The 288,358-nt window shown below is 40.5% G+C and overlaps 4 protein-coding genes and 2 long non-coding RNA genes across 25 annotated transcripts; 3 read left to right on the forward strand and 3 right to left on the reverse strand.

Moving 5' to 3' along the window:
• The first annotated feature begins 1,238 nt into the window (after positions 1-1,238).
• On the forward strand, positions 1,239-3,777 carry INSM2 (INSM transcriptional repressor 2). The gene has a single exon (XM_072986370.2). It carries the CDS (start codon positions 1,532-1,534, stop codon positions 2,927-2,929), a length of 1,398 nt encoding a protein of 465 aa, XP_072842471.2. The 5' UTR covers positions 1,239-1,531; the 3' UTR covers positions 2,930-3,777.
• A 1,180-nt stretch (positions 3,778-4,957) lies between these two features.
• On the reverse strand, positions 4,958-213,072 carry RALGAPA1 (Ral GTPase activating protein catalytic subunit alpha 1). Of its 18 annotated transcripts, none has more exons than XR_013544636.1 (43): positions 212,744-212,967; positions 198,354-198,464; positions 196,863-196,912; positions 192,662-192,719; positions 191,113-191,156; positions 190,745-190,922; positions 189,895-190,010; positions 175,427-175,565; positions 171,507-171,715; positions 168,074-168,313; positions 163,801-163,992; positions 161,464-161,601; positions 159,769-159,917; positions 158,643-158,772; positions 156,964-157,201; positions 153,302-153,463; positions 145,218-145,358; positions 122,529-124,079; positions 120,658-120,782; positions 118,362-118,575; positions 115,820-115,996; positions 112,681-112,833; positions 108,269-108,462; positions 108,034-108,132; positions 107,761-107,916; positions 104,658-104,786; positions 103,838-103,963; positions 103,090-103,148; positions 102,210-102,318; positions 88,800-88,910; positions 76,931-76,999; positions 74,823-74,957; positions 72,595-72,778; positions 54,854-55,718; positions 52,156-52,227; positions 50,020-50,143; positions 49,001-49,156; positions 40,281-40,439; positions 31,521-31,648; positions 17,576-17,700; positions 16,967-16,997; positions 8,299-8,363; positions 4,958-6,141 (listed from the first exon to the last, which is right to left on the reverse strand). XR_013544636.1 is itself a non-coding variant. In XM_072986374.2 (42 exons), the coding sequence occupies exons 1-42, from the start codon at positions 212,847-212,849 to the stop codon at positions 6,076-6,078; spliced, it is 7,767 nt and encodes a 2,588-aa protein (XP_072842475.1). In that variant the 5' UTR covers positions 212,850-212,968; the 3' UTR covers positions 4,958-6,075. The 18 variants fall into 18 exon arrangements, 16 of the variants coding, with proteins under 16 accessions (XP_072842475.1, XP_078248516.1, XP_072842476.1 ...); XR_012082600.2 differs by having other exon boundaries at positions 50,020-50,158; XM_072986374.2 differs by lacking the exon at positions 16,967-16,997 and having other exon boundaries at positions 50,020-50,158; positions 212,744-212,968.
• LOC140703214 (uncharacterized) lies at positions 23,057-26,525 on the reverse strand. Its single transcript, XR_013544649.1, has 2 exons — positions 25,470-26,525; positions 23,057-23,716 (listed from the first exon to the last, which is right to left on the reverse strand). It is a non-coding gene; the product is annotated as an uncharacterized LOC140703214 (long non-coding RNA).
• LOC144588900 (uncharacterized) lies at positions 126,568-130,697 on the reverse strand. Its single transcript, XR_013544652.1, has 2 exons — positions 129,625-130,697; positions 126,568-129,474 (listed from the first exon to the last, which is right to left on the reverse strand). It is a non-coding gene; the product is annotated as an uncharacterized LOC144588900 (long non-coding RNA).
• On the forward strand, positions 181,278-186,631 carry LOC144588893 (uncharacterized). Its single transcript, XM_078392427.1, has 2 exons — positions 181,278-181,396; positions 181,601-186,631. Exon 2 carries the CDS (start codon positions 181,719-181,721, stop codon positions 185,913-185,915), a length of 4,197 nt encoding a protein of 1,398 aa, XP_078248553.1. The 5' UTR covers positions 181,278-181,396; positions 181,601-181,718; the 3' UTR covers positions 185,916-186,631.
• A 10,997-nt stretch (positions 213,073-224,069) lies between the features above and the next one.
• Positions 224,070-255,081, forward strand: BRMS1L (BRMS1 like transcriptional repressor). Of its 3 annotated transcripts, none has more exons than XM_020801980.3 (10): positions 224,070-224,341; positions 235,596-235,686; positions 237,077-237,204; positions 239,267-239,346; positions 245,767-245,863; positions 247,694-247,777; positions 249,360-249,424; positions 251,078-251,117; positions 251,640-251,766; positions 252,739-255,081. In XM_020801980.3, the coding sequence occupies exons 1-10, from the start codon at positions 224,206-224,208 to the stop codon at positions 252,860-252,862; spliced, it is 972 nt and encodes a 323-aa protein (XP_020657639.1). In that variant the 5' UTR covers positions 224,070-224,205; the 3' UTR covers positions 252,863-255,081. The 3 variants fall into 3 exon arrangements, with proteins under 3 accessions (XP_020657639.1, XP_020657640.1, XP_020657641.1); XM_020801981.3 differs by having other exon boundaries at positions 224,074-224,341; positions 251,640-251,712; XM_020801982.3 differs by having other exon boundaries at positions 224,075-224,341; positions 251,640-251,772; positions 252,739-253,641.
• The last annotated feature ends 33,277 nt before the right edge of the window (positions 255,082-288,358 follow it).

The raw sequence follows: 288,358 nt of genomic DNA on the forward strand, positions 1-288,358 counted from the left end.
CAGCCACACTAGATGCTGTTCCAAGTCCTCTATACAGAGCACGTTAGCACAGTCGAGACTGAAGGATGCGTACAGAGAGAAAGGGTAGAGAGGAGGTAAGTCATTGCAACTGCCTAGAGACCGTTTGTTTCTGTCCATGGAGTTTTCTTGGCAAGGATACTGGAGCGGATTGCCAGTTCCTGCTCCAGGTTTGCATTGGTCAGGGCCCACTCTTGGGCAGTGGAAACAGATTCGGAGGATAACCTCCACTGTGGTAACTTAAAAAGGCAACTCTAACCAGTGCTGGAAATACTGGCTTCCTCCCGAATTTGCCCGGGGAGCTAAATCCTCAGCGTTGCTAGAGCTCCGCTTGAGGAGAGAAACTGGGCTCATGAAAGCGAAGGGCCCAATAAACCTGTTCTTCTCTAAAGCACCACAAGACTCCCTCACGGGTTGCAGCTCTATGGAAATCTGCGCCGGAGCCTGGAGAGAAGATGCGGCTGAGGAGAAATGCCGTCCCTGTTGTTCTACGCGCAGCAGCCCGGCTCTCTTGCGCAGCCGGCATCCGTGTTCCAGGAGTCCAGCCGCGAAGCGGTGCTGGACAGCTCCTGGGCGGGCTGCGGCTCCAGTCAGGGCCGAGCCCCGCTCCCCTTAAGTCGGCTGCGGCAGACTCCCCCAGGTTTCCGCGATAAGGAGCACGAAAGCACAGGTCGAGAGAGAGAGAGAGAGAGAGGTGAGGAATGGCAAGACACTTTCACATATATCCCTCGCTTCAGAATAAGAGTACCGTATTCAGTTGGGGGCGGGCGGGATTGCTGGAGTCTTTCTGGCTTTCCTGTGGGGTAAGATCGCCCTGGCAGGAATTCACTTGTTAGATGGGACGAAGCTTTGCCTGAAGTGTCACCCACAGAAGCAGGGGGGAGACATACCCCAAACACACACCCCCTCACGCCTCGCCCAGTCCTTTCCCATTGAAGCATCTGAAGACATCCAAGGCCAGCTTTGCTGCCTAGGAGACACTTCGCGGCGGGAATGAACGCGGGACTTGGGCCAGCGGCTCCGGAGCAAGAAGCTGGCCACCAGATTGGGAAGGGAAGCTTGGTCGGGACGCGCCTGAAAAAGAAGCTGCAACAGGCAAAGGTCGCGGGTGGGCGGGCGTGTTGTGAGAGGCCAGGTTGTGGGATGGGGGTGGGGGGGCGCCTGAAATGTGCGCCAAGCGCCAACCAGGACCTATGAGTGGCGGCGACAGCGGGAGGGAAACGTAACCGAAGCTGAGGTAATCAGGTGTTTTTTGGACCCCCCACCCCCACCCCTTGGGGCGCCCCGCTGGCGAAAATGTCTGTCCGCCTCCCCCAACTCGGATTCTCCCGCCTTTTCCAGCCCGCTCTCCCCCCCGTCCCTTGACATTCGCTTCCGCAACTCCTCATTGGCAGCTCGGGGCCGAAGGCAGGATGACGCGCGGACTCTCCAGAGGTTTCGGAGGTATAAACGCCCGTCGGGCACGCGGAGCCGCCGGTGCCAGGGAAGCGCTGTAGCCTGGTGTCTCTGGAAGATGCCGCGGGGGTTCCTAGTGAAGCGGAGCAGGAGACCGGGGAGCTGCTACCGGGTGCGCCCCGCGGGCGGGCTCCCCGCACCCCGCCTCGAGGAGGCGCCTCACGCTCCAGCAGCGCCTTTGCCGGCGATGGCCGGGCCGCCGCCTCCGCAAGAGGAGGAGGAGGAACAGGAGCAGGAGCAGGAGCAGCAGCTGCCCCAGCCGGAGTCTCCGCTGGCCGCCGTCTGGAGCGCGGGAACCGCAGACGGCGCCGCCTCCGCGGAAAGAGAGTCCAAGCGCTGCATCCGCTCTCCCGCGTCGGCCGAGTCCTTCCCGCTGGGGCCTGCCTTGGCGGTGGCGGAAAACCTGCCCCTGCTCCCGCGCACGCCCCTGCCCTTGCCCGTGTCCGTGCCGCTCCCCCTGCCTGCGGCGCCGCTTTGCCCCGCCGCCGCGCTCAAGCGGCCACCCCGACCCAAAGCTCCGCCGGCGAAGAAACCCAAGGCCGTGCGCAAGCTGAGCTTCGCCGACGAGGTGACCACGTCGCCGGTGCTGGGCCTGCGGATCAAGGCGGCGGCCGAAGGGGGCTCCGAGGGGCCACGCGGCTCCCGCCCGACCTTGCTAGGCGAGTTCGTCTGCCAGCTGTGCAAGGAGCCCTACGCCGACCCGCTGGCTCTCGCCCAGCACCGTTGCTCCCGGATCGTGCGCGTCGAGTACCGCTGCCCGGAGTGCCACAAGATCTTCAGCTGCCCGGCCAACCTGGCCTCTCACCGCCGCTGGCACAAGCCGCGCCCGCCCGCCTCGGCCGGCCCCGCCCAGGACAAAGAGAACAGCCGCGGAGGAGAGGCCGGCCACGATCAGCACCACGGCGCGGCGGACAGCTCCTGCTGCCGGGACCCGCCGCCGGCCGCCCGCGCCTCCCAGCTCTGCGCCGCCAGCCTAGCCGGCAGCGTCGCCGACCGCCCCGGCCTGGGAGCCCCGCCCGGCGAGCTCTTCCTCTGCCCCTATTGCCACAAGACGTTCCGGCGCCAGGCGTACCTGCGCAAGCACCTGGGCACCCACCAGGGGCCGGGGGGCGGCCACACCAGCGCCGCTTACCGCGGCAGCCCCTCGCCACCGCCGCCGCCTCAGCCGCCTTCACAGCAGATCACTTTTCCCTGCCACTTGTGCGGGGCTCATTTTCCCTCGGCGGACATCAGGGACAAGCACCGGCTATGGCATGCCGTGCGGGAAGAGCTGCTCCTGCCCCTGGGGCCGCCCGAAGGCAGCGCCGCCCACGGGGAGCAGCAGATCTTTTCCTGCAAGCATTGCCCCTCGACCTTCTTCAGCTCGCCCGGCCTCACTCGGCACATCAACAAGTGTCACCCCTCGGATAACAGGCAGATCCTTCTGTTGCAGATGCCACTCAGGCCAGGCTGCTAAGCTCCCTGGGCGAATGGCTCTTTCCCCCGGCAGGACTGAACTATGAAAAGCGGGCTCCAAAGATTGCCTGGCCCATTCCTCACCGCTTGCTCGGGACTGCCCAAGGTCCTCCTACATCTGAGTTGCTTGTGCCGTTGCATTCCTCCGCCTCCTACTACTCCTGGCCCGTCAGTATCCAGTGACCTGTCCGAAATAGTACTTTTTAAGGGAAATCGCAGGGCTTAGCCAAAGGGAATCACATTCACCACTTTCGAAATGCATCGTGCCAAACGCTTTTTAACTTAAGAGCACGAATTATCCTCATTGCCTTACAAAGGGGTTAGAATGTATTGCATATTTCATGAAAGTTTTCACACGTACTGTAAATCTTGTAGTTTTAGAAAAGTAAAGGGAAATCAAGCTAACCTGTTGGGCAAAGAACACACTTACCACCTTAGATTGAAAAAAAAGCCCCTGCCTTGAGAAAGAAAAATACTCCGTGTGTGCTGTAATATTATAGCCTCTGCCTACTTGTGAGTAGGTTTTCTGGGGTGACTTGGGGCCCTGGATGACTTCTTTCATTCTAGTTATCCCTATCCCTACGATGAAAATACATTGAGGTTGCTTGACAACTGTATTAATTCTCCAGAAGGGGTGCTAGCCATGCTTTATATGTAAAATTAGCTGAATGTGGCTCCCCTGGTTCTGAGATTTCTAAAATATTTAATTTGCCATAAAGTGTTTTGTTCATTGTGCCTGTATTACAATAGTTGGATGTTAGCAGCAAGTCAGTGTCCTGTCCTACATGACCCTGTGCAAAATGCTCCTTGTTTGCTCTTGCTCATTACTATTAAAATCTGAATTGGTTATTTTTTTTCCCTGTAGTTATTGCAACTATTTGCCTGGTACTTCATGGAAAACTTGAGCTTACAAACTCACAAAGAGAGAAAGAAAGCAAAGACACAGAGCGGTAGGAAGGCTTTCAAATTCTGTATTCAGGCAAAAACAGCAAAAATAGATCAGCAAGCCCAAGAGAATTTCAGCCATGCCCTTGTCCAGCCATGCCACCCTCAGTAGCAAATTACTTTTGAAGCCAAAGATTGTTTTAGTAATAGTTTTCAATGAGCACAGAGAGCAGTTGTTCAAAGAACATCTGTATTTCTGTGTAATATCTCATTCATATCTTCACTTCAGGTTATCATTAAAATAGTTACTTTTAGAAAATCAGGGGCTATGACTACATTGTCTCTCCAATTTCTTTACTAATGCATTTTGTAGGAACCCTGGTTTGTGACCCTGCCTCTAGATTTTGGATGATTTTTTAAATAACCACTTTAGCATACACCTTTGTAAATTATTGTAGTTTTCCATTCGGCTAGTCAAGAACTGCCTGCAACTGCTGTTGAATGAAGTCAGGTGGACAACAGCTACTTCTTTTTCACTCCAAGCTATATTTATCTATCAAGGTGATTTTCTTTATATTTTCATCTTGTCACGGGTGGGGAGGCCAGCAGATCACCTCAGCAATGACTTCTACAAATAATTTGTACGAACAAAGATGGAAAATGGTTTTAGCTTAATTTAAGAATCAATATCAAAAACTCTTAAGTCACAATTTTACATTAAAGTAACTGTCAATTCCTTCCATAACAAATTGCTATTTTAAATATAGGTTGTTGTACTTCAGGCAAGACAGAGAGTTCCATCAAATGTCTTTTGAAGATGCTAAGAATGTGATCGTAAACCTATATCACGTTAAAAGCTTTACTTTGTGCAGTTTTACTAACCTGCTTAATCAAACTAATTAAAACCAGGTTTTTAAAAAAAGCCACATTTGGAACGACTAAGAGGAACTAAGGTAGTAAATCAACTACAACAAACTGTACAGACCACACTTGTGTACCTCTAGAAGGTGTAGGCTTAGCAATCTCACAATTAGAGTATGTTTATTCCATGGCTGTTTTCTACTCTCTTCCTCAAGCTAGCAACATTGAGCAGTTTTGCGTAAATCAATCACTCTTTGTAGTGGAACACAGAGCACACAGAAGGTGGTAAGAATAATTTTATTCTATTATTAAATAGCATGTATTTTTCTTTCAACCATTACAAATTTGTATATACTACACGGCGAACAAATACATCAATATATTTCTATAGTTGCCCGATGAGGGACAGATATTTACACATGCAGTTAGTACCGGTGCCATGCTACATTTTGTTAGAGCAGAATATGGCAAACAACAGTTGCATTTCTTCTTCGGTATGAAAATACCTCTGGGGACATAGCAGGAATCTGGAGTGGAATGTGTTTGTGTATACATTTGCCAGTACAGGAGCACAGTTCCTTCCCACCCAGTAACAGACATTGCTCGGAAAAAATGACTGACTTAACAAAGTGCTTGAAAATATGTATACATGTGCATATAAATATATACTGTATAATATATATATAGATAGATAGATAAGACATATCTATCTGTCTCTCTCTATATAGAGACAGATACTGTATATATATCTTATCTATCCATATGTATTATACAGTTAGATCAAGGGATAGTAAATTTTAGAAGAAGAAAGTCTACTTTGGCTACATGTTCCATATGGTCCCAAGTGGAAAGAAAATACTAGCAAGAAAGCAGAAAGCTGTCATGACTTCAACACTAGTATTTCAGTTGCATCTGGGTCCAGCAATGAATCCTGTATGTAAATCTGTGAATTCTAGTGCACTTTGCAGAGGACTTCAGAAATGCAAGTATTATATTCATTATCAAATCATACATTTTTATTACAGATAGGGCTGCACAATAAATAGAGTGGAACATGCCTGCAGTCTCCAGCTCCAGGGCTAGCAATCAACCCTAGAGATTAAAACAGAGTGGTTACTTTACTGCTGAACTTCTTACAAGATTAAAGGTAAAAAAAAGTGAACATGGGTAAAAATATTCTAACAAAATCTAAAATATTTTTTATTTGAAATAAAAGTCCAATATTGTTATCTAAAATTAACACAAGGGTGGAAGGATGTAGGCCCAATATGCAGCACAAAAAGGCTGAGATCTGGGTGGAAAGGGACTTTGCACCTTCTCAGGTCTTGTTAGCTGAGCCTGAGGACCGCCGCAATTTCACAGACATGCGGCTCTTGCTAGTCCGGGGAGAAATGGGGGAGGCTAGATCGGGCCCGTCCATCTGCGCTGTTGCTGGAACTTCGGACGCCTGAGTCTCTGGGTAGGAGCCTGTAGAAAAAAGAAGGATCAAACACTGGAATAATCAGCATCTTGTCTGGTGTAGTGGAAACAAAACTAGCTCAGCTGTCAGAATCATCAACAAAGCCCTTCCACCCTATGTGGGCAAACAGAAAGTATGTGTGTCTGATGGGCAGTCTAATTCTAATCTCCACAGGTACTACTTCATAACACCAAAGCAAGATGTGGGGAAATACTAAAAGGGATCCATGTGGGCATGATTTTTTGCTTTACATTCTCAATGCACAGATTTCTATAGGATTCAACAGGGCAGAAGCATGAACAGATTGTGCTAGTTGGATTCTTTATCTTTGTAAAAAGGAACAAGATGAATTTTTTAGGACTTCTGATTGTTTTCTAAAACAAAATCATTTTTCCATGTTCAGGGCAAAAAGGGGAGGAACAGCAACAGCACAGGAGTTAAGTTGCCAGAGCTGTTGCAGTGATTAAACTTAAATTAAAGACGCAAAACATATCAACTTTTATTCCAAAGCTTGATCAATCTTTTGAGTTAGATACTAGTGGCTAGCTGCCAGAAAGGAAAGGCAGTTCTTCCTTCATTCTGCTTGCTCAAACAGGCTGTAGGTTAGAACATAAATTTATAAAGGCACCACTCCCTTTGTTTTAATCTAGAATGAGATGGCGCTAACTGATTGTCATAGAGATTTATACCAGTTACTTTTCAAATGTACATGGCCAGTTCCACTCCTACATTCAGACTCATTGAGGCACATTTTTGGGAACCAGAGATATCCTTCCATTTCCCTACAGTAAATGCAAACATTGATGTTCCATGGAAGGACTAACTGAATCTTACTATAGGAAAAAATAGTTTCAGGAAAATATTTTCCTGATATTTGCATTTCAATAGTTTAAACTTGTGATACAGCTATCAGGTAAATTACTCAGTTCTAAGTGAGTAAAACTATATTAACAATTATACATGATGTAGCTTTTCATTTTTAGTTCAGTGATTTTTATTCTTTCTTTTCTCCCTCACTTTTATATTTGAAGCCAAGGCAGCAAAGAAATACTACTGAAATCAGTGGGCCAAATTTTTACAATATGGCGTGCTACTGGGGTTTATAGAATACTTAAACTATTTTTTCTAGAGACATAGCCATGATAAAACCATTCGGCATAATCTTTAAAATTTCACACAGGTCAAATTCAAATAACCACACATATAGCAGATTTTCGGGTGCTAGGAAAGAGGTAACGGTGTCAGACTTGACACTTCTATTTGCACAGAAGTTACTAATTTCCTTTCCCAGCTACTAGCCCAAGCACTACATCAACTCTAGCTTCAAATGGTCCCCCTAATTTTTAACATTATCAGTAGCATGAGGAGCTGAAGCAGCAAGGCTCCTTTCTGAAAAATTGCCAGTACTGTACATTTGAGGTTTTCCATTTATGATTTCTTTGGATCCCATATGATACACAAGCTTTCAAAATTCTTCTGGAACCAATTATTTTTATTTTTGGATACAAAATCCATTGTAAAATGATCTGCATATTTTGTATTACTTTAACTTTATAAAAAACCTGTACACACACTAATACAGAGAACCACACTAAGACAACATTTTTACTAATCTCATAGTTACTCTCTCGCCTGCTCTCTCATGTCTGGGTTCTTCCTGAAAGCAGATAAATCTCAGGACACATTTCTAGCTTTCCTTTTGCTAGATTTCCTAAACAGGTTAGTGCAAACTATGATGGCTGGGTCAGAAGTCTAACACTGCTTTAAACGCACATTGCCATAAGCCTGATCTAATAACTCAAATACTATTGTGTCTGCTTGGCCAAGCACTTGCAGAAACTGGCAAAAGCCTCACTTTGCTTTCCAAATGGGAATGTTTCTTTTTAAGATCCAGCCCCAGTATCTTCAAACAATATACAAAGGCATGATAGTGACAGCAGGAAATTGTGCCTTTTGAAGAAGGAAAAAAAGAGACAGAAACCAGAAATCTTACTTTTCCCCTGCATAAACCAATATCCAGAAATTCTATCTTGTTCTAGTTTTACAAGGACTCAAAGCATTCCAAATGGTGGGGTAGAGCATAAAAAGTCACCGTTGGTGCTCTGCACAGCATACCATTCACAGCTAGCGTGAAAGACCTTCCGTTTCAAGCTTTTGCCCTTTACCTTGAAGTGGCCAATGCTTTCTAGTGGTGGCTTGGGAAGGAGAAGAAATATCACACCATTTCTTTCTTTGTAGAGAATGAAGAAGTGATGAAGGAGAGGTGGACAGAAGTGAGGAAAAGGGAAGAAAGATAAAAAGATAACAGGTGTGAGACATGAGACACAAACAGCAGAGGTTGGTGGGCATTTACAGATGAGTTCAGAAAGGAGAAAGTTAGAATTTGTTATGTTGCTAAGGTGCATGCTAAAGGTTACAGAGGGATGCATCAGTATGCAAAAATGAACCAATAGTGCAACGATCCGGAAGAATACTCACCGACTACAGGTTACCCCAAAAACCAAAACCAAAAGAAACCAAAGAAGGGGAAAAAAGAAAGAAAAGAAGACTTCTATAAAAATAGTTTTGATCCAGCAAGCTCATTGCTAGAAATTTGATAAAACCATTATGATATCAACATGTCTGAATATTTCTGAAATAATTTACTCATTTCTACCAAAGGATAGCTAGGTTAAACATTCATATGACAATAGCTGGCTCTAGTAGACAGAGAGTCTTCCAAAGTCACATGAAAAAAAAAAGTTCCTTATAAGGTTCTGCTTAATTAATACAGATCTGAAGCATATTTCACTGAGAATATGAAACAGTGAAATTCACCAACTTGCAGGGGGAAAAAAGATAAAACCCAGCTATTTCATGTGTTTTCTATATACATAATTATTTTATATGGAATAAAAATTAAAGTAAGGGCAATATATTTAGTTCTAGTGAAGCCAGGAAATGTTAATTCAGAAAGAACTCAGATGGTGTTCAACAAAAATTATTCCAATCCTTTGTGTGTATAGCATTTCAGGCTAGTATAAAGATCTTTTCCTGATAACAATAGAGGAATTTATTGATTTTTTTTACAGCAATGAGTATGTTATTCCATAATTTCTTCTTCAACTTATAATGCATTTAAATTTATTGGGTATTTCCATGTATTTTCACTACAAACCCAAAACGTAACACAATTAAGTATAAGCAAAACCGTAATTATGCAGCAAAGTCTCTACTGATAAATACAGAGAACCAGACCCTAAAAACATGAGTGATATTACCTTGAAAGGCAATAAATGGTTTAGAGCACAATTAATCTAGATTTAGTTTGCTAAGACATATAGGCTACTGAAGTGTGTATAATAATGAAAATATCATGGAACTGGCCACTGCAAGTCACCTCCACACCCTGCAACACAGGTATCATCCAAAATGGTGCTGTTCCATGAATACAAGCAGTTCTTGCATTGATGTTTCCTTCTACTCCATCTGCTGAAGTGGGAGGAATTCAGTACTGCCTTCCATAAATGGAAGAGGGAGAGCTGGTTTTCACTTATTTCACTTGATACGCCCAAACTCTTTTTCACTATTCTCAGTGTCACCCAGCCCTGTGGATCAGATTTTTAGGGGCAAAGGAAGACCAGAGAGCATCTGTTCTTTGAGAAGAACTTTTAATTATACCAATCTTAAAAAAACATTGTTTTGAATCATATCTGAGTGATTTTTTTTTCAAAACCATCTGCTATTTGGATTACCTGCTTTAAATAAGTTTTTAAAAAACATGTAATCGAAATTTTCAGTTTAAAATATAGGTGGGAGAGATAAATTATTATGTTTATATTTGTCCCATCTTCTAAAGACTACAAAACATTTTTATGTTAACACTCTCCACTACTAAAGAAAAAACAGTAGAAGGTATGGGAAGCTACAGTATAACTATGTTTAGAAAATGTAGGCCATTCTCGTTGTCCCAGTGTAATAAAGACAGTGTAAACCTGCAAAAGTTGTCACTCAAACAACTCAAACAGTCTGATTGCTGCTAAACGATTAATATTCTAGCAACAAGTGAAAAAAGAAATCAGGAGTTAATTGTGCAGATTACAGGGGTGTTACCCAAACCTGAGTGTCATCACCATAATGTTAACTGTAATCTACACCCACATGATCATGATAGCAATCCATGATCTGTCATAATACTACAGTAGCAATGAATCCAGACAGAAGATTATGGTTTCCACTCTGCTCTGGTAATGTATTCATGTGGTCTTAAAATCAATTAGTGTTGTTTACAGAAAGAGAAACAAGATCTGGAAATAACAGGAAAAGACTTAAAACAAGTACACTGGAGAAAACGGCCAAAATCTTCAGTAAACACTACAAAAAATTAAGAATGACAATGAGAGCATCTTCACAAGTTACTTTTCACTATGTGGCAATTAACTACTGTCAGGAACACTTTAGAGGAGAAATGTACAGACTAAAACACTCCCTCCTCACACAAGCCTCCTTTCTTAACTACTGGACTCTCTTTCAGTCTCAGTGACGTCTTCTGCATCCTGGTTTCTTTCAAAGAAAGAGACCTTCCAGTTATAGGGGTGGTGGAGTAAAGACTCAATCCAATGCTGTAGAAGTGCATTTTTGTGTATCTGTTTAAATAGTACATCGCAGATGCCATAACAATTCTTTTTCAAGTCCCATTTTCCTTACTATTATTTGAAAATTCTTGGGACATCTAAGGACCCTAAAAACACAGGTGTCGAGCCTGGGGTTACTCCCGGATTTGTCTTGGAGTCTGGATGCCCAAGTTTCAGCTATGACCAGGAATGCATTGACACACTGGTAAAACAAGTGTGCCAGCTGTGCCTCTTCCTGGAGAGGTCTGATCTGGCCATAGTGACATACACCTTAATTATAGTGGTGCCTCGCAAGATGAGCACCCCGTTTAACGAAGAAATCGCATTACGACGAACTTTTTGCGATTGCAAAACAATGTTTCCTATGGGGAAATTTCGCTTTGCAATGATCGGTTCCCTGCTTCGGGAACTAATTTTCACAAAACGACGATTTTCGCCCAGCTGATTGGTGGTTTCAAAATGGCCACTGGGTTAAAAAAAATGGCTCCCCGCTCTTTTCTGGGACGGATTCCTCGCTGCACGGGTAGCGAAAATGGCCGCGCTATGGAGGATCTTCGCTGGACAGTGAGTTTCAAGCCCATAGGAATGCATTAATCAGGTTTTAATGCATTTCTATGGGCTTTTTAATTTCGCATTACGATGTTTTCGTTCTACAGCGATTTCGCTGGAACGAATTAACGCTGTAATGCGAGGCACCACTGTACATCCCAGCTGGATTACTGTAAAACACTCTATGCCTATGGAAAGCATCAGGAAACTTCAGTGGGTTCAAAACACAGCAGCCAGGTTGCTAACTGGGGATGGATGCAGGGTTACAGCAGCTCCACTGGCTGCCAATCTGTTCCAGTGAGAATTCAAAGTGATGGTTTTAACCTATAAAACCCTAAATAGCCTGGATCAAGTTGTCTCAAGGACTGCATTTTCCTTTATGCTTGAGTGTTGAGATCATGAGCCTTTGTCTTGGTCCCACCACCTTCACAAGTACGTTTGGTGGACACAGGAGAAGCCCTTCTCTGTTACTGCTCCCAGACTCTGGAGCACTCTCCCACAGGCGGCTAGACTGGTCCCATCTTTACTGTCCTTCCACAAGTAGATGAAGTCCTTTCTCTTCAGACAAGCTTTCCCTTAGTGAATGGCTATCTGAGTGGGGTTTTCATAACTGTGTAATTTAATAAAAATTACTTATTACACTACTTTGGTATTCTACAATTTATACCACAATTAGTTGTACCTAAATACAGCAGTTAGATCTACAAAAGCAGTAAACAAATGTCTATTAGGACCTACACTTTTGGACATATTTGCTAATAAAGAAAAACACATACTATACTTGATCATGTTATCCTTCCTCTGCTAAAACTAACCTTCCCTCTTGCTATAATCTCATTTGTTGCAGCCAATTTTCCAATTTGTTCAATAGCTATCTAGCATACAATTAGAAGAAGTATCTTGAAATATCATGGCACAGCAACTCCTCGGGTCATTTTGTTTCCCTTTTCTAAAGACAGTTTACAATTATATTCACTCATCATTCTCCTGAGAATATTACCAATATTATTTATGCATGTAAATTTTTTGCCAGAATGGGAATCCATCACTAAGCACAAACCAAATATAAATTAGGAGGCATCATGGGTTCTCTAACAGTATTATTAAAACAGATAGTTTTCAATTATGCTAGAATCCTATACACACTTTCTTTGGAATAAGCCTCACTGAACACATAATATTTACATCCGACTAAACATCCATGTGACTACATGGTTTGTGTTTCAGTTTCTGAGTAGTACAGTTCTAGCCATAAATCTGTTTCTGACAAATGTGGGAATTTATATCCTCAAATCTGTCCAAGTACCTTATTAAAAACCAGCTCAAAATATTTAATTAAGAATATCCTGTTAACCAAATGCTGGCTGGAAACTCAGTGATTTAAGTATCTGGCTGTGGAACCAGAGGTTGGGAGTTCAATTCCCTATTGTGTTTCCTGGGAGAAAAGGTACCATGAGTAGCCTTGGGCAAGTTGCACGGTCTTGGGGTGCCCTCAGAAGAAAGGACTGGTAAAGCACTTCTGTGTATTCTCTATTTAGAAAACCTTGGAAAGTGTCACCATAAGTCAGAATTGACTTAATGGTACACTATCCTCCTCCTCCTGTTATCTCAGCTTCTACACCGTTAAACCCCCTTGATTTTTGAATATAAAATTATAAAACTTTTAGTGTCTCTTCCTACTACTGCTAACTTAATATTCTACCAGCAATGTTCTTTAATATTTGTTCTCTTTTTGATTTAATGATTTCTTGTAATCCCACCCTCCATTTATGTAAAATGTGGCACTAGAGAAATGGTGCCCAAGTCTTCCTTTTATACACCTATCCCCTTGAATGCCTCTTCAGAGGGTCAGGGAGCCTAGAAAACACAGTGCTCTGCATTTTACGGGATTACATTGGGAGAGAGGGAATAAATTGAAAATTAACAACAACATTATACATTCATGCTAGGTTCCTGACTGTCCCTATCACACAGCAGGATCAGTAAGACACAGTCTGCAATATGTGGTAGGTTCCCTGATGCTCTGAAGAAGAAATGCAGGGGACTGCAAGGGGCAGAAGGAGAAGGGAAGGACTTCAGCATGTCCCTGCTTTCTGTTCATACAATGAGGGGAAATTATATATATCATTAAATTACTGTGAATATACATTTCTAACTGTATTTCTAAGGGTGTGGCTACGTTAGTGGCAAGGAACAAGCTCATGTGGACTGCTTCGGAACAGCTGGGCCTGACTAGATCAATCTCTCATTAATAGGGTTGGCATAAGTCAGAGGCAACTTGATGGCATGTAACAACAGTGAAGCCCAGTGGTTCACATGGAGATTGCTCTTGCCAGTATCTTGATGTGGCTTAATAAATTAGCCAGTTCAGGATATTGGGAAATTAATCACTTCCTTTGCTCCTTGGCAGAGGGGCAGGGGAAGTAATTTTTAAAAACTGTATATGCACTATCACCCTTAAAATGAGAGAAAATATTAAAAATGTTTATAGCTGATGCAGCACATCAGTGATAGTCTGTTATACAGTACAGTTAAAAAAAATCTCCTGCTGGGAAGCAAACAAAATCATTAATTTGCTGATATCCTGAAGTGGCTTGCTCATTAAGGGTAAACTGAGTACCTAGATTGTGTTGGGGGCAATGTATAGCCTGCATACTTCAGAACTGTAAACCACCCAGAGAGTGCTTTAAGTGCTATGAGGTGGTATATACACAGCACACTTTAGAAGCCTCATGGCGCAGGGGTTGAACTGCAGCACTGCAATCAACACTCTGGTCACAACCTGATTTTAATTCTGATGGGGTCAAGTAGCTGGTGCAAGGATGACTCAACCTCCCATCCTTTCATGGTTTGTAAATTAAGTTTGTAGCTTATTGGGGGGGGGGGAGGAGGCAATCTGTAGCCTGCATAATTAAATTGTAAACCACCCGGAGAGTGATTGAAGTGCTATAAGGTGATATATAAGCAGCACACTTTTTTGGAGTATACAGGATTGCGCTGTTAAAATGCATAAACAATGACCAGGAAGTAGAGGAGCCAACGTTTCTTTACCTAGGCCTTTTCCTCTTCAACTAAAATCTTATCCCACCTCTGGATTTATCAGTTCCATGGTGGGAATTATTCACTGTCTTGGAACCCCACCTTAGTGGTTTTGCTTCTACTTTCTTTATTAAGCCACTTCATGATATTAACAAATTCATACCAGAAGGCTTGCTTTGGTTTAGTTCCAGTGATGGCAATCACTGGAAAAGATTCAAAACAGTGTGATTCTACCTGCAGCAAAAAAGTGGAAGCCTCTGACAGGGACTCACTTTTTTTCTTCTCTTTTTCATTCCCATTTTGAAGGATTCCACACCACACCAGCACCCAGCCCAGGTCCCACCGATCCCTTTGCCTCAGTGCCTATGGGGTATCAAAGCAGACTGCTGGCTAAGCAGCTGTGGGGAGGCAGGGCCACCCTGGGAACAAGCACGGGGTGGGGGAGATCCTGTGCCTCCCAGCCAATGTGAAATTTTGCTGGTGGGGGAAAGGAGGATAGGGTACTTCCTTGGGCCCCCTTCCCCCAGCACAGCCCATATCACATACTCATCCTTCCATGTTCTCCCGTTGGCGGGTGCCCCAGCCAAAGCCGGTTGGAAGGTGCGAGCATGAGGGCTCCTACAGGCCCGGGGTGGCGGCGGCTTGAGGCCCTACAGGAAAGGGGCTTCCATCCTGCCACCAGCTGATGGGGGCATGCCAGGCCAGGAGAACTCACCGAGATCCTGCCTTCACCCTGGCCTTAAGTTTCTCTTGAAGCCTCCAAGGAGCATGATTATCCATTTCAGTACTACTCCGATACCATTTAATGCCACCTCCCTTCATACCATTAAAAAACCAAACACACAGGAGCATTTCTGGTTTGGAAAAAAGGAGTGTAAGCAGCCCATGGACCCTCTACAGTTGACTCCATTCTCTAGAGTCAGAGAGATGGGAAAATGCTGGGGAAAAAGTATTTATAAGATTAAAAGAGGATAAAATTAACAGTCTGGATCCAGATATGTTTAGAACAAACCTCTTAAAATAATGGGACTACTCTAAATACAACCAGGTCTTGATCCTTCCCAACAGAATAAATTAGTATTTAATATTTAGTAATGTAAGGTTCATTAGGATCATAGCCTTCATCACAGCCAATTCTCACAGACTACACAGTTCAGAAAGCTGTATTATCAAACTGGGGAAAAAATATTTCTAGAAAGATGGCTGTGTTAGTCTGTTGTGAAAAAAAAAAACACCAAAAAGTCTTGTAGTACCTTAAGATTAACAAGTTTTATTTGGTATAACTTTTTTTGGACTGTAGCCTATTTCTTCAGAGAAAAGAAATATTATCTGTTTTAATATACATAAAGATACTGGCTTTGGGAGAGTTTAAGTTGCCTCATCCTGACATGTCAGTACGAACAAATGTATCTGGATCTACAAATTATTTAGATACAAGAAGTCTCATATTCAGTTAATAACATCTATAGTTAATGGAAACTGGATAGCAAGGATGAGGTCTTGAACTGTTGTGACCAAGTAATTACCAGCATGGACGCAATATAAGGCAGCATTCACTGAATACCAGTATTCAGTTATTGTTTTCACCTATTTTTCTACATAAAATAAGTGACATCCCCCACAATATAAAATTAGGATTGTAAAAATCAGTTTTCTAGTTTTAAAATGCAAAAGCTTCGTGCAGTGTACATTGGTATCATGACTTATGATTATCCTGCTACTAAACAGGTTTTTTAAATTGACCTCCTTCAATGTTTTTTTTAAAGGATCCCTCAAACAGTGGGGCACAAGAGAACATGGGCTACACATCTGTACAGTAAGATCGAAAACAGGATCTTAAAATCCAACAGTGACAACCTGTTTATGCCATTTATATTTAGTAATTAAATGTTGTGTTAATTCAATGTTTACTTTTAAAATAAAATATTTTATTTACTATTTAATTTTCAAATACAAAATTATCAACATAGAAAAAGAGTAAAATGCCTGGCTTTTGCTAGTCACCTCCAGACTACACAGATATTCAAGTTAATTTCTTTAAATCCTAGGTGCAATTTGCAACAGTGTTTCACAATTTCTTTTCCTTTTGGTAACAATGAATGTCCATGTATGATATTCAGGAGTAAAAATCATCTGAGATTTTTCTCTATTGCAAGTAGGTGAGTAGCATTAATAGTAAATTTTAATTTCCTTTATGCCAAGAGAGTCTATAAGTTTATCAGCAATAAACAAATTATTTTTCGCTTCTAATTTTTGTTCTACTGAATTTATAAAGTTATCTGCTAACATCAAAGAAAGACAGTACAGAGCACACCACTGCCATCCAGTACTATTTGTTCATGCTGAGAAACAAAAGGTCAGTCACAATCAACTGCTACTAGCTCAACAGATGTCTTTCCCATTAGTTACCTTAATCCCAGAACCACAGTGTTAGTGTTTCATGCAGACCTGGGGTTAGTAAAGATTAAAGTTGAAGAAAACATTGTGGAAATTTCTCAATCAGTGTAAATGTCTCTCCCTTTTAATAGTAAAAAGGGCAATCAGAAAAGTTTGCATACAACATGGTTACAAACTTAGTGCTTTAGTAATATATTAATAAGAACAGAGGGTGTTTTTGGACTATTTGTCTTACCTTCTGATAAACAGAACTGATATTTAATGATCTAAAGAGGGGAAATAAATGAAATAATCATCAGGAGTTCAAGTAATTATTTGTACAGGTAGGCCTCGAGAGTTTTCATAATCTTAGTGATTGTTGTTTTATTAGTAACTGAAAATGCAGCATGTTATATAAAAGATTTCAGAAGTACAACCTTTCGGAAGAAATGTTCATGTACTGTAACATATTTTAAAACAATAAATTTGATAGCAGCAGCAGCAAAGCTTTTGTGGTTCTGAAACCAAGGCTTAAATGGTTCTTCCTGTAAGGTAAGAGGCACCAAGTAGGTTTTAAGTAGGTTTAAAGACTAGCCTTTAGTTTTGGCAATCTTGTGTTTTCAAGAATATTAATAGATAATATGAATAGAATATTTTATCATAAATCAATAATTGATCAACTGTATTTGATGGCTTTTATATAATAAACAAAGGATTGTAATGTATTGCCCCAAATACTTCCTTAATATGAAAATGTGGATAAAAATATTTTTAAAATATGTGGTTAGAATATTTCTGGCTATATTGAAATACTGCATTTTAAGTGTTCTTAAACAGAAATGTTACTATTTATTACTTTTCTTACCAGTTTCACAGGGCAAATGGTGGCAGGGTGCTGGACAGAAAACCTGAGCAGCATAATCCTCAAAAGTTGAAGGATCTAGGTGGTGCTGAACTATTGTTTGCAGATACCGAGCTCTTTCTTCGTAGCTAGTTTTACTCAAAAGTTAAGGATCAATATAAAGGTAAGAATAAAGTAAACAGAAAAAGTACTGATCAATCATATAACTCAGTTGCTTTTTTTGTCTGTTTATGTACAAATATGTATATTATGCATAAATATGTCTATTTATGTATAAAATATTTAAATTGCAATTTAGATGCTTATTGCTTTTTGCAAAAGGCAGGATAAAATATATCAGCAAATTATAATACACATTTAAATAACAGTTATATTTGAAAAGTCATATTTAAAGCACATTCCCAATATCCTACCTTAAAATTGCTTTTTTGCTCAACAAATCCTATAATAAAAACAAAACAAAACAAAAAGCCTAAGAAACTTAACATTTTCCAACATCTTTCAAAACCTTGTACGTCAAGTCACTCTTATGAAGCTATCCAGAAAGTAGGACATTCTTACATAGGTCCTGGAAGGATTAAACTATATACAGTATACCCACTTCCCAGTGGAAATGAGTGCCAAATCAGGGAATAAGAAGAACATCTTCAGGGTCTAGTAGCAGTGGCTGGTATTTTCCTGGTTATATTTATATCACACATTTTCTACACTGAACTCAAGGTAGTGTACTCAATGATCTCAAATTTTTGAGCATGACCTCTGGGAAAAGAAACTCTGACCAAAACAATGATAAGCTCTTTTACATATGCATTTTTGTATTACACAGCTATGTTGTGGTAAAGCAAGATACTTAAAAATACCAGTTCACACAGAACTTGCTTCTTTTATGCTACCATAAATGACTGCATGCTGTATTATTAGATAATTTTTATTTTTTATTTTAAAAGTCACAATCAGGTTTATTTAAGAGTGCAATCATATGTATGTGCATTTCAAAGTAAGCCCAACTGAATTTTATGACAGCTAATTTCAAAACAAGACAGCTTCTGTTTATAAAACAGAAATTAACTGATAATGAAAATTAGATTGACTTAGAAATGGCTGTTTACACATAAAAATTTAAAACATTTACTGTACAAATAAAAATGATTGATCAATTGTGTAATTGAAACAACAGATGTATTTAAAAAGTCAGAGCATGCCTGAGCACCACAGAAGAAAGCATCTAGAAGACATCAGCGGCAAAGCATTGTACTTCTGCCTAATCTCTACATCCTCTCCTCCTGATATTATTGACAAGAGACTGGTATCTTGAAGTGTTGTTGCTTTTGAAGAACCCTCTCCAGGCTTCTTGTTCCAGCAGGTTTGATTTTACCGGTAGCACAAAAGAGAGTGAGAAAGAGAGAGAATACTTCTGCTGTTCATGAAAGCAACTATGGAAATGGCTGTCAAAATGCAGAACAGCAGGCAGCAGCGTACAATTATCAAGAAAAAAAATCATGCTGATATAGTGTCATAGGCTGATTTGGAGGGCTCAGAAATCACCTTTCTCATACAACTTGTAAAAATTGTCTTCCTGCACTCACTAGACGGCAGAAAATATTTGCTTAACATTAATTTTATATACAATTTTTTTTGTCAGTGTCATTTAGATATAATCCATTTAGGGAGGCTTTTCAAAAATCTAAGAGTGGGAACTTGTGAATAGCCACAATACTCTTCTCACTGTATCTTCTTAGGAGGAGGGGTAAATGTTCCCTTCCTTTCTCATGGGTACATGTCCAAGAATCCTGGCATACCATTCCCTTCAACTTTACTTCTCCCTAAAAGAATGTTTGACATTGGTGGCAGAAAGGAGAATTAGGTTCTGAAGATACTCAGTTAAACTGAGGCAAAACAATACAGTACTATGATTTTGTTGGTGGACGGACAGTATTTTTCTGCTACTTCTCGCCGCCCTGCTGGAATGAGGGAGAGAAAACTGGACTTTAAGGGTCCATTGCTTGTTACTCTCAGGCACTATCCCCTCTCCCTAGCAAAACACCCCAGTGGAATAACATCTCCATTCCATTCTTGTTACAGATATTCCACTGTAATGTGAGGGAACTATGTAAGCACAATATTTCCCTACTTTGGTACAGGCACTGTTCTGATTAGATATTTTTAAGTCAACCTTTTTTACCTTACTCCTCCTTGCCATTTTCTACTTTCAGAGTTCAGAAGCAGTCTGGTATGATTCTTAAAATATGCAGATGCCATTCTTTCCTGTAGACACAGGGCTGCATTTCTATTACAACAAGGGGAGCAATCTCCAACGCTCCAGAAACCACATGTCCCTGGACCAAGGAGAGACAGAGCCACTACTGAAACTTCACCATTATTTTTAAAATATTTTTTCCCCTCTCAAAAGCCCTTGCATCCTCTACTATCCATATATAAAAAATGAATAAGGGAGGCAATTCAAAATACGGCAAAAATAGCCAATATGCCCCCTCAAAGGACCATAGAGCTTTCTGGGGCTCCAAAATGTTTTTGAACCAGGTTGTGAGGAGCCAAGACAACTGGGAGTCACATTTGAAGTTCAGGGGGCCACAAGTAGTCCAATTTTCTTTTACAATTTCAGCCCTGGCAGCTTATTTTTTTGATGCCTTCTTAATTCCATATTCTATATTTTACAGTTTAAAAATCTTGAACTGGTTTATAATTAGTTAGGGAAGTAATAACTCATTTGGCTTCAAATTTCTTTTGGAAACGTACAGGCCCGCTGATATCTAATACGTTGTAAAGAACATTATAAACACTTTCAGTGCTTCTAAAACTACGGATCATTAGGATCCCCCAAATTTTTGTTTTATGATAGGAGGAAAAATAGCACATATTAAGACTTCACCTTTCTTCAGTACAATTCGGTAATTAAATGAGTTATGCAGTGAAATTCATTTATCGCACAGGATAGCTGAATCAAGACTATGTGTACTATTTCATTTTCATTATATTCATTGGTTATGCTGAACTTTCCCCTTAAAACAGGGCTGCAGTCCAAAACCTGTTCCTGAAAACATCATAAATAGCAACATTAGGACAGGAAGGAATATAAAACCTCTTTGTTGTGGAGGTTCTTGGGTTGTGGGACATACACAAGATTGAGCCTTAACACAGGAGAGTAATATAGCAGAGATTTTAAGAAGCTGTATATAAGTGGTAGAGGATGAAACTGATGGTTGAAGTCTAAATAATACTACATATCTCACAACTTGTTGAAAAGCACTTTTTTCCATTGGGGGAGATTCACAGCTGCTGAATTTTCAGCAGTTAATAGAGTCCTTTGATTCACAGCAGTGCCCCTTGCACAAAAAATACTGGCCTTTGTGTATTACCAGAAACTAATTTTCTATTTGGCTGAAAAGGGAAAAATTGGGTTATTGCTTCTCCCTCCTACAGAGCTTTTCATTATGCCTGATGCACTCAACTTCTAAGCTCTTCTGAGAAAAAAAAATAACTGAAGAGGCAAGAGGTAGAAAAATGAGCTTGTTAGCACATTAGAAGTGAAGTATCTTGGTGGGCCCCAGAAATTCCCAGTGGTGTGTTAACTTATCACTCTATGCATGCTGGCACTGATAGTCTCCCAATTGAGCACTCTCTTTTCGCACCAAAGGTGCTGCCAGGAAGCAAAGGCTGAAGGCCCACTGGAGAACAGTCTGCTATCAAAACAAGCTGCTTTTAAAAGTGTGTTTGAATGGGTAAAATGCTTTATGAAAAGCAGGGTGGAGACACCTACCTGCTTTAAAACTGCTCCTGTTTCAGAGGTCTCTAAATGAAACCTTTTAGGTTTATTTTATTATATATCTTGCGTATACACAAATAGGAGAGAAGTGAAGCAAAGTTAATGATTTTCATGTTTGCAATATGAATGGGTAAGTTCCATAGAAAGGAAGTATACAACATCTTAACAGCTGTTAACTTTCCTTATAAAGGTAGAATGCTTAAGAATTGTCTAAAACAAGACAAAATACAGATCTTTATTCCATCCAACTACAATGGGTAAGAAATCTGAAAATTCTACATTTAGAGCATATAAGCAAGGGCATTTCATGCTGATCCAATGAAACCCTTGTTATGCTTTTTGAGAAAGCTCAATTTAAGCATCGTAAGAGCACTACATTTAAATACACATCAGCCAGGTTGATGTAATCTTTATTTGAGACTCATCTCAGAAGAAAACTGGAAGAATGAAGCTTACAGCAATGTTGATTATTAAAACGAACTCTCATGAGGCTTTACGTTCAATGCCTGACTACGGGCTTACATGCCCTTTGGGTCTGTTCTTATAGGATGTAACTGATAATAACAGGACCTGTTTATTTGCTGATGAGGTGAGCCAATTAGGAACATACAGCAGTACACCACTGCCTGCACTGACTTCCTCAGTTTTCCAGCTATAAACTGCAATATAATGTAGACTTTCCTACTTCTGTAGCCTGCATAATTAACTTGTAAACCACCCAGCGAGTGCTTTAAACACTATGGGGTGGTAGTATACAAGCAGCATGCTTTGCTTTGCATATAAGGATTCCCAGGAGAAAAGAACTGAGGAATTCAGTGAATTCTTCAAGAGAATTTTCTTCAGAAATATACCAGTTTCTTACCATATTCAAGAAGTGTCATAATGTTTTTTGGATGGACTGGAACTTAGTGAATAAAAATAACTTGTGATTTTTTTCTGAAACACCATTTTCATGAGTTTTTTGAGCATGCAACCCACTTCCCCAGATGCTAATTAAATTGTCTCTGTGTCTAACAAAAGCTCCCGCAGTAGTAATATATTAGTTTTTAAGAGGCCAGAGGACCCTTTGTTGTTTGCAGTAGTAGACTAACATGGATACTCTTGTCATTAACCCCTATTTCCACATGTTTCATGTAAGTGACTTCTCTCATATACAACAACGGTCACTTATTTACTTCGGGAATAAATGTATCACCCTTCATAGTGTTTAATCCAGAGTTAATTACAATGCAATCAAAAATAAAAATGAGTGACCGAAACCTACTGATACCATTAAACTAGAATAAAATTCAAGTAACCAACTAGTTCAGAAACCTAAAGCAGCAAACTGGAGATTATAAGTATATAGAATTTGATTACATCAAATTCAAGCAAACACCTTTTTGGTGGAGAACAAAAATCATTTGGATTCAAGTAATGGGTGTAATTTTTTTTTTTTAAAAAATAAAACTGTGACAATAGGTGCATCCATTATTTTCATTTTATGATAATGTTTAGATTTCCCTCCCAGCTTCAGAAACCTATTTATTTCTTATAAGGAGTAGAACATATGATTGTTTTAGCTAATTTAATAAGAATGTTCTACTAAACTTACTTACTTGGGAAAAGGTAGTTTTTTAAAAAAATTATTGGGAGGCTAATTAGCTAAATTCTTCAGTATAGTTTATTATTGTCCAAGAAGCAACAAGCACTTCAGTGACTCAGAAGAACATCCAATACTGGGCTTTAATCAGTTTCTACATCTATATTGTCAAGTTTATATTGTTTACATTGAGTATGAATTAAGAACCAGAGCTGACACCAGTACTTCGTGGTCTTACTCCCGTGGGATGCCAGGTGATTCAAAATCCACAGGTGCTACGGTAGGGCAAATAGACCTTGTTACTAAAAGCTGGAGACAGATAAAATATTGAGCATATTACAGATTTAACAACATTTCCAAATTGCTGGGTGGTGAAAAAAAGGCAGTGAAATACTTGTTTCTCTATCAGAGGCCATTATTTAAAACAAAAAATTACCATACTAGTTAGAATCAGAAAACATCACTCCACTGATGATGGGGGCATACTTGAAATTGACAAAAGACATGCATTTCTTGCTATCATTCTTTGCTGGAGGAGAGAGAGAGGGGATCACTTTCTTTCTTCCAGGTGAGCCTGACTGAGCCCAGAAAAGCCCACGAAGAGCTGAAGGTAGTTCTAAGCAGAAGATAACTGGGCATCCTCTCATTTTTGGCCCAAAGAAGACATAGTCAAACACTGCTATCCATTAGCCTTGAAAAGAGGCAGAAAAAGAGGTGAGGTTGAAGCAGAATATGACTTGATAAGCTGGAGTCTGAATTTTTGAGCTGAAACCTGAAACTTTAAAAAAGAAGAAGCAGAGTTTGTACCTCAACTAATCAAAGCCAAGGAAGTATCCTCTTTTCATTGAATATACATGCTAGCAGACCTCATGAGATGGGAAAAAAAATTAGTGGGCAATTACTTAGAAGCTATCTGTATCTAAATGTGCAATAACCTGATTACATTTCTATTTAATATTGTAATGATCAAGAATACATAATAGTGATTTTATTATCAGAGAAACCAGTAATAATGGATAGCAAACCATCATTTAAGACTGTGTCATAGTATCAATGATAAGCTGCATATTGGTTTAAACTAATGCACTAAATGCCTCTAGGGAATGGCAGGTTCAGAGACTGGATTTTAACATCTAAATCTATCCATTAATCTTGACTTAAATATAATCTGCCCTGCTGTAAGAGGAAGAATGGGCATTCAATGAATTACCATTATGAAATATAGCATTAATGTATTTTCTCAATAATTTAAGCAGAGACTACTTTGTACATTGCTCATTCTTTTTAATTCTCTAAACCAAACATCTAAGTAGTTTGTCAGCTCATGTCAGAACACTAAAAGTGCTAACTGCAGAGAATACAGTCTGCTTTAACAGGATCACAGTATTTTTCATGAAGAATGATATGTCTACTATACCAGCTTCAGTCCACCTCCATAAATTCTCATATGCTACCTTGGGCTCCAGTTGTTCAATTTAAAGGAAATGGGAAGAATCACATTTCAGAATTTCCTAATTACTTAACCATAGGCTCATGTGGATAAAAATAACATTTCAGTGAACATGCAGTCTTCATCAGATGATAATTTGCATATCAGTCTCCTCTACAAAGCTGTGTGCCGGACCTTATGTTGATCAATTACAGCAGACCATTTTAATATTAAATCAAGTACAGTGGTGCCTTGACTTACGAACTTAATCTGTCCCAGAAGATGTTCGTAAGTCAAAATGTTCGTTAAGTCAAATCAGCATTTCCCATAGGAATGCACTGAAACCCGATTAAACCGTTCCGGCTGGTTTTTGTTCGTATGTAGAGGCGCCGTTTGTAAGTCAAAGCATTAGTTCCCATAGGAACTAATGCAAAACTGGTTAATCTGTCCTTTACCACTAGGGGGTGAATTTTTCTTCTTTTAACCTAAGATGATTTAGGCTAAAAAAAAGGGCAGGAAAGGAGGGAGGGAGGGAGGGAATGAACACTTTTTTAAACAGAACACCTTTAAAACCAAGCTGCTTTAAACCAAACCAAGCAACTTTTCAACCAATTTTTACATTTTAAAATTACAGTACTAGGCAGTACCAGGAAGTCTAAAGTCCATTTCCCGCTTTCCCCGTGTTTTTTGTTCATAAGTCAAGCTCCGTTTGCAAGTCAAAGCAAAATTTTGCGAATGGAGCTGTTCGTAAGTTGAAATGTTCATACGTGGGAGCGTTCATAAGTCAGGGCACCACTGTACTCTCAAATTTGAGATAAGACATGCCCTTGCTAAAGAACAGCATGTTTATAACAAATATGGTAACTAATTCACTCAGATAATAAAACAGATCTTACGTTGTAGTGTAATATACAAATTCACTTCCACTAGGATTTAGAAACTGGTGTAGGTGTGTGCTGCTCCAAGATACCATATGCCGCAGCCAGATTGTTAACTGAGTCTGCTTACAACGAACATATAACTCCCCTGTTACAGCGACACAATTCCTAAATAGCTTAGGTCAAAGCTATCTAAAAGCCCCTATCTCCTTTTATGAACCTACCTGGGTAGCACAATAATCAGGAGAGGCCTTTCGTTGGTCCCAGCACCCTAACAGGCACTTTTGGAAAGGGCCTTCTCTGTTGTTGGTCCCAGACTCTGGAAATCCCTCCCACAGAGCCCAGGATGGCCCCATCTTTGCTGTCCTTCTGTAAGCAAATGGAGACCTTTTTCTTCTCTTCAGGCATGACTGGTTGACAAAGGGATATTTTAAAGAGACTATTTTATTCTGTGTTTACTTGAGCTTTTAATATTGCTCTTGTTTATTAGTTTTAATAATGATAATACTTTAAAAATATTATAATAATTCATCTTTTATGTTTTAATTTTGTATCTTTTAATATTGTAAGATGCCTTGGATCCTTTAGGAGAAAGGGGGTATATAAACAAACAAGTAATAGCTTCTCCCTCATAAAATTTTATCTGAACAAAAATATAATTTTATGTAACTTTCCAAGCAGCAACAAATTCAACAGTAAATGAGCATTTTCCCAGAAATACAATGGGCAAAATCTTATTAGTGTAACTTTGCACAACATAACCCAGATTATACAGCAACAATTGATTAGAAGTAATTAAAAGTTTCCTTTCTCAATCTTTTTTGATTCTGAGATTCTGAGGTTTCCCAGGGTTCCCTCTTACCTTGGAGAAGCCTTTGAGAGCCTCAGGATATAAGGGGCGGGCAGGCACTTTAATAATAAAACCGCTGAAGTCCTGATCCTAACAGTGACCCGGTAATAGTTTTGTGCTATCAAAGGTTCCCCCTGCCCCAACGTCCTGAAGCTCCCAAAGGCTTCCTCAAGGCAAAAGGAAGCCCTAGGGAGCCGCAGAAACTAAAATGAAAGGAATAGTAAAGCTTCAATTACTTTAAATTAAATACCTCCACACTCGATATGGGTTATGCTTGTGCAAAGTTATGAAAGAGGATTTTGCCCTACGATACCAATTTAAATTTTGTTGTTGAAGAACGCTTCAGGAAAGCAGGAAAGTATGTGTATATCTAGGGTTGCCAGATACATGGGTACCAAAAGGAGGACAGAGAAAGATAAAAAAAGAGGACAGAGGAGGACGTATTGAATGTTTCATTTGAATAGTTCTGGATTAAAACTGCAATCAATACAATTTTCTTACAACAGCTGCTAATAAATGTCTCTTAGTGAACCCACCAAGAAACAGTCATGTTAAAAAATAAAAATAAATTCAATGGAGGCTTTCCCCCCCAAATACAAAAAAAACACATTATTTAAACAGCCAATTGTACCTGAACCCACCCCGGCCTGGCTGTGGGATCCCCTGGCTGCTCGCAGTCTGCACAGAGGCAGCCTTGCTAATCTGGACATCCAAACAAGGCTCGGGAGCAGACGGGGAAAACGGCACCAGGCAAAACCGAATGAGGCAGCCTCCCCTCTCCTGAGGGTCATAGGTTCAAGGCTGGGGTGTGTGGGAGTTGGAGTCCCTGAAAGGGACTTTGAAAACACACAGTCTGGTCGCTCGCCTTCCCATTGATGCACTTGGGTGCTGCTTGCTCCTGTCTGGCTTGGCGGCCGGCGCTCCACTCGTGCTGCCTTTCTGGGCTCCATGTGGGCTGGGTGGGCATGGCAGATCGCTGAGCAGCTGCTGCCGCGGCAGAAGGGGGCGAGGGCTGTGATCCAGCACCGGCTGCAAGTAATGGGGGTGCGAGCAGGTTGGGGGTGGGGAAAGACGGGGGGGTGGTCCTTCCACCTCTCCCCCTCCCATCCAAAATTATAATATAAAATATACAAAAGCCTGACATTTTAAAGGTTTTTATCTTTGCCTGTCAGACGGAGGACATTAGGCTAAAAAAAAGGACATGTCCTCCTTTTGCCTGACGCCTGGAAATCCTATGTATATCAGACCCATGAGCTCTCTTCAATTGTGACAGCCAAAAATCTATTTCTTTTGTACTAAGCTGTGGTTGGTGAATCTTGGAGCTATAGTAAAAGATAAACTAGAACTTGTAAGCCTGAACTGTTCTTACCACTGTTTCAGACACAAATTCTGTTCTTCCTACTACTACTATAATGGATTATAATGTACAATAGTGCATCTCCTGTATTAAATAATGTCAAAGTGACATCCCAATATCGCAGAATGTTCCATTTTCCCAGGCATACACTTTTTCCCTTAACAACTATATACTTTCTTCCTACTCCTAAGAGGCCACTGCTTCACAAACACTGCTTTGGTAATGATTAACAACATGGAACCTAGCAAACTATTACTAAACACAAACACACAGATAATATTGCATGGGATTTGGAAAGGAAGCATTCCTTAGTGTTCCCCCCACCCTTCACCACATAGTATGAGGGCAATAACATTCTCATCTTCAGAAAGCATACAGTATTGTGTAAAAATATTTTTGTGGCCTACAAAAACTGACAATGGATTGTCCATAAAGAACTAGAGCAGGCAAAGCTCACTGAAGTCCAGCTCAGTAGCAGCAGCTGGAGAAAAAAAAAGGCTTCATGTTTCATTTTAAGTAAAACTTAATAGAGCCTTCCTTACCATGGCAGAAGTACAAAAGCAGATGAGAAATATTCACAGGTTAATCGAAATTTAATTCTCAGTTTGTAGGTAGATTTTTGTTCTACTCAATCATTTAATTTTTAGCTAATCAGATTTATATATTATGATTAGCATCATTTCAGAACAGCCTTAGCAAATAACTGCTCAAGGATTTCCTTACTGCTTATTGTTAAAAGTTGGTAGCTATTATGGGAAAAATATCGTAAAAACATCAACACTGAAGTATATCTCTCCAAATTTCTTTTCAACACCAATTAGCCAACAACCCCTTTCCTTCCCCCCTCTTCTTCCCAAAGCTGTCAAGCTGTTCAGAGTAGTTTGTAACATGACAATAGTGCTATTGTGAACAGTGTCTGGGCTTCCTTCCCACAGAGAGTTAAAATGGGCTGTTCCTCTTGTTCATGACTGGTGTCCAGTGAAACAATATGCAGGCAGGTTTTATCAGTTCCACGCCAAAAAAGTAAAGCCAAGGAACCCAAGCCTTCCTATCATGCTGAACCATATGCCAACCCTGCTGGCCCCCAAGGTTTATCACTGAGAATCAGGATCCATTATGTCCCCTGCGAAATTTCACCTCACATACCTTCTGTGAAATGCATGGCGTTGCTGAAAATTGAACCTTTTCACAACTGGCAAGAACAGATGGAGGGAAACTGTGGCTTGGAAATAGGAATTAAAAGATTTGAAAAGCCCATCCTGGTAGCAGGTTGAAGTGCTCTAAACAAAATGGATAAATGTATGGAACAACCCCCCCCCCAACGCATTGCTTAAACTAAATGAAATGCAGTATTAAGGAGAACCATAGTATTAGAATTTCTCTTACATTGCTGGAGTTTTTGTAGGAAAATTAATATTTGCCCTATACGTATTTTAGATTATTAGACAGTGAAATGTGTTAAAATTATGTACTAAAATATAAAATGCATAGGAGATATTCTTAATAAAATATTGTAGATTAATATTAGTTTTGCTTTGCTTTTCGGGTTGCTTTAATACTAGGGTAGAGCAGCTGACAATTCCTCAGGCAATCATTGTTTTGTAAATATTGCACACATCTCCTTAAAATAAAGTTCTAAATTAATCTCACCAAACCTTAAGCCTTGTAATTGCTGTTAGGAAAACTCTTGGTAATTGTAGTAATATTTGTATGAAGTGCTAAAAACATTACAAGCATATGCTTAATCATGTGTTATAAAAGAAAAGATAGCAATACAAGAAAGATTGTAGACCACCTAGAGCTTGTGAATAGCAAATCAGATTAGTAAAAAGAATCAATTTCACTTTATTTTCTTTTTACTCTTTCGTATCTCTCAAATGAGCCTGGCTTTTTCATACAGACCGCTCCTTCTAAATTTCTCCTTGTATAGTAGGAGCACTCTGTGATCACTTTGTTTATTTCTACAAACCTAAAATGTTTCATTCTGAGTATAAACCATGGGAAATTGGGTAGTAAGACACCTTTATGTAACCTTACTTAACTGTGCAGCAGGTAAATACACATGTAGATAATGCACAAATCACTTAATATCTGTAATAAGGAGTAGGTGAAATATCTGTTAAAAAAATATTAAGACAAGCATTTAAAACCAATCACAAATGTGTACTCAAACAGTGCTCTATAGTTCCTAAAATAAAAAGCATTTAAAATGATGCTTTGGAATTAGTCATTACTCCCATCCTATCCCAATCTTACCTTTTGATGGATAACTAATAAATGATTGAGAACAAGACTACACTACATCCAATGTTCAATTGTTAAGCAGAATACTGCCTACCCATGCTCCCCTGTGCTGTATTTTATCCCTAATTGCATGATCAAGCGAATAAATTGGTCTACATAGACCAAAAGAAAGAAAGAAAAAAAAGAACTATCAAGTACCTACCATCACAAAACTGGTGGTTGCAAGAAAATGCTCTTCAGAAACAAGTAAGGAAAGACAAGACAAATGAAGGAGAGATATGAAAGCCTGAAAGACAGTCATCAATACTGACAGATTACTGTAATTCTGGCTGTCAGGACAATCGATTTAGGCAGCATATGCCAATCAATATCCTCGTAATTTACTGAACAGCATTAGATACATAGTTAGCCAAGATGTGGCCAAGTCCCAGACTACTTTTAATGAACATAAATTACACAATTTATGCTTTGGAATTTCATGGCAGTTTAGTAAGCATTAAATAATTGCTCCAGCTATATAATTATTGGCATAACATGAATTTAAATCATTTCAGTATTTTCATTATTCTTAAGCTTATTTTATCATTTGTAATACATTTTAAAAATATTTCTATTTCTAGATACCTTCAAAAAGATAGATATTTGTTAAAAATATGTATTCACAAGTACTTTGCTTTCCTTAAGATTTCAAAACTGCACAATTTCAGCATTTATTTGTAATTAAAACCACATACAGGTATCTAAAGAAGAGAAAAAGAATAAGCTGTATCAGCAAAAGCTGTAAATATAGCCCTTTAGAAATCCATCAAGAATTGCATGCATGGATCTTCGCTCACACAGTAAGACTTTGGTTTCCTTTTGTCCTCTTTAACACCCCCTCAAATCTACTTCTGCCCAAGTTTTTTTTCTTGAGGGATAGGGAATGTGTTGCATAGGCAGGCAGACAACATTCTTTTCCCCCCCTTACATGTGAAATTTGTATACTTTTACATTATAAACAGAATGATCAAATCTATGCCAGGTGGAAGTGACATGAAGTTTAATAAAATCAAGTTACCCAGAAGTTTCTTGAGTAGTACTGCACAAGTGTCTTAATATCAATGGAAATACTGGACCCACATTTCTCATTACTTCTGTTCCAAGTTTCATGCACAGCTTCTGATGCCACTACTACAGAAATAGTTGCCATTTTAATATAATACCTATTTAATTCTTTTTAAACATTTGTATACCGATACTTACTGTTTTTAGCTTTTAAATACTGTTTGAATTATGTGCCCTGGGTCCTTTTGGGGAGAAAGGTGGGATAAAAATATTTTGAATAAATAAAATAATTAATAAATAATGGGCATCAAACAAGTAAGATTGGGGTAGGGATGGGAGTAATGACTAATTTAAAAACTATACATGCTTTTGATTTTAGAAGCTATAGCTCATTTCCTGATTCAGACTGAGAAACTAGTTCAAAAAATTTAAAATTTCAAAATTTATTACATGAATGCAGAACAGAATTAAATGACATTTAAACTATTCAAAAGCTATATTATATGGAACAAAAATAAGTTTTCATGATCTGCGTAAATTTGAACCAAGATGGAGAAAGTCTTTCTGTTACATTCTTTGGATTTTATATTGAATACTTCCTCATTTTAGGTTAAGGGTAATTTTGGGTTATGGTTTTTAACAACAGTACTCATAAAAACTGTCAGTATCATTGCAAAATCCAGTCAATTCTATACACATTCGTTTGAAAGTAAGTATTATATATTGTGTTTGGTTACACTTATGTCTGTAGAGGCATATATTTTTCAGTTTAAAGGATACAAGTTTTGATATAATGGAATGAGAGACTTCAGTGCTCTGCTTGCATTTATAGCTGTTGCACGGACCATAATAGGAAGAATTTTTCCATTCACAATAGCACCATCAAACAATGGACCAAAGAATGGGACCTGAATTCAGAAAATTGAGAAATTTAGCTGTTAAATTAATCTCTTAGGCAACAATAACTAGTGAACATTAACAATGGATTGCTCAGCCAAATTATTCTTCTCACCTCCACTTAATCATAGCAGCTATTCAAAACACTCTTAAGAGATGATGTACCTTCTGAAACAATGATTATATGATTACTTGGTATTTTTCATAAAATAATTGTGCCCGTTTTGCTTTAAGAATTGTTTGAACAATTACTCATCCTCTGCTCATTTTAAGGCTGAAACTTAATAATGATCATGAATGTCAAATTCCTGAAGGTAAAAGTCAGAGAGGGAGACTACAGAGGGACAGGTTGCTTACCTGTAATTGTAGTACCTCAAGTAGTCATCTGTGAATTCACACATGTGGGTTCTTTCTGAGACTGTGCAAAACTCCTTCCAAACATTCCAGAACCTCAAAGTCCATTATACTGACTCTTCATACTGCACATGCTTTTCTACCTTGTGGTGAATCCTCAGTTCCCACAGTCCACCACTGTCCAAAAAACACAAATTGGCATGACAGACTGAGGGGAGGATGGGTGGGTTGTGTGAATTCACAGATGACCACCTGAAGAACTACAGTTACAGATAAGCCACCTGTCCTTCTCCTTTGTGTTATCTGTGAATCACACATGTGGGTGACTGATAAGCTCACTTACTGGTTGGTGGGAGGACACGGCAACATAGAAGAGATTCTTGCTCTGTCAAAAGCTGCATCAAGTTTGGCTCTGATATCCAGCCTATAATGCCTGACAAAGGTCAAGGGCTGTGACCATGTTGTTGTTTTACAAATGTTGCTTAACTGAAAGCCTCATTTGAATGTGGCAACTGCCCTCACAGAATGTACTCTTAGATAATCTGGGGTTGGTGTTTTTGCCAAATGTTATGCAAAACAACAGTTTTGACTACTAGCCATTTTGATATACATTGGGACATGATTTACCCACCCTTTTTGGTCCTTGATAACTCACAAGCAGTTTATTTGGTTTTTTGGGAGGGTTTGGTTCTTGAAATGTGGAATGCAAGGGTTCTATGAACATCCAATACATGAAGGGATTTCTCCAACTCTGAGGTGGGGGAAGGAAAGAATATCAGGAGCACCAGGGGTTGGTTGATGTGGAAGTCCAACAACAACTTAGGGAGGAAGGACATATCCAGAAAGATAGTCACTTTATCCCTGCGGAATGGCAAAAATTGTGAGTTATGCCTGAAAGACACAATTTCACTTGCTTTCTATACTGGGGTTATAGCAATGAGACAAAATGTCTTGTATGAGAGAAGCCCGAGATCTGAAATTGCCAACTGCTCAAAGGACAGCTTTGTGAACTGGTTGAGCACTGGTAAGAGTAGCCACTGTGACAAGATGGCTCACAGAGCATAACTGTTATTTATGTATTTCAGAAATCTTTTAAGGGTTGTATGCCCCTAAAATTGATATGCAAGGGATCTTGGGGCTGACGTGCTACTGTTGCTGAGAGAGACACATTCAGTGACAAAACTTTGCTCTTCTGAATGCAAGAAAAGTAGCACAGAGTGTAATGTAGCTTGGAAGATGAGGCACCTCATGAGATTTGGCAAAACTTTTCCATCTATACGTAGTTCTATCTGGTCACTGTTGGAGATTTTCTATTTGGTCAGTTTCAATCTGGTCAGATCTGGGTGACAAACCCTCCCCTTGCTCTGAATGATCAACTCTGGAGTGATCAGTAAATGCATGTTGCCATAAATCTCATCATTACAAACCAGGACTGACGACACTACCAAGGGGCAATAAGTGTTGGATCTCTCTTGTTGGAGCTTTACTACCACTTTGTGAAGCAGGGGGACTGAAGAGAACAGAGAAGAGTCTGCAACTATGGGTGATGAACACATCTCCTAGACCGGTGGTCCCCAAGCTTTTCCCAACTGTGGACCAGTTGGGTGTGTGTGGCATGCTCACGTGGGGACGTGTCGCGCTCGTGCACGTGTGTGTGTGTGTGTGTGTGTGTGTGTGTAAGGCTTGCGGAGGGAGCGCTCGTGGGGGGTAGGAGATCTATGTCCATGGCCCGGTCCTGCCTAGGCTGGGACCGCTGCTGGGTCACGGACCGAGGGTTGGGGACCCCTGCCCTAGAGGATGCTTTCCTCAACCTGCCCACAAGCAGTATTTCTTGCACTTCCTGTTTTCTTTGGTTGCAAATACATCCACTTTTGGGCGACTCCAAAGACCACATCTTTGATGGTATTCTGGGCCAATTCCCACTCGTGTGTCTCAGTTTTTTTCTGCTTAGATTATCTTCCCCATTATGTGTACAGCCATTGGAAAGATGTGGCATTGAATGCAGCATTCCCATAATGAATAGCTAAGAACAGAAGAGTCATGGAATGTATTCTGCCCTGCTTGTTTACTTAGTACATCGGCATGTTAATTGTAGCCATTTGTACTACTTTGCTCCTTATCATGGTCTCAAATGCTCTGAAGGCCTTTATGACAGCCAACACTTCTAGTTTGTTAATATGAAGGTGCTTTTCATCATGGACCAAAGGGCATGAATTTTTTTTGCTTACAATTAGTTCGCTGCCCATTAAGCTGGTGTTGGTTGTAACTTGGATCTTGCAATGAGGATATTTGAAAGAATGGACCATGGTCAGATTTGAGACATTTATCCACCATGAAAGTTGGTCTGCTAATTCTTCAGTGACAGCTTCTTTGAGTTGCTCTCTCTCTGAATGTTGAAAGACGCCAGGTACCATACTTGGAGTGGCCTCATTCTTAACTGGGCATGTGAAATGACTGCTGCTTTTGATGCCATGAGGCCAAGCAACTCTTGGGCCATATGTGCCGTTACTGAAACATTGGTCTTAAACCACTCTGTCAGATGTAGACGTTTGGCGCAGGTAAGCCCTTGCAGTTATGAAGTTCAAAGCTACTCCAATATAATGTACAGTCCATTCCAATTGTACACGTGACTGCTCTAAATCTACTGAGATCTGCAAGCAGATGTAAGTTGAAGGCAATGTCCCTCTGTGCTTTGCTCTTTGAATCTGTCACAATCAGCCTGTCTATGTCTGGGAATGCAGTTATACCAAGGACCCTGAAAGGGAATGCTTTAAACTATTAGATCTTGTTGTCTAGAGAAAAATGGAAGAAACAGCAATGTTCTAACCAGATGGTGATGTGCAAATAAGCATCCTTGAGGTCTATCACAGCAAACCGCCTTCCTTTTTTGAGAAGTGGTAGAGTTAAGGAATTTATTTTAAATCATGCTTATGTTAAGCCATGCTTAGTATTTAAGTAGTACAATATTGTATTGGCTCACCATATTAGATGTTAAGAACCCCTGACTTTTAGTCACATAAGGAAACTACTGGTTGAATGTGTTGTTAAAATAATTAAGGAAAACAAGAAGGGGGTGACATGGGAAAGGTTACAGATAAGACAGCAAAGCTAGAGAAGCCTAAACATAAGAAAGAGGACAGAAGCCAGCTGTACCAACCAGATGTGGAATGCAGATACAGTCAGTGATATGTGACTAGTAGGGTATATAATTACTAGTGCACATTAGTAAACTCTGAGACACATTGTTTGGGTATTAACTCATTTGTACTCCTTTATTCTGCAGAATAAATAATTAAATAAGTCACACCTTGTAGGTAACTGTAATTGGCCTACTAAGGTGTTCAAACTGTACAGTGGTGTCTTGACTTATGAACGCCCTGACCTACAAACAATTTGACTTACGGACAGCTCCAGCCACAAAATTTTGCTTTGACTTACGGTCTGAGCTTTGACCTATGAACAAAAAAAAGGCAGGGGAAAGGGGCAGGAAATAAAAAAAAACACTAACCATTGGTAGCAAAGAGGCTGCTTCTTTGTAGCTCTTTCGCCCCAACAGTTCAGGAAAGGGATGTGGTGGTGGTGGTGGTGGTCCAGCTGGGAGGCGAGGACGCTTCCCAGCTGGTCTCTTATTCCGGGAATTGGGTCCGTCTGCACTGCTTGCTTCCCAGCAGGGTTCTACCTCCCGGAGTCTGGCCAGGAAGAGAGCAGCACTGCTGCCCGGGGGAAGGCTGGGGCTGCGGAGGAGCAGGTGGTGGCCGGCAGGAGGTGGCTGGTGGGCGAGCGCTTCCTGCTCCTTCGGAGCCCCAGCCTTCCCTCCGGGCAGCAGCGCTCGCCCGGCCAGGAAGCGCTCACCCGCCCGCTGGCCACCTCCTGCTCCTCCACAGCCCCAGCCTTCCCTCCGGGCAGCAGCGCTCGCCCAGTCAAGTGGAGCCCGGGTGGCTGAGCATGGCCAGGAGGCTTTAGAGGAGGCTTCGTGGTGATGTAAGGTGCTGCTTTTTTGCATTTTAAAACTGTTTTAGGTGACTTCTGCAGGGTGGGATTGGGCTGGTGGGATTATGCTTATGTTTAATTTGTTTTGTTTTCTGCAGCCCCAGGGGCTTGCAGTGTTTTATTTTTGGTATTTTTTTTAAAATGCTGGAATGGATTAATCCTGTTCCCATGCATTTCAATGGGAAATGGTGCTTTGATTTAGGAACATTTTGACTTATGAACGACATTACAATATGGATTAAGTTCGTAAGTCAAGGCACCACTGTAATTTTTTGCAACAGTAGTATTGTCTGTAATGTCACCATTCTGAATCTCTTTGTATAAGTTTACATCCTTTAGATCCAGGATAGGTCTCAAGCCACTGTACTTCTTGGGCACTGTGAAGCAGCAGGAATAGAATTCAGTGCAACTCTAAGAGGACCATTTGGATGGCATGTTTTTGGAGGGCTGTAGCTATTTTGTCCTCTGTAACTTGAGATGGTGCTTTGGGCCCAATGAGACCTATATGCAGGAGGGAAGTAAACGCTACTGCACAGCCACGCTCGACTATGGTCAGGAGTCAGTTGTCATTGGTAAAGGAGTGCCAGGTTGTCTAATGTAGCACTAAAGATGGAATGTTGCTGTGAGAAGAAAAGGTCAGAGGGATATGGATCATGGGAGGACAGAAACCAGAGGTTTTGCATATAGTAAGGCTAAATAGGTTGTTCAGTGGTGCCCCGCATGACGATGATAATCCGTTCCATAGAAATAGCTGTTTAGCGAAATCATCGTCATGTGAAAACCGTTTTCCCATTGGAATGCATTGAAACCCATTTAATGTGTTCCAATGGGGAAAATACATTGTCGTCCTGCGAAGATCGCCCATAGGGAAGCCATTTTGCGAGCGCCGATCAGCTGTTAAAATGGCTGTCCTGTGAAGCATGGGTCCTGAAAGCACAGGGAAGCCATTTTGCGAAGCCGCCGATCAGCTGTAAAAATCGTCGTCTTGCGAACAAACTGTCCACGAAGCACGGACCAAATCATCGTCCAACGAAAATCCCCCATTGGAATCACTATTTTGCGAATTGCTATAGCGATTGCAAAACCTCGTCGTCATGCGGATTCGTCGTTTTACGAGGTCATCGTCTAACGAGGTACCACTGTAGTTTCTTTGGAGGTGCTATCAATGGCTTGCAGTGATTTCTCCCACAAATAAAATTTAAATTAGGATTGGCTGTTTTTTATAGCCACTTTATTAAATTTGGCCAAAACTGTTTGATGCCCCTCACCTAAATAGTAAAAGCACTTTCAGTGTCTGTCTGTAAGGGGAATCTTGTTAACGCAAGTGACACACTTCTTAATAGGGCCATAACAGGCAGGAAGGCCACTGAACATTTAATAGTAATGTACTTTCATCTTTTTTCAAGGAAAAACTCGTGACAAAGGGCAGAAAGAAGACAGGTAGGAATATTATAATGTTTTTTTTAAAAAAGAATGGATACGAATGGTTCCTCAGCAATAGCTGAAAGGCAGCCGACAATTCACTGTGAGTATGTGCAGTGTAGGAAATCAATCTAATGGAATGTTCCAAGGGAGCTTCATGCATGCACAGAAAAGAAGCCATGTGTGTGATTCACAGAGACTATGAAGAAGAAGGGGGCAAATTGACTAAATGGATATGATTGGGACTGTTCACAGTTCACATTCATATAGTCATTATACCACTCTTACCATGTATTGGATGAACAAGTAATCAAAATCCTTGTTAGGACATGGTTCCATGATTAAAATATAGAAAAAATGTAACAAACATACACCAGTATTTGTTAACTATAAAGATTTTGATCCATATAGAGGCTTGGACGGTACCTATTTGGATGATTGTGCTATTATCCTCCAGCTTGAACTATCTACTGTGTACTGAATGCAAGGGTCTCAATCTCCAACAGGCACTGCACCCAAAATCTCAACAAACAGATATGATCTCCAGCCAGAGATCCTCTTAGCAGTGCATCTAATTATACATGAGAATCTTGATAACAGCAAGCAAATTGGTGTGGGAAGGTCTAGCCTACACTTAACAGAATTAGGGCTATAGCTGGTAAGAGGAATGCTGATAAAGCAAAGCAAAGTGTGCTGCTAATATACCACCCTACAGCGCTTTAAGCACTCTCTGGGCAGTTTACAAGTTAATTATGCAGGCTACACATTGCATCTCCAGCGAGCTGGGTACTCATTTTACCAACCTCAGAAGGATAGACAGCTGAGTCAACCTTGAGCTGGCTACCTGGGATTGAACCTCGGGTCGTGAGCACACTTTTGGCTGAAGTACAGCAGTTTAACCACTGCGCCACGAGGCTCTAAACTGGATGGATGGATGCAATTATTCTAGCATTTTATATTCCTTTACTTTTTCAGCACTTCCTCTCCACATCTTGATATACATACACATACCAGCCAACTTCAGACATACATTTCGTGTTTGCTAAACCATAGTTTATCAACTTGACATATAGTATAGTAGGCATCCTTCAGTCTCAAGAGACTATGGTAATGTGCTCTATATGGAGGACTTGGAACAGCGTCTAGTGTTGTTGAGAAGGCCAATTCGAGAGTGACAATCCCTTCCGCACTGAAGACAAATACAATCTGTCCCCTGTCCAGCTCCCTGATTTTGCTGGTTTCGGGACTGACTCTTTGCCTCTGCCTGCCGGACAAATGTCTCTTCAAATTGGGAGAGACCATGATGCACTGCCTGCCTCCAGGCTGAACACTCAGACGTCAAGGTTTCCCATCTGTTGAGGTTTGTTCCTAAGGCCTTCAGATCCCGCTTGCAGATATCCTTGTATCGCAGCTGTGGTATCACCCTCTGGGGCGATTTCCCTGTACTAATTCTCCATAGAGGAGATCTTTTTGGAATCCAACCATCAGCCATTCTCACTGGGAAACCTACACACTCTGCTGCCCATCTTCTCATTCCCTCCTTTTGTTGTCCCATCAGCCCTGATTAACTTAAATTACATATCACTGTTGCATCTGAATTAAGGAATTGGGTTAACCAGATTGCTGCATCAATAAAATGAGGAAGCGAGAGCAAAGTAAGGGGAGCTGTATAGTCCTGATCTTTATTCCTGGCTACTAAATTATTCATAAACCAAGAAATGTGGCCCAACTTGGCCACTGTATTTGAAGTATGAGCTAGATTAGTTTCAAATACTCTCTTCTTGGATCTACGAATGCTTATTTTAACCACCTGAAAATGCTCTCTGAATTCTTAATGATTTTGGTTTTCTGGACTTGTAAACACCTGATATACAAACAGCATATAAAAGAATAATTAATACTGAAGAAACATTAATTTGTAATAGCCATGCAAACTACTGTTTGATGCAGCAAACTTTAAATGAGGCTGTAGTCAGATGGGGAAATAGTTTACATTTTTGACTACTGGTGGCATAGTCCAGTGAGAGCTATTTCCCACTGACTACACTACATATGGGCACTAGCACTCCATACTGGACCTGATCTGTGCCATGCTGGATCTTTTTGGACTAACATCAGAACTACCTTTTTGGGGGGTGGGAGTGGGGGTGGGAGGGCTGAAGTGATTCTAGCCGAAAGGCAGCTTTAAGGAAGAGCACTCGCAGCAAAGTGACCCTTTCCAGTATAATCAGATACGACTGTTTCTTGATGTCTGATCACAACCTGAGCTTTGCTGTAATTATAAGAAATCCCTCTACTATTTGTATTTACCCTCCTCATTCGATATGTCTATCAGCCCTAGGGCAAGGTGCAGACCTGTCCTCTTTGGGACAGTAGTTTGTCTAAAACAAGACCCTGTTGAACATCTAGGAGGAAAAAAGTGAAGCAAATTTCACTTCTGTTGTCCATTTGATTTCCATTCAGATTTTACATGCTAAAATGTAATTCAGATGAAAAACAGAAAGCACAGAAGTGATGAGATGGCACATAGGCATAGTAGATGTGATATGGAGCTGAACATATATTATTTATGCACCCAATTCAAGAATAAACCAGAAAGTGTATTTTCCTCTATCAAAGCAAATAAATAAAAGGTGTGTGAGAGAAGCAATCTTTCCTTCCTATGTTTTACTGCATCAGTCAATTTTACCTCCCTCACCACCTGCCTAATTTATTCCCAAAAAAACGACATTAATGCCAATATCAAATTGCGCTACTAAAATAAACATGTTATTTGTAAAAATAAGAATTAGTTATGCCTTATTTAATTGATTTGCCTACTAAAGCAGTTCTTAAGACATCTCAGAACTTGACCATGAAGAGAAAATAAAAAATTACCTCAGGCTTTTTCATTATCTGGATACTGAACATGAAATTCTTCATTGGATATATAACAATGAGGACATCTCCAAATTCTGTAGGAATTATTCCTCTTCTGTAGTCTCGAGTATGCTCTGACCAGACAATGTGAACTTCATCATTTCCCAAGTGTCTTAGCTGAAACCAGAGAAGTAACATATTTATATGTAATGGAATATCCTGCAAAGAATTCCTGTGATGATGGTGCTAAGAGATTCCCCTCTACCAGCTTTGGAACACCACTGTTTGGACATTTACATATGGAGAGCTTTCTGTATGGGTAGTAGGGGCTTATATGCCATCTTGTTGAAAAGTCTCCCTTTCTGCTGATAGGTGACCAGTTGTGCAAAATCCAGTTCCTCACCCCATCCCAATTTTGGCTAGATTTAGGACCTAAGGTATTTATTGATATTCAAGAGCTTTACTATTCATGGTCTGTAGAAGAAACCTGCAAATAGCCAAATTAAAGTATCCAATAGCTCTTTTCTATACTAGAGTATTTAAAAACCAGCTGCTTCCACAAATAACATTTGTGTCACACTGAACAGAGTACTTTCAACCCCACAAATTTTCCTGCTAAAAGTACTATTGATTCAGTTTTGGCTGTTCTTGATGACTTGTCAGCTTTCAGTATTTACATAACATGGGCTAATAAAGAGCATGTTTCTGAAATACTAAGTCTCTTATATATGTTTGTATAGTGGAAACAAGTCTAGTATGTAAGGAAATATAATATGCATTTTGCATGGATTTTAAAAAATCTGTCAGTATATTTTATGAAATGTATTTGCATCTGATAAAACTAAAATGTCTTTCTGGAGGGATGTTTTTGCATTCTTTATTTAACAGTTACCGTACTTAAACACTTCTACCTATTAATTTGTATTCCACTTCCCACAAAATCTTTTTGAAACATTCAATGTTTTCTCTTTCTGCTCCCACTGGGTGTTAGACCTAGACCTCACATTACTTGCCCCTTCTTTCTGGTGATATTATTCTTCAAATAATCTCTGGAAACCTACAAGATTCCCAAAATTCTCTAGTCAGAGAGTATGTACAAGTGGTGGAAAGACACTGCTGAACAGAAATAAAATACTGTATTCAGAATTATTATCTATTTCAACCTTGGTGTTGTATTTACGCAACAACAAGACTAGGAACAAAAACAAAACACTAAAAACACACCATTTTTACAAGACGCTCAGATGCTGAAGTATTTCATGTGTAGGGAAGATGGTTACTAGGCTACTGGCCTAATAATAATAAACCAGCATCAAACATAAATTGTTAAAATTCAGCAGAATGCAAACAACATCCTTGACCAAGCAGACCTTGGAAACAAAACACCACAGAACAAAATAGGATTAATTCCAATTCCCCTTATTTCCCCCCCACAATCTATAATATCCCTTCAGGAAGAGTTGCTAATATTATAAAGGCCCGGCCTGTGGTTATTGACAAGTAGAATGGTCATATAAAAACACAAATATTATTTAAACCTTTTCTTCAGTTACAGAACTGGATTACAGTTTCTAGCTGAACACTGACCAAACCAGCAAACTGGAAAAGCAGAGATATCTGAAATTTCATTTTAAAAAATTGGAATACTTTGAAACATTCTTACTGTTATAGCCATCACCATGTGTCAGCTTTCCTAATAAGTTTATGTTAACTGAATACAAAAGAAATGTGAAGTAAATATAACCAGAAGGGACGATCAAATCTAATTTTTATACATTAATGTCATATGCTGTACATGTTACAATACCAGTCAGAGCTAATACTAAGCTGCAGGCTACACTGAGACTTCCAAATGGCCGATTGTTCTAAGTGATACCAAGTGTAATTGAAGTAATAAACGATAGTAAAAGCAAAGCATGCTGGCAGGAAGAATTCAAGTATTTACTTTTAAAAAATTAAATAAGTTAGTTTTAGAAAAAGAAGACAACTGAAATAATACAGGGCTCACTTTACAGAAAGTTCCTTTTATTTATCCATTACATTAACCCTTGAACTCTTGCCAGAAGTATCAGTAATGTGACTACTGATCTAAAGGATGAGAAAAGGCATTAAAACTCCCTGAAGGCCATGATCCAGCAATGTGCATATGATCTACAGCACTGGTTCTTAACCTTGGGTTACTCAGGAGTTTTGGACTACAACTCCCAGAAGCCTTCACCACCAACTGTGCTGGCTGAGGTTTCTGGGAGTTGCAGTTCAAAAACATCTGAGTAACAAAGGTTAAGAACCACTGATCAACAGTGTGCTGCTTTTGTCATTCAGTTCCCTTTAGCAACCCTATCCTCTACTAACATGCAAAATTGTTTTTTTAAACTGGGTAACTGACTAAAGAAAAGTGCTCTAGTGATTTCCTTGTGTTGTAACATGCTGTCAAGTCGGAACTGATTTATAGCAACCCTAATAGGGCTTTCAAGGTCAGTGAAATATTTGCAGAGTGGTTTTACCACTTCTACACCCCCAGTGAGTTTCCATGGCTGAGTGGGAATTCAAACTGAGGTCTCCTGGGTCCTAGTCTGTCACTCTATCAAGTACAACACATTTGGGATATGATTTGGCAGGGGGAGAAAAAGGACTCTGACAGTTGAAATGGTGATAAAGAAAATAAAGATCAAAAATCAAGGTTGGTTAAATAATGAAGGCTGCTGAGGACTGGAACTGCAAGCAAAACCAAGCTGTGCATGTTTGTGCTGCATAAAAAGCAACTGGCATGCCTCATTGCAAATTGCTTTTGATACTTAAGACAACTTCTCAGACCAGTTGTGATATAAAATAGGAGTCTTTTATTCAAAGGAAGCAGAGAAGGAATACTTTTTAACATACACAGAATTGTTTCTGAGGCCACAGCCCACACTTGCAACAAATTCATGGTTAATAATGAACTAATATATACACATGTGATAATGTCTGGTTTCTGTAGTTAAATTATAGGCTTATTGATGAATTATAGGACTTAAAATCAATTTTAAAGATTAATACCATTTTAATTTTATTTCTATAAAAATCAACATAGTCACAAACCTTTTAAAATAATTTCAATTCCTCATTTAGTGTTGTGTAACCAATACATTATGGTAGCTTGAAAAGACACATTTCTTTTGTGCTGTTTCAAGATTTAATAAAGAGGAGGGGAATGTAGCAAAAAACGTGACCCATGATCTTGAATAATAATTGTGACTTTTAAATTACTTGATATAATCATGCTGTTACAACACTGTTGGTTGTTGTTTTTACTATAGTATTAAAGACTAAAAATATAAGCAAACTTCTTTTAAATTGAGAAAACATAAGCAACAATTCTTTATTTCTCCACTTCATATAGAATAAGCGACATTCATTTGGTTATTAAAATATGTTTAAAAATATTTTTCCCATCCAGACTTTATTAAATTATTTGGCCTTTAACAGCTGTGTTAAAACTCTATTCTGTGCAGTGAACAGATCAACAGGAAGAAATTTTATTTAATTATACATCTAAGATATTATCATTTACCTTTGGGCATAACGACATTAAAAAAACTCATGATCAACATGTTCAGCTTTCCACCGCACACAAGCAACTCCTTATACTGAAAGTTTCAGACAGGTTGCCAATTAACTACAGAGCCAAATTCAGGGGGTTGATGATCTATAAGGCCTGATATACAGAGAACCACTGTAATGTAGTGGGCAGAGTGTTAGACTAGGATTCCAAAGATCTCGTTTCAAATTTTGACTCATCCATACAAACTCTATGGTGTTGCAATAGTACCGATAGTTTAGACATCTAACACATGTCAGGAACTCAACTATGGCTGCCATAATTTGGAAGTGATATGTTGGCTGAAAAACCCAATAGCACAGAACTCTCCCATATAGGCTGCCCTAGTCTTTGTGATCTGGAAGTCCCTGCTTCTTGAGTCATAGCCTGCTGATGAACAATTGATCACAGTGTGAAGGAAGGGCCTGCCTCACTGAAGCAGTCCCTCCACTAAGATTAAGGGCACCTATGTAGCATGAATATCTATGTAGCAAATGCAAATACTACACCTGAATTAGGAAAGAGTCACATACTGGTGTTAAACTGCAGCTGAATTTCTTGAGTATGTTAAGATGGGATGCGACTCAACAATCTTTAGATCTGTATTCAGCTGCTTTGGTGAAATACTGCATAGCACACTGTATTACTCATATGGAATATGAAATAACTTCAGATTCTGGATTGATTGCCCATCTAGCCTGGCAACTGGATACTTGATAGGAGAAAAGGCCCAAGGAGGATTCTTGTTCCAGTCATAATGTGCCTGACTGACATTATCTTGTTGCACTTTGATGTTATTTTCTGTATCCTTTGATTGCCATATAGCCTGCTTGACTTTTTTTTACTTTATGCAACTTCTGACTCAGTCTTTACAGCTAATCTCAAACCCCTGTCTACGTCCTGATCTTAAAAGAATCATTTTAATAGAATAGCATTACATCTGAGCTAATAAAAAAAATACATGGCTGTAATGTTAGGTCTGTGATATGTAATTTGTCACTTCTGATTAAGAATAAAATACTTTATTGCTTGATAGCAGTGAAGCTGAAATACTTTGGCTTCTCTTCATGTCATATAAATTTTTGGCCTTTTCAACAGGAATCTCATAGAGAAGATGTCAAGTTACAAGTATTTAGAGACAGTCTTTCATTCCTCTGGATCCTGGTTCTCCCACATAAAGCACACAGCAATGAATGCACAAAAATGCTACTGCATTAATTAGATTTTTTTAACAATAAAGGGGGGCAACATGTTCCATCGGTGGTCAAAGTATTTAAGGCTAAAGTAATCACACAAATGCTGTACGGTTCCCAATTATTTGCATATTCCAATCTGCACTCCTTTGAGTTTGTCTACTTCATATTTCTGAGAGCTATACTGGCAGTGCCTCCTTGTGTCCCAAATGTAGCTCTACGCCTAGAGGCAGGTTTACTCTCCATCAGAGTGCATTCCAAGGTCTATATGTTCAATCACCGGCTAAAGCTTATCTTCTTCCCACAAGGTTTGCCACCACTGACTCTTTCTGACACCTTCCAATCAGAATGGAAGTGTCACCTGACAAATGAAGCTCTGCTAATTGGTCTTTCCCCAAATACTTTTATAGTGATGGGTTATGCCAATGCTAAATCAGCTATCAAGCAAAGGATCTGGGACACAGAACTATTTATTTAATTTATTTATTTGATTTATATACCGCCCATCTGGCAGCCAAGGACACTCTTCAAGAACATTTAGGTTCAATGGACAAATCTAGTGTTGTAAAAACCAACGCCTTTATACTTCCCACATATATGACCAGTATAACACCACCTAAATCTACAAGAGCTTTTACCTCAGCCAGACTTAATGTGCTGCCTTCTAAGCTCCTGGAAGGGAGATTTCAAGGCATACTCTATTCTGATTGTTTATGTCCTTACAATGGTGGTGAAGGAGAAACAGTGGGGCATGTCCTCTTCTACTGTCATTTCTATTGCGATCTCTGCAAGGATCTTCTCTACCCTATTCTTCAAAAATTTCCAGGGAGAGCCAACAAAATGTATATTCTTTTGCTGCTCTCTGATAAGGTTTCTTACATTAGTAGTAAAGTGGCCAAATACCAAGCTGCCACAATAGCTTGCCACAGTCTTCTGATCACATAAGGTCTTTGAGTGCTCCCCCCGGTTAGAGATGATTTGTTTAACATATTTTTTAAGAGAGTTGGGGTGGCATACTGATGGTTATATGTTTCTTCTAATCTCATCCTATATCATGTGACTGATGTGATGTTCTAAACGCTTTTATATCTTTCAATAAATATATGTTCTGTTGGCTAACTCAGAACATCTTTTTAACTTTAATGTCGCAAAAGAGCCAGAGGGTTCATAGATGGTGTCATATTTTTATCTTCCTGGACATTGACTGTAATAAATTATTATATTATCTTTTGCTTTTTGCTTCCAATTAATGAAAAGGACAAGAAGAATGGAAAGGGTGAAAAAAATAAAGTTAAAATCCCTATTCGAAGACCAAAGTTTGCAAGGTCCTATTTTATTTGTATTCTACCTAATGGCATCTCAGAACTTTCAAAACCAAAGATGAATTTTCTCTTGTTTAAATGTGTTTGTCTGATTATGTTGGTAGTGCATCAAGGAGCATAATCAAGAGATCAGTAAGATCAATATTCCACTAAAATGAATGAAACCTAACTTCCCAAATGCCTGTACTGTACTTAAGTTTCCTTTATTTCAAAGAGGATTAAGCACACCAGACTCTTTAGTTGCACTTTAGTTGTTTGTGTTCCAGCTATAAATAGATGTCAAGTTTCACAAACAAACATATGGATGTGTTACTACTTATAGATTAGCTGAAAAATGTGTTAATTACCAGAGTTTGGAAGCAACCCTTGATAAGTAATAATGCTATTTATAGCATCTTACTTTTTGGGGTAATGAGGTGGCAGCAATGTATTTTGAAAAATAATGCAACAACTGATAATATCATCACTTTTCCTACTGTAATGGCTGTTTTCATATTTTTAAATGTATTTAAAATATAATTGAAAAGTAGCATATTGGTAACATAGCACTTTTAAAATAATGACTGGCAGTACCGAGTTACTTTTTTTCAAAAAAAGGAGGGAAAGCAGAAAGAAAAACTTATTTTGTAAAATAACATTGTTGTATGTTATGAAAATAATCAACACAAATTCTAGCAGACAGAGTAAAGGGCTGGTTAAATCAAGAAACATGATGCCCTTTACAATAGCCCGCTCACAAGGAATTAATGACTTATTTAGAAACACATACAGGGCTGCTTCAAACATAATGCTAAAATACAGTTCAGCATTATAAGAACAAGTTGCACAGAGGCTTACATGGCTGCAAAGACAATGATTTAAACTTCTCTTCGTTTTGGATTATATATTTATTTTATTTCTTTTACTTTAGGCACTACTCTGGGGGTCACAACAAATATAATACAAAACAAAAAATAAAGATTAAAGCATAAAAAGCAACCTATAAATTACCACTACAAACAGATGGCACAGATCAAGCATATAAAAATTAACAGCAGTTTGCTGTGTCATCTGAACCTGAACAAACTGTGGCTCATTTTAACTATGCTTTGCTGAAATAAGCCAACTTCAGCCTGTGCTGTAGAAGCAGTCTTCCAAACAATACCACTGAGACACCTGGATTGGAGAAAGCAATATTGAATAGCTAAAAATATTTAGCAGGCTGACAGAAATTTTCAAGATACTACTACATTTTTTTACAGCACTAAGTCTGTTGAACAGTAATACATAATCTGAACACAGAAAAAGAGTCATCAATAACTAAAGCTTGCCAGAGGCATAGCTATTTCTCTAAACTAACTGCTGGCAATATAATCCAATTACAAGTATTAAACGTCACACTGAGGTCAACTGGCCTCACTTTTTCTAATATTACACTTCAGCCAGTACTCATTAATGTGTCTGTTGAATGGATTAACACATCCAAAGATACGGAACAGAAGGGGCACACTCCAATGACAGCCAACTGTTCATTTGTTACAGGACAATGTTCCAGGTCTCAACTTATTATCAGTAATGTGGAATTTATTAAACTTTGAAAAAATACCAGTGGTGTGAAACATTGTTCAGTATTTTTAAGGAACTGTATCTGCTGATCTTACGTGCAAACAGCAAACAGGGTCATGTATTTTACATATGACTATTAAGCAAGAAGAATGTATATTTTGTTACCCTAAGAGAAAACTTCTCTAAAATTATGAATTTTCCAGGTTTAAGAAATCTTAGGAAATTGGGGGGGGGGGGAGAGAACAAGAGAATACAGTGGACCCTTGACTTACGGAATTAATCCGTATTGGAACAGTGGCTGCAGGTCAAAAAGTCTGTAGGTCAAGTCTCCATTGACCTACAGTGCATTGAAAACCGATTAATCCCGTAACAGGCCGTTTTTGTTCCATTTTGGTTTTTTTCTGGTCTGTAAGTCAATTCTCAGGCTGCAAGTCAAACCTAAATTTTGAGGCCAGAGAAGTCTGTAACTCAAAAAGTCTGTAAGTCAAGCCGTCTGTAAGTCAAGGGTCCACTGTAGTTTGGGAAAAGTTCTGTAATACTTTTAGAAGTCTAGAACATTACCAGTGGCTGGCCCTATGCTGGCAAGTGTTCTAAAATGTGGATTTTTATTTATATCTATTCTCTGTATATATTACTTGCCACTACAATAGACTGATTGGTTTAGTAACGGTTTAGTGCTCAGAACAGTGCAGAGATGGCGGCTAAATTTGGTTAAATGCAAGAGGCACCATGGTGGCAAAGAGGTGTCTTGGGAGACGGTACACTCTGGTGTATGACATTATATTTGCAGGAAGGATGAAAATATATTTACATTAAGAATTCTTGTGTAAAGGAAAGGATATACTTATGTATGTGTATGCAAGCATGAATGGAGAAAGCAAAGAGAAAACAGATTCTGCAACATACAACTGCAACATTTTAGGGGTTGACATTTAACCTCTGTAACAGGGCTGTTTTTTAATGAGTAACAAAAGAACCAAAACATGCACTGCAATATAAAGTACAAAGAGATCAAATCCTCAATAACCTTTGAAGAAATTATTTATCCTGCACTCCCTGGACTTACTGGCCCCTAGGGTTAAGTTATTTCCGAACACTTACCTTTTTCGTTAAGGAGTCATCAGATTCAGAAGGCATTCTGGTTGATACGTGAAACATTACTTCCACAGTAGAGGTAGCAAAATATGGAGTGGTTAATCCAGTGCTCTTGTTTTTTTGCAGCCCTCCCATAAAACCACAATGGTTTGTAAGATTCACCTAGTATTAGAAAAAGTGTAGTAGTTTTAACTAAGCATGGGTGTCTAAGAAAAGTACTTTATTGCAATAGCAAAACCATATGAAACACTCAGATCTGAATGGGTACTTTGTTACTACATGGTTAAGCTATAAAACCTAAGTATCCCAATTAAATGAAAAAGCCAGCCAAAACCATATAGCATAGGTGTATCCCAAAATCAGCACAACAGTATTTAATATGACAGTCATAAACGGGAAGAATGAGAGTTCCTGTGGGGGGACAAAATTAGGTATAGTGTAATGGTAGTTATTAGGCAGTAGTGGCTACAACAATCTCTTATGTTAAAGGTGTTAAATATATACGACTGTCTTGCTGCTAAATAAAAGTTCTTACACTGATATATCTATAGCAGCCACACATGTATGGCTCCAGGTTAGTATAGCTAATATACAGAGAAGAGAAAAAACTGGATGTTGAAAAAGCTGGTCCTTATTAACTCTGGCTTTGCATTAAGTGAAATAAACCAGAAATTATAAACAAAATCGGGATGTTTTAGAAAAAAGTGAATACTCATGTATTTTCCTTGTACATCAATTACTGAGCTGATATTGATAAGGAAGAACTCAAACTCAGGTGGGTGATGAGAATCTCAGTTCTCCGTTGTCCAACAAGTTCTACAGCCAAACCATGAAAAAGGCACAATGCAACTTCCAGACAAAGAGAAATCTCAAAAGGTTTGGCTTGAAAGATATAAGGTTCCTTTTCACCAGTTTCCAGTATGAATTCCTCAGGAATTGTTGTTATTATGGCAAAAGGTCATTATAAAAGTGTAATCCTAAAATCGGAAATTAATTAATAAAAAGTAATATTTCTAAAAAGATACCTCCCAACCAAGGCCTGCTACAAAATCCTCGTAGGCTTGGCTTCCTCCAGTATTAGTAAGAATGGAGTGTTTGTCCTCTTGCCCCTCAGCGACATAAAATACTGCAATTTTGTGCGTCTCTCGGCTGTAAGACACAGGACTGCAATTACATAATAATACTCTCTGAAATCACTGGTGAAGTGGCTGTCAAAATGACTTCCATAAATTTTTAGATATTTTTAAAAATATTAACGATTCTGAATAATAGTCTCTACTTGACCACATTATACGAAACAATGTGCTAATATTAAAGTAGATTTATTAACTTTTGAGGCTTTTTACAAGAGATGTTGTGTTCTTGATCGTTATTTATTTTTGATTTGCCACATTCAAATCTCTCTGACCTTGGCTTTAGAACCTTTAACTTTGGTTCTAAAGCCAAAATCAAAATCCAAGAAGTTGTTTCATCTGGATATGCTCTGGATCTCTTTTCATCTATGGATATGTGAGGGATCTGGGGAACTTGGAGTGGGGGAGGGTATGCCTAACTGCTGCAGTACACCATGTATATCCCCAAAACTTACTCTGGAGAAAATGGGAAAGCTGATAGAGCTAATTTTCAAATGGCACAGACAATTCTAGGAGGAAGGAATGCAATTTCCCTCATACTAACTGTTGTCCACTAGCATGACACTGCTTTTAATTGAAAGGCGGCAGCTAAAGTTATTTGAGCAGCCATTTTAGATTTTTAAAATCCTATTTTTTCAACAGCTGGTTCCACAGAAGGTTGATTTTTACACCAAGCCATCTGTCATTTAATACCTGACAACAGATTTCATTTCATAACATATTTGTACATATTTTGAATTGTTGCCCGTCATAAATTTCAATTTGATGCCATTTTGTAATTTTTCAATTTAGGTTTCTAAATCCTTTGGGATAAATCATACGTCTTATATTAGCTGACTCTCAAAACATCATTTTAACTGGTTAAACAGAATAATTGTGTGATACATGGATGCTGATAAAGAACTGGTGTCAAACATTCTGGCTGGCATAATCTATTTTAGAATCAAAATAGAAGTGCATCACTTGGGTGCAGACAGATTTGGTTCAGGAGGTCAAAAACACACACACAAAAAATCCTCAAATAAATTCCTCTCAGAGAGCCTCAAAACATTATTCTTTTGAAAGCACTATTGTCTTAAGCAATGACTGAACTAAGAAACCAACCACTGTTAACTCTTTTTAACATATGTATGTCTTAAGATGACCAATAAATTGAATTGAATTGAAAATAACTGTTGAGCTACACACATTAGCCTTTCGGTCATATGAGAGTGGCTGGATGTGGATACAATCATATCAAGATCAAGAAGGGACGTAGGGGCGCTGTGGGTTAAACCACAGAAGCCTCTGTGCTGCAAGGTCGGAAGACCAGCAGTCACAAGATTGAATCCGCGCAACAGAGAGAGCTCCCGTCATTTCTCCCAGCTCCTGTAAACCTAGCAGTTTGAAAGCATGTAAAAATGCAAGTAGATAAATAGGTACCACCACGGTGGGAAGGTAACAGCGTTCCGTGTCTAGTCGCGCTGGCCATTTGACCATGGAAACTGTCATCAGACAAATGCTGGCTCTACGGCTTTGAAACAGGGATGAGCACCGCGCCCTAGAGTTGGACATGACTGGACAAATTGTCAAGGGGAACCAAGATCAAGGGGAATGCTGGCTTAGCTCAACTGCCACTCTTCTAAGCAGGTAGTGATAAACACATTATCCACCTACTGTTTATTTTAATGCACAAACTGGGGATATTGACTGGTCTTTCCACTAAAGCCCAGTTGTCAATTCATATTTAAAGGTAAGTATATGGTAGGTCAGTGTTTGTTTAGCTGCTCCCACTTACAAGAGAGTTAAGTAGGAGCAGGTGATCAGCACTTACCAGCATACTGGCTCATTCACTATAAACCAGAATTTCTCAGAGTTCTGATTCATTGTGACGTCAATGTGGTCAATTACTTAGAGATAAATTTCAGTGAATTTAAAATAACTTGGCCAGATTGAAACACTTGATTGAAACCTCTTTGCTTTCAGTAAGGCATTACTTACAAAAGCATTTCCAAAATAAAATGATTAACTCATTATGAGAATACTTGCCATTGTCTTGAATCCAAATTTTTAAGTTCTCGAAGTAGCTTCTCATTTTTTTTCAGGAGATGAAAGCTTCTCCTAAATAAGGAAATTCAACAAATGTTTTCATTACTTTGCAATGACAGATGTAGGACAGCACAACACATTTTCAATTCCATTCATGCAATCTCCTACAGTTTTCTTGCCTTTTGTAAGACCTTTCTGTATCAAAGATGAATAGATCTTTTAAAAATAATATATACATATAGTTATTTTTTTATCCCAGGTGGTCTTCTGCATCCTTGTTAGTGCCTGGAACATAATCCCCACTTCATTCCACTTCTTCCTATTTAATCTAGTGGGCTGAACAGGACTCCCTTTGGAGCACATAAAACCTGCTCTTTAGTAGGCCAGGCGATAACTGCTTAGTGATAAAAAGGTACTTCCATGCTTGCCAAAGGAGCAATGTAAAAAAGAACAAAAAACCCCACACAAAACACCTTGAATTGTTGGTTTCAATATAACAGGGCAAAGGAAAAGGTAAAAGTTCCTTCAGATTACCTACAGAATTTTAAAAGCCTGATGATTTTACTATAAAATATTAAAGTAGATATTTTTACAATGTTGATGTAGAGAGGGAAAGAATGAATACGCTGCAACAAGTAACTCTTAAGCAATCATTAACATATTTGTGTATGAAGAATCTAGCCTTGGTTTTAGAAAAATTATTTGTGTGTAAACACACTCAACACACTCACTCACACAAACACAAACACACACACCTCTTACAGGGGACAGACTGATACCTTTAAGGGATAGACTGGTTCTATATCTAGCAAACAAATTTAGAAAAATAAACACAATTTTCATTCTGGAATCTATTACTAAATAACTCTAAATCAGAATTTCCCCTGAAAATCAGCTTTTTCCACTCTTGCTTCACAATTCATAGTACTAAAAATCCAACAAGTCTGGTTTTGGTTGTTTATTTTAAGATGTAGAATTAGTTAGAAAATCTACATAATTTTAATGTCTTATGACTGTGAACATTGTTCAAGAAGAGGCAAATACTGTATACAGCAAAATTCCCTGGCAATAGTGTTCACTGAAAGCAAAGTGTAACAAGCAATGGTATTTCGGAATTCAGCTCACTAAGGAAGGAACTCTTTACAAAGTTCAGGGCCATAAGAAAGGATTGGCAGACAAAAATCTTCTATTTAAATCCTAACTAATATTTGAGTTAGGACTAGAACCTCATGCAGTAATTACTGCCATCTCTGGATGTGAGAGGAGGATTAGTATAGTTACGTTAATGAAGTCATGTGACCTCTCTCTCTCTGCCATTTATACAGAGGGATGAAAATATGGTGGATATTTTATTTGGATGTTGCTTTTGTGTCAGAACTGGGAACCAAGGCAGCTTAAGAAGTAATTTATAATTAAAAACACTATGTTATAAATGTTACAAATAATTAAATCAGATAATAAAAACAAAATGAAATTGATTTTAAAAAAACCACAGTAATTACAATTAAAAATTAGAAACTTGCAGCACATCTTTTAAACTCCTATCCTAAGCAGTTAAGTCTCTATCCACTACCATAAGGATAGCAGAAGGAAGCCAACCTAGACTCTTCAGGAGCAGCCACTGAGAAGGCTTTTCTAACACTCCAGATTTTGTAGCATGCACAAAGCACTCCAAAGTTTCTGCTGCAAATTGATTGAAATACCTAATTAAACTTTCTGTTAAGTAGCAGCATTTCATAAAACTATCAACAGCTTCATTACAAAATGCCTTTAAACAAGTTATGGAAACAAGCTAATAGGTTTGTGACAGTCTCAATGTACAGTGGTGCCTCGCTTCGCGATCGCTCCGTTGAGCGATGAAATTGCTTTGCGATGGACTTTTGGCCATCACTGGAGCGATCGCTTAGCAATGGCCCCTATGGCTAAAATTCGCTTTGCAATGATTGCGGGGAAGCGATCATGGCAAAGCGAACTTTTTAAAACAGCTGATCGTCGGTTCCAAAATGGCCACTGCTGTTTTGCCTCTCTTTGAAGGCACCCAAAATGGCCACCGCTATGGAGGAATTTCGCTTTAAGGTAAGTTTTTAGCCCATAGGAACGTATTAAACACGTTTTAATACGTTCCTATGGGTTTTTTAATATTGCTTAGTGATTAAATCACTTAGCGATGTTTTTTCCGGAACGGATTAACATCGCTAAGTGAGGCACCACTGTACATAGCTTTCACAGAGGATAAAGCAGATTCATGGAGGATAAGGTTATCTCTGCTTAGTAGCTGCTGTCTATATGCTACTTCAAGGGTCGCAGGCCAAGAGCTGCTGTACAAGGACATCAGGAGAAGACTGTATAGCCCTTAGCGGTGCACAACACGACCAATAATTCTGTTTCACAGTACAGTTTTTAAAAAAGAGTAACAGACCCTGCATTTTTGGGGCAGAGGTATGGTTTGCAGCAGATCTTGTGGGGAGAGAAAAGGCACTGTGAACTTCATGGCTGGTCCTTAAAAACAGCACTGTGATTCACAGCACTTTGATTAAAGAGTGTGGGATAACGTAATATATATTTTAATTATCATTACAAGAATGGAAGAAGAGTAGATGTGCTGCGGTTGCTTTTTGCAGCAACTACTTTTCTCTTCTAATATTTAGTTCGTTTCTAAACAATAAAGACTAAATCACAAATAAAACAACCTTTTTACCTTTTATCCCAAGAATTCATTCCCAAAATACTGAGAAGCAATCTGCAATAATAAAATGCTGAATAGGGCTTTTGTGGGGTTGGCTCATCCTGCTCCATAGCCTTCATATTTAAGTCACTGAAGTGCTTCTCAACAAAGTCTCGTTCTTCTGTGTGTTGTTTAAGGATTGCATTGATGACATCATTCTCCTGCTTCTCTGAGACGCAAACAGGTTGTGGAGCAGGAATATTGAGAGACACACCTGTTCTCTGTAAGCACTCAGGACTAGTAATTCCTATATACTGCAACAGCTCATCAAGGGCATCTTCTTCATCCCTAATTGTGTCCCATGTTGGCACAGTCTCTCTAAATCGTCTTTTTACTGGAAGCGCAATTCCATCTTTTGTGCATACATCTTCTGTATAAGGAGTAGTTTCTGAGACATCTTCTGGCTTGTCTTGGTGTGGAAATGGCAGCACATGAGAAGTTGGTTCAGTTAACCCACAGAGAGGTGGAGGGCCATACAAAATTGCAGAGTCCCATGAATATTTACCAGATAGATCTCGCACTATAATCCTGACATTTGCATTAGCTGATGCAAGTCCAGCAGAGAGGCCTCCTCCTGGCATGTTTTCTTCAGCTCGAATTTGTATACATGAAACTAAAGTTGTATTGTTTAATACAAAGAACTGGAGGTTTGGATTCTCGAAAAGATCAGGAGAAAGTTCAGGGCTTTCACAGTAAGGATTGTCATTATTTTCACATACTTGACTTGTTAGCATAGCAGGTCCCCCACTCATTGGATAATGGCCTAAATGGTTTACCAGATGAGTTATAACGGTGCGAGCTGCCACAGAGATCAATCCTTGTTGCATATGAGATTTTACTGAAAAACAAACAACAGGCACTTAAGTTATACAGATAAACTATTAAAAACCGCAACAGGTACACAAAAAAGCAAACATTTAAATTTGAGTTGTGAAAAAATACAGTATGATTTAAATGAAATCAGGGTATATTTTAGAGCTACAATGCAAAAGCATTTTGAAACCTGAACAAGCCTGAAAATGAGGCTCTCATACTTTGGGCACAGAAGGAAAGATTCATCAGGAAAAAAAATAATGCTGGGAAAAGTTGAGGGCAGCAGGAAAACAGGAAAACCACATTAGATGAATTGACTCCATTAAAGGAGCCACAACCTTTTGTTTACAAAAGCTGAGCAGGACAGTTGAGGATAGGACATTTTTGGAGATCGCTAATTCAAAGAGTTGCCGTAAATCAGATGACTATAATAATGCAAGACACCACTTTCCTAGGCAGAACAAATATTCTCATAAGCAACAAGATTAAAAAAAACTAGTTTAAAAGAAGATAAAATAATGTTTTCCTTTAACTGTGTCAGGGGAAAAAAAGACAGGTTACTTACCTGTAACCATGGGTCTTCAAGTGGACCTCTGTGAATTCAAAAGGGTTAAGTCAGCGCCTGAGCTGGACCTCTTGGAATCTTCTAGAGCTTGAAAGAGAAAAGTAAAAAAGTTGAGGTTACCCCTAATGTGTATACTTCGCCCGCCTCAGCCTTCAGTTCCATTTATCTGCCACCAAATCCTGTGCTTATCTAGACTTAGTCAGTGACGGATAGTGGGGAGGCTGGGCGGGATGTGTGAATTCACAGAGGTCCACTTGAAGAACCATGGTTACAGATAAGTAACCTGTCTTTCTTCAGCGTGGCCTCTGTGAATGCACACAAAAGGGTGACTAGCACACTCACTTACCGGAAGGAGGGCCATCACTGAAGGACAGATGTCAGCACCACTCTCCCGAAGCCTGTCTCTCTTTTAGCCCTCAGGTCTAGTCTGTAATGAGTAATGAAAGTCGAGGCATTAGACCAAGTGGCTGTCCTGCAGATGTCAGGCACATCAATGCCATGTAGCAGGGCTGTGGATGTAGCCATGGCTCTGGATGGGTGAGCCCGAAGGCCTTCCGGTGGAGTTTTATGTTGGAGGTCATATGCTAAAGAAATAGTGGAGACAAGCCATCTGGAGAGGGTTGATGATGAAGCTGAAGAACCTTTTTTCTGTCCATAGAAGCACAGGAACAATCTATTAGAAGATTGGAATTCTTTAGTTCGGGACACATAAAATGCCAGTGCCCATCTCACATCAAGGGTATGGAGCATGCGCTCAGTGTCTGTCATTGGATCAGAAAAAAGAGTAGGTAGCATTAAGGGCTGGTTAAGATGAAAGTCTGTGACCACCTTAGGCAGAAATTAGATGTCTGGGTGAAGTACCACTTTGTCTTTAAAAAACTGCAAAAACGGTTGGTCAGATCTGAGTGCAGCTAGTTCACTCGCCCTTCGAGCCGATGTGATGACCACCAAAAATAGTGATTTAAAGGATAAGAGACACATGGCCATGGGTTCAAAGGGTGGGTGCAAAAGCACATGAAGAACCAGTTGAAGGGACCACTGAGGAGTTGGAGGTTTAATAGGTGGTCTGATATTAATAAGTCCTTTGAGGAAAGACTTAAGCGTAGGGTGAGAAAATAACCGCGACTCTCGAGGTTGAAACGAAACAATTGCCGCAATATAGATCTTCAGGGTGGAAATGGTCAAATTGTGATCAAAAAGATAAAGTAGATACTGTAGCAAAGTAAACAACAAGACGGGAGAGAGCACAAGGTGTCTAGCCTCTGCAAATTTTAAAAAGTTCTTCCATTTGTAACCATATAGAAGTGTTGTGGAGGGCTTCCGGGCATTATCTAGAACCTCGATCTCAGGGAGATTCTCCACGCTGTTAGATGTAGAGTTTCTGGGTCTGGATGAAGGACATTGCACGCATCCTGCATCAGGAGATGTGCAGGAGCGGTAACTTGATGAAGTCGTAGGCTATCATTTGAAGTATGGCAAACCAAGCTTGATGAGGCCAATAAGGTGCAATGAGTATTGCCTCCACTCTCATTTGACGGATCCTTATCACAGTGTTTTGTACAAGGGGGAATGGAGGGAACAGGTACAATAGGCTGGAAGTCCAAGGAATCATGAATACATCCCCAAGAGAGTCCTTGCCGTGTCCTGCTCTCGAGGCATACAGATTGCATTTCTTGTTGAGATGAATAGCAAACATGTCCACTGTGGGGGTTCCCCATTGGCGACACAGAGTGGTAAAAATCTCGTCGTTTAACTCCCACTCGTGGGTTTGGCCTGGCATTCAACTCAGTCTGTCCACTAGCTCGTTGTCTGTCGTGGAAACATATATTGCCACTGGGAAGATGTGGTGTTGATAGCACCATTCTCAAAGGTGCACAGTCAGGTACAGAAGAGATCCAGAGTGAGTTCCTCCCTGTTTGTTGATATAATACATGGTCATGGTGTTGTCTGTGATCACTTGTACACCACAACATTGTATCAGTGGAAGAAAGGCTTTGAACGCTTTCAGAACTGCCAGGATCTCCAGATGGTTGATGTGGAGGTTCTTATCTTGAGTGGACCATAGGGCGTGTACTCGGTGTTGCCCACAATGTGCCTCCATCCTGTCGGGCTTGCATCTGTTGTCACTTGTACTGTGAGTTGAAGAGGTTGGAAGGTACGTCCTATCAGCAAATGAGGAGGGAAACTCCACCACTGGAGTTGCTGAGCCAGTTTTGGTGACACATGAAGACGCTTCCCTTGTTGATCCTTCATAGGATCGAAAAGAGTCAAGAACCAGAATTGGAGGGATCTTATTTTCAAGCGGGCGTGTTCCAGAGCTGGAGTCGTGGATGCCATGAGACCTAGTAGGTGCTGTGCATGTCTCACAGAGACATGAGATCCTGGTCAAAATTTTTGAACAGCCTTTCGTGTCTTTAAGATGCGATCTGGAGGCAGGAATATCCTTCCCTTGGTGGCGTCTAACCTGGCTCCAATGTAGTCCACTATTTGTGATGGGATGAGATGTGACTTCTTGACACTGACCACCAGGCCGAGGTTTTGTAGAATGCGAAGTATGAACTTTGTGTCCCGTAGAGCCTGGTGTCTTGTTGGGGAGACCACCAGCCAATTGTCTATATAAGGATAGACCTGAATCTTGTGTAGACGTAGGTAAGCAGCCACTGGTGCCATGAATTTCGTAAACATCCTTGGAGCTGTTGAGAGCCTGAATGGGAGGGCTCGGTACTGGTAGATGGTGTTCTGAAATATGAACCGAAGGTATTTTCTGTGTTTGGGATGGATTGCTATATGAAAGTAGGCATCCTTGAGGTCTATTACCACAAAACAGTTCTTTTTCTTTAACAGGGGGATTATAGAGTCCAATGTCACCATTCGGAAGCGTCTTGGATGAAGGTAAGTGTTCAACACTCTCAAATCCAGAATAGGCCTGATTCTTCCATCCTTTTTTGGAACGGCAAAGTAGCGGGCGTAAAACCCGTTCCTCATGTGTTTGGGGTGAACTACTTGAATGGCTTGCTTTTGCAGGAGAGAGAGAACTTCTTCTAGAACAGGATCGAAGGATGTATGCTTGACCTGTCCTAGAGGAGGATATTCTGTAAATTCCAGCCAGTAGCCTAATTGAATAATATTTAAGACCCAAGAGTCTTTTGTGATGTTCATCCAGTTTTGTAGAAAGGGTTGAAGTCTGGTTGTCTGATCCTGTCCAAATGGTGTCATGGTGGAGTCAAAGGTACTGCTTAGACTTTTTAGCAGGTGGTTTGTGAGGCTTACGCTGAGATGGCTGGGGATGGTAGTTAGAAGTCAAAGACGAAGCCTGTGAAGACCTGTTCTGAGTTTGGTTCTTAAAAGACATGTAAGGATGAGCCACTGATATCTATTGTAAATACTGAGTATATGGTTTGCGCCACTGATATCTATTGTATTTAGGCTGTTGTTGTACAGAATAAGACTTAGCTGTTTTCTTCATCTTGTGCAGCACCTTGAGATTCCCATCGGTTTTTTCATTGAAGAGCCCCTTGGCATCGAAAGGTAAGTTCTCGACTCGTGTTTTCACATCTTCCATTATGTTAGCTGCTCTGAGCCAAGCGTGTCTTTGTAGAGTGACAGCTGACATGAGAACCCTGGACGCAGCATCAGCTGCATGCCTGGATGCTAACCTCTGGTGCTTAGAGACCGTCTGGGCTTCTTCATATGTATTAAAAAAACCTTGTCAAATATCATCAGGGGTCATTTTGAGTGCTGGTAGAATTCGAAACCATAGTTGTTTTTGGTAAGCCCCCAAGACTGTTTGGTAGTTTGTGACACGGAGGAGGAATGAAATGAGAGAGCAGATTTTCCTACCAAGCACCTCCAATTTTCTGCCTTCCCTGTTTATTGGCGTTATGTGGGATTTTCCAGTGGGCCGGGAGCAGCTAGTTTCAACTATTAAAGAGTTGGGGATAGGATGTTTTAGCAGAAAATTAGTGTCACCCCCATGCACATGATATAAGTTCTCTGTACGTTGTGAAATAGGGGTTGAAACAGATGGTTGGTTCCAAGTGTCTTTCATTATGTCCATTAAAGCTGGTATAAACGTTAGGCTGAGAGGCGGAGATCTCTCTTGATTTATGTCCCCCAAAATAAGATCTTCTGTAGGTGGAACATGTTGTTCAATGTCCATCTTGAGGGTTTTAACCAGCCTTGAAATAATCTGTACATACGACGAAAAATCCTCAGATGGGGAGGAGGCATGGTTGTCAGCTGTATCAGATTCAACTACTTCTCCTTCTGGTAATTCTTCTGCGGACACCTCCTGAGGGGCATCATTTTCAGGAGCAGAGCAGTCAGCTGAAAACACCTCATCTTGGTCTGAAGTTGAAGGTAGATGCCTCTTATGCGAATATCTGTCAATGTCGTGGGAAGAAGCGGTTTGCTGGGAAGATCTCACAACCGCAGATGTCGAAAATGGAGGAGCTAACTCCACAGGATGTTTCCTTGTATCTCTGGCAATGTCTTTTTTCTTATTGACGCCGAGATGCTTTTGACGTCGATGTCTGCGGGGAGACATCGAAGGAGAAGAGGGCGCATATAAGCATTTCGTCTTCTTTCTTCTGTGATGATCACTCGATGTCGAAGGTGTCAGAATAGGAGTAATCCCTTCGGCTTTGACACCGTTGTTTTGTACGCCTAGGCTCGTATTGGTTGGAGTCATTTGATCTATCTCTGTGTCGGTGTTGAGATGATCGAGGAAGCACTACAACATCGCGTCGAGGAGATCGACGTCGATCTGGAGAAGTATGTTTAGTCTTATCTGTGCGCTTTCGAGGCAGAGAGTTCGGTCTTGAAGCAGCAGATGACGAAGATGGAGCCAAAGATGCCTGCCCGGTTGAAAGAGGGCTATGAGGGGCAGAAGCCAAGCTTGCAGTAGCACGGGCAAGCTGGCTCGACATTGGAGAAGGGACGCCTTCAGGTGGTAAAGGCTCGGCTTGTCTCGGAGGGAGCGGAGTAGCTGCCTCAAAGACTCTCGGTCCCGAGAGGAGTCCTTGAGGATAGGTGAAGGTATCGATGCCGAGACCGGAGAGAGTTGCTTGTGGTGGTCTTTAGCTTTAACTGCAGCCTTTGTCTTGGTTTGTTTTATAGGCTTGGTGGATGAAGCCGAAGTTGTCTTTGACATCAAAGAGGAATATTTTTTCGCAGCAACGGTCTTTTTTATTGGTTTATCTGAAGCCTTGCTAACTGAGGACTGAGGTGAGACATTTCGAACCTCTGAAGGGGGAGGTGGGGTGGGTGAAGAAATCTCCAATTCTGATGGTTTTGAGGACAAGAGAGTTGTATCCCAAGGGGGTATTTAAGTCTTTGCTGTCTAGCTTTAAGAGCTACCCTTGTGTGTTTACAGGATTGAGTTTGGTGGGCTTCGCCTAAGCAAAAAAGACAGCGATCATGACCATCAGAAAAGGGAAGTTTTCTAGAACACACAATGCACCGACTGAACGGTCCGGAATGGGACATAAGCTGGCAAAAAAAAGAATAGTCGTACTTTGAATCGCCGCGCGGCGAAGCAAAAAGGCGGGAAAATCCAAAGGCGACCAAATTGGGTAGGAGAAAATGATTAGGGAAGTCCAAAAAACAGTCCAAGGTTGGGGCAACAAGTGAAAGAGTAGTCAGAGGAATTTCCAAGTCAAAATATCCAAGAATAATCAGTCCGAAAAAAGTAACAGATCAAGCTCACAGCGAGAGGTTCCAAATCGCTCGGCGGAAAAATGGAACTGAAGGCTGAGGCGGGCGGAACATGCACATTAGGGGCAACCTCAACTTTGTTACTTTACACTTTCAAGCTCTAGAAGATTCCGAGAGGTCCAGCGCAGGCACTGACTTAACCCTTTTGTGTGCATTCACAAAGGCCACGTTGAAGAACTATTGTTTCCTTTGAACCAAAGTGAACAAGGAGTGGATATGTTACAATAGAGCAGATTTCAGTTTTCCAGGTTTGCAGCTCTGCTCTATTAGAAGCAATCCAAAGGACCTTTTTAAACTGTTTGCTGAACCACCAAACCTTAGAAGCATAGCAACATCTCTTGGAGGCAGGGTGTGTGTGCAAAATGGGGTGGGGCAGGCACATGTGGCCTGTGTGTTGCTCCTCCCCCTCCTCATCTTAGAACTGCAGAGCTGGAGGGGACCCTATCGATCATTGAGCCCAGCCCCTGCCAAGGAGGCACAGTGGGGAACTGAACTGCCAAACTCAGGCTCTGCAGCCAGATACAGTGGACCCTCTACTTATGGAATTAATCCATATTGGAACGGTGGCTGCAAGTCGAAAAGTCTGTAGGTCGAGTCTCCATTGACCTACAATGCATTGAAAACCAATTAATCCCATAACCGGCCGTTTTTGTTCTATTTTTGTTCCATTTTGGTTTTTTTCTGGTCTGTAGGTTGATTCTCCGGCTGCAAGTCGAATCTAAATTTTGCAGCCAGAGAAGTCTGTAACTCGAAAAGTCTGTAAGTCGAGGGTCCACTGTACCTAAACCATTGAGCTATCAAGCAGTTCTTCTGTGTTTTAAACTAAATAATTTTAAGTTACTGATATAATAAAAGCAATATTAGAAGAACTGTAAATTTAAAATTATGAGCAACTAATATATATATATTCCACTAGATCACTAACATGTGAAGGGAGAAACAATAGTAAAGACATGTAGTAAGATTCAGTAATTGTGATTTTTTAAAATCAAAAGACTTGTAGTTTCAAGTTAACATGCTGTGATAATCACTACTTAAATTCACACTAGATACAGTGGTGCCTCGACTTATGAACACCCCTACTTACGACCATTTTGAGTTATGACCAGCTCTGGCTGCAACATTTTGCTTCTACTTGCGACTGGAGCTTCCACTTATGAACAGAAAAAGGCAGGGGGAAAAAGGCGGGAAATTCAAGTTTCTAACTGTAGGTGGTGATGAAGCTGCTTCTTTGTAGCTCTTCTGCCCCAGCAATTAGAGAATGTGCCTCAGAGGAGGCTTGGGACTGCCTCCTTCTGCTTCTGAGTGAGTGTGTATGTGTGTGTTTACAGGGAGGCTTCGGGCTGCCTGGTAAGGTGCTGTTTTCCGCTTTTTAAAAACGGTTCAGGGTGATTTTGCAGCATGGTTTTGAGCTGGGGGGGATTTTGTTTTTGTGCTGTGATAGGGGGTTTGTTTTTTGGTTCCTCCCATTTCCGATGGGTCTTGGGGATTTTTGTTGCTTTTTGGGGTTTTCCCCCATTTCTGATGGGTCTTGCATACTCCCCTTGCTTTTTCCTTTGTTTTCTTTGCATTTCCGACCTGGCCCCTTTGTTCTCTATGCATTTCTGATCTGCTCCGTTTGTTTTCTGTGCATTTCCAATGGGTCTTGATTTCTTTTCTTCCCACCCCTCCTTCAGCTGGAAGGAATTAATTGAGTTTCCAATGAGTCGTGCAGTGATTTTTTTGTGATTTTTTTCTTCGGCCAGAAGGGATTAATTGCATTTCAATGCATTCCTATGGGAAATGGTGCTTCGACTTACGACCATTCTGAGTTACGTCCATCTTCTGGAATGAATTATGGTTTTAAGTCGAGGCACCACTGTATAAAGAAGTAGATACTACAAAATAAAAACATGACACTGAAACAAAGAGAACTAAAAAAAACTCAACTATTCTCAAAACTAACAGGCAAGTCATTATGAACTTTGCCTACCGAACACTGTATTTTTACATCTGATTATAGTCAGTTAAATATATGATGACCAGAACTCTATTACTTAAATATGCTGGTAAATTTCATTATGAAACTGCCATTAGTTAAAGAATTGAAGAATTAAAATTTGCATTCCTTCTCACACACTGTCACATGACTGCTGTGTGAACACAAACGTTGATTCCTTAACAAACGGCAATTTGTCCAATATTTATGTTGTTTGTCTTATACCAACGTATATATTATTCTGGCTGCAAAATCTTTCATATTTTTAGTTACTGTTGTACTGAGTATCACTGAAGAAAAATTTATTAAAATATAAAATATATCAACAAAGGAAGGAGCACATAACAGCCTGTTAATCCAATTCAAAGATGGCTCCATGGAAGGGATGACCAAACTGTAGCCCTCAAAATACTGTCAGACTGCAACTCCCATCAGAGCCGTAGTCAGCATAGGCAATGGAGGGAAGTACTAGGAGTTGCAGTCTAACAACATCTCAAGAGCCACACTATGCCCATCTCTACAATAAGGTCTCTTACAACAGCCTCCATTCTAGAACACTTTCTTAATAGCAAAAGCTAGGAAAATGTGTCAGCATACAGAAGAATGCAGACCAAATACCCTTTAAAAAGATATTCAACCTATGTATCTACTCAGTTAAAGCTGCAGAGGGAATCATCATGCAAGGTTTGGAGTCAGAGGTTGGTAACAAAGCGACCATTTTATGACACTGCATTACTTAGTTACAAACAGAAATAGATCATGAAGAATTTTAAAACATTATCCAAAAACTGGGAGCATGGGCATCAAATGCCCCTCTCCCAACTTTGAATACAAACTGATGGGATTTGATTTTGCAGAAACTGAACAGGAAAGAGATCTTGGGATTATCATAGATATTTTGATGAACGTGTTGAACCAGTGGTGACTGCTATTAAAAAGTCAAATGTTATGCTCAGCCCAACTGAAAACGAAATAGAATGTAAAATACAATTCTCAATATCATACTGTCTTTGTACAAATCCATATTACAAATCCAGATCTGAACTTCTTGGTACCACACCAACAAACAGAGCCTCGTGGCGCAGTGGTTAAAACGCTGTACTGCAGCTAAAACTGTGCTCACGACCTGGGGTTCAAATCCCAGGTAGCCGGCTCAAGGTTGACTCAGCCTTCCATCCTTCCGAGGTCAGTAAAATGAGTACCCAGCTTGCTGGGGGGGCAATGTGTAGCATGTATAATTAAAAAATTGTAAACCGCCCGGAGAGTGCTTGTAGCGCTATTGGGCGGTATATAAGTCCAATAAATAAATAAACAAATAAACAAATAAACAAATAAATAAATATTGTAGAGGTTAAGAAGGTGCAAAAAAGAGCAATCAAAATGATGGAGCACAGAGGAGTAGTTCTGCTATGATGGAAGGTGGAGGTGGAAACACTGTAAGTATGAAATACTGCACAGAGAAAGAAGATAGAGAGAAACTTTCTCTTTTCTTTCCTACTAGAATCTGAGGCCACTCACTGCAACTAAGCAGTAAGGGATGCAGGACAGATAAAAGGAAGAAATTCTTCACTCAGTACATTGTCACTACAACGTAGTGACAGCTGCTAACTTGCATAGATATAGAAGAGGGACACATTCATGGTCAACAATGGCAACCAGTCAAGAGAGCTATGCATCGCCTCAAGTATCAGAGCAGAATCATGGAAGCATAGAATTGTTGTAGGGTTGGAAGGGACCTTGGAGACCTTCTAGCCCAACCCCCTGCCCAAGGCAGGAGACCTCATACCATCCTTGACCCCTTACCATCCTGGAAAGATGGCTGTCCAATCTTTTCTTGAAAACCTCCAGTGATGGAGCACCCACAACAATGGGAGGCAAGCTGTTCCTGCTGAACGGTTCTCACCGTAAGGAAATCCCTCCTTATTTCCAGGTTGGATCTCCCTCTGACGACTTTCCACCCATTGATTCTTGTCCTACCCTCAGGCGCAATGGAGAATAAATTGATGCCCCCTTCCCTGTGGCAACCCTTCAGATATTGGAAGACTGCCACCATGTCTCCCCTCAGTCTTTTCATTAAGCTAAACATACCGAGTTCTTTGAGTCATTCTTCAAGGATTTAGCCTCCACTCCCCTTATCATCTCCTTTTCTCAGTTGCTGGAAACACAAAGTACATGTGCAGTTGACTCATACCCTGCTCATGGCATTCCCATAGGCAACTGGCTGGCAGTAGCTTCAGTGGAGTATTAGGCTAGAATAGCCTTTGGCCTGATTCAGTATAGATGTCCAAGCCATTAATGCTGAAAAATCACTGGAATATTGAGAAAAACTAGCTTCAAAGGATATGCAAAGTACAAGCAAAATATACCAGGGGTAGTGGGGAAGAATATATTTTTGTGATGGTCAAGGATGACTCTAAGTCACAATGCTGTAGCAGGGCTTTCTTCTTCAGAGGACTAGAAAACACAGAGCAGAAATAGCTACTGGACATTCTGCTCCCATTCCCCACCTCCAGGAAATGAGCCCACCTGTGGCTCTGTGAAACTTCTCTTCGGCAAATATTTCAATCTTGGTTCTCCAGTTTCAGTAAGACCAACTTCCCCTGTCCCCGAGCTGGGAGTAGACAGGCCATCACAAAAGCTATGATTTTGCCTGAGGATAGTCAAGGAATTACAAATTGCCTGTCTTTTTATATCCATCCTTAATTATGAATACAGTACTTTACACTGTCTACCTGGATGTCCATTCCATATGTTCAAATTCAGTGTTACTTACTCCCAAGTAGGTGTGCACAAGATCAATGGCACAGTGCCTTAATAACTTCTTTGTTGTTTAGTCGTTAAATCATGTCCGACTCTTCGTGACCCCATGAACAGAGCACACCAGGCCCTCCTGTCTTCCACTGCCTCCCAGAATTTGGTCAGATTAATGTTGGTAGCTTCGATGACACTGTCCAACCATCTTGTCCTCTGTCGTCCCTTTCTCCTCTTGCCCTCACGCTTTCCCAGCATCAGGGGCTTTTCCAGGGAGTCTTCTCTTCTCATGAGATGGCCAAAATATAGGAGTCTCAGCTTCAGGATCTGTCCTTCCAGTGACAATAACTTCTAGGACAGCCTAACCGTTGCAACAGACTCTGTCTTTTTTGTGCTTAATCATTTTTACTTCTCATTGATAGTTCCTGAGGGGGCACAACTACCACAGGTATCTTGGTCGAATTTTGCCTTAATTGGTGCAGGACTGTGTGTGCTCACATCTGCAGCTAAGTCTTAGAGGAGCACTGAATTTCCTACCTATTCCAGGATCTCCTTCCCTTTTAACTATTCTCCAGAGATATTTACAGAAAGGGGATTCCAAGCAGGGAAGACTCATCCCTCTCCCATCAGATATTGCATTTTCAGATACATACTATCATAAGTATCAGATGTCCTGCGGCTTTTCTTGTCAGAATGGTTCTAGAGCAGCAATGGTGAACCTATGGCTCGCGTGCCACAGCTGGCACACGGAGCCCTTTCTGCCAGCACACAAACTACAAGTCACCGGATCGCTACGCCCCTCTCCGCAGCCAAACCTGAGCAGGCGGCTGCAACCACGGTGCTGGTGCCCAGACAGGTGGCGGGTCAGAATCCGGAGCAGCTGATCCTGGCGGTGGATCCGGAGTGGGGTCTGTCCGGGATTCCCCCTTCTGCTGCCATTTCTGGTTCTGCGGCGGCAGCACACTGCCCCCTGTTTTTTGGGTTTTTTTTTTTTCCAGTTTGGGCACGTGAGCCCAAAAAGTTTTGCCACCACTGTTCTAGAGGATAATTTATAAATTTCAATGGTAAGCTGTTTCTTATTTCATTTCTGGTTTGTATACATATGTATTTGTTCAACTTCGATTCTTATATTTTAATTCAGTGTAACACTCTATTGTGTCCTTTTAAAGGAGAAAAGCGGGATAAAAATATTTCAAATAAATAAATAATAAATATTAGAATTTAATACAAGTGTTCAGTTGCTGGAAAAAATAGGCAAGTACTATCTCATTTTAATCTGTCCCTCAGCAGACTCTTGTTTCCACAAAAGATTCCTAGAATAACTCTTGAAAGATGATAGACTAAAAGCTTCCTTGGATTATGATAGGGCCTAACATCAAGATTGTACCACTGATGTTTTCATTGTCAATACTGACTTCAATCAATGAAAATAATATACTCAGAGTACATTCTGAAAGATCTATGTTCTTCAGAGGCTAGTCACACATTTATTTTAAAAAATGAGGCAGCACTGAGAAATAAGCAGCAAGCAATGTTGGCAGCTAAACGCACCTACATTTACCATAATAATACTTCTAGAGGTAGAAATGCTAGAAAATAATTTGTTATTAAATTAAAAGCTAACAAATGAACAATGTTCTATGGCTCCCAAAGTGCTTCCTTAGCACTGACTGAAGTATACCTGCCTTTTAGAAAACTTCTAATTTTCTAAAACACTAAAACAACCAATCATGATGGAATTCATATAAATAATCACAACAAATATATTAAAAACAGGATAACAAATTCAGAAACAACAGTCATGGCTTTGGCTGTACCTGTTCCAATCCTGGCATGACTGTGCCTGACACCAAAGGTCCTCCTGGAAATAGGAAGAGTACAGGTGTCTGGTACTGTCAGGTAATCAACAGTCCCAGGCATACAATGGGGACTGACACTGGTTACTTTCCTACAGAGAACAATAGCAAAAATCATAACTGGGATAATGAGAGAAGAAGCAGTGCGAACAGTATGAAAAAGGTGAGTAATGGAATAGACATCTGGAACAATGCTGAGCCTATCTAGCAGGTGACCTATGGTGGGTCTTGAATGGTGCCTTAGTATAATTGGGGAGCAGAGGAGTAGGAAGACTGGCTACCAGTTAAGAATTTTCCAATAATTTTCTAATAATTTTCCAATAATTTTCGCCTTCTGATGTAGATGTTTTGTTATATCGCTCCACCCTGTCCCAGGAAGAGCTGCCCTCCATCCTAGGACAGGAAATTGAGGTTATGTACTCTGGAACCAACAAAGGGATGTTGTTTGTAGTGCACAGGGTTATGACAGAGGTGTTTAGCTTCTGTCAGAATACTGTGAAAGGGTTAGTCTTCACTTGGCTTCTTGCCCCCTTTCCTCTTCTCCTTTGGTTCCAAGGGTGAGCCATCACATGACCTCATTAGCTTGTGAATGTCTGAGGTGGCAATTACCAACTAGGAGCCCAATGCCACGGTGGCTAGAACCAATGAAATCTGCACTGAGGAAGATGGGACCACTGTCAGTCATGAAATCAAGTCTGTAGTAGTGGTAGTCATCACGGTTAAAGACTTGGGCACTGGAGGCAGTGCTTATAGTCACAGATTTAAAAGGGTGCTGTTCAGCAAAGGTTTCCAAGGAGAAAACTGTCAGCTCCCTCAAAAGTGCTCTGAGTCTAGCATTATGGTCTTCCTGTCTCTGTGGCAAGAAAATGCTTGCAGGCCTGAGTAGTGTGACTCTCACTGAGACAGAAAATACATTTTGAATGGTCAATTGTGAGCTACCTGAAGCTGGCTGGCAGAGTGGTCAGCCTCCTACAACAGGAGAAATGCTCTTCCCATTACAAACATCAGGGACCATGGAAGAGGGGCCAGACACACCCCTCAGAGGGGGAAGGTGCTCTGGCTGGGCTAGAAACAGGAGGGGAAGATGACTGCTTGGGAGAGGAAAAACTTGCTGATACTTGGCAGGATGCTGTGGAATTCCTCACTGATGAGAATGAAGCCTCCTTACCATGAGAAGAGCTGGGAGGGAGCTGGAGGTCCTTGCTAACCTGGGAAGGCTGATAATGTGGTGTCTGGACCCTGAGATGGTTAAGCAAAGGGGCTGGGAAGGAGAGAACGTGGCCTTGGCTCCCATCCTTTCCCAGCTGCAGAAGGAGCCTGGCCAACACTGAAACTGAGAGTTTGAAAGGGCCTGCAGAGACATTCATTTCTGTTTCTTCCCACTGCAAGCCAGAGGGGCATACCAACCAGAGGTGCCAACCTCCAGAGGGCGGCCCTGGACTAGATTCTGCTATTGCCCAAAAGGGCTTGGTGCTGCAAGGAACCCCAGCAACCCCACACCCTGCAGGGGCTGACTCTGCAAGAACTTGTGTTTATGCATCATCTTTCCACCTTTCTTTGTTCCCAATGAAGTTCTACTTCTACCAGAACTTACTGCCTCGTCATGGAGGGAGAGGAGTGGGCCGCTCACATCAATGAATACACAAGTGAGTATTTCATTAAAAATGAGGAAAGTGCAATGGGATGATGATGGGTGGGGATAGCCTGCCATTGAGATAGGAAGGCTGGAGGAAAGTACTGTACAGACTAACTCATTTTTTGGTGGGAAAGCACTCCCATCAAAACCAAATGACTCCTCTTTGCAAAGTTCTGGGACATGCTGCACAGGCACAGGAAAATCAACGTGTGAGTCCTCAGAGACCACAAAGAACTAGTATTTTTGTTTTCAAAACCTATGCATATGGCAAATCAAAATAAAGGGTAGAACAGAACCAGACAGACACAGAAAAATGACATGATGTGACCCTAGATAAGAAAAGGAAATTGAAATGGCCACTATCCTTACTTCTCAGGCTTAAGTGTTCTATAATGTAGTTCTGTTTCTTGAAAATGCACTGAACTATTTTCTCCTATTCCTGAAAATCTACTTGAAGCCAGCATCTTATAAACAAAGAAACACTTCCTTACACAAAGGACTGAGGCTGCACTACTTTAAGTCCTGGGAAATCTAGTGAATTTACGCCAACTTGGGAGTTTTGGGAGTGAGCCATCCATGCAATCAATGAAACATCTGCTATGGGAACCTAGGGTACTGAATCGTTGAGAGTTCCTGTGCCAAGCCACTATTGCACATACCCAGGACCACATATTTTCACCCTGCTTGACACAGACAAATGGTAAGACAGAGACATCAGATGGCTTAAACTAAGAGGGAAGAAAGGCAAAGAAAGAAATAGAAACCCACCCAGAGTCTCAAGATGCTAGGGGCTCTGTTATTTTCCAACAACTTGATCTGTACAATCCATCCACCAAATGATAGAAATTATAAGGTGCTATGTAACAATGGAATATGCCACAGCACACAACATTTAATACTGCTAACCCTATGCTATAATCCATGCAACAGTTGTTGGTGAAACTGTACCACATAACCTCAAAATTTACAGAAATCACTCATGGAAATTATTTTAAAGGGATAAAATAGATAATTAAATTAATCTAATACTACATAGAATGTATCTTTTAGGATTTTAAGAAGAAACTAAAAGAATCAGTCCTGTGCGGAAATGCACAAACGAAGGATAGGAACGATGGGGTTTTGTGAAACATTCATTTAATAGGGAAAAAGCTATTCTAGGTTGTCTTTTCAAATTGTCAGATTAAACAAATCACACAGCATTTGCTGCAACCCATAATTACACATTATTATAGCACACAAAAGCAGTATGACACAAAAAGCTGCTGCAATTCTGTACACTTCCAATAGAACATGTAGGGGAAGTTAATTTTGGCAAATACTTTAAATATTAGCTTTGCATAATATGTATAGGTGAAACTGTAATTAGGGCAGAATGAATCCTTCGATGCTTCTTTCATTTTGACCCTGTAGATGATTACTCTTTGCTAATAAGACCACAGCCATTTGACAAAAAGCCAACTACAGTACCTTGCTTCATTCTTCAGTAAATTTAATAATTACCACTCCTCTTGCCAATAGTTCTCAAATCAGATTTGTTCAATCCAATATTGAGCTTATTAGAGGACAGCTCTGTATTCAGAATTCTTTGGCCAAAAAAGTACTTGAAGATGATGAAGCATGCCTTAGAGAAGGGCACAATGATTAGCCATTTTCTCCACATAAAAAAAAACAGCACGGAGTCACTACAGACCACAAAATCACCTGCTGTTAGCACACAGCTGCTACAAAAAGGTTCTGCATTTATCTAGTCCTTAATACCTTTAAGGAAGCCTAAAGGGAACAGCTTAATATAGCAGGAGAATGACACTACACAGAATATTTCGTATTAGAATTAAAGTCCATCTTTTTCAAATTTCCTTCTACCAAAACCATTTGATATTTACTACAAGAGAAGTGCTATTTTAAATTTCTTCAAGCCTTTTCTCACAGCGTTTATTTTCTGAGGAAAAATACTGTCAATGTGAAGAAGTCTTCTGAAAACAACAAGGGTTTAGATAAACATTTCTGTACAATATAAGCCTTAAGAAAAAAATGAAATGATAAAAGTAAAAGAACCTTAAATCTATACAGTTTTTAAAAATTATAATCCAGCAACTTTGATATCTGGTTGACTGGACAAGTGAAATTAAAATAATTTACTAAAGAACATAAGATATGCATTATGTTACTTGAGTTCTGGTGCACAGAAGGTCGAAGATCCATATTAAATTGATTTTTTATGCTGAGAGAATACTTATTTAGTAAACACAGTTGTAATAGCTCAAAATTACACTGATTTAGTCTACCTTGATTATTACTTTCTATAATCTATAATGGCATTCATGCTTTAGACAAACACTTCAGTATTCAAATCCAGATGATTTGATCCCAAGAAGGAGTTAATTAGGGCAAACAAACCTTCTGTTACTGGCTGGAGTTTTGAAGACCGTTCTGAATCAGGTGAATGTAATGGTTCGGGTTCCTTCAAACTTTCCAAATGCATGAACGGGTCATAATCTGAAGTTGCCAAATCAGATAGGCTCAATGGAAAATATTTTGGGTTGCTAAAGCACTGAGATCCATAGACACATCCATGAAGAACCTGTAAAAATAAATGAACATGACTGAAACCTATACAAAAATTTGTTACAGGTGAGAAAGGTGCAAGGAAGTCAGAGTTTCTCATATGAATTTGTCATAAAATGGGTGAATGTAGATTTTTCTATCACCAGTGTAAACAGGAAGTTATACATTATCTTATTTTGGGAGAAAAGGTCAGAATAATTCAATAATTTCTGTTGGAAAAAGCCAAAGAAGTATACATTAAGTCTATTTATATATATATTTATAGAAACATGCTTAAAAGCCCTCCATCTCCTCTAGTCCAAATAATACAATGGCCAAAATCTTGTTCTATAAATTATGTCTCCATAAGAGTGATGACATCATGTGCAATGAGATTGATTACATGCTAGTTAGACAAGCTACAGGGCAGATGTTCTTAACCATCTCAGAGTGAAAGACACATAGTAACGGGCTCAAGTTATCGTAAGAAGTCAGCTTTTAGTTGACTGTCAGCAAAACTCCCTGTTAGAGCAGTACAACAACAGAACCAATTATCTCAGGAGGTTGCGAGTGCTCCAACACTGTTGGTATTTAATGGAAACACGACCTTCTGTCAGATATACTTTGATTTGGACTCATGCACTGAGCAGAGGGTTGGGCTCTCTGACTTTATAGTATATTCTAAATCCATTATTCCATGACTATCTGATTTTATCTCTTTCAAGTACCAAAAACCAACACATCATGATATAACCACCCTTATGCAGGGGTAATATTAATACTGTTTCCCCAAAAATAAGACCTAGTCTGAAAATAAGCCCTAGTATGATTTTTCAGGATGCTCATAATATAAGCCCTACCCCAAAAATAAGCCCCAGTTCAGTGAGACCCCGTCTTCCACCATTTGTGCAGCAACCAAAATAAGATGACATGACTGTATTTGAATAAATATATTATTGTACATGAAAAAAATAAAACATACCCTGAAAATAAGACCCTGTCTTATTTTTGGGGAAACACGATATACAGAACAGGATTTTGGCCATTGTTGGAGAAACTAGTAATTTCCAGTGTTACTTCTGACCTTTAAACGTTTCACAACTTGAATACTCTTGGGGATCCCTTCCTCCCATATGTACCTAACTGGAAATCATGTGGGGCCCATCAAGGAGATCCTGACAAAAAGTACCATATGAGTGAAGCAGCCTTTTCTGTCATAGCAGCTAGGCTGCACAATGTTTATTCCAGAGAGGCATCTACTTTGATGTCTTTTCAATGACAGAAAAAAAACCTTTTCACTTTCCAAGAATTTTAAATCATGTTGTAGCTTCTAACTGAATATTTGCTTGACTACTATTCTTTGTATTCTGTTGATCTTATCTGATATTTTCAAAGAAATGTTTTATCTTATCTGATATATTCAAATGTTTTACTTTATTATATTATTATATCTGAATCCATTATTTTTATTCTGTGAGGTACCCAAATAACATGTTATTACAGAGTATTCTAAAAATATAAAATAGAATACATAACCATTGATACTTCAGGAGAAACTAGAAAATTAAAAAGAGTCAATCTAGAATGTGATGTGGTAATTCTGATATTTGTACTTTTGGTATGTGGTGGGCATATAAATCACAACAGACTAGATTCAGTATCAGTTCCAACTACAGTAAATCAGTAAGACCTATGTCAGTATTGACTAACAAGTTCTGTTTATTTCAGTGAGTCAACTCTGGATGAGACCAAAACTTGAATTAATCTAGTATGTCAAATATGCTACCATCACACACCAAACCACCATGTTACGGCAGGTCTCCAGGTTTAAAGAGTATGTTGAGACATATTTCTATTTCTGCAGCTTTGATCCTGTTAGATTCTTCTGAACTTTTCAAATGCTGTTTTTACATGTGTTAACTTTACAAAGCTATTTATCTATTTTGTACAATTACAAAATAATGAGTAATAGAATTGTTTGGTTATTTCAATGTTTCTTTTTCTCTTCCTGTCTGTAACACTTAAAAGATTAAACAAAAAGTTCAAAAAATAACATCACTAAAACAAAAGGGGGAGAATACCTTATATATACAGCTGAGAACAGTTTTTTCAGTTTTATCATTTTCAGATCCTACAGTATGAACAGGCTGCAATAGTGTCTTTAATGGCAAAGCCATTATCCAGTCCAACAGACAGAGAAGAAGAGATACCACCAGCTGTAACAGAAAGATTTTTAAATTAGAGATAACCATAAGGAACAAAGTGATTTACTTCCTATTTTTCTTCTTCCTTTTTTAATTTAGCCTCTGCAGAAATCCATCTCAGGAGTCAATAGGAGCATATGTTTTCTATTATATACAACAGTTTTGGTAGAACAAGCATAGATACAAAATATACAGAGCATGACCGACCCCTAAGTAAGTCCATTTTATCTCTGTGGGAAATTTAAGAACAATGAGACTTAAATATATTTCGTCCTGGATAGATCTGATTCGTAACATAGAATTACAAAGGGTCTCTGCATACGTACCTACATGTACATGAATTGCAACAGAAATACATCCTCCTATGTAGCAGTTGTTATATGTTTGAGCAGTCACAGAGTCCTCTTATGTAAAGGGGCTTTAAATATTACCATGGTGAAACAGTGTACAGTAGATTAAAGGAATAAAGAATTTCAGTGTTCCCTTGAGGAACCTCAGAGTCAGTAATGCCCCCCCCATCCATAGACTATTTCCGACTCATAAAGTCCCTCCGCATGGCTTGACAACGCCCTGACCAGAATTGCTTCCTGAGGACCCCATTCATGGAAAAGACAAGACACTAGAAGCCACAACCTCAGAGCACTTGGAATACAGTTCTATAATATTTCTCTCATCCCATATATTTTCCTTATAAAATTCTGTTTTACTCTGACAGATAAACTCTCTGTCACTACTCAGATGTTTTTTTGAGCATAAGGGGGCAGAGACAGGCAGAAGCAAAACTGGATTTGTCAGAAACCTTCCTGCTACTTCCCTCCTATTTTCTGCCAGTGCGCAATTCTTAAATGCAGCCTCTGCCATAGGTGGCAGTATGTCGACAAACCAATCAATCACTACAGTGAATTGGTATACACAAACATCTTGGCCACACACAATACCGTATAAAGGGAATTTCAAAGGTTCTGCATATGACAGCCGTAGGATGAAAAACAGTTTTTGCTTTCACAAACAGGAAATTATGTAGCAGCTGTGTTGCACAGTTCACATTCTGACACATTTATCAATAAACAAGGCCAATGTATCATTTGCAATAAGCGAGGGTCCCCTGGTTCTTTCTGGAGTCTTGTTCATTTTAGTAACCAGGAAGTGGTGTAATAAGAGGTAATGTTATCAGCAGGCTGCATGACATCAGCAACCATTTCTAGAAGCATCTGTGGCTTCTTAGAAGACCTGGCAGTATCAGCACGCCCTGCATGCCAATTAGAGTTGGGAGGGCCAGCCAGAGGGAGGGCTTGCAGGAGTGAGTTGTCCCAGCAGCATAAAAGTGTTGCTCCTTGCAAGTTTACAGTCAGTTTGTGTTAGAGCTTTGGATCAAGTCAATGAAAAGGAAACTTGCATGCCTAAAGATCATGGAGTGAGAACAATAATGGGCCAGCCTGTTCCCATTCCAGCTTTCATCCCAAATGATAGGGTCTCCACCAAGTGGCTAACTGCCTGGGTGGTGACCCAGGTAATGTCAATCCAGAAGGCTTTCTAGTATCTGGGCTGGGCAGTGGCATCAGAAAAAAGTTGACCTGGTTAATGTAGGGATCTGGGCTCAATGCTGCACCATGTTGATACAGCTGTAACCAATGCAGTTGTGGACTCTTTTATTTCCAATGCAATTGTGTGGGACTATGAGTTTTCCTGAGGACCAGGTGACTGAACAAGTCTCTTAGGTATATATTGATAAATATTAATCAGAAATCTACCAAGTGTACCTCTTGTTTTGATAAACCATTAGTCTTAGTCAGAAAGCCACAAATGCTACAGGATGTTTGGGGTGGGTGGGATCTCTGCCTCAATACTAAACAAATGTCTAAACAGAAGTTCATTCTTATGCATAGGCAGCAGAAATGTAAAAATACAATGCTTTGCTCATCCGTAACATTGTACTAGAATCATAAAAACATATGGCAGCATAATATTAAAATAAGCTTGGTTACCCTCTTATCCTGCTCATACGAAGAAGCTTCTGTACTGGGTAAGAGATGAGTGATGGTAGCTATCAGGATCTGTGGACAATAAATACATTCTACAATTCATAAACTTAAAAAAAATCCAATTACTTGACCAATATACTCTAAAAGAAATTTTTAATGACTGCTTAGTAACTTGCCTTTTGAAGAATATACATGTCCAATAATTTAAATATATCTATGCATTGTCTATTAGGTATTATGTTGTCCACTCAGTCCTTAGACCAATCAGCTTCTGCACTAAGGGTGCAGATGAATTAAGCTGTGCACAGAATTTTAACTTGGGACATACTACTCCTATGGCCCCTGCTACTCCTTCCTAATAGAAGTTCCACATGAATTAGTACTCGAAGTAGGGGAGTAAATTGAATTTGGCAATAACTATACAAAAAATAACATTTAAAGAAAGCAAAGGTATTGTAAGAAAACTGCATAGCGAGAAGACGTGTGCAAGGAACATTGTCTTGGGAGATTGGCATAATCATAATTAGGACATTTAGGTTTATGAATTAAATATTCAGAGCAAACGCCATCCACGCCAGAGTTATACAAGGGATATTCAGACTTTCTGAGGAAACACTAGTCCATTGGCAGCCTGTCAAAAAGCAAGTGTGTAGGGACTTGCTGCTGGCCTGACTGGCGGCCTTGCAGAATGCCACGGGTGAGAGGCAGCAGTTGCTATCTCGAGATTTTACACAACAGGCAGGATTAATCGAGCTATGTACTCCCCCCTAGATGTGATATCCTTAAGGCAGTTGTTCCCAACCATGCATAACCTAGGTGTTTTTGGACTGAAATTCCCAGAATCCTTCACCACCTGCCTTAAAGGATCACATTGGTGAAAGATGCAGGTACACACACCTAACTGGGGAGCTGCTGTTAACATCCCTAGGACAAATCACACAGTGACTTGTGCCCACGTGTTTTTCTCATGACCCTGTCATCCCAGGTTTCCTATCAGTGGTTTTGGGACAAGGACTGAACCAGAAATTGGGTCGGCTGATGGTGGATTTGTGCCCACTGCACAGGCAAAGGCTGCTTGCGGCTGTTTCCAAAACATTGTGGCCATTATTTTTCCCAATGAAGTTGTTATTCCTCCTCAAACCTATGGTGTGGTATCCTTGTGGATCATCTCAACCTCTCGTGCTTTTGTCACTTCATCTGTGAACACAATTCTGGGCACCATGGACAATGAGCTCCTATACACCCCAATTCCTGGCAAAATGCAAGCCCTCAGGAATACCATCCCAAAACAAAACTTTGAAACTTTATTCTTATTCACAATCAGCCTTGGTAAGTTTATATCTTATCTCTGGACAAGATGGAGGTCCTGAGGGTGGGTGGCCCCGCCATCGGTGGTTGGGAAACTCCCTCTCTTTTGGGGAAGTGACTCTCACTGTGAAGAGTGAAGTTCGCAGCCTTACTCCATCTGGGTCCATCTGGATCCGGCACTTACCATGGAAACCCAGGTAGCGTCAGTGAGACCACCTATTTCCATCTCTGGCGTATTGCCCAGCTGTGTCCCTATCTTGATGTTGGGGCGCTAACCACTGTGGTCCATGTGCTTGTAATCTCGAGATTAGACTACTGTAATGTGCTCTATATGGGGCTACCTTTGAACTTGATGCAGAAGCTTCAAATGGTGCAGAATGCGGTGGCCAGACTCTTCACTGGGGTGAGAAAATATCAGCACTCTGGATTACTTACATTGGCAGTCCGTTTGTTTCTGCATTGATTTCAAAGTGTTAATGATGACATATAAAGCCCTAAACCATTTAGGACCTTGATATCTACTGGAACACCTCCTCCCACCTAAATCTACCCGGATCACCCGTTCTAGCCAAGATGGGTGGCTGAGGGGCCTAACGTCGAGGGAGGCCCGGAGAGACAGAACAATAAACCGGGCCTTCTCAGCAGTGGCCCCTCGCCTTTGAAACAGTCTGCCCCCAGAGATCTGTCTAGCTCCCTCGCTGGGTGTTTTTAAGAGCAATCTTAAAACCTGGATCTTTAGGCAGGCTTTCCCTTCTGTCACCACTTGATTATTTTTTTGCCATTGTGAACTACAATATTACTGTTGTTTTTATTTTATTATATTGTTTTTACTTTTATCTATTATTGTTAGCCACCCAGAGTAGACTTCGGTCTAGATGGTTGGGGTATAAATTTAATAAATCAAATTTATACATGATCAGAACAAAGGCACTGCCATGGACACATGCATCCCTTTACAATATACCAGTATCTTCATACTGGACATATATCAATGTTTTCTCAATGTTTCCTACCTCTAAAAGCCTCTCCTCTATCTGAGATGGATCAGTTATTTATTATTTATAACGGTAAAAATCATGAAATTCCACCAGGAATTAAGTAAATACATCCCATCATCAACTTCAGCCTGCAACGGTCCATGTTATATATCTACTTTCTTAATAATAATAATAATAATAATAATAATAATAATAATAATAATAATAATAATAATAATAATAATAATAATAATAATAATAATAATAATAATAATGGTGTGTCATTAAATCAATTCTGACTTAGGGTGATCCTTTTCAGAGTTTTCCAAGCAGAGAGTACTCAGAAGTGGTTACTATTTCCTACTTCTGGGGATATCCTTGAACTGTGCATCTTTTCCAAGGCCACACAGGCTGTCTCTTCTGGGATGCACAGTGGGCAATGGAAGTCCCAACCTCTGCCTCTGCACCAGATATCTAACTCACTGAGCTATCCAGTCATCTACTTTCTTGATACCACACTGCAAATAAATAATAAGACAGCATTGCTTCTTGGCCTTTTGACTAAGATCAAGGGTAGTAAAAGACTGCATAAGCACTATGTTATACTGAAAAACAAGACATACATACACATGCCTATAAGCCTCTGGCTCCATCCAAAACATAATACTAAGGCCATCATTTACAGCAAAACCCTACAATAAACCTTAATTTGCTTGACCCCATCTGACATCTGAGATTCTTAGCATGTGGATTGAAAGAAAGCATTTTTCAGAAGGCGGTAACCAATGAAATTTGGAGGGGAATACACCCAAATCAACAAGAACACACTAGCAGTCAGAAACAGTATTTTACCCAGGGCAGATAACAACAAAACCCACTTGTTGTCTTCTATAGTTCACAGCCAATAATAATTATGGGCTGTCAAGTCAATTCCAGTGTATGGTGACTCTTTTCAGTCCAGAGATTTCAGATTATTTCTGTTTCCAGATAATATTTGGAATACAATATCAGGGGTTTTAACATCAACTTATCTTCCAATGTGATATATGTCAGCAATACTCCATAATATTATACATAGGAGAAATGGCCAGTCTTGACACAAAACATAAAGGACACAAAGCCAAAATCGGAAACTGTAGCAATCAAACACCTGTGGGGGATGTCTTCAGTCTCTCAGCATTCTGAGCTCAAGGTTGCCCTCCTTGAACAAATGAATTTGAAAAGGCTGATTCCAAAGCAAAATGGATTGACAAGAATATATTCACAGATTCAATTCAACATCTCTAGATGAGAACAGGAATGAGTTTTTTTTTAAAAAAAATCTCATTACATGTATCTTGCAGCTCAGTTGTTCAGGTTTTTCTATGTTCATAGAATCATAAAATAATGCAGGCACATAAATCAAACATTGAATGCCTCAGGTGTTAGAGCATTCACCATATCCTGAGGTAATTGTTTCTACTGCTATACTGCTTTAACAGTTAGGAAGTTTTTCCTAATATTCAGCCAAAATCTGGCTTTCTGTAACTTGAGCCCATTGTTGTCTGTCTCCTGTACTCTGTGATGGTGGAGAACATATCCTGCCCCTCATCTGTATGGCAGCCTTTCAAGTATTTGAAAAGTGCTATATCTCCCCTAGTCTTCTTTTCTCAAGGCTAAACAAGCCCAGTTCTTTCATTCTTTCCTCACAGGGCTTGGTTTCCAGACCCCTAATCATGCTTGTTGCCCTCCTCTGAACGTGTTCTAATTTGTCAGTATCCTTCTTGAAGAGCGGTGTCCAAAACTGGTCACAGACCTCAAGATAAGGCCTAATCAGAGCTGAATAGAGGTGAATTAGTACTTCACAGTATTTTGAGACAATCCTTTTGTTAATGCAGCCTAAAATAGCATTTGCCTTTTTGGCAGCCACATCACAGTTGGCTCATGTTCACCTTTTGATCTACAATGATTCCAAGGTCCTTCTTGCTCATAGTACTGGAGTCATGTATCTCCCATCTTGTAACTGCGTGTTTGTTTTCTTTTTCCTAGGTGCAGTACTTTGCATTTATCCCTGTTAAATTTCATTCTGTTTTCAGCCCAGTGCTGAAGTTTATCCAGATCATTTTGAATTTTGTTTCTGTCTTCTAGGGCAGTGGTTCTTAACCTTGGGTTACTCAGGTGTTTTTGGACTGCAACTCCCAGAAGCCTTCACCACCAGCTGTGCTGGCTGGGGTTTCTGGGAGTTGCAGTTCAAAAACACCTGAGTAAGCCAAGGTTAAGAACCACTGGTCTAGGGTATTAGCTAGTCCAGCCAATTTTGTGTCATCCTCAAATTCGATCAGCATTCTCTGCATTCCCTAATCCAGGCCACTTGTTACTTCTACTCAGTTTGAAAAGGGCCTATTAATCATCAATCTCTGAGTATAATTCTGTAGCCAACTCTGTAGCCACCTGAAAGTTGTTCAATCTAGCCCACACCTAGTTAATTTGCTAATCAGAATATCATGGGATACTTTTCAAAAGCTTTGTTGAAGTCAAGATATATTACGTCTACAGCATTATCTCTTTCAGTGAAGTTACTTGATCAAAAAATCAGTTAGTGGTGGAATTTGTCCTTGACAAATCCGTGTTGGCTTCTAGCTATTACTGCTTGGTTTTCTAGGTGTCTGCATAGTAACCTCTTTATAATCTGTTCCAGAATTTTCCTTGGGATTGATGTCAGGGTGACTGGTCTGTAATTCCCAGACTCCTCCCTTTTGCCCTATTTGAAGATAGGGAAAACATTCGCTATCCCTCAATCATCTGGCACCTCACCCATTTCCTATGATTTCAAGAAAATAATGGACAGCGGTTCCGAGAGTTCTTCAACCAGTTCCTTTGGGATTTTAACTTGTTCAAGGTAATAAAGCATTCCTCGACTGTATTCTCAAAGGCTATTTGTATTCCTCGACTGTTTATCAGTCTCCAGCTGCAGCCCCCCACACTTGCATCTCCTGTTTGTAGCGTCATAATCTGTCCTTTGGGAAAAGACTGAGCTAAAATAGGAATTGAGCATTACTGCCTTTTCTTTGTCAACTGTTATCATTTTTCCATCTCCATTGAGTTACTGAGCCACTGTTTCTTTTCTTTGTCTTTTGCTACATTGAATTACTGAGCCACTGTTCCTTTTCTTTGTCTTTTGCTACGCAGAGAGCTGAAGAATGCTTTTTTTTGTTGCTTTTAGTGTCTCTAGCTAACCTCCCTGCAATTCCTTGCTACTTGTCTGTACTCTTCCTTTGTGGCCTGGCCTTGTTTCCACTTCCTATCTCTTTCTGTCTTTTTTTCTTTTCCAGGTCTGCTTTGAGCTTTTCGTGAAACCACACTGGCCTTTTTTGCTGTCTCCCACTTCTTTTTCTTGTTGGAATAGGTTTTAGTTTTGGCTTTAGAACTTCCTTTTGAAGAAATTCCCACCCTTCTTGGACTCCTTTTCATGTTAGGATCTCTTGCCATAGGACCTTATTTATGATTGTCCAGAGATTATTAAAATTGGCTTTTTAAAAATCAAGCATATATGTGTGTCTACGATCTGCTTTGGTTTCCTTTGAAATTAAAAATTGTAGCAGAACATGGTCACTCTCACCCAGAGGTCACCTTACTGTCACTTCCTCCTCCAAGTCATCTCTACTGGTTAGAATCAAGTCAGGGATAGCTATAGTTTATTTCTCCACTTTTTATGAGAGAAAATATCAGCCACACAAGTCAGGATTTTCTTGGAGAGCTCATACTTGATGGAATTGGCCACCCAACAGATATCAGAACAATATTTTACAACTGTTTGTTTTATGACAATGGTCTGAATAATTCTGTCTGTAATGTTCATACTCCTATTCATAGAATCATAGAAAAGTGAAGTTGGAAGGGGCCTACAAGGCCATCACGTCCAACCCCTGCTCAATGCAGGAATACAATCAAAGCATATCTGGCAGGTGATTATCTAACTTTTTCATGAATGCCTCCAGTGTTGGAGCACTGACCAACTCCCAAGGTAACTGGTTCCACTATCGGAGTGCTCTAACAGTTAGGACGTTTTTCCTGATAGTCAACCGAAATCTGGCTTCCTTTAACTTGAGCCCATTGTTGCGTGTCCTGCACTCTGGGATGATTGAGAACAGATCTTGCCCCTTCTTTGTATGACAGCCTTTAAAACTGAAAAGTGCTATCATATCAACCCCCAAGTCTTCTTTTCTCAAGGCTAAACATGCCCAATTCTTTCAGCCTTTCTTCATAAGGCTTGGGTTCCAGCCCCTTGATCATCCTTGTCACCCTCTGAACTTCTTCCAATTTGTTAGCATTCTTCTTGAAGTGTGGCGTACAGAACTAAACACAATACTCAAGGTGAGGCCTTGCTCTAACTGCTATACTAAACCCTACTCATAGGTAAAGGTTCCCCTTGACAATTTTTGTCCAGGTGCGTTCGACTCTAGGGGGTGGTGCTCATCCCCGTTTCCAAGCCATAGAGCTAGCGTTTGTCCGAAGACAATCTTCTGTGGTCATATGGCCAGTGTGACTCAGACACGGAACGCCATTACCTTCTCACCAAGGTGGTCCCTATTTATCTACTTGCATTTGCATGCTTTTGAACCGCTAAGTTGGCGGGAGCTGGGACAAGCAACAGGCGCTCACTCTATCACGTGGATTCGATCTTACAGCTGAAGATCTACAGACCTTACAGCACAGCAGCTCCACCATGTCCCTAAACCCTCCTCATACTACTTTATATTGAACCTCTGAAAAGACACTCCCTTTCTTCTATGTGTTAATCTGCTTTTTTAAATGCTTACACTTTGTTTATCCACTTGTCACTCACTAATGACTTTCGAATGACTCTTAACAACCACTATTAAGGTCTCTATTTGTCATCCCCCACAAGCACTGCCCATTATCCTTAAGAACTGCTGACTGAGGATCACCAAGTTAGATCTTTGCATTTCCATTAAATGTCAAATACCCACCTTCCCCCTATTATGTAAGTGTCTGTCAGCAGAAATAACATTTTATATATCTGAAGAAGTGGGCTACAGTTCAGAAAAGATTACGATAAATAAAATTGTGGGCAAAAAGATTCTCTTGTTTTTCTTGCAGCAAACTAACCTTGTTAACTAACCTTAACTATTTATATGTTAATGTTGGAAACTTAGAGCAAGAACAGTGGAGTAACTGGTACAAGAAAACAACACTGATATAACGTGTATACTAAAAATCTATTAGAAAAGTAACATTTGATGAGAAGCAGTTGCCACCAATGTAAAATTGAAAGAATGCCAGGCAAAAAAATGGAATGGAAGATTTGCTTTACATTAAACTGTCACAGAAAATGAATATCAAGAAGCTCATGAAACTTACCTATATAGTAACTGTGAATAGATATATCAGGACCAAAAAAGGAATAAATTAGGGACCTATTATTTTAATCTACCTCAATGAAGACTGCCATAGTGATACTGAAAAATAAACCATGAAAGAAACCAAAGAAGGTGTATAATCACTGGCTAATTATTCATAATTATTTGGTAAGGAGAAATGAACACTTTATATATATGTTTACAATACTATTCAAGCCCAGCTAATGTTAGAACAAAAAGCCATTTGTATTGTTTTACCTGATCCTGACTGCAACAAATAATTAAAAGTGTAAACAAAAACACTTCTGCCCTGAATCTGAATTCCCACTGATTAAAACCGGTGAATACCAATCAATTAAAAGTGAACAACTATAATACTGCACTGTATACTACTGTATAAGCTATGTTTTTCTTCAATTACACTGATTTGGACTACATAACTAAGCAGCCTATAAAACAGTACACCATGGAAAACACTCCAAAAATATGGAATTAACTGTATGTATCATGTAATTCTATCCTAAAGGGTAGTGTTGCTTCAGGGACACTCCATGACATATTCTGCCTTCTTTCTGAAGAAACTCCAAAAGCAGTAAAATATCCAATAATCTGCAGCAATTTTTTATACATATGCACTTTTTCAGTCACAAAATTTACTTTAATCCTTTCCTTGATGAATTATGTTATGTTTCTAGAAACCTAAGCTATAAAACAAATGGGAAACAAGAAATACAATGTATCTCTATAAATTAATGAATCATATAATACTATGAGTTCTCTTAGACTTGTTACATTTCAAAAATGTTACTAAAAATATCAGACCCAGTTTAATTTCCCCCCCTAAATTTTTAGGCCATATATTTATAAGCCTTTTGTTTTTAAGTTTTTATGCCTTATGCAATGATAGTTTTAATTTAAAATGTGTTAAGTTCAGAAATGTCATTAGGAAAGGGGATAATAAATTTCATTTCTATATTATGAGACAATGTATTCATAGACTCCTTTAAAAAAGGTTTTGTAAATAAGGTCTGGCAGTACTCAAATTTCAACCTCAGTTTTATCAGGTTCCACAGATTATTCCAGTCAGACTTTCTAATTTCCTAAGAATTCAGTCTAATACTCAAGTCTAAAAAATACCTTCAAACATTTTTACAGTTCTCAAACTGGGCTTTTATCTATCTCCATATATAATATTGCTAAGAGGAAATCTGACTGAAGTTATCCCAGTCCTGGAACTTCCCCACTACCAACATGATATAATGTTGAAAATATTATATTCTAACAGAGATAGGGGAGAAATCTTCCAAATTTCCATAATTAACCTCTGGAGACTGTTTACTTTCCAGTGCCTTCACAAATTCTTTTCAAAATAAACCACAGTTTTAAAATGAACCTACAGTGGTGCCTCGCATAATGATGTTAATTGGTTCCAGAAAAAAAAACGTTATGTGAAAACATCGTTATGGGAAGCACCATTTCCCATAGAAATGCATTGAAAACCGGTTAATCCGTTCCAACTGGAACGGATTATCTGGTTTTTTCCCTCCCCCCCGTGGCTTGGATCTGACCCATGGCGGCTACCTCAGCCATGGCTGGACTCCCTAGAGTCCGGCCATGGCTGGGGTAGCCGCTGCGGTTACCCTTTAAGCGGCGGAGACAGGCTGGGGGGTGGATCGGGGAGCTTGAAGGCTCTCCGCGCCGCCTACCCAGGTCGTTCCCGGACTTCTGGAAGTCCGGGAACGACCTGGGTAAGCAGCGCTGGGAGGCTTCAAGCTTCCCGATCCACCCCCCAGCCTGTCCCGCCGCTTAAAGCCTCCTTGCGCCGCCTACCTAGCCCGTTCTCGGACACCTAGGTGTCCGAGAACGGGCTGGGTAGGCGGCGGGGAAGGCTACCGGCATCGGGGACAGGCTGGGGGGTGGACCGGGAAGCTTGAAGCCTCTCCGCGCCGCCTACCCCCGCCGTTCCCGGACTTCTGGAAGTCCGGGAACAGCCTGGGTAAGCAGCGCGGGAAGGCTTCAAGCTTCCCGATCCACCCCCCAGCCTGTCCCCGCCGCTTAAAGCCTCCTTGCGCCGCCTACCTAGCCCGTTCTCGGACACCTAGGTGTCCGAGAACGGGCTGGGTAGGCGCCGGGGAAGGCTACCGGCATCGGGGACAGGCTGGGGGGTGGACCGGGGAGCTTGAAGCCTCTCCGTGCCGCCTACCCCCGCCGGGAACGACCTGGGTAGGCGGCGCGGAGAGGCTTCAAGCTCCCCGGTCCACCCCCAGCCTGTCCCCGATGCTGGTAGCCTTCCCCGCCGCCTACCCAGCCCTTTCTCGGACACCTAGGTGTCCGAGAAAGGGCTGGGTAGGCGGCGCAAGGAGGCTTTAAGCGGCGGGGACAAGCTGGGGGGTGGATCGGGAAGCTTGAAGCCTCTCCGCGCCGCCTACTCAGGTCGTTCCCGGACTTCCAGAAGTCCGGGAACGGCGGGGGTAGGCGGCGCGGAGAGGCTTCAAGCTTCCCGGTCCACCCCCCAGCCTGTCCCCAATGCCGGTAGCCTTCCCCGCCGCCTACCCAGCCCGTTCTCGGACACCTAGGTGTCCGAGAACGGGCTAGGTAGGCGGCGCAAGGAGGCTTTAAGCGGCGGGGACAGGCTGGGGGGTGGATCGGGAAGCTTGAAGCCTTCCCGCGCTGCTTACCCAGGCTGTTCCCGGACTTCCAGAAGTCCGGGAACGACCTGGGTAGGCGGCGCGGAGAGGCTTCAAGCTTCCCGGTCCACCCCCCAGCCTGTCCCCGATGCCGGTAGCCTTCCCCGCTGCCTACCCAGCCCGTTCTCGGACACCTAGGTGTCCGAGAACGGGCTAGGTAGGCAGCGCAAGGAGGCTTTAAGCGGCGGGGACAGGCTGGGGGGTGGATCGGGAAGCTTGAAGCCTTCCCGCACTGCTTACCCAGGCTGTTCCTGGACTTCCAGAAGTCCGGGAACGGCGGGGGTAGGCGGCGCGGAGAGGCTTCAAGCTTCCCGGTCCACCCCCCAGCCTGTCCCCGGAGCTCGGAAGGGAACTGTCGGCCGGGGACGGTGGCTTCGGGGTCCTTCCGAGGCCGCAGCCCACTGCCGACATTTTCCCCCAGCTGAGCAGCGGGGCTTCAAAGCTCCCGCCGCTCAGCTGGGGGAAAATGGTGCCTATGGGGAAAAATCGCAAAGCGATTTTTCCCCATAGGCAAGATCGTTGTGCGATCGCAAAAGCGATGGCAACGAAGCCATCGTTATGCGATTTTTTCGTTAAACGGGGCACTCGTTAAGCGAGGCACCACTGTACTTCTCTGAGTTATGAAAAATATTTGCCTATGTTACAGCAAGCAAAACTGCCCCTTCAGAGGTGGAGGAATCACACAGTTAGATCGATTTTTCATGTGCTTTAAATCATTATTTGAAGTAATGTCATTTAAATCAAATCTATTCTGTTCACAAGTCAAATGTGTGTAAATCAACAATTCTTATCAAACATACTGAATCTCAATATAAGAATATACTCTGGGCTTATCTGCACAGTTCAATTGGAACAGGCTAGAGTGACATGGTTGCTTAAGGTTGGATAGAGGCCAGTATGCCATTTGGTGCATCCAAATGTCATATGCACCTCTAGAGACCCCAGTTGGCCTGTCTAAGAAAACAACACAAACAAACAAATCGCCCTCCTTTGGGGAGAAAGTTTTCAATTTTTAATTCCCCCCCCAAGTGGTATAGGACTGCTATTTAATACAGTAAGACTTGAAAGAATCCCTTTGGTTCCTTCCTTCACTCCTCCATGAAGGAGAGCAGGGGAAGTCTTTAATTTCTCAATATTGTGACATGGTTAAGCGGTCTTAAGCCAATTATCAATTTTGGGAAATTGAAAATGGAAAGGAAATTTAAAGCCACAAGTTCCACTTTAGTTCAAATCCCAGCAATCACATGCCATGGAAATGAACCAGAATGAAACAATCATACCTGCACCAGAATCCACACCCAAAAGAGTACCCCTGACAGGGACCCACAAAGGTATAGGTAGAAATGCTTTGGGGATGAATTGGTTTGTTCTAACAATTACATTGTTTGATTGCTGGCAAAAGAAATGAACCAGCCCATCCCTGCAGTGTCCCAAACAGCAGAACACAGTCTGTCTGACTCTACTCACGCTTACATTTGACCAGTTCAAAAAACTGATTTTACATTTCTGAACAGTATAGTATAAAATATAGCTTACTCACTTGAATAATTTTTAGTGCTGAATCGGGTTGGTACACTTGTAGCCTGTTTACATAATGAATCAGCATATTAAGCATACTGCATGCAACATGTGCAACTGTTTTATTTGGAAACTGTAAAAAAATAGAAACAGTTATAAATACATTGATTTTGGTATTATGACACATGATATATGATAGAGTGAGTAGGAGCTCATTACTTAGAGAAAAATTTTATATATTCAAAATGAAAAGTAGTCCTTTATCAAGACAGGAATAAACCATATACTGTAATTCTTCAGTTGCTTTGCATCTGAAATTGATACCTCTTTTGGGTCTAAGACCGACACCGGGAAACATCCGGGCAAACAGTACAACTAACAATTATGGCTTACAAACAAATAACAAAACACTAAAACTTTACACTGAATGAAAAAACATTTATTTGAAGTAACATTATTTTCGCATTTGAACTATCAAAACCTGCATTTCCTTAGAGAGAAAAAAGTTCCTTACATCTGCATTAGTGGAATCCATGTAACACCCAAGTAGTCTATGGATCACTTCACTTTTCTAATACTGCACAAATATCTGCAGCTGCACTTTTCTTCTCTTTTCAATCATAGGAATTCCTGCCAGCTATAGCACCATAAAACATGTAATCCATCATAATCATGCTTCCATAACCATTAAGCATGTTTAGCAGGATCTAATAAGGTGTTTTCACTGGAAAACTGTAACTCCCTTGGCTCCCTGTGGCCTTGGATCCTGTCTCTTGAGGGCTGGGAAACCCTCCAGGTTTACAGGGGTACAGGGTGAAGGAAGGGAGGGGAAAACCCCACTGTGCTAATGGTTTTCCACCCCAAAATGCACACTGTAGAATAACTAAGACACAGCTTTACTTTTGAATAATTCTGAATATTAACATTTCAAAGTCCTGTATTCTGTTTTTTATTTATTTATTTAGAGAGTCCCAGTACAGGGGGTTGGTTAAGTACATGAAAACACTGTTGCAGAAAAAGATACAGAACTTCTAAATCTTTTCTGAGACACAGGATCATCATTGACATTATAACCTAACACAGAAACATTTGCCTTAATTACAAAGCCTCATATGATCTGCCAGAGGCGAGTGAAGAAACAGTAAAGCTGGATGCAGCAAGCAAAATATCCATTGTCTGCTTAAGGGGTTGGGCAGCTTCCAACATATTACAATGAACATCAAAGAAAAAAAATCAGCCACTCAAACAACATGATCACAGGAACCAAAATCAAATGCAGATAGCTGGAAGTATCCTTTAACCTGCTTCTTTAATAGACATACACTACACAACACAGATAATAAGTGAAGAGGCCATAAATGTGTATTCAACAATAATCTATTGTTGGGTTTAAGGATAAATACAATAAACATGGACAATACAGCAGCATCATGTAACTAGACTGTAAGCAATTAGATGCCGCCACTTTGGGGACAGAGGAAAGATGTTCTATTCCACAGTAACCTCAAGGTACGTGTCAGAGGCAAATGTGTTTTTCAGGAGAAATTATTTACTGGTTTATTTATATACTTAATATGCAAATAACCCAGAGTGGCCTGGTAGCCAGATTTGGGGTGAGGTTGATAATAGAAGTCAAATAAATAAATAAATAAATAAATAAATAAATAAATAAATAAATAAATAAATAAATAAATAAATAAAACCAAAACTTCAAATGTAATAGTCAGGACACGTTTGATCTACTTACTAAGAACAGTAAAACCATTGTATTTACAGTATAAAGAAAAGAATCGCCTAAAATTCCCAAGGGGTGTGTGTTTGAACCACTCAATTTAAAAATCAACAGATAAGGGTAAGAAGTATGGAAAAATAAATGTGATGGCAAAATGTGCAGCCCACATTGACCAGAATCCTGTTGTAGATGTCTATGCCATGCACCTGTGATGATGGCATCAGCTGCAGCCATTGTAGGCAATTACAAGTTTCTTATCCTGCCCCCTGTCCCTTGTATTCTGTGAAATCATTTGGTGGCCACAAAGTGGGAGATGAACTCTTTATTGCCTGAAAATCACCACTGCTGGTTTTTAATAATTACTGGAGACTCTACTCACTGAATTGCCACGTGCCTGTCTATGCCTTACACTACGGAACTCCTTCCCAAGACATGCACATGTGGTCTCATCTGTTGTTTCTAAGACTGTTTTACAAAATTATAATTTTTGAAAGCATTTGATTCAAAGGTTGCATTGTATGTACTGCTTTTGTTACTTATTCATGAGTTCACAATTTCATTAACTTGCTGGCTATAATTCATATTATAAGATCCTTGGAAGACAGCAGTTATGAAGAGTGGCTAAGAAATGTGTAAAACTAAAAGACAACAGTTACAGCATTTTTCAACTGTGCCCATTTCTAGAGAAATGCACAAAATACTAGTGAAAATGTGCAAATTCTCTCAGAGACTAATCGCAAAACTCTTACAGTGGCTCATGTCAAGAAAACTTAATTCAAGCCAGGAACTGTGCACCAAATTCAAAACTGTCCAACCTCTAGCTGATGACTTCTAGCAAGGCAGACATTCCATTCTGGTATTATTGTTGTTTAGTCGTTAAGTCATGTCCGACTCTTCGTGACCCCATGGACCAGAGCATGCCAGGCCCTCCTATCTTCCACTGCTTCCCGGAGTTGGGTCAAATTCATGTTGGTAGCTTCGGTGTCACTGTCCAACCATCTTGTCCTCTGTTGTCCCCTTCTCCTCTTGCCTTCACACTTTCCCAACATCAGGGTCTTTTCCAGGGAGTCTTCTCTTCTCATGAAATCCATTCTGGTAACTGGTTTCATTTTCAAACTGCTTTTATTATTAGTTCCCTATATGTGACTGCACTCCCAGTGCTATCACGTTGCTATTAAATCTTCTTTCTTGTAGACTAAACACATCCATGTCTCTCCAACCTTTCCTCATATTACTTGGTTTCCATACACTGACCATGTACACTTTAATTTCTCTTTAAATTATATACTGATCATCTTCACTGCCCTCTGATTTGCCTGTGCACTAAATAAACAGTGGCACCCAGAATCAGACTTTGTTCTCAACACATGTTTGGGCAAATGCAAAATAAAGTGGAATCATAACATCCAGTGGACCTTTTCACATGCCACAACTGCTAGTTAGTGCTGTCCTTGTACATTAATTTTTTTTAAAAAAAAATCACTTCAGAGCAGAATTCTGCATTTGCTTCTGCTATATTTTATGTATGTATAACATATATAACATCCTTGTAGAGATTTCACCTTGTTTTAATAGTTTTGTATTATCAAATAGTCTAATACTCTGAAATCATCTACATACCTACCTGAGAGTAAGTCCTCAATGAACTCAAACAGCACTTTTGAACAGACATAGACAAGACTGTGATATTAACTACCTAACCTCATTATTCCATTACCTTTGATAACAGTACACAGAAAAAAACATTAGTACTGTTTGGAAGGTGCATGCAGATTCAGTACACTAATTTTGTTCTTGTATTTCTGGATTAATATTTTTAACCAAACTATTTTGTAAGTTCTGGAGAAGCAAGAGGTAACAACCCACTGCCTTCATCATGCTGGTTATGGTTTCTAATACTTTTGTCCCTGTCCCTGTAGAAGAAACCAGAAGTTAAAATGCCATGTTCTGTTCTATTACAAGGTTTTCTTTTATGACAATGCGATTCAAATTCAGTGTTACTTCCCTCAGTTCAATTCCAGGAGTTAGTATGTGTTCTCTGGTCTAAACTTTCAGCAGTGAGTGGTTCAGCTTCACTTGCTGCTTCGAAATGGTTAAAGCAATATAGTTTTTTTTCTGGCACGGGCAAGGTTTTGTAGTCACTCAGGACCCAAACTATTTTAGAGTGGCACATAACCTAGCCTCTAACTGCAGGGGTTGGAGGGAGTAATTAGGATCTTTGTGCCAAGGCTTTCAACATGGCTGAGAGACAAAAGTTGTGACTTCACACTGTCTAAAGGAAATAAACACTGCCTATACTTTGACACAGCAGCTTAGTTGGAGTTCGGAAAGTGTTGCTGCATCTGTGTTATAGGTCTGCAATTTGCTTTTGTCAGCTAGCATTCCATTTCAATAGTATGCGTACTGTACTTGTCAATAAGACTGTCAAGAAGCAAAGCATCTGGTATCTATACCCATTCATGTCTCTCTGCAAGAAAAATAGCCTGCTCCAAGAGTTTTTGAATAATGTGTTCTCTAGCTTCCATACAGAGCTCAAGATTTGTTTCTTCTGGACACAAAACAATATTGTGAACTTTAAAGCTCTGTTTAAAAAAACCTGCAGAAAAAAAGACATGCTTCAATCATTTTCTGTCCCTCTGAAGCACTGAAAAGAAGTATAGCGTATTGAGTGCCACCATTTAAACACTTAAACATTCATATTTAAGTATGCTTTAATTTAAAGTACAGTTTTGTGATAACTATTAAAAAACAGTAACTCAGGAAATCTGGATAACAAGACTACAAATTGGCACAGTTGGAGATGTTGGGGGAGGTTTGTAAAGTGTACTGAAAAAATAATTGGAATGCTTTTTTTTACAAATATGGAGCTTACTTCTGAACAAGCATGCATAGGATTTTGCTGCTAGTTTTTTCTTATAAAGTACATTTGCACAGTCATACTATTACTATATACTCAATCTAACTTATCATTTCTACTGATGCTCAACTGCATTCAGATTCTTACCAGTTAACAATTCTTCCTGTGAACTGTCCTGCAACTTCTTCAATAGGAGGAAGTCCATATTTTTAAAATCTCTATTGGCAGATAAGAAGGCAATATTCAAAGCACTTATAGAATACCTACTACCAGATCGTCTCTTACTCTTGAAGAGCCTCATGGTGCAGTGCTGCTGTACTGCAGCCAAAACTGTGCTCATCACCCGGGTTCAATCTCAGGTAGCCGGCTCAAGGTTGACTCAGCCCTCTATCCTTCCGAGGTCAGTAAAATGAGTACCCAGCTTGCTGTGGGGGGGGGCAATGTGCAGCCTGCATAATTAACTTGTAAACCACCCAGAGAATGTTTGAAGCACTATGGAGCGGTATACAGCGGTGCCTCGCAAAACGAGGTTAATCCGTCCCGGATTAACCCTCGCTGTGTGAAACATCACTCAGCGGAAAGTAAAAAGCCATTGGAACGCATTAAACAGCGTTTAATGCGTTCCAATTCGGCCGAATACTCACCGTTGTGCGATGTTCCTCTATGGCCGGCAGCCATTTTCACGCCCTCCCCTTGCTTTACGAGGGCGCGAAAATGGCTGCGATCAGCTGTCCGGCAGGTCCAAAATGGCCGCTGGAACAGCCGAAAGGGGCGGGGCGCAGCGTTTTCGCGCCCTTGGTAAGCAAGGGGAGCGCGCGAAAACGCTGCTGGAAGCCCCGAAATGGTTGCACGCAGCCATTTCGGGGCTTCCGCAGCGTTTTCGCGCGCTCCCCTTGCTTATCAAGGGCGCGAAAACGCTGCGCCCCGGCCCCTTTCGGCTGTTCCGGCGGCCATTTTGGACCCGCCGGACAGCTGATCGGCGGGTCACAAAGCGAAGGTCGGTAAGCGAGCAGCTTACCGACCTTCGCTCTGTGAATCCCAGCCTATATGGGCATCGTTTTGCGATCGCATTTGCGATCGCAAAAACGGCCTCGTAGAGCGAATTCATCGCTCTATGAGGCACCCGTTGTGCGAGGCACCACTGTATAAGCAGAATGCTTTGCTTTTTTTGCTTTACTCATACAGCCCTCACTTGAATTAAAGTTGTCCAAAATTGCCCTTCTAAAAGGTCCCAAATTTAAACCTGTCCAAGTTGAGTATCTTAGGACAATTCTTCTTGTGTGCCGCTGAATTTGTGTATGCTCTGAATTTCTGTTCCTGAGTCCCTGCGAAGTATGATATCTCTGCCGGGATTAAGGAGAGGATATAAGGTAAAAATATTTTAGTGGGCCCTTGAATGTTAGTAAATTGCCATTCCATCATTTGTACAGACAACATTGTGTGGCACCGTATGTAAGATGAAATTGTTTGGTATGTTGCTAATTTTTATTTGCATTTTTACCTTTTAGATGAAATATTTTATTATTTGATTGCCACTGTTTCTTGCATATACTATATATATTGTATATTACATATATCATGTATATATTTCTATATGCTGTATATAATGGTTGTACTGTAGCGTAAACTGTTCTGGGTGTCTTTAGATAGAAGAAGGGCATATAAATGGAAATAAATAAATGAACAATAAAGAGAAAAGTGGCTTGCTCTGGGCTAGAAAGAAACACAGTGGACAACTTCTTCCTTGTAATTCTTTAGACTAGCCATGAAACTGCACATAACATACCTGAAATAACAAGTACCTTTCACGGACCATTAACATTCTGGATTTCTGTTCAAACAATCAAAAAGAACATTTACAACTAGAAACTATGGCCCTGTTCTTCCTTCTAGAGGCTGAGCAGGGATTCTAGTACGGCTTAGATTTGGTGTGACTCATATTCTTTGCAAGGATAGATGGCCTGTAAAAATGATCTGTGCTCAGAAAGTGATGGAATTAGAGGGACTGCTTAATGCTCTGGGGGATTCTCCAATTATTTGAACTGCTAATTCTGCTGAGGCACCAGTAGATCTGGGGAATGGGCAGAAGATCCATACTGTTGACACACACTCCTAAATGCCCTTTGTGTGGATACAAAGAACAGGCTCTTTGGTTTCCTGAATTACTTTGGACCATGAAGCAGTTGAAGAGACAAAGAGTGATGGTGGATAAATCTGACTGAAAACATCTTAGGGCCCACTATAAAGCCTACTCTGATCTGTTACAAAAGCAAACTCCTACCCGGCAGAACTAACATGTACCGTGTTTCCCCGAAAATAAGACAGGGGTTTATATTAATTTTGCGGCAAAAATGCATTAGGGTTTATTTTCAGGGGATGTTTTATTTTTTCATGTACAGTGGTGCCTCGCTTAACGACGTTAATTCGTTCCGCAAAAATCGCTGTAGAACGAAAACGTCGCTATGCGATATTAAAAATCCCACAGAAACGCATTGAAACCCCTTCAATGCGTTCCTATGGGCTTAAAACTCATCGTTGAGCAAAGATCCTTCATAGCGCTGCCCTTTTCGGTGCCTCTAAAGCAAGGAATCCGTCCCTAAACACAGCGGGCGGCCATGTTTTTTCCCTGGTGGCCATTTTGAAACCGCCAATCAGCTGTGCGAAACTGGGGGCTTTGCGATGATTGCTTCCCTGCGATCACTGCAAAGCGAAATTTCCCCATAGGGAACATCGCAAAGCGATCGCTTTTGCGATAGCAAAACCAGCGTTGCTAAGCGATTTCATCGCTATACAGAACGATCGCTATGCGAGGCACCACTGTACAACCATCTACATTTATTCAGATACATTCATGCCATCTTCTTCTGGTTTATTAATTTATTTATTCTATTTGTACCCCGCCTATCTGGTCAATACGACCACTCTAGGCTGCTTGACTACAATGCACAATGGTGGAGGGTGGAGTATCACTTAACTGGGGCTTATTTTGGGGGAACGGCTTATATTACGAGCACCCTGAAAAATTATACTGAAGCTTATTTTCAGGTTAGGTCTTATTTTAGGGGAAACAGGGTAGTTAGGTAAAGGTTCCCCTTGACATTTAGTCCAGTCATATCCAACTCTAGGGCACCGTGCTCATCCCCATTTCCAAGCCGTAGAGCCAGTGTTTGTCTGAAGACAGTTTCCATGGTCACATGGCCAGCGTGACTGGACATGGAATGCCATTACCTTTCCACCAAGGTGGTACCTATTTATCTACTTGCATTTGCATGCATTTGAACTGCTAAGTTGGCCGGAGCTGGGACAAGCGATGGGAGCTCACTGTCACATGGATTTGATCTTACGACTGCTGGTCTTCCGACCTTGCAGCACAGAGGTTTCTGCAGTTTAACCCGCAGCACCACCATGTCCCTTGGGTAGTTAGGGGCCCAATATATGTCAGACTCTAATGTACAAATTAGGAGCCCTCAAAAGTCCACTATGATGAATTTGCCAAACATATCTGAGGCTGTTCCAACTTGGACTCAGTATTGATAATTGAGGAGTTCATTGGTGCCTCTTTTTGTTCTAATTTTGATAATGAATTACAATTTGCACAAATTTATGATATGGATAAGTTGCTTGGAGAAGTGGTGCCAATTACCTGTTTTTCAGATTCATGTCTATCCTGGCTAATGAACACTTCCAGAGGAAGGCTGGCCAGTTGGGCTGTGAATACTTCCTTGAAAGAGAGTTGTGTTTTGGTCCCTTTGAAATAAGTCATTATAAGACCAATGTTGGAAAAAAACGTTATTGGATTCTTATATTGGCAGTCTTTTTTTTGGTGAGTGGAGAGAGATAATTTAACCAACAGCCACTGAAACCTACATTCCTGACTTGTGCTTGCAGTCCGCATTTTGGAGCTCACTTTTAAGAAACAGACGGGCACCAATATCTGTTATGACTTTTGGAACTTCCATGTTTTTTTCTGAATCATTCACAATATAGCCTATTATACGTTGAAAGCTAGCATTTTGAATTTTCTAATGGTCTAGCAAAGGTATTATCTGCCCTTGTATTTGTATTGTGTAATGAACACATGGGACTTGTTTTTTCTGTACAAATGGAGTGTGCCCCTTCTGGTTCTGCTGGTCTCTCACAGTATTTGACACCATGGTATCTTTCTCGGCTTTTTGGCAGATATGGAGGCCCTAATTTGAGTTCTTTGGCTGAACATTCCCAGAAGGTGTGTTGGGGACTCCTGACCATTAGTTTGTGGGGCTTCTCATAGCCCAGTATTTTCCCAATACTTCATAACATTTACATCAAGCTGTGGATAATGATCAGCCTGGGAGCTGAATCTCCCCATTATGCCGCTGACATCTCTATCTCTTCTACAATGAAGTCTGTGGAAGTCCTGAATCAGTGTCTGGATGCATTGAGGGAATGGGGAACAAACTCAGTTCAATTCAGATAAGAGGTCTAGTGGTCAAGAAAAAGGTCATTTGGGATTGGGATTACAGCCTGTTCAAGATGGTGTTATACTTCCTCAAAGGACCAGGTTTGCTAGCTGGGAGCAATCTTGGACTCAGCATTATTCCTAGATAGCCAAGTAGTCACTGTGACCAGGAGCACCTTTGTCTAGCTTTGGTTGATGTACCAGCTGGTCCCCTTCCTACAAAAGGCCGATTTGGCTATCCTGACTTTGTTTTAACTACATCCCAATCAAATTACTGCAACACACTCAAATACAAACTTACTGGCTGAATAGCTCAGTGCGTTAGGTATCTGGCTGTGGAGCCTGAGGCTGGGAATTCAATTCCCTACTGAACCTTCCAGGAGAAGAGTCAGCTTGTGTGGCCTTGAACAAGCTGCACAGTCCCAGGATTCCCCTAGAAGAAAGGAATGGTAAACCACTTCCAAGTGCTCCCTAGAAAACCCTGAAAAAGCTCGCCATAAGTCTGAATTGACCCACTAGCACAGAACTGTAAACATTACTTCTGGATATACTTATTGGGGTATCCAATGTGGTGTAATGGATAGTGTAATGGATTAGGAGACCTGGGCTTGATTTCTCAGGTTTGCCATGGAAATTCATTGGGGTGGGGTTGGAACTCGTAAAACCACTCCTTAAATATCTCACTTTCCTTGAAAACCCTATTATGTTCACTATAAGTCAATTTTGACTTGATAGCAAAAAACAACAACATTCTATATCAAGATGCCCTTGCAAACTGTCTGGAAATGACAGATAGTACAAAATGCAGGGGTAGAATTTTGTCTAAAATACAGATCATGTAGCACCTACTTCCAAACACAATGCAAGGTTCTAATTTTGATTTATAAAGTTGTAAATAATTTGGGGACAGCATATTCACTCCTCCTGTACATTTCTGTCCCACGTTTAAGGTACTAAACAGTCCCAAGTGTAAGGTCCCTGTTATATGTCCCACTATCCCAAGACACTAAGTTGATGTGTATGCATCACAGGGCTTTTTCGGTAACAGCAGCCTCACTGTGTTGCTACTCCATTCTAGAGGACACTAGGCTCCACCTCTGTACAGATTCTAATAGGCATTTAAAACTCTACTGCCTCTAAGGGTCTTTGTTCTCTTTAAAATGATGCTTGGGGAAATTATTCAATTCTGTTTTAAAAAAATATTTTAAAATTGTTTTGAAGGTTTTTAATCTGTTCTTGGTTGTTTTCATTATCGCAAAACTCCGCTGAGGTGCAGATGAACAGGAAAATAAAGAACACATGCAATAACCAACCAAACAAACAACCCAACCCAACTCACCAACCCACCAACCCAACCCTACCTACCTACCTACCTTACCTGTCTTAAAGGTAAATAAATCAAAATGAATATAAAAACAACTAGAACAAAAGGAAAACATAACTCAAACATCAATGGATTATCTGGTACAGTGGTGCCTCGCATTACGATGTTAATTCGTTCCAGCGAAATCGCTGTAGAATGAAAACATTGTAAAGCAAAATTAAAAAGCCCATAGAAACGCACCGTCCAGCAAAGATCCTCCATAGGGCAGCCATTTTCGCTGCCCGTTCAGCGAGTAATCTGTCCCAGAAAAGAGCGGGGAGTCATTTTTTTACTCGCTGGCCATTTTGAAACCACCGATCACCTGTAGGAAAATCGTCGTTTTGTGAGAATTGGTTACCAAAGCAGGGAACCGATCATCGCAAAGCGAAATTCCCCCATAGGAAACATCATTTTGCGATCGCTTTTGCGATCGCAAAAACTTTGTTGTAATGCGATTTCGTCCTAAAACGGAGCGGTCGTCTTGTGAGGCCCCACTGTACCATATTCCCAGAGCACAGTGCTGTAGTTTCTCTTTGGGAATACAAAGGTGGGGAACCTTTGACTCTCCAGATGTTTTGGCCTCCAATTCTAATCAGTGCCACCCTGCATGAACCCTAGTAAGAAATATAGGAATGGTAGGCCAAAACATCTGAAGGGCAAAATCTTCTGTATCCCTATTTAACATGAGATTATAGACTATCCTGACCACGCAGACCAGCATGATGTTGATGGCTACAGCTTAGCTACATAGGGATTAAGTTTTAATTAAAATGTTCTTGAAAAATAAATATTAATAAGTTTAGATTTGAGAACTGTTAAGTATATTTTCTTCCTTGCATCACCACATCACATCCCCTATCAGACCAAAGTCCATTTAGCAGGCTCTGGAGAAGACAATTTAATGGTGATAAGGATTTTATCTGAATACCTTGGACTTCAAAGTCCACATATTTTCCAATTCCAAACAAAAGGCTTGCATTCAGGCAAAGTAACTTGTGACAATATTAGGTCTGCGACTTTGGTGGCATTCTGGTGTAAAGCTGCATACATCTTAAACTTAATCTATGTCAAGATATTGTAAATTTTATAAGCCTGAACAGTTAATGAATGTAACATTAATGAGCTGCCATAATGAACAGCTGTGTGACTGCTGAGTCACTGTGACAAAGGAGAAGATGATGCAATGCCTGGAGAAGAAGTGACACCCATGTGGAGGAAGCTGATGCAATACTTCCTGTGAATGGACAGAAGGAGCAGTGTAAATGTATAAAAGGGAACAGTGTAGACATTAATGTATCTTCTCCTTCTTTCCCATGCTACTATCCTCTATGCCAGGGGTCATCAACCCCCCAGTCCGTGGCCCAGTGCCGGTCCGTGGGCTTGCCGGAACTGGGCCGCGGATATGGATCTCCACCAGCCCCCCACATCAGGAGTGGGCAATTACTTTCTATAGGGGGCCACATGAAAAATCTGAACTTCGTTTGGGGGCCGAACCAACTTTACTTAAAAATAGGCCCCCATTAGTTGGGTAGTAATAGGCCCCCAATTTGTGGGTAGTAATAAGCCCCGTTGGGTGAGGCCCTGCAGTGAACAAACTACAAGGCTGACATAGTTAATTCCCTAAACTTTTTTAGGATTGGAGCGACGACTAGTGGGCCGGACAGGAGTGGCCCATGGGCCACGCTTTGTCCAGGTCTGCCCCACACCCTCATGCAGGGGATGTGTTATGCTCGCAGTGGGTGTATCACGCTTGCAGTGGGCGTGACATGCAGGCGGTGGCATGTCGCGCTCACACGCATGCGTGAGAGCACAACACACACACACAGGCACAACATGCCCACCGCATGAGCATGGGGGTGCCTCCAACCTCCCTGCTCATGGAGCTCGCTCCCCCCAGGCGGTCCGCAGCCCCAAAAAGGTTGGGGATCACTGCTCTATGCCACTTTGTCTATATTTTTGCCTGCTACGCCGAAGGTCTGCCAGTTTGTATATTTGTATATATTTGTTAATACACGTGTCTTTTTGTAGAAGAGGAGCGTGTGTGTGTTTCTTCAATCAGAAAACTCTGCACATTTCACAGTGCGAAGCTGACAATCTATAATTGCAGAGCTAGAAGGGACCCTATGGATCACTGAGTCAGCCTCTGTCAAGGAGGTCAGTGAAGAATGCTGAAGATTAACACATATGACTGTGTATTTTATGATGCACAGCTAGCACAGTAGCACTGAAAAGGAAAGGGAAAATAGGGCATCTCTCCACAAGAAACTCACAAGTATAATGTACAGCAATTATTTGATCCACTGAATGAGCAGAATATTGTTTGGACTAAATTATAATTTTGTAAATTAAGAAAGTAGAAAATGAAGCAGTATCAATAAACTTAGTGTCTTGCAACAAATTCTTTAACACTTAAAAGGTAAAGCTAAAGGTGTCCCTTGACATTTAGTCCAGTCGTGTCCGACTCTAGGGGGCTGTACTCATCCCCGTTTCCAAGTCGTAGAGCCAGCGTTTGTCCATAGACACTTTCCATGGTCACATGGCTAGCACAACTAGACACGGAATGCCATTACCTTCCCATCATGGTGGTACCTATTTATCTACTCGCATTTGCATGCTTTCGGACTGCTAGGTTGGCAGGATCTTTAACACTTAATTTCCTTTAAATTGCATTAAGTTGCCATTACAATTTTTAAAGAAAAGCATACAACCATAAATTTTGCTGTTCAAAACTGTGTAAAAAGGTTTTTAGATTTATCAAATTACCAGTCACTTTTTCTATAGCAAATGAAGAGGTATCTCAGTAACAAAAATCCAATGTAAATCAAAACAAGGTGCAAAATAGTTATCTTCCATATGGAAAGAAGAAAGGCCACCGACTATCTCCTTGGTTACATATCTTACTCTCAAAGGACTCAATAAAAGTTTCAGGACTGTACATATGAGAGGTTTATAGAAGGAATGGAGGTCCAGAAAAGCTGCTGTGTGCTCACAGAATATAAAGTATGGACCTTCAGATCCTGGTTCTAATAATTAGATGCTTACCTTTAATGAGGCACAAATCACATTTAGTGCTTCCTTGATTTGAGGATGATGGGATTCATGTACTAGCTCTTCACAGATCCATATGCCAAGACTACAAAGTGCAACACATCTGAAAGCAATGTTAGATAGCTATTTAAAGACTGATTCTGGTCTAGATGGAGCTGACAATACCAAAGGAATAAAAAAAATCATGATATGTATTCTCGAAGGCTTTCACGGCCAGGATCTGTTGTGCATTTTTCAGGCTCTTTGGCCATGTTCTGAAGGTTGTTCTTTCTCCAGAGCACAGACAGAGTTCTGACTCCTGTCCTCTGAAGACAAAGACTGGCAAAACGTTAGGAAGAACAACCTTGAGAACACGGCCAAAGGGCCCAAAAAACCCCACAACAACCATCAAATCATGATACATTGAGAAACTGCTTTGGTAAGCACAGGAGAAATGACTGCCTAATATTTACACTAAGGTTTATAATGAATGGTATCCTTCCACTGATGGAAAGCCTTTCAGCAGAGCCTTCCATTAATGGAACAGGAAGGAGTCAGTATTCACCCATTCTTTTAGTATTCTGTGATAATATTCATGGGCTTCCAAAGGATCTCTCAACTGAAGCAGTTCAAGGGAGAAAAAAAATCTTCCATAAGAAGGACACTACAGATCCAAATTCTAAGACGTTTTATTCACGTATGATGTATAATACTACTTGTCAGAACTTAACTTCATTCTATATAATTTTATACCAGTTCCTTTTTAACAAGTGTACTGTGGTCACCAGAATTTTAAGAACGCCTGTGTTTCAAAAGGTATTATTTAAAAAATTTGACTAAACATTTCAGTGAAATTATTTCCTAGTGCTCTTCCATGATCTTCCTCTAGTCATACCTTGCAGGTCCAGATGGCTCCTCTCTTGCAGAACTTAATATTGTTTTGACGATCAGTTCCTAAAGTAAGATTGTTTAAAATCAGTCATCCAAACCCACCTTAATTTGATATAAAGTGTTACTGAAAAAGAACAACATTTGAGCTACTGAAAAACACATTGGCTTTGTTTACACTAGTAAGATTCCGAGTTGCTCCCTCTAGGGAATGAGGAAATCAGTAGTGCTGTGAGCTGTCCTGGGCCACTCAGCTTTGGTAACCATAATACTGAAGGCAGGATCTCCAGAATGAAACATAATTTTCCAGAAATCAAAAACAGTATCTAAATGAAGTTTAGTGTTACATCAAATCTGGGCAAACTATGGTTAATTGTTTTACATCTTATAGAAAGAGAACAGCTTCAAACTTCAGTATGTAAAATTTTAATTATCATAATTAAGATTAAAAGTGTGCTGCATTAAAATTAGCCATTGTTTATGTGTTGAACACCAGGCTGCAGTTAAATGACAATGGAACTGAAAGTTTCCAACCCCTCCTCATGGCTATATTGAAAGAGAGGACGGCACATAAGCTTGAGACGTGTTCACTAAATGATAAACTATAGCTTTTAAATGTCCCTAAATGTCCCTAATATGAGATTTCCTTCTGTATATACATGTACAGGATTGTCCTATATGCTTCTTAATGAACAGAAATGATCTCTTAAAGAAGGAAAAATATTGAGTGTAATATACAGTATTTAAAAACCTACCTTAACTTCTGTAAACTGGGACACAACAATATCAGGAGTGTTTGGATGCAGAGCAGGCAGTTCACAATATAAATTGGGAAAACATACAAGAGAACCTAAGAGAACTTGTGCTTCTACTCTTGGTGCCTGAGTTAAAGGTAAAGACATAAACAGACTATAAATAAAGTTGAGTTTTGTCACAAAATGAACAAAGCATAACTATCAGTAAACTGATAATAATATCAGCTGTGAAATAATATCAGTTGTGGGTCCTGATGGCAATTTTTAGAGTATATATTTCAATTACATTTTAATTGTTTTATCTTTTTATTGTATTTTAAATGTTGTAAGCCGCCCAGAGACCTTTGGGTAGTGTGGGTGGCATATAAGTTAAACAAACAGACAGACAGACAAACAAACTATATTTCTTTTCTTTACAACAGGATGCTCTACTGCTACTGCCTCCTATGCTATTTCATTTTCTTGTTGTTGCTTCACAGCCTTAACTCTGCTTCCTTTGTCTCCTGCACTGTTTACATTTCAATTCCAAACTCTTGATGGCACTGTATTTTATCTATTTAGACCTTCTACTAATCAGAGTATAACGCGAGACATATTTACAAAAATCAAACTTTCAGTAATATAACCAGTGATAATATAAGTCAGGTACCTTTATAATGACACTATTACTTATTTATATTTATAGATAATAGTTGATTGACTCATTATGAAGAGGGATTTTAACTAATAAACTTTGTAGTCCTACTGACATTTATTGCAAAGTTAAATAGATAGACTGCATCAAATTATAGAAACAGCTGAAAACAAAAGGTCAACCTACATTAAGAAAAGATGATGCTGCTACTCTGCCAGCTGCTACAATGAAGTCCATGATCAACATAGTAGCACCAGGCAAACCAAGAGAAAAGAACTGAGGAGAGCAATGCTTGATGATTGTATTGACAATATCCTTGAAAAAAGGAAGCATATAACAATTTATTAGACAACTTCCTACAACTTCCGTAATGCACATACTTCTGAAAATAAAACATAATACAATTATGAGTATGAAGATTCTTTGAGAATATATTTATTTAAAATATTTTTACCTTGCCTTTTTCCTAAAAAAGGACCCAAGGCAGCTTACATAATTAAAAACACAATATTAAAAGCTAAAACAGTAGATTATTCAAATATTAGAGAATTAATAACACTATATTAAAAATGTTAGGCAAAAGGATTATGAAGAACAGATTAAGAAACACCAAAATATAAACCATCTAGTTTACTGTCTCCTAGACAGGAAAAGCATGTTTGAAGAGAAAGGTCTTCATCTGCTTGTGGAAAGATGGGGCCAACCTGGTCTCCTGTGGGAGGGAGTTTCAGAATCTGGGAGCAGCCATAGAGAAGGCCTATTCCCATGTCCCCACCAAACACACTTGTGAGGGTGGTGGGACTGAGACACAGCTTTCCTCTGATGATCTTAATACGGTACTCGGGTAGACTCATAAAGGGAGATATGGTTTTTGAGACAGCATAAACTCAAGCAAACCTTAAAAGAAATTTTTAAAGGCTAAAACCAGCACTTTGAATTGTGCCCAGAAAGACACTGGATGTCAGTGGAGCTGCTGTAACAGGGGGCTTATCTGATCCCTGTAACCAACCTAATTTACAATCTGATTGCAGCATTTTGGAACCACAGAAATTTCCAGGTACTTTCCAAAGGCAGGCTCATGTACAGTGTGTTATAGTAATCCAGCCAGAAAGTAACTAAGGCATGTGTCACTGTGGTCAGGTCAGACCTCAAGGAACAGGCACAGCTGGCACACTAGTTTTAACTGTACAAAGGCTCTTCTGACCACTGCTGAAACCTAGGCATTTAAGCTCAGAGATGAATCCAGAAGCACACCGAAGCTGTGCACCAATGTTTTCAGAGGGAGTGTATCCCCATCCAGTTCAGACTGAATCCTATGCCTTGCTCTGCCTTTTGATTGACCAAGAGCACCTTTGTCTTTTCTGGATTAAGTTCCGTTTATTCATCCTCTTCCACTCCATTACTGACATGAGACACTGATCTGGAACTGAAGTGGCTTCCTCCAATTTAGATGGAAAGGCTCAGTAAGCCACAATTAGTCCTATGCTCTTGCCCTAAGAACACATGGTAAGAAAACTGGAGGTATATATCTCCCATTCACATGTGTATCCCTAATACATAAAGCCAATACACATAACCAATACATATACCTAATTTGTAATACACATATCTAATGCTGTTTAAAAAGTGATGCAGCATATTTCTGCTCCTCTAATACACACTTAAATACACACTTGAATTTGTCAATATCATGAAGTGTCTCTTCTTAAGCCATTTTACAATACAGTATTGATAAATTAACCACAGGCTGATGCAGACCAAATATGGTTGCTTGAAGCCTATATGCCATTTAGATGTGAGGATTACACCAAATGGCATACTGGACCGCCTAGCAATCCTATTTAGCCCACTCCAATTGACATATGTAGACAAGCCTACACATGAGTTTTGAATGACAAACATATGGTTATTGTAATAAAAGGCTGCAACTTAGACTTCCTCACATGGTGACCATTTGAATTCTGGTTCTATGATTATTCCGATCATTCACAGGAATGAAGTTCATTATCCAGTACTCACTTATTTCAATAAGCTGCCCCTTGAAATTCAGAGTAACCCTTTGAATTTGAGTCTCTAATTATTTTCATCTCTTTAGCATAAGACGTGGGATCAGACTGGAATCAATTTAGAGGATTCCAATCTGGATGTAAAAACATTCCCCTGAAACATTTCATTCAGTATCTTGTTTAAAAAGAGGAGGGACTAATAGGAATTTAGAATTCCTGCTTATAAGATCATATTTAATTAAGCTGTATCTTTTCAAATGTATATATAATGAAAATAATTCTGTGTGTACCATGAGGAGAATAATTCTGTTTGTACTCTGTGTGTACTGTGGATACTGTGTGTTTAGTTAGAAAAGGAAGTCAAAAATAGCACAAATATGTACATGGAAGTAGAGTTTCCTAATGAAATGTAACTTTTTTAAAAAGAAAAAAATGAAATCTAAATTAGATTACTGGAACCGATGTCTCATTATCTGCCAATGACCCACAGACTTCTGGGAAGGTATCTTATTCAACACTATGACAGATTCTTGGCAATTAAGCTGAAAATGCATTGCTTTACCAGAACTGTTATGAATTGGTAATTAGATTGTTTTCCAAGGAGTAGAAAGTGTACGTGAAAAAAAAATCCTGCCTATCACACTTCATTATTAGTTACCCAATTTATGATTACACTACCCACATTATATGCTCAATAATAATGAGCACAGATTCTAGTCTAATTCCCAAAAACAGCGGATGAAGTGGTAAACCCATGTATGGACCATGGCACTTTAAACTGTAAATGCACCTATTATAATTGAATGCAGGTCAAGACCTTTTTAAAAAACCATACAAGACAATAAGAGATGATGTGTCATAGAGAAAGGTTGCCCAAATATCATTTACTATAAATCATGATTCTTGTTTTTATTATGGTGTACCACCACTCTCATCAGCCATCTGCAACAGTATTATCCAAACACTGGATAATACTATAATTCCACAAAAGATTAATCTGAAAGAAATGGTTTTCAAAGAGTGCTCTGAAAAACCTTAATTCTTTAGCAAAGATAGATATGTTGAAAATGTTTCTTGCTAGTAGAAAATTTTAAAACTGTTTGTTCAAAATAACACCATTTACAGCAAATAAACCAAAACTAGAATTACTTTTGTTAATCCCCAAAAGGCATACTGACAACAAGCTACTAAAATTTTAATTTTATGGATAAAATAAACTTTGTGATGAAGTAACCTGTAGTTATTTGAAGCGGGGTGAGTCAAAGATGAAAAAAATCCTTTACCTGGTCAACATGAAGTAGTCCACAGTGCATTATATTGTAGAAGTGAGTTAAAAAGTCCCTGTTTGGAGAAACATCTTGTCTTCGTTTCATTGTATTACAAATGAGCTTATAAGCATGTAATTTGCCTTGCTTGTATTTCTCACTCAACATTGTTGCCTATTGAGAAAGAAAAGCAATTTAATATTAGCATTGTTCTAAACTATCATAATTGAACTTTTATTTAACTGATTTATAAAGAGAGGCAAATTTTTAACATAATGGTCTTATATTTACCTTGAAAAGCCATGGAGTTAGAATTCGGAGTGGAGGAATTAAAATTGGTGGAGAAGGTGACGTCATATTATCTGTTGAAATGCCAAGATTATCTCTAATCTGAAATAATTTTGAAACACAATGGAAACTCATGTGATAAAAAAAATCTACTGTTGCTATTCTATCCCTGAATTAAAGACTATTCAAGCTAAATGACAACTCCACACACAGAAAATCAAACCTGTTCTTCAAATACCTTAGCAAGATTCTGCCAGAGTTCACAAAGGTAATCAAAAACTTGAGCATGTATTTCAGGATCCAAAATGGAATTGACATCTCCTAAAATGCCTAGCATTCGTCTCCACATTACAGTTGCTACATCTGCATGCCACCCTGTCAAGGTTCCTCCAGCCATCACACTACAACATTCAGATGGAAAATCACTAGTTTCTGTAACAGAAGAAGAAAATACCATTAGGCCAACTACTCTGTGGCTCGAGGGAAATACATTTTGTAAAAACTGCAAATGAAGTGTAGTCTGAAGTATCTCCACAGATTAGCGCTGCACAGTGATGAATCAACAGTCCATATTTCATAAGCACAAAAGTGAACACCAATGGTTCTGACAGTTATTTCCTAAGCAGACTTCCAAGTATTACTTCAAATGGCACATACATATGAGACTTTTCCATTTAGCAATTCCACACTCCAAAAATTTATAAAACTTGGTGGAGTTTAGAGAGCAGTTTGAGAGTTCTGTGAAAGAACCTACGAGAACGACATTTTGAGAAATCCTGATGATGTCTTTGTGTCCTTTTAGAATATGCGCATGCTCTGCATTTATTGCTTTTTCAGTAAAGACACAGTACTTATCTTCACAAACCAAGTTTAAACTTTCCCCAAATCAGGTTCATACAAGAAAGTGTGCCTCAGGTTTACAGACTGGGGCACAGGACATGTCATATGACTACACCCTTCATGCCCATCAAGCATAGTAGTATATGTGTCACACAGGATGTCAATTTTTGCACAGCCCTGACATCACATGTGGAAAGTTCATAGGTCAGTGAAAGAGAACTAACCCCATTTTAAAAAAAGGCAGAGAAAGAGAGAGAAAGCGCAAAGTGTGCTACTTATATACTGCCCCATAGAGCTTAAAGCAATTTCTGGGTCATTTACAATTTAATTACTGGTATGCAAGCCACACATTGCTCCCATAGTGAGCAGGGTACTCAATTTACTGAGCTCAGAAGGCTGAAAGACTGAGTAAACCTCAAGCTGGTTAACATCGCTTACAAGAATTTCCTATTCTTTTAATGTACAGAAGACAATGTCAATTCCTTTTTTGAACTGAGCGCAACACCCTGATTTTAGCTGTCCTAGGGCAAGGGATTCTTGCTTCCTCAGATTAGCTACAAGTAAAAAGCAAGCTTCTCTAGCAGCTTGGAAAAGGCCTTCTAAAATTTAGTAATATGTTCTTCTAATTTTTTTTCTCTGACTTGCCCTACCTGAGAAATCTCAAGTTTAGCTCATAAATAAATAAATAAATAAATAAATAAATAAATAAATAAATAAATAAATAAAGGAACAAACAAACAAACAAACAAACAAACAAACAAACAAACAAACAAACAAACCCCAAACCAAACCAAAATGTTTCAAGAAGCCTGCCAATGCTTGTACTGTTCATATAGTTCTCTATGTCCAGGTTTAGACATATAACAGCAGCTAGCATCACTAGTACCCTGCAAACCCATGCACTTTTCCTCTCCTAATGTCCACACACTGTGAGGATCACAGGAAGTTTTACACAAATTCCTTCCCCTTCTGTTGCAGAATACATGACAAGAAGAATATAGCAGGCTGTGCTAATTAACCATAGCCCATGGCATCAGTGAGCCAACAATAACAAAACTTGTTTTAAGTTTGGTCTAGGGAAGCCTTTTCTCTTAGTGAAGCCAGAAGTGAACCCAGCCTACAGTTAAGGAAAGAGATGAGTTTTCTTTAGGAGGAATCAAGAGGGCAGCCAGTACAAGGCGAGATGGTATAAACTGGCCTTTAATCTGCATTCTCTAAATGACCACTAGTTTGGTAAAGCTACCACGAAAAACAATTATTATCATCTTAAATGATTTTTAGGATATAATTTTGGGAGAGACATCCAGAATTTGCAATTCTTTGGGTTGAGTGAGTAACAATAATTTTCTGGCTTTGAGGCTAACCACCAATTACAGTTCACGACAGAAAACAGAGGAAAATCTCCACAAATGTGTTAACAAAAATTGGACCTATTCACTCATTTGGTAAATATGGAAAAAATTCAATTCAACTGAGTAACAAAACCGTGCTTTATCTGGATCTTCTCGTTCTGCTGTTCTCCTCACCTCCACAAGTTTAGATGTACAGTGAAGGGGTAAACATATATACATAACGCTAAATAGCCCTATTGTACTGTTTTATGGAATATCTCAGGAGTAATAGGGGGAGAGGAAATGGGGCAACTGCAAGATCTAAACTTTACATTCTTTCACATGCCAGTTTTACCTTCCAACCTTTGGTGCATTAACTCTTAAAGGTCTAAAAAGATATAAAATACAGTGGTGCCTCGCTTAACGATGTTAATTCATTCCAGCAAAATCGCTGTAGAGCGAAAACGTCGTAAAGCGAAATTTAAAAACCCATTGAAATGCATTAAAAACCGGTTAATGAGTTCCAATGGGCTAAAAACTCACTGTCCAGCGAAGATCCTCCATACGGTGGCCATTTTCGGTGCCTGTATAGCGAGGAATCTGTCCCTAAGCTCAGCGGGGAGCCATTTTGAGCGGCAGGTGGCCATTTTGAGAACCTGACGATCAGCTGTTTTGATCATCGTAATGCGAAGAATCGGGAACTGATTTTGCAAAGCAAAAAAAAAATAGACCATTGTTTTGCGATCACAATTGTGATCGCAAAAACATTATCGTGAAGCGGATTCGTTGTAATGCGGGGTAATCGTTAAGCGGGGCACAACTGTATTCATAATCTTCCTTCACACTTTTGTGCAAAGCTTCATTCCACAGAAATAGTCATATATAACCAACATGGACACATTCTATCTCATCTGGTTTCAGAAGCTGATCTCATTGGGCTTAGTTTGTAATTGGATTGGATACCACCAGAGAGTTTCAGACATTTCCAGGTAGGGATAGGGCAGAATCCTGCCTGAAACCTTTGAGAGGCACCAGGCAGAGTTGACAATGCTGGACAAGAGATAGTTTGACTCAGTAAAATACAGTTTCCTATGTTACTATAATAGGACATAGGAGGAAGGACAAATACATGCAGCCCTGCTCCACACAACATACATATTCATTTTAAATGCCTGAAGGGGACTCACATTTATGGTCACTGTTCATAAACTTATCTCTTAATTTTAAAATGGTAAGAAAACAATTTCAGGGTGTAGGAATACAAATGTACACAAACCTATAATATTTAGTTTAAGATACATGACAGGCATTTTTCAGTCTGGAAGACATGATACCAGTGATGTACACTGTGTTGCTTTTAGAATAATTGACTAATGAAGTTGGAAGGGGCCTATAAGGCCATTGAGTCCAACCCCCTGCTCCATGCAAAAATACAAATCCCAGTTTACTGACTGTATGTCCCAGTTTACTGACTGTATGATGGTTATGCAGTTGATTTAGTCAGTTACATGCTTTAAAATAGATCAACACCCCCTCCAACATACCTTAGAAGCACAGACAACAACATAGGTTTTTAAATGGCAGAGAAATTACAAAACAGCTCTTCACATTATCTAAAATTTAAAATACAGTCAGCCCTCGACTTACAAACTTAATCCGTTCCGGAAGGAAGTTTGTACGTCGAATCAGCATTTCCCATAGGAATGCAGTGAAAACCAATTAATCCGTTCCGGCTGTTTTTGGTTCTTAGCTTGAGGGGCAGTTTGTAACTCGAATCATTAATTCCCATAGAAACTAATGCAAAGCCATTAATCTATTCCTACCACTAGGGGCAGATTTTTTCTTTTTTTTCTTTTAACCTAAGATGACTTAGGTTAAAAAAATGGAAAGAGGGAGGGAACGAGGGGACAGGCACCTTTTCAACAGAACACCTTGAAAAGCACCTTTTCAGCCAAGACAAGCACCTTCTGGGAAAAACCAAGCACCTTTCAGACAACACATCACCTTGAAAAGCACCTTTTCAATCAAGACAAGCCAATACAAGCACCTTTTGGGGGAAAAGGGGGGCAGCAAAGGAGAGAGGGAACACCTTTTAAAAATCCCAAAATCAAAAAAGCCAAAAAATAAAAATACAGTCCGTACAGCACTGCACCAGGCTATACCAGGCAGTCTGAAGACTGTCTCCAAATCCACTCTCAAATCGCTGGGAAGAGCGAAGAAGCAGACAGGCACCCTCTTCACTGGCCAATGGTTAAATGAAAGTTCAAATTTCTCACTTTCCCCACCTCCCACACATTTTTTTTCAGTTCATAACTTGAATCTAAGTTTGCAAGTCAAGTCAATATTTTTCTATCAGAGCCGTTTGTAAGTCGAAATGTTTGTAACTAGGGCCGTTTGTAAGTCGAGGGTTGACTGTAATGAAAAACCGCACAGGACATGACAATGAAGGTTGTCTTAAGTTTGCTATCTAAGACATTGCCTAGGTCATCTGGGGTCTGTAAAACAGAGTGGTGGAGCTTCTCATCCAGTTGTAGATCTTTCTGTTCATTGTGATCTGCACTCAGAGTGGCAGGTGATGGAGTCTGGGACCGTGATCCAAGAGCGGACTGGATTGGTGAAGCACTTTCAGAACCTAAGATAACAATGTCATTGTTAAATAAAATGTTTTCTTAGTTATTCTTATTTGCAAGTAACGTTAATACTGACTACATGCACGTAGCTAATTTTACCTGTTAATAAATACATTATCTCATTTGTAACAGTTAAAAAACAACAACCATTCATTTACAATACTTCACACTACTGTGTATCTAGGGAGTATTTCAAATATGCATGGAAGTAGCAATGGAAGGTCTTCATAAAGCCACTAACTAAAAGTTCTAAAAACCATCTAGCAGCCATGGGGTGATAAACATACCCTTCTATGCAAGCAAGCTCAGTGTTACAGTCAGAGATTGGAACTTTGAAATTTTGGGTTTAAGTCCCCACTGAAGGCATGAAACTGATTGGGTAATCTGGGGCCAATCATAAATACAGACCCTCTCCTTGACTGCCCTGTTTTACAGGTTTGTTGTGAACATCAAGCAACAAAGAGAACAGCCCCATGTCCCACAAGTGCTCAAATAAGTGCACAATCTCCTGGCCCAATTTCACACAGTTCAAGATGTTGATGGTTGCTTTAAAAAGCATTTATGTCTGAAATGTCATAGGCCTCATTATAACCCAGCTTGAGACTCTCCCTCGTGTGCCTCATAAATCTAAAGCATGAAAGGTGGTGACAGCAGAGAAGGTCTTCTTGGTAGCCAGGCTTGTCTCTGGAATGCTCTTTTCAACCAATGCCTACTTTATCTTTCAGAAAATTCCCCTTTCATTTTTCGAGGTTTTATTTCTTCTGAAATTGGTATGTTATATGTTGCTTCTACATATTACATAGCTTCCAATGTTTTTAAGTTTTTAATTAAGTGCATTTTACTCTATTATACTGTATGTTGCCCAAGGAAGCAGCAGTCCCTGACTTACTGGGGACCAATTTTGTTGTTGACAGGCTCTGGGTGGCTGGAGTGGTGTGGCAGCACTGAAACAGTGACTTACTTCTGAGTTAACATGTATAAGATTGCATTATATGTGTTTTATCTCTCATACCAATACGATAAAAAACATTTTGCAGTATTAGAAGTTGAAAGGCATTATTTAACCACAATGGGAATTATAATGTACTGAAAATTAGCATAAGGATATAATATACAGTATGCGTCTGATTATTTTCATGCCTTTTGTTTGTTTAAACACAAAACCGGAATAGCAAATGGTTGAAATGTTGAGATACTATTTACAATGGTGCAGGTGATACTGCAGTAAATTCTAGGCATAGTTCTGTATCCATTGAAGATATAATCTTAAAACACATTTGCTTAGTTCACTGAAACTGTGATAGATTGGGCTTTGCAGATAGTAACACTTGGTTAGTATATCTAGCTGCTATCTGGAGACCCCAGTCAGTGACAAATTAATCTTCAGAAATGCTTATCTTCAGGCAATTTGCAGTGGTGCCCCGCATAGCGACGATAATCCGTTCCGGAAAAATCGTCGCTATCTGGATTTGTCGCTATGCGAAAAGAAAAAGCCCATAGGAATGCATTTAAACCCGTTTAATGCGTTCCTATGGGCTTAAAACTCACCGTTATGCGAAAATCCTCCATACGTCCACCATTTTCGCTGCCCGGTATGCGAGGAATGAGCGCAAAAACACTGCAGGCGGCCATTTTTCCCCGGCAGCCATTTTGGACAGGTGATCAGCTGTTTTTAAAACATTGCTATGCAAAAATCGGTAAGTGAAATAACTTACCGATCATCACAAAGCAATGTTTTACCATTTAAAACATTGCAATGCGATCGCAAAAAATCCGTCGCTGTGCCGATTCGTCGTTAACCGAGGCGCTCGTTAAGCGAGGCACCACTGTATCTCCATGACGATGGCAATATCTGATAAATTCATTCTCTACAATTTTAAGAACAAGGCGCTAAACATCCAGGAGTTCAGCCTACTGGGACTATATATGATCTAGTAAGTGGTGAAACAATATAATACAGCTTTAGTCAAGCTGGTACTTGCTAGATGTAAGATCGCAATTCTATTCTAGCTGGGAGTGGGAGTTGTAGTCCTATACATTTAGAGCAGAAAATTGAGGGATGGAAGTTTAACAGCACTAGTCATAGCTGTCAGCTACTAGCATCAATAATCAGACAAGCACCAAAATTCAGAACCAACTAAACTAAACACTAATAGGGATTTCAAGGTAAGTGAGATATTTAAGGAGTAATTTTACCAGTGCCACAGTCTCCCAATTTCCTATGGCTGAGAAGGAATTCAAACTCAGACCATTTGTGTTTTTATCCATCACTCTATCCACTCCACTACACCACGCAGCATATCCACTATTGGTCCTACTCTGTTTCAAACAAGATTACCTGTTTGAGCAGATAAATGTACACGACTGCTAGATGAGGTAAGTCACAATACATTCATTTGCAACAATTATGTTAAGATTTAAATATGTGCAAAATAAGCAGTAAGCTACGTATAACATAATTGTCACAGATGATATTTGCACTTACCTCTGATTTCACTACCCACACATTTTTCTCTGAATACACAGCTGTCATGTGAGTGAACTCTAGTTTATGAACGTCTATATCATAATAAATGGGCTAATCTTCAAAGTATACAATATTTTTCCATCCTTCTGTAACGAACTATTGCAGGTAAATCTCTGGACAATTTATTTAAATTGGTAATAATCCTTTTCGCAAACGTGGAACAGAAATGGCTTTGTAGTCATCTAATTTTCAGCCTGCAGGTGCTCAAGTTGGAGATTACTGTGTTTAACACAAGGTTTTCTCTTTCTGTAGCAAGTGAGTGAATCCCTCCTTGTGCATGTGGCAGGGAAATTAGAACACTGTGCAGAATGGATCATTCCACACAGATTCAGAAACAAGCTGGATACTTAGAATTGTATAAAAAAGGATACACAAAAGTTGAATTCCTCTATTTTGTAAGATTAAGATTGAAGATGGCAAGATACATTCACAATGAATTTAATTTCATAATTCAGTTTTACCAGTAATAGTTGCTACTTCAGCAGACAGTGGTTGTTGATTGAGACTGCTAGTCTCAGAATCAATATGGAGTGTAGTTAGACTAGCCACTTCCTGTTCTTCAGCACTTTGTTGAGCTCCTAACCCTGCATCAGACTCTGTAGAAGTTGTTGTGCCACCTTCAGGACACAAGCCGAAATCTACAAGAAAGAAAGAAGTTGACTGGTCTGCTGCTTAGAATCAATTTTATATCACAGCTTTTGTAAATTTCAGAAATAGAGAATTCCCTTAGAATACGTTTACTACCTTTCATTTTGCATTCAGTTGTACAGTCTTTGCAAGTTACAGACAATTCAAACACCACTACTGAATGTCTGTGGATATATTTACAAATAACTGACCCAAAGACAGTTAACAACATGACAGAAGTGGCAGCAGGGAGTGAGGTTCTCCATTCTATAACAATAATATCCTTGGATGAAATGTCTTTAGCAGCATGCCGCTAACCTCTCCTTGGGAGTTCTGCTTCTGGGCTTATTCGTGTGTGCAGTAGCAAGAAGATCATTAACTGCCAAAAGGAGGAAATCTGATATGACAAGAAAAATCAGCTACTAAAACAGGCTGGAGTTGAACCTCACCCAGGGAGCCAAGTCAACGCAAGCTGTAATTTCCCTTTGCAGTTGCAAGAGGAACATAAGGTTAGTAGACTGGAGTGCTAAGATCTCCTGCTCTGTTTGTATTCGAATAGGAAGGCCATCTTCAAAGTCAAAGACCATTTTGAGGTACTGAATCTTTCTAATTAAAGCCAAGAACTGCTTACAGAAAATCCCATGCTGTTGTAGGCAGAGCTGCATAAGGAACATATCCATAACTTTGAGGACCTGATAAGTCCTATGCAGAGGTTTGCCTAAAATAAATGTAGGAATAAAATATGGCCAGGAATTTCACAAGCATTTATGCCGTGCCACTGCACCTCCAGCTATACTATGGATCAGTGGTTCTTAACCTTTGTTACTCGGATGCTTTTGAACTGCAACTCCCAGAAACCCCAGTCAGGACAGCTGGTGGTGAAGGCTTCTGGGAGTTGCAGTCCAAAACTCCTGAGTAACCCAAGGTTAAGAACCAGTGCTATGGATGAAATCCTGTACCTTTAAATGTTTAAGTCTGATGATGTAAGGAGCTGTGCCAATTTCCCATTCTCCCACCAAGGCTCTCAAGGGATACCTTTCATAACAGAGAAGATGCTGGAGGCCAGGGCATGGGGGAAATCTGCCACTGGTAAAAACATCCTGGCAAATTTTAGAAACAAAATATTCCCCCCATCCCATAGATTTCAATGGCCTCTCACTGATAAAAGGGTTCCTACAAGAGCCTTTGCACTTTTAGGGGAGGTGAAATGTAAATTTTTTATGTCTGAAAAATCACCACAACTCATGATGTTATCAGCCTTATACAGTGCAAGTTAAGGCAACAAGATTTCAGCCTACAGATCATGGCACATTAAGCATGAAAATTTATACGAGCCTGTAAGTATGCAAAGCTACACATCTACTAAACACATTTATGAACCACTATACAGATATTATTTATTTGTTTGTTTGACTTGCATGCCGCCCACACTATGCAAGAGTCTGTTTTTAACTGAACTAACAGTTCAGTTAAAAATAGACAAAGGTCATCATACAGGGCGACCAAGTCTTAGTGCTACATGCATCAAAATCTATAAGACAGCTGGGAATATTTAATGGTGTGTACACATCATTAACTTGCTAATGAAAGCTGTTCATATGAAATGTTTTATCCCAGTGATGGTGAACCTTTTTGAGCCTGAGTGCCCAAACTGCAACACAAAAGCAACTTATTTATTTCAAAGTGCCAATACTGCAATTAAAACCCGAATGCTGAGGTTTTAGCTTAGAAAAAACAACTGCTCCTGCACTGCAAGGGTTAAATGTTCATGTTTTCCCCCTATGGGTGGTATTAACAAAGAAATACTTAGTGATCCTCCAATCCCCCATTGGGCTAGACTGGTAATGGTCACCATTGCACCCAGCAGAAGTGAGTGCCAAAGTCTGGTATTGGAGGATGGGTAAGTATTTCTTGATGGCAACTTATGGCTCATGTGTCCACAGAGGGGGCTCTGTGTGCCAGCTGTGGCACACGTGCCATAGGTTCGCCATCATTGTTATATCCAATAGCATCCCTCCTGACAGAATCCTCTTTGATTCAAGGAAATATCTGTTGCCAGAATAGGGAAGCAAATGATGACTGTCAATCCCTCCTCTACTACTACATGGATTCCCCTCCAGGTTGCTGCAGAAATTAGGGTGGCCCACTGGAACTGGGGTGGCATGGGAGTTGTAGGGGATTAGGAATGCATGAAAACTGCCCCCCATCCACTTTCCGCTAACAGAACTATCTGTTAAATGAAAGAGGCTTCTAGCACAGAACATCACTAGATACAACCGTAAATCTTCGTTTTCTGCCTAAAGTTGTTTACTGCAAAAAGGATGATGGTAAATATTAAAGTTATAGGTAGGGGGAAGAGGTGCAGAAGATACTTGCTTTCAAATTTATGTTCATCATATTGGAATGCGCTGAAGGAGTCAGAATGGCTGTCAGAACTAACAAGGTCGCTGCTGCCTGCACTGGCAGGAGATGTCCACTCAGAAGGCACACCTGGATCATCCACAGCACGCATTTGGCTCTTGTTCAATATATCAGGAAGGTCTTTTGGAACTTCTAGGCTTCCTGGACTGCTTCCTCTTCTTGTCACATTCTAGTTGAGGGAATGTTCAAAGAATCAAAGGAAACAAGTTTATAATGAGCAAAAGCTTTCATGTTTACACTTCGGAAAGTTGCTCCTGAACTCAGTGATATAGCAGTCACTAATTTATATTCAGATTTCGTTTCCCTAAAATGATTGCTCTACTATTTTCCTTTTCAGTTCATGTATGTACTGTACCATTTTAATCAAATATTATTTCTTACTATCTTCTTAATCACAATTTATAGACGTACTTTCACAAATATTTAAACAAATCAGTAACTTTATGCAAATCACTAACAGACAGACCCCAATTCCCAATTAAGTCAAAATATTTACAAAGATTTAGCATAGGTTTTAATTAATCACATTTTCATTATGCTAGATCATATGTACTGATGAGCACTATTGATGGTTCTGTGCCTCCCTTGACTTTCCTCCTACTTGTCCTATGGTCTTGAAGAAATCTAGAGTGGTGCCCCGCTTGACGGTGATAATCCATTCCAGCGAAATCACTGTAGAGCGAAATCATCGTCAAGCGAAAGTAAAAAACCCATTAGAATGCATTAGAAACCAGTTAATGCATTCTAATGGGGGAAATACCTCATAGTCCAGCGAAGATCCTCCATAGGGCAGCCATTTTCCGGTGCCTGTAAAGTCAGGAATCCATCCTAAACACAGCGGGGAGTCATTTTGCACAGCGGGGAGCCATTTTGCGACCCGCCGATCAGCTGTTTTAAAACCATCGTTAAGCGAAAAATTGGTTCCCAAAGCAGGGAACCGATCATCGTTAAGTGAAAAAACCCCTTTGAATCATCGTAAAGCGGATTCATCATCAAGCGGGGTAATCGTCAAGCAGGGCACCACTGTATTCTGTACTGTTAGAGCAGTCATGGTCTCTCCAAAAAACAGTGATTTTGCTGCTCTGATGTCAAGAAGGGATAAATTATTCTTGGCCTATACAGATTTCATTTCATTTTCATCTGAAAGAATTTGAGAACTGGGAAGAACACAATTATACTAAAGGTTCGGGATAAATATATTCATTTTGATAGTAACTAAGGATTGGCAAATAAAGTATGATTTTCAATTAAATGAATGGTATAAAGAAGTTTGGAATACAGCTATTAACGATCATTTAACATGTGATATTAAATTAAAGAAAGGGTTGATAAATAAGAATTTTACAGATATTTGGGGAGAATTCATTTATTATATATTAATAAAGGGGAAGGGAGGTACTGTATATCTCCACATGAATCAATGCAATTTTGGAAGGCGAATGGGGCTTCATAAAAGGAGAATGAATTATTATATTTCCAGTGGTCCTGGTGGTGATGAGAAGCACATTTTGTATAATTGTGTTTGTTGTTTTGTGTTATTAGTCTATTGGGTTTATTTATTTTATATTTATTTATTTATTAAACTTGTCTCTCACCCATCTAGACTGCATCTACTCTGGGCGGCTCACAACAAAATAGAATAAAAAACAATTAAAAATATCAACAACAATTTCACAGCAATAAGCATATCATTCAAGATGGGAGATAAGAGATAATTCAGGTGGTGCCCAGAGGGAAGACCTGGCTAAACAGCCAGGCTTTGAGTTGGCTTTTGAAAATACCCAGCAAAGGGGCCAAGCAGATCTCGGAGGGGAGATTATTCCACAAACAGGGGGCCACTGCCGAGAAGGCCCGGTTTCTTGTTTTTTTTCCAGGCCTCTCTCGGTGTTAGGCTCCTCAACCACCCCTCCTGGCTAAAACTAGTGATACGAGTAGATCTAGGTGGGAGAAAGCGTTCCGCCAAGTATCGAGGTCCTAAACCACACTTTGAAATCAATGTGGAAACGAAGGATATGTTTTTATTAAAAGAAAAAAGAGATTAATTCTGAATTTGGCCTGAGTTTCAGCAGGTATTCAGTCTCCTTAAAAATGAGTTGGGGAAGGGGAGACAGTGAATTTGTGGTCCAAATCTTCCTCAAGAACTTCATTATATTACTTACCATTAACAGTCAAAAGTAATTGGAAGTTGTGTAACTCAATCGTCATCATTATATCTTATAGTTTAAGAGAAAAGAGAATGGCAAAAGCTTACCAAAGCACTACCACTGCGCAGTCGTTCAGCTATAAATTCATCCATGAGGTCAGGAATATTTGTATTACTACTGCCATTATCACTACCAAGAGGGTTCTGCTTTTGGCTCATATCCTCTCTATTGGCTAAAAGCAAATGAATGACTGTATATAGTAAAGAACAATTTTAACAACAAATACTTGTAATAATACTTAAATGATCTAGCCAATATTAAAAAAACCTTGCTAAACATGCAGTTAAAAGTATCTTCTCCCCAAACAGATTTAGTTGTAAGAATTAGTACATCACTCTTATCCCTTAAATATCCCACCCCACCATCACCACTGAGCAAGTGTTAGTCAATTTCCAGTGACCTTGAAGAGCAAGAAAGCTTACAGAAAAGCACTACTTAAGGCTGTTAATGCTTGCTTTAAGCATATGTTCTTCATTCCTCCATATCACCAACTGCATAATATCTCTCACAACTATCCCAGTGCATGCTAATGAAAAATACGGACATAAAAAGTATCACCTAATTTTATGTGTCAGTGAAGTACTTTATAGAGATTACACTTGAATAAAACAGTACATGATGCAAAACGATATAGTGCAAGAATGAATAGCAGATTTTTAAAATGGTCAATGATTGGTAAATATTTTACAGAATTATGCTTTTTTATTTTTTTGTTAAGGTTTGATATCTTAACCTTTATTTTTCAATTTTTTGTAGTTGAACTTTTTTTAAAATAAACTGTTAACCCCTTAAAATGACTGCAAAGCAATTATTATAATCTGAAGAACAAGATGGTCTTGGTATTAAAATACTGCAAACATTAAAATTCAAAATGTTACCTAAATATCCTAGAATCCAGACTGAACATTTTCCCCCAAGGGATTCTATTAAATGTTGTATTAAAATAAATCAATCTGAAATCATTTACAGCATTACTGCTCAGCCTGTTGTGATATGCTTACGAAGACTGCCCTCAGATGGCATTAACGTCTCAATGCAGGATGCATTACAGAACAATCTGTTAATCATGCCAGCATACAATGTAAAAAACAAAACAAAAAGAAGCATAAAAACCTACCTCACTGCTGAATGTTAATTTATAGTTTTCTATAGGTTACTTAATAGGTCAACTAAGATGGTATATTAGAATGACAGCCGGCTTTGACCACATTGATTAGCACATAGAGGTCTCATTGTTAGCTCAAGGAGAGCTACCATGGAACCTTTATGCACTTCTATGATCCCAGGAAAACAAAAGCAATGATAGATGTTGCTACAAAAACTATGCATCCATTCCAATGAATGCACACACAAAGCAATAAAGCATGTTTTGAAACAGTTCAAATTAGAAATGAAAAAATCCACACTGGATTATTATGATGAAATAGTCCAATTTTGACATTTGTTTCAATTTTTTTTTTCAAGGAGGAGGAAGAAAATCTAAATCTGCAATTGGCTCAATAACTGACAACTAGTTAGGAAGACTAGAAATATGAGAACTACTTTTGCTATTATAAAGGATACAGATGCCAATTATACGCAGAAGGTTGGATTTCAAGGCCTGCCAGGGAAAGTAGGGTAAGGACAGGATCCACAGGTAGATTACTCACTGTCTCTTCCTCTTCCCTAATGTAAAAAGTTCAGCAGCAAAGTGGTTCAGTACATATTTTAAAAGGATAATTAGTAATTTAAAGTTGACAGATGTAACTTATGCTTGGGAAAGAAGTTCAGCTGGCCATATGCGCATGCAAAACCAAAGAGGAAAAGCACTGATCATCCCAAAGCCTTCTGATTGCTTTGTAAGAGCTTGCTTCAGGTGCATTAAGCCAAACTGGTGCTGCCTTTCTCCTTTTGTGCTGTGCACAATGTTAGTGCTCACCTGCAGCTTTCTTTCCAAAATAGCCCATTACATGACTGTACAGATCCCTCAGTGGAGCCTCTGCTGGCACTTTGCTCTGCCTCTGTGAGGAAACATTTGCCTTCGGCTTCGAAAGAGCATGTACAACAGATTTATAAACACCACCTAGGGAGCCCTGCTGCTGTCCCGACTCCTGACTCGATGGTTTAGGTGAGCTACGGTTAGACATCTGATTTATTCCACTGCTTTCGTTCTGCAACGTGATCGCTGGAATGTCTCCTGATTCTTTAATCTGTTTACTATTAGCAGAAGTTGTGCTGGCCGCATCTATAGGCCTATATATTCCAGGTCTGACCATCACAGCTACAGCGGATGAGCTGGTGCTCGTGTTGCTGCTGCTGCTACCGCTCCCACTACTGAAACCACTCAGTTTACGAAGTCTTGCTTTCCATGGGGCCTCCTTGTTTTCTAGAGGATTATAAAACTGAACTGATTCAGTAGATGGCCTAAAAGTAACATGGACACTGTTTCGTTTTTTAGTTGCTATTTTCATGATTTTAGCCTTATGGGTTACTGTTTCAGATATACTTCTCTTAGTTGGTGTCACTTTGCTGATGTCTGTAGTGTGAACCATTTCAGGGTTAACTAAGCCTTTATGTGACATTTTCTTTGCATGCATGACACTTGTGTTGGTTATTTTTTCGTTAAAGAGGGCACTTTTATGTTTTACAGCTAACATTGTTTCTACAGACACTTCTACATCAGTGGCCACTTGTCTGTACAAAGATCTCTTCCTTCCCTTGTCACTAGGGCTACATGACCCATGGTCAGACAGATCTGGGGTGTGTTTATCAGAATTTAATTGTTTAGCTTTATCAGCTTGGTTTGTTGTAGAACTATCTATTTGTGTAGGTGCAATGTTACTGATAAAGCCACTTTGGTTTTGCTCCAATTGCAGCTCAGTACAATCAGCACTTTCTGCAACAGTGGTACTACTTCTGCATGTAACAGTCTGGTTTGTGTATTCTATTCCATCCAATGGCAATTTATCATTCCTACTTATTCCTGCATCAACAGCATGAGGAGAAGACTCATGTTTATCTATCTCAACACTACTGCAAAGTTCTTCTTTTTCTTTAAAGTATTCTCTCAGAGAGGAAAGAAGATCATCTTCGCCTTCAAGGTCAACATATTGGTTTTGTTCAAAAGCTGTATCTGTATGTTCTACTGGACCTATTAAGTGACAGAGATGGTCATAAATACTATCCCCAACTTCCAGAGAGGACTCTCTGCTATTTGTATCAGTAACATGACTTTCAGTGGATCTACATATTGAAGAGGCCTCTGTGGAACTCTGTAAGCTTGGAGCATGATGGGATGAACCGTCAATGACAGGAACTGCACCTTTGACTCGTTCAACAGTGAATGGTTCCAGGATATCAGATGTGCTGCTACTGCGGGGAAGTGGTTGTTCCTCATTCAGTGCATCAAAAACTTCACTGGGAGTTTCCTCACTCTGTGAAAAGTGTCTGATACGAGGCTGACGTGGTAGGATCTGAGCATCATCCATGTCTGTAGAAAAAGAATATATTTAGTACATGCTGTATCTACATAGTTGCTTTTGTATTCTACACTTGATCTTAGCCGAAAGACCGAGAAGCTTTCGTATCATTTTATTTGTGCACCACTACAATGCAGCAATATGCTTCAAAGAGACATCCAAAATAATTTTAACTACAATGAAATATGCTCTATTAAAAACTAAAATGCTGTTAAACACAGAGATGTTGCACGTGTGTTCACACATACTCATTATCTAATACAATGTGACATACATCTGAGTTAGACCATATAACAAAATCTTAACATGTTAACATACATGAAAATAGCAAGATCATGGGAGATTTGGAAATGTTATCAAAGCTAGGACTGTGCCAATACACCATTACATATGAATGTAATTCAAACAGAAATTCAGAAAGAAAGAATTACTTATCACAATGCCTAATTAGGAAAAATGGCTCATTCTACAATTGTCATTTCTAATCAGAATTTAAATTAGCTTTCCTCAAGGAAGTATTTTAGACTGCAGCTTCCATCATTCCTCAGCCAGTAGAGCTGATACTCAAGCTGGTTGGAGCATTACGGAACATGTAATCCAATTTATTTAGAGGACACCAAGTTGGGAAAAGCTGACTCAGCATACAGAGGCTAGTACACAAACAGCAATCCATGTAGGAAAATACAGATACTGAAACCAAAGACAAGTTTGTTTTGTTGTTGTTCTAGGTACCAGCCCATAAATTGTTTTTCCTGATTCAACTAATCCAACACAGACTTGTTCTACTTATGTAAAAACCAGCATAGGGATCTTGTGCTCTCTCTCTTCTCTTTCAGCCTCCAATTAATAAACAAACAAGCAAACAAACAAACAAACTGGGATCTTCTAAACAAGTGAGTGACACTAAAAAAAAACATAAAAAACTGTGGGGACGGATTACAATGTTCAACAGAAAGTAAAAATTCTTGAACCTACTGCTTACAAAAACAAGTTCATTCTTCCTTTCTCTGAACAGCCAAAATGATATGTTAATTGTGACAAAGTATCGACTTATCCCCTCAGGGTGGATGGGAGTAGTACCTGGAAGAACATGAAGGGGGTAAAAAGAATACTTACAAGTATTTCTCCTCTCCCCCCCACCCCGCTGTTCTAGAACAGCCAAAATATGCCTCTTTAGAGGTGGGAGTGGAAGGAGAGAATTAGAACTAGCTATGTTAATCTTTATGAACTGCTAAACATTTAAAGGAACTCTAGTTCATAATTTCTGCAGAAGCCCCAATAACACAAGGTCTTGAATATAATACACAATAAAGGAGCTTGCACAAGCTGTTGTAGCAGCACTTCATATCTCCTTACAGGAGGATTATACAGCAGAGCCTAAAGTGGCATGTAAAGTGAGTGTAATGTGTTCTTAGCAACACATCCTTGCAACCTTTTAATACTCCCAAGAAAGCAATTAATGGTGTAAGAGGACCTCTGAAGATGCCAGCCACAGAGACTGGCGAAACGTTAGGAAGAACAACCTTCAGAACACGGCCAAAGAGCCCGAAAAACCCACAACAACCATTAGATCACAGCCATGAAAGCCTTCGCAAATATCTGTTAAATATTGGCACAGTATGGTGGTGCCTCGACTTACAGACGTCCCAACTTATGACCAATTCGAGTTACAACCAGCTCCAGCCGCAAAATTTTGCTTCGACTTGTGACCGGAGCTTTGAGTTATGATCAGAAAAAAGATGGGAAAAAAGGCAGGAAATTTTTATTACTAACTCTTGGTTGGCGAAGAGGCTGCTTCTTTGTAGCTCCTTCGCCCCAACAGTTAGAGAGAGTGCGTTGGAGGAGACTTCAGACTGCCTGGTGCTGCTTTCTGCTTTTTAAAATGCCTGTTCTGAGTGAGTACAGGGTTTTGCCAGGTGGGTTTGGGCTGGGGGGGGGGTTATGTTCCTGTGTTGTGATTTTTTGTTTTGTTTTTTGGTGTGGTTCCCCCCCCCCCGGTCCAGCGCGTTCTGATAGGGCTTGCTGTGTTGTTTTGGTTTTTGGCATTTTTTTCCAGCCCCAGCGCATTCCGATGGGGCTTGCTGTGGTGTGTGTGTTTTGGTGATACTTTTTCAGCCCCAACACATCCCAATGGGGCTTGCTGTGTTGCTTTGTTTTGGGGTGAATTTTTTTCTGGCCCCAACGTGTTCCAATGGGGCTTGCAGGTTTTTTTTCTCCCTTTTTTGATGATTCCCCCCCAGCTGAAACAGATTAATGGGGTTTCAATGCATTCCTATGGGAAATGGTGCTTTGACTTACAACCAATTCGAATTACGACCATTTTCTGGAATGGATTAAGTACATAAATCAAGGCACCACAGTATGTATGCTGTTCCTAATATTACTGGGTTTTGTAGCTTTGATGGTGTGATTTCTGAGATCTGCAACTGCTTATAGTACTGTGTGAAATTTCTTGATCTTGTTCTCAAAGCCCCAATGACTACAGGGCCCAATGAAGTGTGTTTCTTCCAGAGGTGAGATGTTTTGATTGCCAGGTCTCTGTACAGTACTTGTTGTTTAGTCATTAAGACATGTCCAACTCCTCATGACCGCATGGACCAGAGGATGCCAGGCCCTCCTGTCTTCCACTTCCTCCCGGAGTTGGGTTAAATTCATGTTGGTAGCTTCGATGACACTGTCCAACCATCTCGTCATCTTCTCCTCTTGCCCTCACACTTTCCCAACATCAAGGTCTTTTCCAAGGAGTCTTCTCTTCTTATGAGATGGCCAAAGTATTGGAGCCTCAGCTTCAGGATCTGTCCTTCCAGTGAGCACTCAGGCTTGATTTCCTTTAGAATGGATAGGTTTGTTCTCCTTGCAGTCCAGGGGACTCTCAAGAGCCAACTCCAGCACCACAATTCAAAGGCATCAATTCTTTGGTGCTCAGCTTTCTTTATGGTCCAGCTCTCACTTCCATACATCACGACAGGAAAAACCATAGCTTTGACTATGCGGACCTTTGTTGGCAAGGTGATGTCTCTGCTTTTTAAGATGCTGTCTAGGTTTCTCATCGCTTTTCTCCCAAGAAGCAGGCGTCTTTTAATTTCGTGGCTGCTGTCTCCATCTGCAGTGATCATGGAGCCCAAGAAAGTAAAATCTGTCACTGCCTCCATATCTTCCCCTTCTATTTGCCAGGAGGTGATGGGACCAGTGGCCATGATCTTGGGGGTTTTTTTAATGTTGAGCTTCAGACCGTTTTTTGCACTCTCCTCTTTCATCCTCATTATGAGGTTCCTTAATTCCTCCTCACTTTCTGCCATCAGAGTGGTATCAGCTGCATATCGGAGGTTATTGATATTTCTTCCGGATATCTTAATTCTGGCCTGGGATTCTTCCAGTTCGGCCTTTTGCATGCTGTATTCTGCATATAAGTTAAATAAGCCGGGGGACAATATACAGCCTTGTCATACTCCTTTCCCAAGTTTGAACCAATCAGTTCCATATCCAGTTCTAACTGTTGCTTCCTGTAACACGTACTTGGTTAGTTTTTCCAATTCTTTATTTTCAGCTCTGGCATCCCCTGGAATTGCAATGTCAATGATCCAGACATTTCTTCATAATATTACTACAGTAATGCCTCACTTACAAACGTCCTGACTTATGACTGTGAGTTATGACCATCTTCTGGAATGGATTAAGTTTGTAACGCAAGGCACATTGTACCATGTCTGGTATGTTATGTTCAAGGTGTTTATCCATTTGGCTCTGGAAATCCCACAAGATCTTGACTTCCTCATTTTCTGACACCTTCTCTACTTGATGTTCCCACAGGTTTTTGGAGACTGGCAAAGTTATATTTTTTGATAATGACCAGTGCACTAACTTTGCCACTCTATCATGTCTAACATTGTAATCTGTTTGTGCAATCTTTGGACTTTCACAGATGAGGTGTGAGACCGTTTCATCTTTTTCTTGGTAAAGTCGACATTTGATGTTAGCACTAACTCTTTGGATCTTAGCTTTAATCACATTGATTTGGAGTACTTGTTCTTGTGCAGCAAAAATCAAGCCTTTGGTTTCTTTCTTAAGGGTCCCCAGTTTTAGCCATGCCCATGTTGAATTATGATCACGCTTTCCATCAATATTTCTCAGTTGTTGTCCATGTAGTGGTTTATTTTTCCAGCTGTTTAATTTATTTTTAAATTGTTATTTCTTATATTGAGCCTTTCTTTCTGTTGTTTTCAAAATATTCTCCATTTTCACTGCTTTCAGTAAATTTTCTCTGCTTGTACTGATATAATCATTTAGATTCCTTTTTTCTTCCTCTACTACCTCCTGTATTTGCAGTAATCCATGGCCTCCAATTTTTTGTGGTAAATATAATCTCTCCACATCACTTTTTGGATGTAGTGTGTGATGCATGTTCATTAGTTTCTGTTGTTTTTGATACAATTATTCTAGTTAATTTTGAGTCCAATCTATTATTCCAGCTGGGTATCGAATTACGGCCCATGTGTTTATGGCTTTGATTGTATTTCCACCATTTAATTTTGATTTTAAGATTTTCCAGTCTTTTGATGTATTCTCTTTCTGTCAGTTCTTTTAACTTTTGTGTGCACGATGTTGTCTGCTTCTAGTATTCCACCATATTTATAATTTTCATCACTTGACAGTGATTTTATAATATTGCCATTTTTAAACTCTATTCCATTGAGTTTTTGGATCTTGCCACGGTGTATAGAGAGAGCTGCACATTTGTCAATTCCAAATTTCATTTGGAGAACTTCACTAAATCTTTGCAGTGTTTAGCAGTGATTCTATCTCTGGGGAACTTTTTGCATATTTTAGTTCATTCATGTATAAAAGATGAGTGATTTTTCCTTCTTGTTCTGAAATATAGTAGCCCAGTCCAATTTTATTTAAAATTGGTGGTTGTGGGGATTAGTGAGATGATAAACAACAATGGTGAAAAAGAATCCCCCTGAAATATTCCTCTTTTGATATTAACTTCCCCAATTTCTTCACCATGGGCCATTAAGACGGTTCCCCATTTTTCTATGTTTTTCTTGAAGAACTTCTGAATGTTTTTACTAATCCCAAACGTATTTTGACAGGTGTTAATCCAGCTGTGTGGCAATGAGTCAAATTCCTTTTTATAGTCTATCCAAGCCATGTTCATGTTTGTTTTTCGTCTTTTGGCATTCTTCAGGATCACTTTATCAAGCAGTTGATCTTTTGTTCCTCTTCACTTTTTAAAGTTCCCTTTCTGTTCAGCTGGATATAGGGAGTTTTCAGTTAAGTATGTATACATAGATCTTGCAAGTACTCCTGTGAGGAGCTTGAATGTTGTTGGAAGGTATGTTGTTGTTATCATCATCAACTGCTGTGTGAAGACCACCAAAACCATTTCCCAAGGATTTTTTGTACCTACATCCTACAATTCAAGCAGGATGCAACTTGATATTTGATTATAATATGGCTAATAGCTCCACTAGGTGACAATCTACAACTTACTGATCTCTGACAGTAATTCCTCTTTCATTACTGACAGATGTTGCAAGTGTATGTGAGCCCTACTGCTCTCTCTTAGAGGTGGGTGGTAGTGCTATCTCCTCCAACATGAGCTCCTTTGATTCAGCAGACTAGTAATCAAATGCAACAAACTTTATTTCAGTAATAAGCAGGCCAACACATCCCTTAGTCCTAAACCCATCCTTGGTTTCTCACAGTCCATCTGTCCATGTCCTGGTTACTATAATTGGATCCTAGTCCCCTAAAGGTCACTGCTGGGGTTGAGTCAGAGTCACTAGCCAATCCCCAATGAGTAAGCCTAACCAAGTGGGCAAATAAATGGCCCCAATCTTAATTTTATTGAATAGCACACTCCATCCTACAAGCATCTATTCTTATCCATGCGTGCTTGGATTCTGCTTTCTAGATAACAGAGAACAGTTTCACCAGATTCAGTATATAAAACTTACTTATTTAAATTCATATTATTTCAGAATTGTAGTCAAGGAAGCTGCCAGTAATAAAATTGATATAAAATAAACACACTTAAAAACTAAAAACACATCAGTAATAAAGACATGAAATAATAGCTCCCGGCAAGTTAAAATCCTTTTTAAAAACTCCAACATAAATGCCAGTTTGAATTAAAAAGAATAAAGAAATGCTTTCCTGAATTAAGATTAAAATGAGAAATAGATTTAGTCTGATTCCACTATGTAATCTTCTCTTTTTGTTTGGCTTTGCATTCAGCTTACTCCAAACACTCAGCTACTTGTTCTGAAAGATAACAATAATAAATAGCATAGGACTAAGTCCTGATGAGGAACTAAGGAACTGAGGAACAGCGTTCTAATTTTCAGCCCTGCTAGGGCTCTACCCCTCTTGCATACAACTCCCCTCCCCCCCAGGTTCCATTGAGACTTGAACCAAAGGGCCTGGAAAAGCTCACTGTGGGTGTGTGGAGGCAGAAAGCTGCATGGAAGGGGCGGACTCCTGTGTACTTGTGCAGCTGCACACCTTAGAGGGAACCTTGAGTATGAGCCTTTAAGGTGAAGGAAGGCAGCAACATTAGGCTCTTTTAGCACAGAGGTGTCCTTCGACCCTGGAGACAACCACATGTACTCTTTTGTGAACTAAACAGATATTTGTTACATTAGACCAGGGGTCATCAACCCCCGGTCCGTGGCCCAGTGCCGGTCCGTGGGCTTGCCGGAACTGGGCCGCGGATATGGATCTCCACCAGCCCCCCACACCAGGAGTGGGCAATTAATTTCTATAGGGGGCCACATGAAAAATCTGAACTGTGTTCGGGGGCCGAACCAACTTTACTTAAAAACAGGCCCCCATTAGTTGGGTAGTAATAGGCCCCCAATTTGTGGGTAGTAATAAGCCCCATTGGGTGAGGTCCTGCAGTGAACAAACTACAAGGCTGACATAGTTAATTCCCTAAACTTTTTTAGGGCTGGAGTGACGACTGGTGGGCCGGACATGAGCAGCTCGCGGGCCATATGTGGCCCATGGGCCGCACTTTGTCCAGGTCTGCCCCACACCCTCATGCAGGCGTGTTATGCTCGCAGTGGGTGTATGATGCTTGCAGTGGGTGTGACATGCAGGCGGTGGCATGTCGCACTCACATGCATGCCTGAGAGCACAACACACACACACACAGGCACAACATGCCCACTGCATGAGCATGGGGGTGCCTCCGCCCCCCCCCGCTCATGGAGCTCACTCCCCCCAGCCGGTCCACAGCCCCAAAAAGGTTGGGGATCACTGTATTACACAATCTCAAAACTCACCACATCTTTGTTTCAATCCTGTCTACGCAGCTGTTTCTAACTGAACTTCCTATTCAATAGCAACTTACTTCTACAAGGCATGATCAGACTGCCTTCCAGCTTCTTGAAAAAGAAATATCCATCCATCATCTAAAGCCTACACATGAAACCAGAAGACAGATTAATGTCCCTGCCCCAAATCTAGCAAACACCTAGATACGGATACAACATATGCTTCACCTGTACGTACTGAACTTGTCTCCTCATTGACAGAAAATTATTATCTATCCCACAGATCACTGATATAGGAACTAGAAAATTAATTTAACATGGCAATCAAGTTCAGTACGCTACTATGAGAACACACCAGTTTCATCCCATGTCTTGGATAAGAGCAGATTTATCCTTCCCTGAAACTTCACACACTCTCTGTTGTTGTCAATTACATCACTACGGGAAATGACATAGTTTAAGAATGAACTAATTCGCTATGGATCCAGCAATGTGCCTAACAAAAACAAATCTCATATTGTATTAGATATATAAGCTATAATTAGGGAAATCATCTTAAGGATGGATACTCCTTTCCTATCTCCATACAACTCAAGTTTAACCCATCCAGCTCTTTTCAAACTGTGATCAGGGGTCCATAAGTTACATCTTATCAGAAGTTGTTGTTTAGTCGTTAAATCATGCCCAACTCTTTGTGACCCCTTGGACCAGAGCACGTCAGGCCCTCCTGTCTTCCACTGCCTCCCAGAGTTTGGTCTTATCAGCTAGGGCCAATGTAATTTACCTTCTCACCATACTAGTTTCACTCCTTTACAATAAGAATAATTCTTTACAATTTGTTCTCATATTATGTGTTGTCAAGTTGGAATTGACTTACAGTAACACTAATAGGGCTTTACAGCTGCTAGATACTGTAGTTCAGTCATTCAGCTATCTGGTAGCACAGCCAGAGGTTGGGAGTTCAAGTCCCCACTATGCTTCCTGCAAGTAATCGGCCTGTGTGGCCCTGGGCAAGCTACACAATCCCCTCCCAGAAGCAGGGAAAAGTAAACTACTTCTGAGTATCTTCTAACTGGAAAAACCTGAAAAGAGTCGCCATGAATCAGAATGAACTTGATGGCACATGATTATTGTTAATAGGGCTTTCAAGGTAATTGGGATATTTAAGGAATAATTTTACCAGTTCCACCTTCTTCCATTAATTTCCACAGCCAAGAAGAGATTCAAACCAAGTTCTCCTGAGTTTTAGTCCATCATGCTACAGCACACTGGATAATTTGTCCCTTACAACTACTTCTTAAAAATGCTTTTAATTATCATAGAATCATATAATCATGAAGCTGGAAGGAGCTTATAGGACCATCAAGTCCACCCCTCTGCTCAGTACAGGAATAAAAATCAAAGGAAATCTGCCTGGTGGTTGTTAAAATTTCACTTGAATGCCTCCAGTGTTGGAGCATTCAACACCTCTTGAGATAATTGGTTCCACTGCCATACTGTTCTAACTGTTCGGACGTTTTTCAAAAGGCAACTGAATGATGGGATTTATTATATAAATGGCTTGAGTCACCAGACAGCGCTTGAATAACATAGAATTAGATTAAGATGTAATTGTAAGTTGAAACCTGGAGGGCAATTAAATTGTAGAAAGGAGAAAAGTCGACATGAACAAACAGATTGGATGGTAGTACATTTTGTGTTCTCCTCCCCCTCTTCCCCCCCCCCATATCCCCCTCTACCTTTAGTACTCATTACCTTATCCCTAGTTTTTAAAAATTCCTGTTGGGAAGTTTTTCTTGATATTCAACAGAAATCTGACTTCCTGTAACTGAGCTCATTAAAAGATCCTACCCTTCCTCTGTATGACAGGCTTTCAAGTATTTGAAAAGTGCTATCATATCTCCCCTCAGTCTTCTTTTGTCAAGGCTAACCATGCCCAGTTCTTTCAGTCTTCCCTCACAAGGCTTGGTTTCTAGTCCCCTGATCATCCTTGTTGCCCTCCTCTGAACTTGTTCCAATTTGTCAGCATCCTTCTTGAAGTTCGGTGTACAGAACTAGACAGAGCACTCAAGATGAAGCCTAACCAGTAACAAATAGAGAGGAACTAGTACTCACAGGATTTAGAGACTATGCTTCTGCTAGTGCAGCCCAAAATAGCATTTGCCTTTTTTGTAGGTACATCATGCTGTCAGCTCATATTCAGCTTATGATCTACAATGACTCCAAGATTCTTCTCACTTTTAGTATTGCTGAGTCAAGTATCCCCCATCTTGTAACTGTGTGTTTGGTTTCTTTTTCCTAGGTGCAGTACTCCGCACTTATACCTGTTAAATTTCATTCTGCTGTTTTCAGCCCAGTACTCAGGCCTATCCATATCATTTGTTTCTATTCCACTCAATTTTGTGTCATCCACAAATCTGATTAGTATTCCCTGTATTCACTGATTCAGGGCAATAAAAATATTGAACAGCACTGGGCTCAGGACTGAACTTGTTACCTCCTCCCAGTTTGAGAAGGAGCCGTTAATCATCAACCTTTGAGTACAATTCTGTAGCCAACTGTGTATCCACCTGACTGTTCTTTTAACCAGCGCACACCTAGTTAGCTTGCTAATCAGAATATCATGGTGCACTTTGTCAAAAGCTTTGTTGAAGTCAATATATTCTGTATCTACAGCATTCCCTCTGTCTACCAGGGAGGTCACCCAATCAAAAAATGAGATCAGATTAGTCTAGTAGGATTTCTTCTTGATAAATCAGTGCTGGATTCTAGTTATTACTACCTTGTTTTCCAGGTGTTTGCATAGTGACCATTTATAATCTGTTCCAGAATTTTCCCTGGAATGATTGTCAGGCTGACTGGTCTGCAGGTACAACATTCCTCCCTTTTGCCCTTTTTGAACATAGGGACAACATTAGCTCTCCTCCAGTCATCTGGCAACTCACCCATTTCCCATGATTTCAAGAAAATAATGGACAGTGGTTCTGAGAGTTTTTCAGCCAGTTCCTTCAATACTCTTGTATGCAGTTCACCTGGCACTGGAGATTTGAATTCATTCAAGGTAATAAGGCAATTCTTAACTATGTGTTTATCAATTTCCAGCTGCAATCTTATCCCCTCCACCTGCACTTTATATTTGTTTGGAGGATCATAGTCTGTGCTTTGGGAAAACAATGAGCTAAAATAGGAATTGAGCAATTCTAATTTTCTTTGTCTTCTGTTATCATTTTTCCATTTCCATTTAGCTCAGCCACATTTCTTTTCTTTGTCTTTTGCTACAGATCTGAAGAATGCTTTTCTGTGGCTTTTAGTGTCTCTATCTAATCTCAGTTCATTCTCATCTTTTGCTCTCCTAATGCCATCCCTGCAATTCCTTTCTACTTGTCTGTACTCTCCGTTTGTGGCCTGGCCTTCCTTCCACTTCCTATTTGTTTCTTTCTGTTTTCCAGGTCCACTCTGAGCTTTTTGTGAAGTCACACCAGGCTTTTCTGCTGTCCCACACCTTTCTTTCTTGTGAGAATGGTTTGTAGTTGTTTCTTTAGAATTGCCTTTTTAAGAAGCTCCCACTTTTCTTGGACTCCTTTTCTTGTTAGGATCTCCTGCCATGGGACCTTACTTATCTTATCCTTGTTCTGATATTATTAAAATTGGCTTTTTAAAAATCCAGAGTTCTGAAATCTTGACTTGCGTTTCTGCTACTTTGTGAACTGTTATTAGTTTTGATTATATTAAGCCTCCTGAGAAAGGGCTGTATGCTTAACTAGTCTCCAAAACAAAGGAAAATGTTTACCTTAGGACCTTATCTACTTTATTTTAGCATGTTAATATTCCTGCAAAAATTAATCTGACCCAAGGTATCTCCTCTTAATGAAAGAGAAATTGTGTGCAAAGATTTGTCCTTCTCTCCCCAGTTTCTTCCCCCTTAACTAAAGCACACAAGTGAGAAGCAGCAATCAGACAGAATTCTTTTCGGCAGTGGAAAAAAAATACTTTCTTCCATCTCATTATTCAGAAGAACCAGAGATCTCATAATCTCCCTACAGAACTTCCATATGAGTAAAGGTAAAGGTTCCCCTTGACAATTTTTGTCCAGTCGTGTTCGACTCTAGGGGGCGGTGCTCTTCCCCGTTTCCAAGCCATAGAGCCAGCGTTTGTCCAAAGACAATCTTCCGTGGTCACATGGCCAGTGCAACTTAGACACGGAACGCTGTTACCTTCCCACCGAAGTGGTCCCTATTGATCTCCTTGCATTTTGCATGCTTTCAAACCGCTAGGTTGGCGGGAGCTGGGACAAGCGATGGGCGCTCACTCCGTCACATGGATTCAATCTTACGACTGCTTGGTCTTCTGACCCTGCAGCACAGGCTTCTGCGGTTTAACCCACAGCGCCACCACGTCCCTTATACCACATGAGTACTTGCTGTCAAATAAATCTTCAGCATGGGGAACTTTATGGGATGTTCCCCTGCTTAATGGTACAGCAAGTGTTGTGCATACAAAAAGCTTCCATTTCGATCCCTGGCATCTCTACATAGGGCTTGGAAAGACTTCTGTATGATTGACTTTGGGAGCCAAGCTGTTTTCATATGAAACAGTTCTAGTAAAGTCTATGGGGCAGAGGTAAAAAATTTGATGACTTTAAATGGAGCCAATCAAGTGCTTTTCTCCATATCATGCTGGAAAGATTTACAAAGGGTGATATCCAACTACTTCTCCTTCAATAATAAATATGAAGGAGAATGCTGGGAGAGCAAATACGTTAATGGAATGCTGGGGGAGCGGCAATCCCCCCAATATCTCCTTTTGTGGGTTGCAGAACTCTCTGAGTACTTTGGAGGGAGAGTGAGGATGGCAGTGAAAAGGAGTATTTCCTTTGCACAGAGTTCCTTTCACAGAAAATTTTATTTCACCAAACAAACCTTGTGTTACATTTCAAAGGTTATGTGACCAAGTGGTTGAAGGAAAAATGTAGCAGAACAGCAGGCAGACAACTCACAAGATTCCATGGCTCTGCAGAACTGGTTATAGGATAGTGAACCCATTTTTTCCTAGAGGTTGGAAATAACTAATTTAATTGTGTGTATAGTGATGCTAAGGGTTTAAAATAAGCAGGGTCTCACAGTGTGTAATCACTACCTGTTAAATTATGAGAAATGTTGTATTCTAGGACAGTGGTTCTTAACCTTTTTGAAAGAAATGCCCCCTTGAGCCATTGAGGAAGTTATCATTGCCCCCCTCCCCACTGCGATATCTTTCTTTCTTTCTTTCTTTCTTTCTTTCTTTATTTATTTATTTATTTATTTATTCAAGACACTTAAATCCAATGACCCCTGAAAATAAAATTCAACTGCAAGAAAATGAAATGCCCAAAAAAACCAGTAGCATTTAATGATTTAGTTACAAGTGAATTATAAGATGCAAAAAGAAATATAAAAAGGGCTTAAAAACAAACCGCAATGCAGGAACTAAAAATTTCAAGACGAAAACGCTGAAATTAAATTAATTATTCATGCACACTATAAAAAAGGTTAAAAAGACACAAAGAAAAAAATTACAGAAGGAAAGCAACAAAAAATCAGAGAGACAAATTATATACACTGGTGCCCCGCTTGACGATTACCCCGCTCCACAACGAATCCGCTTTACGATGAGTTTTTTGTGATTGCAATAGCGATCGCAAAATGATGTTTAAATGGGGGAAATCTGCTTTATGACAATTGGTTCCCTGCTTCGGGAACCGATTTTTCACTTAATGATGGTTTTGAAACAGCTGATCTGATCTACGGGTCACAAAATGGCTCCCCGCTGTGTTTAGGACTGATTGCTCGCTTTACAGGCACCAGAAAATGGCCTCCCTATGGAGGATCTTCGGTGGACGATGAGGTGTCTTCCCCATTGGAACGCATTAAGCAGTTTTTAATGCCTTCTAATGGTTTTTTACTTTCGCTTGACAATGATTTCGCTGTACAGCGATTTTGCTGGAACGGATTATCGTCGTCAAGTGAGGCACCACTGTATATATATCTCTACATAAAAAGTTTACACGACGAGCACAAAAAATGTAAGCCATAAAACTGAGAAATCAAAATATAATATTGAACTGGAGTGCACGTTAAAAAGTACAGTACAATACAAAGAGAAACACAAAATGTTTTACAGAGCACAACAAGAATTCAAAAACGAAGCAAACATCGTCACACTGTATAAGAACAAAGGAGACAAGGGCAACTGCAATAACTACCCTGGCATCTCTCTTCTCAGCATTGCTTGCCCGTGTTGTGCTAAAGAGACTCCAGGTCCTTGCAGACAGAGTCTTTCCAGAATCACAGTGTGGATTTCGAGCTAATAGATCCACCACTGACATGGTATTCTCCCTCAGACAGTTGCAGGAGAAATGTAGGGAACAACAACAGCCACTCTTTGTGGCCTTCATAGATCTCACAAAGGCCTTTGATTTGGTTAGCAGGGAGGCCCTTTTTAAAATACTTCCCAAGATTGGATGTCCACCTCGACTCCTTAACATCATCAGGTCCTTTCATGGGGGAATGAAGGGCACCGTAGTTTTTGATGGCTCAACATCAGATCCCTTTGACATCGGATTCCAAAATATCTCCTGTATGGAGAATTAGTGCAGCGAAATCGCCCCAGAGGGAGACCCCAGCTGCGATACAAGGATATTTGCAAGCCGGATCTGAAGGCCTTAGGAATGGACTTCAACAGATTGGAAACCTTGACATCTGAGTGTCCAGCCTGGAGGCAGACGTTGCATCACACCCTCTCCCAATTTGAAGTGACCCTTGTCCAGCAGGCCGAGGCAAAGAGGCAGTCCCGAAAGCAGCAAAATCAGGGATCTGGACAGGGGACATACTGTATTTGTGTTCAGTGTGGAAGGGATGGTCACTCTCAAATTGGCCTTCTCAGCCACATGATATGCTGTTCCAAGTCCTCCATACAGAGCACGTTACCATAGTCTCTCGAGACTGAAGGATGCCTAATCAATCAATCACCCATGGGCAAAACACAAAACAAGACATGAAAATGAAAAAAGGGTGCTGAGGTTTTTATCCAGTGGAAGTCACTCCACTGATAGAAAGCACTGTCCCCTTTCAGAAGAGGAAAGGAGACAGTTTTCAGTGATGCCCCTCCCTCTTGTAGACCACTTCAGATCTGCTGTTAAGTGTGAGTTGGGTAACTGAGCTTGGTGTGGTGGTAATGGAGAATGAGGTCAGCACAGGATAAAGAAAATTGGGGTAGGGAAGCAGCCTAATTTCTCCTTCCACCAGCAAGCTGATCCTTACTGGACACAAGCCTGTGTATTCCAAAGCTCGAAAAATGCAGCTTGATAAAAGTTTCACTTTGTCTTCCACAAACTACCTCTGATACTAAAGGGTGGCAATTAAAAACAATGTCTCCATGGCTTCTGGCTACATCCTGATGAAAACATAGTCAGGACTATGTATTAATGGCCCATTCTAGTTTCACCAAAAGACTTAGTTTTCATACTGACCAATAATATGTCAGCTGGCATATTATTGCCATTGCTGGCAATAATATGCTAGCAATTGGTTTTGTCACTTCAGCTACAAGTCCTAACAGAATTTTAAGATTCAGAGAATCTTAGAATAATAGAGTATTTGTCTGAAAGGAAAGGAATATTGATTTTGCTGCTGTCTGAACCCTAAATTCCAGATAGCAACCTACTTGGGTCTCAAAATATTTTGTTTAAAAAAAGCAGAGCAATGTTAGAGAGAAATTCTGTAGATAGTAGACTTTATATTAAGGAAATAGAGAAGCAAATTAGGGTTGTATATTACCTTGCAGCAGTTTCAAATTCTTTTTTTTTTAATTCAAGGAGCATTGTTAGAATAATGCAAAAGTCTGTTGAACGAAGGAACCTTTTACAAACGGAACTTGTTTAATGAAACATTTTCACATTATCTTTTCAGAAGATTTTGAGAAGAATTTTCAAGTTTTATACCAATCACTTCACAGTCCTAAGGGTTTTACAGTAGTCAGAAAGTAATGAGTAACACTCTTTGCAACATTTACTCACACAAATTACTTTGGGGGAGGAGAGTTACAACAACATCCATAACAAATTACCTTAAAAACAACTTTCCAAGTACCCAACAGAACGATAAACAACTGAACTGCTGAATAGATCAATGAGAGATGGCACGCCACCCCAAACCGACCCGTTTCTTTCCACGCTTCCGTTGCAATGGGCGGGAAGGTAGGCCAAGGGCAGGGGATTGTGGGAGTTGTAGTCTAAACCTTTTGGAGCGCCCCTGCCACCCCCTTCTTGAAGCAAACTGTTATACTCAAGCCACTGACATGCTGCCCTTTTCGCCTTCACTGAACGGATCCTCAGGGTTCAGGGAGAAAGGGGAGCGGCTGACTTTCTGCAGTGCATTTGCTTGTCTCTCTATGACAGCCCCGTGGATTTTGCCCTCAGCTCTCTCAGTTCAATTTGAGAGCTTTCTCTCCCAGAGGATTTACACATAGAGGCACATCACACCCGTGTACACAAAAGACTGGGGAAGATCTCAAGTTCGATGTCCCTCAAAGCCATTTAAAGTTGGCCAGGTGAACTTTCTTCCCCCCTGATAGCCAGCCAGCCACAACAGGACACCAACAAAAGCCAGAAAAGCTGCCAAATTCCCACTCACCCAGGACGACCCGAGCCAGCCCTGTCCCTAGAAATCCTGCCACGCCACCTCAAACCGACCCGTTTCTCTCCGTGCTTCCCTTGCAACAGGCGGGAAAGTGGGCGGGATGGCAGAATGGACAAATGGTGCTTGTCTCTCCCTCCCCACCCAGCGGCAAGGCAGTGCTTCACCAGGCGAGGATGGGGAACCGAGAGACCCTTTCCTCCCACCCAATCCACACTTGGTGCTCCTCTAAGGGAGAAAGGCGAGACGTGGCAGGCAGAAAGAGCTGGATTGTCTGACGGTGGCGGCACCGGATCCACTGCCAGCACCGCGGCTGCAGCTGCCTTCACAGGTTTGGTTTGATCCAGCGTTCCCTACCTCCCCCCTTCTGTTCCACCGCCCCCACACCACCCCTTTTTGTTCTACCGCCCCTGGAAAATGAAACTGCCCCCTGGGGGGCATTATCGCCCACGTTAAGAACCACTGTTCTAGGACACAGATAGTGCATTAAATCCAGCATTGTTCAAATGAATTTCCACTCACATAATGGATAATGGGTCACCTAAGTTCTTTCCCCCCTTTTTTCTGCCATCTTGGATAATATTAATTATAATAATTGCATTATGTTAGTTATTTTTCTACATTGTTTTAATGTGTTTTAATTTTTGTAAGCCGCCCCGAGTAGACGTTGTCTAGAGGGGCGGGGTAGAAATTGAATAAATAAATAAATATAAATAAATAAATAAAAGTCCAGTACTGTAATCTGGTGTTTCTCTTGGAAGGCAGTGGAGCTATGTGTGAGGGGAGGATATATGCAAATTGCTTTGGCAGTTCTTTGTTTGAAGAGCTGAGTGGAAACTTCCAACCCAATATTTACAGGGGTGAACCACCACCACCCCGTCATAGTTTGCAGCCAGAATCTGAACTCATCATGGCAGACTTCATGAATTTTAGGACTCTCGTTTATTTTTATGCAATATTGGTACATGAGCTGAAGAAATGGATTTTAACCACAAAAACTTGCAAATAGTTTCAATTTTTTTAGTGGTTTAATACAGGTATCACTTCTCCTACATCCACTAACAGGAGTTCCTCCCCCCACTATCCATTACATACCTAGTATACAACCTCCAAAATCTACTGTAGAAGGACAGCATTGGGTTGTACAGAGCAGGGGAGAATCCATCCTGCTGATAAATGCCATTCTGTCAGCAGGACGAGCCTGCTGGATTCATTCTTAAGAGTTTGATTCAAAGATTCAATGTGTGGGGAGAAAATGTTTTAGCCCACTGAAGGTGTTCCTCATTTCCTCTGGCTTTCCAGCTGCAGCTAAATCAGTATTCTTCCTGTATACAACTCAACTGCCAATATACTATTGTTATCCAAACATGCAGAATTCCAAGGTTAAGAAAGAAACACTTTGAATTTGGTTGGCACAGAATCTTAAATATAATTTGAGCACAATGGTACAGTGTTTTACGGACCTCACAGGTTATATATAGATATCCTTAGGCTTTCTACAGCATTTAATTTCCATTTTGTTTGTGGGTGTTTTTTTTAAACCTACTATAAATGGACAGTAAATTATGAGATCTATCTTCCTATATGCAAATAATATGCCACATTAAAAGAGATGTAATAACCCAGTCCTAAACTGATACTTCAAACTGAAGAGTGTTAAATTTAACCAGAGCTTCTCAGGTAACTAGATAGGTACACCTTGGCAAGTATTTGTGTAAGTGCTACACTGGTAAGTGTTTTAAATGAAATTTCCAAGTAATGATAAAAGTTTTGATAAAAGTGCAATCTTTTGATAAAAGTGCAATTATTCTTGTGGTCATGCAATTCTTGTGGTTGTGCAATTATTCTTGTGGTCAAAAGTGCAAGTTTTGATAAAAGTGCAATCTTTTGATAAAAGTGTAATTATTCTTGTGGTCATGATGATCAACTATGCAAATTTGTTATGGAGTGAAGTGAGATGTTCTTACAACATGGAACTGTAGGAAAACTGGACGTAACAATGTAAAAAAATATTTTCATTGGCATTGACAATAATTACAACTTCCAAGACACAAGTAATTTCATCTCACTGATTGACCCTTAGCCAAAATTTAATCAGTTACACAACATCAGTGACACTGCATCTTCAAAAATATTTAAAAGATGGATAGGCAACTTGTAGTCTTCCAAATGTTGTTAGATTTCAACTTTCAGCATCCTTTACTATTGGCTGATGGAACTGGCAGTCCAAATATATTGGGATGGCCACATGTTGCCATTTCTAACTTAAAATTGAAATACACAGCTTTTCTTAATGTTACAAACCCCCGGCAGGCTCTGGCCATTTTGACACAGGCCTTAGTTACATTCTGGTTGGATTATTGTAATGTGCTCTACATGGGACTGACTTTGGAAAGTATTTGGAAACTTTAAGGTGTCTGAATTGAAGCAACTGGGGCTACTTACACGGATAGCACAATCCTATTGTACCAGCTCCACTGGCTGCCACACACTTCAAAGTGCTGGTTTTAACTTATAGAGCCCTTTCCTCAAAACAGATCAGGGAGAATTGAGCATGAAAAATAACCACAGAGCACTGATCGACCATTGAAAGGGGGAAATAGAAAAGGAGTGGAGGGAGAGGAAAGGGGTATCCTGGAAGACTGCATTACTGGTTGGAATGGGCATACTCTACAGTTCTCCTTTGTTATATCGTTATATTACATGCAAAAAGCAAAAGCAGAAAGCGTGCTGCTTATATACCTCGCCATAGTGCTTCAAGCATATTTCACAAATTTCATAACAAATAATATATAGGGCAGAAGTATCACTACACCATCCATTGCACACCCCCAGCAAATAATCTAAAGAGGTACACTGCCTTTGAAAAACTGGAGGCAATATATAGCCAGTTGTACTAGTAGCCATATGACCTTAACCTCCACAAATTGATCTTTTTAAAGATATACACTTGTACACCATCACTAAATCTTGTAGAAGTGAAATCCATACAGCAATTATGTACTGTACAGAGAAGTACTTCCTTTATTCTATCCTGAATCTCACAACATTCAGTTTCAAAAGATGATCCCACTTGTTTAAAGTATTAAGGGACAGAAAAGGAACAGCTTCTCACTATCTACTTTCTCTACACCACATACAGTTATATATGTCTCTATCATGTCTCAATGTCCTGGCCCTTTTTCCTCAGCTAAACAGACTTAAAGCATACAACAATTTTTCAAAGTGAATTGTTTCAGTCTTTTTATGACTTCTGTTGTCTGCCTCTGTACAATGCATATTTCACTGTAACTGGGCAGTAAATAAAAATATATCTATTGCTTAGGAAGCAAACAAAAAAATTTATTTGTATTGGTCAAAAGGAAAAATAAATCAAAACCCACATTAGAACAACATGTGCTTTAGACCAAATCAAATGTCATAAAACACTGTTAAACTTTGAGTTCTCCAGAATTCTTTTCTAGGAAAAAATGGCAAATGGAGCAAAGGGGATTGCATGGCAGCTTATATTTAAGGCAGGGTATCTGTATTTAGGGACGTGGTGGCGCTGCGGGTTAAACAGCAGAAGCCTCTGTGCTGCAAGGTCAGAAGACCAGTAGTCCTAAGATTGAATCCACGCAACAGAGTGAGCTCCCGTTGCTTGTCCCAGCTCCTGCGAACCTAGCAGTTTGAAAGCATGTAAAAATGCAAGTAGATAAATAGGTACCACCTCGGTGGGAAGGTAATGGTGTTCCATGTCTAGTCGTGCTGGCCACATGACCATGGAAACTGTCTATGGACAAACGCTGGCTCCAAGGCTTGGAGACCGCGCCCTAGAGTTGGACATGACTGGACTAAATGTCAAGGGGACCCTTTACCTTTAACATCTGTATTTACTTAGCTGGCTACTTAAGAAGAAAAGAAGGAAGAAGCTGCAGACATTCAAATTAGGCTTTAATGAGTGCTAATACTGCTTCAGACTATAACTGCAAACCTCCCAAGTATTAATGGGAAGGAAGAGAGAAAGAGAGAGAAATAAAGAAATGATTTTTATAATCATTTAAATTTTTTTAAAATGAGGGAATCTAGCTTTTTTCCTGTCTTCCAAATACTCCTTGGCAAGGTCACAGGTACAACCTGAATGCAGCCCAGTACGTGCTAGGACCTTATCTAAACGTCAGTACACTACTTACCCCTTTTCATCTCAAGACTGTAACACTCTAATACATCAATATCATCCACTTCTTTCTTTACACCTTTTCATTCTTGCTTTATTTACCAATTTGCTTGATGCCCGAGCAGTATTTTTTACCATTAATTTGGCCTAATAAAGATATCATACTAATATGGATTTGAAGATTCAGTGGAGCAACATGAACACGATAATTGCAAGCATATAAGTTCTCCAAAACCTGGCATCAGAAAATGGTAAACACTCACATACTTACTTACATAACATGTAGAAATATAAAAATATAGCCTAATTAGATCACACTAATTATTGAAATATGTTTCAACAATCCATAGAGATAGTAAAGGGTATCATTAGCAGAGCACATACTAGTGATCTAAGGGGCTGATATCTTTCCTTTCAAATGTCCCACATATAGCTCCTCTTTGTTGGTTTTTTTAAAGCAGTATTATTTCTAAAATTTGTTTCTATATAGTTACATGTTCTATGCTTATGCCATGTTTACTAATATGGACCTAATTTTGTGGATTTATTAATATATTTCTCAAGATACTGATTATAATAAGCAGTCAAAAGGAAAGGCCACAATGCTAATAAATTAAAAAAACAAAACAAAACAGCAATGATATTGACCCTAAAGTATGTGTGACTAATATCCTCAACTTGTTGAAGACAAGTTTTTCTTCTTCTTCCTTCTCCTGCCTTGTCATAACAAGAAAATGTATTTCAAAAATATTTGAAGGCTACTGTCAAATCAACTTCAGCTGCAAGAATTCAGCTGCAAAAGCAGAAAATTGCATTATTTTCACAGTAATTGGCACAGCGCTAGCTTCTCACAATTCCAAAACGAGCTGTAAATATAGCATTTCACATAACTCATAATATTAAATTCTTAATCTCTTCCATAATTTATCCCCACTCTTAAATATTTTACTTTGAAAAAATGTATTTATTATGCAGATTTTTGAAAGCAGAAAGATTAAAAAAGTGAAAAGGCGGTGCAGAAATTAGCAGAGGTGGCACTACCTGAAAGCTCATCAGAAAGGGGAGTGAGAACAATATCAGGCAAGAAGGGTTTGGAAGTATGGATCAGAACAGGAGCACTTTTAGCACTGCGTATATAGGCCGATGGCAGAGCACATTCACCAATGGATCGGCTTCTCATGGCTTTAAAAAAGGAAAAGAAAGAAGTGGGGAAGGAAAAAAGAAGAGTGACTATAATGAAAGGCTGTGTCACAGAAAAAGCAGCAACAGAGAAAACAAAGATAAAAAGGAAGAAAATTTAAATTAAAACATTTCAGCACGGCAGGTACTGGCAGAGCTGTAAGGAAAAAAAATAATCAGTGGGCACATAAAACTTCTAAGTTATTTTAATGCAAGACAAGCAGTAATGCCTATATTTTCACAATTATAATTCTTTTATATTCAAAGTAAAACACTAACAGACCAACCTATGCAGGTATGTGTATATCTAACTGCAATTTAAAACATGTTATTTTTATTGATTAGGGGATGAAAAATGGCACATTGAAAGCCATGGCACAAACAGTAAAAATGTGTGCAATTTTACACTGATAAAGCATATGTCCTTTTATTGTTCTTAACTGCCTTTTTATTTTAGCAAGAACCTTCTACAGGAACAAATTTGAAAAGTGTCCAAGTTAAGGTTCAAATATTGAGGAAACAAATTGAAGCTCAAGAGTTCAAGAGGAGGCACAAAGCACTCCAAAATACTTCTCCACTTGATGTGCTCTAACTGTCAGTGTGGGCACCTTTGTATAGTACACAGTAGAGAAACATGTGTCCCTCTAGCCGTTGTCAGATACCAGTACCCTTCTTTCACCATAGGCTATTCTGGCTAGAGCTGATGAAAGTGGCCATCCAACAACATCTGAAGAGCCACACAATCCGCAATCTTGGTAGGGGGAGTGCTACATGACATAGGCTATCCACAGCGATGGAGCCAGTCATGTCAACACCAGTTCACTAAAATCAACGGAACAGGTCACGCACTGAAACCAAATAGTCTTAATTGAAGCAAACTTCAGTTTGAAGCCAACCAGCAATGAGTTAGTGTAGGTTTCATCAATCATACCAGACTTTTTCAGCCACTGATTGTGGAAAACATTTCCTCACAGCTGCAAATGTACCAGTAAACACTATGTATTGCATACTATTTTCCCCATAAAAATTAATATATGGATGACTTCATTCATCCAAAAACGAAATGCAATTTCTGAAAGAATGAATTTGCCTTAGTTCCTATGTGCTTTTTAAAAAGAGACAGACAACACTGGCTTAGGAAAGTTGACCTGAGAACGTTAACCAATTTGGCAGTGTTTCTCTTTTCGCTTTTTTTAAAAAATAAAACCATGCCAGCTAAAACAAATATGCTTTTTAATTGTAGAAGACTGCAGAAGCATAACATTTAGCCAAAATATACCACAACAATGAATAATAGCAAAATGTGCCAGCTAAATGGAAACATTAAAACATGAGGCAGCAAAACAAACAGCTATATTTTAAAGACAAAATGAAAACTGAGCTGACTTTCTGAATCGTACTGTACATTAAAAAAATCAAAATCTAAAAATCTACATTACTGCCTTGCCTCTAAAATAGAGTGCTGAAAAATTCAAGCCTAAAAATATGTGTATTAAAGTAAATTATTATTCCTAATTATATCACAAACTAATAATATGAAACCAGATCACATTATTATCTGCAAGACTGTAAATGCTAGTGATACATCCAACCTAGCTTACCAATTTCCCCATTTCTCTGTAACATTCTGAGTCCTGTGCTGTTAATTTCTTTTGGATCTGAAGTGTAACTTTTAAAATCTTGCTTAATATTAAGACAGTGAAATGGATAGGAATGGTCTTTACTAAAGTGTGATCTGACTGACAGCATAACTGAGTTCTGTGCAAAATGTTGGAACTTTATTTCTGTGTCCTACTATTTGTGACTATATCAATACATACAAGATGCAAAGTTTGGCAGGTTGTCCTGACGCATGCTTGAAAAATGATATCTGTGCAATGAGACCAAATTTTTGATAATAACATAACATCCATCTAACCCACATATAGGCAAAGTGGCCGCCAATTCCCCTTGCCCAAATCTCGGGGGGGGGGACGACTCAGTCCCAAAGGTTATACCCACTGATGTTGGAATGTGGGGTGCTATTCACCATGTAATGTGAATACCACACTGCACACTAAGGCCAACAGAATCTCACATTTAATCTTACAGATTGAGAGGTGGCAGAAAAGTTTTAAAAATATATTTTCCCACTAATGACGTAATTACTCAATTCCACAGTCAAATTTAAACTACCTGGCATATTTTAACCAAACAGGTTTAGTTTTTGGATTAGTCTCCATCTTATTAAGGCAACAATTTTGACATATCTGTCCTAAGCATTCTGCATGATGCAAGCAGAACTGGTAGCCAAGTTTGTATTCTTTGCTATTAGAAAAGCAGATACAGTGAATTAATGGTCACCACAACTAACTCAAGCCACCTCCCTAATTTACAGCACATAGGTGACTGAACAACTAAGGCTTCAATAAAAAATTGCAAAGTTTAGACAGTGTAATCCAGACTCCAGAGTATAATTAAAACCTTAAATATTCTCTAGAACGAACCCAACCTCAGCTATAAAAACACAATGCAACCTACATCTTATCATCGATCCCTGATCCTCTGAAAATTATATAAACTGAAATTTGGTGGTTGGTCCAGGGATCACATAACTGGTCCTAAGCACTTCTCATTCTTAGGTCCAATTCACCTAGTGTAAGCAAATGATTTAATAGCCTTAAAGAAATTCAGTCAATAAAAATAAAACAAATAGAGTAGATCATCTGATCATCTTTCTCAATTGATAGTTTTTGTATTCCTGTGATAGAAACACTCAAGTTGTCTGTAAACCAAAGTAGCATGTACTGTATTGGTTTTTGTTATGAGATGTGTTACATAATTGAATTTATCTCTCAGGTGTGGCCTGCTAAGCTCTTAAACTACATTAGAGGCATTCTGACCTTAAGCATCACTCCCCTCAAAGAAAACTCACACAGGGAATGTTGGGAGTACCTGAAGGCAAACAGGCACTGCTGTACTTTTGCACAACAATAAAGGTTTTGTCAGATACGAAAGGAAGATATGAAAGGAAAATGAACACATTTATCCTTTTCTAACATTATAAAGAATAATTTCACAAAAATTTTATTTCCTCCTTTTCTGGGGCAAAGAATGCAAATAATAACATCACTACTATTTTATTTGTAGGGGGAACATTTTAAATCAGCTGTAAGATAATATAACATAATGTATCTCCAAAATATTTTGAGTTTTTCCCACCACAGAACTTATAAAAAGATTTAAGATGTAAGGACATCTCATGGATATTCCTGTGAAATCAACCAAATTCGTACAATTCTCACTGCTCTATTAAAGCCCTGCATCAGGGTGGACAAGCTGCAGGCCTTGGACCAGCTGCATCCCCCAGAGCCCCGAGTATGTCCCCAGGCCACTGATAACACCCAAGTTTTGACGTTTTATTTTGTTTCCAAATATCTCCAAGGCTGTGGGACGATACAATTTTCAATCTGTTAGGCTTTAAAAGTTTTTTTTTAAACAAATGGCTACCCCTCTCTGCCAAGAACTAAGGAAGGGAGAAATGGACTTCCGGCCCTCAGATGTTGCTCACCACAACATACTGCCTTAGCTAGAGAAAAAACAAATAATGAAGAATTTTTATCCCATGTTCACAGAAACAAAATCAATGTAACATTAGCAGCATCATTCAACTTTCTTCTCTTCACAGGCCTCCACAGCAGGATTTTAGGGCACGTGAGGAGCTACAGGAGGAAGTCATTTCTTCCTGTTGGTAATGCTGGCTTCAGACAGCAGATGAGTTAAACTTAGGAAATAATTTTATATAATGATAATAAAAATTATAATAAGGTCAGACTAATTACAGCAAATGGGCAGTAAATGGCCATCAGGTTTCACAAACGGAAATGAGACAGATGAAGTCATATTTTCTTATCTTAAAATAATCAATATGTATTCTTGTTTCAAATCCAGACTAAAAATAGAGAATACAAAGGGGTTGGTTTTAAAGAGTAGACGACTCAATTATAAGTAAGAAAAATATAATATGATCAGGATATAGAGAGCTACAAATAGAGTTCTACAACCTCCTGAACCTTCTGAAAACGGTTTCTGAAGACCTAGAGGAACAACTATGCTGCCTAAGGGCTCAAAGAGAAGAAGAAAAATGATTAAGGATTCCATATATACAAAGAAATGCTTTAAATGTGGCTATTAACCAATTTTCATCCCACGTCCTCTCCTCTCCCCCTCTTTCTCTCATGCACACGCACAAATACACATACACATATATACCAAGTACAGTAATGTGTATATACTGACTGATCTTGTTTTTTAGTATTACCAGTATTATAATACTTGGTATGTGACAAACAAGTAGCCAAAACAATGTCTGCGGAGAACATCTAGAAATCAGAACAATGCATTTTCCCTTCCCATGGACAGGAAAGGAAATGAAACACAAAATTAGGAAGTACTGTGATTTATAAGGTAGCACTAGCAAGCACAATATATTTTAAACACACATGAACAAGCTCCTTTGAAATCAAGCCTTGGCCTAGGGGAAAGGCAGTTCAAAAATGGAGTATAGTAGGTCTCTATTTCATATGTATGAATAATAGTATTTTAATCATTTATTCTACAGCTTTGCACATGGATTACAGCTAAATGATACATATGAAGCCTTCTAAACATCTCAAAATACCATATACATGCTACTATCTATTATATTGTTACTGTTATTCTCCTTCACTTCCACACTAAAAACACTCAGGTTTTAAAATAAAATCAGGAAAATGTGAGTTTTTTTAAATTTCCCTTTATACTTAAGTAAAAGAATCTGGATAAGGCTGTTTATAGTTCCAAGAATGATCAACTGTGTACTCTCATTAAAAATCAAAAAGATGATAAAATTATTATCAGCTGCAACTGCATGTAATAAAATCTACTGAAAATCTGATTTTTGTTGTTGAAAAATATGCAAGATGGGTTATTGTAAAGAATGACTAAATTATTTGCAAGAGCAAATTACACTGGCTACAGAGGGTGTGGAAAGGTTAAAGGCCTCTTTTGCCAGTGGAACTGCTCTTGTGCCCACACAAGTGCCTTGGTGCCAGCACAACTGGATCTGCCAGCACAATTGCTATGCCAGACCAGATCAGCTGACAAAAGAGCTAAAAAAGGGTGGTGCTATATTAGGCCTGGGTCAAAGTGATCCTAAGTCATTTCCAAAATCCCTAAGCTTGGAGGGGTTTGGATCTAGCAGCTCAGCCAGTCTCCAACTATTTCAAGAAGTTGAAATAGTTGGAGACTATTAGGAAGCTGCATAATACAGAGTCAGATCACTGGTCCATTTAGCACAGTACTGTTTTCACTGACTGACAGAAGCCCTTCAGGATTTCAAATAGGAATCTCATATAGCCTTAGATATATTCAGAAACACCGTGGATTGTATATGGGACTTTCTGCATGCAAAGCACACATCCTACTATTAACCGCAAATATGTTAGGAATTTCTATCAGGGCATGAGCTGTCAGTGGGTTCTAAAGACAAAGGAGGATTGAACCTGTCTGTCACCAATAAATGCCATGGAAAAGAAGAACTACTTGATCAATAGCTCCAATAGCCTCTTGCACTGCAACAGGCCACAGGAGATTATGTGATAAACTTGTTTGGTCGCTAGGCAATGGAAGCATCCAAGGTACAAAAAGAGCCCAATGTGCGATTCACAGAGACCACAATGAGGAAGGTTAGATTTATATTAAAAAGATTGTGGATCAGGACTGCAACCAGGTTATACCCAGGTCTACATCACATCTGCTTCAATTTGCCCTCATCCCCATTGACTTGATAGATGCTTGGTTTATAAGTTTCTAACAGCCTTTTGTAAGTGTTTTTTTAGCATGTTCTCTCTCTATTCCTCCTCTGTAGTGCAATTCTGTTGTACCACAGATTTAATTCTTTACTAGCAATGTGTAACTAAAAGATGGAAAAGGCAGCTAAACTACATGTACACTACAATTCTTGCAACTCCAGAAGGGATTGCAATAGAGAGAAAGGCAGACTAGCAATTGAATAAATAAATAAACAATCTCCTGAAGGCATGGGCAGGCAATGGCTAGGCTTTCAGATGCTGCTAGAGAGAAACTCCATTCAGCCCCCAGGAATGGCTTTGCTGTCTAGGGCTGAAGGAAACTGCAGTTCCAACGTCATATTGAGGGCCCCACATTCTGATCTCTGCTTAAAGCTAGTCAAGAAAATGTATTGTTGATACAGCCATAGGCCTGTGTTGACTTAAGTCACCATGCATGAATTTCCAAAGAGAAAGAAAAGTTTGCCTCCTAAGTGATCACCTGGAGACAATGAAAGTGAAGAAGTAACTGCTGATGACTAGGATATGGCATTAGAATAAGATGAGTAAATCTGATAGAGTGTATTTATACAAGCTCCTAGGGATATGCTGCGGGGATTTTAAGGTTTAAATGAAAATATCTACGGCTTTTAAATAAAAACCACAGAATGATGACTAAAAGAAACCAAACATAATTTTAATGATATACTTATGGATGTACTAATAAACTGCAAGAGAGAACTGGAATTCAATATTGTTTTGTTTGGATTCCTCATGGTTACCAAACCATGAGGAATCCTAACGAAAACTTTGCATACAACAATTATTATTTTAAAGCATTATATGAATTAAAAGAAATTTCAGATGTGCAAAATAACTTAGGAAGTTGGATATCTAACTGCAGAGCAGAGGTTGGGAGTCTGATTCCCCATTGTTCCTCCTGCAAGAAGAGCCAGCCTGTGTAGTTTTGAGCAAACTATAGTCCCAGAACACTCCCAGAAGAAGGGAGCAGTAGACCTTTTTTGAGTATTATGTGTAGAAAACTCTGGAAAGGATTGCCAAAAGTTTAAATTGACTTACTGGCATGTAATTATTTATGGATGATTACGGAAGTCATTAAGGCAATAGAAATTTAGCCCACAGGTAATATTTACTTTAATAGAATTATGAATTTGGAAGGGGTCTATAAGGCCACTGAGTACAACCTCCAGCTCAGTGCAGGAATTCAAATCAAAGGATATCAGCCAGGTGGCTGTCTAAATTTCTTTGAATATATTTTGAAAACTCTGAAAAAACAATGCTCTCTAAATTTCTAATTTTAAATATCTGGAAAATGGGTTCTTCTGTTTGTTCTTGCAAATTCCACTCTTATAATGTCTCTCTAACATAGGGCAGGAAAAAACTGACCATCCAGGGTAAAATAATTTTAAGTAAAACCACACATCTAAGGGCAGTCATACATGGGAACAACCATTTGCGCAAGCAGAGGATCACAGACAGCCTGCTTAAACAGGCAGAACTGCCTGCACAATTGCACTTACATGATCGTATAAGGCAATAGGATTCTGTCCAGGACATTTTAGACTTCAGCTTTCAAGAAATCTAGCCAGCAGGGCCAATAATATGGGAGCTTTAATCCAATACAGCTGGAGCTCTTAAAAGTTCTCAAAACCTATTCCATATGATTTGAATGGGTAAGCAGAACAATAATTATACAATGGCTATGAACCCTTCTGAATTTTAAATCCAAACAGTTTCCATGCTTCACACATTATGTTAAGCACCGAATCAGGAACGTACAGCATGAGCATTGAAATGCTTTTGGACTAAAACTGCCATAATCCCTGACCATGCTAGCTGGAGATGATGGGAGTCTAAAAACATCTACAAACTCTTAACTTCCTTACCTCAGTTTACAGAATCAGAGCATGATGGCAACGACTCAGATATTTCTCTAACAATAATCTATAACAAAAGTTAAGTGTCTTATGACCTAAAATATCACACAGATTATTTAAATGACACACATAATTATAGTACACACAAAGCATAGGTAGGTTATCTGCATGAAGACAGAAATTTCTGACAACTAATTTCCCTTCTAACTTTATTTGCATTTTTATCTTGTGTAGCACATACCAACTGTTTTTTGCCGCACTATGCTTCTTGCCTTTTCTGTCCCTGGAGATCCAGTGGTGGTTGCACTGCGCTGTCTCATTGGGGCCTGTCCTGGCTGATCACGGCTCCAGCCTCTTGAAAATGACTTATCAACAGATGCCTTTGGAAATTCATGCCCAACACCTGTAGAGGGAAAAACCCACACATGTCCATGACCAAGCAGGAATCTATCCATCCTGGGGGTAATGTAGCAGTAATGATAGACACATTTTTCCCATATGGCTTTTACTCAATAGCACTACTCAGTGTTATATTTATTATTTTATAAACACTACTATAATAAAAACAGCATTTGTAATTAAAGTAATGAAAAGATTTTTAATATCTAAAGCAATCTAAAGATATACAGTGGTGCCTCGCTTAGCGATATTAATTCGTTCCGAAAAATTGCTGCTAAGCAATTTCATTGCTAAGCGAAACGCGGTTTCCCACTGAAATGCATTGAAAACCGGATAATCCGTTCCAATAGGATTATTCAATGCATCTCAATGGGGGGAAAAATACAACAACAAATTAAAAAAGAGTCAGAACAAAGTCAAATTTGGTTAACAAAGGGTTTATTAAGTGCACTTAATGATTTCAAACATTTTAAACAGTAAACTTTAACTTTATAAATAATAGAAAAACATTTAAAAAACAGCAAACATGAGGCTGTTTAAACCATCGTTAAGCGAAACAGGGGACCCAAAATTTAATCGCTATGCGAAGCATGGTCCCAACCATCGCTAAGCAAAAATAACCCATAGGGGCCATCGCTAAACGAAGCGCAAAAATGCTCTGAAAAAGTCATTGCTAAGCGATTTCATCGCTAAACGGAGCGCCCGTTAAGCGAGGCACCACTGTATTATATTATTTATTAGTAGTACATATCGGTCTAACAGTATATAAACATTTTTTTAAAATGAAGATTTACAATACTTTTGTACCAGACTAAATCCTTTCTTTTACATCAAATATTTAATGAGCTGGTTGTTTCCCACTTTTTATCTTTATTTTATCTTTATTACAGCTAAAGGATGTAATTACTTCTTGTTTTTAGCTTTGACATCCTTCTGTATAGTTAAGAGTTTTAAAGTGAGTCTTTTGACATGACATATGAAGAGTCCTTTGTTTTCTTTCTCTTAATGCTACTGATAGAGTGGTACCTTGATTTAAGAACTTAATCCATACTGGGACTGCATTCTTAAGTTGAAACATTCTTAAATCGAAGCACCATTTCCCATAGAAATGCATTGAAAACCATTTAATCTGTATCTGCTGTTTTTCAATCTTAAATCGAGGCGCTGTTCTTAAGTCGAAGCATTAGTTCCCATAGGAACTAATGCAAAGCCGGTTAATCCGTATCTACCACTAGGGGGCGAATTTTAATTTTTTCTTCTTTTGACAATAGGAGAACTTAGGTCAAAAAAGGGGCAGGAAAGGGTTTTTCCCCTCTTTTTTGGTTGTTAAGTCAAGGCTCCATTCTCAAGTCAAAGCAACTTTTTGCGAACGGAGTTGTTCTTAACTCGAATCGTTCTTATGTAGGGATGTTCTCAAGTCGAGGTACCACTGTACCAACAATCATGTGTGATGAATGATTTGCTTCCTCAAACACATTCAAGTTGTTTTTTTGCTGGTATACCACAGGCGACATATGTACAAGAGAAAAGTGAGCAAGCATCCTACTCTGGTGCATAGAACAATAGGTTACTCGTAAGCATAGCAAGGATTCCAAGCTTTAAGTTGACAAAGAACCTTCATCAGGAACAAATCTGCTACTGATAAGAGATCATGTGTCAAGAGGCAAACCAGATTCCTCCATGTCAACCTATCTGTTAATGACTATATGAGCCTGCTGCTATGACACCAGTGTACTAATTCCCAAGCACATCCAATATTCTTTCTAATATCTGCCACTGGATCATTCTGCACATACCAATAAGACACTTATTGGCAACAAGCTAAAGCCTGCTGCCTAATTACCTCCCTAGCTAAACAAATCAGAGACCGATGGTTGTTGTGGGTTTTTCAGGCTCTTTGGCTGTGTTCTGAAGGTTGTTATTCCTGACGTTTCACCAGTCTCTGTGGCCAGCATCTTCAGAGAACAGGAGTAGGAACTCTGTCCGTGTTCTGTTGCAGTTTGTTGGATAGTTGAGTATTTATAGCTGTGGGAACAGCTTTTGTCCTTTTCAGGAGATTGGGTGATTATGGTGATCAGCATGTTTTTGTTGTGGACGTAATGTTGTGATAAAGGGGAAAGATTATCTGTCACTGTGATTGATGGGTGCCGTTGGCTCTTCTTTTGTGTGCAATGATCCCTGGTCCTTGTGGCTGGGTAGAGTTCGTTGAACTTTTGCAGGCTGTATTTTTCAGTGCTGGGAGCCACGCCTTGTTGAGTTTTAAACTTTCCTTTTTTGTTGAAGCTCTGCTGGTGTTTATGGATTTCAATGGCTTCGCTGTGCAGTCTAACATAATGATTGCTGGTGTTGTCCAGTACTTCAGTATTTTGAAACAGAATTTCATGTCCATCTTGTTTTAGAGTATGTTCAGCTACTGCTGATTTTTCTGGTTGTTTTAGTCTGCAATGTCTCTCATGTTCTTTTATTCTGGTGTGAATGCTGTGTTTTGTGGTTCCAATATATACCTGTCCGCAACTGCAAGGTATCCGGTATACTCCATAAACACCAGCAGAGCTTCAACAACAACAACAACAACAAAAGTTTAAAATTCAACAAGGCCTGGCTCCCAGGACTGAGCGGGTACAACAGAGCATGGAAAGAGTTCCTACTTATGTCCTCTGAAGATGCTGGCCACAGAGCCTGGTGAAATGTCAGGAAGAACAACCTTCAGAACACGGCCAGAGAGCCTGAAAAACCCACAACAACCATCAGATCTTGGCTGTAAAAGCCTTTGAGAACACAAATCATAGAACTTTCATTCATATTAGTTTGTGAAAAAGTTCATATCTGGTAATCTGTGCTCTCTGCTGACAAGCCAGAAAATTAAACTAAAACATAATTTCTTTGTCTTAGGATGTGACCAAGTCTGAGCTCAGGTGATATGTTATAACAAACAAACCACAGATGGAAGCTCTATTATTAGTTTAGCCACACATTCACAACAAGGTACTCATTCACACTAAATATGGGCATTCCATCCGTGGTTTGTCTATTATGACATTGGATCTGTGCTCACTCAGGCTTTGTCTCACCTTGACAAGCCAATGTTCTAGCTTAATGTGATGTCCAGACAAATACCAACTGGGCATGAAAAGCAAGTTCTACTTTAATGAGGAGCCAGTTTTCCTATAACCAGAACTGAAAATAAAACCCAACATCAATTTTTTTTAAAAAAATGAAGTATTTTCAGGGTTACCAATACATTGCAAACATGCCCTGAAGACTTCAAAGAATGTCTTATCCTAATTTTGAAAATGGGATGAGTTATACCAGTGATGTCAAGTAGGAATACATCTTAACATAGTCTTTTGGTTAAATTCCTGTAGGGTTAAGAATCATTCAGCATAACTCCTATACATTTTTTAAGAGTATAACAACATCTTTTAGATTTTCATAATCTTTTACTCTGTAACACAAACTTTCACAGTTAATTAGATCAGTTAATTAGAATACTGTGCACCTTACCTTTGCCTTTGTGCTTTTTCTGTTTCTGCTCACTTAGTTTATCCAATGGTAGGTCACTGAGATCCAAGCTGTATAAGTTTCTAGCTAATACTTTTGTTAGAGTTTCCATAGTTAGTGACCACTCTGTGGCTAGCTCTTCCCAATAAGTCAATGATGATAATACTGACAATAGGTCATCCCAAAGTTCTCGGGAGATATATACGTTTAGATTTGCTTTGATCCAAGCTACTATAAGAGTCTAAGAACAAATATGTAAAAAGTGAAAATAGAAAAATTCACTGTATAGCAATAGAACACACTTAGATTACTTTCAGCATTTTTAATTAGTAAAAGTAAATAAAAGCTACATTGAAAGATTAACTTCAGGAAAAAAATTGCAATATTTTGACTTTGTGTTACTGGTTTACTGTTTTCTCCCCCTCTTCTTTTCTCTCGCTTTACTGTTCATTACACCATTACCAATTTCCTCTCCTCTCTATACATACTATTACGAACTGTCTTAATAACAAACAGCATAAATGAGCACTTTAGTCTAAAATGAGTATCTATTAAATGAAATTCGCCACAATAAGATCCTTTTTTCATACTTGCATATGCTTTTAAATTTTTTGGACTCTTTTTATAACAACAAGAACCACAGCTCCTCACTGAAGTGGCATAGTTCACAAAGGACTCTGCCACATGATGATGCTGAACATATTTTGGATTTTTAGTTACATTATAGATCACATGCATCAAACTGAAGGCCCACAGGCCAAATCAGGACCACCGGGCCATTTCATGTGGGCCTCACAGTGTTGCCTGCTACTGTGCAGCATACAATATGCAGGCACTTACTTGGTCACCCATAATGCTCTGCAAGGATGCAGGGAATCCGCCCAGCAGGACTTCTAATACTAGCATTATAAGCAGCGAAGAGTCAGAATGTGCAGCTGCTTGGGTGGCATACAGCACTTTGGGAAATATAGTCCTCGCTATTGCCCACTCCCATTTTTACGTCTCCAGGCGAGGACTGTTTGATGGCGTCACCTAGCAGTAGCCATCTCCACCTCCTCTCCCGCATCAGCTACAGAAGCTAGTGAGGAACCAGGTAATAAAAAGGTCCAGGCATCAACAGGTGTTACTAAAACACTTAAATATCTACTTGCCATTATTTCTAGATTTTGATAATAGACTTTTACTTTCAGAGTTAGTTATTATGTTATTACGAAAACCAGTAATAATTGAATGAGGAGCATTATATTTAATATGATAACGAGCGGATAAATTTATATAGTCTTACAGATACAACTGGCTCTTTGATGACAACCATAATGCCGATGGGGCCCAAGATGAAATTGAGTATGACACCTCTGTTACAGATGATTCATCCACACTACACAAAATAGTGTTAGCCAACTTTGGAGAAGCGTTCAGAATTAATTCCCTCATGCAACTGAATTTAACATGCATGACTGAATATTCAAATAACACAACCCAGTTTTTCAAATGTTGAAATCTGTTTATGATTTTCAACAATAATTCTTGTATTTTATCATCATTAAATGAAATTGGTGCTACTACATGTCATCTTAGAACAGTGATTGCAGCTTAATAAAATGCTGAATGAAAATCATCTCTACTGAACTAAACCCAATCTAATAAAACGCAGAAGGATTAAAAAATTTATATTAATTTGCCTGAAAAAGAGGTCCAGCAAGTCTTCCTGCTAAAGTCATATTCTTTCTTCCTTGATACTGTAGAAAAATTTGAGATGGTATTTTCAACACTGATTCTGTGACTCTGAGCAGTACAAGCAGCATCTGTTCCCTGAAAAGCAACATAAAATTCAGTTTACTATTTCGGCTCAGACATATCATTCTTAATTTTCTCACCCATAGTTTTTATAGTAGCTGGTATGAGCTGAGCAGATGCTTTTAAGGACCTAGGTAGTAAAAAAAACTAATTACTGATTTCAAAATAACACCATATAACCGTTAAAAATAGGTTTGAATGCATTTAAACATTAAACCATAGTTTAACATAAAAGATCTTCTCTTCACGAAAGAGTTCTGATGGCTTGGGCGAATTAAACAACTTTGCATTTATTATCCTTTAAGATTATTATTTTTATTTATAAGGAATACTGTGTTGCTACATCCTCTCAAAATTCTTTTCCAAAAATAATGAAAAAAATGAAAGTATAAGAGGTTTATGAGGACTTGTTCTACTCTTGGCCTCTAAACATTCACTGTTGAAGACAACATGAGGACCCATCACTAACCAGGAATGCTGAATATATTACAGATATTAACTGGAGATTGATATGAACTACATTTCCTATTGATGTTTCATGTTTCACATGGGAGAAATAAGGCCCATAAAATCATGCATATTTTGGCTGAAAGCCTGTTGCATGGTCACACAAGTACATCAATTTTAGACACAAAATGTCACAAGAGAAATCTCCAATGACATTATCTGTTACACTCTGGGTCACCTGATTGAGGGTACAACAGATAATATATATGGAGATTTCTTAACTTACGGCAACTGATTTCCGGAAGTTATGCTATTTGTGTAAATGCTAGAAGATTTATTTAACATATATTTATTCATCATATCTGTATCCTGATACTCTTTTTAAAAGAAATTCAAGAAAAGGCAATAATAATAATAAGACACAGCAATCCTCTGAAATGATCTGAGATACAACAGGTTAAATATACCATGAATTGAGTTTATTGGCAAAGCACTGCTCCCCATACATGGCTTCTGGAAGAGGGGGATATAAATGTAACACATTTAGAACACAAAATATTTTACCAAGTCTTCTTGTCCATGGATACTTGCACTACCATGTAACGGTATATATTAAGAATGCGTTTACACATATCCGTATGTTCATCTAGTAATGTTTTAATCTCATTTGATGGTTCAAGAAGAAATATATTTGAGGAATTTGTTATAAAAACCTGGAATTAGAAAAGAATAAGAATCATTAGTCTGAAAAATCAGCTAAACTTTGTTGGACTCTGCATCCTTTTGATAGGGTACAATAGGAATGCAGTTAGAAAAGGTAAGACATACCCACAGTCAGTGAAATATCTCCAGATTTATGAAGTATTTTACAGTTCTCCCTAACTACATGGCAAATTCTCTCAGTTTCAGAAACAAACTTGTCACGCAGAACCATATTAACTAATAAATGCCAACATTAACTGAAAGTGAAATTGGGTATGTATAAACCAGGCACTTATATGCAAAAACTGCGAGAACAATTATTAAATTTTTCAGTGGAGGAGTAAAACAGTGGATTCTCTGCCCCTTCCAAAGTCCTGCCATCTCTTACTAAACAACAACAAGAAGGGGTGGGTGAGACATCTTTGCCAGCCTTTTCAGCGTATCCATTTTTATGGATAGCCTATCCATCCCTTTGTACCTGAAAGTCGGGGGGGGGGGAGCAGGCTATCACCTATGCCAATGGAACCAAAGTTGACTCCTTTATTCCACTCCCACTGGCAAGAATACTACTGAGAGTGAATTTACATAGAATATATAGTGTCAACAAGTTGAACATCCCACTACAAGCCCTACTGGTGATGCTCCTCTCTGTTCGCAGAGGGGATTTAAGGGTCACAGGTTGTTCTGTTTCAGTGATACAATGCAAAACAGAAAATGTTTCTTGTGTCTTTACAGTTATAGATAAGAAATTTTCAGGAAGAAATCCAGAAAGGACTCTATGGATCACTGAGTTCAGCCTCTGTCAAGGAGGCACAGCGGGGAGTCAAACTCCCAACCTCTGGTTCTGCAGCCACACACCTAAACCACTGAGTTATCCAGAAATTCTAAGCAGTGTCTTAATTTATCCAAAAAGTAATTACTGTGTAGGTCTGTACTATCATCGCTGCATAAATCCATTTATGTTCAGAAAATTAAGCAACACTTACAGGACTTTCAAAAGCGAGTACAGTGGTGCCTTGCTTAACGAGTGCCTCGCTCAACGATGAATTCGCATAACGATGGCCTTTGCTGGAAATTTTGCCGCCTCACCTAACGATGTTTCCTATGGGGGATTTTCGCATAACGATGTTTGGGACCTTGCTTCACTTAACGATGACAGTTTTAGGTCCCCTGTTTCACTTAACGGTTTTTTTGACAGCCCTGTTTTCGCTATTTTAAAAATATTCTAAAATGTTTAAAAATGTTTAAAATGCTTGGAATCGTTAGTGCACCTAATAAAACCTTCATTAAATTAATTTGGCTTCGTTCTGAGTCTTTTTGAATTTTTGGTGATTTTTTTTTCACCATTGAAATGTACTGAATAGGCTCCTATTGGAACGGATTAACCGGTTTTCAATGCATTCCTATGGGAAATGGTGTTTCACTTAACTATGTTTTCACATAACGATGTTTTTAATGGAACCAATTAACATCGTTATGCGAGGCACCACTGTATGTTGGGGTAATGTTCAATGTAAGACAGAGAATAAAATAAAATACAGTAGAATAATTCCTTACCTGTAGCACAGCCTGTACTCCGGCTCGTATACCTTGTTCTACAATATCAAAATCAGGTATTTTGAGGGGAACCTCCTGGTAACAGCCATTTCTTGTCCAGGTTGAATTTCGAACAGGTCCAGAATTACCCATTGTTTCCTAGAACAGAGATTATTGCTTTCCAAGTGTTCTCAGATATGGTATGTTTTCCTAGTTTAGTGGCTGAATGTATGATGATGACAATGTGTCTCCTTTCTCCAGTCCTAAAGCTGCAGCATGTAGCCTTTTGCACAAAGCTAACATATAAAGGAACAATTATCTGGAAGGCATACATGAGCTTCCTTGTGCTCCTTTTCCCCACCAAGAGATCGATTAGTAGGATTTCAGCTTTTTTGCTTTAAAATCTGAAATCCAACTACAGTAGTTGTTTTCATTTTAAAAGTGCTAGGCATTCGTAGTCCCTATTGTTCCACATTCACTTTGCTCAGAGTAAAAAAAGGAGGAACCAACAATACTTCTTGAGGTGTTTTTAATACAGTCAACCCTCGACTAACAAACTTAATCCGTTCTGGAAGTCAGTTGAAAAGTTCTTAAGTCGAAACCAAATTTCCTATAGGAATGCACTAAAATTTAATTAATGCATTCCTATGGGAAAAAATTAAAACAAAGTCACTTACCAGGTACTGATAAGTGAGCCCGGCTCCTCACAGTGCCTTGGTAGCAGCCATTTTTTGCTCTTCTCCTCTCCCGCCCACCCTCCCCGCCTCTCAGCTGATCTGCGCTGGGTCTCATCTCAGAGGCTTCCCCAGGCTTGCTCAGTAGGTAAAGAGGCAGTGCAAAAGCACCCAGAGAAGCTTCTGAAAGCAGGGCTTTGCTGTGTGTGTGGGGGGGGGGAGCAGGGGGTGGGGGGGCTGGTTTTCAGGTTTTTTAAAAAGTAGCATTTAAATAAATTGAAGGAGTTTGACAGCTCAAAGTACTTTAAATCCTGCTCCCGTGCTGCCAGGCAGTGATATTTTAGGATCCCGTCTCTTCTGTGTCATAGATTTTTACTTTGCAAAAATGCCAAAAGGATTTGCTTTATAAATGATAAAGAACACTTACAGACATCATAAGACAAAGTGTAAGGCCTAAATCCATTTCTTATTTCCAACTAAATTAGACCCAGTGAATCAAATGAAACTTTATATGTAAATCAACACTAACACAAGTTCTACTGATTCAATGCACTGTAGTGGGGACTGCCAATTGGATTTAGGCCTAAATGTTAGCTACTAACAATGGTAGTTTGATTCCCATCTGGAGAAAGTGAAAATACTCTTAATCCATTTACATCATTATCTGTTGAAGAAGGCATATTAAAAACAACAACTAAAAAACAACTTAGTAGAACTTCCTCTAGGCTGCCTAAGTATTTGCAAACTGTGTTTCAGTACACCTCATATTTCTTTTCCATTAACTGTAATGGAATACAAACACCGTATTTTTCACTCCATAAGATGCACCTCAGCATAAGACGCAGCTAATTTTTAGAGGAGGAAAAAAGGAAAAAAAAATCTGAAACAAATAGTGTAATAAAGTTGTATGGTATCACTTTAGGCACAGTGGTCCCACGTGAGGAGGTCTATTACTTTATATAATACATTTTGAATTATGTTTACCATTAGGGGAGTGAAGTAGACACCCCAAGGCGCAATACATCAGTGTAAAGTATCAAAAATTCAGATTTAAGATACCATTAGAGTGGGTTGCTTTGAATAATATGACAAATCTCAAAAGAACTAAAGGCCTTTCACTCAGTGAGCAACTGAAACAAATCCTACTTTTCACCAACAATGCCTCATGTGCCCGTTAATGTCACCAGTCAGCAATCCAGCCAGGAATTCCTCTGTATTATGTTATTTACAGTACCTGGATGAGTCTTCTCCCTTCCTCCGTGGAGTTCTCCTCTCTCTCTCTCTCTCTCTCTCTGCTTCCCCCAGCGTCTGGCTGGTCACATGATTCAGCTGTCCAGTAAGCAGCGCTGGTCCTACAGGGCTGCTACGGATGCCCTGTAGTATCAGTGCTACTAATGAGTACAGTACTGGGGGGGTGTCTGTTCAGCCACCACCATTTTGCCTAGTCCCAACAAGCTTGAGGCAGTGTCCTTCCAGATCAGCGTTGTAAAAAAGGTGTAATTATCAGACTGACCACTAGAGGGAACCAAATGCAATGTAATTTCTTCATAAGACGCACAGACTTTTCACCTCACTTTTTTTGAAGGGAAAAGTGCGTCTTATGGAGCAAAATATACAGTACTTCTAATAAGAGATAATGACTCTTAAAGGATATTAGCAAGAATTAAAGTGGTTTTTTTTTTACCTCCTCCCTTTCTTTCCCTTTCTCCAATGAATGGTGTTCTGCAACATTTTCATCACAGTCTGTATTTGAAGAGGACACAATTTCTTCTGGTTCCTTCATAAATAAGGGCTTTTCCTCCTGTTGGATCCATTCCTGGTACACTTTTACCACTTTCCTCATGGCTGCTGCTTCACATACTGGCAATAAAAATGCCTAGCGTGGGAGAAAAGAGACTAATAAAAAACTGTTTTATAAGCTATTCATCTGGTTTTCTTTATATTTTAAGGAAAATGCCAAAGATAAGTTGTAAACCCACCTAATCTGTATCTGAATAGCAAAAAACCCCACACAAAACACAAACCCCATAAGTCTGATGTTACAGACACAATTTGCAAATATGTATTGTTAATCAGCAGGTAAAAAGGCAGTGCAAAAGCACTCAGGGAAGCTTCTGTCCACTGGAACTTTCTGCTTTTTTCGTAAGTGCTGATAGGACCCTCTGATTAATGTAGCAAAGCAGACAAATTTGTCAGGCGAGTGTAACTGAAATTAACTGAATTAGTTTATTTCTGTAGCTATCCTAAAACAAATTACATTGCATAATTTTAGTACATTTTGCTAAATGTAGCACAAAGGTTCACGCTTGAGAAAAGAAAATGAAGAGATAGAGTCTATGAAACTGAATAACCTACACTAACCTGGACCTGATCTAGTTCTCTAGGGAAGGTTTTACTTCAGGGAGCTCTAGAGGCTGTTGCTTCTATGGCAGCACCAAATAAAGGTTTAATTATATGCATCTATGGTTGTTCCTCAAGCAGTGAAACACTCTCTCAGGTGATGGCCGTCACTCAGTAAATTCAGGGGTATTTCTCTCCAAGATTCATTTTGGCTTTGGATCATCTCTCTCTCTCTCTCTCTCTCTCTCTCTCTCTCTCTCACACACACACACACACACACACACACACACACACACACACACACACACACACACACACACACACTCTTAAAGCACTCTCTGGGTGATTTACAAGTTAATTATGCAGGCTACACATTGGCCCCCCCCTCAACGGGCTCGGTACTCATTTTATCGACTTCAGAAAGATAGAAGGCTCAGTCAACCATGAGCCGGCTACCTGGTACTGAACCTTGGTTTGTGAGTAGTTTTGGCTGTAGTACAGCAATTTAATCACTGCTCCATGAGGCTCATAGATAACAAACTGAGGGAATTAGGACCTGAAGTCAGGAATTAGCTCATAGTGGTTGGGCCATAATAGCTAACAGTATCAACTGGTTACAGCATCATGCAATGAACTTAATGCTTCTGGGTTTTCATGGGTCTGTTCATGGTTGCAATGTTGTATATTAAATGGACAGCACATCTACAAGGGGTCATGTTGTGAAATAGTGGCACAACATTTCACACTTTCATGAAGGAGGCTTCTCTTCTGATGGTTTAGGCAGAATCCTATTTCTGCTTAGTGTCAGCAGAAAACACTTTAGTTTTCAGGCCAACTGGCTGAAGAGAACAGATTTAAACCAAGGCAAGTGATATCTGCATCTGCAGACATTCAGAGAGATAGTGGGCAGGTTGGGTCATCCTGCTGTAGACCTTTGTGCCTCTTGTGAACTTCAAGATACTGAAGTATTTTACCAGGTTTCAGACTTGGGACCTGGAATCTTCACTTTCACCTGTGGCCTCCAATGCCAAATGCGCTGCACAGTTTTTAGTATCACCTGCACTTAGCCATGGTCTCCAAAGCCAAGGGACAATCTCTCTGAGGCCCACCAGTCAAGTCCTCCCATGTGTCAAGAGATACAGCTTGACTATACCCAGCTAGGTTCTGGAACATACCGAGGTGTAAGAGAGGTAACCAAAGGCAAGCTAAGTTCACTCAGCAGGAGAGCAGAGCACCACAGCACTGCCTCATGCAGCAATTAACCTACCCGGCAGTTAAGATCTAGCCAGGGGGCCCTTTTGAAAGAGCCATCCCTCAAGGAGGTAAGAGGGATGGCTTGCAGACAAAAGGCCTTTTCAGCAGCTGCCCCCAGACTATGGAACACCCTCTCAATTGAGATTTGTCTGGCGCCCAACGTTGATGACATTTCAATGCCAAGTCAAAACCTTCCTGTTCCAGAAGGCTTTTAATTGAAATAATATCAACTGTGGGTCGTTATGGCAATTCTTAGAGTATGTATTTTAATTGTCTTATCTTTTTATTGTATTTTAATTGTTGTAAGCTGCCCAGAGACCTTTGGGTAGTGTGGACGGCATGTAAGTTAAATAAATAAATAAAATAACTAATAATAAAGTAGGGGAGTAGCCTATTCTACTGCAGGAAAATCACTTCGACTGCCAAGAGTACATGGGGGCAGGGGGAGCTTCAAATGTAACCATGTTTCTTCAGTTCCTATCACAGTGTTCTTACTTCGAAAACAAACATGTTTGACACAGCTTCAACATGAGGTTTTCAGTGCTATTTGGGCAGCTACGGGGAACATTAAAGCAGTGCTACAGGAGCATGAGGATCTTCTCAGGTATATCACTTCAACTTACAAAGCATGTAACAGTTTCTCAGAATTACAATTCCAGAGAAAACAACTGAGAATATTTTGTTGGATCAAAAGAACATAAGAAGATCCCTGCTGGATCAGGCCAAGGGCCCATCTAGTCCAGCTTCCTGTATCTCATGGTGGCCCCACCAGATGCCTCTGGGAGCACATGAGACAACTAAATACCTGTCTCCTGTTACCACTCCCCTGCATGTAGCATTCTGAGGTATCTTCCTTTTAAGCCTGGAGATTATACATCCCCATCATGGCTTGTAACCTGAGTTGGACTTTTCCTCCAGGAATCTGTCCAATCCCTTTAAAGGCATCTAGGCTTTACATCCTGTGGCATCCTGTGGCAAGGAGTTCCACAGACTAACAACACACTGGGTAAATAAATATTTTCTTTTGTCTCTTCTCACTTCCCCAACATTCAATTGGAGTGGATGTCCCCTGATTCTGGTATTGTGTGAGAGGGAAAAGAGATTCCCTCTATCCACTTTATCCATCCCCCTGCATAATATTCTCAATCACGTCCCCCCCTCAGGCGCCTTTTCTCTAGACTAAAAAGCCCTAAACGCTGTAGCCTTTCCTCATAAGGGAGGTGCCTCAGCCCAGTCATCATTTTAGTTGCTCTCCTCTGCGCCTTTTCCAGTTCCACTTTGTCTTATTTTAGGTGCAGTGACCAGAACTGTACGCAATACTCCAGGTGCCGCCGTACCAGCATTTGATACAATGGCATTATAATGTTGGCTGTTTTATTTTCAATTCCCTTTTTAATGATACCTAGTATGGAATTGTCCTTCATTGCCACTGCACACTGGGTTGACACTTTCATCAAGCTGTCCACCAGCATACTTTCCGGATCCGTCATGGACAGCTCAGAACCCATTAGCTGATAAATAAAATTTTGCATTTTTTTTTTTGCCCAATGTGCATTACTTTAAATTTTCTTATATTGAAACACATTTGCCATTTTGCGCCCCATTCTCCCAGTTTGGAGAGATCCTTCTGGAGCTCTTCACAATCCCTTCTAGTCTTCACCATCCAGAAAAGTTTTGTGTCATCTGCAAACTTGGCCACCTCACTGTTTATCCCTGTCTCCAGGTAATTTATGAACAGGTTGAAAAGCACCGGTCCTGGGACAGATGCCTGGTGCACACCGCTTTTCACTTCTCTCCATTGTGAAAATTGCCCTTTGACACCTACTTTCTGTTTCCTGCTTTTAACCAATTCTCAATCCATAAGAGGGCCTGCCCTCTTATCCCCTGACTGTGGAGTTTTCTCAGCAGCCTTTGGTGAGGGACTGTGTCAAATGCCTTCTGAAAAACTTATCATATTAATTTAGTCAACAAGAGCCGGAGCTTTCACTACTACCATCACCATGACCACAAAATCTCTTTGTATATCACCACAGTTTTTTGAAAGCTACACTTTGCTCTGACTTAAATATAATTTATATTCAGAAATGCTGAGCTGGGTCCAATGGTAAATATTTCTAGGTGAAACGACAAAATTCGTCAGAACTGGGGAACCATCTCACCCTACCCCTCCAGCTCTGAATGACTGGAAAGTCCTCTGGAGCCCATTTTAAGTGCCATAATCTGCATGGATGGTGGGAAGAAAATTCTGAAAGCTCTGTAAGCAAAGTGTTAGATTCAGCCCACTACATAAAGCAAATGTTGGGAATTTTTACTAATGTTTAGCCAACTGAAAGGATTTTGCAGAAATAAGAGGAATTATTTACCTGACGAAAGATTTCTGTAAGAAAGTTAACGTTGCTCCTTTTAGAAGAAAAAACTTTGCGGACAATTTCAATATCTGTGAGATGTTCTTCATCAATACTGCAAAGGCTGGAAGAACTAGGTTCTCGTTCAGTTAGTGTGCTTGTGTTAGAATGAGACTGTTCTGGCTCTGCATTTCTATCAGGTCTATCGCTACTGTCATTTCTGCTGTCTTCTCTAGAAGCCAAACTAGCAGCTGCTCTCTGAAATTAGAAATGAAGAAACAAACACACAGCTCTGACTCTCCAGACTTAGCATCCCAAAATTTAATGTGCACTTCAGTGACAAGAGTTTGTGTAGTGTTTCCTGAAGTATGAACCAAGAGGTTTAAGTCCCCGCAAAAGCAACTGTAGTGCAGACACTAACATGTGGGACATGAACCAGAAAATCTCCAATTCAGATCCTACCTCAGGCTTGAATTCATGAAAGGCCATAGGCAAGCCACTGTTATCTCAGCAGTAGTGCCTATCCTCAACATTTGTAACACATACATAATAAATATTGACCTTTTTTACAATACCATTGTGACGACTAATTAAATACTGATAGTTGTTTGACACTCTGAAACAATGTGCAGACAGTAAGATTACTATCACTGCCTCTGAACTGGCATTTTGAAAGTTTTGATTATGAAAATCTGTGCTATTTACTACAGAAGCTTCACTTGTTGAGTCCACATATCTCTGTTAGCCTCAGCAGGCCTGAGGTGGGAAAAAGGAGTATAAAAGAAGTATCTAAAAAATGTGATCACCAAAATCCTGGAAAGAAAACTCATATATCTCAGTGTACTCAATTCACAAACACATAGAGTGTCTGTGAACCACTAGCTATGATTCTGAATACAAATCAAGAATGAAAAATCAAGAAGGATTCCTCCCCCCCCCACCGCCCACACCAGCCTCTCTCACCAATTTCAAAACTGGGGAAAATGCAAAGGATCTTTTCTTGTCCTTTCTATCTTCATCACCCATCTCTTTAAAAAGATAACTGGCTGCAGGCTTTGTCAAGAAGGACTTCTCATCTTAGATTCCGCATCCCATTCCACTAACAATGGGGAAGTACTGCTGCCCTTTGATTCTTCGGGAGAGACCTCCAAGTAGCATTAAGGTCTTAGAAGCATTTCTCAATTAGATCCTCAAAGTCTGAGCTCCTAAATGAAGCCAACATCTACAGAAATAAGCACTCGCCATTCAAAAGTCAGATGAAGTGCTTGAACAGCTGAACTCCCAGAAGAACCCTCATAGACAGATTGCTTTAGAACACTCCCTGGCCACTTCACGACACAAAAAAACAATGTTAAAAAAAGTACAAAATACAGTGTTCAAGAAATAGCCTAAAATAAATAAAACACTGCCACTAGCTACGAAACTACAATTTAATAGAATTAAACAATTTAAAAGAAATTTGGACATTTCAGGTCAGAGGTTAAAAGCACTAATAAAAGGCACCTTTAAGTGACTTTGTTTTTACTAAGTTCCCGAACACTGGGAAGGATGGCACCCGACAAACTTCTGTGGAAAGCTTGTTCCAGAGGGAAGGGACCACAACTAAAAAAGTACAGTTCCTCGTGTAAACTCTTTCGGCCTCTGTACGTATTACCATTTTTAACAACACAGACTGTGAGAAGAAGGTGGGACGGATAGCTGTTTTGTGGGAGAGATGTTCTGATAAGTATCAAGGTCCTAAACCATTTATAAGTTATAACCCACACCTTGAATTGGGCATAGAAACGAGCCAAGGAAGGCATGCCATGATTGGGGATACATCCACATCTGCTGTTACCTTTGATCACTCTGGCAATCACATTTTGGATCTGCTGATATTTCCGTCCTATAGGACAGCCCTATGTAAAGAGTGTTACACTGATTTATTTTAGAGATTACCAATGCATGAAGCACTATCATTAGATATTTCTTCTGCAGGAAGGGTGCCCCTTCCTGGAGAAGAAATGTCTGACAATCGTGGTTCATACATTGGTAATCTCTAATAAAATACCGTATTTTTTGTTCCATAAGATGCACCAAATTTTTAGGAGAAGAAAACAGAAAAAAATAATCTGTTTTTTTCTCCTAAAAATTGGTGAGCCTTATGGAGAGGTCCATCTTATGGAACACACCCTAGGACTCTTTAGAGACTCACCCTGCCCTCCTGGGAGGTCAGAGGGGGTGAAATCGCCACCTTCTGGGACTCTTGAGGCTTGGGAAGCTTCAGAAGAGTCCCGGAAGCTGGCGACTCCCCTCCGGCCCAGCGGGGGGGGGGCAAGGTGAGTCTCCAAAGGGTCCTAGGGTGTGTTCCAGGACCCTTTAGAGACTCACCCTGCCCCCTGGGGTCAGAGGGGGCGAAATCGCCACCTTCTGGGACTCTTCTGAGGCTTCCCAAGCCTCAAAAGACTCCCAGAAGCTGGTGATTTTGCCGGCGCTGGCCCCGTGCGGGGGTGGGGGGGCGTCACAAGGGTCCTGAAAGGCTCACTTGGACCGGTGCAACGCTCCCCCCCCCACGGGGCCAGGGGGGTGAAATTGCCAGTTTCTGGGAGTCTTTTGAGGCTCGGGAAGCCTCAAAAGACTCCCAGAAACTGGCAATTTTGCTGGTGCTGGCCCCGTGCGGGGGTGGGAGGAGCGTCTCAAGGGTTCGAGTGAGTCTTAAAGGACCCTTGCGACGCTCCCCCCAACTGGAAGCTGGTGATTTCACCCGTGCTGGCCCCATGGGGGGTGGGGGGAGCATCGCAAGGGTCCTGGAAGGCTCACCCGGACCATTGTGACGCTCCCACCCACGGGGCCAGCGGGGACGAAATTGCTGCCTTCGCTCCATAAGACGTACGGACTTTCCACCCCACATTTTTGGGGGGGGGGAAGTGCATCTTATGGAGCAAAAAATACAGTAAGCTGGGCAATCAACCAAAGTTGGTGAAAGGCACTAGCTGTGGTTCTAAACCCAATTCAAGAATTTTTGGGGCTAGCATCTGGATATTGCCCACGACCATGACTTGCTCTTTTCTTATCTGCAGTTTTTCAGTGTGTTACCTCACTAGGACACAGAATGTTCAATGGAGCATGACATATGTAGTGGTCAGTGAGAAGCAAGTGGTGCCCTTGTCTTAGCAAATTAATTTGTGGAATGCATCACAGTAGCTGGAATGCTGCTATAGTGCCAAATAATGCTGAAATGGATAATATGCTGGATTGGGTTCAAACACCTGAGCAGCCACAGAAATCACTACATGATTCTGGGCCAGTCACACAGCCTTATCAGCCTTACAAGGTTGTTGTCAGAGTAAGAAAAAGCACCGTGCACATTACCTACAGCTCACAAGAAGAAGACTGAGACTAAAATAAAATAAAATAGAACAGGCTGTTACTTCTCTACTCAATCCTATGCATATCACCTTCTTGGCTCTACCTGAATATTCTTTGGCACATTTTCACCCTCCATTCCAGGAATCTGAGGACCTGTATGAGGCTTCGGCTCAAGCCAGAAAGACACCAACCATCGAATGACAATAACACGAGCTTTAAGGAAAGGTTCCTTTGTGCAATATATTGCTTCATTGGTTTCAGCATCTTTCTTTATCATTACATAATGCGGCTTTGGTCTCATCTGTGGTATCTCTGCAGTAAAGAAAAGAAATATCTGAGTAATTAAATGAAGAAACATGCTGGATCAAACCCCATGTAACCATTCTAGATTGCTGGACACGAACATTAATAAATTTTTGAATAAGATTCATACATACATACACGCACATACATTATACATACATACATACACACACATATACATATATATATATATATATATACTGTACACACACACACACACACACACACACACAGAGAGACAGATAGACAGACAGACAGATAAAGATATAGATATATAGATATAGATATATATGCACTCAAGACAACAAATCAACAGAAGTTACCTTCAGTCGCATCTGTAGTTTGGTACTGTTGGACTGGCTGCTTAGTACAAGGCCTGAGTATTAACTGCTTTCCCTTCCCTTCTTTCCTTTGCTTTGGAAGTGTGGCATTTTAACACACTCTCATGACAGAAGTTGATATTTTATCCAAAATGTTTCACATTTTAAAAATCTTTATAAAGTTTTAAAAGCATATTAACTGGATGCATGATTGAGGTCATGTTACTTGAGGTCATGCTCCTGGACTAACTGCACCAATCTCTAATTTTGGCAGTGGTGTCTCCAGTGCCACTTCTGTGTCACACTTGGGCACTCTGGTTGTTGGAATAGTGAGACATTCTCTCTGTCATTTCTACATGGTAGGGCAGGACTCTTGGCTCATGATGTCCCAACCCCAGGAGAAAGTACAGTGGACCCTCGACTTACAGATGGCTCCACTTACAGACTTTTCAAGTTACAGACTTTTCTGGCCACAAAATTAGGTTCGACTTGCAGCTGGAGAATCGACCTACAGACTGGGAAAAAAACTAAAATGGAACAAAAATGGCCGGTTATGGATTAATCAGTTTTCAATGCATTGTAGGTCAATAGAGCCTCAACCTACAGACTTTTCGACCTGCAGCCACCATTCCAATACGGATTAATTCCGTAAGTCGAGGGTCCACTGTAGTCAACACCCTAGGGTCCAGAGGTCCTGAAGGACAATAGGCTCACCTTCTTCTCCCTAGAGTTTAGAAGCTGCTTCTCTAGTATTATTAATAACCTCTCCTCTTTTTCCTTCATTTTCTCTTCCTCCCACCTAGCCTACCTGCCTCCTCATGCTTGCCAACTGCACCTGTGCATTCTACCTGGGGTGAATGTTCTTCCATCTCCCCTTGTCTGTGCATGTGCTACCACTTGGCATTTTTGCCTTTGGGCTTGGATAATTTATCAGATGGACAAAGCTGATGACCCACTAGAGATGGCGAATGTATCCCTCTTACAGTGCCACATATCATGATTTCACCTTGACCCATATCAGATGAGTAAGCCTCAAGAATTTACATTTCACGTTATCAGAACTTCATTTCAGAAGAATAAAGCACACCACTAAATATAAATTATATTAGACACTACTGAAATACAATAATATTTGTAATAAAACAAATCTATACAATTAGCAGTAGCTAATCCCTACTTCTTACAAGCAGAATTAATAGAAAACAAATTAGCTTCCAAAGGTTTAATTAGTTGTAAACCTTATTACAGTTTTAAATCTTAATCAATTTGTTTCAACAGGTTTTCATTTTAAATTTTTTGTATGCTGCTTTTGTATGTCCTCACTAGGGGACAAAGGCCAAATTAAAATAAAATAAATAGGTAAATACATTATCAAAACAGAAATAAGTATGAGCTAATATCTCTGTCAGGCTTTTGAAAAAAGCAGAGCTACAAACACTTCATATTTAATTTCAAAGCTACCTACACTACGATCACGTAAGAAACTTTTTAAATTGTTGAAGAAAATAAACAAAGAAAAAGCAAAAATATTCTTAGAACTGAATATATTTGATCCTAATGCACTATATTTGATCAGAAAGTGTATTCTAACATCCTAGTTGTTTGCTTCTATAGTTCTTGTATTTCTAATCAGGTGTGTGCGTGCATGTGTGCAGGTGGGAGCGAGCTGGCATGTACACACATACTCCTCTGGACCTCGAAAATATCAAAAACATATTATGTGGCCCTCTGTGTGAAAAGTTTGGAGAACCCTGCCCTAAAGGAAGCCACAGGCTTGAGTCTGCAGGAGAGCAGGGCATTTGAGGACAGGTCCTTTTAGAGATTGTTTGTTCATACAATTGCTATGACATGGAGATAACTTGATGGCACATAACAACAGGTGTTTCTGTGTGCTAGCAGAGTCATCTATTTTATCCTTTATTGTCCTTTTATTAATAACATAAGGGTTCTATGACCTGGTATCAAGCAAGGTCATATATAAAAACTAAGCAGAGGAATGTACAGTGGACCCTCTACTTAAGGAATTAATCCGTATTGGAATGGTGGCTGCAAGTCGAAAAGTCTGTAAGTCGAATCTCCATTGACCTACAATGCACTGAAAACCGATTAATCCCATAACCAGTGGTTTTTATTCTATTTTTATTCCATTTTGGTTTTTTTCTGGTCTGTAAGTCGATTCTCTGGCTGCAAGTCGAATCTAAATTTTGCAGCCAGAGAAGTCTGTAACTCGAAAAGTCTGTAAGTCGAGCTGTCTGTAAGTCGAGGGTCTACTGTATCCTAATGCAGACAGAAAATGCCTAGTTAAGGTAGTACTTTCTAGACAGAAGGTACAGTTTTATCACAAACTTTACTGAATTCCACAGTAAATGAAATTTTGTATTCAAAGGTGTACACTGCCTGACATGACACCCTAAAATGTTTCCATGCAAACTGTAGATGGAATAAAAGTAGGGCTTTGAAAATTGAAGTAAAGATCTTTGCCAGTGATCATCATATCTCGCTGCAGTATGTCTCTTGTCACTCTATTTAATTTAGCATGTTTATTGTACTCTATTTTACTTGTGCTTTACATAACTTAACATGTTTATTGTATTCTGTAGTTTTACTTGTTCTTTTAATATTGCTTTTATAAAATTTGTAAGTTTTAATATATTTAATTCCTTTTAAATATTTTATTTATTGTTTTAACTTTGTTTCTTTCACTACTGTTAGTTGCTTTGGATTCTTTAGGAGAAAGTTGGCATATAGATATTTTAAATAAAATAAAGTAAATGTTGCTTAGTTAAGCATATATTACTTGATTTAAGTACCATGTAGCAGATACAACTTAGAGGAAATATACTGAGGCTGAGCTCCCATCCACTAAAACATATTAAGAGTTCTCTGCGGACCTAATTGTTGCAATCAGAGGAGCACATGACCATGCTGTACCAAAAAGCCCAAGGAAGTGCTTTTATGGTCAGACAATTTCAGTTCACCTCTATATAAAACAAAACTGCAAAATAATAGTAAACTGCAGTGGTGTATTATAATAACAAGAACCACTGCACATTCTTTTATCATGCTGCTATCATATTAGTGCCACACCTGTGAAACAACCTCTTCTCTGTGGTGAGAGGAAAATCAAAGTCTTGATTTATTTTTTAATCTTTTTTTAATATTATGCTTTTGTTACACAACTGGTTCATTTAGTTAATATGTCCAGCAACTGTCCTTTGACTATAAGATTAATCTTGTTCATAATAAAGGGATAACAGAGTTAGAGATGGCTACACTTAGCATGGTCTGCCTGCAGTGTTGTCACTGTGGAAGCAGGCAAGAGAGACAAGAGATGTCACTCTGCCGTACATTACATTACAAAATGGGGAAGAATACTGAGAGATATCGAAATAATGCTTACCAAGTACAGGGTTATATAAGCTGGTCTCCTTACACATGTTTGGGAAAATATAAGGCAAGTAATATTTCTTAAAATGTGAAAATAAGAAGGAAAATCCCTTTTCTTGGTTTTCTTTGTTCTTCCATTCCAGACTTTTGACCTAAAATATGAATTTTGGATTATTTACATTCATTTATTCATTTTCTATCCTGCCTTTCTTCCATTGTAGGGATCCAAGTCAGCTTACACAATATTTTAAAACCCATTAATAATTAAAAACATATTAAATTAAACTTGAAATCTACGACACACAAATACTTTAAAAAATTTGGTTAAATGCTGTTATATAACTCTGAACTGGCATAACCCAGATATGCCACTACAAACATTTAATTTAAACGCATGGAAAGGTTCCTAGCCCCCTCTTTCAGGTCTCAGGACTCCCCAAGACTCAATATTTGCCCTGGGAAAACACCCTTGGATGCCTTGGGCTATTGGGTAGTAGAAGCCTTTAATAGTAAAAAATCTTATAACCACTGCTAGGATCAGGACTGTTGACAGCAATTATTGACTGTTAAAGACTTCCCCTGCCCCACGTCCCGAGGCTCCCAGAGGCTTTCTCAGGGCAAAAGGGAGCCTTGGAACCTGAAAGTGGGATAGAAAACTTTCAATGAGATTAAATTAAATGTTTCAAGCACCCAATCGGGGTTACACCAGCACAAAGATACACCAACAGGAATTTGGCCTATTGTATAACAAGTATAAAACAGTTTTCAAAAACTCACTAAGCCTCCCCACCTAAATTGCAAGCTCAATCCCCCAAAGCCTCTCTAAAGACACAGGTCTTAAATCGCTGGGAGAAAGAAAAGAGACTGGATCAACTGAAGCTCTCAAGAAGGAAGTTCAGCAATATTTGAGAAAAAGCCCTTTCTAAAATCCTTGCCAATCATGCTTTGAAAATGATGGGACCAAAACTACTGCATTTCACTGCAGACCAGAGACTTGAAGGGTACTAGACAATACAATATTTGTACTGTAACCCTGAAGGGCTTTAACTGTCACAATTAGCATTTTAAAAAGGGCCCAGAAATGAATAGGTGGCCAGTAAGACTGTTGTAATAGGGGGGGAAGGTCACACAATCCCAGCAACCAGCCCTAGTCAACAGCAGATAAGAAAGATAGTAAGACTACGTTTCAAATGCATAAGGTACTTAAGATACACTTCATAAAGTCATTTGTTCTCAATGGTTAATAGAATCTCTATCTACTTATTCTTGCATTTTAAAGTGTCGTTCTTGATCCAACAGTGTGATGTGTCTACAAAAAAGGCACATGCTATTCTGTTGTTGTTTAGTCGTTAAGTTGTGTCCAACTCATCATGACTCCCATGGACCAGAGCACGCCAGGCCCTCCTGTCTTCCACTGCCTCCTGGAGTTGGGTCAAATTCATCTTGTGGTTCTATGATTCTATGAATACACTATTTTTCTGCTGGCAAGGCTTAGTATCTTACAGAAGACAGGACAGAAACTAAGATTCTGCAGTCACAGTTTTCCAGGGACAGAAGAGAAAAGCTATTTCCGGGTCATGCAGCACTTTAAAGACTAACCACTTTTGTAACTTATCCTCTAATAATAATAATAATAATAATAATAATAATAATAATAATAATAATAATAATAATAATAATAATAATAATAAGAAGAAGAAGAAGAAGAAGAAGAAGAAGATGATGATGATGATGATGATGTTCTATCAAGTCAATTCTGACTTATGCTCATACACTAAGCCATAAAAACCCTGATTAATTTTTAAGATATAAGACTTCATGTGATTATTAGGACCTTTGTCCTGTGAGGTGATACTAAAAACGCATCGGAGGTAACGCATTTTGGAATGCATTCAGCTTCCGCTCCTGCCATGCACAAAGGGTACAGGACTCACTGCAGTACAGGAGTGTACTCAGGACACAGGCTCTATAGACCTGGATCTTGGTATATGCCGTCAGCTTCTTATTAAGCCATACTCTCTTTGTGAGTCTAGAGAACATGTTAACTGCTTTGCCAATGCGTTTATCCAGCTCGACATCTAGGGAGAGAGTGTCAGAGATCATTGAGCCAAGGTACACAAAGTCATGAACAACCTCCAATTCTTGTATGGAGCTGGTAATAGAGGGAGGTGAGTCCACACCCTGGCCCATAGCTTATGTTTTCTTCAGGCTGATCATTAATCCAAAGTCTTGGCAGGCCTTGCTAAAGCGATTCATGAGTTGTTGGAGCTCTTTGGCAGAATGGGCAACAGCAGCTGCATCATCGGCGAAGAGGAAGTCCTGCATACATTTCAGCTGGACTTTGGTCTTTGCTCTCAATCGAGAGAGATTGGGAGCAATTACAATTACAAAATTGTAATATTCACATATATTCACAATCCAAGGACTAAACTTGCCAGCAATCAATATAGTTAAGAGGGAGCAATATTTGAATGTCATTTTTTTCTCTTCTGTATAGAGCCTTGATCCTCACCACATCTGAAAGAAGGTTGTTGCAGAAAAATCTACAGTCTCCTCCAATGTCAGATGTCTTCCAGACTGCTCAAAAAAGGAGATTACGCAGGAAAGGCTATGGAGCTGCATGGTCCTAACTTTTCCTATGTTCCAACATGATTCCAGAATGCGGGAAGAAGTACGCCAGCTTTAGAGTTGGTGTAATTTATTTCCATCCATTGGACTCAATAGAAAGGAAGTATTTTGATTACTTACTCCTAACAGAGCACAGCTGAGGACCAAAGCTGAGACAGATCCAGGGAGTTCATGACTAGAGCAAAAGAAGAGGGAGAGCTAAAAGGATCTTGATGGGGGAGACTCCTAACAAAATTTTGGGGTTTTCAGAAATAGTTATATATTAGTGAACATTCCCAGCTATGTTCCAGGTAACAAAATAAAAGGAAAGAGTATACATAGACAAACCAAAACAAAAAGCTAACAGGGATTATGGAGAGAAGAGACACTTCAGTTGTTGTGACCTGCAAAGTTTGTGCAATGTTTGTCTTTTTTTGCCTGAGTCTAACATGGCGTACACATTCAGCAAGTGCAAACTGATGGCACTGTTAGAAGAAAAAGTGAGAGAACTTAACGCTGCAAAGGAAGATGAAATATACATTATCAGAACTCTTGAGCAGCAGCAGTCAATGGAGTCACTGGAGGTGGAAGAGTAACAATGGAAGCAGAGGAGAGGAATGCCAAGGAGAGCGCAAACATAGTGGAGGAAGCACCATGGAAAAGAGTCACAATTAGGAGCAAAAGAAGAAGACGATCTTCATCGATGGAGCTGCAAAACTTGCAATAGGAAACTCCCTACTGTGTGGGATGGAAATTGAGGTATGCTGGGAAGATCCATGGAGCCACCAGATATGCTGTCTCCCTGGAGTACAGATTAGGGATGTGACAGAAAGATTACCAACACTCATAAATCCCATGGATACATACTCCTTCCTTCTAATCCATGTGGGAACTGATGAGACAGCCAAGAGAAACTTCAAAGACATCACATCAGACTTTGAAGTTCTGGGAAGGAAACTTGAGGACTTTGAGGCCCAGATAGTTTTCTCATGCATCCTACCAGTACTGGGAAGAGGAACAGAAAGGGAAAGGAAAATACTCTGGGTGAATGACTGGCCACAAAGGTGGTGTCAACGTGAGGGATTTGGATCATGGGCTAAGCTTCCTAGAAGATGGACTGCTAGCAAGTGATGGCTTGCAGCTCACAAGGACTGAGAAGAATGTGTTTGGCCACAGGATGAAGAACTTCACCTGAAGGGCTTTAAACTGAATTGGAAGGGGGAGGGGGGCACAAGAACAAAGGTAAAGATAGATGAAGCTTTACGCACAATAAGAGGAATGTACCAAACAGTTCTAATGTGGGTCAATAATAATATTAATATTAATTAATAACATTCATAAAAATACAAGAAGAAAAGCAGGCTACAAATCACACAATCTCCAGTGTCTATATATGAATGCCAGAAGTATGGGAAATAAACAAAAACGAGAAATCTTAGTTCAGGAGGGTAAATATGACTTGATAGGAATAACTGAAACTTGATGAGATGACTCCCATGACTATAATACAACAACTAAAGGGTATAATTTCTTCAAAAAGAACAGAAAGAATAGAAGGGGAGGTGAAGTTGCAGTATATGTAAAAAATACACATTGCTGAACAGAAATACATGAAGAGGAGTCTGGTTCTCCCATTGAGATCATCTAGATCAATGTAGCTGGGGCAAGAAGCAAAAGGAGGATGGTAGCTGGAGTCTACTACTGACTGCCCAATCAAGGAGAGGAAGAAAAACAAACGACAAGCATTTCAAAGAGACACAATTTATTTATTTATTTATTTATTTATTTATTTATTTATTTATTTATTTATTTATTTATTTATTTATTTATTTATTTAATTAATTAATTAATTAATTAATTAATTAATTGTATTTATACCCCGCCTATCTAGTCATTTCGACCACTCTAGGTGGCTAGAAGTGATAGGAAATTTTAATTATTCTGATATCTGTTGGGAGGCAAATTATGTCAAGTATGGCCCTTCCAAGAAATTCCTGGTTTGTGTGGCTGATCATTTTCTCCTACAAAAAGTGGAGAAAGAAACTAGAGGGCTAGCTATCCTTGACTTGATTCTAACCAATAAGAGATGACTTGGTGAAAGAAGTGGCAGGAAGGGGAACTCTGAGTGAGAATATCATGTTCTACCAGAATGCTTGATTTCAAAGGAAACCAAAGCAGAGCATAGACACATATATATGCTGCATTTTTAAAAGGCAATTTTAATAAACTCAGGACAATGATAAGCAAGGTCCTATGTTAGGAAATCCTAACCAGAAAAGGATTCAAGAAGTGTGGGAGTTTCTAAAAAAAAGAAATTCTAAAGGCACAACTACAAATAATTCCAACAAGAATAAAGGTGGGAGAAAGCAAAAAAAAGGGCTAGTGTGGCTTCACAAAAAGCCCAGGCAGGACCTGAAAATAAAAAAATGACACATATAGGTGTTACATACAGCACTGATGTTACCTGTCTGTCATGGGTTTGGAGGGAAAGTTCCATCCTATGGGGAGTGGAAGGCGGGACATCAGGAGGAGGGGCTGTACTGTATAAATATGTGATGCCTGTGTGGTGAAGAGAGGGAGACACTGAGAGACACTGGGTTGTGACGAAGCAGCAGCTGGGAAGAAGAAGCTGTTGTGGAAGTCTGTGTGTCAGACAGGGTACTACTGTGTGTCAGAGTACCAACCTGATAGGTTCAGGTGTCTGTTGGTTAGCCAGAACTGATAGGTTCAGGGTCTGTGCTTCAAGTTAAGGGTTCTGTGTGAACCAAACTGTATGCTTGTATGAGTGAGAATAAGCCACGTTACTTTATCCTATTCACCTGATTATTTTATTATCCCTGTGTGTGTATTTAAATAAACCTAATTCTTTTATTGTTTAAAAATCCATCCCTGGTCTGTGTGACTTCTTAAAGGGAATGGTTGGTGGCAGCTTAGTGTAAACTGTGTGACAGATCCCAGTAGGTCTGGGTTTGTCACATTGATTGGTGTCCAGCGTGTGGGATACGACTGGTCCAGTTGTCCAGCAGTCCAGCAAAGCCTTGGCAAGTGTGCCCAGAGCAAGGGGGGTCTAGTCAGGGACAGTCTGAGGCGCGTAGGTAATCTTCTAGGTGTACCTCACGGGGAGGTGCGCTAGTAGAAGAACGTGCCAACTGGGGAGACTTAGATTAAGGTGCTCTGAGGCAGCCTAGTTTTGGCGGGAAAAAGCTGAGGCAAAACTGCGTAGCAACAGCGAGCTAGCTTGCCAGCTGAGAGGCCCAGCAGAGGGGGGTAGGCTCTGACTCGATACTGTTGCAAGTTAGTGCTGAAGAACAGCAGCAATCTCTAGGGAGAGCTGGTTCTGAGGCAAAAAGGAAAAAAGTGGTCGTTTTATTTTGAGGCTTGACTTTTAAAGCAGCCTGTTCTGAGGGGGGATTATGCCCTTGACTCGAAGCCAGATGGCCGAAATGAGTGAAGTGAAAGACCCCCAGATTGACCAAGGTTCTGAGGATGAATTTGGCTCAGTGCAGGGTGACAGCACAGTAGAGCAGAACCCAGAACTTAGAAAATTGCTCATAGCCCAACAGCATGAACTGAGGATGAGGCAATTTGAAGTGGAGGAAAGGGAAAGAGAGAAACAGCGGCAATTTGAATTAGAGAGAGAGAGATTGGAAAGAGAAGAAAGATTAGAGAGAGAGAAAATTGCTCTGGAAAAAGAAAGGATGGCGTATGAGTTAAGAAAATTGGAAATGATGAACCAGAACAATAATAACAATAGGGATTCTGAGGGAGGCCAATTGTCTAAGGCTGACCTGAAGAAATTCCCTGTGTACCACAAGGGAGATTGTCCCGAGGTGTTCTTTTCCTTAGTGGAAAGAGCGTTTGTGGACTTCTCAGTGAGGGAAACTGAGAAGATGACCATCATGCGATCTTTAATCAGTGGTAGCCTGGCTGAGGTTTATGCCGAGATGCCTGAGGAACTGATGAAAGATTTTGCAGAGTTTAAAAAACTGGTGTTTGCAAGACATGGGATAAATGCGGAACAGCTGAGACAAAGATTCAGGTCCCTCACAAAAAAACCAGAACAGACTTTTACCCAAGTGGGGGCCCAATTGGTGAGGCTGCTTGAGAAATGGCTATCGCAGGAAGGGACAGAGACCTATGAGCAGCTTAAAGACTTGATAGCACTGGAACAGTTCTATTCAGTCCTGCATGGGGAATTGAAATTCCAGGTGAGGGAAAGGAAACCGAAATCTGTGGCAGCAGCCGCAGAGATCGCAGATTTTATCTCCCAAATAAGAAAGCCCTTGGGTGAGGGGAAATCTGTAGGTAAACCCAAAGAAACCTACAGCAAGTACTCTCAGGGACCAGGGAAAAGCCAGCAAGGGGGAGGGGCCCATGGTGAAGGGAAGCCCTCAGACATGAAACTAAGACCTCAGATTTTGGAGGGAAAACCAAAACAAGATGAGAGAGAATCAAAATACACCAGAAAATGCTATTTCTGTCAGGGAAAGGGTCATCTAATCTCAGAGTGTGAGAAATTAAAGCAGCTAAAAGGAATGGTGCCTCAGAATGCTAGTGGGACCAAGCCAAAAGCTGTGTTCTGTGTCCAGAAAGAGCAAGGCTCAGTGTCACTGAGGGAGCCAGTTGCCATGGCTACTCAGTCTGGAACAGCTACCTCTGCTGATCAGGCTGAGGAAAATGGTCCTCTTGTGGAGGTAAAGCGCTGCTTGCTGGTGAAAACAGATTCTCAGTTGTTTGAGACAGCAGGGGTGGACGTAGGAATACTTGACCGTCAGTATAGGGGGCTGCGGGACACTTGTTCCCAGGTAACCCTGTGCCATCCAGATATTATTCCTAGGGAGTTTATAATCCCAAATGAGAGCATAAAGGTGGCAGGGATTGAGGGGCAGGTAATCTCTCTGCCAGTAGCAGAGGTACCTGTCAACTTTCAAGGCTGGAGGGGAGTTTGGCGGCTAGCGATTTCATCGACTCTGCCAGCAGCCGTGCTCGTGGGAAATGACCTGGCTGAACATGTGAAACGGGTGCTAGTGATTACACGCTCACAAGCCACCACAGGGACAGTTCAGGGGGGTAATGATGAGCCAGAGACGGAAGCAGGTGGGGGAAGTTCAGAAGCTGTGGTGGAAACCTTAACCACAGACAGCAGATTTGGACAGGAGCAAAAGGCAGACGCCACTCTCCAAAAGTGTTTTGAACAGGTGGCTGACGCCCAGCTAACACCTGAAACCCCAGTGAGATTTCTGGAGAAAAAGGGGATTTTATATAGAGAAACCCTGAGGAATATCTCAAAAGGGGGAGATGGGATCAGAAGTCAGCTGGTGGTACCTGAAAAGTATCGCCCCATGATCTTACAAAGGGGTCACTCTGACATGTTTGCTGCGCACTTAGGAGTGAACAAAACACAGCAGAGAATCACACAGAATTTCTACTGGCCTGACATAGGGAAGCAGATCAGGGAGTTCTGTAAACAATGTGATGTGTGTCAAAGGCAGGGGAATAACCGCGACAGGACCAAAGCAAAGTTGTGCCCTTTGCCTGTGATTGACACTCCGTTCAAATGCATAGGGGTGGATATTGTGGGACCTTTGCCCAAGGCCACAAAGAGGGGGAACAGGTTCATTCTAACAATTGTGGACCATGCCACAAGGTATCCTGAAGCCATACCCTTGGCTAACATTGAAACTAACACAGTGGCCGATGCTTTGGTGGGGTATATGTCCAGGATGGGATTTGCCTCAGAGATAATCACAGATTTGGGCGCATCGTTCACATCAAAGCTCATGAAGCGCTTATGGCAAATCTGTGGAATTAAGCACAAGGAAACCACTGCTTATCATCCTGAAAGTAATGGGTTAACTGAGAAGTTCAATGGGACTCTAATGCGCATGATTAGGGCTTACTTGGCAGAGAATCCAAACAATTGGGACCAGAAGCTGCAATCCCTTTTGTTTGCTTATCGATCAGTGCCACAAGCCAGCACCGGGTTTAGTCCATTTGAACTTTTGTTTGGGAGAAGGGTGAAAGGGCCCCTTGATTTGATCAAACAAAATTGGGAGCAGATCACCCAGGATGACCCACAAGACGTTGTGACATACATAGACACCTTGATGAATGACCTAAAAAGAAATCTAGAGCTGGCAGCAGAAAACCTGCAAGCTCAGAAGGTCAGACAGAAAACATGGTATGACCACAAAGCTAGAGAGAGGCACTTTGACCCAGGGGAGGAAGTGCTTTGGCTTAGGCCCTGCAGAGAGAATAAACTGCAGCTCAAATGGGCAGGACCATATAGGGTCATTTCCAAGATGTCAGACCTGAACTACCTAATAGAGCAGGAGGAGAACCAAGCAAGGAGGGTGGTTCATGTGAATGCCCTAAAACCCTACTACAGAGGGGAACAGAGGGTTTTATTCGCGATAAAAGCAGCTGAGAGTGAGGAAGCGGAATTACCCTTCTGGGAGGGTAGAGGGGAAGTAAAATACAACCCAGAGGAGGTAAAGATCAGTCCTGCACTCACCCAAGACCAGCAGCAAGAACTAAAAATGCTGCTTAGTAAATATCAACAGGTGTTTTCCAACAAGCCGGGGATAGTGAAGGGAGTGATGCATCGGATCCACACAGGGGATGCACCCCCGCAGGCAGTATCCCCATACCGAGTAACGGGACCCTATAGGGACAAGGTGCGGAAGGAGCTGGACGAGATGCTGAGGGAGAACATAATCGCCCCCTCTTCTAGTCCTTGGTCCTCTCCGATAGTCCTTGTGGACAAGCCTGATGGGAGCATTAGGTTTTGTGTTGATTACAGGAAATTAAACCGTGTAACCACTCCTGATGCCTACCCAATGCCCAGGCTAGACAACCTGATTGAAACCATAGGGGGTTGTCGGTTCATCTCATCATTGGACCTGGTAAAGGGATATTGGCAATTAAGAATTGATCCCAGGGATCAAGAAAAGACTGCCTTTTGCAGCCCTTTTGGTCTCTATGAGTTTCGAGTCCTGAGCTTTGGTCTCAGAAATGCACCAGCCACATTCCAAAGGCTGATGGACCAGACCTTGGCAGGGCTCAGTGACTTTACAGTGGCCTACATTGACGACATAGGGATCTTCAGTAATACCTGGGAAGATCACCTGATACACCTGGAGTTAGTGCTGCAGAGGTTAAGTGCAGCAGGGCTAACAGTAAAGGCCAGCAAGTGTCAGCTGGGTAGCCCAGAAATAAAATACTTGGGTCACATGGTAGGGGGAGGAGTGATAAAACCCCTGGAGGCCAAAATAGAAGCTGTTCGTGATTGGCCTAGACCCAACACCAAGAAAAAGGTCAAATCATTTCTTGGGTTGGTGGGCTACTACAGAAAGTTCATCCCGAGGTTTAGCGAGATTGCGGCTCCGCTGACCGATCTGACGAGGAAGAAGGCTGATGACCGCATCCCGTGGACCAGCGACTGTGAGGCGGCGTTCCAGAGGTTGAAGGAGGCGTTAATCAACTATCCTGTCCTGCGTGCTCCAGACTTCGACCGGGAGTTCATCATCTACACCGATGCGTCTAACAGCGGGGTAGGAGCAGTTCTGTGCCAGGAGGATGAGAATGGTGACCAGCATCCAGTGTCCTACCTGAGTAGGAAACTTCAAAAAGGTGAGAGACATTTGGCAACCGTGGAGAAGGAGTGTTTGGCCATAGTCTACGCGATCCAGAAGGCCAAGCCTTACATCTGGGGAAGACATTTTGTTCTGTGTACTGACCATTCACCATTGCAATGGTTAAAGACAATGAAAACCCACAATAGCAAACTTATGAGGTGGGCTTTAAACCTACAGGACTATGACTTTGAAGTGAAGGTGGTCAGAGGGTCAGTGAACTGTGTTGCTGACGCCTTATCAAGAAGACCTGAAGATTGAAGACGGCGAAAGAATATGGACTATGTGTATATAATGATGACAAAAAGTAAAATGTACCTGGTTTTGAATTTGGTTTGTATGAATAAAGGTAAATTGATGTAATGTATATGGTAAATGTTTAAATGCCTATTTGCTATGGTTTAACTTAGAGTGTAAGTATGAGTAAGTATAATATGGTATGTATAACTGTTGTTGTGTATTTTATACAGGTTGTTTTTTGGTGAAAAGCACGTTAGCTTTCCCCCTACAAAACAACTTATAAAGAGGGGAGGTGTTACATACAGCACTGATGTTACCTGTCTGTCATGGGTTTGGAGGGAAAGTTCCATCCTATGGGGAGTGGAAGGCGGGACATCAGGAGGAGGGGCTGTACTGTATAAATATGTGATGCCTGTGTGGTGAAGAGAGGGAGACACTGAGAGACACTGGGTTGTGACGAAGCAGCAGCTGGGAAGAAGAAGCTGTTGTGGAAGTCTGTGTGTCAGACAGGGTACTACTGTGTGTCAGAGTACCAACCTGATAGGTTCAGGTGTCTGTTGGTTAGCCAGAACTGATAGGTTCAGGGTCTGTGCTTCAAGTTAAGGGTTCTGTGTGAACCAAACTGTATGCTTGTATGAGTGAGAATAAGCCACGTTACTTTATCCTATTCACCTGATTATTTTATTATCCCTGTGTGTGTATTTAAATAAACCTAATTCTTTTATTGTTTAAAAATCCATCCCTGGTCTGTGTGACTTCTTAAAGGGAATGGTTGGTGGCAGCTTAGTGTAAACTGTGTGACAGATCCCAGTAGGTCTGGGTTTGTCACAATAGGAAGCAGAAACAAGGCCAGGCCACAAAGGAAGAGTAGAGACAAGTAGCAAGGAATTGCAGGGATGGCATCAGGAAGGCAAAAGCTGAGAATGAGCTGAGGTTTGCTAGACACTAAAAGCAACAAAAAGCATTCTTCAGGTCTGTGCATAGCAAAAGACAAAGAAACAGTGTCTTAGCTACTCAATGAAGATGGAAAAATGATAACAGAAGGCAAAGAAATGCAGAATTGCTCAATTCCTATTTCAGCTCAGTCTTTTCCCAAAGGACAGACTATGACCCTCCAGACAAATCTGAAATGCAAGTGGAGGGGACAGGACTGCAGCTGGAAATTGATTTTAAAAAAGTCAAGGAATACCTTACTACCTTTAATGAATTCAAATGTCCAGGGCCAGATGAATTGCATCCAAAAATATTGAAGGACCCGACTGAAGATCTCTCAGAACCGCTTTCCATTATCTTCTTGAAATCATGGGAAACAGGTGATATGCCAGACTATTGGAAGAGGGCTAATGTTTATCTTCAAAAAGGGCAAAAGGGTGAAACCTGGGAACTACAGGCCAATCAGCCAGATACTAATCCCAGGGAATTTTCTGGAACAGATTACGAAGAGGTCACTATGCAAACATCAAGAAAACAATGCAGTAATAACCAGAAGTCAACATGGATTTGTCAAGAACAAATCATGCCAAACTAACCTGATTTCATTTATTGATTGGGTAACCTCCCTCATACATAGAGGTAATGAAGTAGACATAGTGAATCTTGACTTCAGCAAAGCTTTTGACAAAGTGCTCCATGATATTCTGATTAGCAAGTTAACTAGATGTGGGCTGGTTAAAGGAACAGTCAGGTGGATATGCAGTTGGCTACAGAACTGTACTCAAAGGATGATGATTAACCCTTTGAGTATAATTGAGGTTCCTTCTCAAACTGGGAGGAGGTAACACGTGGGGTATGCCAGGGCTAGTGCTATTCAATATTTTTATTAATAACCTGGATCAGGGAATACAGGGAATGTTAATCAAATTTGCGGATGACACAAAATTGAGTGAAATAGCTAATACTCTGGAGGACAGAAACAAAATTCAAAATGATGTGGATAGACTTGAACACTGGGCTGAAAGCAACAGAATGAAATTTAACAGGGATAAGTGCAAAGTACTGCACCTAGGAGAAAGAAACCAAACACACAGTTACAAGATGGGGGATACTTGGCTCAAACAACGAGAAGAATCGTGGAAACATCGTAGATCACAAGCTAAATATGAGCCAACAGTGTGATGTGGCTACAAAAAAGGCAGATGTTAATTTGGGCTGCATAATCTGGTTCCTCTCTATTTGGCATTGGTTAGACCTCATCTTGAGTACTTTGTCCAGTTCTGGACACTGCACTTCAAATATGCTGACAATTGGAACAAGTTCAGAGGAGGGCAACAAGGATGATCAGAGGGCTGGAAACCAAGACCTATGGGGGAAAACTGAAAGAATTGCATGTGTATCCTTGAAAAAAAGAGGATAGAGGCGGGATATGATAGCACTTTTCATATACAGTGGTGCCCCGCATAACGAGCGATTCATTTAACGACGAATCCGCATAGCGACGCGTTTTTTCTGATCGCAAAAGTGATCACATAACAATGTTTTAGATGGCCGAAAATCGCTTTGCGATGATCGGTAAGTGTTTCGCTTACCGATTTTCACATAGCGATGTTTTTTTTTAACAGCTGATCGGCGGTTCCAAAATGGCCACCGGGTAAAGAAAACGGCCGCCCGCAGTGTTTTCGCGCCCTTTCCTTGCTTACTGGGCAAGGAAAATGGCGGCCGCATGGAGGATTTCTGGATAACGGTGAGTTTTTTGCCCATAGGAACGCATTAAACGTGTTTTAATGCGTTCCTATGGGCTTTTTTACCCCGCATAGCGACGAATCTGGATAGCAACGATTTTTTCAGAACGGATTATCGTCGCTATGCGGGGCACCACTGTACTTGAAAAGCTGTCATACAGAGGAGGGGCAGGACCTGTTTTCAATCAATCCAGAGTGCAAGACACGCAACAATGGGCTCAAATTACAGGAAACCAGATTCTGGTTGAATATCAGGAAAAACTTCCCAAGTGTGTTAGAGCAATATAGCAATGGAATCAATTATCTCAAGAAGTGCTGAGTACTTCAACACCGGGGACATTCAAGAGAAATTTCGACCACCACCTAGCAGATATCCTTTAATCTGTATATTAGCACCATAATTAATTTTAAAAAGGGCCTCATGGCGCAGTGGTTAAAACGCTGTACTGCAGCTAAAACTGTGCTCACGACCTGGGGTTCAAATCCCAGGTAGCCGGCTCAAGGTTGACTCAGCCTTCCATCCTTCCAAGGTCGGTAAAATGAGTACCCAGCTTGCTGGGGGGGGGCAATGTGTAGCCTGTATAATTAAAAATTGTAAACCGCCCGGAGAGTGCTTGTAGCGCTATGGGGCAGTATATAAGTCCAATAAATAAATAAATAAATAAATAAAATTTACCATGACACTATATACCTGCATTAAGGGGTAGACTCAACGGCCTTATAGGTACCTTCCAAATTCATTATCCTATGATTAAGCAAGCTGACAGGGCCCTTGCTTGGTTCCACACTCTCCCACCCACTTATTATTACTCTGTCACATTCCCTAAAATTAATCAGAATTTAGCCAGATGTAGGACTTCCAAGGAATCAGAGATAACAAATCTAAGAAAACTTAAGGACACATTTTTATTATATTCAAATATTTGGGGAGGGGTATGAATCCAATCTGACTAACAAAAACTACATGATGATTTTGAATTTTGAACAAAAATTCTGGTAGCTGGATTTTTGCGGATCCATCTCCCCCTGCATCAGAAGTAATTCCATGCAGGAAATCCCACATCCCTTTACTCTGTATTTTGAAGAATGTGGAGATACAATGTAAAGGATGGGATAGAGAACTCTGCTGTAGCCAACCCAATTGCCTGCATCTACCCTGGATCAAATTTGTTATATATACACTAAACCTAAACCCAAACTAAGTCTCTGTAAGTTTAATAAACAAAATATATTGTAGTCAAATTCAGATAATCACCAACATTGAAAGCATATGCTAATTAGAAAAGCTGATTATCCTTAAAAAGTGAACCAAGACAACATACCTGAATCACTATGTATTTCAAAAGTGCTTCTAAAAAATAGCTTGTTAGATCATCCTGTCCTTTATCTCCTGATTGTGGAGGGACAAGTGGAATAATTTCTTCTGCAGTCACTTGTGCTGTTCATAAAACAAACGTGCAAGTTGTCAAGGCAGTATATTTCAGCTTGAAAGCAATGAAGAGTTCTATTATCCTCGGTTTATGTACATTAATACACAATGGATTTTGCCTGGGGGTTCTTCCCAACCAGTAAAATAAGGATAAAATAATAGTTTCCAAATAAATGAACACATGTCGTTTCACACTGTGCTTAACTATGAGTTAGTCTGAATTACTGCAATATTCAGGAAGCATCCCAGACACTCAGAATCATACAAACAAACAGAAGAATCACCACAGAATTCAGCAAGTCCCTTCCTGCTGTATTTCCTATTCCTTCCTGGTGGTTATGACAGCTAGGATCATGCCTCTTGTAGCAATCCAGTCATTTGCCAGGGCCAATTTATGAAGTTGTCCAACAGGATTTTAGTTAGGCTTTTTTCTGGGCAGAGGAGTACTGTAAACTGAGAACTAAAGTGTTGAGAAGATCTGAATTACACAAGGGACAAGCATACTATCATACATAATGGCTGGCACACTGCAATCTATAAGCGTCCAAAGAGGAGGAGGGTGAACACAGGGTTCAGCAGGTCTTCTGTGGTGCACAAAACCATATATGATATATCTATTGCATTCTCAGTCTTAGTTATTAAAATCAATATTATATGTAAAGTGATTTACCTCTGAGTAAATATACACAGCATTGTGCTGATAATCATAAATACATTTGACAAATACACTACTACATACTTACTTTCTTGAACATATAGAAGAGGGTTTATGAGATTATCTAGTGTTCGAGGGCCATGCTCAGACTGTGGTGGTGGAAATCCAGGAATTAAACAAGAAAACATACACAGCTGTTCTTTACTACAATTATTTTGAAGACCTTGCAACCATAAGAGGAAGAGTCGTACACCTTCACGACGAATCTTAAAAGAATGAAGGAATAAAATGTTTTAATTTCACATTTATTTACAAATAAAACTTAATTTATTATTCTGATTAAAATTCATCTAACTATATTTAGTGAGACATCTAAAGATTTAAAACAATATTAACAATTCTATCTACATCCTCTTCTTCTAAACAAAATGAATGCCTAAAAGCTACCAGCCATACCTTTAAAGAATTCCCTGTGTGAAGTAATTTCTTTAAAACCAAACCTGAAAAGAAAATCACACATTCAGTATTTTTTGCTTCATGGTCATGAGTTGTGAGAGTTCTCGGTCAGACTTGATAAAGAGCATTCCTAACAAGTCCTTGGCAATCTCTATATTACTCTTGGTGAGCTTGATGTCTTCTGGCAACTGTCTCTGTGCCAGAAGGGAGAAAAGATCACCTTATCTAGCTATTTAATCAGAGCTGTACTTTTCCCATAAAAATAAAATTATTTGCATGTATCATACTTGCATAGGTGGTAGCTAGTGTGCCATAAACATGCAATAGAGGCTATACCACTAGATAGACTTTTGAAGAGTACAACATATAAATTATTCATGATTGAAGGAAAATGTAAATATCATAATACTATTTAAAATTTTTAAATTTTAATTTAAAATTCCAATCAGGAGTTTTCTGCAAATTAACAAATTCACTGGTCAAAATCCTATTGCTTTGTGTAGTAAATAGCTAGAGTAGGTCCACCAAGTCAGTGGGGATTTGGTGAGTCAGCTCCATGGTCCAAGTGGGCCCACTCACTATGCTAAAGTAAGTCCTGTTAGGGTAGGCTCATTTGAATCAATGGAACTTCAAATCACCACTGATTCATTGGACCTACTCTTGTGTGAATTATTATACAAAGTAGCAGTTTTTGTCCACTGTGTTTCTAGAATGTGCTGCACTGATCCTTTTAAAATAATCAATGAATGCTGTATATGTATGGAATGTTTCTTAATTTACCTTAGGCTGTAATTCTATACAATTTACTGGAGATAACCTGCGGGTGGTAACTTTTTTTTTTAAATTGCAGAATACTTCCCTACAAAACATTACAACGAGTATTTATAAATTTACAAAAACTACAGTATTACAAAACATGTGTAAAAGAACATACTGTATAAGGAAACAATGAGACAATAACAAAGATTCCAACAAACTGGATTAAAATTATAAATAAAAAAAATTAAATTGTTCTCTTTTAAGAGGCCTATACATCAACACTGCAGTCAAAAGAACTTATATTTGCATAAACATGCCCAAGATTACACTGTTACTCCATAGGGAATAAAAGAGATTCTTGAGTTAGCATGTTCCAACCACAGATCGCCTGTTTCTGTCCTGCTGCTCTGTTTTTCAGAAAGAAGCCTACAGAGCAGACGTGCATTTTGCCACACAAAGCAACACCCCCACAAAGTGATTAAGCTCCATTCAAAATTACCACCATATGGCATCAAGGGGCAGAAGACTCACACAAAATCAGAAGACGAGACACAGTATATAAAAGAGATGTAACACTAAAGTGTGGAATATGTCCAGTTCTTGGGACCTGCTAATTCATGACTTTCATCTATTACATCTATATCTCTTCTCTCATGCTCCAAAGAACATTTGAAATGATTGTTGAAAATAATTCATAAATCAGATTGCTAGTTTGTTTTCTGCTAATGCTTAAAATTTCTAATTGAATGAGTAAAAATAAAAATGCTTTTACCCTGCTACCAACACTTACCAATACTGTGAAACTGCCATCTTTGATGAATTCTTTCTGGAAGAAGTTGTAAAATTTTCTACAAAATTAAGAATCAACAAATACACAGTCAAGTTATTTGGATAAAATAGTTCCCTATTAGGCTTCAGAAATGCATGCACCAGGAATAAAAATGCAAAATATCTAACAGTGCAATCTTAATTTTAAGATGTGCCAACTATAATGGGCTTTGAATGTGGTGACAGAAGAGCAAGGAAAGGGAAGAGACGGAAGGAAGGAAGGAAGGAAGGAAGGAAGGAAGGAAGGAAGGAAGGAAGGGAGGAAGGAAGGAAAATGGCAAAGAATCGGGGCGAGGTAAGACCTAAGTCACAGTACAAAACTCCTGTAGTCCAAGGATGCAGCCAATAAGCCAGCACAAAGTTAGGCTAATGTGAGAGTAGTCCTAAGTAATTTGTAACACCCTTGGTTGAGATGAATTCGCATTCATCACATATCAGCTGGCCTTGAGCACCTTGGATTGTTGGCCTTGGGCCCTAAATATGATAAAAATTATAAGCCATTAAATGATACTTGGTAAATGTTACAAACAGTATACATTTATAAAGAACATGATGCTATTTCAGATTATTTAAAACATTCATATCCTGCCTCATCTTCAAAGGAATGTAAAGTCACCCTACCTTTCAATACAGAGCTTTTGGATTCACACAATTTTGCCAATATTTTTTCATCTGAATAAAGTTTTGTGTGTTACTGCTTAGGAGCAATAGCATCCAACAAATGCACTTAAATATTTAAACAAATATTTAAACCACTTCATGGGATAAAAGAAATCTGGTTTGAAATGACAGTAATAGTCACTGCAATTCTAGAAGCTGCGATGATCTGTGACAAGATATTCAAGGTTGTCTTAGAATTGTACATAAACTGGCACTTCAGATTTCTGTCAGCACACACTTCTTTTGTGCAATTAATAAAGCCACCACAAGCTAATTTCTTATACGTATTCAAGAATACAAACTAAAATATGTAATTGATGTTTAGGGGTACAAAATTCTTCAAAATTCAACATTATCAGATCAGATTGCAAGCAAGAAAATAAGCTTTTCTTGCACATTTTATCAAATGTTTATTGCAGCCACTAGTAGATAAGATGTCCATGTATTAAATAGAAACCACAAATACAATCTATAAAAGTATATTTCCCAAGGCAAGTTCTTGAAACTGACTGGGACCCCTCAGTTCCGCCCCCCCCCAAAACCAGGGTGGAGAGGAAGCCTCTAGGAGAAGTGGTATCTGAAGCAGCAGAGACGACAAAAGGGGGGAATGGGATTGGTGAATGGTGGTTCCCCCTACAAAGTCGCCTCTGAGTGCATGAACTGATGAGGAAGATGTCTTGGCAAAGAAATGGGAACACCCCAAACAGAGAGTGAGAGAGTGCAAAAGGATGTTGGAAATCTCTCAACAAGAGACTCTGAGTAAGTTAAAATATCTGTTCATGTAAGGAAAATATCCATGGACCCAAATAACCACACAGAAAAGTGATAGATATAAAGAGTCAGTAAAATGGACTTTACCTTTTTAAAAAATCTTACTGTCATGGTAGAAGCGAGCCAGGCTCCCTTCCCCCATTTGGATTGGAAGAAGCAGAGAGAGGAGAAAAAGAGGGAGAAAACTACCTTGCCACGAAAGCAGAGCAATCTAAGATAAAAGCTTAGCTCCCATGACTATCTGAAATATCAATATCAAATTATATTCAAAGCATTTGCGAATCCGTTAAATTTTTTTGTTATGACTTGGCGACCGTGAGAACTTTCTACCTGGAGGGAAGCTCCACTCCCTCTTGGATCAGACATATAAATAAGACTGAGAAAGAAAAGTAAGATTATACAGCGACATCTGCTGACAGGAGACTTAAACAGCGCCCCTTAAAGAAAATAAAAAACAAACAGCCAGAATAGATGGGAGATCAAAAAGAACAGAAGAAAGACTGGAGACCTTGAATAGAGAGATGGGAGAGCTAAAATGGGAATGAAAGCAAGGTGAAATTACTCTATTAAATCTACAAATGGAAAGAGCCAATGCCATACTTGGATTCCAGAATCTACCAGAACAAAAAGAAGATACAGCGCAAGTAATTACGACTTACAGTGGTGCCTCGCAAGATGAATTTAATTTGTTCCGCAGTTAATGTCGTCTTGCGAAAAATTCGTCTTGCAAAATGCGTTTTCCCATAGGAATGCATTGAAATCTAATTAATGCGTTCCTATGGGCAAAAAAAGTCAGAACAAAGTCAAATTTGGTTTACAAAGGGTTTATTAAGTACTCTTTAAGGCCATACATATTGTGCAAATGATTTCAAAAAATTTAATCAGAAAACTAAATTTTTAAACATCATAGAACAACATTTAAAAATCAGCAAACATGAGGCAGGAACATCTGCCTTCACATTCGTCTTGCGAAGCAGGGCCATAGGAACATTTGTCTTGCGAGTCATCGACCCCATTGCCAAAACCGTTCATCTTGCGAGTTTTTCATCCCACGAGGCATTCGTCTTGCGAGGCACCACTGTATTTAGCATTGTTCATGGAGATGTGACCAGAGGATGTTCATCAAAATATAGACACAGCACGAGAATTAATACAGCATACACTAGGAATAAAAATCTCCACAGAGAAATTCATGTTAAATTTACAAGAAAGATCTTTTGAGATAAAGTTCTAAGAAATTGTGATCAGGTTCCTTGTCAGAGTCTGACAGTTCCTTGGCTTTGGCAGGAAACGACAAGAGAGAGGGTTCTTGAATAATAAACTCTTTGTTAATAGAACTCTTAGGTTTCTCAACAACAACCTCTATGGGATCAACATGCCCAACACCAACAGGAAAATCTATCCATAACAATGGTAAAATCTCTTCATAACTTTCTTTCTTCAACGGGGAGCATGTCCGAATCTCATTCCTGGTCTGTTGGTTTTCTCAAACAGCCACTCCTGATAGCACATATCGTCCCGCAACAGGGATGGCGGGACCAGTCTCTCTCGAGTGGCTTCTCGTTCGTTTGGAGAGGTCCTGGCCGGATTACCTTCCTCCAGGGACCCCATCTTCGAGGACATACCAGTACTGTCCATTCTTCGGGTCCTAATCCTTCTATTGGCAATTTCACTTCCCTCCCTTTTATATCTGATTCTTTGTTTTTGCAACTTCCATCTCTTATTGATCCCTTCTGAGGTATCTTAAACAACTTTGGTCATCCGTCTTCCTCCTGCCATTCGTCTTCTAAAACTACCACTTTTCTTGTTTCCCCCGATTTCTCCCCCTCCTCCGTTGTCAAGAAAACATATACCCCCTTTCTGCCCGTCTTTCCTAAACTCCTTCCCCTTTTCTCCCACCTTCAGGAGGAAAGAAAACCTCAACAATAAAATGGGATTAAATGAATAAAATGGTTCAAGACTGTGGGATGTGATGGGTATAAAATGGTAGGAAATGCAGATAAGATGATTTATAGATGATATATGATTTACTGATGGTCACAATGCCAACAAAGACTTTTTTTAAAAAAAAGATACAAAATGTTTTTAAATAGTGTGGGAAATGTAAAACACAGGAGCAGACTTTTCTTATATTTGGTGGATATACTGTATAGGGAATAATTTCATAATTAGACGTGAAAGACAACCTGGAAAGCATAGATTAAAGAAGATTGTGAAGGTTCAATTAGAGAATAGATTGATTTGTAACTATAGTAATACCGGAAAATTTGCTGTTTTTCTTTTTATCTCTCTTTCTAGTATAATTGTACAAGTTGTAAATATACTATCTCACTCTCTGGAATTGTACCATTTGCCTATCCATACCTAACCCATAACCCTAAATTCCATTCCCTATAATCCTATCCCCACTGAAAAGAATAAAAAATTAGAAAGTAAAAAAAGGCATATTTCCCAAAAGATTTGGGATTTTTCCTTCTGTCATCCCATCACACAGGACTGTGCACTTCCACAGTCCTCTCTTTTCCGGTATTTGACTCCTGACTATACAAAGTAGATCAAGATTTGCTTTATAAAATCTGGTCAAGAAAAACAAGGCACCTTAACTAATATCTAAAGTACTGAAAATATGAATCATTATGAAATAATCCTTGACTTCACAAATTTCTGTTACAAAAATAAGGGATTAGAACAAAACATCTATACTTGAACAAAGTAAGAAATGTGAGACTTACCTCAAAAATAAAAAGTATCGCATCCAATTCTTCCCTTTGGGACTTATGACCTAATTTCAAAAGATGGAGAAATTTTCAACAACTAAAGATTAGATAATGAAATATAATTCTGTGATATAGTGCAGTACATTCTAATATATGATATTCCATGTGGCTTCTTCAAAATGAAATAGGGCTGTGGGAGTAATGACCCACCCCTAAATGCTTCACAGTCATGACCCAAATGACTTCTACATGTGAATGCCAGCTAGTTTAGGTTTAGAACACAGGTGAACCAATGATTCAGTACAAAGTTAAGAACATATCAGACTCTCAGGTTGCTGTCTGCATCCCTCTATATGCTTTAATCTCCTCCCCGTCACCCAGATCAGGGGCAAAGCAAACATGGTCCTGGCCAACCTAATTCCCTTTCTGAGTTGCAACCTTGCTGTCCACAAAGTTTTTTGGAGGCATTATTTGATTCCATCACATCTCATAGCTTAGTGCAAGCAGCTCTGTCCTATGGCTGTCCACTCTAGCAGGCTTGCTGGTTGTTCTTGGAAGGAAGGGCATGTGGCCTTGCTGGCCTTGAGTTCCTTTTTGGGACTGCCCCTGGATCCTGCCACTTTTGTGTCTAGGCTGAATTCCCTTTTGCTGGGATTTCCCTGGCATAGGGCAACTTCTTACATTTCCAGGCCCACGATAATTGCCAGCATCTCCTTCTGGGAAATGCTTCTCTCTTTTTGACTCTTGTTCTGTTTCCCCAGAGCAGCTGAGCAAAGCTGCCTGAATTTCCCACCCATGTGCTCTGCTCCATCTTTCTCAACACTGCTTGGCTGCTGGGCAAGAGGGAGACTGCACAGTATGCTAGTTTTCCTCTGTTTGGGGCACTGTAGTCTTCCCACATGTTTGTCCATACATATGCAGCAGTGACAACTCCTTTCTGTGGTGGCCTCCTTAGCAGAGGCAGCAATTCCCTCCCATAAGGCCTGTGTCTGGAAGGTATCAGCAGAGTTAGTGTGGGCAATGGACCCTCTTCCTCATCACAGCCTGGTATAACCAGCTACTTCTTGTCTTTGCTTCCTTCACAGTGTTGGTTCTACCAAAAGCAGAACTTTGAACTGCTTTGATGGTACACGTGGGGCAGCAAGGACCCACTATCAAGCTGCTCCTTTTTGTTTCTTGGAATTATTACATACAGACTACTGTCTGTCCTTTACAACTCTACATATGATTTTTTTTAATGTACAACCTATGTTAGCATCATGGCTATCTTGTCTTACGGCCATTCATACTGACACATGAAAGGATCAATCTAATTTGCAAATTAGTCAAAATAGACAGTAGCTACTGATCAAATGCATATTAAAGGTGAAAAGGTAAAAACATGATGCTGATTTTGTTTTAAATCAGGGAAAGGAAGAAACCAAAGTCCTTGTTTGAAATTCTAAAAACATATATGCAAAGAATTAAACTACAAATAAATGCACATATTTGATTTTTATTTCTTACCTTTCTGTCTTAGACTAATTTCAATAGTCACAAAATTTTCAAAAAACACGTAATATATATGTGAATAATGCTGGTCAAAAAACTGCTTGAGATCTATTGATTCTGCATTCTCTGAAAAATAAAAATAAAACAATGTTCAATGTTACATAACATTAGAAAATTTACCATTCTGTGAATAATGAAAATATAATGACAACTGATTGGTAGAGTTATTTGTTTGTTTATTACAGTACTATGATTAAAAAACAACAAATTCTAAGATTCTAGGCAATGCTATACTACATCATAAGAAGGTAGGGTTTTTTACTGTGTGCATGCATGCATGCGCGCGTGCGCGCGCACGCGCACACACACACACACACACACACACACACACACACACACACACACACACACACACACACACCAGTACATAAGATAATTCAATACTCTTTTTACACTACATGTATATATATACCCTAACAAGTATACATACACATGAGGATACACTATCTTGTACAACCTCACTACTATGCTATTAAGCCAAAACAACTCTTCATTAGACTAAAGGGAAAGATACTGCAGTGGTATCTATTTTTAAAGTGCTCAATTACTGGAATCCTGTCACTGTTCATATAAGGTTTGTGAGACTTCAGATGGCTAATTATGTACAACTGATAAAGCTAAGTGCTCTAATGCTGAAGGCATTAAAGAGAAAATTGGACAACTATCCGTCAGATCTGTTTTGATTTAGATTCTTGCACTGAGCAAGAGACTGGACTAGATGGCCTTATAGGCTCTTTCTAACTCAATTATTCTATAATTCTATGATCAAGTAGTCTTGATAAATTACTGCAAGTTACACAACTACTGATAGAATTCTGGCTAGCATATGAGAGCTTAATTACCTGCAGCACAGTATATAATTTTCACCATTACAATAATTTCGGAAATTTGCCTTCAATGTTTACCTATGCAATATACATCTAATTTAATTGTAGACATTTTTCTGTCACTTTGAGTGAAATAAAGTTTATTACCAAAGAAGAAAGGAGTTTTTGTAGTGTGGTGCAGAGGCATAAAATAAAGAAATATATTTCTACTGTAGCAAAATTAAGTTCTATAAATTGCACCAAAAGAAAATTTTAAAATGCAATTAAAAAACCACCCATCGATCTGTTGAGGTCCACGGAAATGTACCTGAATAAATATTTTCAAAATTATATCCCAACAAACAGATCTGAAAAAAAAAAGCCACTCCTTTATTCAGAAGTGATAAACTCGGGGTGCATTTTGGCAACATTTTTCAGGAAGATGAACTTATTGTCACATTTGCTGGGCAGCAGCATGCAGCATTTTTTTCCTTATTCTTTTTTTCATCATTGGAAGTGACAGCACTTTTGCCAGTTGCAGCCAAGGGTTTAGCTGCTACCAATATTTACTGTTGTTGCAGCAAAGAAAAACAACTCAAAAAGGATCCTCAACGATTGCTTATTTGCTATCTTGCAAGGTAGCAGCAAGAAACTCCTCAGACAAAAGTCCAAATATTTCACCCCAGCAACATACTTTCCACATGTGTTACAAAACTTTTCCACATTAGCACAGCAAAGCTACTGTCCTACTAGACTTATCACATCATGCAGCTTCAAAAACCTCTACATGCAACAAGCTAGAACTCTTCACTTTCTGGCTAATTTCTTATGCCTCTGTTGCAACATACAATATGCTGACTTGTAAAACGATGATCAGAAACTGTAAACCTATTTGCCTCCACACAGTGTCATCTGAACAATTTCTTTTAAACAGAGATTTAACAGAAGATTTGTTAAATCTCCACTGATTCAATGGGCTTACTCTAGTGTGAATTACTATGCTAAGCAACAGAATTTCAGCCAATATTAAAAGTGCTTCTGATAATCAGTAATTATTCCCTAAAATGAATAAATAATTTTCCTGTAAGTAATCAATTTTTAACCTTCCAATTTTTAAAATTTTTCATTCAGACACTACTGAAACATCATGACAATATAAAAGAATAAGTAAAAACAATACATGCCTAATTTAAAATTGAAAACACTGACAAAAAGTAATAAAAAAATAAATGTCCTAGATACAATGCTGTGATCTTCCCTTCTCTATCCTTCCCCTTGACCTCACTCAAAAAACATCTCCAGAAGGTTTCTAGTTCCGTAGAATTACAGTGGTGCTCCGCTAGACAATGACCTTGCAAAACAACGAATCTGCATGACGATGAGTTTTTGCGATCGCCATTGCGCTTCGCAAAACAGTGTTTCCTATGGCCGTTTTTTGCTGGACGATGTTTTAGTCTGTGCTTTGCAAGACTTTTTTTTTTTAACCGATGCTTCGCAAGACAGTCATTTTAACAGCTGATCGACGCTTCGCAAAATGGCTTCCCTATGGGCAATCTTGGCAAAACGATGACCGTTTTCCCCCATTGGAACGCATTAAACGGATCTCAATGCATTCCAATGGGGAAACACTTTTCGTAAGACAATGTTTTCACAAGACAGCGATTTCAATGGAACAGATTAACATAGTCTTGCGGGGTACCACTGTATGTTTTGGGTGCTCGGACGAAAGGAGATCACTCCCCAGCAAATGTCTCCCACTGATTTTATGCCAATGACGCTTAGTAACCTAGACCAGGAGTCAGTAACAAGTGATCCTTCATACATTGCATTTGTTACAAAATTGCTCTAGGTAAAGTTTCAAAACAAGTTCCTCATAGTTTTGTCCTTCAAAAAAAAAAAAAAAAAAAAGACCACTTATGTTGCAGATAGGTCTGTGCCAACAAACAAAGAAAAAAGCCAATGTTTATGAAATAGTTATATGAAAGATTGCTAAAGCTACCATTCAATTTGCTATTCCACAATCTGCCTCCTCTGCATATTTTTTTTTCTTTCAGGCAAATTAAAATTTCAGAAATAAGTCTGGCTAAGAATTTGGAGGATTTCCAGTGTGGTGTGGTGCAGGGGTCCCCAACCTAGGCAGGACCGGGCCGTGGACACAGATCTCCTGCCTCCCTATGAGCGCTCCCCGTGCATATGCACAAGCGTGCTACGCCCTCTGTGAGCGTGACATGCCCCCGTGCACATGTCCATGAGCACAACACCCCCCACGGACATGTGCACGAGCGTGACACCCCCTACTTCAAGTGTGACACACCCCCTGTGAGCACAACACTTTCCGAGCGAGCGCAACACCCCCCCCACTGGTCCACAGTCGGGAAAAGGTTGGGGACCACTGATGTACTGGATACAGTGCTGAACTAGGGTTCTGGAAAACAGCATTCAAATCCCTACTTGGCCATGAAAAATCACTGGCAAGTGAAACTGGTAAAACCACTCCTAAAACATCTCACTTACTTTGAAAGCCTATTAGGATCACTACTGGTTGGTTCTGACTTAACAGCACAGAACACACAAGAGAAAAATAGCTAGCCAGGTAGCTTAGTGGTTTAAATATCTGGCTGTGGAGCCAGAGATAGGGAACTTGATTCTGCACTGTGCCTCCTGGGAGCAGAGCCAGCCCGTGTTGCCTTGGGCAAGCTGCACAGTCTGAGGATGCCCCCAGAAGAAGAGAATGGTAAAACACTTCTAAGTATTCCTACCTGGAAAATCCAGAAGAGGGTAGTTGGAATTGACTTGATGGCACATGATTATTATTATTTTAAGAGAAAAGAACTGGGAGAGAACGCTACAGCAAGGAACTCTATGTATGGTAAGATCTAGTTCTTGTCAACTATTATTGCAGTAATAACTAAAAGACAACATGGATTTGTCAAGAACAAAACCTGTCAAACTAATTTCATCTTGTTTTTTGATCAGGTCACCTCTCAGACATACAGAGGGAATGCTCTAGACGTAGTATATCTTGAGTTCAGCAAAGCCTTTGACAAAGTGCCACATGATATCCTGATTAGCAAGCTAACTAGGTGTGGCTGGATAGATCAAGTGTCAGGTGGATACACATTTGGCTCCAGAATCGTACTCAGAGGGTGATGATTAATGGGTCCTTCTCTAACTGGGAGGAGGTAACAAATGGGGTACCCCAAGGCTCCGTCCTGGGCCTGGTGCTCTTCAATATTTTATTAATGACTTGGATGAGAGAGTTCTGGGAATGCTTGTCAAATTTACAGATGATACCAAATTGGGCAGAATAGTTAATACCTTAGAATAGTGGTCCCCAACCTTGGGCCTCCAGATGTTCTGGGACTTCAACTCCCAGAAATCCTGGCCAGGAGAAGTGGTAGTGAAGGCTTTTGGGAGTTGTAGTCCAAGAACATCTGGAGGCCCAAGGTTGGGGACCACTGCCCTAGAAGACAGAAACAAAATTAAAAATGACCTTGATAAGTTGGAGCACTGGGCCGAAAGCAACAGAATGAAATTCAACAGGGCTAACTACAAAGTACTGCATCTCAGAAAAAGAACCCGTTTGCACAGTTACAAGATGGGGGATACCTGGCTCAGCAAAACTACGAGCAAGAAGGATCTTGGAATTGTCATAGATCATAAGCTAAATATGAGCCAACAGTGTGATGTGGCTACAAAAAAGGCTAATGCTAGATATTTAGGATGCATTAATAAAAATATAGTTTCCAAATCTAGCAAGGTGCTAGTCCCCCTCTATTCAGCACTGGTTAGGCCTCACCCTGAGTATTGTGTCCATTTCTGGACACCATTCTTCAAGAAAGATGCTAACGAATTGGAACAAGTTCAGAGGAGGATAACAAGGATGATCAGGGGGCTGGAAACCAAGACTTACGAGGAAAGGCTGAAAGAACTGAGCATGTTTAGCCTTGAGAAAAGAAGACTGAGGGGTGATATGATAGCACTTTTCAAATATTTGAAAGGCTGTCATACAGAGGAGAGGCAGGATTTGTTCTCAGTCATCTCAGAGTGCAGGACACACAACAATGGGCTCATGTTAAAGGAAGCCAGATTCCAGTTGAATATGAGGAAAAACATTTGAACTGTTAGAGCAGTACAACAGTGGAACCAGTTACCTCGAGAGCTGTTGAGTGCTCCAACACTGGAGGCATTCAAGAAAAAGTTATGCAGATATGCTTTGATTATATTCCTGCTTTGAGCAGCAGGTTGGACTTGATGGCCATGTAAGCCCCTTCCAAATTTACTTTTCTATGATTCTATGAACTTTATCCCTTTTTGGTCTAGAAAATGGTGCTGCTGTTTACTATTATTTACTGTTCAAATACTAGAACAAGTACAAAATGCTTTATCCTCATTTAACAGATACATATACCTAATGCAACTAGCATATACAGTACAAACAGCCTTGGGTGGGGGAGTAAGTACTGGGGCCAGAAACCATAAGACACTAGAGCAGGGGTCTCAAACTCAATTTACCTGGGGGCTGCTGGAGGCAGAGTCTGGGTGAGGCTGGGCCGCATCAGATTTTCCGCCAAGTGGAGCAAGAGCCCGAGGAAGCCACCCAGGGTTTCCTTAGCCCAGCTGGGGCTCCAAGGAGGAGGAGGAGGAGGGGTGTGCACGCCCTCGTCACTGGACACGACCTCCTCCAGCTCCTTCTTCACTACCACCACCACCAGCACCAGCAGCAGGACCAAGAAGCAGAGAAGAGAGGGAGTGCCAGCAACCGCCTAGCTGGGGCGGGGAGGGCACGACATAAAATAAAAATAAAAACTCACAGAATCGCCTTGCCAAAGTAGAAAAGCCCCCCTCAATACCCGCAAAATTAAACAGAATGGGGTGGGCCCCCCATAAACACACACACACACACAGAGGTCTGGCAACCTTCCTCTGAGGCCCCCCTCAAAAAAAGGCGCACTCAGCAGCAGCAGCTACACCCACCACGATGGAGGAGTAATCTTTGCGAGGCGAGCCCAGGCACCCTCCAGAGCTGAGGCGGTTGAAGCAGGACGAGGAGGAGGAGGAAGAAGAAGCACCGCCGGCCGCTGAGGTGGCCGCTGGCCGGGCTGGTGCTGGGGGTGCCGAGAGAGAAAGAGAGCCAGAGAGCCACTTCCCTGGAAGAGGTGGCGGCAGGGGCAGCTGCTGTTGGCGGCTTGGAGGCCCTCTTTGAGGACGGGCTGGGAGCAAGTTCTGCTCTCAGGCATCGCTGGGCGGTGGCTCAGGTGCTTGGGGAAAAGGGCCGGCAGCACACCTCGCTCACCGGCTCTCCCCCAAGACAGCAGGCAGGCTGCAGTTCTGGATGGAGGATGCAAGAGGCGATGTCTTGTGAGAGAGCCGGCGAGCGAGGCAAGGCTGCTTTTTTTACTCTGGACAACAGAGGACGTGTGGACACTTCGGGGGGGCAGGCAAGTCGGGGGCCACTAACTATCATCCCACGGGCCGCAAATGGCCCCCGGGCCGCATGTTTGAGACCCCTGCACTAGAGGAACAATCTATGAAAACTCTAAGGCAAAGCACATATATAAAATAAGCACAGTGACAGTTCAATTAAATTTGTTAAGAAAGCTAGGAAGACTGTATTAAATTAAAAACTATAATGGAAGAAAAATCTCTGGTCTCTGCCAAGCTCCAGATCAGGAGTGGCCACCATGCAGCTTATGGCCTGCAAATAAATTTCTACTGATCGAAATGCAACCTAACCAAAAATAATATTTTTGTAAATAGAAAAAATATCTCTCCACTTATCCTCTTGGGTCCTTCTGGGAGCATGGGGTCACTTCTGAAAACTCCTCAGTACTATTGGCACTGAAGCTGCTGCAGAGTGACCATCAATGTTACTGCCAAATAATTATGAAAACAGACCAAAAAATATTTGAAAATCACAAAAAAATATGATCATGAAAAGGGGAGGGAAGAGTTACATCTACATACTGTACTGTTCTAAAATCTAGTCAGATTTGAAGAATTACCTACATACACTACAACTAATCTGTAAGCAAAGATGACACACAACAGGAGCAAGATCTTTCCAGAGATTAGACTTACACTTTTGGTATTAACTCCCTGTCTTTTTTGTTGCTTTTCACTGATTTCTAAAATCCTGGGTTTATCTGGAATGAAGCTTTTATTAATTTTTCAAACACAATCTTATAATTCTATGTGTTGCTAATATTTACTACATTAATCAGCTGTGATTTTGGTTTAGACATTTTTTACTGTAATCAATTTTGATCTGTGATCTAAAGAATAAAACAGAAATATCTCAGATATTTACTTAATACGATTTGCATCAAGGGAAATAATGATAAGAGAGGAAGTGAAGGAGCATAAACAATACAAAAGATCAGTCCAGCCTTCAAAGTTGGGGAACGATCACACTAGGGAGTTCTTTTAAAAAAATCTCACATTGTACTTGGCAAGCTGTTTTGTTTATGCTAACTAGAGGAAACACATGTAGGTATGTATTAATAACTCTTTCTGAAAATATTATTATTCTGCAGTCAGAAATAGACTTCAACTTAAGTTCTAATACAGTATCTGCCGGGGAGGGGGGGCAGAGTATTTCTAGGTATTTCAGTATGCACATTTTAGAGTGAATATGAAAATTAATATTTATTAAAACAACAAAAGCTATTAAATATGTAACATATAATCCATTAACATTTCCATTTTGCTGCAGATGTATTATGGACATTTGGACTATGCTTAATTATTGTACTACAAAGATGTATAACATTAATAAGATCTCATTGTAGCTGATAAACATTTTTGAACTACAGTATTTTGTTCTATGTTGTGGAATTCCAGGTCCATGTGAGGCAACTTCATACAATGTTAGAATATTAGACTATCTAAATCAGTAACCAGTAACCATCTATGAAAAAGGATCTTAAGACTATGAAACAGGCAGATTCCAATCTACTACTGCATAAATCATCTAGCACAGTGTCCCATTTGCTTTTATTGGTGGCCTGAACAAGTTCTAACAACTATAAATTGGATCTGCTTGTGTAAGAGAAAGTAATTTTAAAATATTGGGATATTGTACTGATGTGGTAAATTTCACCACCTGGTGAATATGTCCATAATGATTATTTGAAGATGGTGCTTCAGAATTTGATCAACAGAAAGACATAGTGGCCATACATTCACGTGGCCATACAGCTTCAACCAATGGATGTTATCTACTTTAATACACTATGGAAGAAACCATATTATAAGACATGCTGACCTGAAAAGAAGAAGCAAGAGTAAAAAGCAAGAAACATGTATATACCTTGCCTGTTCTTCTTAGCTACATGTTTTATTGAACATGTTTTGTTTGTGAGTGTGCATGTGCATATGTGTATGAACACACACATGACAAAAATTGCAGTAAGGCAGGGAGGAGATAAACTATTTGTCTCTTAAATTTTTGAAATATCTTTAATATGGTGGAAATCTTAGAAGCAAATATTTTTCTTATAGCAGGAACAGGAGTAAGGATATCAGTATTAGTCAGCAAAGACTAAAACATCAAATGACATACGATGGAAAATTTTCTAAATGGGAAGAAATTTCACTTTTAGAATTGTAGCATTTCTTTAAATGAATTAATAACAATGAATGGGTGCATAAGAAATCAAAATGAAATGTATACTCCTCAAATCTGAAACCAACATATGAATGAACCTTTTCTTCAATTATTATCCACAGGAAGCACATTGTGGTAATATACACAACTGTTTAGGTATGCTATAACTAGTAATTCTTTGAATGTCCATATTTCTTGTGCCTTCCCTTAAAATCTAATTGTGTAAGGACAGTCCAACTATTCAGCTGTAATGATTTAGTTGTAATCTTTCACACATCTATAGATGTGCAGAATTACTAACTCAAACAGAACTTAGTTTTGAATAAGCAATCTTAGAATTTGCATACTAGTATTTCAAGAAAATGTTGTCACCTCAACATTTACAAGAAATGTCCATAGAATCATAGAACAACTGAGTTGGAAGGGGCCTGTAAGGCCATCGAGTTCAACCCCCCACTCAATGTTGTTTAATTAACCAAATACCCCTATTGCAAGTTATTGCACTGGAGAATATACTGGATGTCTATTCTCAAGCAAATCTAGCTACCTGGTGTTGTTCAGTAATACCCTAATTAATCCAAAATGTCAGATATTTTCATTACAAAGTTATTTTCATTTTTGGTATTTGCCCTGTGAAGTCAATTTCATAGGTGCAAAGCATTGCCATGCTGCAATCATGAAAACAATGACGTTAGGTTCTACCTCTTTAATCAAACTATTTCAGAACATAATTCTTCTGCAGGACTAGCACTACATCTAGCAAAGAAAAAAAAATTGAATTCAGCAGACATTTACTACTCAAACATATTTACAAAGATAATCTTTTCAAAAGTATAACTTTCAATTTATCTTTTTGCTATGAAATATGATCATCATTGCAAACAATTAAATATTGCTAGTAGCTATTTCATAATAAAGTACCTCTCTCCTATAAGAGACAGCAGATCTCGTGTCTCTTTGGAAACCACTAAACCTATTTTTACCATTATTTGGATGGCCACTGTTAAGTTTCTAACTGAATAAGATTTCAGAACACACTTTATTTTTCTCAATGCATATTTTCAACAGTACTCTTGAATCTTAGGGATGAGGCACCCAGCAGTGCTTTTGACTAAATAAAACTTTTTATTTTTCAACAAAAAAAAAAAATATTTCCAAAAAAAGAGAGCTATCTTTAAAACACTCATAAAGTAAACATGATTCAGATGTGATCAACAGAATGGCTCTGAGTATGTTTATCTCTCCCATTCCCATCTGAGCACTGCACGGAAAAAAGCTTTCAAGATTTCTTACTTCAAAAGAAGCTTGTCAAATATGCAGTTCTATTGTGTTTGCTTAAAGATTTTACCTGAAGAATAGACATTTATTAAAAAACAAATATTCTTAAAAAGTTTTACTGAACAAATATCAATCACGCAGTCTTTTGAACTGCAGCAAAAATATGAAGTTGGAATGAGAGGTGTCTGTGAGCAGAAGGGCCCTTCCTAACTACAGTGGTGCCTTGCTTAACGGGCACCCCGTTTAACGACAAAACCGCATAGCGATGAAGATTTTGTGATCGCAAAAGCGATCGCATTGCGATGTTCCCTATGGGGAAAATTGCTTTGCGATGATCGGTTCGCTGTTTCGCTTACCGATCATTGCATAGCAATGATTTTCCAACAGCTGAAAAAAATGGCCAAAATGGCCACCGGGTAAAAGAAAATGGCCGCCCGCTGTGTTTAGGGATGGATTCCTCACTTACCGGGCAGCGAAAATGGCTGCTGTATGGAGGATTTTTGCTTTAAAGTTAGTTTTAAGCCCACAGGAACGCATTGAGGGGGTTTCAATGCATTCCTATGGGCTTTTTAAAATCGCATAGCGACGAAATTGCTTTGCAGCAATTTTTGCTGCACGGATTAACGTCGCTATGCGAGGCACCACTGTACATAAAATCCTTGCAGGAGATTCAGAATCCAAGGATGTGGTTTAGACAGCACAAAGCATCACACAATTTCTTGTGCATCTTAAGTATGCTACATAAGGCGCTAGATTTGCACAATGTATCAAGTGTACACTGAGATCCAACTTTTATAAAAAAAAATCTTGCACAGCATATCATTAGCTGAATTCATTTTGTGGATAGTCCCTTTAGCAATTCTGCAACCGTTTATAGAATAGTACCACCATCAGATTTTCTTCTGTTGATGTATCTTAAAACATCACCCAACCACATCCTTAAAGAAGCTCAAAATTGCATTTTATTTACAAAATGATTTTGTCATTTCAACTTTTAAAGCAAAACTATTCACCAATGTATTGGTCTATACAAAGTGCTATGAATGAATTAGTTTGTTTATTTACAGCCAAGTAATAATCCAAAAAAAAAAAAATCAATCATGTGCCATCAAGTTGATTATGGAAACCATTTTCAGGGTTTTCTTGGTACATATTACTCAGAACTGGTTTATCATTTCCCTCTTCTGGTGGTACCCTGGCACTATAGAGCATGCTCAAGGCCACACAGGCTGGCTCTACAGAGCAGAAGGCACAATGGGGAATCAAGCTCCCAACCTCTGGCTCCACTGCCAGATACCTAAACCACTGAGGTGTCCAGCCAGCTATCCAAAAAACAAGAACAAACAAACAAAAATCAATACAACAAATTGTGGGGTAAGGAAAATAGTATTTGACATCGTGAAATAACATTGGGAACTTTTTGAAGCTATGAGACAAAGCAATATTCAGAAACTTTGTCATTTGCTCATGAAAACATTTGCTCTATCCAAAATAATAGCCAGTACAGTATTCTGTCTGTGAAAAAAAAAGCACAGAATGGTGCATTTCATTGGTGGTTCCAGTTTTCACTGCTTCCACAAGGGGAAATCCACTATCCACTTGCAAGTGTAAATCTTCATCTGAAACAATAGGCAAACTGGACACTGGAGGGTGGGGGCAGAGGTACAGAGAATGCACATTTAGTCTTATCTAGAACTATTTATAATTTGGAACTGTTATATATACAGAAATTATGAAAAGTTTTAAATAAGCCATACAACTACAGTATGTGCATAGTTGTCAATTCCCCGACATAGTTGTCAGCAGAGATGGGCATGAACCACGCTTGATACAGCCTAGTTTGGTGTGGCGCCCACACAAGTGTTCCTTGAGCACTGCACATTTCCCTCCCTTGCTTCCTCTGAGCACTTGCCCATTTACCAGCTGCAATGTGCTTCTCTCCTCTATCTTCACAGCACTATCATCCATTCAGATGAGGAGGTGACGCAGGGAAGCCCATGGCCCTGCCAGTAAGTGGACAATTGCTCTGAGAAGGCAGGGGAGGGAAGCATGCAGCAGCCAGTCAGTGGGCAAGCACACAGAGGAGGTGGTGATGGGAAGTGCATGGGGCTTGTAAAACACCTATGTGGGTGCCACACCAAACCAGCCCAAACTATGGTTCATGTCCATCTCTAGTTGTCAAGAAATGCATTGTCAATGGAAAGTACTTGCACATCTTAACCTCTTAATTTCTGGTTAACCTAGCAAGGAGCGATGCGATAAATGCAGAAATTATAATAATGAATGTAGAATATATGTTTGCATAGTTCTTCATAATCTATAGTCTAACTTTTTAGATGTAATTTCAGATCTTGTTCATTGTAGTGAAAAAATACACAAGCCCTACATGGCTTAAGACTTCAATACATAAAGAAAACTTCTGTAAACTTAATGCCTTCCAGATACACTGGATCACAGTCCCATCAGACCTAGTAAACAAGGACAGTGGTCAGGGATGCAAGAAATTTTAGTTTAAAAGATTTGGAGGACACAAGTTTTGGAGAAGCCTAATACAGACAAATGCATCTTCCCATACATATTTGCTCTTGTCGCACAATTAGCAGTAGAGGCACTTTCCCAGGGGTCTTCTGAACTCAAGATGGTGATAAGGAGGAGGGGGTCTTTTCAGCAAGGCCCAGCTCAAGGGCACAAATTAGACATTCAAACAATGAACTTAGAGTACTATAAAACTTTATAATACCCCTTTGTAGTTCGAGTCTGCAGTAGTCCATCACAGATTATGTTTATCCCTTAAAAGGTTAATTCCAATGCAGAACCAAATAATCACATTAATCATATCAACTTTTATCTGGATATCAAGGTATAACTAGTTTCATTGTTGGAATGATTCCAGGCAAAACAAGCTTGCCTATTCCTACAATTTTTATTCATCTACATTGCTTTTATGCCTAAAAATGCAAGTTATTGATTCATTGTAACATTTTGAAAAGTTCCAGGCACAGTTATTCAGAAAGTAAACTTATAGCAACAGAAAATCTATAGGCACAAATGCTTAATATATATATAAAGACAAATAATATATTAAGACTTAAGTTCCAGGCAAATATTTAAATCAGAAAAATATATCTCAATTATAGGCTTACAGACAAGAACTTAAATAATATTTCAGTCCAAAAAGAGGCGCTTATAGACTTAAAACACTGTCAGAAAGCAGAGAATACATATCTAAAACACATAATTAAAAAGAAAAAAAGCATTATATCTTTCAGCAACCTTTAGCCTATCAAGATACACATGAAAAATATTAGGTTTTCTCATCCAAGTCATTGCCATTAATCAGTTTGCTTCCTTGTGCACTGCCTCTGTACTTGCCTCTTGCAATTCATGTACAGCATTTGTTGTTGGTATCTTGTGTGTGTATCGTGTGTCTGTGTCTCACTTCCTTATATTTATATTTTTCTCATTTGTTTACATTTCTCTTAAAGTATCAAGAATCAAGGCTTTCTTGGGGAGCGAACTGCTACCCTGTGCTATATATCTTATAAGGTTTCTGATTTACATTGTTCTTGTTAAGCCAGCAAATAATGAACTACGCACACCAGCCCACTAATTTCTTTAAGGCAGTTTCCTATATTCTTATTGGCAAAGGATGGCCCCAAGCCTCTGAAGTGAACAGACTAAACTAGATAACAATCAACACAAACATTATGCTGTGAATTTTAGTAGCAAAGTAGACTCCAGACAAAAAAAGGGTTTATACCACAATAAATATGTTAGCTTTGAAGGAGCTGGGAAACTGTTGGTTTTCTTGCAACAGACTAAAAAAGCTGTTCTGCATAACATTGCTACCAAAATAGCAATCTCAATACATACTTTCATCAAAGCAAAAAGAGTAAAAAGAAATATCAATGTGACAAACCATCTTGCTAGCCACTTTCTAATCTCAATTGGGTGCAGTACATAAACTAGATTGTAGGAAATCTTCCTCGGCTAGTTTTCCCCAAAGCACCCTGACCTCAACACAACCAAACTGTGCAGATGCAGAAGTGTGACTCCTTCATTATCAGTTGCACAGCAATGCAACATAGTAAAAGACCTAAAACATTACATGAGTTTCCCAAAAGAAGGATCTTCAGGAGGCATCTAATCACAAATTTTAAAAAATATAGGAATAGCATTTCCTGATCAGGCCTGTGAAACCTTGCTGTACCGCATATGAAAGCCAAGAATCCCTTTAAAATTACCACAATACAGGAACGGGGCTGGGCCTGTGTGTGAACCAAAGGTAACAATTTCAGTGATCTGGCTAGGTATTCCTGGCCTGTCATCTCCCACAGTATCATCAGTGTCCCTGTTGTCATGCCAACGAAGAGTTGGCCGGGAGCTTCTTTGGGTCCCATCCTATTTTCTGACCTCTGGGTGAAAACCAGCTGCTTCTCTCCCTCAGGGCACCCTGACGCTCCCCACTCCGTTCACTAACTCTCCCAGGGACGCGGGGAAAGGAAGGCGGATGCTTTCGGAAAAGCCTGGCGTAGGGCACAGGCGGCCTTCCCCTCAGGCAAAATAGCCCCGTCCAGAAAAGGCGACTCAAACTCGGCTTCCCTGCAACGACAGCCCCGAACGGCCTTGGGCCGCCTTCTCGCCCGCCTCACCGATAACGATGCGCAGGTGCTTCAGGCGGGTGAGGGGGTCCTTGCGGGTGTCCAGCACCTTCTGCGTGGATTTCCGCACATCGCCGTGCGGCTTCTTGGAGAACATCCCGCCTGAGAGGCCCCCCCGGGGCTGGCCCGCCGTGTTGTTGCCGCCGCCGCCACCGCCGCCGCCGCCGCCGCCGCTACTGCAATCGCCACCAAACCCCTCGAAACCTGAGGAGGCGCGTCGCGGCCTCCGGATGCGCGCCTCCGAATCAGGACTCCCTACATAGTAAACGGCGCCGCCTCGAGGCTCCGAAGCGGCGGGTGCGGCCGGCGCGCTCTCAGAAACGGAGGGGCAGGACTAGCTTTGGGCTTCCTCCCCCACCGCAGCCCAATGTTACTCCTCCTTCTGTACTCTCCTCAGCTCGCTCCCTACCCCTTTACGACAGCCGTCAGGTGAGAAATTCCTGGGTCTCTATGGCAACCGCCTCTGCGTGACGTCATAGGCTGGGGACTCAAAAGAAGGGCGGGTTTTTAGGCTCGGTGCTTTGCAAGGCTGAAGCAGTCACCTTGTGCGTAACGTCAAGTCGTGTCTGACTTATGGCAGTCCAGTAAATCAATACTCGCCATGTCTTTAGTCTTTGCAATCTAAAGGCGGAGGCTCCTTTTCTCAATCAGTCTATCCCAAGACAGATCTCTCTCTTTTTCTGGCACTGCTGTCTTTTTCCACTGAGTTTTGAGTTAAGCAGTGGAACGTATGGAATGCGGAAGGTATTTTCTTGGGCGTTGATGCACTTTATAGCGACTAAGGATATGCTTCCTAAACTGTAGCAGAAAAAGTGACATCATTTCCCTTGAAGGTTTATTTGAGCCTGCACTGGTGCATTAATAGGTGTTATGCCTAGTGAGGAAGTAAGTTTGACTACTCTTGAAGAAGTTTCCACGTTGCTTTGAGAAACGCAATCTTGCTAATGGTTTTAAAGTGTTGGGCTATTTTGCTAACTGTGCTCTTACCTATGATTTTTCAGTCTCAGCCCCACCTTCCTGCAATGATTAGGCATCCTTCAGTCTCAAGAGACTATGGTAACACGCTCTATGGAGGACTTGGAACAATGTCTACTCTGGCTGAGACGGCCAATTTGAGAGTGACAATTCCTTCCACAATGAAGACAAATACACTCTGTCCCCTGTCCATCTCCCTGATTTTGCTGTTTTTGGGACTGCCTCTTTGCCTTGACCTGCTGGATGACAAGGGTGTCTTCAATATGGGAGAGGCCATGATGCATCGCCTGCCTCTAGGGAGTCTAGGCTGAATGCTCAGATGGCAAGGTTTCCCATCTGTTGAGGTCCATTCCTAAGGCCTTCAGGTCCCGCTTGCAGATATCCTTATATCGCAGCTGTGGTCTCCCTCTGGGGTGCTTTCCTTGCACTAATACTCCATACAGGAGATCTTTTGGAATCTAACCATCAGCCACTCTCATAACATGCCCAAACCAATGTAGACGTCACTGTTTCAGTAATGTATGCATGCTAAAAATTCCAGCTCGTTCTAGGATTACTCTGTTTGGAACTTTGTCCTGCCAGGTGAAACCAAAAATCCGTCAGAGGCAACGCATATGGAATGTGTTCAGCTTCCTCTCCTGCCATGCACAGAGGGTCCAGGACTCACTGCAGTACAGGAATGTGCTCAGGACACAGGCTCTATAGATCTGGTTCTTGGTATATGCCATCAGCTTCTTATTAAACCATACTCTCTTTGTGAGTTTAGAGAACGTGGTAGTTGCTTTGCCAGTACGTTTATCCAGCTCATCATCTAGGGAGAGAGAGATTGTTGAGCCAAAGTACACAAAGTCATGAATAACCTCCAATTCTTGTGTGGAGATGGTAATAGAGGGAGGTGAGTCCACACCCTGGCCCATGACTTGTGTTTTCTTCAGGCTGATTGTTGGTCCAAAGTCTTGGCAGGCCTTGCTAAAATGATTCATGTGTTGTTGGAGATATTCAGCAGAGTGGGCAACAATGGCTGCATCATCGGCGAAGAGGAAGTCCCGCATGCATTTCAATTAGACTTTGGTCTTCACTCTCAGTCTAGAGAGATTGAATAGTTTTCCACCTGATCTAGTCCAGAGATAGACACCTTTTGTTGCAGTTCCAAAGGCATGATTAAGCGTGACAGCAAAAAAGATCCCAAACAGGGTCGGTGCGAGGACACAGCCCTGTTTCACTCTGCTTCGGATGTCAAAGGGATCTGATGTTGAGCCATCGTAAACTACAGTGCCCTTCATTTCCTCATGAAAGGACCTGATGATGTTAAGGAGTCGAGGTGGACATCCAGTCTTCGGAAGTACTTTAAAAAGGCCATCCCTGCTAACCAAATCAAAGGCCTTTGTGAGATCTATGAAGGCCACAAAGAGTGGCTGTCATTGTTTCCTACATTTCTCCTGCAGCTGTCTGAGGGAAAATACCATGTCAGTGGTGGATCTATTAGTTCAAAATCCACACTGTGATTCTGGATACACTCTGTCTCTTCAGCACAACATGGGCAAGCAGCTTCCCTACAATGCTGAGAAGAGAGATACCATGGTAGTTATTGCAGTCGTCCCCCCTGTCTCCTTTGTTCTTATACAATGTGACGATGTTTGATTTTTCATGTCCTGTAGTACTCCACCTTCCCTCCAACAAAGACAAAAGACTTCATACAGCTCAGTGGTGATGATCTCTTTACAGCACTTCAGCAGGGATGTTATCCTTCCCAGGTGCATTGTTGAAGGCGAGGGAATCCAAGGACACTTTTATTTCTGCTAAAGTTGGTTCGCTGTCCAACTCTTCCAAGACAGGCAGACACTCAACGTTATTTAATGCTTCTTCAGTTACTACATTCTCTCTGGAATATAGCTCAGAGTAGTGCAGCACCCAGCGTTCCATCTGCTGTGCTCAATCCTGGATGATCACACCTGTAGCAGACTTCAAGGGAGCAGATTTCTTCTGTATTGGACCTAAAGCCTACTTGATACCATCATATATTCCTTTGATGTTACCTGTGTCCGCTGCTATCTGTATCTGAGAGCAGAGCTAAAGCCAATAATTGTTGGAACATCTTCTGGCAGCCTGTTGGTCTTTGCTACAAGCAAATCGAAGAGCCTGCAAGTTGTACTCACTAGGACAGGCTTTGTATGCTGCTAGAGCTCTCCTCTTATCCTCAATGGCTGGCATCAACTCCTCCGAATGTGCTTTGAACCAGTCGGGCCATCTTTTTGATCTTCTTGCCAAATGTGTACAAGGCAGTGTTATAAACAGCATTCTTGATATGTTCCCATCGTTCATGTGCATTTGCATCAGCCAGGCCTGAAAGGGTTCCCTCAAGTGCTTAGGCAAATTCCTCCACTTTTCTTTGATTGCGAGTCTTGCCAATGTCAATATGTGGTCTTCCTTACTTTTTCGTGTGATACAATCTCTTTGTTCACAGTTTTACTTTACTACACACCAAGGAGTGATCAGTATTGCAATCCGCACTCTGGTTACTGTGTGTGCTCTTAATTACTGTATAGGAAGCTTAGAACGTCTAGTGAGGATCAAATCGAGCTGATGCCAATGCCTGGATCTTGGATGTCTCCAGGAAACTCTGTGTTGAAGCTTCGTATGAAAGAACATGTTGCTGATACAAAGACCATAATAACAGCAAAACTCCAGCAAGCGTTGGCCATTTTCGTTCATCTTCCCAATGCCAAAATTGCCTAGACAAGTCAAGCCAAGAATTATGATCAGCACCAACTCTACTGTTAAAGTTTCTGAAAATGAACAGTGGCTCTCTCTCAGGGACTGTTTTGATAGTAGCTGCCAGAATTTGTTTTTGACGTCTGTCGTGGACGACAGTGTTGGTGCATATGCACTAATGAGGGTGACTGGTTCCGCTGATGAGTGGAGCTGCAGAGACAGGATTCTTTCACTTCCCACAATAGGTGGAACAATGGATCTCAGCAGAATATTTCTGACTGCAAAGCCAACACCATATTTCCTGGTCTCATTCAATGGTTTTCCCTGCCAGAAGAATGGGAAGTTTTTTTTTCATTGACAGATCCCATGTCTGGCAATCTCGTCTCTTGCAGGGCAACAATGTCCATCTGCAGTCTACTCAGTTTCATGTCAATGACAGCTTCCTGCAATATGGCTGTAAATAATGATGCAATATATTCAATAACATGGAAATGTTTTAAACAGTTTACAAACAAAAAGGGGGGCAATTTTATCCTGCTTTACCTTTAGCCAGTCTGGGCAACTTCAAAAGATCATGAACTTCAAAAGATCATGAAGTTTCCAGTGAATTAAGTCTTTTTCCTTTTTCCTTTTCTTTGCTATTCCATCTTGGTAATCCTCTCTTTAAATTAATTGTTTTAAATTGAAATTGTAATTGTAATTTTATGATTTTATATATTTTTATACTGTTCTGTTTTATTTTGTAAGCCGCCCCGAGTAGACATGGTCTAGAGGGGCAGGGTAAAAGTCAAATAAATAAATAAATAAACAAATGAACGATCTTTTTCAGTTATACACATTTTGTCCAATCACAGCTATGCTATAATTCTAGATTTCTGGGGATTTTTTTGTGGGCATCTATTACTTTTCCACCAATTTTTCCCTAAAAGGCTTTATTGTGAACCAATCTGCTCCTTTATGTAGGGATGTACCCTCCCTAACCCTTCCCATGGATTTCATTATTTTGCCCCTTTTCTATGGTCTTAGTTTGAGAAAAAAATCTGGGTTCTGTGCATAATTTATCCATTAAGTCTAGTGATTAATAAACCACTAAATTAAGTGAATAAATGTTTGCAATTGGTTTGTACTGCTCAGTATCTGAAGCCATTTTCAATGTCAGGACTCATTCTAGAAGTTGTTAAATTAGATGTTAATATACCCTAACTGGAATCTTTCTGAGAATGACAAATCATTGTTTCTACTAACTAGTACCTTTTTAGTGTTGCATTTGAGATATTTTAGGATTGTGCTATAAGCTAACTTTCCTATCTTAGAAATCATTCTCTACTAGATAGAAAAAAACTGTTCACTAACTACATGCATTATGCCAAGTCATCTGTATAGCTCGCAAAACATAAGAAAAGGATAAGCAAATTTCAGTGTTTGATTTAAACTCAGGCTTGCAAGAATGAAGTTACAGAACTTGTCTCAACAGCAGGATTTAAGATTTATATTATTTTGATTGGAAAGTAAACTTGCTGGAGATGAGCATTTCCTCAGGACTGGATGTGAAAGTTGGAAACAGGCAAACACAAAAATAATGGGAAATGGAATAGTTTCCAACCTGAAAGGCCTAGTGTCATAACACCTTTCAGCAATGCCTATGTTAACTTTTCCCCAGTTATAACAATCTGAGGCAGTCATATGAAATACAGTGCCATACAAAGAACTCATGGTGAATAACCTTCTAAGATGCAAAGTGCCTTTGAAACAGGCCAGTACTGAAAACGTGAGTAATATATTATCTGTTTTGTGTTGTTGTTTTTTCCGTATGATGACTGGGCCTGGGAATCAACACAGGCAGTATCTGCTATACTAGAGCACAGTGGGAATAGGCCTTTGAATTCCAGGTAAGAGTTCCAGCAGTTTCATCCCTACCTTTTCTAAGAGAGTATTGGTTTTAATTGGAACTGCAGCTTTATCAGTTTGTAGAATATATCTACATAACAATATGATCTTAATTTAAAACTACAGCAGGAGTCACCTAGCAGTCCCAAGCCTCATCTGCGTTATGCAAGCTTGCCTAGCCTGCAGTCTAAGTAGTTGCGTAGCCAACTTATCTTTCCAGCCACATTTAACCTTTGTGCAGAGGGAGGAATCCCTGCACTGACACTTCCTTAATCCCAGAGCACTGTGTGTGCAGTTCTCATAAGGCACAAAGGCCTTCTGCTGTCTCCTGTGCAGATATCGGAACCGATTGTTACAGGTGAAGGAATCACTGTTTTACTTTCTAAATGAGATCAGTGTTTTTAAGTAAATATAGTTTCTGTTGTTTAGCAATTGCCAAAGTGCTTGCCATAGGACTGAAAAACAGCCACTGCTTGGTTCCCATCTGCCCACTTGCTAAGGGTTACCTCTTGCACTGTACATGTTGTTATAAATCAGTTAGAAGTTTGCTATATTAATGAAACAAGTACTGTATATCTCATTGTTCCTACATAGATGGATAAGCCAGCAGGAAACCACCGAGCGACAGATATGTTTCCCCGTTTGCTGGTAATGACTGATTTTTTGTTAACTTTTGTTGCAGGATCAATTCCGGTACATGGGATCACCTTCCTCCTTCCATACTCCATTAGACAGTAACTCAGTCTAAGTTACATATACCAATGATAAATTATTGTCCATTGAATAATCTAGAATTGCTTTCAATATGCAATTTAAAAACTGCAGAGATCTGCAGTTAATAGCTTTGTACTGTTCAAGATTATAGGTGATCAATACATAATAGGTCATCCTTTTTCTTTTGTTTAAATTCTTATAAGTAGTAATCATGTATATATAACTTTCAAGTCAGTTTGTATACATCATCTTATTTTCATACATAGTGAATTCTGCAGCACTTTTAAAACTAGAAGATCTGTTTTAGTGTGAGCTCTTAGTGGTTTGTAAATAACTGAAAAATCATACTGAAATAAATTTGTTTTATACCGAAGATACTTTTTTGTTTCCTTATACATGCTGAAACAGACTTACACAGCTGCCTCTTTCAAAAATGCAGTAATCGGAATGTTTGTTACATTATGTTCAGTTTTTATCTTGACTTATCCTTCACTGTACCTCAGCTCCTACAAAAACAAATAATATAATAAGTCTGTTAGTCCCTAAGGTGCCACATAACATCTTATGGTTATAGATTAACGTATCTGGCATTTGGATTGTTAGCTGCCATACATTCCTAGTCTCTAATTCTCCTTTTTCAGATGAGATGCCCTTCTACTAGGCTTCATTTGTCCTCTTCTGCTTACCTACAGTAAAACAATTATACCTCATACCAGATCTTGTGTGTGCTCCTATGTTTCTTCTGGCCCCCAAATTCCCTCTTCCATTAAATACCCTCTGTGTACTCTGCAGCTACATGAATACTCAGATATAGAGTTGTTCTGCTTGACAGCAAAATAAAGTGTATCGTCTCTCAAGACACAGCTTGTTGTTATGTGCTATCATGTCAGAACCAACCTTAATAGGGCTTTCAAGGTAAGTAAGATATTTAAGGTGTTATTTACCAGTTCCATACCCCCACTGAGTTTCCATGGCTAAGCAGGGATTTGAATCCAGGCCTCCTGAACTATCTATTAGTGGTCAGAGTCTATCACTCTGAACACTATACCACACTGGGTATCTAAGGTCCTGTACAGACTGATAAATCTGGAAAAGTTCTGTTTTTAATCTGTCTCTCCCACCAGCCATGGTGGCTGGGGTATTATCAGAATTGTTATCCCAAAAGTAACATTCTCAAGCACTATTCCAGATTGAATTGCTGTTCTGCAAGCCAGTAGCTTTTAGAAGGCAAGAGGAGAAGGGGACGACAGAAGATGAGATGGCTGGACAGTGTCTGCGAAGCAACCAACATGAAATTGACACAACTATGGGAGGCAGTGGAAGATAGGAGGGCCTGGCGTGCTCTGGTCCATGGGGTCACGAAGAGTCGGACACAACTAAACGACTAGACAATGACGACGAACTTTTAGAAAAAGAGATAGGGCCTAATGGGGAACTGAGGTTCCTTGTGACCTTCTCCCAAAACTTTTAAATTCTCTTTTTGTCCACATTATTATAGTGTATGTTTTAACTTCTGCACAAAGTTTTCTTTTTGCCCCAGTCAAATTTCCATAGTCTTTACCACTTCTGATTCTCCCTGGTTGATCCCACCCCAGGATGAAGAAAGAGCAGTGTGTCTGAGTAGCTATAAGAAGGGGAGCTTGACTGGGGAACCATGACAAGGAGCCTAATCTCATTCGGAATTAAAAGTCCCACTACTTGCTCATTCCTTCCCTTGCTCTCTGTAGGCCAAGCAAGCAGGTTACTGCAGTCTTCCTCACTCTGGGTGGACCTAGTCAGATCAAACCACCTTATACAGCAACCAGACAGAAGTTCCTGCCAAGTGAGAGTTTAGTAGAGACCACTGCTCATCTTCTTTCAGAATATCCATAAAACTGATTATTCCAGTCATCCTCTATGTCCATACAATTGCTCAGCTTTTTCCTTTTTCAGCAGTCAGGGTTGAGCAAGTGATGGCTGCTAATCTCACCCACTACCAATCTGGCTTTGCTTTTTGGAGAGTGATCCATCTAGTTAAATTGGTCATAGCCATTCAGAGGGAGTAAAAGGTAGGTGCCTCTTGGAGATTCTGCCATTTATTTTGCCTTTTCACCTTTCTTTGCTTACTGAGTGGTGTGGGTGGTTGAGTTAATTGAGACCATCTATGGCACTTTGTATATTTTAGCCATATAATATGTTTTATGAACTGGTGGTACACCTTTTTATTTTATTCATTTATTAGATGTATATACCGCCCATCTAGAACATGTCTACTCTGGGCAGTTTACATATAATATAAAAATAAACTAAGATAAAATCCAAATTAGTCCAAGATGGGAAAGAAAAAAGAAGAAAAAGAAGGAGAGAGAAAAGAAAAGAAAAGAAAAAGGGAGATAGGCTAGGTAATGGCTGTAGGGAAAGCCTGCCTGTATAGCCATGTCTTCAAGTTAGTCTTGAAGACCCTCAGCGAGGGAGCCAGGTGGATCTCTACAGGTGAGTTGTTCCAAAGGTGAATTTTAAATTGCATTTTGTATATTTTAGCCATATCATATGTTTTATGAACTGGTTGTACACATTTTAAATTGGATTTTGTATATTTTAGCCGTATAATATGTTTTATGAACTGGTCAACCGACTGAAATAAATAAATTCAAATTGAGCCTATCTTCATATCAAATCATCCAGATGGACAGTACAGGCATGTAGGAGTTGACAATTCTCTCAAAGAGCAATCTTTTGCACTGCATTTCAGACAGAAAAAGAGAGGGAGGGAGCAGAGCCAGCTTGTGTTCTGTCTCTACTGCAATGGTTTATCATCATTTGTATCTTATGTACTCTGTGAAAAAAACTGGCTCTCAGAATAAGAGAACAAAAAGCCCACTTCTCCAAAGCAGCACAATTAATCTGTTCACAATCAGTTTTCACAGTCAAAATTTACAGGAAAGTTCTAAGGATGTTTAAAATTACAGCAGTTATGTTTGGCTTGCAAACATAAGCATAAATCATTCCATTACTGGCTTAACGGTATAATAATAGAGTAACTGTTAAGCATAATTTTTACTGGTATGGTAAAAATATGAATCCTACAAGGTAGGATATATGAATCCTACAAGGTAGGCTTCAGCAGTAAGTGGACCGAAAACTCCCAGAAATACAAGCTGGATTCCAAAGGGGGAGAGAAACTAGAGACCAAATTGCTAACATGCGCTGGATTATAGAGAAAGCCAGAGAGTTCCAGAAAAATATCTACTTCTGCTTCATTGACTATGCAAAAGCCTTTGACTGCGTGGACCACTGCAAACTATGGCAAGCCCTTAAAGAAATGGGAGTGCCTGACCACCTTACCAATCTTCTGAGAAATCTATATGTGGGACAGGAAGCAACAGTTAGAACTGGATATGGAACAACTGATTGGTTCAAAATTGGGAAAGGAGAACAACAAGGCTTTATATTGTCCCCGGCTTCTTTAACTTATATGCAGAATACATCATGCGGAAGGCTGGACTGGAGGAATCCCAAGCCAGAATTAAGATTGCCGGAAGAAATATCAACAACCTCCGATATGCAGATGATACCACTCTGATGGCAGAAAGTGACGAGGAATTAAAGAACCTGGTAATGAGGTTGAAAGAGGAGAGTGCAAAAAACGGCTTGAAATTCAACATCAAAAAAACTAAGATCATGGCCACTGGTCCCATCAACTGGGAAATAGAAGGGGAAGATATGTAGGCAGTGACAGATTTTACTTTCTTGGGCTCCATGATCACTGCAGATGGAGACAGCAGCCACAAAATTAAAAGACGCCTGCTTCTTGGGAGGAAAGCAATGACAAACCTAGACAGCATCTTAAAAAGCAGAGACATCACCTTGCCAACAAAAGTCCGAATAGTCAAAGCTATGGTTTTTCCTGTAGTGATGTATGGAAGTGAGAGCTGGATCATAAAGAAAGCTGACCGCCGAAGAATTGATGCCTTTGAATTGTGGTGCTGGAGGAGGCTCTTGAGAGTCCCCTGGACTGCAAGGAGAACAAACCTATCCATTCTAAAGGAAATCAACCCTGAGTGCTCACTGGAAGGACAGATGTTGAAACTGAGGCTCCAATACTTTGGCCATCTGATGAGAAGACTCCTTGGAAAAGACCTTGATGTTGGGAAAGTGTGAGGGCAAGAGGAGAAGGGGATGACAGAGGACGAGATGGCTGGACAGTGTCATCGAAGCCACCAACATGAATTTGGCCCAGCTCTGGGAGGCAGTAGAAGACAGGTTGGCCTGGCGTGCTCTGGTCCATGCGGTCATGAAGAGTCGGACACGACTAAACGACGGCGACGAACTTGAAAACAGTATGGCAGAGGGCCCAAGAGTCTTTAGATTCCTGCAACATTTTGCCCTCCTCCCCCCCATTTCCCCCCCACTTTGCTTTTGCCAGCATGCTGACATCATAGACTAGCATGGTCTTCTTTCTTTGGAAATTGTGAAAATCCTACATCCTGAACACGAAAAAGAAGCCAAGAGAGCAGCTGCCGCCGCCTTTTGCTTGCTTCTCTCCCTGCTCTCCCCCACAGCCTCCGAAGCTGTAATACTCCTAGGAAAGTAGACACCACAAAGAGCTCCCTGGCTGCTGGGGTCCTGCTTTTGAGCTTTTTTTGTGCAGGGTAGGGAAGAGCGGACAGCCTGCTGTTTATTGTTTTAACTGCTTCTCGCCAGTTGCCTGCCTTCCTTTCATGCTGAGTGGCAGTTTTAAGCATCTCTTCTTAAGAGACCGTTCCAACATCCTCCTACGTCGGGGCCTGGCCTCCCACTCGCTTTACTACTCTCTTCACTCCTCCTCTGTCCAGCTCGGGAGCGCAGCCGCTCTTCTCCCCCCGACCCCGCTCGCTCCCCGAAAGACTACACTTCCCGACATGCGCCGGGACATGGGACGCTCCGCCAGGCGCCGCTTTGACTGCAGGGAGGCCCCCCCTCCTCCGCCTGCCAATGAGCGGCTGAATTGAGGGTTAGGTTGTGCCTCAAGCTTGTTGTCGGCGGAGTGGGGGGTGGGGTGGGAGGATGGCGGGGTTTCGGTGAGGCGGGGTTTCGAGCGCGTCGGAGGGCTGGGCCGGCGTCGGAGGTGGTGGAGGCGGCGGCGGTGGCGGCGGCTGTCCCGGTCCGAGTGGGTGACGCCGGGCGTCTGCGGGAAAGCGGGCGCGATGCCGGTCCATTCGCGGGAGAAGAAAGAGAACCACCACGATGAGATGGAGGTGGACTACGGGGAGAATGAAGGGAGCAGCTCCGAGGAAGAGGAGTCCGAGAGCTCGTCCGTGTCCGAGGAGGGGGACAGCTCAGGTGAAGCGGGGAAAGGGGGTTCCCTTTGGCACGAGCGCGCCCGGGGCACGCAGACACGGGCATACACACGAGCGCGAAAAGGCGGATTCTTGTCTTGCTGGGGTCACGCCAGCCACTCCCTGCCCCGCCCAATGGGCAGCCCGAGGGCTCCCTTTTTGTAAGTCAAGATCTCTCTCTCCCCCTCTTCCCCCCCCCCGGCCACCAACTCCATTTATTCTCATCAAGGAGGGGCGGGATTTGTTAGAAAGCTTCCTCTGTTTTCCTGGATTCTGCACATGGGAATACGAGGATGTGATCTCCTTTTACTGGCTCCTTCTCAGACTGGCGAGTCTTCATCTTCCCTTCCCATACTCTCCCCCCCCCCCCGCCCCATACACACACACACACACGCATTTGCTTCAGGGCAGACTTGTTGGGATGATGGGAATGGTCTATTGACAAACCCGTTGAGGAAGCTTTTATGGACCGGGAAAGAGTTTTCATCCTTTCCCTTCATCCTTTCAGTCTGTCACAAAGGACACACGGGTTGTTTGGGCAGGCAGAAGTAAGCAGGTTTAGTCAACGGATGGACTAATTTGCCTTATTATTCTAGCCTTTCCTCTACTTTTAGAAGCAAGAAAGAATGTAAAGTATTTGAATGTGAAATACTTTGTATGTTCTTTCATAGTTGCTTCTGTAGTCTTCCTGTCTAGCCCTATAAGCATTATAGACTCATCCTTTCTGTTTTGTACAGGCTCAAATACATTGAATGTGAATTTGAGCTTCCTTACACACACATAATGCATACTTTTTAAATAAATTTTTCCTGTCTGTGATATATATCTGCTTTTATTTACCCTCCAGGCAAATAGGTGGCTTGTCTCATGCTCGGTATCTACAAGAAACATAATCAGATTTCCACTACAGAAGCTATGTTCTTGCAGCCACTACAGTTACCCAGGGTATTAGCCTAAAAGCCTGCATTTTCTCCTCCGAACAACTAAGTATCATAAATGTGCAATCAGTTTTGGGACAAGTTAAAACATTCACTAAAATATCCTGGTTTTCAGAGTTCTCCTTTCTTACCCCTCACTTTAGTTGTTAGTGCATAACCAACCAACTGTTTCTGGGAAACTCAAAATTAAAGCATGATAAACTTTTTGATAATTAGTTTCTTATATTTGAGTACCTAGGTTCTATTTTTAACAATACTGTAGTAATAATCACCGATATTGCAAGATAACAGAGTCCTTGCCTACCGGCCTATGATGAGAGACATGATGTGAAAGGAAAAAGGAATTTGAAGAGAATCAGAATCCATGCATTGGAACAGCAGGGCCTTCTCTTGCTGATAAATAGGGCCAATTAGTTTCCATTTTTCTGTGATGTTTGTTCTGGCAAAAAGGATACATCCTTAGTGACTCTTGGTCTCTTGGCCAGTGGCTGGAGGCCTGATTATTTTAATCTTATCTTTAAAGTACTCATCCTTACGGATTTGTATATACTAAAGATAAAGAGAGAGATTCTGTATAAGCTGTGTGCACAATACTGTATATTATCTGTCTACTACAGAAATAAATTTGTTAAGATGTTCTGAACCTATAGCAGGTTGTCTTCCAAAAAACGGAATGCAGGCTGTTCAGTGCTTGCAGTATCGAGTTTTGAAGATCCCTCCCATGTTCAATACTGGATATCACCCTTGACAGCATGTAAGAAATAAGTTGAATCTATCCATTGCACCTATTTAACTAAGATAATGTTGAATTTCTTTTCAAGCCATGTTGTCATATAATAAGGTGCTACAATGGATTTACACTGTCCATATGGTTTTTTTATGTGCATTTTGTCAGACATCTCTTAATCCTCATTCCTTAGTATCTTGTAGCAAAATGTCTCAATATACAAAGAAATGTATTAGTCTGTATTATTCTTTAGCATGGATACGAGATAATAAATAACAGTCTTTTTGTCAAATCTCTACTTTATTTTCAATTGAATGAGTTGAAACTGAAACTACGGTACTACTTATTTTAATTATAGTCCATAAGGAATAGGACCTCTTTTTAAAAATGAGGACTCATTGGTCCTAATGAAGCAGTAAGGTGCTTCAAAGTAGCATTCGTGCTTCTCTGTCGGTTAAAGCAGGGGTCCCCAACCCCCGGTCCGCAGCCTGGGCCAGACCAGGCCACGGAAACAGATCTTCCTCCCACCCCTGCACGCACTCCCCCCGACACAGCCCCTTCACGCATGCATGCAAGTGAGCCCCCACGAGCGCCTCCACCCCTTTGCGCATGGGCGTGAGTGCCCTGAGCGCCCCTGCCCTTCGCGCATGCGCGCACATGCGCCCACACATGCTTGCACAAGCACCTCCCCACTGTTGTGCGTGAGCGCAGGGGGAGTGCCCTGTCTTCCCCAACTGGTCCGCACTGTTAAAAAGGTTGGGGACCACTGGGTTAGAGGAATTTTAATCTTCCCTTCATTTCTGGCCAGATAGCAGTTTTCCATTGAACACTTGCCATCCTTATTTCTTTTCATTAACATAATATTTGCATAAATTTTTACCTGTCTCAGGTTACATTCCTTTGACTGATTGTGGATCATAGGAAGCAGTGCAAGTCCTACTGCAGTGGCAGAATAGAAGGCCAGCCAGCAGAATTACCCTTAGTTTTGGTTGTTTACATTTATATCCCACCCAACTAGTAGCTAGGCTACTACTCTGGGTGGCCACTCTGGGTTGCTATACTGACCACTTCTGCTTGCCCATTGAAAGCTCCAACATGGAGTATTCAGGGGTGGCTCTTGTGGGTGTGTCTAGGATTAACATTAAAATGATGCTAAGCCTCATTTTTCTGCCATGTCTTTCATTAAGTAGGAGGAGCAAGTTTCTTTCTCTTGGATGCAGTGACTATTTGTAGTCCAAGAAGGCAGGATTCTGAGGAATATTGCCTTGTGAACAAATTCCATGTGGTCTGTGCTGCCCATTTGCCCTGGCATGGCTTCTTCCACCTACCCTACAGGCTGAACAAAGCAGGGGTGGTTTGTTTAACATGACTCCTGAATTGGGATTCTCAAAAACAAACAAACAATACTGATTTGGGATGGTGCCTTGTGGAGGGCACAGCAACTGATCTATGTTCAGATGTCATGGTAAATTACTACTACAGTGGTGCCACACTTGACGACGTTAATTTGTTCCAGCGAAATCGCTGTAGAGCGAAAACGTCGTAAAGCGAAATAAAAAAGCCCATTGAAATGCATTGAAAACCGTTCAGTGCATTCTAATGGGCTGAAAACTCACCGTCCAGCGAAGGGATGGCCATTTTCCATGCCTGTGCAGCGAGGAATCTGTCCCTAAGCACAGCGGGGAGCCATTTTCTTCAGCCAGCGGCCATTTTGAAACCCAACGATCAGCTGTTTTTGATCGTCGTAACGTGAAAATCAATTCCCGAAGCAGGGAACCGATCATCGCAAAGCGGAAAAACCCCATTCAAACCATTGGTTTGTGATCACAGAAGCGATCGCAAAAACATTGTCGTGAAGTGGATTTGTCATTAAACAGGGTAATCGTAAAGCAGGGCACGATTGTACTTTCAGCCAGTCACAAATGTGAGCAGGAAGAGCAAAGTAAGAGCTAATAAGCTGCATGCAGCTCTTCTTTATTGCTTGGTCATTTTATTCAGTGCAAATGCAGATATTAGGAAAGAACCCCGGCTCCCTCAGCTGAATTGAGATTGCAGGGTTTTCTTGTTTTGTCATGGATTCTCAGATGCACATGTATATGTGTGCATGCATGTGCGTGTACACACAATTTGTGTGTATACACACATTTATGTATATGTGAACACAATTATTCTGCTAAGTACGCGAATATCCCATTTTCCTTTGTGTCCTCCCTTTCATCTCTGAAAGTTTAGAAAACAGCAAAAATTAAGTTTTTCTCCTTTTCTGAGGAGTGGGTTCTCTGTCAGGATGCTGTGGCAGTTACCGAGCACCAGCACATTGTTTGTCTTACGGAATTGGAGCTTAACTAGCAGTGGTTGCTCAGGTTCTGTAACAAGGCTTCTCTTTTGGGTAACTTTGTGTACTGTTGACTCACAAAAATCACAAACATATTGGGAATGTAACAGCAAAGTTTCCCTGTGAAAGCGGCTCAGTCGTTTGGGTATCTGGCTGTGGAGCTACAGGTTGGGAGTTCAATCCTCCACTGTGCCTCTTTGACAGGGACTTCACTTCATGCTCCATAAGGTCCCTTCCAGCTCTGCAGTTCTAAGGTTATTATTATTTTTAGGTTATAAGAACTCAAGAATAGCCTGTGTCCGTCTCCCAGCATGTATTCAAGCATTATAAAAATGTGTATATGGTATTCTTCTTGCTTCTTTGAAGAACATTTTACAATTGTTTTCCCCATTTTAATGTGTAAGGGGAAAATATGTTACCAATAACATATTTATTGTAAGCTGCTGTGACTGATTCAACACAGGACTTCAATCACATTATAATATACATCTGTGAAGATGCTTAGTCATCCAGATGAGGTTATCTGGAAGTTGAGTCATGGCAACTGGATTTCTTTCAGACCAGGGGGAGGTGAAACCAACGTGGAGGATATATCTGGGGTCTCCTACCAGGTCTCCTCAGACTGAAGAACTACTTGGTTGAGTAGCGAAAGGTTTCAGCCTAATAAGAAGTCCAGTTGCCATGACTCAACTTGCAGCTATTATAATATGTAGGACATCACTGGTATATGAAACTCTAGACCAATGATGGGGATAGCGTTACCTTCTAGATGTCGTTGGACTGTAACATTCTCTCCCCCACCCCCATCTGTGCTGGGTAACGATGATGATTGGAGTTTAAGTCCAACAATATCTGGAGTGTTGCACCTTTCCCATTCCTCGTCTAAATATTAAGAAAAATGCTCTCTCTAAGTCTGCAAAGCAAAGCATGCTGTTGGTATACTGCTCCATAGCACTTAAAGCATGCTGTGGGAGGTTTACAATTTAATTATGTACACTACACATTCCCGCCCCTCCCCCCCATGAACTGGGTACTTACTTTACCAATCTTGGAAGGACAGGAGGCTGAGTCAGCCTTGAGCTGGCTACCTGAGCATATCTGGGTAGAACTTAGGTTGTGAGCAGAGTCTTGACTCCAGTACTGCAGTTTAACCATTGTGCCACAAGGCTGTTTAGCGTACACTGGCTGTACTATATGTGTACCACTGAATGTAATCTCAAATGATTGCTATACGGATCTCTTTGAAGTGCTGCAGATAGCAATGAGACAGTAATGAATCAACATTTGTTGCTTGTAATTCTACTACTTACAATATTAAAATGTTGTTGGAGTGTTAGCCTTGTGATTGACAAGAGTGATCAGGTAGAGAGAAGACTTGGTATGCTTATCTTGCCCTTATTGATTCAGGCTGCTTTATGGTCACATACAGTTCATCCACTGGTATATGCAAGCAATTTTTTGTATCATTTTTATTCAGTTGGCAAACAGTCTAGTTTAAGCTTCATTTTAAAAACAGAGACATCCAAAATAGACAACAATGGCAAACATCTACTTTCCCTGACATGATATTATCTGGCTAATATCTTGTTACTTAATGAAGTAGGCTGATAGAATCAGTGGGGATTTGGTGAATCAACTCCTCTGTAATTAAGTTTCATGGATTCAGATGGACTTATTCTAATTATTAAAGATCTGGCATCAATGTTTGGGTCTTAAAAATCTTCTCCCCATTCCAAGGTTACTAAAGGCCTCCTCAGGGCAAAAGAGAGCCTGAGGGAGCCCTGGAACCTGAAGGGTTGAGGATACTGAATTCAGTTCAATTCAATATTACCATCATAAGCTGATGATATCATCCTTGTGCAGTGTAAATTTATGCCAGTAAGGTTTCAGACATGGAATCCATGAGGATTAATTAACCATTGATTTCATAGGTCTCATTCATTCAGTGTATTTACGCTAGCTGGGAGTTAGATTTAGCTCACTGTATCAGCAATAAATCCCAGGGTTTATGTCACATCTGTTCTGTATTATGTGAAGAATCTGGAAGCATGGTGTGGCTCTAGTTTGAAAAAATAAGCTTTCCTACTTTGCGAAGCAGACCGCCGAAGAATTGATGCCTTTGAATTGTGGTGCTGGAGGAGGCTCTTGAGAGTCCCCTAGACTGCAAGGAGAACAAACCTATCAATTCTAAAAGAAATCAACCCTGAGTGCTCACTGGAAGGACAGATCCTGAAGCTGAGGCTCCAATACTTTGGCCATCTCATGAGAAGAGAAGACTCCTTGGAAAAGACCTTGATGTTAGGAAAGTGTGAGGGCAACAGGAGAAGGGGACAACAGAGGATGAGATGGCTGGACATTGTCTGCGAAGCAACCAACATGAAATTGACACAACTACGGGAAGCAGTGGAAGACAGGAGGGCCTGGCGTGCTCTGGTCCATGGGGTCACGAAGAGTCGGACACAACTAAACCACTAAACGAAACAAAACTTTGCGAAGGAGGGATCTCTAGAGGCATTTGTAAGATTTGTCCCATGTAGTCCTGAAACTATTTTTAAGGGCTGTGCATCTCTCTTCCCAGAATCTGAGGCATCTTCTGGTGCCAATGGAAAGGCCCTTGAAACTTGCCATGCCAGTTCAGGGTGGAGAGTGATTCCAAGGATGTTAAAATTAAGGAAAGATCCTGCAAAATCATTGCCTGGCAAGAACAAACTTCTGGGAAATAGGAGAGGTGATTAATGTGCTATCCTCAACCTTGTAGTGGTGATTTGCCTTTGACTTGTCTATCACTTGCTTTTTAAATCCTGTTTGGTGCAAATGTTGTCTCTTTTTTCAGGTGTTGTGTGCGTAAGAGAAATCTTACGAAAATAAACTACCAACCATTTTCTTTGAATTAAAACAAATGTAACTGAAGAGTCTCTGTCATCTTGATATGGGGTTCAATACTTTATTTCATTGGGTCTGATATGAAATTAATTAAAATTATTTGATTTTGTAGTATAGAAAATGTAACTAATCCTAGTAGTTATTACTAAATTTGCATTTCTAAATCAGACCTTGGAAGTAATTTGTTAAAAATTAATTCATTACCTCAGTATTCAAATTTTAAACGGTTTTAAGAGCCATTGGCTGAAATGCATTTGGGTAGAGTCGTTGGCAGTGGCACAGTGCTGCTGATTAAAGGCTTCCTTTACCAATTTCGGGATACATGTCTCTTGGTTGCATTGTGTGCACGCCATATGCACCTCAAAATGACAAAACAAAGCCTTTAATTAGTAACAGCTTTCCTTTCTCAGTGATGTTGCTCCCATTGTGCAGGCGGAACTGCAATAGGATTTCAGTAATTATTTTAATTGTGAAACAGCAATAGTGTTTTAACAGAGTACCTTTATTCCAATTTGTTACTTGGCTGGGTTATTTTGTTTGTGAGGCATGTCACTAACATGATAAACATTAATTGATCATTATTTTTTTCATCTGACTTAATTTCTAATCTCTGTTTCATTACACTAACGTTTCCAAGCAAAGACAGTATGTTAGCATATTTAAATTATATATAATATATATATAATTCTGGAAAACCATACTCCTAATTCAGGGCTTTATTGCAGATAGGCTGCACCATGGCTGAACCTTTAAAACTCAGAATCCTGCTGCATCAAATTGTCGAGCACTAAATTACAGGCCTAAATTAATGCATTCTAACTTCAGTTTCTGAAACATAAAATTAGTATCATTGCCTCGGGGAACATAATAGCACTTCGATTCCCTGTGTATTGAAAACAATAGCAAGACCACTCTTTTTAGGATTATTCAGTATTTCAGAGCTTGCTTGTCATGTATGCCTTTTTAGTGGAGTGTGTCAAGAGTTTCAAATCAGCATGTACTGTTTTTCCATCATGTTCTGATGGGAGTTCAGGTAGCATAAAAATTGTCAGTTATTTTAAACAAGGCAAGTCGTAGTGGTGCAGAGGAGTACATCTCAGAAATCATGAGCATATTTCTGACTCTGTACAAATTTTGTTCATCTGTAGTACATGCTGACTTCATTTGTTTCCATCTCTTCCTTATTCAAACACAAAAAGAATGCCAGCAGATCATCTCTACATCCTCTTAGGAATGCATCACTGGAGTCTTGGGCTGTGATTTCTACTACCAGGGGTTACTACTCACTCCTAAAATATTGGTCACCTTTGTACTTCATGATAAGGCAGGGCTGCTTAGGAATCCAGGCTCATCTGGGACAAGTCAGGTACTGTGCACAGTGCCCTATCACTCATGCTTACAACGAGAGTAGCTAAACAGACCATAGCTTGTTTATTGTGACATGCAAACCTAGCAGGGAGGCAGTTCTGCAAATAAGCCAGGATTGGTTCTGTGATTAATTCTCTGACTTGTTGGGAGAGACACATGCTGAGAAGCTGGCTTCCCTACTGACTTCATATGTTGCAATAAGTAGACCATGGATCAAAGTTCTGTGGTTCCTTTAGCTGTTCCCACTGCACATAGGAGTGATCGGGCAGTGTGCAGTGACACATTGGCTCATCCACAACAACGTGGAGTTGTCTTGAATTCTGATTCATCATGACATATGAATGCAAATTGGTCTTGACATTGCTAAGTTACAAATAAATGATTGAAGGTGGCTGCATTCAGACATTGGCATGATCTATGCTTTATTATGATGAAAGTGAGCTTAGCCTTCCTACTGCTCCCTTTCCCTACTGGAACAACAGTGAATATGAGTTCAAAATATTTTGCTTCCATTTTTTTAGTAACCACTGTTTCCTGTGTCATCTGTGATTAAATTCATGCTGTGATTAATCTTAGCTGTGGTTTGTTTGGAACAAGCTGACTTCTAACTGTGGTTTATGAAAAAAAATTGTTTTAGCAAAAAAACAAAACCAAGAGTTAATCACAATTTAGGGTTTGGACAACAGGGTAAACTGTGGTCAACTAAAAACAGAAGTAAAAGCTAAATTATTCCTCATAATCACTCTGGGAGACAAGAGGGAAGGAAGCATGCATGAGACTGGAGCAGAGGCAAGATAAGTACCTATCACACATGCATGATCGTTGCATGCAGCAATTGTAACATATTTCTTTGGAAACCATTCCAAGATAACTCTCATGCTCTTGTATTAAAGAGTGACAGGAGTCAGCAGGATATGTTCCTTGTTTCAAATCTTGATTCAGAAATGCACTCCAGGGACCATAGAATTGCATCTTTAGTGTTCAAGTAGGTCATCCTTATTAGTGTGCTTACATGCATGTAGAGAATTTCATTGAAGGGGTTAATATTCTCATACAGGGAAGGAAGTATGCTAGCCCATTATTCATTATGACTGTCTTCACATGGAAAGCAACAGTCTGAAGAGGACAGTCTGCATTAGAATGATGCTTGTAGAGACCCATCTGTAGAGGAGGATACAGTCTGCTTCTGATGTGGCTTTCTGCACAGCACATTAACCTCTTCATGTGTTGATTTGTGCAAACACCAGATAGGTTGTGGGGCACAAGAGGTTGGGTGGGAACACACTGAACTTGGTGGGCTTCGTGCAGCCTGTGGGCTTCAGGGTTACCATTGCTGGGTTTGAATGACATCAAAATCTGTCTTTTCTTCCAAAGCAGAGCTAAGCTAGACTCTAACTGTGTTTATATAAGTTTTCTGTAGCTTACCATGGGTAAAATGCAGCTCATTTGTGTGACGCAGGGGCATGTCTCAGTTGCACGCCTGGTTGCTAACATGAATTGGATCCCAGTGATTGTTACAAAGCACATTTTGTCATCCTGACACAAGGTTTTATTGCACACTCCTTGGTTTAATAAAAGCACTATAAAGTTGCAAATTGATTTGCTTTTAATTGTTTATAGCTACCCATTTGTATGCATTCTGGTTCAGGAAAGTCACAAACAGTAGTATAGTGGTAACGATGACAGTTTATGCCTGTGCTCATCTTGACTGGTCCCATTGACAGCTGTTCCTCCCGCCAAAGAGTCCAAAATGTTGGCATTTGGATTGGTCCATATTAATAAATGAGAAGGTGGAATTTTGTAAAAACACTCTCAAATCCTTTGCAGTACAACAGAGATAAAAGTAAAGGTAAAGGTTCCCCTTGACAATTGTTGTCCAGTCGTGTTCAACACTAGGGGGCGGTGGTCATCCCCGTTTCCAAGCCATAGAGCCAGCGTTTGTCCGAAGACAATCTTCCATGGTCACATGGCCAGTGTGACTTAGAGATGGAACACTGTTACCTTCCCACCGAGGTGGTCCCTATTGATCTACTCGCATTTGTATGCTTTCAAACTGCTAGGTTGGCCGGAGCTGGGACAAGCGATGGGCGCTCACTCCGTCACGTGGATTCGATCTTACAGCTGCAGGTCTATAGATCTTACAGCACAGAGGCTTCATCATGTCCCTTGCGGGATAGCTTGCAACAATATCTCATTCCTAGGAAAATCCATCCCCCCCCCCTTCCTGTTATTGTGCAAGGCCTGGGTCTGGTGCACATGAGTAGCAAAAGAGATACTGTACTTGCTTTACAGTTGTCTTAATATAATTTAATCCAGACCAGGCAGTGTTACATCTCATGGCGAGCAACAGTACTTGCCAGTCTGGAAAGCATTTTCAAATGTTGTGGGAGGCTTTTCTTCTTCTTCGGTAGGAGCCATACCACTTCACAATTTAGACCAGTGGTTCACAACCGTGGGTGACTCAGGTATTCTTGGCTACAATTCCCAGAAGCCTTCATCACCAGCGGTGCTGCTGGTGGGGTTCCTGGTAGTTGGAGTCCAAGGTCACCTGGGCTACCCAAAGTTGGGTACCATTGACTTAGACTGTGAAACTCTTTCCCCAATCTGTTTATTGTTCTAACTGGAGGCGTCTGAGGTATTGTTACCAATGCCACATCCTGTTAATCGACTCATTCAGATTTGACGGCTCCTTGTTGGACAATAGTTTAAAATATTAAAGTAGTTGGCTATGAGATGAAGTTCAAATTGAGTGAAGTGCAAGCCTGAGCAATTGGGTTCTTTTCCAGGATTAGTTGTGGAATAGAAGGAAAGGTTTGGGGTCTAGTTTGATGTGCTTGATACATTTTCCAGTAATTGAAAAGGCCTTTCAGAGAATGTGTCCTCTTGAAACCTCATCTTTAAGAACACTAGCTGAGTTAATTTGGTCATTTTAGGCATATATTATATACAATAAAATGAAGGAGACAGAGTGAGTATGTATTCTTAAAGTGGATAATTTTTTCCTCAGAAATGGATGATGAGGACTGCGAAAGGAGAAGAATGGAGTGTTTAGATGAGATGTCCAATCTTGAAAAACAGTTTACAGACCTCAAAGATCAGTAAGTAAAACAATGACTTAGAATTTCATTTGAATTCCCTTTCATTTGCACCCACCCTGTATCTCTTGTGTCGTAGGAGCAAGAGTAGGCATCTGTTAGATAGGGATCTGCTGGTAGTTCTCTGGAGGATTTAGTAGAAATTAGCAAAGATTTTAGACTACTCAATCTTGAATTGTATATAAAAATACACGTATTCCCCATTCTGGTTCTGAACAAATCAGGGGAGAAGATTAAGAATGCATTTTGTTTGCCTGTGTGTTAAAAGATTGCAGACTCTGTCTAGAGCAGTAAAATCTAACTTGGTGCCTGAACTAATGCTCAGAGAACATTGTGCTTCCTAATTCTCAATATATATGTCTGATTGTTTCTCTTCCACTGTTTTGTAGTTAGCTCTGGTCGATGCCCCTTTAGATTCTGCAATTTAAAAATTACATAGAAATGCATTTCTACTAAATCAAGCCATTCATGCAGTGCAATCTGATTTATATTTATTTGGAAGTAAGTTCTGGTATGCTCTGCAAGGCTTACTGCCAAGTTTGTGTATAGAGAACTGCTCTCTTAGCACCCTCTGCCTTGTCTGGCAGTAACTTTCCAGGTCTTTGGACAGGACTCTTCCTCATCTCTATTTAGTGATGCTGCAAACTGAATCTTGGATAACTTGCAGATTGGGTTTGATTTGGTTGATCTGGCATCTGAGTCAGGAAATCCCACAACGGCTAGCTTCTATCTCTAGCACTAATCAGACAGTCATAACAAAATAAGTCACATTTTTTTGTCCTTCCATGACCCACCAAACCTGCTGCCTCATTCTGCCCTGTAATTTGTCCCTGTAACCAGGATGATTGAAGATATTGGTTTGGGTTCAGGCTTTGTTCCTCAGTGCAGGAGCATCCCTTCAGTGTACGTCTGCTCCAGGGGTTCTTCTAGGGAGGAGGGAGGTGAATTTTGCTGATTTCCCCTGCCAGCCAGAGCTGCCTGTACTCTCCAAAGCTGGCTCCACGGCAGTGGAGAACTCTTTGGGACAGATTTTCAGAGGTGCCAGTTGCTATAATAGAAAGGGCAGATTCGCTACATTTGTTCCCCTTCTCACCAGGGTAAATTGTCTGGTAAATTATTTGGCATTTATGGACAGAAGGGATCTTTTAATTCACAGAATGCAAAATCTGGATCCAGCCCAAATCATGTGTACATGGTAAATTTGCTGTAGTTTATGGTACACTTCAGTCTGTTTTTGGGTGTGGCTAATTTCGGCTTTGTTGATGGGCTTAATGATCTGCTGGAGTATGGCCAATGGCATCCAGGGAAAGAGATTCTTAGAAATATTAATATATGCTGATCTCTGCGTGTCTTTGATATAATGCACTCCATCTTCATCTTCATTACGTTAAAGACTTTACAAAGAGAGATTAAGCCAAGTGGATGCAAAACTACAGGAGGTCATTGCGGGAAAGGCACCAGAGTACTTAGAACCACTGGCAGCTCTGCAAGAAAACATGCAAATCCGAACAAAAGTGGCAGGTAAGTGCATGAAGTGCTTGTTGTTGACTCAATTAGCTGCATCCTGCAGAGCCTGGACGGAAGTGAAACGTTAACAAAAAGGTTTGAATCTGTTAGTTTCTAACTCTCAACTACAGTACAATTTTTGGGTCTGTACTTGGGTAATGATTGAATATGGAGACTTTCATAAGAATACAGGCCTGTTCTGTGTCTCAAAAAGATGGAAGTGTATGTTTGTATTTTTCTTCTGTGTTTCTCTTATGGCGTCAGTGCTCCTCAGAGGGCCAGTTCTGATGAACTGTACTAGGCTTAAGGTAAAGGTAAAGGTTCCCCTTGACAATTTTTGTCCAGTCGTGTTCGACTCTAGGGGGCAGTGCTCATCCCCGTTTCTAAGCCATAGAGCCAGCGTTTTTTTGTCCGAAGACAATCTTCTGTGGTCACATGGCCAGTGCGACTTAGACACGGAACGCTGTTACCTTCCCACCGAGGTGGTCCCTATTTATCTACTTGCATTTTTACATGCTTTCGAACCGCTAGGTTGGCAGGAGCTGGGACAAGCGACGGGAGCTCACTCCGTCGCGTGGATTCGATCTTATGACTGCTGGTCTTCTGACCCTGCAGCACAGGCTTCTGCGGTTTAGCCCGCAGCGCCACCACGTCCCTAGGCTTAATAAACCATAATTTTTTTTCAACTGGTTGGAATGAACTTCAAGCCTGCGCTCCCCACTCCCTCCTTCAACTAGCCTTGCCCAGAAGTTTTGCCATTTAAGTCATTGTCTGGTAGGTTCCTCTTGAGCCCAAATCAATCAATACTGACAATGTTCTGGAACAAGAAATGCTATAGTAATTCAGGATTCCAGCCAGTAAGCTCACATCAGAACACAGTTTCCTGTTTCAGATATACTGGGAAACTGTGGCTTGAAGAGACCAGGATTGAAGACTGTAAGAAGGAAACCCAAAGATCAGATGCTTATTTCCAGCTTTATAAGTCAGGGTTTATTAAGCCAGGTTGTATTCAGACAGACCATTAGTCTTCCAGGAACATTATTCCTGTATGCAATAGTAGCCTTTTGCTACTGATTTTATAGAATTCTACTGATTTTATAGAATTCTGTGTCATAAACGTGAATCTCTGTGGCTTGGAGGTTATGTTTATCATTAGCCACAGGCAAGTAAAGCAGACTTGCTCTGTATTTCTGGCAGTTTTTTTAAAAAATCCGTATTGCAATTGTCTGACTGCCTAGTAAAGGGTAAAGCGCACGTACTTGTCCATGTTCACAGTCAGTACTTCCCTTCTGGTTTGGTTTTCATCTTGTACATCAAACATCTAATCTGCTTTCTAGATCAAGAACCTGGTGGGGGGGAAGCAGTTCTGGGGCCCATTGGGAAGGAGAGTCTCAGGAGGTAAATCAATTCAGGAGGTGAATTGATTGTAAACATCATTGAATGCACACTCTGAGCTGGGGCCATGGTTTATGCCATGACTTGAGGTGCTCCTTTGGGGATTCACAGTGGCTTGTGCACAGATGCCAAGGACTTTCACTTATGTTTTGGGTTGTATCTTCTTGTGCTTCATGGAGGTTATTTCTGAAGCTTGCTTGAATTTGGGTGTATGCAGGTTTTTTATGGGTAGTTAGGTAATGGAAGAGACTACTATTGAAAGTAATGATCTAAAGCGTTTGACTTTCTCACATAAATAATGATGGCAAACATTGTTTTATGGTTTCTTCTAAGGGTCTATAGCAGCGGTGAAGAAGTGGGGCTCTCCAGATGTTGCTGAACTACGTTTCCCATAATCTCTCATCATTAGCTTTGTTGATGAGGGTTTGTAGGAGTTACTGTCCAGCAATACCCACAGGGCCACTGTTAGCCACTACTAATGTGTGGATTTCATAGGAATATTTAAGTAAATACAGAACAATGGAGATATTTCAGTGGCCTTATAATTAAGCTTCTTTACACATTGCTCAGATGAACAGCCAATTTCTCTCTACAGTATATTTGTTATTGAGTGAGACTTATGGATGCTGTGTTGTCTTTTCTAATCTAGGTTTAAACAAAAAAAACCCATATTTGTTTGTAGGTATCTACAGAGAGCTCTGTTTAGAGTCTGTGAAAAACAAATATGAATGTGAGATTCAAGCTTCCCGCCAACATTGTGAGGTACTGTTTTCCACTGAAGAACATTTTCATTTGTCTATATATGATGATACTTAGTTGTGAGGAAACCCATATACACAGTCAAAGTGAAAAGCTGACAGACATTTCTGAATGTAGAACACTGTACTTTTACATCTATTATAAAAAGAGCAGTAGTTTCAAAATTTCTGAAAGACACGTTGAAATTCTTGTTAGTCTGTTTATTCAACCTTGTGGAATCCTTGCTTAAATGGTGACATGAGTACCATGTTTTGTGTTGAGTGTTACACTGGGAACACACAACACATTCCTCATTGTCTGTGTATGTCTTCCCCAAGCAGTGGCAGATGAGGCAACCACTGTGAGATGTGTTTCAGTTCTGTGAGACATCTGACTGTATCCCTTCTGTACAGTTTTGGTACAGAAGGGATGCAAGTTCTGTGCTTAACAACAAGTTCTTTGTTCCTGCAGTATCTGCCATAGTAGGTTCTTACTGAATTGCTCAGAGGGGAGCAAAGAATACAGACATAATTTAATTCAGTTTATGAAAATTGAAAATTATTAAATGAACATGTATAGGAATTCTTTAACCTGTACTTTTCTGAAACCTGGTACAAGGTAATGGTTATTATAATTCCTGAAACACCGCTTTGCAGTGAAGCAGAGCCTTCTAACCCATCTAAGAGTGTTATTCCTCAAAATTAAGGTTAAACAAATACATCCATTTCTATTGTTTACATTGAAATCTCCTTCTGTTAGCAGCTATCTTTCAGTAGGTTGGGGAAACAGCACTTTGATAGGGAATTGTGATTCAGTTTTAAGAGATGGGGTAGATGCTGTGTGTTTACATCTGGATTGCCATTTCGTGCATGTTACGTATTTCTATGATGCAATATTTTCGCAAAACTGGTTTTTTTTAAAAAAACACATGTCAAAATGACCTCATTTGTTTGTTTATTTATTTATTTTAGAATTCCACTCCTTGAAATTGTCAGGATTTAGAGAAGGAATAAACCCATGTTGCACAGTTTATTCACTATATATTTCATGTATTTGTTTATAGTTTTTTTGCCAGAGTCCCAAAGAATTGTAGGAAGGATAAGGATATTCTCATAAGAACATGTTCAAAATTTCTATTAAAAGCCTGTTCTCTATAAATCAGTATTCTTTAAAAACATGGCAGATACAGTTCTAAGAGCCAATTTCAACACTGTGTTTAAAGACCAAAGGCCCTATGGCAAGACACAGCTGTGGCTACATGCCAGAACTCTAAATAGTGATGAATCCAGCCTGATGTTTCTGGGGAGAGAGTTCTACAATTGAGGGGGTTGCTATAGAGCAGTGGTCCTCAACCTTGGGCCTCCAGATGTTCTTGGACTTCAACTCCCAGAAATCCTGGCCAGCAGAGGTGGTGGTGAAGGCTTCTGGGAGTTGTAGTCCAAGAACATCTGGAGGCCCAAGGTTGGGGAACACTGCTATAGAGGAAGCCCTACCTTTTGTACTCACTAGCCTAGCCTCCTCATGTAACAAGGCCTCCATTGAGGTTCATATGGGAAGCTAAGGTCTTTCAGAAATCCTAGGCCCAGGTAGGGCTTTTTAGGTCAAAATCAGCACCTTGAATAGAGCTGGGGGCAAATTGGAATCCACCACACTTGATTCAGTCCTGGTAATATATGATATAAAAAAATGCAACCATGTACCAGTCTAGCTTCCCCCCCCCCTTTGCCATCAGGTATTCTGTACTCAGTGACCCTATACAAGGTAAGTGAGATATTTAAGGAGTGTTCTTACCATTTCTACATCCCCCGATCAGTTTCCATGGCTGAGTGGGCATTTGAACATTGTTCTGTGGAGTCCTGGTCCGTCACTCTATCTACTACACCACACTGGGAATCCAGAATGGCTAAAGAGTGTTTAATGGCAGCCCCATGTATACCACATGATGGAAGTGTATTTGAGGCATTGATCATTAGACCAGTGACACTGTTTTTGTATTCTGGCCCTGTTGATTCTGTTATTTGGTCACTGTGAAAGTTTGGTTCCTATCCCAAGTGCTCATCCTTAGGATGCGTCTTGAGTCCTAATATATTTTAAAAGTAAAAAATGAATGTCTGTGATTTCTCCTTTTAAAGCATACTATGTTACTGACACCTCTCTTTGTATTTATAATTCTTCTTCGTGGCCTCGGTGAATCACACTGTGGGTGATCCGTGCCTGCGCAGAGCCTCTTCGGAATATTCTAGAGCTTCTGTGGTAGCAAAAAAACGCATTAGAATAGACCACTCCCCCTCAGTATAAGTACCTTGACACCAGGACTCTCCCTTCAGTTTCTTTCAGCCGCTACGTTGAGCCTTGTATGTCTATCTTCTGTGAGTCTGAAAGTGAAACAAGTCCTTTTTGCTGCTGAACTAATTTTTTTCTCTTTATTGTTAATTAAAGATACATATACGAACTGTTTTTAGTTTTCTTCTTGGTGCCTCAGCCTCCAGCCATCGCACACACCCCTCCCTCGTTCCGATTTTTCTTTTTCTTCTCTTAAATTGTTCATGGCCCCTTTGGGCCTGTTCAACCACTGCGTGATTTGCGATAATAGGATCCCGCTATCGAATGGTCACGCAAAGTGCGTTTTTTTGTTTAGGCGAGGCACATCAAACCTCCTCGTACCCTCATTGTAAAAATTTCAAATGAGGAGTCCTCCGTTCTTGCCGATCTCGACTCAAACTCTGCCTCTGGGAACAGTCTTTGCAACCGGCAAAGCCTATAGCTCAAACTACATGTAAAACCACCTCACAAGGTAAAGCCATGGAAAAAGCCATTGCAGAATCATCGAAAAATCGTTCCTCTGCTACGCCATCTCCCTCTGATGCCCCTTCCACTTCATCAGAAACTTCTAAGACGCACAGATCTAAATAGCTGACATTGAAGCCTTTCGGAAAGTGAAAGCCTCCTCCCGATCCAGTTCTCTGTCTCCCGCAATCAAACCGATCTAAACAAACCAAATCAAAGACCCCGACAGTCCCTCACAGCAGGTTTCCAAACTCGGCAATTACATTTCTGTAGTTCACCCTCTGATGATGAAGGACTTCTATCTCATCAACTGGTTTCTCATCAACCGGTTTCTCAGTCACTGATGTGACACGAGCGAGTAGACTGTCTTACTTCCTCACCTAATAGTTCCCAGCATATCTCTCCTCCTAATCCGTCCACTGACGCCTCCCCAGAGAAAGAGAGAGGAACCTGAGTCTCAGCTGGACACAGTGCCCTATTCTATGCCATTGGGCCGGCCTCCACGGCCACTGGCGCACTATCAGGCGCATCCAGCATATGAGGCAATTCCACAAGCGCATGTCGATCAATCCCACGCACAGTATGCTCATCGGGTAGACATTTGTCCCGATCAGTGCTTCTCTAACCTGTCGGCTGCAGATGTTCAACTGGCTGCCTCCTGCAGTCCGGTACTAGCATTGCGCCAAAAACCTCCATCCCAGCAATCTTTTGTGTCAAAGAGGCCTTATCACTCAGAGGCATGCAGCCATCATATGATGCTTCATCAACCACCGGTGAAAATCAGGGCAGTTGAGAAACACGCTTCCACCCGCAAAGCATTCGCAGCCCCTGTGACTACATATTTTCCACCTCAAAATGATAAAACTCACTCCTCTCACTCGGCATCCCCAGCTTTGATTTACTCTACATACCTACCTATGCGTCCACCAATTCGGCCTCAGCCGCCTTCGACACCATAGAGACACTGGTTCCAATATCACAACCCTCGATATCCATCGTGGTCCATGGACGCCCCACTTCGATCTTTCTTGGTTGCTAGACATTGGCACCAATCTAGACACAAAGTCCGTCAATATCGAGATGCAGACTTCAACACCGAGACCCCATCTAGTTTACCTCCACCCATGGATGCACCTTTGACATCGATAACAGTCAACAACTCTCGATGTCGACAAATGTCCATGGACATGCCACACTCTTCAGACGCAGACCACCATCAACATTACTATCATCAACATCCTCTCAACACTGAGGTCAGTCGACGTTCTGTTGACTCCATGCTTGATCCTGAGGGCTCAGAACATGGTTCTCGACAGCAAACTCCATCTGTGCTTCTCACATCACCAGATTCTGACCTCGCAGATGTAGATCCTCCATCCCCAGCAGAGGATTTCCAAACTTACACTCAACTCATGATCCGCATGGCTAATTCATTGGATCTTCAAATCCATCACCCCACAACTGAACTGGCGGATCACGTTTATGATCCTATTCTAAGAACACAACTACCCCAGTCCATATTTCCATGCTACCATCTCTTCTTAGCACTGCTCAGTGATCTCGGACTAAACCAGCCTCCTCTCACTCAATCTCGAAAAGAATCAGTAATCTCTATCAGATATATGACCCTGGAGCGCTTTTTCTCCAGAAACAGCCGGCCCAAAATTCGATATTTGTCAAGGCCTCACAATCACGATCTCAACACCGACAGTCCCTTATCCCACCTAACAAAGACAGTTGAAGAATCGACTCTATGGGCATGTGGCTTTACTCATCAGCGGCTTTTACTATGAGGGTAGCTAACTACCAAGGAGCAATGGGGGCATATCAGTGCTTCCTTTGGGATAACATGGCCACTTTTCTTGACTTGTTACCAGAAGACAAAAAAGTATTAGCACTAACCTTCCAACAGGAGGTCCTCTCTGTCGCCGAACAGCAGATGTTCTCTGCCAAACACACAGTAGACACCACGGCTAAATCCATGGCTACCTCTGTCATGCTCAGACGTTTCTCCTGGCTAAGGACAGCTGGCCTTGTGGAAGATGTCTGGTCTTTCTCTCTCGTCTAATAGAGTCTATCTCTTGGCAATCATCTCTTACCAACCACTGACCTCTGCATCAGCTCAATTTTTCAGACATCCCATGCTCAGGTACTTTCTTAAGGGATTGTCACATGCTTACCCAGACGTTCACCTGCCCTCTCCACAATGGTCCTTGACCTTAGTCTTGTGACAACTCATGAAGCCTCCGTTCGAACCGCTAGCCTTAGCAGATCTCAATCTACTTTCCTTCAAAATGGCCTTTCTCGTTGCAATTATTTTACCTTGCTGAGCAAGCAACCTTCAGCCTACGCCATGGTTACCATTACATACAATTCTATCCTGATAAAGTAAAGCTGTTCCTCAATGTCTCCTTCCTCCCTAAAATGGTGTCTCAGTTTCATCTCTCTCAACCACTAGTCTTCCTATCTTTCTTCCCATCACCATCCACAACCCCCAAACAACTTCTTCATACTTTGGATGTCACGAGGGCCCTCTCCTTTTATTTGTCGCGTATGCAACCCTTTCAGTGTTCCTCACGCCTTTTTGTCAGTCATCAAATTCCTAACAGAGGCCTACAAGTCACCTCCCAGACGATTTCTCTCGTTGGGTTGCCTCTACTATTCCGCTTGCATACCAGCTTGCTCGACAGCTGGTCCCTCAAGCTATTCACCCTCATTCCACCAAGGCGGTGGCGGCCTCTACAGCATTCCTATGTAGTGTGCCTGTCCCTGACATCTGCGCCTCATCTATGTGAGCACAATCCACCTATCTTCATCTGACATTATAGACTAGATGTTTGACAGAAGTCTGATGCAGCATTCGGAGGTGCTGTTTTGTCTCCCGCCTTGGCGTGACACCCTGCCTCCAGTTAAGACAGCTTGCTAGTCACCCACAGTGTGATTCACAGAGGCCACGAAGAAGAATGGCAGGTTGCTCACCTGTAGTTGTAGTTCTTCGAGTGGACCTCTGTGATTCACACATCCCACCTGACCTCCCCTCTGTCATGCCATACAATATTTTTTTCATTGCAGCTGTTCAGAGAGTCCTGGCGCCAAGGTACTTATACTGAGGGGGAGGGGTCTAGTCTAATGTTTTTTGTTACCGCAGAAGCTCTAGAATATTCTGAAGAGGCTCCGTGCAGGTGCAGATCACCCACAGTGTGAATCACAGAGGTCCACTCGAAGAACTACAATTACAGGTGAGTAACCTGCCGATATCTCCGCTACTCTGAAACTCTGAGAATTGGCAAAAAGTGGCCTTCGTTTCCTTGTATATCTTTAACAATTGAAAGTACTTCTTGGGAGAAGAACCCCCCTTTTAACCCATCTCTCTTGTTGTGTCGTGCACCCACTTGAATCTTCTTTAAACAGATACACCCTCTATTTGCATGTGTTGCATCTGCTTCACAGAACAGAAGCAGTAACTTTTTCTAGTATCAGATGCCAACCTTTTTTTACACTGCTCCTGGTACTCTGAACTACTGAGAGAATGTATTGTGTACATAGGGTCTTTGTGAAGGAAGCTACTTGTACTGATCTTGAGAGCCCAATCCAGTAGGAGATGTCTAGGGTGTTTCTGGTTGACCACTGTTTGACTACACTAACTTCTCTTTTCAGAGTGAAAAGCTCTTGTTGTATGACACTGTTCAGAGTGAACTAGAAGAGAAAATCAGACGACTGGAAGAAGACCGACATAGCATTGACATTACCTCAGGTAACTAAGAGCTGGTAGAAGCTGAATAAATAGAAGGCCGTTCAAACAAACAAATTGCCAGGAAAGGAGTCTGTTCTTAGAAGGTGGAAATTAACCACAACATGCTGTTGGCATTATTAAGTTTCCTCCTTTAGATTTATCCTCTGCACACATTCTTTCCATTGTGACTTTGGTCAACCACCTCATGTTTCTCAGCAATGAAACCCTGAGTGTGTCAGTGGTGATACTGCAGGAACGTTTTCTGTTGAAATTTGCACAAAAATTCCCCACATTGCAACTGAACACCACTGCAGCTGACCTTATTGGGGGCAGAAGGGTGGGCAGGCTGGGAAGAGCTCACTTATTGTGACAGTAGCTTGCAGCTACTCTGTTATTTAAAGAACTGTACCAGAGCTCTTCTTTAACTTCTACCTTCTGGCTTGGTTTTTTCTTTCTCCTGAGTGGTAAGGTAAAATCCTGATTCCCCAACAAGCATCTGTCCTCCATTGACAGCCCCCCCCGACAAACTGTTTTACCTCTAAAATTTTCATCCCAGTTCTGGAGTGTCTGTGAAATCCCACCATTGATTTGAATGAGGGGGGGGGCGTGGCATCATCTCAGCCCTGCTTTCTACCAGGTGGCCCAAAAAGTAACTTTAGGCCGTGATAACTTTGGCCGGTCTATAGTACCTATTCTGCAACCAAAACCAAAACACACTTACATGACCTACTTGTAATTTTGTGAGATTTCTGCCAATGTAGTGGACAATATTGACAGGACTCGTGAAAAAGGACATCACCAAGAAAATTTGTCTTTGGGGCAAGATTTGTCTTCATTTTTTATGGCAAGAATGGGCAAGGTCTGGAGGCTAATTTTCAGGCCCTGGAACCTGCTGGGGACCACACCAGCCACTCAGACAAAAGGTGTGGGAGGGACCCCGAGCTGCAAAAATATATCTTGAAAGCTACATGTGGCCCCAGGCAGTCAGGTGCCTTCTCCTTACGTGTGGGATGGCCTCTAACCCACAGATACAGTAAGCAGTGGTGTCGTGCTTCCTTCCAGCCTGCCCCTTCTTCTGTCTCAGCCAAGATGCTGTCATTGGGCAAACTGGAGTAGAGTCAGGCCAGAGGGAATCCTCACTCCTGGCTTGTCATCCTGCCCAATGTCACTAAGCACCTCGATGCTAAGCAGTTCTTTTGTAATGGTACTGAGTTTGCTGGTATTGACTCTGGGGGAGGGGCATTACACTGGGGACTCCATAAACAAGTGGGGGAACACCCTTGTGTCCCGCCATTTGAACACACTGGCCCTTCATCTTGCGAAGTCCTTGTGCTCTAGGGAAAGGTAGAAGAGGCGCAGTAGTAGCAATAAGGTGGAGTATGACCTCAGAATAGGAGAGATGTGATAACAAACACATCTTGCATGGAAAACGTTCCATTTGAAACATCTCCTACTAGGGCTGAGGAAGAGGCTTTTCCAAAACTGTAGAAAACTGCTGACAATTCTGGCAACATGGTGTAATATATGTGAAAATTAGCCCAAACTAACTGCTTTTTCTCTCCACATCACTGGTCTCTTCCCGTTTTATTGCCTATGCCATAAATTAAAAACTGTATAATTTAATGTAGTGACAATTGTAGTTCCCAAAAAACGCAGAAGGTAAGGTATACATTTGCTTGTTACAACTGTATAGAGCTGTCTTCCCTGGTGAGAAACCAGAAGTCGGGTAGCATCTTTAACTCTAACAAGTTTTTGTTTTTCATAAACTTTCGTGTATCCAAGCACACTTTCAGATTAATGCTGCTGCAGAAAACATTTTTTTTTTAACAGCAGTGTTTTCTGTTTCTTTAGAGTTATGGAATGATGAACTTCAGTCTAGGAAAAAAAGGAAGGATCCGTTTAGCCCAGATAAGAAGAAGCCTGTAGTTGTATCAGATATCCTTTTATGGTCACTATGTGGGTATAATTATTTGCCGAAGTGCAGTGCTTTTCGTTGTTACTTTGTAAAACTTCCGTTAAGAAACACACAACAACAGTCTGACGCCTACATGCGAAGCATGAGCACCTCTACGATTGCCATGTGGTTTTATTTTTTTAAAGAATATGACATCTGGTGTGGTTATAATATCACAGTGACAGTGCTGAAAGCATTTAAAAGTTGTCATATGAAGTGTTAAAGAGAACATAAGATTGGTGCTACATCATTTTCCAGTGTATACACTACTATCCGTGCACTTCACTTTGTTTCCTTTGAAAGCTAAGAGTTGTAGCTCTGTTGGCAATCACTGCAGTTTGCAATATGCCTTTTGGATACACATGAGTCCTTTATAATAGTGGCACACCAATAACAGCAACTTTTAACTATTTAGAACAGGAAAGATACATAGTCACAAATTTAACCCTGAAAATAAAACAGAGTAACACTACTTCCCCCCCCCCCCGGCTTTCCCCTTTTCTATTGTCTTAAATGTAAAACTAACTTGATACTACTAACAATCAACTACTTACATATAAGTACTTAGGAGTCAATACTCTTCATCACAATTGGATTTACTCCTAAATAAAACATGTATACAACGGAGTTACAAATTCTTATGATAGAACTCTGAACCTTCGTTTAATAGTGGTTTTGTTTCCCTTTCAGCTTCTTTGAGCTATGCAGTATAGTCTTTTGATTTTTATTCCTGATTTTTCTTTTCAGTTTTATTTAAAGGCAGCTTTTAGTGCTATACAAGAACACATCAGAAGAGAAAAGGGATCAGGCAGTCCGTGAAGCCTGAGAAATCTCTCATTGACCAGGAACCATTTATTTCATGCCAATGGTGCCTTCTAAATCAGCTGTTTTTATTGTACTCTCTACTTTTGGCCCAGTGGCATTCTGTTAAATCCCTGCATGATTTATTTCTCCACATAGTCTGTCTTAAATTTGCTGAGAGCACATAAAAGCCCTCTTAATACCTCAATTTTTGTATGTCCAAGGTGGGTAAATATGTTGGGGTGAAGGACTGCTTCAGCAGCTGCGGAACCATTCCAGGCATTACAAAGGTGGACTGTGTTAGTGTCAGGAAGATGTGGACTTGGCCACTATAACATGCACACACCCCTGCAAGGGTTGCTGGGGAAGGGAAAGGGGGCAGTTAAAATTGCCTCCCTTACCCCTGACCATTCAGAAAGCTAAGATAATTGTTTTTCTGCTGTTGCTGGTTGGTCAGTTGGGCATTAGGGAAAAATAAGTGCTCAGTGTTTCACAAGACTCTGGCTACATGCAAACCTTGGGTTGCTCCTGTGTGCTGTTCATTGGCTACTACAAGTTGGTGTTTTATGAACTGATATACCCACATCTTCTCTTCCTGTAAACTTCCTGAAAATCTATGTCACAGTATATAGGTTGCTACAAGTCTTGTGCTTGAAGCCTGTCTTAGTACCGCTTTGATTTCATTACACTTACCTAGAGTGGTCTGCTAAAACTTTTAATTTAACCTGGTTTAGAGATGTGCAAGTCCCTTAACGTATGAACGACCCTATATAGTGTATATGCTGCAAGACCTTGATATACTTGAAGATTGGACAACAATACGGAAGGTATGGTTGAATGTCAATGTATATGTGTTTTTCAGGGGGAAGGACTGATGTGTGCAGACGTGGCTTATATATGGAAGTGGAATGGTGGGCACTATCTTGTCCTTTACTTTAGGAAGCAAAAGGTCTTGAGCCAGCTCTTTGGAGGACAGCTGCATATATTTAACTTTGCAGAGAGGGAAAAATGATCTGCTCTTGAATCACATCCCTCCCCCCACCCCACAATCACGGAAAAGTAAGTTTTCCACATTTCACAGGTGATAGTGAGGCGAGGGGATAGATCAACCAAAACCAATAATGGACAGAGGACTTTATTTTTGTTTGTATGATACGTTAAGATATATCAGCCAAAACAGTCTTGCATAATTGCATAAATGGTGTAGCAGTTGAAGGCAAATTGCCCCAAGAAATCACTGTAGACGTTATCAGTTGCCCGTTGAATTGTACAACTCAGTGTGCCACTGGTAATGTCTACAATGATTTCTTAACTTAGGGCAGTTCACTTCCAAAACTTACATCATGTGTGTTAACACCAGTGTAGGGAAGTAAAAGGATTTGGGTTATCATGTACTATAATTTCCATATAGCATTGGTTGTTTTTACTAGGATTCACAAGTGTAGTTTTTTTTTTACAACTACAAGTGTACATTTCGTGTTAGAAGTGAGATGCATGGGAGTTGTTACAGGTTTCTGCCAGCCATGTAACCTCCTAATAACATAAATTTATAAATAACTAATCATTTGGTTGTACAGTTCCTGGTCATCATGTATGAGGTTTTATCCACAATGATCATTGTCATTGTTTAGTCGTTTAGTTGTGTCTGACTCTTCGTGACCCCATGGACCAGAGCACGCCAGGCCCTCCTGTATTCCACTGCCTCCCGGAGTTGTGTCAAATTCATCTTGGTTGCTTCGATGACACTGTCCAACCATCTCATCCTCTGTCGCCACCTTCTCTTGCCTTCACACTTTCCCAACAATGATCATAGCTGCTGACAATTCCTGACTGAAGAAGCCTTGGCAACATTAATTTAGGAAAAACATACATAGAAATTAGCTCAACAATATATGAAAATATATAAAAGGTCAGAAAAAAAACAGGGGCTTTTCCAGGGAGTCTTCTCTTCTCATGAGATGGCCAAAGTATTGGAGCCTCAACTTCAGGATCTGTCCTTCCAGTGAGCACTCAGGGTTGATTTCCTTTAGAATGTTTGTTCTCTTTGCAGTCCAGGGGACTCTCAAAAGTCTCCTCCAGCACCACAATTCAAAAGCATCAATTCTTCGGCAATCAGCCTTCTTTATGGTCCAGAAAGTAGCTACTTGTCACTAAACCTGTTTATAAAGAAACAGCTGGGTGCATTCATGGAGGCGTCATATTTAACTTTGTGCAATTTAGTATGGTATGTTCCAGAAATAGGATATACCATATTCTATTGTATCAAAGCAAGCAAATATTTTTAGAAGCCAGTTACACAATTACCGCAACAGTTCTGTATAGAGAAACAAAATTGTATCTCTTTGTGTAGACATTTTGTTTCATTTAGATATTTGTCTTGGATTTATAATGACTTAAGAGACTGTTTAATGTGCTTCTGTGTATCTTCTCATAGGAGCTGAAAGAATGACCAATTTCTCTCCCATGATTTTGCATTACAGGCAATGGCTACACTGGGGCCACACAGAGTGAAAACAGAACGTAAGTATACTATGCCCAGCTGGGTTTTTTTAATGCTGGCCTATATAACAAACATATAACAAAAATGTATATAACAAACCAGGCTTTTTCACAATCACATGTTAGGAGCTGAATCTGAAAAGTTCTTGAAATTTTGCATTCTAGTGATTGACGGGCCAGTGGGACATCGACTGTGGTGGAAAGAATTTCTGCCACTTTGGAGAGTCTGAGGGGAGATGTTACATAGTCATTGATGTATTCTTTAAACAAAACCAAGAAGAAGAAAATTATTTTCATTAAAAGTAATAAAATTCTTCTGTTAGTAAGAAATGCTGTTTAGACCAGAAACGAATTACTTCATAATGAGCATGAAAAAAATTGTTGACATGAATATGTTTTCACTATACAGCAACTAGTCTGTTGGGTAATAAGATGAATTGATTGTGCATTTTGGCCTTTGAACTTGAAGGGAAGTAGATAGAAACCAATGTCTTGTATCCAGTGTTCCGTTTAGTCAGCATGGTTTGCATTGATTCGTTTCAGCCCCAGTTAAGCTGGAAAAACACATTCACAGTGCACGATCTGAGGAAGGAAGACTCTATTACAATGGCGAATGGTATGGACGTGGACAAACAATATGTATTGATAGGAAAGATGAATGCCCTACAAGGTAAAGGTAGTGCATGCAGTTCTTTTTGCTATTAGTCAAAAAAATCTAGTTTGGAGCCTGTTTTATTTATGTGATATGCCATTTTCAGTATGGCATCTTGACAATGGCATAAACACATGCACACACATAATTCATATAGTATTATACCAATTGTGAGCCAGTGAATGGTAGTGAATAGAGTGTTAGACTAGAAGTCAGAGGAACTGGGTTCAAATCCCAGCTTAACTGTGGAAACCCATTGATATGTTAAAAGAGGTGGCAGTGGTAAGCCATTCTTTGAATATATCATTGACTCAAAAGTGTTGTGAAGTTTCCCATAAGCCAGGAGCAACTTAATGACACACAACAACAACAAGGTAAAACAAATAGGTACGATTTTGTACCTTTCGAATGAAAGGTAAAAAAATCACTGGAAGCCAGCAGAAACAAGCAAATGTCATACTCTTGGTAGAGAATTTTCAGGAATTATGATCTTCCTAACCACTTTGGGGCAGCATATCCCATAAAGGAAGGCATGCATATGAGTTAACCACATCTCACCCTAACATAAAAAGCAATTGCCATGACTGCTTTTAAATACGTTCTCAAGTGAGATACGGTTCTTTCTCTTTATTCCTATGTGACTCTTCCCTCTTTCTCCTGGCTATTCCTCTTCTCTGTGGCTCTCCCTCTCTATCTCCATGGATCCATTCTCATTCTTTTATTTCCCGCCCCCCTTAAAAATGGGAGCTGTTAAAAATGTGAATGCTTTGTAAACAAATGCAGTAATGTTTAGTATACTTCCAGTATCAGTGTTATAGTACTCTATTAACTATTCTTAATTTAATGAGACACTTGTTAAAATGCTTACGTCCTCTATTACCAATAATTACACTACTGTTTATAAATGGCAGTGCAGTTTAGGGTGATACTGTAGCTTTATATGGACACTAATGTGCTCCTGATTTCTCTTTCCCCCTCCTTTCTTTTCAGTGCCATAATTACAACAATTAACCATGATGAAGTGTGGTTTAAGAGGCCTGATGGAAGCAAATCTAAACTGTATATTTCTCAGCTACAGAAAGGAAAATATTCAATCAAACATAATCACAACTGACCATTAAAGCAACCAGACAGTGTTATCCTGCTTGAAGTGCCATGAGATGAAAGATGTATTTACTCTGTGTTCTCATCTATTTTTTGTGGCAGTATCTGTGTATCTGTAGTAGTAAAAGTAATTTTCATACAAATGTCTTAGAATCAGTGACACATATTCATGTTGAACATGACGTCTTGCCTCTAATTTGGATCCAGCACCTAAGAAAGAAAACAGTCTTTTGGAGAATTTGGAAACATCTGACTAAGAAGCTACAGTACTAAAAAGTGTTGTGTGTTCATGGGAGAGAAGTGTACATACAGCTGCAGAAGTCTTTTTAGTTTCTTCTGCAGCTGCTTGTTTGGCTAAATGTACAGGCCACATTTTAAATGGTAAGCGCATGGTAAGATTGCTGTTGAAAGACATTACCTGGTTTTGTGCTGGGTTCTTTAGCTTATTCGCTCACAGGCCTCTAGGAATGTGGTCTTAAACCACTGTGTAAAAAGGAAACAAAGTGGTATTTATCTTTTTTAAAAAAAATAAAATAAATCAAGTCATAGTCGTGAAGCTTATCACTACATATAACAGTTCCTCTTGCATTCTAGAGAACATGTCATGCTTGTTTCGCAAAGATGTGTTAGCTTGTGCAAATGTTACTCTGATGTGTTCTAGTAGTGAAAAATGGATAACTTCAAAAACAATGCAGAAAGCACAAATCATTGTTCTAGGTCAGTTAAATATTTCTGTTATTAAAAAAACAAATTGGCATCAAGCAAGGGGTTTGCTACTAAAAAACAAAACCAAACAACCAATGGTGCAAAGTATATGGCACTATTTTCACTAGTATTACACACTCAGGTAAGAGTGCCTCATATGTAAATTGTGAAACTAACCAAAAGTATTACTGCCTATTGATTTATGTATCTGTAGTCAAATCAAGTGTAACCCTTTGAAACTGTTTCATTGAGCAAAACAACAGAAAACCATGGTATTTGCTGCTTCAGAAATGTAGGATGTCTGCATTTGTAAGCTTAGCATCAGGAGTCAGATCTTTCAGTTTTACCAGAAATGTTTGAGGCATGCATTATAAAGGGATTGTGTTTGGGCTGGGGAGAAGACATTACTTGGTGGTTATGTGCACTTTAATATCCATTAGGATGAGCCTTTGAAGAAAGCTTGCCTCTGATGGAACTGGCTGCCAAAAGTATTTTTATGTTCTAGGTTAGGTTGATGCTAAATCTGGAGTCTTAACATGCAACCCTTACACTATGTTGAACTTCTGAATTAGAATCTTAATGAGTAAAAACAAAATTGCCACATTTGCTATCATAATTGTAGCTTCATACCCTGCAGACATTGTAATAGCAGGTGAGGACTGATGGGTAACTTTGTTAAGAAAACTGTAGTCTTTTTTATAGCGGAGGCTATTCTGCTTGCAATCCATGGGAGAGCCCCAGACAAGTGTAGCTGCTGGCAGTCAAGTGTTTCCTTAACTAGTCTTTTTAATTTTAGGTTAATGTCTTGGATGGGAGTAGCACTCATGGACTTGATCCTGACAATTTGCTCTTGCTTCAGAATCTTACCTTAGTGGTATTTTGCAACCTCACTAGTTCCAGCTCAGTCTAGCACCAAATACTTTACGCTGTGCAGAAAAGGACTTGTGTATGTGCTGTGTTTTGTTTCAGAATGAAGGCTTGGCAGCATTTGCCTCTAAACAGATCCACAGATAGAACACCTAGCAGTCCTCCTCTTGTCCACACACACACATACACATACCTTGCACTAAGCTGCATTACAATCCCAAGATTGAAGGTGAGATGCAGTGAATTGTGGAATGGGAGCCCATTGCTGCTGGAACTACTGTAGTTGTTACGTTCATGTTGCCCTACTTCAACGTGGCTGGGAATATTGACACATCTGTGAGTTGGAGAAGTGCAGTCCTTCACTTGCCAATTTAATTAGTCCTTGTTATTTGGCTCAGAATAATAAACTGCTTACATATTTATGTGAAAATATATTTGCCTATATGGGAAAGGTATTTGACCATGGCCAAAAAGTCTGTATAATTCTGAAATGAATTCCTCTGCATGCCACATTTAATAGCCAAATGTATATAAAATGAAAATGACAGGTTGGCTTTTGACAAAACCTACTGTATGTAAACAGTTTGATAAGCCTTTTTTGTAATGAAATATTTGTATTTTTTAACCTATGTATAAATAAATGAATCTGTCACAGAATCTGAATTGCTGTACATAATGTGTGTATGCTTTCTCTCTCTTAAATACAGAGTTGGAATGCAGTCATGTAAAGAGAGGTTTAAAATTGTGTGGCCCAATGTAGGGGACCAGTAGGTCTAATATGTGAGCAACTGGAGCAGCCTCTCCTGAAATGTTTATTTCTGAAAAAAGTATAGGCATATAGTATAGATATAGACATATAGTATAGCTGTGAAGCACCTAAATATTAAAATAAATGTATGTGCAGAAAGGTATCTGCGTAGCTGTAGCAGCAACAAGATTTGACTGATACTATAGAAAGAGCAATCTGAGTCCTCTTAGCTGATCAGCCTTTGCCACCAGAGGCATGTTGACTATCTTAGGCATCAGAGAAGACAAAGGGGGGCTGTTGGCGATGCTGCTTAAGAAGGTTAGAACTTGGCTCATTGGTTGTTGCAAGCTGATCAGTAACTGTTAACAAACAGCCAAAGGCTTCTATGCACAGGGCATCTGTGTGGATCATCCTTTTAGACAAATCTATTTGCTTTCCTAAATTGCAGGAGGTTGTTGAAGTTTGAAAGGTTTTTTTTTTTTTAATTTAATAGCTGGAAATGAAAATAATGAAGAATCCTGGTAAGTTTTCAAGAATTTTTCAGAAGCATGCAAAGATGAATGTAGGACCTGTAAAGGTACTTAATTGACTTCCCGACATGTAATGGGTGCTTCTGTTTTTAGAATCTGATATAAAATGCAAAGGGCACCATTTCTTTTCACTTTGGCTAGTGTTTGTGTTATAAGCCTAACATTGTTAAGTGTTTGAAAATATACATTTAGTGTTAGTAGCTGCTGAACTGCTGAAGCACAAGTGTTTCATATTCTTGGTCTGCAACAGAAGGAACTTCAATGCAGTCCTTTTGTGCATTGCATTAGCTGCTGTCTTGCAGCAATAGCCTCAATATATGTGGTATTGTGCCAATGTCAAAAGACTAGAGAAAAACATGCTCAGTGAATTGGGAATCTGGTTGCAGAACTAGAAGTCACAAGATTAGTTCGGCACCATGCCTCCCAGGAGAAGAATCAGCCTGTGTTGCAGTTCCAGAGTCCCCACCCCACCCCCAGAAGAAGGGAATGGTAAACCACTTTTGAGTTTTATATACCTTTAAAACCCTGGGAAGGGTTGCCATGAGTCAGAATTGACTTGATGGCATGTAATTATTACTTCATGTCTACATAGCTTCTTATATACCTTGCCACTGCCTTCTGGCTCAATATGCATGCAGCCATCTTTGGCTTGAAACTATATGTGGAATTAATTGCTCTTCAATCTATATAGTAAACCAGCTGATGTGCATCAGACATAAATAAATTCAGAACTAGCATTTGATGCCATTTATAATACATATGTACATCTGAGGTGAGTAAAAGTTCTACGTTCCACACGAGTCCAACATCAGAATTGTCCTGAGTCAAGACCGTGGTATATGAAGGCAGCAATCTGCCTTTGAGAAGCAGGTGGGATTTCACACACACCCTTTAGATTATAGCATGCAGAATCCCACATCCAACATGGCTACTGGGAGTTGTACTCCTAAGAAAAAAATTTCATCTTGTTGAGAAATGCCAGAGGCTTATTAGGCATGGTATGATCATTTCTGTTCCTTGCTGATGACTTTAAAAGGAGATCAGACAAATTCATGGAGGCTGAGGTGTTTAATAGTTTCCAGTCATGACATGGTGGAGCTTTGGTATAATCCAGTGGGATTTTACGTTATTTTCCATTAATTGCACAAAAGTTCATTATATAATCCGACAATACAGAAGCTGCATTCTTCTCTGCTGTAATCTACCAAACCCATCACATTTGTAGAGCACATTTTAATGACAGCATGTGACAATCAGTCCTCTAGGGTTAATTGTAAGTGCCGAGAATATTAGATTTAACAGGCAAATGGTCACTGCTGTAAACTTATAAGTTTCTGAACAGTTTCCCAGGGCAGTCCCATGGAGTAATCCTGGCTCCAGTTTCCTATACAGGAGAATTAGCATGCAAAAAATCACTAAGAAATCTTGTGATTGATGATTCAGCTATAAATATGTCTAGCACAGAACGCTACGTAATTGTAGGTTTCCTCGAAGCTGATGGAGGACATTACTTTGTAAATCAGTATATTTGCAGCCAAGGAGATCAGGAATAGGTGAACAGAATCAAAGTTGCATCCTTTGGCCTTGTATTCTTACTGTGCCAAAATGGGACTTCTGTGACTATTAGTTTGTTTCCATTAGAGCAAATATAATACTGAATTAGGCTCTTTTCATGTTTATGGATTCATGCCACATATGCTACAAGATTGCTACTAGTTTCTTGGCTGTAAAAAAACTGCAATTTGTATAACTGGCAGATGGCCCTAGTGGATACCCCAGTACAATGGCTACCATCTGTGCTGCTAAGCTAGCAAAGTCCTACTGGAATCTGCCTTAAAATCCATGCACTGCAGTAGAATTAAGTAGAGAGGAAGCAGGGTTGATGATTGTGCCTTTGTACAGTATCTTAGCAGCTGAACAGATATAAGGAGGATGTTGCAACCCATTCCAAGTGATAAGATGATGTTGCTTTTGCTTTCACTATTGTGTCTCCTCAAGGGTCTGCTAGGGGTTACTTGGAAACATTTGCTTATTTTAAGCATTTGTATTAACTCAAGAACCTCTAGTTCAGATACTACAATTGCATGTTTTATTCATATTCTGCGGAATCCTTGCAACCTGTACCCTAGAAGCTACCCCATTATACCTAGTCATCATCTTAGAACTGCAGAGCTGGAAGGGACCCTATAGATCATCAAGTCCAACCCCTGTCAGGGAGGCACAGTGAAGGACTCAAACTCCCAAACGCTGCCACCATAGCCAGATATCTAAACCATTGAGACCAGGGTTATGTGTAGCCCAGTACTGTATGCTCTACACCAGAGGATTAGTTAGTGGTTCAACCCTCCCCATTTATTCCTGTCCACTGATTGAACCACTGCCCAGAAGAATTATGCTGATACTAATGACATAATGATGACTCCCTAAATCCTTAAAAACATGAAAGATCAAGAAGAACACTAGGCTATGTAACCTCTTTTCTCAACCTGTTCTATTACTTGTTCCAACATCTCTGCTGCATTTTATGTAAGAAGCAGCAAAGGCAGGTTTTAATATCCTATAAACTTGCATCTACTCTGAGCTAAGCAGGGAAACAGAGAAGCTCTTCTCTTCCTTTAGTGCTTTATCCATGGAGCCCATTCATCCACAGTTTAGCTGAAAATGGCTACAGCAGTAGCTCTGGTAGTTCTTCTTTTTGGCCTCAGTGAATCACACCCCGGGTGATATGCACCTGCATGGAGCCTCATTGGAAAGTTCTAGAGCTTCTGTGGTAGCAAAAAACATACAGTAGTGCATCACATTACATCGTTAATTTGTTCCAGCAAAATAGCTGTAGAACGAAAATGTCGTAATGCAAAAATAAAAAGCCTATTGAAATGCATTGAAACCCCTTCAATGCGTTCCAGTGGGCTGGAAACTCACCGTCCAGCGAAGATCCTCCATAAGGTGGCCATTTTTGGTGCCTGTGCAGCAAGGAATCTGTCCCAGAAAACAGTGGGGAGCCATTTTATTTACCCAGTGGCCATTTTGAAACCGCCAATCAGCAATCTGAAAATCATTGTTTTGCAAAGAATCGTTTCCGGAAGCAGGGAACCGATCATTGCAAAGCAAAAAACCCCTATTCAGACTATCGTTTTGCGATCGCAATTGCGATCGCAAAAAGATCGTCATAATGTGGGGCAATCGTAAAGCGGGGCACGACTGTATTAGAATAAGGCTTCTCCCCCCTTGTATAAGTACCTTGGCATCAAGACTCCCCTTTCAGTTTTCCTCTGGCCGCAGGCCCCCCCACAATCAAATTATTTTTCTCCTATTCATGGTCTCTTTGGGCCCATTTAAACACTGAGTGGTTTGTAATAACAAAATACCACTTTCCAAGAGCCATGCCAAGTGTCTTTTTTGCTTGGGAGAGTCACACCAGACGTCCTCCTGCCAGCATTGTAAGAACTTCAGGCGCGGAGTCCTCTGCTCTCGCCTATCCAGACTGAAACTCCGTCTTTGGGAACAATCCCTTCAACCAACCAAAATGGCCCAACCTCCTTGTAAGGCCACCTCACAAACCAAAGCAATGGAGAAGGCTCTTTCTGAAGCCTCAAAACAACATCCATCAACCACACCATCACACTCTGACGCTCCATCCACTTCAACTAAAACTTAAAAACCCATAAATAGAAGTGCTCGATAATGAAATCTTCAATATCGAAGCCCTCCACTAAATGTCAAATGTCCACCAAAGCCTCTTTGGTCCTGGAGCCTTCTTCGCCTAAAACACCTAAACAGCATAAATCTAAGGCTACAGTCATCTCTCAGCAGCCTCAACAAACTGCTGAATCAATCTCTATTGGCTCTCCTTCTGACGATGACAGAATCCCCTCTCATCAACCCTGCTCCCAATCACTGGAATGGGATGACAGAGCCGATAAATTAATATCTTCTCCTCCCAGTCCTCAACACTCTATTCTTTTGAGCTACCCTTCCATAGTTGCTTCACCGAACAGGGTTGACTTTGAACAACAACTGGAGACCATATCTTATTCGGTAACATCTGATCGTCCACCACGACCACCTCAGAGACATCGGCCCTAACACTCCCTGGAGCTGTCTATTTCATCACATGTGGCTCAGACCCGCGTTCAGCACTCTCATCGGGTTGCCATTTGCCCCGATCAGTGCTTGACCGGATAAACTGCAACCGCCAATCAGCCAGTTGCTCTATCCAGGTCGGCCTTATCTTCTCATGGTGGGCCTCGATCTCAACAGCTTGTCGAAATGGCCATATCACCATGACAGACATGGACTGCAACCTGCTCTCTACCTGGTACCTAAAAGATCGAGGACAGTCAAGCAATTTTCTTCTACACGCAAGGCTTTTACAGCTCCAGCCTCTTGATTTTTTCCCACTAATCCAGACAAGGGAAATCATTCCTCTCGCTCGGCATCTCCAGCATCTATATACTCCAGCTCATCAACAACCTCTGTTTCCACATCACCGAGACACAGGCTCTGATACTGATGATCCTTGATATCCATCCTGGTCCATGGACATTTGTTCTATCCCTCTATCGACACACGATTTCCATCAACCGATTGAACCAAGCCATTGATCTTGACATCACCATGACCCTGAGTTTGACACCGAAGTGCAACCATATCAAACAACATCCATGGACACTCAGATGACATCCCTCTGTATTGAAAATCCTTGACACCGACAAATGCCCATGGAATGCCAGCTCCATCAACATTGAGCCACATATATCAATACTATGACACTCAACCTGTTGACACCGAAGTTGATTGACAATCTGTTGACTCCCAACATGATCCCGATTATTCCAGTCATGGATCCCAACCTCAGACCCCATCAGTACTACTTACCTCACTGGAATCCAACCTTGTCGATGCCGACCCACCATCACCGGTGGAAGACTTCCAAAGTTATGCCCAACTTATGATACATATGGCTAAGTCTCTCAATCTCCAAATCCGCCATCCTTCGACAGAACCGGCCGATCATCTATACGAGTGCTCTCCAGCCTTGCTCCTCCAGATGTTCTTGGACTACAATTCCCAGAAGCCTTCACTAACACCTCTGCTGGCCATGATTTCTGGGAGTTGAAGTCCCAGAACATCTGGAGGCCCAAGGTTGGGGACCACTGATCTATACGACCCAATCTCTAAAGGTACAACTACTCCAGTACACATCTCAATGCTTCCGTCTCTACTCAGCACTGCCCAACAGTCCTGGACCAAACCAGCCTCTTCCCATACCATATCTAAACGAATTGATAACCTCTACAGAGTCCATGGTCCTGGAGCTCTATTTCTTCAAAAACAACCAACTCCAAACTATTTTTTTGTCAAAGCCTCACAATCCAGATCTTGACACTGACAAACCCTCATGCCACCAAGTAAAGACAGTAGAAGGATTGACTCAATGGGAAGATGGCTTTATTCATCAGTAGCATTCACAATGCATGTCACTAACTACCACTGAAACTGATGATATTCTGGAAACCGTGCAAAAGAAAAGATCAGCAGCTAGACGTTGGGGAGTTTATCCATCTACTAACAATACCCCCAATAAAACCAATGGAAACAACTGTACAACTCATCTCAAAAATTCCCATGTGATCCTCCAAAACAAACATCTTTTACACTCTTTTTCAGAAATCAAAGAAATAAACCCCGCGAACAACCCATTACTAGGCATAACAACCGCAAGCCAAACATCACCTTTTACGCTCCCATGACCGACATCACACACCACTCCACCCATCTTGCCCTCTGGAAACACCTACCTATCTGGCAGATATCTTGATATCTGGCAGAGTGCCTTCTCCCACCCAGTTCTACCAGAGTCACTCGTTCCATCCAGGCCGGGCGGCTGAGGGGCCTAAATGCCAAGGGAGGTCCAGAAGGAAAGAACAAGGAACAGGGCCTTCTTGGCAATGGCCACTCTCCTTTGGAACAACTTGCCAGTGGAGATCCGCCTGGCTCCCTCTCTGGGTGTTTTCAGGAATAAACTTAAAACCTGGCTATTTGGGCAGGCTTTCCCTCCTACTATATCTTAATTTCTTATATGTCACCATCCTGACTTACAATATATGTTTTGGTTTTATTGTTTTTAAATTTGTAAACCACCCAGAGTAGACCTTAAATAAATAAATAAATAAATAAATAAATAAATAAATAAATAAATAAATAAATAAATAAATAAATAAACAAACAAACAAACAAACAAACAAACAAACAAACAAACACACACATACATACATACATACATACATACATACATACATACATACATACATACATACATACATACATACATACATACATACATACATACATACATACCTGTCTGGTAATCCATCACTACAGATGCCTGGGTACTGTCCATCATCCACGACAGCTACTGCATCCATTTCTTCCAACTTCCTCCAACAACACACGTCATCACTCCACCATCCCCAACCGTACAAGAGGTAATAAGAAATATACTCCTCAAAGACGCCATACAACCCATCTCACAACACAACAAAGAGTTTTTCTCTTGCTGTTTCACCAACAGCTCCAAGAATATTCACCAAGTGCATGGCACTGGTAGTTGCTTACCTCAGGTAGCAAAAAATTCTCATATTTCCATACATCGACAATTGGTTCTTTGTAGCTCATTCCTGTTGCAAAGCCCGACGAGACAATCACTTCACCCTTACCCTCCTCTGCGATCTCAGTCTTGCTGTCAACGAACAAAAATCAAATCCAAAACCTACAAAGGTTATTCATTATATAGGCACATACACAGATTCCACAGAAGTTTGCGCCTTTCTTCCTCCAGACAAAACAGAAAATTTCATTGCGTTATTTCAAGTTTTTCATGCTATGGTACCCGCCTTGACTGTGCAACATGTACTAGGCACCATGGCCTCTATGACTTCAGTAGTCCAACACATACGTATCAAGATGAGATCTCTTCACTTGTGGTTTCTCGCCCTCTTTGACCCACTCACAGACCCTCCTCACACTCTTTTAAGAGTTACCCCAGAACTTGCCTCCCAACTTCAGTAGTGGCGTTTTCCTCCCAACCTATCTGTCAGGTGGCCGTTCCGACAACCACGACCACAAATACAGGTCACCACCGACACCAACCTCCTCTATTTAGTGTTGACCTCTGGGAGTGGTGCCTAGCACATCATATCTGCCCCATGGCTTTACACGTTGCCAGCCACGAGAATGATTTGGCCGATCTACTCAACCATACAAACTCTCAAGCTCACAAATGGGAGTTAGACCAATCCGTTTTTCTTCGCCTATGCAAACGATGGGGCAAACCAACTCTCGACCTCTTCACCCCCCGCGTGAATCGGAAGTGCAAACGATACTGCTCCTGAGCTGGCGTTGGCAAACACTCCCAACGAGATGCATTATATATGTATAAAAAATAAGAATGAGAAAACTTGATACAGAGAACAGAGTCACATGTTGATTTGTTTGAAGACCATGGATTCACCTTCTAAAGAATGTCTGAGAAGTGAAGAAAGAACGTGGGAGACATCCATTGTTGAGTGTTGAAATCTGGCTACCTGTAATGAATTGTTTTGCTTTCTGTTGCACTGGATAATAAGAAAATTGCTATAATGACAGCTACCTCCTATCTCTCATGCATTGAAAGGAATGAAAGGGATGAAGAAAAGACAATATGAAAAAGTGATATTGAATTTCCCTTATTTATTTATTTATTTTATTTTATTTATTTACAATATTTTTTAGCCGCACCATTGCCAGTGGCTGTTAACGTACTTTAATCTACGTTAAGCTTCTTTAGGATTTCAATACATCGTACATGCATATCAAGTCAACATGTTTATAGAAGTTAAATTCACAGAGCCTTGATGCTAATGACTGAAATCAATTGATTGGTGGATGTCAAGATGTTAAATGTAGCTTCATAGTCACACAAAATATATATTGGGGTTCGGAGCTGGTTCCCTGTTGCATAATTTGTTGTGTTTTGGGAGACAAAGGATTAATTTGCACATCCTATTCTACTGATCTTGTCCTGTTCAGACAAGATCTTTAGAAGTTTAACATATTGTACTGTAGGTAGATTTTTCTACAAGCCTGAAGATGGCAGCAAATTCCTGCCAGAAGCAGCAGATTTGGCTCTCGGCACCCCACATGCCCAAATCTGGCATATTTGTTCAGAATTAGTTATTCCATTTCTTGCAGTTGCAAAAGATTTATAACCAAATTTAATCCTGTGGCATACTAATTAAGGGATATTCAGGAGAGAAAAAGTTCTGATTACTTTTGCTGACTCTTTGCTGAAAGAAAATAGCTTTACTGAAGCTTAAATACAGAAAACTATTGTTCTTATAAGTTGCCATAGTTACAAGTATGTCATTAAAAAGAAACATATGGCAACAGCTACAGGGATGAACTAAGAAAAGAAAATAATGAGTTTCTTCTCAGTCCAAGATCTTGGCTAGTATCCTATTCCACAAAGGTGGAGTGAAAAGGTAAACACGCCTACGTTTTCTTTGCTCTGGTAAACTTCTGACCTGGCTGCGTGCCTGGTCTTGCTCTGGCTGTGGGATCAGTGGTGCAACCAGACACATAGTAGACAGCCTGTCAGAGTGGTGGAGGGAGACATTTACACAATGGTCATTCCCCTTTGGGGTTTAATGAATAGGCCATATTTTGAAGTCTCTGTGGCACCACTGTGGGATTCAACTACCTATTGCAACTACTTGGGTAGTGCTATAGGGGAAGTGGCATACAGTATAAAATTGATGAGGGGAGGGGGATCAAACTTCTGCTATCCATTTTTAACATTTATGATTAAATAATTCTTGAGGTTTAGTCTTTTGATTCATCATGCAAAGTTCTGGAATGGTGATTTTCACAGTCCAATTTATCACTCTTAAACTCTGGACTCATGCTTTAGATCAGGGGTCTCAAACTCAATTTACCTGGGGGCCGCTGGAGGCAGAGTCTGGGTGAGGCTGGGCCGCATCAGATTTTCTGCCAAGCGGAGCAAGAGGCTGAGGAAGCCACCCAGGAGTTTCCTTAGCCCAGCTGGGGTTCCGAGGAGGAGGAGGAGGAGGGGCACGCAAGCCCTTGTCGCCAGCAACAATACCCTCTGGCTCCTTCTTCACTACCACCAGCAGCAGCAGGACGAAGAAGCGGAGAAGGGAGAGAGTGCCAGCGACTGCCTAGCTGGGGGGGGGGGGGAAGGACAGCACGACATTAAAAAAAAAACCCTCACAGAATCACCTTGCCAAAGGAGAAAAGCCCCCATCAGTACACACAAAATTAAACAGAACTGGGCGCCCCCCCACAGGTGCATGCATGTGGGCGCGCGCACACACACATACACACACACACGCGGAGGTCCGGCAACCTTCCTCTGAGGGCCCCCCTCAAAAAAAGGCACACTCAGCAGCAGCAGCTACCCACCACCACGACAGAGGAGCAAACTTTGCAAGGCCATCCCAGGCAGCCTCCAGAGCCAAGGCGGCTGAAGCAGGATGAAGAGGAGGAGGAGGAGGAAGCACCGCCAGGCGCTGAGGCGGCTGCTGGCTGGGCTGATGCTAGGGGTGCTGAGAGAGAAAGAGAGCTAGAGAGCTGCTTCCCTGGAAGAGGCGGTGGTGGCAGCTGCTGTTGGTGGCTTGGAGGCGCTCTTCGAGGACAGGCTGGGAGCAAGCTCCGCTCTCAGGCTTCGCTCGGCGGCAGCTCAGGCGCTCAGGGGAAAGGGCTGGTAGTTTGCCTCGCTTGCTGGCTCTCCCCCAAGACAGTGCCTCTTGCACCCTCCATCCGGAACTGCAGCCTGCCAGCTGGCAGACAGGCAGGCCGGCTGGCAGGCTGCAGTTCCGGATGGAGGGTGCAAGAAGTGCTGTTTTGGGAGAGAGCCGGTGAGCAAGGTGAGGCGCTTTTTTTGACTCTTGACAGCAGAGGATACATAAGCTTCGGGGGGGGGGAGGCATGGTGGGGGCTGCAAACTATCATCTGGTGGGCTGCAAATTGCCACTGGGCCGCATGTTTGAGACCCCTGCTTTAGATCTTAAAATGGAAAGACCTTATTATATGGTGTATCCTAGCATTTGATTAATGTTAAAGCAGGATGTCAATATTATTTTTATTTTTATTTACAGGCTTATGTTTGGCCATAAAAATACTTACAATTTTGAAAATCGATTTAGAATAAAAACAAAAACATTTGTCTGCAAGTTACTGTTTCATCTTAGATTGTTTTAAAAGCAATCAGAGCTGTTGGACATTTTTGTGGTTATATAATGAACATAAAATATAATAAATAATATTTATAATTTCCTGTGTTCCTACAGGAATCCCAATCAGGGTAGAAGAATCCCAGAACATGTAAATCATTTCAAATAACAGTGCAAACAAAGTTGAATGTGCTGATGTGTCTGCTTCTACAATTGTGTGAGACTATACTATGATTCACAAATTTTCTGTTGATTCTGCAAGGGATATTTTATTGGTCAAGGACAAATGGTGTCTAATGATATATTTTGATGGCTTCGTTGATTTTCAAATAAACTTTATCTAAGTGCTGGTTCAGTGGTTTGAAATGCCTGATGGTACTCGGTACTCGGTACTCGGAAACTAGGTACTCGGAATTAAAATCCCCCTTTGCCCCTGGGAGACAGGCCAGGAGAATTCAGCTGGAGTGTGCATGGCTGATGGGGTTATATACCATGTCACCTATGCAGCCTGGAGTAATCCACGCAGTCCTAGGGCACTTCCAGAAGGTCAACCAATTCTAAGCATACTACATATTGAGAAAACCATGGGAGGGTAGCTATACATCATCAATGACTTTATGGCACACAGATCTTTACTATATACAAATGTACATATGTGCATGTTCTTTGGGGCTTCACTCATGCATTTTCACCTATAAAATGGATGCAAAGGAGCCTTTCGATCAAAACAGAGTGCTGCCTGTTCATCAAAGCACAATTTTGCACTTAACAGGGTAGTGAAAAAAAGTGAGCCCAAATCTAAAGGATTTCCTCCAGTCACACAACCTCTTGTTTAAGATTTTAGCGTAAGAACTTGGGATAGTGCACTGGAAGTTACACTTTTTTTAAAAAAAAATGTGCATCAATCTATTTCTGACTTATCATGACCCTTTCCATGGTTTTCAGGGTAGAGAGTAATAAGAAGAGGTTTACCATTCACTTATTCTGGGGACAGTCGGGGCTGTGCAGCTGGCCCAAGGCGAGACAGGCTGGCTCTACTCGCAGGCGACACAGCAGAGAATTGGACTCCCCACCTATGGCTCCACAGCCAGACCTCTATCTCTCTGAACTATCCCAGTGGATCTGATATGCTACAGAGTGTGTTTTTGTTATTTGCCTTTTCTCACATTGTGACGCAACTCTTTTACTCCCTGTTCAAATGCCTTCTACTTGATCTTTCACAACATGTCATAAAGGAGTTTTAACACACTTTCTTCTCCACTTGTGATTATTTAAGTCCAAATCAATAATTCAGAAAGCTGTAATTTAGTGTATATGCTAAGAAAAAAAAGAAAAGAAAAGAAAATTACAGAAAGAAAAGAAAATATTCTCACGATAGTAAGCAAACCTTTGGCAGAAAGTGAGGAGAGTCACATGAACCACAGAAGCAACAAGACGAAAGGCTGTCAAAGTTCTCTTCTTGTATATTTGGATCAGGCTTATAGTGAAGAAGATTTTCCAAGCCCTCTCCACAAAATAGCTAACTTTCGAAACTTATATGAACCAATAACAAAAGAAAAAGTATGTTGTGGCATCTTAAAAACTAACTACTATATTTTAATGTGAGCTACAACAGTTTTGACCCTTATTTTTCTACTGTTATTGCTTGATATGCTTGCACAGAGTAACACAGCTCTCTTCGGAAGCTGCAACTATGAAAGTTTTCCAAAACTAGGTGTTTTTCACTAGCAATTATTATACATTGCCAGAAGAGGGCGACTTCAGTTTTCCCCTCTTGCAAAGTGCCAATTCGTTTTTAAAGCAAAAAGCAAAGTGTTCTGCATATATACCGACCCATAGCACTCCTTGAGTGGTTTACAGTTTAATTATGCAGGATACACATCCCCACCCCCAGCAAGATGGGTACTAAATTTAATGACCTCAAAAGCAGGTCATTAAATCTTGAGCCAGTGACCTGAGCTTAAGTCATGAACTCAGGTCATGAACAAAGTCTTCACTGCAGTACTGCAGTTTAACCACTGTGCCATGAGGCTCCTTTAGGAATTTTTAAATTGCCTTGTCTCTCTTCACCTGCCCCCCCAACATTTCTTTGATTTTCTTTATCTGCAGCAGAAGTTGACAACTTGTGTGGTTCACTGGGTATGTTGGCTGGGCCCAATGGGAGCTGGTGTCCAACCACATTGAGGTTCCCCATTCCTCATCTACACAATTATATCTTACCAAATAGACTAACAAAACATAACCTATGTTAGGATGGAATAACGTGGGTAGCAATGTAATAACTTTTGTAAAGAACAAAGGTGTGTTTGTAAGATATTTTAGTTGGCATAAATATTGTGAAGAACTGTATGCACAAAATTGTTCTTTTCTGGCAAATTATACATGGACTCCAGAAATAGAGTTCTTTGAAGCATAGCTTCTCATGGAGGCTGGAAATCAACCTCATGGCAGAGGCAAGGCCCATTAAGTCCCAAACACTTGTAATAGCTGTACATACTGAATTTGGAATAGTTGTATATACTGGCCAGAGGTAACAGGATCAGAAACTGTCAGTTTTGCCTTCTCCTGAATTCAGATTTTTAAAACCAATTTTTTTTTCTTCCCTGAAAATTTTGGGGAAATTCTTCAGACGCAAACTAAAACAAGTCCTCCCCTTTGGCACCAGCAAAATTCAGTATGTACAATTATTCTAGAAAAGGAATAGGTGTAACAACCTGCCATGCAGGTTAGCATGTTAATGCTGAATTAGAGTTGTTACCGTTTTTTAAAAAAACAAACAATAAACTGCTCTTTAACAGGAGGCGCCTCTTAGACAAAAAAATGGTTCAAGGATTCAAATCCAGTTTTTTAAGAGTTAGACAATCAAATCCCTCAACCTAGATGGACTAATCAGTCAGTTTCAGTTTCTCACACACTTGTTTAAAAAAATTGTCTTCCCTATCCTGAGTATAATTAAATTTGCTATTTTTGATAAATTCTCAAGAAAACTGAATGTAATGTGGGCTATAGTCATAGCATGCTGTTCTTGAGTCAGAACACCCTGAAGGCTTATGATCAAGTGATTTCAAACAGAAAACTAAAGCAATTCAGAAACCCGTGTGTAAAATGTGAGAAAGTAGCCTCCTAATTTGAATCTCTGACAAAGTTACTGGTATATAAACATATTGTATGCTATCTGTTTTGCACCTTTGCTCTTCCAGCGTCTAAGTGGCCAAAATCCTGTTGGTGATTTATGCATGTTAAATTGTAGAGCTCATCATGGTTAATTATGCATGTGCAAATAACTGACAGGATACTGGCCACTGTATATTATGATACAACTAAATTTCATGTTCAGACTCCGTTGCTACATCTCTAAAACAGTTTGTTAAGAACTATCTCACTGACACCCCACATAAAATCAAGATAATACAAGGACTACTGAAAACCCCTTGAGTTATTTGACAGTATGCAAATATCTGGTTCTGAAGAGCAGCTCACTCTCCTGTCTTTTTATTTAAAAATAGCACTCAGGACTAAGAGACATTATATCAGTCTTCTCCAGCAGGGAAGTAAATTGTCACTTGTTTTGGCCTCACAAGCAAGGATGAGGAAGTGCAGCATTCTTCCTTGAACTGTTAAGGACAGTAGGAATTTTCTGCGAGTTTAAACACCAGTCTTCACATTGCTCAGAATAATGTTTTGCACCAAAGAAACACCCATTTTTTGTAGTTGTCCTTTCTCCCTTCTTAATTGCCCCAGGTGGGCTGATTGCTGTTTTATTCAAGAATCCGAAGCACTATATGGATTGTTGGGGTCTTTCTTAACCATCAGCCAGTCCTTCTTGGCTTGCTGTGTGTGTTATTTCCCAAAGAGAAAAGATAATAGAGACATTTTATGTAAATAAAGGGAGAAAAAGATGTAGATCTTTGCCTTGCTCTTAGCTGGAGGTGAGGAGTCCGACAAAGCTGTAAACCTCCTATTGGAGCAGTCTTGTCCTTTTGAGATAGCCAAAATTCGGGGGGGGGGGGGAAGGGAATTAAATGGATGTTCTTTTCTCCCTTACTTTGGAATTCTAGTCTTAACATATCTGGGAGGTAACAAGCTACATGACAAGCTTTGCACCAATCACATACCATCCACCTTCTATAGCTCCCATGCTGTCCTGGAACTTTAGGGTGATTTTAAAAAATAAGGAAGGAAATTTTGGGAGCTGGGTTGCTATGGTTAGCAGATAATCTCCCCTTTTTGTGTGTGTGCTGACTTCTTCAGAAAGACTTCCCACTCGCTGTGCCCCTCGCCCACTCTCATTCTGGGTTATTGACTCTCCAAGCAGTCTTCCACACACGTGTTCAGCTGAGTGCCAGAATCAAGAGACTGCCAGGTTGCCAAGCTGCTTTCAGCCTGGCACCCATTCCAGAGTTGCTAGGATGCGGCATGATTGGCTGCCATCCTCTAACCCCTCATGTTGAGTTGAACAGGGAGCTCCGTTGTTTCTTCCAAATGAGTGTTGCTCTGTGTGCATTTCACCAAGCAGGAAGACATCAGAACATATGGGAAGTGTGTAGCAGCTACGGCAGCAGTCAGTGTCCTGGCAGCTTCAGCTCCTTGGAAAGAGGAGGGTGTCTGGTGTTTGCCATTATTGGCACTACCTCCAATACTTCTTTGCTTGGGCCAATGTGATAGAACACAGTAGATCTCTGGATGCTTATATTCTGGGACAGATTCTGTCCTGTTCTGTAAATATGCTCCCGGAAGTATGGTATTTGGGGGAGGAAGGGTCAAGCTTAGCCTGCCTGGTTATTTAGGATAAGCCCAGCCTATCTAGATAGTATAATCTTGAAGTTTCATTGTTTAACCATTTACTTGTGTTGCATTAACAGAAAGTAACAGAAATATTTAGAAGATCAAATTACAGTTAACTTCTCATTTAAAAAAAAGTTATCCAGATACATAAACATATAGTAATGTCAAATCTTTCTTGAATGCTTGGGGTTTCTTCAAAACCATGATAAGAAGACAAAGTATATACCACAGACCAGGAGAGGTACAGTCAGTGTAAAGAGGGTAGAAGCATAAAGAGAAAAGTCAGAGAAACTACAAATCCAGTGTTGCACTGAAAGTTATAATGGAATTTTCTTCCTCTTCTCCCTCACTCCCTGCAGGCTGACATGCTGCTCACATGGTTTCCCAGCCTTCTCAAACTGGTTTTTGGTGGTATCTGGGAGGAAAAGGGCTACAGGGGTGGGTGGGGATTGAGTGACTGAATGGCTCTCTGCTGGTTCTGTTGCAGTAGAAGTTCTGGCAGTAGAAGTAGCGCTTCTGGATGTCCCTAAGGATCTGCTTCCCAGAAGATGGTCCTTTGTTTGAAGAGTTTGCAAGGGATTATCCTCCATCTGAAGTCATTCTCTTGTTCAGGGGTAGGCAAGCTCCAGAGATCTGTGGCTATAAACACCCATTCCAGGAACATGGAGAGTCATTCCCACAGTCTGATCCCCACATTTCCTCTCCAACAAAAATAGAAGATTTGTTGAAAATGCCTCCTTGCACTCTCTAGTGATCAAACACATACACACAGAGAGACGGTGTGAGGGATCACTGCCGGAGCCCTCTCAAAATGTAGCAGATTCCCCCTCATACTCCTAAAGGGCATAAATAAAGGGATCTTCTAAGCCACATTTTGGGAGTGGAATCAATGTGGAGTTATAGGGATGCTGGGAATATTTCCTGAGCCCAGGGTAATGCATTGGACCTACAGGCCACATCTTGCCCACCCCTACTGCAGCTGAAGGATTGGCCCACTCCATGTCTGGTTTTTAAAAAAGGGGGGCATAAGAAAGAAAGACATAGGCTTTGACTATGCCTATCCACAGTGAACATTCAACAGGACCTCAGTTCATTCAGTCATGCTCATCACTACTATTGGAACATGTGTTGTATTTCTTGTTAAAATACAGCAATGGTAGTAAATTATGATTTACACATATAAATTGTGGGGAAGAGTGTGGCCAGATGATCTTTGCTAGCCATTGTAAGAGCTGCTTTTATAATGATAAAGTGGAAAAGAAATGTAGGAAGATAAATAAGAGATTGAGAAATTATCATGGGAAAAGCCCTTAATAATTTTATTTATTTATTTATTGCATTTATACCCTGCCTTTCCAGTACAAAGCAATGCTCATGGCAGATGAAAGAAACTATAAAGAAACTATAAAATCTTAAAATGAAGTAAAGCCAATCCTGTCACCAAAACTATTAAAATTAACCAAGGGTGAGACTACATTGTTGAAACATATTAAGAGCTGGATTGGTTGTTTTTTATAGTTGTTTTAAAGTCATGTATTTTTATGTCAATGTGTGCATCCGGTTGAAAGCTATGTGGAATATTAGTCCATGGGATTACACAGGCTTTAAAATCGCTGCATTTTGAAGCAAATTAGCATCTCAACCCTCTCGGCCTTTGGTTTTCCAGACCCTTTTCATGTCCAAAAGCCATGTTGTTCTTCTGTTGTGTTTTGTTCTTGTGTAGCATTGGTCTAAATTGTCTTTTTATTTTATATACAATATGACCTCCATATCCGCTGGACTCTTTGAATTCAGAGTCAGGAATGTGTCCCTCCCAGGCACACCTACTAGAGGCAGCTGTGAGGCTGCAACAACTTTAACAGTTTGGAGAGTGAGGGACTATATTTTTGGAAATGACCAAGCTAAAGTAAGAATTGAGCACTTCTACACTTCCTTTGTCATCTGTTTTCATCTTTCCATTCCCACTGAACAGCTGAGCTGCTATTTCATTTTCCTCTTTTGCCATGGAAATACCAGAAGAATGCTATTTTGTTGCTTTTAGTGTCTCTTGCTAACCTCAGATCATTCTCAGTTTTTGCTTTCCAGACACCATCCCTGCAATTCTTTGGTACTGTCTGTACTCGTCCTTTGTGGTCTTCCTTCTATTTCCTATGTGTGTCCTCTTTTTCCCTTTTATTTTCAGGTCCTTTCTGAGCTTTTTGTGAAGCCACACTGGTCTTTTTTTGTTGTCTTCTATCTTTGTATCTTGTTGGGTGTTGTTTGTAGTTTTGCCTTTAGAATTTCATTAATAACTTTCTTTTTATTTCCTTTTTAAGTTGACTTTTAATCTCTAAATGCCACTGCAGGAGTGTATATCTTTAGTAGGAGAGTGAGGCATATTTTTAATAACATATTTTGTCAGGTATTTTAAATACATTTTCATTAGTTTTAAATAACTGTGTTTTTGATACACTGTTGGTTTAATATTTTAATGTTAATGTCTTAATTTACTGTGATTTTAGACATACATGTGTGTGTCTGGTTGTTGTACGCCGCCTTGTGTCCCTTTATTTGGAAAAAGGTGAATAAAAATAATAATAAATAGATCAATACCTTTAATTGGCTTGGTAAGTAAATTGCAACCACTATAGGACTTTAAGTATCAGGGTGATATGATCATATTACTGTGCACCAGTCAACAGCCTAGCATCTGTACAGAAGGTTCACCAAACCCTCTTCAAGGGTAGTCCCATGTAGAATGCTTTGCAGTAGTCAAAATGGGATATAACGAAAGTATAAATAACTGTTAACTCCTTGTCATTTTTTTAGCAAGGCCTACATGGCCACCTTGTTGAGAAGGATATCTTGTCCAAATGACAAAGAACACCACGAATATCTATCTATCTATCTATCTATCTATCTATCTATCTATCTATCTATCTATCTATCTATCTATCTATCTATCTATCTATCTATCTATCTATCTATCTATCTATCTATCTATCTATCTATCTATCTATCTATCTATAAGATTTTTTAGTCGTGTCATTACCAGTGGTCTTTGAGCGGCATGCAACAATATCGAAACTTTAAAAACATTAAAACCATTAAAATATGCAATATTATAATGATATCCTATATTAAAAACAATCATTAAAATATTAATATTAATAAATCCTGCTGCTCATATGGCCAGCTAAAGAGTACTATTTAATTAAAATGCTGGCTGAACAGAAAGGTCTTTGCCTGGCGCCGAAAAGCCAAAAGTGTTGGAGCCAGGTGGATCTCTATGGGGAGGGCGTTCCAAAGTTGGGGGGCAAAAGCCGAGAAGGTCCTATTTCTAGCCACCTAGAGTGGTCGTATAGACCAGATGGGCGGGATACAAATCAAATCGAATCAAATCAAATCAAATCAATCAATCAATCAACAAACATGCCGCCCCCCTCACCTCTTTTCAAATATATACTGAATGGAAAAGAAAAGAGTCAGTAAGAGGATATTGCTAAGATATAAAGATCAATAATTATAAAAAGCATTTAAATGTATCAAGAGGGCTGGTGACAGAGATTCAAAGATGTGCTCAGACAGGGAATGGAAACATGAGCAGTCCAATGACCTTGCTGTGGTCTCTAAAAAGCAAGGGGAAATTCCTTATGGGAAAATTAAATTTCTGTAAGAGGTAAGAACCCTTGCTTATACTCAAAACACACCAAAGATAAACTTTCTGGAATGCTTTGATATATAGCTGTTTTAGTGCCTTTTACAAAAAACCATTTATGAGTATTATGTGCTGTCTTTGGAAATTGGTCCTGCCCTCATTTTTGGCTGTACTTAAAAGTCCCTTGTCACATTTTTCATGTCACAATTATATATCTGTGAAACCAAAAGAGACATGTCTTTCCAGTTCTTCTACCTCAAAAGTCTACAGGTTATTTTGATAACTGTTATTTTACCTATCTAAGAAAATATGTTCCAACTCCTCTAAACCTACAGTACATTCAAGTTAAAAATGTGTCCTTTTAAAAAACTGATTATAAACGGCTTCTTTTTCAGTTAAGAGAGAAAAAAAAAGAACAACCCAATACTGAACTGTTTGTCATTACATGTATAGATATGCTGGAAAAACAAGATAAATTTTAATTTCATTTTAAATGAGAAAATGCCCCAAAGGCTACAATTTCTTTCAAAAATTATCTGGCAAGTGTGATTGTTTCAAATCTAAGCTCACTCTTTCACTGTGGAATGTATAAGGAAAGAATATATATACACATTTTCTGTGATAGACCAGTTGTCCAAAGTGATGGATGTACAGTTTGATTCCAAGTTGTGCTGTTTTTTCCTGAGCCCAGGGCCAACATTTGAAACCTATTATATCTCTATTTGACACCTTTAGGAGCTCAATGGAATCTAATCACCCATCTGCAGGCCCGACAGAGGTACCAGGGTAGAAGATCCCTTTGGTCCGAGGTCACACTTTATAAGGGGGCCCTCATTGTTGTTTAGTCGTTTGGTCATATCTGACTCTTCGTGACCCCATGGACGAAAGCGCGCCAGGCCCTCCTGTCTTCCACTGCCTCCCAGAGCTGGGTCAAATTCATCTTGGTAGCTTCGATGACAACTGTCCAACCATCTAGTCTTTTGTCGTCCCCTTCTCCTCTTGCCTTTACACTTTCTCAACATCACGGTCTTTTCCAGGGAGTCTTCTCTTCTCATGAGATGGCCAAAGTATTGGAGCCTCAGCTTCGGGATCTGTTCTTCCAGTGAGCACTCAGGGTTGATTTCCTTCAGAATGGATAGGTTTGTTCTCTTTGCAGTTTAGGGGACTCTCAAGAGTCTCCTCCAGCACCATAATTCAAAAGCATCAATTCTTCGGTGGTCAACCTTCTTTATGGTCCAGCTCTCACTTCCATACATTGCTACTGGAAAAACCATAGCTCTGACTAAATGGACCTTTGTCGGCAAGGTGATGTCTCTGCTTTTTAAGATGCTGTCTAGGTTTTTCATCCCTTTCCTCCCAAGAAACAGACATCTTTTAATTTCATGGCTGCTCTCACCATCTGCAGTGATCATGGAACCCAAGAAAGTAAAATCTGTCACTGCCTCCATCTCTTCCCCTTCTATTTGCCTGGAGGTGATGGGACCAGTGGCCATGATCTTTGTTTTTTTTTTTTTTATGTTGAGCTTCAGACCATTTTTTTGGTGCTCTCCTCTTTCACCCTCATTAAGAGGTTCTTTAATTCCTCCTCACTCTCTGCCATCAGAGTGGTATCATCTGCATGTCTGAGGCTGTTGATATTTCTTCTGGCAATCTTAATTACGGCTTGGGATTCATCCAGTCCTACCTTTCGCATGATGTATTCTGCATTAAATAAGCAGGGAGACAATATACAGTCTTGTCATACTCCTTTCCCAATTTTGAATCAATCAGTTGTTTCACATCCAGTTCTAACTGTTGCTTCCTGTCCCACATATAAATTTCTCAGGCGACAAAGGGGGCCCTCACCTCAGCCTAAAGCTAAAGCTAAATAAAAATACGTCATGGATTCTACATTTAAAACAACAACACACCAATCTTTACATTGAAATATTTTGTACCCCTCTTCCCACAACGGGGGGGGGGGGGGGGCTCACATTCTGAAATGGTCCATCTGAGCTGAGGAAGGGCCTGACCACCTACCCTCTCACCTGCAAGCCTCTGACCTCTGTTCTGCCACTCTGGACCCCCCCACGCCAGATAGCAGAACCGCCAAGGAATCTGTCATAGGGTAAGCTACTGTCTGGTCTTATCACGGGGGGGGGGGGGACTGTAATTTAATTGACTACTTTTGTTTATCTACTCTCAGGGAGAGACACCTGTGGGATTTTCTGCCTCAGGTATTTCAAAAGACACATCCAGCTGTAGATGTTTAACTGAAGGACATAGGTAGCATATCTTCCTTCTCCTATGGGAGCAAAAAGTCTTATTCTGACCTTAGCTCTTAGTATGGATGATACACTTGTTTGTCTTTCTGGCAGTCCAGGGTATCTGCAAAATTCTCCTCCAGCACTACATTTCAAACAAATAATTTTTTTTCCTGTCAGCTTTCTTAAACAGTTAAGGTTTCACATGATCTCCATCTTTACACTCAATGATCTTTTCTAATTACTTGAATGCTGCCCTTCCTAGTCTCAGTTTTCTGCTGATTTCTTCAGTGCAGTCACCATTTGGATTGATGACTGAACTACTATTTAAAACCCAAATACTCATTTTTAAACCGATGAATGGACATCTAGCACATGTTGGTGTTTTTGACAGTTTGTGTGTCTCCTGGACTGTCTTAGAGCAGGAAATTGACCTCCTCATACTCTCTAGAGTTTCCTGCGCTTGAGTTAGAGGGAATGATAGAAAACACATGATTCCCACTAAGATAAGCAGTCCTGTATATCTTCTTTTATCCCTTTTTTCTGTGAGGTTTAGTAGAAATTAAGATACTGTATCTCATACAATGGTTGAAATCCAGGAATAACCAGAGAAGTTTCACTGAATCAGTGAAGCGTATGGAGGAGTTGACTGACCAAATCTCCAAGGATATAATAAGCCTACTCAAGTTGTAATTTACTACTAGATTTGAAGTCAATATACATTACTCCAGTTTTTTTTTCTTATTGTTACCATTCCAGTTGATGCTGAGGACCAGGGAGAAGAAATGCTGATCATTATTACATTGTGTCATGGATAATCTTTTATAAAATATTGCCAGAGAGATTTAAACAAAGTCGGGGAAAGGAAGCAAAGGGTCCCCTCCTCCCCAAAAGAAGCCTATTAGAGTAATGCTGATGTGCTCTAACTTTTTTTTTGGGGGGGGGGAGAATTGAAAGCTTCCTCTCAGAAGGAAGAGGAGACAGGAGTGGGCAAGGAGGATGATTTTGTTGTTGCTGCTGTTTTTATTTTTTTGGAGAGGCATGCCAAATGTTGCTTGATGGGCATGTGTCATGTGGATGCAAGGATCACACCAAATGGAATACCGGAACTCTGTGCATACTTTAGCCCACTCCAGCCTGTTTGAATTGAGCCATGAAGCCATGTCTACGATGCCATTTATATTTTTCATTCTTTTAATCAATAGTGGGGAACCCTTGACCTGCTAGGAGTTTTGGACTACAATCCCCATAATCTCTTGGCATTGACCATACTAACTGTCTGGATTTCACTTCCAAAATAACTAGAGGACCAAAGATTTACTGCCTAGAGTTTTGATCTTTTACAGATATCTTTTACCAACAGCATAGCAAACCCTTCTTGAGACAAACCAATTCTTTACTGTTATTTCATATTTTTCATTTTTAGTAAAGTTTGTTTCTCATCCTGAAGATCTGATTCAATTTGACATTTGACTTTTTTATTATTTATTTTAAAAAGAATGTCCTTTCTCGAGCCCTATATCTAAATGTGATTTATAAAGAAATTACCAATGAACAAAATCCAAGGCAAGATCAAGTGGCTCTGCCAATTATACACCATGTAGGACATTTAAGTCACAAACATGGAATTTCTGCTGACAGAGAATGCTGAGCATTATGAATGAGTTAATGGTAAAAGGGCTTTGAACCCACAGCTTGGTGTTTTTCACTGTCAGTTGTGAAATGAAGAGGTTTAAGATACACTGACAATGGAAATTCAGGCACAAGTCTTTTGCTTTGTATTTGGGATGTCAATGGTTTATAATGCCAAGGTTAAATATATATATTCTACTAACAGTCTGGTTCTTTAAGCAATTACATTGTGTTCCTAACATTTAATTCACATCAGTGTATGAATACGCTGGATACACTGGAACTGCTTTACATATGAGCTTCCTTATTACCAAGGATTTACACACAATAATTTCATTCTCTAATTGAGGATGAGCTTAATTGGAATAAGACTCACTCTCTCTCTGACAATTCCTAAATAGAAGTATAACTTTTACAACTATACAAACTGATATTATGTGGACTTTCAGTTGGCCTACTGTGGTATTACCATAATACAGATTTTTAAATTTTTCTTATGGTCACTGTGGCTGTTTTTCATTTTTTTGGTGGAACTTTGAGAATTCAGAATTTAGCAGTTGAGACAGTGCAGTGCCATACCGGAGATGTATGACTTTTGAGTGGTAACTATAGGCGAGTAGCTGGGGACTCTAAGCTTCTCCAGGGGGACAGCTGAGCGCCTGCATCCAGCATCTTTGTTGCAGCACTCCATGGCTGGTCCACCTGCAAGGGGTTCTGGAACTGGTAGAGGAGGAGGTCCCCCACTCCTCCCAGTAAAGGACTCTTGTGGACTTGTTGCCTTTGTTTTGAACTGTTTGGGAATACAGTTAACTCCATGATGTCCATAGAAGTTAATAAGTTTATTATTGAGCCATGTTGGCTCTTCAAGAGTAAAAGAGTTTGTTGCTGCAATTATTCATCATGTCATAATAGAGGGTGCAGAGGCTGCTCATACTTACAGTAGATATCTATCAATGAAACTTGTAAACACAATTTCACAAAATGCATCTCTTCTTGTTCACAGTTATATAACAGACATGAACAATTATTACTACAACAAATGCTACAATTTGTGCACCCAAGACCTTGGTAACAGTACCAATATGGGAGTTGCTTGTAGATTTGAAAAGTCCAAGTGTCTTTTGAATTTCAAAATCAGAGAAAAATCCAATATATTTTCTTCAATTGGGCTGGGGACCCATAACACAGAAGAATCAACTCCACATGCAGAATCTTCAGACCCCTAGACTAAGTTGGCAATGGCCTTAGCAGTCTAAGTGACAACAGCAGCTCTGCCTTTTTAGCTCTCCTGCTCTTTCTGATTCAAATCTCTGTCTCACAGCCCTGCTCTTTCTTAGTCCTATCCTAAGGTCACTTGAACCAGCTCCTGCCAATGTAGCGGTTCAAAAGCATGCAAAATGCAAAATGCGAATAGATAAATAGGTACCACCATGGTGGGAAGGTAACGGCATTCCGTGTCTAGTTGTGCTGGCCACGTGACCACAGAAGATTGTCTCTGGACAAACGCTAGCTCTATGGGTTGGAAATTGAGATGAGCACTGCCCCCTAGAGTCAGACATGACTGGACATATTGTCAAGGGGAACCTTTACCTTTACTGTGCAAAGCAATACTTCTTTTTTGTCTGTTCTGAATCTTGCATCACTCAGCTTCACCAGATGACCCTAGGTTTCCAGATGAGCAGCATGCCATTGCCTAAAACTGGAGCGGGGTCACTATGATGTTGTATAGTTATGCAAGGTAAGAGTAAGAAGAGGGGTCAGATCTGCTCCTGGTTCACCTAGTTGTGAAAATGGCCACAAGCCGATCCTTTTCCTGCCTTACTCCAAGTGGCACAGAGAACCCATTTGCCATCATCCCACTGGCTCTCTCCCAGTGATCTATCTTGCTCCTTGTTTTTTTGGTGTGCCAATACTGTGCAAACACAACATACATACAAACACTTTCCTACTAAGACAGTGAACCCTGGTGGAAACTGAGAATGGACAGAGATGGGTGCCCAAGCTTTCAGGCCACCTCATTGTTACATACAGCACTGATGTTACCTGTCTGTCATGGGTTTGGAGGGAAAGTTCCATCCTATGGGGAGTGGAAGGCGGGACATCAGGAGGAGGGGCTGTACTGTATATATATGTGGAGTTTGTGTGGAGAAGTTGGGAGAGCTGAAGGGAGAGCTGGAGGAGAGCTGAGAGAAGAAGCTGGTGTGGGAGTCTGTGTGTCAGACAGGGTACTACTGTGTGTCAGTCAGTACCAACCTGATAGGTTCAGGTGTCTGTATGGGAAGCCAGAACTGATAGGTTCAGGGTCTGTGCTTTATTTAAAGGTGTTCTGTGTGAACCAAACTGGTGTATGTATGATTGAGACTAAGCCACGTTACTGTATCTTATTCACTTGATCATTTTATTTTTCCCTGTGTGTTATTTAAATAAACCTTATTCCTTTATTTGTTAAAAATCCATTCCTGGTCTGTGTGACTCCTTACAGGGAATGGTTGGTGGCAGCTTAGTGAAACTGTGGCATATCCCAGTAGGTCTGGGGTTGTCACACTCATGTACAAAGAGGGGGAAAGGGCAAAGGGCAAAGGAAAAAGGGGAAAGGGGAAAAGGGAGAATCCATAACCCAGTACCCTGTTTGAGAGAGAGCTGCCTGTCACGTTCTCTCTGTGCCCCATTTACTATCTTCAAACAAAGGCTCACGTGTTCTCTTTTCACTGCCACCAGTGGATTACTTCAATCCACAATATAAATAATGTATGTCTGAACACTTGTCATGTGAACAAAACAGAACTTTTTTTTATTGAAGTGAAGCAGAATGAATCATAACAAAAGTCTTTCAGCTATTCAGGGCACACAAGCATTTCGTCATCAGTTCCCTCAGTACATAGTTTTCTCAGCTTACAATCTCATGAGGGATTATGGCTGACTTGGCTAGCGCTGCTGTTGACGTCCTGGTGGACAGCTGGTCCACTGCTGCCACCAGGGCAGTAGACACGATTGTGCCCAAACGCCCTCTCCGGCGCAGAACTCGCCCGGCGCCTTGGTTTAACCAGGAGCTCCGGGCGATGAAGCGAATAAGGAGAAGGCTAGAGCGCAGATGGAGGAAGAATCCGACGGATCATAATTGGATAGCTGTCAAGGTTGCAACTAACCTTTACCTGAGTAAGATGAAGGCTGCATGTAGATCATTCTTCGCTAACCGGATAAGCGAAGCATCCAACAAGCAGGCAGAGCTTTTCCGTATAGTGCGCGACCTATCCAGAATTGGTCCGGGAGATGAGCCTCCCCCTAGTTTTTCACTGGACCAATTTGCAGCATTTTAAAAATCTAAAGTGGAGGCCATCCGCCGGGAGCTCTCTCCTTTTTTGAACACAGTGAGTCGAGCTGAGATGTCCAGCGCTCCGTCTTGCCCGGTCATTTTCTACTCCTTTCAGCCGGTAACGCCTGACTCTGTGGCCAGGGTGCTTGATCGCTGTCAGGCCACCACCTCCTCCTTGGGCCCTTGGCTGGCCTGGCTGATCAAAGCAGCCAGGCCGAAAACAACAGAATGTGTCACAGCAATAATAAATGGGTCTTTCCTTGAGGGCAGGTTTCCATCTGCCCTCAAGGAGACACTCATTAGGCCCATAAGAAAGAAACCTAGTTTGGCGGCGGATGAAATTGGCAATTATAGGCCCGTCGCCAATGTTTCTTTCATTAGCAAAGTGGTGGAGAGGGTGGTGGCAGATCAGCTTCAGGCACTCCTGAATGAAACATGCCCTGCATCCTTTCCAGTCGGGCTTCAGGCCGCGTCACGGTACAGAGACGGCACTGGTCGCCCTGTATGATGACCTGTTGAGGGAGGCTGAAAGGGGTAAAGTGTCTCTGTTGGTCCTCCTCGACATCTCGGCGGCCTTTGATACCGTCGACCACGGTATTCTCCTGGGGAGGCTCTCCGAATTGGGAATCGGTGGCTTGGCGCTAGCCTGGCTCCGTTCCTTCTTGGGGGACCGTCCCCAGAGAGTACAGCTTGGGGAGAGTATCTCTGCCCCGTGGAGCTCCAATTGTGGGGTTCTGCAGGGGTCGATTATCTCCCCAATGCTGTTCAACATCTATATGAGGCCGCTAGCTGGGGTCATCAGGGGGTGTGGAGCGTCGTGTCACCAGTATGCTGATGACACCCAGCTCTACATCTCCTTTTTACCAACTGCAGGAGATGCCGTCCTGTCCCTTCAGCGCTGCCTGGGAACCGTACTGGAATGGATGCAGGAGAACGGCCTGAGGCTGAACCCGGACAAGACGGAAGTTCTGAGGGTGGGGGCCCCCGTGGCAGGGGGCTTGGGTAGCTCTCTCTCATTTGGGGGGGCGGCCCTGGCTCCGGCGAGTGGGGTCCGCAGTTTGGGCGTACATTTGGACCCGACGCTCACCATGGAAACGCAGGTGGCGTCGGTTGTCCGTTCTGCCTTTTTTCATCTTTGTCGGATCGCCCGACTGCGGCCCTATCTCGACACGGGGACGCTTACTACCTTAGTGCACGCGCTCGTAATCTCAAGATTAGACCACTGCAATGCGCTCTACGTGGGGTTGCCTTTGAGGTTGACGTGGAAACTTCAGATGGTGCAGAATGCAGCAGCCAGGCTCCTTACTGGAGGGAGAAAATTCCATCACATTTCTCCTATCCTGGCCAGACTGCACTGGCTGCCCATTTGTTTCCGCATCGACTTCAAAGTTCTAATGCTCACTTATAAGGCCCTAAACGGTTTGGGACCCCGATACTTGGCGGAACGCCTGCTCCCACCAAGATCTACCCGGATCACCCGCGCGAGCCAGAAGGTGAGGCTGAGGAGCCTGACGCCGAGGGAGGCCCGGTGGGAAAAGATGCGAAACCGGGCCTTCTCGCGGTGGCTCCTTGCCTTTGGAACAATCTCCCTCCTGTGATTCACGCGGCCCCTACGCTGGGTACATTTAAAACACAATTAAAAACATGGCTCTACACCCAGGCCTTCCCTCTTGCCAGCATTTAATATGACTTAATTTTCTTTTTTTTTCTATCTATCATTTATTATGTTTATGGATTTTTATTTTAATTGTATATCCTTGCTGTTAGCCGCCCAGAGTGGTATGATATACCAGATGGGCGGGATATAAATTAAATTAAAAAAAATTACCACCCTCTACCTATCTCCCTAACCAGTCCTATCTGACTCCTTCTCCAGCCAAGCCTCATGTAGCTGCTGACTCTGCCTCTCCAGCCCTCTCATAGGTTCATGTAAATCAGTTCATGAATCTGAGTGATATGAGCGGTTGCCACCCTGTCCTTTAGGTCTCAGGAGTGGACCCTAAAAACTAAGGGAATGGGATTCTGTAGACCTGGCAAATCTACTGCAAAACTCTAGGGGGAAGACACTTGTTATGGTAGGTAGGAAGCCAAGAGGTTGGGGAGGAACTTTTAAGTTGTTTTTCAGCTTATGTTGCCACAGCATGCATGAAAGAAAGGCTGATGCATCACAATGCTGGTAGTCCACCTCCTTCTTTCCCTCAAATGGCGTGATAGACCCAAAATCAATGTGCAAAGAAGCTGGTGGGGAAGAACTGGGGAGAGATATATCAGATACTAGAGCCCACTGTCTATTTGGAAAAACAGACACACAAGACCAACACGCTGAGACCATTGAGAGACTGGGGTGGTTCGAAATGGGAACCTGGGTTTTAAAGCCATCTCACATACAAAATAAAACCATTTCCTCCTGTAGTGCTGCTTATTATGAGGTCAATCACCCCTCCTAAAAAACTCCTCCAAAGGCATAACAATTTCCTAAGACTTCAACCTGTACTCTGAGACTTAGAAACCCTTAGAATTATACACCAGTACAATTCAACATTTGAAGTTAATGATTATCACCTCCAGCTGATGCATTTCACAGTATATGGATTACAACTCAATAACAATGTAGATCTGAGCCTTTTGTTGGAGATGAGTAGTGAAACTCTTTGAAATAAGGTGAATCTGTGAAAAAACTCCATCATATGTTTCTGATTTCGTAGAATCATAGAATCATAGAATTGTCGTAAGGTTGGAAGGGACCTTGGAGGTCTTTTAGTCCAACCTCCTGCCCAAGGCAAGAGAACTCATACCATTTCGGACCTCATTTCTTCACTTTTTAAATTTCTTATTAGCTTTACTCTTGACTACAATCTTTCACATAATTGTCTGGGAGCAAATTGCACTGAATTCAGTGGTAAATATGCATTATACAGTAAACAGGTACAGTGGTGCCTCAAATTACAAGTGCTCCATTTGATGACAAAATCGCTTTACGTCGATGTTTTTACGATTGCAAAAGCGATCGTAAAACGATGTTCCGTATGGGGGAATTTCGCTTTGCGATGATTGGTCCCCTGTTTCGGTAACCGATCATCGCAAAGCAATGATTTTCGACCAGCTGATCGGTGGTTTCAAATTGGCCGCCAGGTAAAAAAAATGGCCGCCCGCTGTTTTCTGGCACGGATTCCTTGCTGCAGAGGCAGCGAAAATGGCCGCACTATGGAGGATCTTCACTGAACGGTGAGTTTGATGCCCCTAGGAACGCGTTAACCTGGTTTTAAGAAGTTTCTATGGGCTTTTTAAAATCACATGATGACGTTTTCGTTTTACAGCGATTTTCGCGGAACGAATTAATGTCATCATGCAAGGCACCACTGTATTTAATTTGAAGAAAATATGCTAGAAATAGAAAGTATAAGGATTAGGTAGAATACTGTACTGGCATGAGTCATTAACTAGTTGGGTTGTTCTTAACCAAAAGCTTTCCTGCCATACATCTGCGCTCACATATTTTGCATCTGTACTATTTATTTAATTTATTTATTCAAAATATTTTTACCCCATCTTTCTCCTTAAAACAACCCAAGGAATTTGAAAAACCCCTCTCAACCTGCCAGTCACTAAGGAAAAGCCTGTCTGAAGAGAAAGGTCCTTGCCCACTTGCAGAAGGACAGCCTACCTTTCTGTGGGAGGAAATTCCAGGGTCTGGGAGCAGCAACAGAGAAGGCCGTGTCCCCACTTAGTGTGCCTCTGAGGGTGGTGGGGTCGTGAGAAAGGCCTCCCCTGATGATCTAAAGCCTTGGCAGGCTCATAGAGCTGTTGTAACAGGGGAAGATTTGCAAAGACATGATTAAGAGGACCTTCCCTGAAGAGAAATTTGAGTTGTTCCAAAGGTGATTTTGCCCTGTTGTTATGACTTACCATATTACTTCTGACTTACGGTGACCCTATAATCCATGACCAATAAAATATTGTATCATTTTCATCCTATGTATACTCGAAGGCTTGAAAATATTCTTTAAAAATATTTTCTTTTCTTTAAAAAAGTTTTTGTTCTGTTCAGGATTTGCAACTGAAAGCTGTGTCAGGCCTATAACAACAGAATGGGCCACGGCGATAATTAATGGGTCTTTCCTTGAGGGCAGGCCCATCAGAAAGAAACCTAATTTGGCGGTGGACGAAATTGGCAATTATAGGCCCATCGCCAATGTTTCTTTCATTAGCAAAGTGGTGGAGAGGGTGGTGGCTGACCAGCTTCAGGCCCTTTTGGATGAAACAGATGCCCTGGATCCATTCCAGTCGGGCTTCAGGCCGCGCCATGGCACAGAAACGGCATTGGTCACCCTGGTTGATGACCTTTTGAGGGAGGCTGACAGGGTAAATTATCTCTGTTGGTCCTCCTTGACATCTCAGTGGCCTTTTATACCGTCAACCACGGTATCCTCCTGGGGAGGCTCTCCGAGTTGGGAATTGGTGGTCTGGCGCTTGCCTGGCTCCGTTCCTTCTTGGAGGACCGTCCTCAGAGAGTACAGCTTGGGGAGAATGTTTCAGCCTCGTGGAACCTCAATTGTGGGGCTCCACAGGGGTTGATTATCTCTGCAATGCTGTTTAATATCTATATGAGGCTGCTAGGTGCGGTCATCAGGGGGTGTGGAGCATTGTGTCATTAGTACGCTGATTACACCCAGCTCTATATCTCCTTTTCACCAACTGCAGGAGATGCCGTTCTGTGCCTTCAGTGCTGCCTGGGGGCTGTACTGCAATGGATGCAGGAAAATGGGTTGAGGCTAAACCCGGACAAGACAGAGGTCCTGAGGGTGGGCGCCCCCACCATTGGCGGTTTGAGTGACTTTCTCTCATTTGGGGGGGTGACCCAACACTCTCTGACGCTGAGGGAGGCCCGGAAGGAAAAAACAAAAAACCAGGCCTTCTTGGCGGTGGCTCCTCGCCTCTGGAACAATCTCCCTCCGGAGATTTGCATGGCCCTCTCGCTGGGTATTTTAAAAAACCAACTAAGAACCTGGATGTTCAGGCAGGCCTTCCCCTCCAGTTAATATCTGTTTCTCTCCTTTTTTTCCTTTGTAGTTTATTTTTCATTTTTCTTCCCCATCTTGAAGCTTTTACTATTTTATGTAATAACACTTTATTATTACTATTATTACTATTATTACTATTATTACTATCATCATCATCATCATCATCATCATCATCATCATCATCATCATCATCATCATCATCATCATTATTATTATTATTATTATTATTATTATTATTATTATTATTATTATTATTATTATTATTATTATTATTATTACTCTGTAAGCTGCCTAGAGTGGTCACATCGACCAGATAGGCGGGATATGAATGAATGAATGAATGAATGAATGAATGAATGAATGAATAAATAAATAAATAAATAAATAAATAAATAACTACCTAACTACCTAACTACCTAACTACCTAACTACCTACCAAACTACCTACCTACCTACCTACCTACCTACCTACCTACCTACCTACCAAACAAACAAACAAACAAACAAACAAACAAACAAACAAACAAACAAACAAACAAACAAACAAACAAATTGATCTCATGGCAGGCCCCTATCTCTTCCTGCTACCTTCCACTCTTCCTAACATTGTCCTTTCTAGTGAGTCTTGTTTTCTCATGATGTCCCCAAAGTACAATAGATTTAGCTTAGTCATTTTTAGCTTGTAGTGAAACTGCTTGTAGTGACACAATCTATGTTTTAGGCCAATATTATTTACTCTGATTGAAAGCAGATTTCAAGACATGTCTTTCACACCATCCGCCACCTGCCTCTCGCTTTTAAGCTGAACCTGGAATCCTGTTCATGCAAAATATGTGCTGTACTACAAAAGCTGGAAAAAAATCACTTTTTTGAACAACAACTCCCAGAATTCCCTAGTCAATGTAACCATTGATGGCTTAACATTCAACACCCCCTCCCTTTTATGACTTGTTGAGGAGCAAAGATAACACCCCTCCAGTGGGAGCCAAAATTCATATTTATGACCACCTAATGGAAAATAGGACCCCGACAACAGTGGCCAAAAGCAGTATTTATGATGTGCTAACAGTGCAATCTGGGTTGTCTGGTGACAGCAGCCATGAAATTAAAAGACGCCTGCTTCTTGGGAGGAAAGCAAGGACAAACCTTGACAGCATCTTAAAAAGCAGAGACATCACTTTGCCAACAAAAGTCTGCATAGTCAAAGCTATGGATGTATGGAAGTGAGAGCTGGACCATAAAGAAAACTGACCGCTGAAGAATTGATGCTTTTGAATTGTGGTGCTGGAGGAGACTCTTGAGAGTTCCCCAGACTGCAAAGAGAACAAACCTATCCATTTTGAAGGAAATCAACCCCGGGTGCTCACTGGAAGGACAGATCCTGAAGCTGAGGCTCCAATACTTTGGCCATCTCATGAAAAGAGAAGACTCCCTGGAAAAGACCCTGATGTTGGGAAAGTGTGAAAGCAAGAGGAGAAGGAGATGACAGAGGATGAGATGGTTGGATAGTGTCATTGAAGCTACCAAGATGAATTTGACCCAACTCCAGGAGGCAAAGGAAGACAGGAGGGCCTGGCGTGCTCTGGTCAATGGGTCACAAAGAGTCAGACATGACTTAATGACTAAACAACAACAACAGTGCAATCATCATAGAGTTGATTGACAAGACTCAGCAAAGATACCAGTGTGCAACATGTCTCAGCTAGGTAATTAAAAAAAAGAATGGTTTGCAACTTTCTCCTCAAGTCTCAAGCAAGTATAAAATCTGTTTTATTTTACAACTATTAATTGGT

This window comes from Pogona vitticeps, chromosome 1 (assembly GCF_051106095.1).
Source record: "Pogona vitticeps strain Pit_001003342236 chromosome 1, PviZW2.1, whole genome shotgun sequence".
NCBI lineage: Eukaryota > Metazoa > Chordata > Lepidosauria > Squamata > Agamidae > Pogona > Pogona vitticeps.

Bases quoted from the DNA above. Each gene is read 5' to 3' on its own strand.
- LOC144588893 (XM_078392427.1), top strand. From the start codon at position 181,719: ATGGCGTATGAGTTAAGAAAATTGGAAATGATGAACCAGAACAATAAT.
- BRMS1L (XM_020801980.3), top strand. From the start codon at position 224,206: ATGCCGGTCCATTCGCGGGAGAAGAAAGAGAACCACCACGATGAGATG. The intron at 235,687-237,076 runs GTAAGTAAAACA...ATTACGTTAAAG, and splicing joins TTTACAGACCTCAAAGATCA to ACTTTACAAAGAGAGATTAA. The intron at 245,864-247,693 runs GTAACTAAGAGC...CTGTTTCTTTAG, and splicing joins TAGCATTGACATTACCTCAG to AGTTATGGAATGATGAACTT.
- INSM2 (XM_072986370.2), top strand. From the start codon at position 1,532: ATGCCGCGGGGGTTCCTAGTGAAGCGGAGCAGGAGACCGGGGAGCTGC.
- RALGAPA1 (XM_072986371.2), bottom strand. From the start codon at position 212,849: ATGTTCTCCAAGAAGCCGCACGGCGATGTGCGGAAATCCACGCAGAAG. The intron at 104,787-107,760 runs GTAAAGGATTTT...CCTTTTTTCAAG, and splicing joins GACTACTTCATGTTGACCAG to GATATTGTCAATACAATCAT. The intron at 8,364-17,575 runs GTAAGAAAAGTA...TTCTCTACAAAG, and splicing joins CCATTTGCCCTGTGAAACTG to AAAGAAATGGTGTGATATTT.